This window comes from Phoca vitulina, unplaced genomic scaffold (genome assembly GCF_004348235.1).
Source record: "Phoca vitulina isolate PV1807 unplaced genomic scaffold, GSC_HSeal_1.0 scaffold8, whole genome shotgun sequence".
Lineage (NCBI taxonomy): Eukaryota > Metazoa > Chordata > Mammalia > Carnivora > Phocidae > Phoca > Phoca vitulina.
The window spans coordinates 36,453,950-36,677,049 of record NW_022589711.1 but is presented as its reverse complement, the minus strand read 5'-3'; the positions used below and the strand labels follow the sequence as shown (position 1 = coordinate 36,677,049).

The 223,100-nt window shown below is 39.3% G+C and overlaps 4 protein-coding genes, 1 long non-coding RNA gene and 1 pseudogene across 9 annotated transcripts in view; 4 read left to right on the top strand and 2 right to left on the bottom strand.

Moving 5' to 3' along the window:
• Nucleotides 1–14,960: 14,960 nt before the first annotated feature.
• Nucleotides 14,961–75,334, bottom strand: ATP6V1A (ATPase H+ transporting V1 subunit A). The gene is made up of 15 exons (XM_032406560.1): nt 75,104–75,334; nt 46,459–46,553; nt 43,449–43,577; nt 39,014–39,228; nt 38,590–38,727; nt 36,262–36,413; nt 32,608–32,770; nt 31,980–32,088; nt 27,466–27,588; nt 27,259–27,373; nt 26,198–26,261; nt 24,606–24,809; nt 22,027–22,121; nt 20,050–20,221; nt 14,961–17,312 (listed from the first exon to the last, which is right to left on the bottom strand). Exons 2-15 carry the CDS (start codon nt 46,541–46,543, stop codon nt 17,220–17,222), a joined length of 1,857 nt encoding a protein of 618 aa, XP_032262451.1. The 5' UTR covers nt 46,544–46,553; nt 75,104–75,334; the 3' UTR covers nt 14,961–17,219.
• A 614-nt stretch (nt 75,335–75,948) lies between these two features.
• NAA50 (N-alpha-acetyltransferase 50, NatE catalytic subunit) lies at nt 75,949–104,480 on the top strand. 2 transcript variants are annotated; one of them, XM_032406558.1, is made up of 5 exons: nt 75,949–76,261; nt 99,301–99,434; nt 99,854–99,973; nt 100,400–100,466; nt 101,478–104,480. In XM_032406558.1, the coding sequence occupies exons 1-5, from the start codon at nt 76,254–76,256 to the stop codon at nt 101,653–101,655; spliced, it is 507 nt and encodes a 168-aa protein (XP_032262449.1). In that variant the 5' UTR covers nt 75,949–76,253; the 3' UTR covers nt 101,656–104,480. The 2 variants fall into 2 exon arrangements, with proteins under 2 accessions (XP_032262449.1, XP_032262448.1); XM_032406557.1 differs by having other exon boundaries at nt 99,298–99,434.
• Nucleotides 93,051–93,138, top strand: LOC116634175 (annotated as a pseudogene).
• A 14,896-nt stretch (nt 104,481–119,376) lies between the features above and the next one.
• On the top strand, nt 119,377–169,683 carry USF3 (upstream transcription factor family member 3). Of its 2 annotated transcripts, none has more exons than XM_032406548.1 (7): nt 119,377–119,651; nt 144,586–144,701; nt 146,423–146,487; nt 147,545–147,573; nt 149,656–149,738; nt 154,719–154,815; nt 157,682–169,683. In XM_032406548.1, exons 3-7 carry the CDS (start codon nt 146,441–146,443, stop codon nt 164,125–164,127), a joined length of 6,702 nt encoding a protein of 2,233 aa, XP_032262439.1. In that variant the 5' UTR covers nt 119,377–119,651; nt 144,586–144,701; nt 146,423–146,440; the 3' UTR covers nt 164,128–169,683. The 2 variants fall into 2 exon arrangements, with proteins under 2 accessions (XP_032262439.1, XP_032262437.1); XM_032406546.1 differs by having other exon boundaries at nt 144,586–144,710.
• An 11,415-nt stretch (nt 169,684–181,098) lies between these two features.
• Nucleotides 181,099–223,100, bottom strand: part of SIDT1 (SID1 transmembrane family member 1) — a 91,185-nt gene continuing 49,183 nt past the window's right edge. The window contains exons 10-26 of one of the 3 annotated variants that reach the window (XM_032406554.1): nt 217,401–217,444; nt 206,849–206,920; nt 205,231–205,376; nt 204,269–204,342; nt 203,180–203,246; nt 201,602–201,675; nt 200,491–200,614; nt 200,184–200,301; nt 197,523–197,659; nt 196,778–196,886; nt 193,908–193,922; nt 192,759–192,835; nt 189,734–189,780; nt 186,780–186,885; nt 186,579–186,689; nt 185,522–185,635; nt 181,099–183,884 (exon numbers count right to left, since the gene is read on the bottom strand). In XM_032406554.1, coding sequence (XP_032262445.1) covers nt 183,822–183,884; nt 185,522–185,635; nt 186,579–186,689; nt 186,780–186,885; nt 189,734–189,780; nt 192,759–192,835; nt 193,908–193,922; nt 196,778–196,886; nt 197,523–197,659; nt 200,184–200,301; nt 200,491–200,614; nt 201,602–201,675; nt 203,180–203,246; nt 204,269–204,342; nt 205,231–205,376; nt 206,849–206,920; nt 217,401–217,444 — 1,498 coding nt within the window. In that variant the 3' untranslated portion in view covers nt 181,099–183,821. Of the gene's footprint in view, nt 183,885–185,521; nt 186,690–186,779; nt 186,886–189,733; nt 189,781–192,758; nt 192,836–193,907; nt 193,923–196,777; nt 196,887–197,522; nt 197,660–200,183; nt 200,302–200,490; nt 200,615–201,601; nt 201,676–203,179; nt 203,247–204,268; nt 204,343–205,230; nt 205,377–206,848; nt 206,921–217,400; nt 217,445–223,100 lie in introns of those variants that run through there. The other 2 variants (XM_032406555.1, XM_032406553.1) reach the window with 2 other exon arrangements.
• LOC116633830 lies at nt 200,553–208,697 on the top strand. The gene is made up of 3 exons (XR_004299790.1): nt 200,553–200,706; nt 201,874–201,949; nt 208,276–208,697. It is a non-coding gene; the product is annotated as an uncharacterized LOC116633830 (long non-coding RNA).

Sequence of the window (223,100 nt, the reverse complement as noted above, 5' to 3'; positions counted from 1 at the left end):
AGTATTTTTTGTGTAGCTATGTTTGTTGGAAGCAGAGACTACTAATACCAGTGGGTAACTTACCTTGGAACACACAATGGTGTGTTTAAAAGTAAGTACAATCCCTTGGAAAATGGCATCTATGTGTGAGTCAGATCCTAGAACAGAAGAAGGACATAGCAGAAAAAGATGTGGACTTGAATTCTCAATTCCCTTGAAATGAAGCCTACAATATCTTTTTTTCTTTAAAGATTTTATTTATTTATTTGAGAGACAGAGGGAGAGTAAGAGTGAGAGGGAGAAGCAGACTCCCCCACTGAGCAGAGAGTCCGATGTGGGACTCGATCCAGGACCCTGAGATCATGACCTGAGCCAAAGGCAGATGCTTAACTGACTGAGCCCCGAAGGCTACAATTTCAAGACCTTCTTTTAGTGAAAACTTCTCAGAACAAGATGCTTGTCTGACCATATTCAACATGGCTGGAAAAATCAGAGTACATAGTCATTTCCACTCAGTGAGAATTTCTATGGAAGAGAAAATGGAGCAGAAGGAGGAAATGGAAGGTAATGTATTGAGTTCAGTTCCCTGGAAGTCCAAGTGTGAGAAGAATCATGTGAGTGATTTCCTGAGGGGAGTGCTGCTCTGAAGAAATGCATAAGGGAGTGAGGAAAGCAGGAAAGAAGAGGAGACACTGATGAGAGGTGTTTAGCCTGATCCCACAGGGAGCTCTAGAGAATGAGTGTTATCACAGACTTGTGTCTCCTTGAGGCAAGAGGAGTGGTCTTTGATACCCTCATATTGGCTTGTGACCACTGGGTGTGGGGGCCCGGGGAGCACAGATACAGAGTCCTTAACCTTCTAGACATTGCCAGATGTGCTACCTCCTGTTGGTTGAGGGCAAGTTTCAGTATAAATGTGCTGTGAGTTCTTGGCTGCCAACCCTCAGTTGGTCTGGTAAAGGAGCTAGGGCCAGTTTACCAGCTGGGACAACTACAAATAATATTTTTATTTGTGCTCTTTTTTCTTTTATCCTAACACCTCACCATTTACTTCAGGTACATATTTTAACTCCAGAACTTTTTTGGTAGTAGCCGTTAATATGTTAAAAATAAAACTGGATTTTAATATTTAAACACCTTTTTATTTAGCATCTGGGTTCATTGTTATCTAATACTTTAAAAAAGCAAAATTAAAAAGTTAAATTACTTTTCATAAAAGCCACTGAAAGTCTTCAATCTAAATAACCAATCTAGATAACCAATCTAAGTAAGTAGTTGGGTGTTTAAAGGAAAAGGTTTGAGTAAAATAAAAGTGGATTTAAATTCTGGCTCCAATGTCCACTAGCTGTGTGATTGTGTGCAAGTTTCTTCTATGTGCCTCATCTGCTTACCTGGGAAAAAAAGAGGAATAATAGTAACTCCTTAGAGTTGTTGTGAGGTTTAAAGAATACACAATAGAGTTCCATTTCTAGTTTTGGAAATAGGGTGGACCACATCATTGGACAAAACTTCCCACTAGAAATAACTAAAAATACTTTATAAAATATTTTCAGAAGTCTTCTGTAAATCATCAGAGACCTGACAAGATAGAGTTATCAGGCCAATGTCTAAGGAACACAGAAAAATGAGTCAAGTAATGAAGATGCTTTTGCCCTGAACCTGGCCAAACTCTTAAGGTTTAGTTTTCAAGGCCCAGTGAGGAGAATGACAGAAGACAAAATCCCAGTGTGGAGACTCTAACAGGAACCATCTTCCCACAAAGCAGGGAGTGACCTTGAAGAAAACCCATCCCATATTCTCACCTACAAGAAACTAGAAGGTAGTTGGGGAGCACATACCTGAAAGTTTGTAATTATAAACCAACCATTATTCTGCTTTGCAGACCATATGCACACTCGTGAATATAAAACTTCAAGCTGTGAATTTAATATAAAGCCATCCTGGATGTCCTTTTTTCTAGAAGAATCTCAGCTAACAAGTATAGAAGGGATGATAAAATTGGATACCACAAGCATGAAATAATGAACCTAAACTTGTACTCTCCAATATAGTAACCACTGACCACAATTTGCTATTTAAATTTAAATTAATTAAGGGGTGCCTGGTGGCTCAGTCCGTTAAGCATCTGACTCCTGATTTTGGCTCAGGTCGTGATCTCAGTGTCATGGGATTGAGCCCCAAATCAGGCTCTGAGCCTCCTTGAGATTCTCTCTCTCCCTCTCCCTTTGCTCCTCCCCCTGCTTACGCTCTCTAAATAAATAAATAAATAAAATCTTAAAAATAAATAAATTTAAATTAATTGATATTAGAATTCAATTCCTCAGTCACACTATTACATTTCAATGCTCAATTGATTAACTATCATACTGACAGCACAGATTTAGAACATTTCTCTTAACTGAAAGTTCTATTGGGCAGTCTCAATCAAGGCAATAATCATCAATGTCTGCTAAGATCATTAGGTGAAATATAAGAATGCTAAAGTCAAGATTGGCTGACAACATGTAAACCCATGATCAGTTTTAATACACACTCACTCACACACACAGGATTTGTTTAAACACATATAGTCATCATAGGACTTGCATCCACAACCTAAAACAACTACAAGTCAGTAAGAAAAAGCAAGACAACTCAATTTTAAATAGGTAAAATATTTGAACAGGTATTTCATATATCCAGTAAACATAGGAATTGCCCTCAATCTCATTAAACATAAGAAAAAGACAAATTAAAACAATAAAATGCCACCACCCACCCACAGATGGATTAGATTACAGAGATTGACAATACCAAGTGTTGATGGAATGTAGAGAACTAGAATTCTCATTTGCTGTTAGGAGAGTATATTGGTAGAATCTCTTGGAGAACTGTCAATATCTACTGAAGTTTTAATATAAGCATACCCTATGTCATAGGGCTTTCACTCCTTGAGCTATGCCCAAAATGTGTGTTCAAATGTATACCAATAGACATATAAAATAATACTCGCAGCAATATTATTTGCAGTAGCCCCCAAATTGGACCAACTCAAATATTTATCATCAGCAAAACTGATAAATAATGGTATAGCAACACAATTGAATATATAGATGGATGAAAAGAAAATAACAATAAAATAATTGCTACCTGCAAAAACACAGATGCTTCTCACAAATAGAATTCAGAATGAAAGAAATCAGATAAAAGGGAAACATTCTAATAATTCCATTCATAAAAAATTCAAATGTAGGTGCCGTGTCTTTAGACCTCAGTATTGTGGTTACCTCCGAGGTGGGTTGGTGGCTTGGATGGTCTTGTGGGTGCCCCTAATGATCTAATTGTATGTCTGGTTGTTATTTACTTATGAATGGTCATTTGGTGAAAACTCAAGCTGTACTTTTCTGTTTGTATACTTTAATAAAAGAAGTTTATTTAAAAAGATACCATATATACTGACATGCATAAAGGAAGTGGATGAAGGAAGAAAATAAACGAATCCATGAGGAAGCAATTAGATCCAGAATATGGGGTCAAGACAAATCAATGACATGAATAAAAAGGAGGTCCACTCTAGATTTAAAAAAACTTAAGAGGCATAAGAACCAAATGTGATGTCTGGATCTTATCTGTGTTCTGATTTGAAAAAAAAATCCTAAGAATTTATTTAAAAACAATTGGGGAAATGTAAATACCATCTGTGTATTAGCTAATATTAAGAAATTATTTTTGTTAAGCATGATAATTGTGGTTATGGGGTTATGTAATTGTCAGTTATTGTGGTTATGTAAAAAAAAAAGAAGAAGAAGAAGAAGAAAGAAAAGCCCTTACGTTTTGGAGATGGATTTTGAAATATTTAGCGGAGAAATTTCATGACAGGTATGGTTTGTTTCAAAATAGTTCAGCAAAAATAATAAATAAAATGTGGCAAAATATAAATAATTGTTCAAGCTAGTTAACTGGCATCTTGAGTCTTTTTGTTGTCGTTGTTGTTTTTAACTTTATTTTTTTGTAATCTCCATCCCCAACATGGGGCTCGAACTCATGACCATGAGATCCAGTGTTCTATTACCTGAGCCAGCCAGGCACCCCTGAGGTTTATTATACCATTATCTCCACTTTTCTGTATATTTGAAATTTTTCATGATAAAAATTTTGTAAGAATTAAGTCTTGTGGTTATATGGGGTTAGGGATGAGTTGGAGAGCAAAGGGATGGTAGGAGGGAAGGAGGTGTGGTTACAAAATGTCAATAGCAGGAATCCTTGTAGTGTTGGAACTCTTCGTATCTTGACTAGTGGTAGATACCCAAACCTACATATGTGATCAAATTGCAGAGAATTAAATACACACACACACACACACCCCAAAAGAAAGCAACCTGGGGAAATCTGAATGAGACTGCTGAATTGTATCAATGCTATTATCCTGCTTATGATATTATACTACAGTTTTGCAAGATGTTACCACTGGCGGGGAACTGAATAAAGGGTACATGTTATTTCTGCATTATTTCTTACAAGTGCATGTAAATCTACAGTTATCTTAAAGAAAGTTTAACTTAAAATTAAAATAAGAAATAAGTAAAAAAAAAACAAAACAAAACAATGACATAGCCATGCAACATAACATTACCTGGCCTTTATAAACAATGACATAGAAGTTTATGCAGACAAATGGTTAGCTCTCCAACATGTATTATTAAGTAAAAAAGAAACCAGATATATAATAACATGTGTCTTACCCTTCTGAGGGTTTTTAAGTATGTATTTGTGTATATGGGAAATTTCCAGAAGTATAAACAAAAAAAATAGTTGCTTTTGTGAAGTATACCTATGCTAGGGTTTTGGGGTTTTTTTTTTGTTTTTTGTTTTTGTTTTTTTCATTTTTAAAATTTTGTTGTGGTAGGGTGCCCGGGTGGCTCAGTTGGTTAAGTGACTGCCTTTGGCTCAGGTCATGATCCCAGGGTCCTGGGATCGAGTCCCACATCAGGCTCCCCCTACTCTGTGGGGAGCCTGCTTCTGCCTCTGCCTCGGCCTGCCACTCCCCTTGCTTGTGCTCTCTCTCTGTCAAATAAATAAATAAAATCTTAAAAAAAAAATTTTGTTGTGGTAAAAATACACATAACATAAAACTTAACATTTTAGCTATTTTTTTACTTTTTGTTTTTAATGTAAGCTCTACACCCAAAACGGGACTGAACTCACAGCCCTGAGATCAAGGGTCAGATATTCTACCAAATGAGCCAGCCAGATACCCCTTAACATTTTAACTATTTTTATTTTTTTATTTTTTTATTAGTACTATTTCTAAGTATACAATTTAGTGGCATTAAGTACATTCACATTGTTGTAATTAATTATGGTTATTAATATTTGTATGTCTTCTTTGGAGAAATGTCTGTTCATGTGTTCTGCCCATTTCTTGATTGGACTATTCTTTGGGTGTTGAGTTTGATAAGTTCTTTATAGATTTTAGATACTAGTCCTTTATCTGATATGTCATTTGCAAATATCTTCTCCCATTCTGTCAGTTGTCTTTTGGTTTCCTTTGCTGTGCAGCTTTTTATCTTGATGAAGTCCCAATAGTTCATTTTTGCCCTTGCTTCCCTTGCCTTTGGAGATGTGTCTAGCAAGAAGTTGCTGCGGCCGAGGTCGAAGATGTCGCTGCCTGTGTTTTCCTCTAGGATTTTTTTTTTTTTTTTAAGATTTTATTTATTTATTTGACAGAGAGAGAGAGCGAGAGCAGGAACACAAGCGGGGGTGTGGGAGAGAGAGAAGCAGGCTTCCCGTGGAGCAGGGAGCCCGGTGCGGGGCTCGATCCCAGAACCCCGGGATCATGACCTGAGCCAAAGGCAAACGCTTACCGACTGAGCCACCCAGGCGCCCCTCTCCTCTAGGATTTTGATGGATTCCTGTCTCACATTTAGGTCTTTCATCCATTCTGAGTCTATTTTTGTATATGGTGTAAGGAAATGGTCTAATTTCATTCTTCTGCCTGTGGCTCTCTAATTTTCCCAACACCATTTGTTTAAGAGACTGTCTTTTTTTCCATTGGATATTCTTTCCTGCTTTGTCAGAAGATTTACATACCATGTTTTATTTATCCATTCATCCAATGGACACTTGAGCTACTTCCAGCTTTTTGGGCTTGTGAATAATGGTGCTATGAACATAGGTATATAAATAAATATTTGTTCAAGTCCCTGTTCCTTATGTCTGTCTGAAAAAAAAGTATTTTTAAAGAGCTAAATACATGCATTGCCTGTATAAATATTAAATGCTTAAGAATAAATCTAACAAGAATTGTACTGGACTTCTTTAAAAAATTTTTTTAAGTAGATATTAAGAAACTTTAAAGAAAAAATAAATGGGATGATGTAGCATGTTCATAAATTGGAATATTCAATATTTTAAAATATCAAATATCCCTCAAATTTAGATTAAATATAGGGGCTCCTGGGTGGCTCAGTCCGTTAAGAGTCCGACTCTTGGTTTTGGCTCAGGTCATAATCTCAGGGTCCTGAGATTGAGGCCCGCGTTGGGCTCCCATGCTCAGTGCAGAGTCTGCTTGTTCCTCTCCCTCCCCCTCTGCTCCTCCCCCCACTGGCGCTGTCACTCTCTCAAATAAATAAAATCTTTTTAAAAAATTTAGATTAAGTGTAAGTCTAATTAAAATTACAATCTTGTTCTAGAATTGCAAAGAACAGCCAAAATGAGAACAGCAAAGTGGTAAGATTTGTCCTATTATATATCAAAATTTATTATAAAACTGCAGTAATAAAAACAGAGTAGTAATAGTACAAAGACAGACTAATACAAGCAATGAAAAATGATAGGCAACCCAGAAATTCCTCACTTATGTGAGCTCTTGATTTATGACAGAGGTGATACTGCATAGCCATGGGAAAGGACGGGCTTTACAGTAACTGGTTCTGCAAATATAGAACATTCATGTGGAAAAATGAAATTGGATTCTTCTACCGTCCACCACACCTAAACGTGAAAGACAAGTAATTTAACTTCCAGAAGATAATATTAGAGAGTATCTTCATGAATGCCAGGATTTTCAAAACAAGACACAAAAAAGTACCAATCGTGGAGAATAAATTTGATATTAAAATTCAGAACTTTTATTAATGTAGGAACAGATAATTATAAACAAGTGCTTAACCTATGTGAATGTCTGCTGGAATATGTGAGATTCATGCAGGAGACAGGGTGACTTTGCACTCCTTCACATTTCAAAACATCTAGTGTCTTTGGTCCTGCCCACTAAATGTCACTGGCAAAGAAGTCCCCATTCAAAACATGTGCGCACTCACACACGTACACATATGGGCACCCGCGCACACACACACGCACATGTACACACAGGTGCGCTCACACACACTCACATGTACACATGGGCGCGCGCGCACACACGCACATGTACACACACAGCTGCGTGCACTCACGCACGTGTACACACGGGTGCACGCATATACTCACGCACATGTACACACAGGGGCGCGCGCACACACGCACATATACACACGGGCGCGCACGCACACACATGTACACACAAGCGCGCGTGCACACGCACACGTACACACGGGCGCGCACACACATGCACATGTACACACAGGAGTGGCGCGCACACACTAGCACATGTACACACACAGGTGCGTGCACTCACACGCATGTGTACGCACAGGTGCGTGCACACACACGCACACACAGGCGTGCGTGCACACACATGTACACACAGGTGCGCACACACGTACACACAGGCGTGGCGCACACACTAGCACATGTACACACAGGTGCGCGCACACGCACGTGTACACACACAGGCACGCACGCACACACGCACATGTACACACAGGCGTGCATGCACATACACTTACACACAGGTGCGCACACATGCACATGTACACACAGGCGTGCGTGCGCACACACTAGCACATGTACCCACATAGGTGCGCGCACACACACGTGTACACACGGGTGCATACACGCACGTGCAACACACAGGCACGCACACATACACATGTACACACAGGCGCGTGCACACACACATGCACATGTACACACATGGGTGCACGCGCACACGCGCGCACATGTACACACACGGGCGCTTGCACAGACACACACGTACACACATGCGCGCGCGCACGCACGCACGTGTACACACAGGGTGCACGCACATACACACACGCACATGTACACACACAGGTGCGCGCACACATGCTCACTGTGACAAATTTTAAGATCTTCATAAATTTCCCAAACATCCCTAGGGATGATGCATCCATCATTGAGAAACACTGATCTTTGAGATCATGATGAGATCACCATCATGAGAAACACATGATCTTGGTTCACGGCTTCCTGAAATAAAGGTTACATCTCCCAATTTGTTTTGCAGATAGATATGGCCTTGTAACTAAGTACGGGCCAGTTATGTGTCAGAAATGCCCTTAAGGAAAAGGATATGTTTTTCTTATTCCTGATGGATGGAATATGCTTTGTAGGCTTCCGCAGGAGCTGGAGCGGCCATCTTGGGCTTGAGGATGAAAGACATGTATTGAGGATGGAGAACAAACAAACTTGGGTACCTGAAGGTCATCATCCATTTGACCAGTCCTGGGATGCTTACATTTATGTAAAAGAAATAAGCTTTGACCTTATTTTAACCACATTATTTTGGATTTCTGTTACTCAAACCTAATCCTAACTAAAACAGGTAGATATTTTTATCATCCCCATTTTACAGATGAGAAAACTGAGAGGTTAATTGTCCAAGGTTGCACAGCTAGTATGTAGCCGAGTTGGGATTTGAAACCGTGCAGTCTAACTTGAGATCTTATGCTCTCACTGGCTATGATATTTTGCACCTGCTATTAGACAAAAGGGAAGGAGTCTACTGGAACAGGAGCAATTGATAATGGGGTTGATATTGAGAACAGCTGTGTTTGAAAGCTCTAGTGAGAAATGTGTATATATATACATTTAGTTAAACATATTATTGTCACTGTAGTTCAGGAATTCTTTCTTCAAAAAAGCAAGCCCATTGTTCCTGTCATGTGTGTGGAGTAAATTATTTTAATGAAGCATAATTTAATCTTCAGTTCATAACATTTAAAGTGATATCACTTATACTTCAACCCAATTTGCTGTAAAGTCAAGGTGCATCTCTCCCTTTCTGCTCAATATTTATACTGTATAGCCTGTGTTTGTGTTTACAAAGTTCCTAGGGATTAGTTTAATCTTCTCTTGAACATAGGTTTTGAGGATATGGTAAAGTGACATAGGTCATTTAAAAAAAAAAATTATTCAAGTTAATTAACATACAGCATTATATTAGTTTCAGGTATACAATTTAATGATTCTAAATAGGCCTTTTTTTTTTTATGGGCAAAGAATTGTAGCTAAAGTTATAATCTAATCAGTGGGGGTCCAAGTAAATTGATCACTGAATTTGGGATAAAATACAGGCAACGTGGCGCACACAAAATTCCCATTGGGAAGCCCAAAAAGACACCTCAAAGAAACAAAGCAGCTTTAGAAGTACGTTGCGCTATTTCTTCCTTGAGCAGCTCTGTAAATAACAGGGACTTATTTAATTATGGTTATTAAAAAGAGCATAGTAAGAGTGAACTCTCAAGCTTCCCTGGAAGTAGTTTAAACATGGTAGTATCACTAGGTGCTGCTATGGGAAAAAAATATATTTGAAATGGTGTCTTGTTCAGTTATTCTATTTCATTTAATTTTTAATTTTAATTTTTTGAGTAGGTTAACAGTCACATGATTCAAATGTTGAAAAATATGTTTTATTATTTTAGAATGTCACCTCCTGAAGAGTTTTGCATTTGATGATGAGTTTCTATATGGAATCAAGCCAACATTTAGGCTCCTTTTTAAAAGTATTTGGCAAGCACTTATATTTTAACAGGCACTAAAACAATCAGTCTGGCTTTTTTTTAACTTACAGGCAGTTTTGCTGCAGTTTCTACTTTGAAGACCACCTTCACGGTTTTTGTTGTGTCTTTTTATTGTCTATAACTTTCTATACTCATATTTTTCTTTAACAATAGCTCACTTTTAATATTTACTGTTTGGCTTCCTCCCTAAGCAAATCCTTGAAATCTTGGATATGAAGTACTAAAAGTTCACCTCTATACATTAAAATGTATACTATTCATGTCTTTCTCTGAAAACCATCTCATGGACACAGAGCTGTGCTGTGCAGATCTCCCTTCAAGGAAAGACATGCATGCAACGTGTTGGCCCGGCTGCCTGGAGTGTTCGGCAGACAGCCTTGTGCTGTTAGCTCCTTCCGGGTCAGGTCTGCAGATGCCACCTCACCTGGGGTCATGTCCTCACAGGGCAGCCTCAACCTGGAGTCCAAGGGAGGCAGGAATAATAAGGGCTTGCCATTCCAGCCAGATGCATGTCAACCGTGATTGGCAATATTTGCTCCAATAGCTTCCTCACAGGAGTGGCCAAGTCTTTGTCAGGCCTGCTTTGTATTTTGATTTCCACTATGCACACCCTGTTTGGCCCCTTCTTTGCTCGTCAATTCCGAAGGAACAACTTGCACCCCCATCTCCATCTCAGCATGTTTCCAGAGAGTCTAACCTGCAATGCCACACTTGAGAAGATACTGTCCTAAATTGTGTTTTCAGGACAAGTGTCAAAGGTCTTCATAATGGCTTTAAAATTAAGCATGAAATTTAAAAATAAAGGCCATGAATATGATTTTATATGATTGAAGGCAATTTGGCTTTTACACAGGGTATCCAAAATTTTAGTGCAATTTTAAATCATCTAGTAAATGCTAGATGTTATTAGCTATTTTGGAAGTTATAATAGTATAAGAGCTATTCAGATGATGGTTGAAAAATCAAACTAAAAAATTATCTTAATGGATTTTTAAAAAAAGAATTTGAATCCCAAGACAAATGCTGTTTTTAAAAAATGGAACTAAATTACACTCTTTTATAATTATACTCACAAACTAAGCCTGTGTATGACAAAATTCAAATATGTCACACAATTTTGATTCCTTTTTGAATTCGCCTGCATATAAAGAAATGGGCAGAAGAGAAACTGCTGGTCCATTCAGTAAATACTGTAACAATCCTGCTTGAAATCCGTACATAAAGCAATTACTACTGTTCAAATGTCATGATTTCGGAATATTTTGTCCTATTGTCAGACCATTCTGAATCTAAATCAGTCAGAATACATGTAAATCAGCACAGCAGTGTTTAAGGTCAGTAACAAGGGATGTCTTAAATAGGATACATGGTTCGGTAAAATTTGATAACTCTGAGATTGTGGCACAACTAGTTAACATTCTGAGAATACTTAAGTCTCCTTTGTTACCTTTCATGTCTAAGCATTGAATAGATACTTGTTTCACAAAACTTGCCCCATGCTAAGAATTACCTGGGATGTTTGTTAAATTGACTCCTATACCCTCTCCCTAGAATATATTTTAATTCAGTCCATTTAGGGTGGGCCTGAGAATCTCTATCATAAATACAGCCCCATATGTTTCTTATGTTCAGAGAGGTTTCAGAAACAGCTAATCAAGACACATATACTTATTTAAAACATCAAACCTTCTTTATATAGTCATCCGTTACTGCTTGGAGGCCTGTGATATGTATTCATGGACGTCTGAATACATACTTGTTTGTGACTGGCTATATAGCATGTCTGTGTGGTCTCATTAGCTTCACTCTTCTAAGAATGGACTATTCCCCAAATCCTGGGCAACTGCTTGACAAACCAAATTACTGGCTGCAAAGAGAACTGAGAGTTCCTGAATTGAAAAATTCAAATCTATCACCACTTAAAAATCAAACAAAAACATGATTTTATTATTAGGTAGAACTTAAAAGCATTTCAAAGCCACCACTAAACATTTCTTAGTGAAAAACCACTTTATTTTTTCTTCTTCTTCTTATTTTTAAGTAGGCTCCACACCCAGGATAGAGCTCAACAAAGCTACTTTAAATAAATAGAAATCCTTCGGTGTAACCTTTTTTCTTTTGGTAAACTTATTAAGTATGACCTATGTACAGAAAAGTGCTTGAATCCTGTGTGTGAATTCTTACAAAATGAACACACCCATGTAAGCAGGACCCACAAGAATCAGAGCATCAACACCCCAGAATTCCCCCATAGGCTAGCCTCCTGTTGTAATATCACCTTCCCCACCACGTGTGACTGCTATCCTGACTTCAAACACCATGTATTAGTGTTATAGTTTTGAATTCTGTATCGATGGAATCATATAGTTTGTATTCTTTTGTTTGGCTTCTCTAACCACTGTATTTGTGAGAGTCGTGCATGTTGTTGCCTTAACTCCCATTTCTATATACTATTTCATTGTGTGAACAGGCAATTTGCTTATCCATTCTTCCAAACTATCCATTTAGGTGGTTTTCAGTTTGGGGCTATTACAAATAGCGCTGCTATGAACATTTTGGCACACGTCTTTTGGTGAACATACATTTATTCATTTCTCTTGTGTATAGACCTATGAATGGGATTCCTAGCTTATTAGATATTCCTAATTCAACTTTGTAGATACTACCAGAATAGTTCTCCAAACTGATTGTACAAATTTATATTCCCGCATGTATGACCGTTCTGGTCACTCCACACCCTCACCAACACTTGGCATTCTGTTCTTTCCATTCTAGTCCTTCTAGTGGTTATGAAATGCTGTCACATTGTAATTTTAATTTGCATTTTCCTGGTAACTAGAAGCTAAGCATCTTTTTCATATATCAATGGGCCATTTTGTGAGGTGCCTGTTCAAGTCTTTTACCCATTTATCTATTAAGATTTTTTTTTTTTTTTTGACTTGTCGTTCTTTATGAATTCTGGCTGGATACAAGTCCTTTTAAGATATTTGTCATGAATTGTTTATGTTCTTATTCCTCCATATTTTGATGACTTCTTGTAATTTTGATAAAAATGATTATTTATTTCCAGACTCACCTCCCTAAACTCTGGCTCAGTTACATTTTCCTTCTTAAAATGAGTCATCACACTATGACTACCTTGTTCAGCCAGTCATTCCTCCCTACACTTTTCTTCTGGTTTATCTTTGTATGTCACATTTATTCAAACCAACTTCCTGGTTGTATGAAAAGTACATACATAAGGAAAAGATATACAGTATGATTTAGTACAAAGAGACACTAGAAATCAGGAGGCTTGAATGCTGATATTAAGTGGCAGTGTGACATAGGGCAAATCAGTTAACTTCTCTGGACTTCAACTTCCTCTTCTGTGTTAATGAGAAGGTTGGAATAAATGACCAAAATTCTCATTAATCTAAGAAGCTGCTTTATTTCAGGAGTATTAAAGCCCACATCTATTTATAACCATAATAGGTGCACTATTTGCTCTTTAAAGAACATCTTCTCTTTGATAAACTCTTTCCAGGGGCGCCTGGGTGGCTCAGTCGGTTAAGCAACTGCCTTTGGCTCAGGTCATGATCCCGGGGTCGTGGGATCGAGCCCCACATCAGGCTCCCTGTTCAGCGGGGAGCCTGCTTCTGCCACTCCCCCTGCGTGTGCTCTCCCTCTCCCGCGATCTCTTTCTCAAATAAATAAAATAAAAAAAAACAACAACAAAAACCACAACTCTTTCCAAATACAGAGGTAGAATGTAGTGTGGTGATCAAGAGCATGCTCCCTGGCATTAAGCTACCTGGGTTCAAAGAGTGTCCATTCTTTTTCAGGGTGCTTCCTTATTTTGTTAGAACAATGGCTTTTCAGTTCCTGATTGAATGATCTTTTGTCCCTGGGTCCTTAAGAAGTCTGAAGCAGTTGCTAGTAGTGTCCCACCTAAATCTCCTGGGCCATGACTACCCTTTCACTGCACACCAGGCCAACCTCCCAACTACCTACACCCACATCTCTTATGGGGTTTTCTGTGGCCACCAGTGCCCGATCTACCAGTATGCAAGCGCTGGGCATTGACTCTCCCAGTCCTTGTGGGAACAAGCCTTCACTGGACGACTGACAGGAGCTGGCTGTCAGTGACTGACGAAAGTTCTCCAGTTCTCTTGCACCACAGGTGGGATAACAGAGGTGTGATTCTTCAGTTGCTACCAGAACTCCATAGCAGCGCTGTGCTTAATAATTCCAAGTGTTAACTTATTTGATAGTGAATTTTTATTGGCTTCGTTCAATTCTGTCTGAATTCTTTACACCCCTCCTGGTGTGTCCTGAGGTCACATCCCAGATAAACTCCCTGTACTCAACTACTTGTCTCAGTCAACTTCTGGGGTAACACAAACTAAGAGACCCGTAGAACAACTTCTGCGGCATTTTATCACAGCCCACTTGGGAAAGTTGCTTTCCTTCTCTGTGCTCTTATATTGTAGCAATACATTAAAAGATATTGGGATATTACCAAGTGGACTAAAAATTGCCCACACATTGTATCACGAATAAGCTTTCCTATGAATTTTTAAGCATTTCTCTATATAAACTTGACACTTGATAGTAATATGCTAATATAGAGTGGCTCATTTCACACTCCTCTTTACTCCCTTGGAAGTTGTTAAAATACATTTAAAGAAATAAAGTATGTCCCAAGTAACATGTTGCTACATTGGATCCTAAATGATTTGGCTTGCAAAATCATGAATTACAAGGCTTTAGTTCATTTGTCAAAAATAGAAATGAGTATCACTGATCTCCTTTAATTATAAGTGCACTTTTAGAAACCATTCATTTTTTCAATTTAAAGTAATATTCAGGATGGCACGGGATTCTGTGTACTACACTTCCAAATCATACTGGTATATGATTATAGGCCTTTTTGCAGTCTATCGTGAGGGCCCCAATTCAATTTCATGATCTTAAGTAATAATCTATAAAGAAAGGGAGAAACAAAAAATTTTGAAGTTTATACTGAAAACAGTAAGTCAAAATACAAATAGGTGGCATGTTTTCTAGCAAACACACACACATACGAAGAAAAAAATGTTAATTTAAATCCACTTTTTATTCTTTCATAGATTTTAACAATTATACACAACTTTTAACATAAAGATAGTGAAATCTCAAGGATAAGGAGGCAATATATATGGCCTCTTCTATTCGTTCTTCAGGATGGAAGGAAATTTCCAAAGGGTACATGTGTGAGATTTAACACTGGAAAAATACATATGAAACTTGTTTAACTGGCTCCACTTAGGACCAGGCATAGCACAATATAGAACTGCATCATCTTTTTAAAAGATTGTTGTAATTTTAACACATTCTTACCAAAGAAATATGATCAGTGACCAATTTGAAATTCTACAACATATAGGTTGAAGGACACTTACAATGAATAGCAGAGCATCTTCTATCTCTAGCCTCTTCACACCCATACATCAACATTCTTAAAAGGGAGTAGGAATTACATTGTAAATTCAGAACAACAAAAAACAAACTTGGTAAAACTTTCGTCATCATATCATTCATTACTATCACAGTCCTAGTTTGCTGGTCAGTTTAAGGTAGGAATAGAACATTTTTGAAATCCTTTTCATTTCCACTGGTCTTAGGGCCTCTGGGTAGGAGGCCACATTGGAAGCAAACTGATAAAGCAGCACCATTAAGTCCGCATCTCAACAAATCACTGCATAATTTTTATCTTCCAATATTCGGAAAGGTTAAAAAAAAAAAGCTGCGTGGAAGAATATCTATCCTGAGTAGCAAGCCACTGTAAAAACATGCAATCTGCAAGGATTTCAACAAACTATAGCTGAATTCTCTACTCACGGCATCTTTCCTTAACGGACCAAAAGAAATACGTTACCTAAAAATTAAATAATAATATACTGAGGCATAAAATAAATACTTTACTTATGCTATTACATTTGGGTATTTGAGATTGTTAGACATATTCACATACCCTTTCCTCTTCCCAAAGAGGAAGCAATGGTGCCAGCACTGTTGGTCAGAAAGAGTTAATAGAGAAACTGTTGCTCTCAGAGCTGTTCTGTAGTGTGCCTTACACAGACACAGAAATTATTATTTTAAAACATGTACTGAAAAGACAGGATGAAATTATCTTTCTTCTCACATGACCCAGATTCTGTCATCAGCAGATATAAGAATTAATTTCCTCCCTATTAAACAGAATGGAAACTGTTATGCTGCTATTGCTACAGATATTCTGAGAAATCTTTTGAACCAGTAAACTGGTAAACTGGTTGTTCAAAAGTTCACTAAGCAAACAAACATGCAAACACGTGACACATATCATTATCTTGTAAAAACGTAATGCCACTCTGGCCCCAATTATCACTACAGTCCAGCTGGTCCTTAATGGTGCAAACAGCCTTTAACCATACTGAATACCTTCTCTGTGGCATTTTACTGCCCATCCCACCGCCACATGATTCTTAGAAGCTCAGGCTTCTAAGACGTTTGAGAAAAAGGAAAGGGTGTGATGTGGATCAAGTTCCGGTGATTGTTTTAAATGTGATTTTAAAAAGAATTTCTTAGTAATGTAGTAGTATAGTCCTTGATACTGAATTTTTCATAGTGAAATAAAATATGCTTTAACAAGATGATGTTTAAGTTTGACCACCTGGCTCCTTTTCCACTTTTTTGGAGGGTACTGATTCATATACTGTGCTGAGTCCCACAAATGCCTGTTTTAAAAACAGCAGAGTTCCCAACAGTTTCCTATAAACATTCCTGATTTATACTGGGGAAAGCAATGCATAATTGGAACATTAATCATTCATGTTTTTAGAAAAAGGCAATTATATCCTGCAAAGCAGTTACTCAGCAAAATGCTAAGCTGCAAATAACCTTACCACATAGATAGAGTCATTTCACAAAGTACCTGTCAAAATGTATAGAAATCTGGCCTTCCATTCCAAATCTATTGCAAAGAGAGTACATGCAGTAGTCCTGTTTACAATTTAAAGGCGAGGAGGAAAGGGCAAACCGAGGACAAGTAGGGATGTCACCCTACAGACAAGTTTACAGTAGTGTAGCCATTATATATCATATTTACTACATTCACCACTTCGGAGAAAGGATCATGGAGGCCCTTCAAACACTGGAACAAAGGAATGTTTGTTTTATATAAGACCTACCAGATAAACAGGGAAACAAATGATAACACACGTAGGCACTAGTCTCAAAGCTGCACAATAAAGAAGCAAAGGGTTTGGAGATGAGAAATTTAGGAAAATATACACATGAGAGGAGGTTGCTGAGGAAAGGAAAGAAATCACAGTTCTAATCTTCAAGGCTACGAAATGCATTCTGCATATCTTCAAGAAGTTGTGCATAGTCGGCCTTGATCTTTGCCTCACCATCTTTCACTGGATCCTGAGAAAAGACAGTACAGAACTCAATTTACCTTTGGAAAATAATTTTCAGAGCAGGTAGTAAGTTACTTATTTTGAACATATTTTGAGTATTAGGTTAAGTGAGGTATACTGGCAAAACACAGGCAGGAGTCAAAAATTATCCTTATTTTCCTTTAAGAGTAGAAATGTATGCAAGGAGGAACACTCCAACCTAAGAGAAAGAAGACAAAATTTTGATTCCCCTGAAACTAATAATACACTATATGTTAACTAAATTGCATTTAATTTTTAAAAAAAAAAGACAAAATTTTGGTTTTGTATTTGGCTTGCTAATTGTATTCAGTGACCAATGGATTTATCCTCAACAATATGCAAAATATGGGGAAATTATACAATATCACATATTAGATGTATTCTACTGCATGTACATGATAGTTGGAATTAATTTAGTCAAAACATAATTTACTGTTCAAGGTCTCATAATATCACATTGGCACAGGGAAGTAAAATTTCTAAAATAATCTTAAAAGGCAACACATTTTAAATCTCTATGGAAAACTTAACTGAGCAGTATGTATAAAATAGACTTTATGTATAAATAAAAGAGACTTTAAAATATTTAAGCTTTCTAACCAAATCGGTCTACTTCTGGGAACCTATAATAGGAAAATACACAAAACCAACTACAGAAACAAAGCTGTCCATACCAACAACTGGAAATTTCCTAAATACTTAACAATAGGAAAATATTACTCTCCAGCCACAAAATAATGCTACAGAAGAATATTTAATGACATAAAAAAACAACTGAGGGGGCGCCTGGGTGGCTCATTTGGTTAAGCAGCCGACTCCTGATTTCGGCTCAGGTCATGATCTCAGGGCCCTGCAACTGAGCCCTGTGCCTGGCTCCGTGCTCAGTGAGGAGTCCACTTGAGGATTCTCTCTCTCTCTCTCTCTGCTCCTTCCCCACTTGTGCTCTTGCTCTCTTGCTCTCTCGAATAAATAAATAAATCTTTAAAAACAAAATAAGAGTTTAAAAAAAAAACTTGGGATGTCAATTTGATATAGTGTGCTGTAAACAGGAAAAAGATACCAACTTGAATCACACTACTAGAAATCATCACTATATTATTATTGGATATTTTTATCTCTTCATATGAATGTATAATTTTATTTTTTTCAGCAATAATATACAGTGTTGTATTAGTTTCAGATATACAATATAGTGATTCTTTTTTTTTAAAGATTGTATTTATTCATTTGTCAGAGAGAGAGAGCACAAGCAGGGGGAGCAGCAGGCTCCCCGTTGTGCAAGGAGCCTGACGTGGAACTCAATCCCAGGAGCCTGGGATCGTGACCTGAGCCGAAGGCAGAAGCTTAACCGACTGAACCACCCAGGCGAATCAATAACAGTGTACTCTTAATCCTCTTCACCTATTTCATTCATCGCCCCTCCCATCTCCCCTGTGGCAACTACCAGACTGTTCTCTATATATTAAAGAGTCTGTTTTTTGGTTTGTCTCTTCTTTCCCTTGTTCGTTTGTTTTGTTTCTTAAATTCCACATGAGTGAAATCATACGGTATTTGCCTTCCTCTAACTGACTTATCACTTAGCATTATACTCTCTAGATCCATCCATGTTGCAAGTGGCAAGATTTCATTCTTTTGTATGGTTGAGTAATACTCCATGGTATTTGTGTGTGTATCATATTTTCTTTATCCATACGAATGTGTAATTTTTAAAAATAAAATCTGGATCAAATTACATATGGAATTTTTTTGCAACTTGATTTTTTTCACTCATTATACCATAAGCATTTCCCCATATCTTTGGATTTTCTTTGAAAAAACAGTATTAATGTCTTCATAATATGCTTGCTATAATTGTATATGCCATAATGTACTGTTGACCCTGTTCGCTCTTGAATGACATTTAAGAAGTTTAATAAACAATATTTTATATGTTCATATAAAAATCTGATTAATATGTCAACTATACTTCACCTAAAAAAAAAAATCTCTGATTATTTCCTTGGGTTATATGTTTTGAATTGGAATGAAGACTCAAAGAGTGTGAATATTTTAAAATTCTTGATATAGTGAGTGTCTATTTTTAAAGATTTATTTTCAACCTACAGTGTAAACAAACACTATATATAGAACACACAGAGAACCGTTCTCAATTTCTCAATAGGTGATTAGTAAATATATCTGGATGTCATGACTTAGAAACCCAATTGATCAAATACTTTAAAAACAATTTTACATTCGAGCTTCTACTGATAATTTCATTTAATTATCTATTTATGTTGTGCACTTCAAAAAAAAAGAGAATCCACCTGAAAGTTAAAAGTGATGGGTAATAGGGAAAAAAAATGATATGTAACAGGATACTTAGAAGTAAACAGCATAAGTCATTTCAGATGAGCATGGAGGTAAGATGGTAATAGGTACTTGAGGAAAAGTAATTGCTGCTTAGCCATGATTTTAGCTCTAAATTTCCTGGCAGTTAAGACAAAAGGGAAAACACGTCAGCATTTATTTTAGACATGACACAGTATAATTTTTATCTCTAGAATTACTATTTGAATGTAAATTTATGGTCTCTTCTGGTTTTACATAACCTGAGCATGCGTGAAATGATAAACCCAAGTTTCACACACCAGGTTTGTGAATAAATAGGTTGTTTGTAAAGAGTTAAAAAAATAAAAAGAAACATTTCTTACTATAAAAAGTTAGGTAGAAGCAAAATATACCTTGAATTTCATAGAGGAAAGCTTATAGAGAATCTCCCCCATATGCTCACGGATAATGGACCACGTGATTTTATTGTCACTCTGTGCAGTGGTTTCGACAGCTCTCCGGGCCATATCATAAAATGCAATCATGTTGGACAGCATCCCGACTGTCTTGTAGAATGGGCAGAACCTAGGGTATAAATGAAAATCAAAATAATAAAAATAAAATCCAAAGCAGGTTCATACTTTATCTATAAAATACCAGAGCATTAGCTTTTTTATTTAAATATGCAGACTACTTATATTTATTGGATGATAATAATGAATGAAAACAAAAGTGGAAAAGACTAACAACTACTTGACCAGAGCTTTTTGGTACAGATGAAATATGGGGTGGATGGATAGATGGAGATATTTATTTACTTAAGAGTGATGTTTATTTTTATCTACTAAAATAATCAAAGAGGAAGAACAATCAAACAGTACTGCTATAATCTAACAACTCTCTGAGAGTTTGTTTTTGTACAGTACAGTTAAAGGAGTAACCCAGACGGTAAAATAAATGAATTGCAAAAACTCCTTGTGATAGTGGGATTAAGGTTTAATGAGTAATAGAAAAGCAGAAAACTGCAATTTCCTAAGGTGAACAGTAGTCCCTTCCCCCATTAATTGTTCATTTTCACTTACCCACACCTTTTAATAATGAGGACACACAAGTTAATATTCAACTTGGATCACATGCATGCCTATCAACTTTCTGATACATTTAAACACACTTGCATACACAATTTCATGCACATTCTGTATTACACTTTCTGAAGAATTTTCCTTTGGTTGAGTTATCTTTGTATGGGTGGCCAGAGCTTCTTAAGTTCCTGATACAGATTTTTGAGGCTATTGCCATATTTTCTGCTTGTCCTACATTCTGGTAATATTCCTATGTGTTCAGTTCCCTCTTCAGTCCAAATATGATTTGAGGGAGAAAAGCTAGCCTACGATCAAAGGGCTCAATTTATCAAAGTTTAAAAGAAATGGGGACTTTATTTTTTTTAAAGATCATACAATAGGGATTTTTTTGTCTGCTAGTTTTTTTGTTGTTTTTTTTTTAAAGATTTTACTTATTTATTTGACAGAGAGAGAGGCACAGCAAGAGAGGGCACACAAGCAGGGGGAGTGGGAGAGGGAGAAGCAGGCTTCCCGCCGAGCAGGGAGCCTGATGCGGGGCCCGATCCCAGGACCCTGGGACCATGACCTGAGCCGAAGGCAGACGTTTAATGACTGAGCCACCCAGGCGCCCCGAAATGGGGACTTTAAATAAGCCACAGCAGTAGCAGACACAAGTGGGACAGCTAACAGAGACTATGGTAGAAAGAAAGAAGACTAGGACTATTGGGAAATGGAGCAGGAAAGTAGGACATAATTACTTAGGAAAAGAGTAGGAGTGGCATGCGCAGCTGTAAAACGTAGTGAGAAAAGCATCTGAAGGAGGCTCCATGCACTACGCCACAATCTAATCTAATTAAAGATGGCTGGATAGGGGCGTGGGGTGGCTCAGTCGTTAAGTGTGTGCCTTCGGCTCAGGTCATGATCCCAGGGTCCTGGGATCGAGCCCTGCATCGGGCTCCCTGCTCAGCGGGAAGCCTGCTTCTCCCTCTCCCACTCCCCCTGCTTGTGCTCGCTCTCTCGCTCACTCTGTCAGATAAATGAATAAAATCTTAAAAAAAAAAAAAAGTGGCAAATCCCTTTAAAAAAAAAAAAAGGGCTGGATAATGAGTGAAAATACTGTTGTCAAAACTGCACAAATGAGGAAAATCAAAAATAAGGGGACATACTAGATCGTTAGATGTTTGCTATGAAAATACAAAATAAACCTATATATTGAGTCAGAGTTCTGTCTGTATGAGGAAAAAAAAGGATTTCTAATGTGGAGGCAGCTCTTTCTTCAAAACTCAACAGAAAATCTTTAAATAAAAAAAGAAAATCAGGATAGGTTACCTGTCATAAGGAGTATATCCATTTTGTTGTAAGAAATCATCTTTGATAAGTTTTGCTACCTCCAGAGTGATTTTATCTGTTTCGGCTAGAGAAGCCTAGAAGAAAAAAAATTTTTTTAGAAATTTACTTCAATATGGGGCCAGTGATTGTAATCAATTAACCAAGCAAAAACTATATAATCAACACACAGTCATCTATCATTAACAAATTCACTTCATAACTGCTTGTTGATTTTTTTTATTGTGGTAAAAACACGTAACAAGTTTTTCATCTTAACCATTTTTAAGTAGTTCAATAGCGCTCACTATATTCCCATTGTTGTGAAACAGATTTCCTTAACTGGTCATCATGCAAATCTGAAACTCTATATCCATTAAATAGCAATTCTCCTTTTCCTCCTCTCCCAGAACCTGGTAACTACCATTCCACTTTCTGTTTCTATGAATATGACTACTTTAGATGGAATCGCCCCGTATTTGTCTTTTTGTGACTGCTGTATATCACTTAACATAATGTCCTCAAGGTTCATCCATGTTGTAGCATGTGTTAGAATTTTCCTTCCTTTTTAAGGCTGGATAATATCCCATTACATATATACACGCCACATTTTGTTTATCCATTCATTAATCAAAAGACAGTTGGGTTGCTTTTACCTCTTAGCTATCGTGTATAAGTGCTGCTATGAACATGGTATACAAATAAACTAATGTTCTTTTACTGATGTTGGCTAACTGAACGTAATAAAAAAAAGTTCTTTTTTTGAAACACTTTCTTCACATTGTCTTGCTAGCTTAACTATTTGAATTATGAATCTTGAGTTTGTTTCAAAAAAGATCTATACAGGGATGCCTGGGTGGCTCAGTTGGTTAAGCGTCTGCCTTCAGCTCAGGTCATGATCCCGTGGTCCTGGGACCAAGTCCCACATCTGGCTCTCTGCTCAGCGGGGAGCCTGCTTCTCCCTCTGCCTGCCATTCCCCCTGTTTGTGCCCTGTCTCTCTCTCTTTCTGACAAATAAGTAAGTAAAATCTTTAAAAAAAAATCAATACATTCCATAAACAGTTACTTTTTTAAAAAAGAGGGGCACCTGGGTGGCTCAGTTGTTAAGCGTCTGCCTTCGGCTCAGGTCATGATCCCAGGGCCCTGGGATCGAGCCCCGCATCGGGCTCCCTGCTCAGTGGGGAGCCTGCTTTTCCCTCTCCCACTCCCCCTGCTTGTGTTCCCTCTCTTGCTTTCTCTCTGTCAAATATATAAATAAAATCTTAAAAAAAAAAAAAAGAACATTATATGGTGTTTAGAACTATGTAAATGCATGGGGTGCCTGGCTGGATTAGTCAGTGGAGCATGTAACTCTTGACCTTGGGGTTGTGAGTTCGAGCCCCATGTTGGGGGTGAAGATTACTCAAAAATAAAATCTTAAAAAAAAGAAACTATAAATGCAAATTTTTTTTCTGTGTCTGAGTACTGTTAGAGCTTCTTTAAATACCCCTGCCTCAAAAGCTTTAACTTTGGCAATTACCCTAAACAGCCTAGCTGGTAAAGATTTGTTGGAAGTTGTGGCAAAGGGACAGGCCCAGTAAGCTAACTGCAGTTGTTTGTCATCTCTGTGCAACTAAGCTCCTTAGAGGTAAGGATCAGGTCTTCTTTCCTTTCTTTCTCCTGTTTTTTTTTTTTTAAGATTTTATTTATTTGCGAGAGAGAGAATGAGAGACAGAGAGCATGAGAGAGAGGAGGGTCAGAGGGAGAAGCAGACTCCCCACTGAGCAGGGAGCCCGATGCGGAACTCGATCCCGGGACTCCAGGATCATGACCTGAGCCGAAAGCAGTTGCTTAACCAACTGGGCCACCCAGGCGCCCCTCTTTCTCCTGTTTTTTTAAATCCCTTTTATCCCTAATCCCTGCTTCAACCATAAGTATTTTTTTTTTTTAATATTTATTATTATTATTTATTTGAGAGAGAGAGCACGAGGGGGGGAGGGTCAGAGGGAGAAGCAGACTCCCCGCTGAGCAGGGAGCCCGATGTGGGACTCGATCCTGGGACCCCAGGATCATGGCCTGAGCCGAAGGCAGCTGCTTAACCAACTGAGCCACCCAGGTGTCCAACCGTAAGTATTAAAATGTGTTTTATGTGTATCCCTTTACGTGCAAAAATTCATGTGAAATGTGTATTTTATTTTGTATTAGTATTTTATACTATGTAAAGCAGTCACGTATGTGTCTTTGGCTCTTTTTCAGATCCATCCATGTTGCTGTGTGCAACACAGTCTGCTTCCAGGTCCTGCATACCTCATTCTCCATGGTGTGCAACCCCAAAACTATGAGCAGTAAAACACTGTTCAAAGTGGGTTTGTTACTCAACAATAGGTAATCAAAACAATAATCATCTTTCTACCTTCCATAACACAAACAGGACCCTCAAATATCTGCTGGATAAAGGATAAGCTAAACTTCTATTAGTTCAAAAAATATTTAATAAGTACTCATTTTGCTAGGCAAGAATCTGTATATCCAAGGTTCTATCTGTCCTTACAACATATCACTCTAACTCACAGACCCGTCCTCCATGGGACTTAACCACTCACCTTTCCCACAAGTTGCACAATTTCTGCCAGGTCTTCTTCTTCCTGCAGAATCTCTTTAGCTTTGGTCCTCAGAGGAACAAATTCTGTGAAGTGTTTGTCATAGTACTCGTCCAAGGCACGCATGTACTTGCTATAGCTGATCAGCCAGTTGACAGAGGGGAAATGCTTACGTTGAGCTAGTTTCTTATCTAAGCCCCAGAACACCTGATTTAAAAACAAAACAAACAAACAAATACAATGATTTTTCTTAAAAAAAAAAAATTTTTTTAACAGTCTTAAAGTATATTTGTCCTAAATATGCAATTCTATAATATTTTGGTCAAATTATCAATCTTTTTAGTATATCCCACATATAACTGAAATAGAATACAACTTACAATTTAAAAAATATATTCGTTTTAGTTTCAGGATGGATATTATCTATGAATCAAATTCAAATTGTATCTGAATTTCCTTAATAGTATGGCAAATCTGATAGAAGAAAAATGAATGGACTCTTCTGAAGATTTATTATGGTGCAATATAAACAGAGGAACCAGAAAATGCTTACGGAGATAGAATAGATTCTTCACTTTGATTAAACACCTTGAAACATTCTGACTAAATTCAATTCCCTATGATTAAGGGCCAATCCAATAAGATCCAACAGTCATTTTTCTGAGGCCAAATGTTCACATATATTTTTATGCATTCTTAACTTCGCTTGCCCTTTCCCTGAAATTGAAACTCAAAATATTAGCAAAGGTTAAACACCTTGAGAGTTATAAATATAGCCTCTGCCATTTTTTTTCTCAGATACTGACAGAAACATAAGCAAATATTCTTTTTCCCCATGAATAATACACACAGTTATGAATACATCAACATTTTACTACAGCCCTGATTTGTATACATCTTTCATTTAGGCTTCTTTTGATGGCCAAGTTGACCAGCTATCCACTGCAATTCCTGCCTTGTCACTAGGAAGCAGCTGCGTAGGCAGAAAGTACATTTTCCAGCTTTGCTTTCATCTGGGTGTGGCCAACAGAATGAGTGGGGTGACTGCATCTGAGCTCAGAGTTCACAGTGCGGGTGTGCCTTCTCCACAGTCTCCCTCGTGCCAGCCAGAGATGCAGACGGTTACAAGGCTAGGTGACGGTGGAGCCCCAAGCTGGTAGGAACCCTGGTCTCTGAATTACTAGTAAGTGGAAAAGAGCCATCCTCTGATAAGATCATCTGCTTTGGATCATACTATGAGAAAAAAGAAACTTCTACTGAGTTTTTGCCATTATGCATTTTTAGGCCTATTTGTTTCTACAACTAGGGTTACTCTCACTTAAAGGCTATATTATTCTCACACTAATAAAACTTTGCTATTCCGGATGTATTTTCCACTTACAGAAATTAAGTTTGTTATAAATCTTAGGCAAAGAGCTAAGAAACAATGGACAGTATTAAAAGCTCTCAGTGACAAGAATGTTCCTAAAACAGACTTTCCTATTGCTTAACTCTGTAGTGAGTAGATTAAATACTTCACGATGATTTAGATAACATTAGAGCAGAGCCGGGGTGGGAAAGCTCAGAAGTTGACTATACGCTAGGAAAAGATATACCTGAACAATACCAAGAGTAGCAGATGTAACTGGATCAGAAAAATCACCACCAGGTGGAGAAACCCTAAATTTAAAGGGAAAAAAGGCATTATAGAAGATTAAGTAACTGGCATATGAAAATAAAAATCGTTTGAAAGTCAATATTAATGTAAATAACTTTAGAACTAACATTTTTTTTTTTAAGATTTATTAGAGAGAGAGCCAGAGAGCACAAGCAGAGGGAGTAGGAGAAGCAGGATCCCCACTGAGCAGGGAGCCCGAGGTGGGGCTCGATCCCAGGACCCTGGGATCATGACCTGAGCCAAAGGCAGACGCTTAACTGGCTGAGCCACCCAGGCGCCCCTCGAACTAACCTTTAGAACTAAACTTTAGAACTAAGAAAAACTGACATACAAATATTAATAAAGATCAGTACTACATTGCAAATAACAATGGTAACTACTGAATACCTTCTAGTACTAGAAATTAGAGATATAATCAGTTTCGTGATTCTAATCAAAAGATGAAACAGGAAGAAAAAGCTCTAAAAACAAAGTATGGCTTTATGTAGTGATCATGGATCTTCATTTTGTTTTTACTTTGATACAATCTTACCTTAACATGCCTATAAATTTCTAAGTTATTAAGACATTGTGACTTAAATATAATAAATCAGTTAAGTCAAATAACCAGAATATGCAGAGAGAAGCTAAACATATACATTGTAAGGAGCTCTTTGGGTGACCCTGGAGTGCAGTCTTGGTTAAGAACCACTACCCTCAGAAGAAGCTGAATTTTTTCTCTTTCAAATTAATGACTTTTGGGGCGCCTGGGTGGCTCAGTCGTTAAGTGTCTGCCTTTGGCTCAGGTCATGATCCCAGGGTCCTGGGATCGAGCCCTGCATCGGGCTCCCTGCTCAGTGGGAAGCCTGCTTCTCCCTCTCCCACTCCCCCTGCTTGTGTTCCCTCTCTCACTGTGTCTCTCTCTGTCAAATAAATAAATAAAATCTTAATAAAATAAAATAAAATAAAATAAATAACTTTTAATTTTTCTTTTGAAAAGTGAACAGTTGAGGTGCTTACGCTCCTACAATGCTGACACTTCCTTCTCTTTCAGGATTTCCAAGACATTTCACCCGGCCTGCTCGCTCATAGAAAGAGGCCAGACGGGCACCAAGATATGCAGGATATCCACTATCTGAAAAAATGAAAAGAAATTTAAGAGAGGGTCTAAGCCAGTCCTAAAAATCTTATCAGCCTTCTTACATGATAAGCAATACAAAGATTTACCTGCAGGCATTTCAGCTAAGCGGCCAGAGATTTCTCTAAGAGCCTCTGCCCATCTAGAGGTAGAGTCAGCCATCATACTGACATGATAACCCATGTCACGGAAATATTCTGACAGCGTAATTCCTAAATTGGGAAGAATATCACAAGTTATAATTCTACAAGGTAGAAACCTTACTTTGTCACCCTTAAGAAAACTTTAAAACAATAAGTACATGAGGTAGACTGATAGCTGTTCACCAAAATCTGTTCTCCCTCTTGTTTTTTTTTTTTTTTTTTAAGATTTTATTTATTTATTTGAGACAGAGAGAATGAGAGAGAGAGCACATGAGAAGGGGGAGGGTCAGAGGGAGAAGCAGGCTCCCTGCCGAGCAGGGAGCCCGATGCGGGACTCGATCCAGGGACTCCAGGATCATGACCTGAGCCGAAGGCAGTCGCTCAACCAACTGAGCCACCCAGGCGCCCTGTTCTCCCTCTTGTTTTGTGCACACAGTTGAATTATGTTTCCTGGCCTCCTTAATATTTAGATATGACCATGTAACTGACCTTCAGCTGATAGAATGAAAGTCAAAGTAATGAGTTTCATCATCAGGCAAGCCACACATCCTTTCATGCTCTTTATTCTTTCTGACTTACTGAGATAGAGAGGACTCCCAGGAGCTCTGGAAGTCATGAGTTGAAAATGAAAGAGTACTTTTCAGCCTGGGTCCCAGGCCAGAATGACAAAATAAAAAATAGACGCTGACCACTTAAAAAAAACATCTATTATACTGAGCAATGACAAGTTTGGGTTTATTTGCTGCCATAGCCTATTCTAATATAATACACATTTTAAAAAGTAGGAAAAGACTTTTTCCCTATTCCTTGTTGAGATAATTATGTCTGAAATTAATTTCCACTGTAGCTTTTATCTACATATCACACATACACATACCAAAACCCCCCAACTAATTAGCTTGTTTGATTATTTTTCAAAAGTAGCAAATGTTATTAACCTGACTAATATCTTAATTATCCAGATCATTCTGCTCTGCATATTAGGTTCCATTCTTTTAAATCACTACGGTAAACCATTTAGAAAAAGAGTCTAACGTACAGAAAGAAGTCCCGGGTTCTAGTTTCTGTTCTGTCATTAACCTCAGCAAACTAGCTTCATTTCCCAGTGTGGTTTCCTAATCTGTTAAAATGGAATAACTCTTGCTCTATCTATCTGTACATATCAGATGAAATGATACATATAAATGCCCTTTGAAAAGTACAAGGTACTATGCAACTCCAACATATTAGAAAGTTATAGTTGTTACTACATTGTAAGAGCCCCCAAATCTAATGCCCTGATTCCTTTATTTTACCTGTAAAGAAACAGAGGCATATATAAGTAAAACAAAATAGCACTCAAAAATTCAGCAATTTACTATTTATCATATCACATCTTTCAGAATAAGAAATACTGATATCTGAGGCTTTTAAAAAATGATTCCACGATCAAAGTCTTAAAAAAATATCACTTCTCATTATTAAGGCTTAAAAAAACACATTTGTCATCACATATTCCAATGTGATGATAGGATCAGGTCCTCTCTTATACCAGCATGGCTACATTTTCAGTTTCTGTGACGATGCTCATTAATGCTTGTGTGTATGTATTAGAAAGACTTGGTGGAAGAGACAGATACATATGAGTAAACTTCAAAGGAGTTTCACAGACCTAATGATATCAGCGCCTATCAGTGTAAAAAAACCAACAAAACAACACCTTAGACAAAATCAAAAGATGAACAAACTGGGAAAACACTGGCAACTCATGATAGATAAAAGACCATTTTCAAAGAGCTTTTATAAATCAGTATGAAAAAGAACTCCTATCCAAAAGGAACGTGGACAGAAAGCAGTTTTCAAATGGTTAATACAAAGAGCAAAGATGCTAGCTCACTGAAAGAAATACAGACTGAACAGGTATCTAATAAAGCAGGGATAGTAAAATGCTAATTGTCAAATCTGGGTGCTGAGAATGCAATATTCTTTCAAATGTCTATGTGTTTGATAATTATCCTAAGAAAGTGGTACAAAACCTAGCACTGGTGAAGATGTGGAGAAACAGAACTCTTGCTCGCTGTTACCCCTTTTGAAGGGCTATCAAAATCTAAAATCTATATAACAGTTGTATGCTTGGCAATTTTACTTCTACAAATTTACCTTACAAAAATGTACAAAGAAATGTGCACAAAACATGAAAAGAAACTATAAAAAACACACATAAGGATGTTTTAGTGATGCAAAGTTTGTGATAGCAAAAAAACGATCAATAATCCATGTGTCTACCAGAAAGATGCTGGTTAAATCAGTTATGATATAGCCATACAGCTGGGATACTGTGCAGCTATTTAAAAGAAGACTTCCTCTCTTAAAATAGTAGATGAATAGGTCACTTTTCCCTTCTCACACAAGTAATCACCAAACAAGGAGAACAAGAAATACAAAAACTCTATTATCAGGGCACCTGGTGGCTCAGTCATTAAGTGTCTGCCTTCGGCTCAGGTCATGATCCCAGGGTCCTGGGATCGAGCCCCGCATCAGGCTCCCTGCTCCGTGGGAAGCCTGCTTCTCCCTCTCCCACTCCCCCTGCTTGTGTTCCCTCTCTCGCTGTGTCTCTCTCTGTCAAATAAATAAAGTCTTTTTGTTTTTTTAAAATTTATTTATTTGACAGAGAGTTAGAGAGCACAAGTAGGCAGAGCGGCAGGCAGAGGGAAAGGGAGAAGCAGGCTCTCTGCTGAGCAGGGAGCCCAATGCGGGGCTCGATCCCAGGACCCTGGGATCATGACCTGAGCCAAAGGCAGCCGCCCAACCGACTGAGCCACCCAGGCGCCCCTAAATAAATAAAATCTTAAAAAAAAAAAAAAAAGAAGATAACCATAAGAGAAGAGAAAAAGTTTCAGAAACAATTCTTGAAAATTTTCCAAAAAAATAAAAGACATCTTCATAGGTTGAAAAGGTAAATAAGTATGTTTCAGGAAAAATTTATCAAAACTATCAATACTGGCATATATCCTAATAAAGTTATAAAACTTTAAATTTAAAGAGAAATTTCTTTGAGCAAAAAGAAAAATCATCTATAAAAGGGAAAAAAGCAGGTCGGCTTCAGATCTCTATCTGGCATTATTTTTTTAAAGATTTATTTATTTTGAGAGAGAGAGAGAAAAAGGGAGAGAGAGAAAGAGAGAGAGCTCATATGAGTGAGCACACCAGGAGAAGCAGAGGAAAAGGGAGAGAGAACCCCAAGCAGACTCTGCGCTGACTGTGGAGCCCGATGTGGGGCTCGATCCCATGACCCTGAGATATTAACCTGAGTCGAAACCAAGAATCCGAGGCCAACTGACTGCGCTGCCCAGATGCCCCTCTCTCCCTAGAATTTAATGTTAGAATAAGAGGTCTCAAGGAAACAAACACTGATCCAAAATATTTATACCCAGCCAAACTACTACTAAACTTTAAAGGCAGTGGAGGGGCACCTGACTGGCTCAGTCAGAAGAGTGTGCAAGTCTTGATCTTGGGGTCATGAGTTCGAGCTCTGTGTTGGGTGTAGCGATTACTTAAAGAGAAAAGAGAAAAAGGAAGAAAATTTAAAGGCAGTGGAGGGGCACCTGACTGGCTCAGTCAGAAAAATGTGCAAGTCTTGATCTTGGGGTCATGAGTTCGAGCTCCGTGTTGGGTGTAGTGATTACTTAAAGAGAAAAGAGAAAAAGGAAGAAAATTTAAAGGCAGTGGAAAAAAACAAACTTATGAAGAAAAAAGAATCCATGGAATATAGTTTCCCTGAGCCTTTCTTGAAGAAACTTCAAAAAGTCAGATTTTAGCCAACCACGAAACAAATGGAGAAACTGTAGCCAAAGGACTGCTGTGGGGACTGACTCCATTTTACTCTAGGTTTAAGGCTAATACAAATATTGTATGTATGGTTACACAACAGAATGTGAATATTATAAATCCTGAAAATGTAGAAATAAGAGTACCAAAAGCTGGGATAGAAGTAGGAGCAAAGATGCGAGGTAATACATAAACACACAGATTTTCTTATCTTTTATATCTAGCCATCAAAATACAATAATTCAAAACTGATGTTTCAAGTTATAGAGCTACAGGTATATTTGGAGTTAGAGCAATGGTAAAACATGTAATGAAAAAAAAAAACAGTGTAGAAGATGTGTCATTTTATGGTCATGCTAGCTTTAAACTTAAGAACAGGCGTAAACTTCCTTTTTTTTTTTAAAGATTTATTTATTTATTTTAGAGAGAGAGAGAGAGAGAGAAACAGAGGGCAAGCAAGTGGGGGGAGGGGCATAGGGAGAGGGAGAAAAATCCCAAGCAGACGCCCCACCAAGCACAGAGCCTAACGCGAGGCTTGATCCTAGGACCCTGAGATTATGACCCGAGCCAAAATCAAGAGCTGGATGCTTAACCAACTGCACTACCCAAGTGCCCCAGATGTAAACTGCTTTTATTCTAATTCATATACTCACCAGTATAAATAGAAGCTTCTCTAGCAGCAACAGGCATATTGGAGGTATTGGCTACCAAAGCTGTCCTCTTCATAATTGATTCCACCTTACCATCAACTTCCATCGTGAGCTAAAGGCAAACAATCTATTTTGATCCTCTAATTTCCAAATAGAACATTTTAGTCCCCCTTTTTACAATTTTCCCATACTTAATCCCTCTTATAATCAGTTTTCCCCAAGTGGTATTTCCCATTACTCCAAACTTTTCTTCCTGCCCCATTGTGCTTTTATTTCATAAATGAAATCCATTATTTTATGGAAAAAGGAGTATTAGTTTAGCAACCTAATAGAGCATATAAAACCGATATAAAGTTCCCATCCATAAATATTTTGTCTATTTTATCTTTCTCCTAATAACTGAAAACCATTAGACCACAAAAAGAAACTTTAAAGTATTTGACTGAAAAATTCAAATTCCTTTCCTTGAATATACAAATTGAATTACAAATATAATTAGAAAATTCCTTAAGAGATCCTTGACAAATGAGAGCATTGCTCCAGATCCAACACAAAGCTTTATTAATTGCCACTGAAAGTTGATCAGTGGTATTTTCTCGAGAATAATATTTGAAGCTTTATACATACGGACCTCTGGGAAGTCCCGGAGGACTTCGGACATCTCATTTCCTCGTTCACCACATCCTACATAGATGATCACATCACTGTTGGAATACTTGGAAAGAGACTGTGATATCACTGTCTTTCCACAGCCAAAAGCCCCCGGGATTGCAGTAGTTCCTCCCTGTACACATCTAAGCAAAGAAAACAAAGTGCATTACTTTATTTGCTAATAAATACTAACAAATAAAGTAGGTAAGTGACACAGAAATACAAGTTAAGGAAAGAAAGCACTTTGAAATATTTTCATCTGTAAATACAAAGATAGATATACAGATACAGCTACAAAAATTGCTCTCCCAGTTGATACCTGTAACAGTGTATTTTTTTTATTGTCATTAACCATTTCTACCATCTTTAACAGCTGGAAAGTGAGAATATATGCTATAAGGTACCTGGGGAAAAGGAATCTGAAAATAAATAAAACAGTACTAATGATTTTTAGAATGCTTATATAGATTAGTTCAGGAAAGCACAATTAGGAATTAAAGCTAAAAGACAAATTTAAACAACTTTACTAAGTTGTCTTCTGAGGCAAAAAATAAGACCTAAGAAAATCATATCCTGCCATAAAGGTTAATGAACGAAGACTTTTGTTAAGGTGTCATTGTCAATCCCCTTTTATACACTGAGTAACTATTTATAAAGTACTTTCTAGGCACTGCTTGGAGATACTGGAGAGACACCAGCAAATAAGATAGCCATGTTTCTGTCCGCACAGAGCTCACATTCCAGCGGGGTAAAATAAAGAGGCAGCTGGTGATTACAGTGCCATTTAGCAGCTACATTCAAACTTTCCCTACAAAGTGGCACAGGAGAGTGAACTACCCTTAAGGGCAGAGGAAAGTGCATGTCGTGGTGTGTGTCCGTGTGTGTGCGCACATGCTAAGTGTGTATGTAGAGCAGGCGGGTATAGGCAGGAGAAATGAAATGTAATGCTAAGGGAAATTTCTTTGCAATACTGTGTTTTATTATAAAATTCACAGAAACACTATAGCCTTAATAATAACAATAGACTTCTTCAATATAAAACTAATATGCATTAAAGTTTTTTTCTCCTTCAAACTTTTCAGTGACTTTGATAAACTAAGAAGGCATGTCCATTCATTCCATGGCTTTGTTTACCTCTCTCAAATCACTTTTAACTTGGGTGGGGAGGCAGGGCTGGGTGTGACCCAGTTTGGAAGTTCAATGTCAAATTCAATGTGAAAAGTGCTTTCATAGAGAATAGCCAAGGTGCTATGGGAGAACACCGGAAGGGATGCAAAGTCTGACACTGGATTGGAGTGGGGTTAGGAGATCCTTCTGACAGTAGCTAAGACCTGAAAGGAAACAGAAATTAGCCAGACAAAGGGAAATAATGTTCCAAGCAGAGGAAACAGCATACCCAAAGGCCCGGGGGCAAGAGGGAGCACTGCTTGAGGAACCAGAAGTCCTTCAGGATGCCTGGAAGATGGTATATAAGGAGCTTGGGCAGTCAAGTGGCTGAGATGATACTGGAAGGTAAGCAATAACCCGATCACAGATGGTTTTGTAAGGAGTTAAGGAGTATTTGTTTCAAGAGCAATGAAGTGCAGTTAGGGGCTTCAAGCAAAACAGTGCAGGACGAGATATATGTTTTAGATGGGTCATTTTGTAACATGGACAATCACTTAGAAAGAAGGTAAGACTGAAGAGAAGTCTGATTAAATGTGATTATTGCAGGAATTAGGGTAGGATCCTTAATTAAAGCCATGGAGTAGGGATGAAAGACATAGATTAAAAAGTATCCAGGTAATAGAATAAAAGCACTTGTTCAATAATTAGATGTGGGCAGGTAAGAATGATCCTTGAGAGAAGTCACAGATTTTACATTAGGCATTTACCGGATGGACGACAGTGACATCTGCTCAAAGAGGCAACAAAAAAAAGATGAGCAAGTTTCAAGGAAGAGAGTGGTGATTAAGATGATGATTTGAGCTATGAATATACTGACTCTGAGGCACCTCTAAGGCATTCAAAAGGAGAGGTATGAACAGAAGTGAACATGTGAGTCTGGAACTCACATGAGATCTGGGAGGAAGATACAGATGTGAAAGTCATCATTTTAATATTTAATATTTAAGTCATGAGAGTGAAAAAACTCTAAGAAATATCAAAATTAAGGGAGAAGGGAACTGAAATGGAGAATAAGAACTTGTGGACAGAAGCTAATAGGAAAAACAAAGAAAGAGGGTATTTGAAGGAGGAAGGAGTAGAAAGCAATATCCAAAGTTGTAGCAATTAAGGAAATATTAAAACTTATTGAATTATCAGTACAGGAGTGAATGATGATGTTAGTGAGAGTAGTTTCAACCGGGTGGGCAACAGAGTGAGAGTGGGAAAAGTGGAGATGGCCAATTTATTTTTTCAAGAGGTCTGGCTATGAAGATGAGGAGACAAGTAGTGGAAGGTAGAAAGGGGAAAGGATGGAGGGTAGAAATTTTTTCATTAGATGGGAGATAAAGGGAAGATAACCTTGAAGCTTATCTAAAGGGAGATAACCTAAAGTGAGGTCCCAGAGGAGACATGAGGTGGGATATACTCCAGAAAGAGGAAAGAAGAAGGAACGGATGGAAGTGTACATTAATTGAAGGAGTTTCAAATGTGATGACCTCTAACTTCTCTGTGAAGGCTCTAGCATGATCATTTGTTGCCAAAGAAGGAAGAATGGAGCTGAGGCCTTGAGGCAGGTGCAGATGTCTGAAACAGCTGCTGAGGAGAGGAGGAGAATGGTAAACAGGGAAATGCAGGACTGTGACCCAGCAGTGAGGTACTAACTTGCACTGATTATTTGATTTTCTCAGCAGCCTGTGTGTAGATCTGGAAGAAGGGTATCCCCTTCTGGACTGATTCACAGTTGGGATTTTGCTGGGTGGGTGTAACAAAAACAAAGGAACAAGAAAATTTAGTATACCGGCAAATATGCAGAAAATTGACAAACTAGTAAGCTTAAGCTAGATACTGAAGGATATGGAAACAGGAAGTGCTGACTAATAAGTCACGAGAAATAGCGAGAACAACTCAGAGAGTAGGTTTCAAGGGTCAGTGGGACGTATGTGGGTCAGTGATCAAGGTTGAAGGAGTTACTGTATCATGGCTTCAGTCTTTTCTGTGAATTAAATGATGAAGTCATTTGTTGAAAGTAAAGCAGGGTATGGTGAAGCCTGAGAATTAAAGATGTTTTAAGCAGTCAAAGAAAATGGCAAAGAGCAGACTATAAAGTAATAAAGAATCCTGGGCAGCATGGAGAGCTCCGCTGATTTTAGAAACCACCAACTTATAGTGATACCAATCAACTAAATCCAGGATAACTTAATAAAGATAGTTATATCTTTGGGCATAGATTTTCTTCTGGAAATTTTATTTTTTCAGAAAGTTTTAGAAAAAAAACTTTGCTTTTGCAACTGTGAAACAATAAATTTTCAATGATTTGACTCTATAATAAGCATTGGCAATATATGAATATATTTATCTAGTTCACTATTACTTCTCTAGATAAAATTTATTATAGCATTAGCACATTAAATCTTTATCTATAAAGCAGTGAAACAATAAGCACATATAATCCTCTGAGGAAAAATCACAGGACACAGCTCAAACTTACGGAAAAAGGGCATCAAGGACCCTCTGGCCAGTCAACAAGGGATGATTAGCCGGCAGCTTCTCAGTGACAGGCCGAACTTGACGTACAGGCCACACCTGGACCATGCTAAACTTTTCCTTTATACCTTCAAATTCAAGCTCCAAGACAACATCCTATAAAAATACAGCAGGATGTTAAGTATAGTCAAATTTATGAACATTCCTTCCTCCAAAATCAAAGTAATCCCAGATTCCTCTTGAGGTGGAGAGGTGGTATGTGGAAGTGGAGAAGGAGATTTGTACTTCTTATTGCAAATCTTTATATACAATTCTCATTTTTTTGACCAGGTGTACTTATTACTGTTTCAAGAATTAAAAAATAGGAGTTTTTGAGAAAGAGGTATTTCAAGTAACAAAGGAATAGTTAAATAAATTACATGGATATTCACAGGGACAAGTCTTAAAAGATATAGAAATGAAATGGGGGAGAAATGAAAACTTTCATAATTTACTTTGTATTCTTTCATTTACTTTATTACAACGCTCTTACACTGATTTAATTAAAATACTTACCTATTATGAACCCTGAAATACTTAATAAAGTTAAATATTAAATATTTACAAAAGCAAAAAGGTAATACTCTAACATTTATGAACACTGGGATGATTTCAACTATTCACAAACAACCCCAACGTCCACAGACCTATAGAAAGCAGTAACTTTGTTGATACGTGAATTTGAATTATCTACCTTAGAGTGTTTCTTCCATGTAGGAGTGTGTGAGTCTCTAAGCTAGTGAGTCAGGCTGGCTGACTGCCCAGAATCCCAATCTTAACTCTTTTGTTCTCTATATTTTGTAGAGAACAGACTTACTCTTGTGAAATGATTAGAAAAGTATTCTTTTATCACATTTTGTTGGGAACACATTATTTGTTACAATGGTCTTCTTAATAAAGTTATCTTCATACCCACAAAGACTATTGAGTCTACTGTACTTGATATGATATGACTATCAATAACATTAAAGGACTAAGTTTTAAGTAGCTCATCCAGAGTTAGAATTCATATAATCCGTCATATAATTTATTAAGTAAATATAGATTGACAGTTAAAATCAAAGTAAGTCTATTCTATGCCTAAAGAATCAGGGCTTTAAGTAATGTCGCATAAGTTAAGAAGGTAGGAAAATGTTATACTACATATTGCTTTCCGTTAAAAAAAAAAACCAAACAACTCAATATGTTCTGCTTTTTCTATTCCCAAGCCCAAGTTTAAAAATAAAATCATAAAAAAATCTTAAAAAAATAATTATAGGAATTATTTACAGGAAACAACAGGTGTTGGCAAGGATGTGGAGAAAGGGGAGCCCTCTTGCACTGTTGGTGGGAATGCAAACTGGTGCAGCTACTCTGGAAAATAGTATGGTGGTTCCTCAAAAAGTTAAAAATAGAACTACCCTATGACCCAGCAATTACACTACTAGGTAATTACCCAGAAGATACAAAAATACTGATTCAAAGGGGTACATGCATGCCAATGTTTATAGCAGCATTATCAACAATAGTCAAATTATGGAAAGAGCCCAAATATCCATCCACTGATGAATGGATAAAGAAGAGGTGGTATATATCTACAATGGAATATTAGCCATAAAAAAAGAATGAAATCTTGCCATCTGCAACAATGTGGATGAAGCTAGAGAGTACTATGCTAAAAGTGAAATAAGTCAGTCACAGAAAGACAAACACCATGGGATTTCACTTGTACGTGAAATTTAAGAAAAACAGATGAACACAGGGGGAGAAAAAAAGGGAGGCAACCGTAAAACAGACTTTTAACTGTAGAGAACAAACTGAGTTACTGGAGGGGAGATGGGTGGGAGATGGGCTAAGTGGATGATGGGTATTAAAGAGGCCACTTGTGATGAGCGCTGGATGTTATATGTAACTGATAAATCACTAAATTCTGCACCGGAAACTAATATTGCACTGTATGTTAACTAAGAGGAATTTAAACAAAAACTTGAAAAAAGTGAATAAGGGAATCTAATGTACAACATGATGACTGTAGTTAACAGTTTGTGTTATATACTTGAAAGTTGCTAACAGAGTAGATCTTAAATGTTCTCACCACACAGACACAAAAATTAAGTACATGATGTGTTAACTAACCCTATTGTGGTAATCATTTTATAATAGATAAGCGAATTAAATCATCAAGGTAAAAAAAAATTATGGAGTGATTTAAAACCTACACATTAAGTATCAATTCTATGACTATACAGGACACTAAAATGGGACAATTATCAGGTAGGGCCACACTATGAGATAAAGTTTATACAATACTTACTGAGGTATCATAATTTCCAGGTGGAGCAATGTAAGTTACAGTTCCTCTGTTTCGTGGGGGTAACATGATTTTGTGTTTGATGAGTGAGTTCTCATTGACAATTCCATAAATATCTCCACCAGTGATGTGACTACCAACCTAGAGAACAAATGCATTTGCTGTTTAATGTTCAAATAAGCATCAAGCTGTTTAATGTTTAAATAAATGTCAAGTAGATTCATCCTTGCTGCTGCTATTATTTAAATCATTTGCCTCACTCATCAATAAAACATATTAGTTCTATAATTCTTCTAGTACATTTAAAGAAAATTTTAAACTATGCTTCTGTGGTCTATTTTTATTTGACTAAAGTACAAAATAGTTCACTAAACATCCATTTCACATTCTTTCACCAACTTTAGAAACCTTGGTTATAAAGACATACCCGTAGGTTTTTGCAAGGTGTAAAATCCCATTTGACATCTCTGCTAAGAGCGGACACATTTACTCCTCTGGGAATGTAGATACTTTGAGTCTGACTGCTGATATCTGACAAAGGTCTCTGAATACCATCAAAAATGGCGCCCATGATGCCAGGCCCGAGCTCTACTGAGAGGGGTTTACCAGTGCGGAGTACAGGATCTCCAACAGATACACCAGCTAGAAACAGTAGTTGAGGAAAACTCACTATGAAAGTTTAGAGACACTATAAGAAGGAAACACCACAGCTGAACAGGAAATGCTACTTAAGAAGCTAAAACAGAAATTCTCAAACTTTCTTAGTTTGCAACATCCTCAGTGTTTCAGTAACTGTTTCACAGTGACCTATGACAAAAGATATATTTAATAATTCCATTTATTAAATAGTTCTATCCAACCAACTTAATAAATACATATGTCCTAACAACTGTCACTTTAAGAGAAAAATATATAGAGAGATTTAAGGAAAAAAATAGTATTTTAATTTCATTTTTAAATAACATCAGTTCCTCAAATGGGATGTAAGTGCCTATTGGGCACTGTAAAATTTTCAAATCTTAGAATCAGACTGAACGCCTGCTCCACATTTATTTTTGTATGATACCTGCTTTTTAGCTTAACAATCACCAAACACTCAGCTTTGCAAAGATATGACATCACTGACAAAAACATAGTGCGGCTGAATAATGAAAGTGTCTATTAACTGAAGCTACTGGTTCACGTGATGTCTGACAACATGTCTAATATTCCTGTGTTAACCTCAAAAATTTTAAATATCCTGGCACATCAAATGAGTTTGCAGCAGCTGCCCAGTGTGCCTTCTGCACAGTTTGGGAACCACAGAGCTAAAAGCAGAAGCAATACATTGTTGTTTTCTTTTTTTTTTTTTTTACTACCGAGGAATATCAGTCCCCTAGAAAGGATATTAGTACCTGGGCAAAACCTTAAAATCTTAAGAATTAAGAAGTGGTTTTGAAAAGGAAAAGAAGAAAACCTGCACATAAGCACACTGAAACCATGTTGCTCTCACATACTTGTTGACAGGAGTAAAATCAGTACAACTTTTACTGACAGCAACTCAGTAAAATCTATCAAAATTTAAAACGCATAAACCTTGACCCAAGAATCCAACTTCCGTGAATTCACACTATAGTTACACTATAACACTGTTTATAATATATATAGACTAGACACAACCAAAATTTCTATCATTAAAGAGATTAATAAATTATGGTATATTCGTATGATGGAATTCTATGTAGCTGTAAAAAAAAAAAAAGGGGGGCTTCAATGAATTGCTCTAGAAAGATCTCCAAAACGTATTTTAATTTCCAATATGAAACTTTTCAAACCTAGAGCAAAGTTGAAGGAATTTTACAGTGAATTCTTTTATCTACCAGTTAGATCTTACCATTAACATTTTCCTATACTTTATCACATACCTATCCATCTTCCATAATACATATATATATATATATTTTTTTTTTTAGTGTTCCATGATTCATTGTTTGTGCATAACACCCAGTGCTCCATGCAGAACGTGCCCTCCTCAATACCCATCACCAGGCTAACCCATCCTCCCACCCCCCTCCCCTCTAGAACCCTCAGTTTGTTTTTCAGCGTCCATCGTCTCTCATGGTTCTTCTCCCCCTCCGATTTCCCTCCCTTCATTCTTCCCCTCCTGCTACATTCTTCTTCTTCTTTTTTTCTTTCTTAACATATATTGCATTATTTGTTTCAGAGGTACAGATCTGAGATTCAACAGTCTTGCACAATTCACAGCGCTTACCAGAGCACATACCCTCCCCAGAATACATATATTTTTAAGTAAAAAAAGCAAGGTGTAGAACAATGCATATAATATGTGGTCTTTTGGGAAAAAAGGTTAGAAAAATAACATATTTATATTTGTTCATATATGCAATTAACAAACTAGAAGGATATACAATAAAAGGATTTAATAAAAATGGCTGCATGCATGCATGTGTGTTTTGAAAATTGGCCAGATATAGGATGACAATGGTGGAGAGGGTTGTCACTGTATACGTGTTCATTTGTTTTTATTTTAAGTCTTCAAACCACATAAAAGATTGAAAGATAAAGCTAACATTAGGAAAAAAACCCTTAAAAAATCCTTTTAATTAGTCATGATTTCATAGCTACAAAGACTTCTAATTTTATTTCAATTTTCAGATGATTTTATTTTGATTTAGCACCCTAGTACTCAGAGAGAGCAGTTACCTGAAAAAATGTATTTTATTATGGCAAAAAGTATTAAGTAAAGCTTAATTAAATAGCCAAAGAACTAATGCTGCCCCTATATTTATAGCAACATTATTTACAATAGCCAAGATATGTAAGTAACCTAAGTGTCCACTGATAGATTAATGGAAAAAGACAATGTAGCATGTGTGTGTGTGTGTGTGTGTGTGTGTGTGTATAGAATATTGTGGCATATGTATATAGAGAGAATATACTGTGTTTTATATATATACACACGTTATATTACACAATAAAATATTACTCAGCCACAAAAAAAACAATGAAATCTTGCCATTCGCGACAACATGGGTGGACCTAGAAGGTCCGTGAAATAAGTGAGACAGAGAAATATAGAGAAAAACAAATACCATATAATTTCACTTACGTGTGGAATCTAGAAAACAAAACAAATGAACAAACAAAAACAGAGACAGATTCATTAAATACAGAGAACAACCTAGTGGTTGCCAGAGGGGAGAAGGTTGGGTGGATGGGCGAAATAGGTGAAGGATATTAAGAGGTACAAACTTCTAGTTATAAAATAAATTAGTCATGGGGATAAAAAGGTACAGCATGGGGAATATAGTCAATAATACTGTAATAACTGTAACTCTGTTACAATAACAGAGGGGAACTACACTTACCATGGTGAGCATTTCATAAAGCATGTAATTGTCAAATCCCTACGTTATATACCTGAAACTAATATAATATTGTATGTCAACTCTACTTCAATAAAAATTTTTTTTTTTTTTTTTTTTTTTTAAAGATTTTATTTATTTTTTTGACAGAGAGAGACATAGCGAGAGCAGGAACACAAGCAGGGGGAGTGGGAGAGGGAGAAGCAGGCTTCCGCAGAGCAGGGAGCCCGATGCGGGACTCGATCCCAGGACCCTGGGACCATGACCTGAGCTGAAGGCAGACGCTTAACGACTGAGCCACCCAGGCGCCCTCAATAAAAATTTTTAAAAAATAATAATAAATAAGAAGAATTAATGCTGATCTTGAGCATCAATTTAAGTAAAACATATAAGTTAAAAAAAAGTGGTTCCTCTTCGCAAAGCCTAACACGTTATCTCTTTTTCATAGAAAACTGAAAATAAATACTATGTTTAAAAGCCAAAAGTATGATAATCAAACAAGTAGTAAAGATTCCCTAGTGCTAAAGCTATAATGTAACATGTCATCCAGCATTATTTATTAGGATAAAGAGTAGTGACTGATTTATTTATGAATTTTCTATTTTAAATGGAATTTTAACCATATAAATCGATGTTATTCTGTTTATGCTTTCCTCTACAGTATGTGTCACTCTTAAGAAAAATGGAACTGGAGGGCATTTTGCTGAGCGAAATAAGTCAATCAGAGAAAGACATGTATCATATGATCTCACTGATATGAGGAATTCTTAATCTCAGGAAACAAACTGAGGGTTGCTGGAGTGGTGGGGGGTGGGAGGGATGGGGTGGCTGGGTGATAGACATTGGGGAGGGTATGTGCTATGGTGAGCGCTGTGAATTGTCTAAGACTGTTGAATCACAGATCTGTACCTCTGAAACAAATAATACATTATATGTTAAAAAAAAAAAAGAAGAAGAAGAAGATAGCAGGAAGGGAAAAATGAAGGGGGGGAATCGGAGGGGGAGAGGAACCATGAGAGACTATGGACTCTGAGAAACAAACTGAGGGTTCTAGAGGGGAGGGGGGTGGGGGGATGGGTTAGCCTGGTGATGGGTATTAAAGAGGGCACGTACTGCATGGAGCACTGGGTGTTATACGCAAACAATGAATCATGGAACACTACATCAAAAACTAATGATGTAATGTATGGTGATTAATATAACATAATAAAATAAAATTAAAAAAAAAAGAAAAGAAAAATTGTAATTGGTTTCCCGTGTTTGTGAACTACCAAAATAGTAAGAGCAATGAAAGTTCAGAAGATAATACTAATTTCTTAAAATAAGATCATTAATTCCTAGTATCTTTTCTGAAATTCCTGTGTAAGTCAGGTTTCTTTACAACACCCAACATTTCATGCTTTTGATACTATTGGTTGTTGCTGCTTCCACCTCTGCCATAAATCCTTAAATTCTGACTTGTACAAAGTGGCAAGAAATTGAACCAAGAAAGGATACAAGTCTCTTCATACACCTGGATAGTAGCCATGTCACCCTCCAATCGGATAATCTCTCCAACCAGCTCACTGTGGCCCACTCTCACCAGCTCATACATGGCTGCACCTGCCATGTCACAGGCTGTAACCACTGAAAAGAACAAATGAATATTTGGCAACTTAAGATTCTGTGAATAGTTACAGATAATTGAAATATCTGATTAATCCAATAATACATCTCTCTCACATATTAAGAAAAATAAAATACCCGCTAAGAAACATATATACAGTTTCACAAAAATATGCATTTTTAGCATACTATATACAGGTAAACAAAATAAATTTGTTAGGCTAAAGCTTATTCATTTCATTTACATAATACGTATGAAAATTATTTTCAAAAAATCTGAAGTTCTATATGGCAAACTCTTACCTAGCAGCATTGAGACACATTTTGATCAACACAAGTTGCTATAAAACATGGAATGATGGATTTGGGAACAATAAAAATTTTTTTTTTTTTTTTTTTTTTTTTTAAGATTTTATTTATTTATTTATTAGAGAGCGAGCGAGAGAGGAACAGCATGAGGGAGGAGAGGGTCAGAGGGAGAAGCAGGCTCCCCGCTGAGCCGGGAGCCCGATGTGGGACTCGATCCCAGGACCCTGGGATCATGACCCGAGCCGAAGGCAGTCGCTTAACCAACTGAGCCACCCAGGCGCCCCAACAATAAAAAATTTTTTAAACTAAAACTGGCACAAGAGCTTTAGCTAGTAGCATGGTAGAATGCCACAGAATTATCAGTTTGCTGTGCTGTCACCATTCCTTTGAGAAATAATATTTAAAATAACATCTTTATTTTCATTTCTAACACTTCATATTAGTGGTTCTTAAAACTCTTCTGGGACAAGGACCCCTTTGATAAACTAATGACAGCTCTTCCTAGAAAAACTCACATATGCATCTAAAAATTTTTTTTCAGGGGCACCTGGCTCAGTTGGCAGAGCATGCAACTCCCGATCTTGGGGTTGTGAGTTCGAGCCCCATGTTGGGTGTAGAGATTACCTAGAACATAAATCTTTAAAAAATAATAATACTTTTTTTTTCACAGACCTTTCATCCTTTCATAAGGATGTTTATAATCAGTCATCACCACTGGGTGAAGTCCTGATTAAGAATCCTTATTTCTTATAAATACTGAACCAGAATTTCTACTTACTTTTAGATCATGTTGTCTAGTAAGTAAAAGTTATTTTTCTGGGAGGCAGGGAAAGTCGTACATTTTCAGATATGTGTAGGAATAACTGTATTTTTAATATTTAGCCTTCTGATACAATTAATTAGAACTATGTATTAGGTAATATTCAAGTAGAAACCATTAAAGTATTAATATTTAATTAACTTGGGTTAGAACAATGAAGATTTGTTAATTTCATAAATATTTACCTCTATATCTACTATGTAAGAATAATTAAGATGAACTGAAATGAAAGAAACAACTAAAATTTTATTTTATTATTTTTTAAGTGGGGGGAAGGGAGAGGAAGAGAGAGAATCTTTTTTTTTTTTTTTAAGATTTTATTTATTTACTTGACAGAGAGCGAGCACAAGCAGGGAGAGTGGCAGGCAGAGGGAGAGGGAGAAGCAGGCTCCTCGCAGAGCAAGGGAAGCCTGATGTGGGACTCGATCCCAGGACCCCGGGATCATGACCTGAGCCGAAGGCAGTCGCTTAAGCAACTGAGCCACCCAGGCGCCCGGAAGAGAGAGAATCTGAAGCAGGCTCCCCACCCGGCATGGAGCCTGACTCCGGGCTCAATCTCACAACCCTGAGATCATGACCCGAGCCAAAATCAAGAGTTCGACACTTAAGTGACTAAGCCACTCAGGTGCCCCTAAAATTTTAAATCATATTTCATAAGCCCCAAAGTATGCCATTTCTCTATCATTTTATTAAGTACTTAAGAATAATAAATAGGTTCCAGGAGCAGTTAACTACAAGTTTCAGAAAAATATTTTTACCTAAACTCTTTTGATGGTGTTCTTTTTTGTCTTTTCCCTAAAAATTCTTGAGTGTTGCCCGACTTTCCTAAAGACCCCTCTGATCATCAAGGGGAAAACTGTTTCTCAGAATGGCAAGAGGTTGAAAACAGTGAAATGTATTTTTGCCAATGAGTTCATGTTCAAACACCAAGTTCTAAGCTATAGAAGCTTCAGAGGGAGAAATAAACACTGTGATTGACTGACTTCATTTGCATAAACACCCAAAAAAGGTGATCACCTCTACTGTGATTAAAACAAAAAAGCCTACAGCATGAGGTTTATAAAAAGACATAAGGAAAAATATTCATGGCACTAAGGATTATAAATCAATGAGCAGGTTTACCTATGGAAAACTGTGAATCATATTTTGCAGTTGGAATAAAATGAATACTAGAATGAGATTTATCATTTAAAATGCAATACTCCAAGTTTTGGCAGAATAAACAAAGTTTTTAAACTGCTTTCTATTGCTCTCACGTCATAAAACTTCTTTCCCACAGATAGCTAGTTATGCAATATCTGAAATTAACGTTCAGAGAGATTTAAATATACAAAGAGCCAAGGATGATATTGTTGAGAAATGCTCTGAAAAAAATTATTTCAGTTCAAATGACATAAACATATATTTACTGAATGCCCATTATCTGTAAGGTATTACATACTAAAAACTATAAACTTTATATAGCCTTTTTACCTCAGATTTAACAAAAAAAATCAAGACCTATCTAAAACTCTGAACACCAATTATACATTTACATAATAAATAGGATGTCACAAATTAGTGCCCAATAATTATCAAATTAAGATAATGAATGCCAGAGAAGCTCTTATGATGGAGGTATTACCACATTCTTATAGCAACTATGAAATCTTTTAGGGACAAATAGAACTTATACAGGTAAACAGAAACCTGTGTATTTTACCCAAAAAACCTTGAAAAGACATTAATTGAAGTTAGGAATCTTTACTATTGAGATTATTACATATTACTTACCAGGTCCTGAGACCCCATGCACATAACCAAACGTGCTTTCTTTATCTTCATCAAGTATTTTGGGTAGCTTGGAGAAATCCATCATGTTAATTTACCTATGGTTTAAAAAAAAAAAAGTTATAATTACAAACCTGAAAGCAAAAGAACTGACATAAGTAGTCAACTCTCATCATTGGTCTATTCTTGAGCTATTACCACTTTTTCAGAGTAAAATATAAAATTCTTAAAATTTGGTTAAAGTACCTCATTCCTGGATGGTCTACAGTTATTAAAATTCAAAATTACATATTCCTATGCAAAGTATTCCAGAGAATATACCAAGGAGCATAATAAACAACATGAAGTCTTTCCAATGGCTTATCCAGCCCTATAACATCTTGTCCCCCTGCCATTACCACTCTAAGATCCTCTCCAGCTACTCTTCCCCTTAATCATTCTGGATACACATACTGAACTCTTTGCCATTTCTCAAAAACATATACATTCTGCCCCAGGATCTTTGTACTTGTTCCGCTGCCTGGAGTATTCTTCTCCCAGATAGCCACTCCTATCCCTCTTTCAGGTCTAAATGTTGCCTTCTCTGAGGCGGTTCTCTGGCCATCTATTGAAAATTGCAACATACCTCTCTCCTTCCCTGCTTTACTCTTCACCATCTGACAAATTATATCTTACAATAAAAAAATTTTTTAATGTATTATCTATCTTTATAATTTTTCTGACAGGTATCTTACAATATCTTACCCACCTTTATAACTTTTCTGACAAATTATATCTTACAATAAAAAAATTTTTAATGTATTATCTATCTATAATTTTTTTGGAAGCAATTTTCCTTTTTCTTCTTCTTTTTTTTTAAAGCAGAACACAGAGCAGTTTAAAAAATTCAGTTCAACTTATTTATGGGCGTGCAATCTCAAAAAAACCCCAAAGAATGAACTATTCAAGTCCAAACAGAAAACTGGTTGCAGATGTCAAAGTAGAAAGTTTATTTCTGATTGCTGGTCTAACTTAATAATTATTGGCAATTTAATAAGGGAGATAAAAATACATGTGCATATAAAAAGCTAATAATGTCCCCAAACAACCATAAAGTAAGGGTAACAGATCAATATGTAACTGAGTACCAAATAATACACACTTATTTACTAAAATTACAAAGATTAGAATGTTTAGGGAAGACTTCTTGAAGGTCAGGTAGAATTAGCATAAACTACGAAAAGGAGGACAGCAAAGGCATTCCAGGTGGGGGAAATAACAAGAACAAAAGAATGGAAACAAAATTTGCAGGAACAGTTAACAGACCAGTCTGACCAGAATAAAAGGTTTATATTAAGGCAACAGTGAAAAATAAGGATGCAAAGGTAGACAGACTAATGTGTGGGTCTTGAAATGAATACCAAGTGGACTTTAGCCTATAAACAATAGGAAACAACCAAGGTGGAACTATTATGAGAAGGATGATGTTTAATTCAACTAACAGATTAAAGTAGGGGAGGGAATGCAGGCAAGATGAGAAGTTGAAAAGCTCTGGAAACTTATGGCTTGAGTGTCAATGGAATTCAATTTATTAAATGTTTATTGAGCTCCTACCTTGAAAAGGCACTGTGTTGAACTTAGGGAACTTAGGGACTAAGGACTGTGAATAAAAGGAGCTTTCACTGGCTTTAAACAAATGTACTATAAAGCAAAATGACTTTAGTGTTCAAAATCACAACACACTGGGCATGAGTAGTATAGTGGTGGAGCACAGCTGCCTTCCAAAATGACAACACACTGGGAACAGAGGAGAACTTGATTCAGATGTGGGACAAGTGCAAACCAATATGGATGAGGTAAGGGGAACAGGTAAGTGGAAAGTAAGTTTTGAGGCTGACTAAGTTGAGTCCAGACAGAAAGAATACAGAAAGAAAAAGTAAAAACAAACCTTGAGATCTGGGGATTAATTCAAGCAGGGCTGAGTATTGTTTTTGTCTTTCTGGAGCCACTGAAGGATCACTACGGAAACATATACTCCATGCGGCACAATTTGTAATCCATTAACCAAGATATGAAAGAATTGGGGAGGAGAGTGTAGCAATGAAGTCATTAACAGTGGAGTTCTGGCTTGGTACACTCTGTGGCTTCAGAAGGGGAATGGTGGATAAGGCTAACAAGGAAGAGCTGAGTGATTAAAGAAACAAGTATGAGTGAAAACAAAGATGAAAACCACATGGAGATACAGGAAACTTGCAAGTGAGAAGCATATGATCAAAGGGTCAAGAAAAGTACCAAGAACTTAAACATGGCATCGGTGATAGGTAGAGACTATCAAGGCTGGTAATTTATTGATAAAGGGTAGGGTATACTTATATCCACTGGAAACAATGGAACTGAATTAGAAAGAAAAAAATAAACCAGATACCACAGTGACAAGTGTCACAATAAAAGAGACAAAGATTGTTGTGTTCTCAATAGGAAAATTAAACTGGAATAAGGGCAGTTGAGGGAGGAAGTAAAGAAAAGGGGAAATTGGTTTACTAGGATTTTCCAGCTTCCTTAAGATGTAGAAAAAGGGACTGTTAAGTAAGCAGCTATGGAACTGCAAAAGACTGGAATATAAAAAGAACAAATTTTTCTAGAAACCACTTAGATAACAAGAAAAAAACAAAGTTTAGTGACAAACATTTCTTTGGGAAATGGGCTGGGCAAAGTCTTCAAAGAAATAGTGAACAAACAAATGAGGTCAAATTTTAATCTTCAGAAAAAGAAATTTTCAAAGTCAGAAGACAACGTGATAATCACAGTCTAACTTCTTCCTCAAATACGGATATTTCCTACATAGCATGCATGATACATGGTCACCTGCCGATTAAAGTGGAAATAGCATGAAATTTTGAGTCAGCAGACTTTAGACACCCTGGTTCTACCAGTGACATGCTGCAGGAGGATCTGGACAAATCAAAATCTCTTCGTATCTTCATTTGAAAAGTAATAATGCTAATACCTACCCCACAGTTGTGACTGAATTACAAATTTGCTGAATGTTCCTTGTGAAATGTAAAATGCTTACAAGAATTTCATCAGTAATACCACTATTTAAGTAGGGCTTCAATGTTGAAAAAGCCATTTTGTTTTTAAAAAATCTCCTCTTAGTGTCTTATATCCCACATAAATCTACTTCTCCATTGCTTCTACCCTCTGGCCCTATTTCTTCCAACCACTGTAGCCACACAGAGGATGTCCCTCTCCCAAGGAAATTCTCTGTAGTGCCTTTAACTCTCAAAAAATTTTTTCAGCTCTTTCTCTCCTGAGGCTACTCTTTTCTGGAAGGATTTCAAAATATCAATGTTTGTTTTATTTATTTATTTTTAAAGATTCTGTTTATTTGAGAGAGAGAGAGAGAGCACATGAGCGGGGTGGGGGGGGGGGGGGGGAGCAGTGGGAGAGGGACAAGCAGACTCTGTGCTGAGCGTGGAGCCTGATCCCACGACCCAACCCAGAGGATCACAACATGAGCCAAAATCAAGAGTCAGATGCTCAACCAACCGAGCCACCCAGGTGCTCCTCAATGTTTCTTTTAAAGGGGAGCAAATAAAATAAAAAATAACATTCTAAATGTTATGCAAGTAAGAACTGAAGTGTACCATTTCATCTGTCCTGGCTGCTTCTTTTAATTAAAACAGAGACCAAGACTTTTGAGTCAGAAAGATTGAGTTTGAATTTATAAATTACATCCTCAGGCAAATCAAATTCTTTCAAACTTCTGAACCTCAGTTTCATCTGTAAAATCTAATGGGGTTGTTGCATGGTGCCTAAAAGTAAGCCTAACAGAAAAGTAATGGTGATGACTACTAACTGTATTCTGTTAATACAAGCTAATCTTGCCTAATTTCCAAAAAGTACCTAGTATATTCCTACCTTCCTGTTACTTGAACCAAATCTAGTCACTTGGCTCGTTTTTTTCTTAGCTATCAAGTGTATATTACCGTAACTTTTTTAAAACTAAATAGATTTTAAGCATCGAAGATGTGCCAGGTGCTATGTGTTACAGGTTGAAAATATAAAATATAATGGAGTAATAAGACACAATCTCTCCCCCAAGGAACTTCTGGCCTGGTGGGATATAAAGGCAAACAGGTAGTTACAATAAGTGACACATGTGCTCTCATAGGAGCTGTCAGGCTGATTTGGAAGAGCATAAAGCAAAGGCATCAAACCTGGACTTGGGCAGGACAGGAATGACTTAGAACAGGGTAAGCAGAGTCTTGAAGGATAAACAAGGAGACATGATTCAGTAGAGCTTCTTCATAGATGATTCAAATCTTCCAGGGTTCATGAAGGTATTCTGGAGAGAGTTCATGAGGCAATACAGGTATCTGTTCTAATTTTTTAAAATAAGTATTTATATACGTTCCCTTTAAAACAACAGTGAGAACTTCCAAATGTATGAGCAATGATTAGTGGAAATCAAAGGGGTTATTCATGATTCAGCTGCCTTGCGGGTTTATCACTCAGCTGAATAATTCTAGCCACCACGGAAACTAATGATTCTATAGTTCAACTGTATTATTTTTAGGCACATATTATTTAATTTATGCCAAAGACAGCAGACAATAGAAACAGTGACATCAAACTAATAAGAGAATTAAGAGCCTAAATAATAATTCTATAAATTTAGAGATGCTTTCACCAGATCCACAAACCTGCATTCATCTGTTTAATATTCTTTTATAGCAAATCAAGATGATTCTACTTTTTAAAAAGTCAATGTTAAGAGGAGAAATATATGATAATGATTATGTGTAACTTAGCTTTTTCTACTCCATTGTGTTACATGCAGAGAAGTGGTTGCAAATACATCCCCAAAACAGCTCTTAATACATCTTTCAGGACAAAGTAAGAAAATTATGAAAACATGAGTTTTTAAAATGTAAAATGCAGGAATTCCCAGGAGTTCTGTCCATTTTGATGTTTTAACACAGTTAAATTTTAATCTCGGCTCCAGCAACTCAAACCTTTCCGCTTGCTGTGCACCTGCCTGGAAAGTGTTTCCTCACTCCCAGAAATAGTCCCCCTGTTCCCATTGTCATCCTCAATGCTCTTACCCTGCTTTTCTTCATAGCAACTACCTGAAAGAATATAATTTTTCTTTTTAATTCACTTTTTTATTACCTGTGTCACTACCTACAATGCAAGTTTCATGAGGGCAAAGAAAACAATGCCTGGGCAAAGAAAATAAGCACTCAGTGAATAGTTACTTAATAACTTCATACCCACTAATACCACTTCCATTTTACAAATGGGAAACCCAAGCAATGGAGATTTAAGTAACTTTGCCCAAGATCCCAAAATTGGCAAGCTTTACAGGTAGGATTTGAACCTCAGCAGTCTGACTCAAATGCCCATGCTCCCTAAGCCCTGCACTCTCTGCCTCAATTAACTAGGCTGATTTCTATCGTTTGCATCTAAACAATCTTATATGGTAGGAAGGACAATAGTCTCTGCCTCCAGGCAACAGTGTTATCAAATTAGACAGGAAGATGCAGCATCCAGATTCTCCTTCAAGAAAGGACAGGGAGTATTGTCAGCGGACAGCCAGTAGCTGTCACTCCTTCAGGGTTGGCCTCAGATGCAGAGAGCTGCCTGGCCAACATTCACATCCTTCGCTGGCCACCTGCACCTGGTGACCAAACAAAGCGGAGGTATAAAGACCCAGCCATGTCAACCAGATGTGGGATACTCTCACAAGTAATACTCACTCCAGATCTCCCCACAGGGTCAGCTAAGGCTTTTCCAGGCTTGAATTGGATTTCAACTTCTCTGCCCAATTAGGCGTCTGCCCCCTTCCTTTCACATGTGTTGATCCCTAACCAACATCTTATACAATAGACTCTTTTTTGGCATCTGATTCCAGAGAACCCAAAATGCTCAAATAATGAAGAAAGTGAATAATTACTCCCTGGATAACTAAAATTTAGACTCTCACTTGAACCACAATGATCTTTGGCCTGTTTTCTTAGTTATCTTGTAACTAGTTATTCTGCAAAGGAGGAAAGAAATACAAAAGTGGCTTTAGAAAGTAGGGCACTTAGGACAATGCTTGGGCTAAGTCAAGCAACTGACATAGACGTCAGGTCCCCATACAACCAAAGCCTTAGTTTCTTCCAGAACTTGCTTTTTGTCCTTCAACATAAAACTTAGAACCCATCATCAGTAGTTATAGGAACAGAAGTCCCAATTAAGAGTTTTTTTAACTCTTTATTTAACTTCTAAAGTATTTTTTCTGATAGAGTTGGAAAATATGTTTTCCAGGTCCAGAAGTTTTTGGCTCCAGCTTCTTAACACTTAAACACTTTGAGAAACTTCCATGGACTGCTCCAAGGTGATAAGCTTTTTGAACATTAAATTTTCAATTCCCACAGCACTGAGATAAGGGTTCCCATTGTACTTCTAAAGCTTTTTCACCAAAGCACTCCAGTAGGGGAAAAACAAGTAAACAGTGAATAAATACCCCTCTATCTCCTCCCAATCTTGACAGAGAACAGGATATTATAGCTTTCTACTGTAAGCAGGGAAAGTTCTTTTTTTTAGAGAGAGAGAGAGAATGCACGCGCTTTCTCTCTCTCTCTCTCTCTCTGAGTGAGCGGGGGGCGGGGGAGGCATGCAGAGAGAGGGAGAGAGAGAATCTTAAGCAGGCTCCATGTTCAGCACTGAGCCTGAAGCAGAGCTCCATCTCAAGACCCTGAGATCATGACGGAAGCCGAATCAAGAGTTGGATACTTAACCAACTGAGACACCCAGGCACCCCCAGAAAAATGTCTTTGTATGCTCTTGTACATTCTCTTAATCCAAGCAAGTTTTGCACTCTATTAATATACAATATCTGTTTTAAAAGATAAATATGAAATTGCTTCCTTTCCACAAATAAAATAAAAATTATTCATTAGACTTATATTGACTTAATCACCGAATAGGGCTAAGCATTTGGCAGTTTGATAAGCACGGTTGTACAACATACTACTACTTTGTATCCATTAGTCACCCTTCATTGTTATCTATGAAAATAGTGGAAATAAAAATACTCCACACTAGGGGCGCCTGGGTGGCTCAGTCCGTTAAGCGTCTGCCTTCGGCTCAGGTCATGACCCCAGGGTCCTGGGATCGAGCCCCGCATCGGGCTCCCTGCTTGGCGGGAAGCCTGCTTCTCTCTCTCCCACTTACCCTGCTTGTGTTCTCTCTCTGGCTGTCTCTCCCTGTCAAATAAATAAATAAAATCTTTAAAAAAAAAAAAATACTCCACACTAAACTCTTCTGTTTCATTATTTAATGCTTATGCCTCTATGTGAAAAAGCATAGGCTTTTAAAGATGTGTAAGACAGGGCACTTGGGTGGCTCAGTCGATAAAGCGTCTGCCTTCAGCTCAGGTCATGATCCCAGGGTTCTGGGATGGAGCCCTACATCGGGCTCCCTGCTCTGCGGGAAGCCTGCTTCTCCCTCTCCCACTCCCCCTGCTTGTGTTCGCTCTCTCGCTGTGTCTCTCTCTGTCAAATAAATAAATGAAATCTTTAAAAAAAAAAAAAAAGATGTATAAGACAACAACATCCCAAAACATTTTAACTTGAAATAAGCAAATTATATTGCAAGTTACATTACACTGAAAGTTAATCTTATCCCAAATCTTCATAATATCCAAAATAACATATGATTTCATGCTACATTGTTTTATATGCTATTTAATAACTCCTTCCTATTACAATATACACCTACTCTTGTTGCTTTCCATCATTTAAAAAAAAGCATGATACCTACTTTTATTTATTTATTTATTTGACAGAGAGAGACACAGCAAGAGAGGGAACACAAGCAGGGGTAAGTGGGAGAGGAAGAAGCGGGCTTCCCAAAGAGCAGGGAGCCTGATGTGGGGCTCAATCCCAGGACCCTGGGATCGAGCCCCACATCGGGCTCCCTGCTTGGCGGGAAGCCTGCTTCTCCCTCTCCCACTCCCCCTGTTTGTGTTCCTCTCTCGCTGTGTCTCTGTCTGTTAAATAAATAAATAAAATCTTTAAAAAAACAACAACAACAATGTGGCATACATAGTTGACTCACAGAGAAATCAACTCAATGATTATATATAAACTTTGCCTTTACTCACTTGATTCCTACTTTGAGGATAAAAAGTAAATGCAATTTACAACTAAGATTCCTATAGTCACAAATTGTAGGGTTTTCCACCCATATTTGTAAAAAATTAAAAACAAAACAAAACCCTGCTGTAGAAGGGGAAAAATCCAGAAAGTTAGCACAGGCAACCATCTGATCTAATGAGTCAGCAGTCTCTCCTCCATGCTACAGAACACTGCAGTGGCAAATCACAACACCGAGGCCCAGTTCTGTTTCTTCCATTTTACAAGGTCCTCTCTAAATTGCTACTGATTGATGCACTATACGGCAATTTCATTATTCCAGAAATAATGGGGGCTCTTGGGGGGCAAGTATGAGGTGTTATGTAAGAGCTATATACCAAGGTTCCAGGACAATATTATTTACATATAAAATCCTGGGGCACTTAATACTTCATTTTGTACACAGTTTACCTTCTTAGAAAAAGGCATCATAAATCTGTTTGATATTCTTATGGTTAGTCAAAAAGTTATAAAATTAAGTAGAATTCCAGCTAATAACATTACCTTGTATTTATAGAGTACAGTACTACATCATTTTGTGAAACTCGTTCCTATTTATTTAATCTACCCACCCAGCAACTCCATTAGAATGGTTTATGCAGCAGATGACTATGCTTAACTAGTTTCTATTTTTATCTTGCCAACAAAACCCTAAGTTGGCTCCAATTTTGGTAAGCCCATCAAGGTAATTCTAGTTTCTTTGAGAATAACTGGTTTGGAAATGAGCATATAATGATGTTCTGACCAATAAGAGGTAAGGCGAAGTCTGTTGGAAAGCTTGTGGAAATAATTTCTTTGCTCTTTTAAAAGATACAGACCATGAGAAATACTTTTTTCCCCTTGGGATGTGTTCACCTGCATGGGACGTGCAGCCAACTTGGGACTTTGTTGGAGCTAATCAAAACAAACAGGCCACTTTGCATCTGGGTCCTTGTTGCTTTTACTGGCCTACTAAATTAACCAACCCAAGAAGAAAGGAGTTTCAAGAATAAATATTTTTATGTTCTATATATTTCATATTGCTATTTAAAAAAAGAAGAATGGGTGCGCCTGGGTGGCTTAGTCAGTTAAGCGTCCAACTCTTGATTTCAGCTCAGGTCTTAATTTCAGGGTCATGAGTTCAAGCTCTGCATTGAGCTCCATGCTTGGTGTGGAGCCTACTTAAAAAAAAAGTTAAATAAATAAATAAATAAGAATGGATAGACCAAAATGTTAAGAATAAAGGCAACCATAGATCATTACTTAAATAGTTTACAAAAATTACTGAGATGGACAATAAGGAAATGTGCAGACAAAAGTGGGAACCAAAGAGTAGAGAAGTACAGAAAAATCACAGATGGCAAACCAGACTAACGGAATCAGGAAAAATTTATTCCTGCTGGAATAAAACTTTTTGAGAACATGCACACATACACCCCTCCATTTATCAAAATAAAGGCATTCCTGTAAAAGAAATAGTAAATATAAAAGCTAGGTGGACAATTAAGTGGGGGAATAGAATTCAAACTATCAGCTACATATGCTCTAGGTTTATTGACAGGCCTGCCCACAAACAATTTTTATAGCATTTCTAGAAATAAGCAATTAGATTCCTTTCACTTCAAATTTTTATAAATAAAATGGTACTATAGAGTGTGATAGTCCAAAGTTTTTAGCTAAGAAACCAAAATACTGTATTTACTGTATAAGTTCTATGGTATCAATTTATAGGCAAGAAGCCTATGATCAATGATAAGCCATTATATGAATATACTTGAATATCCCTGCTTTCAAGGAGCATGTTTATTATTTTCTGGCCCCTTCCTACACACAGCAAAGTACCTTGCACAGCAGTAACTTGATAAAAATGTCCAAAAATGAAAATAGATAATATTAACTACTATTCATCACGCACACATCACACTCCAGGCATTATGTTAAAAAATGGGCACATCTCATTTAACACTTAAGTCTTATGACACTGGTGGTGTTTGATTAGGAAATAGGTTTTGTGACTTAAGCCACCTACTCACGACAGAGCTATAGAGTGGTGAAGCCCAGATTTAGTCTGGTTTTAACGTGTAGGCATTTTACAACAAATCATTCAAAAGACCTTATTTCACCCAATAGCTCTATTACCTTTTCTTTTTTAAAACCAAGGGTACCTGTTTTTCATTAGTAGCTGACTCTATATTAGAATTACAAAGGTTATTATGTAGGCAAAAGGGTGATGAAGAAAAAAAGGTGACAGATCATTCACAAACTAAAGAATAAGTAGTAGAACCACCAAGAATTGACTGCTCCTAAGATATCCATCACCTAAAAAACTAAGATTCTTTTTTTTAAAAAAAGACTTATCTATTTATTTGGGGGGTTGGGAGGGGTAGAGGGAGAGAACAGGGAGAGAAGCAGACTCCTCACAGAGTGTGGAGCCTGATGCAGGGCCCGATCCCACCATCCTAAGATCATGACCTGAGCCAGAATCAAGAGTTGGATGCTTAACCAACTGAGCCACCCAGGTGTCCCCAAAAACTAAGATTCTTAAAGAACAGTGCAAATGCCATTATTTTATTAGTGCCTAGCTTTATAATACAAACCTAACCAACTGATTATAATAGCAAAGAAAGAAAGAGAGAGAGGGAGAGAGAGAGACGACTGTCATTGAAGTGCAAAATAAATGGGCATATCTAAGTGGAAAATGACCATCTTTGGAGCAAATAAGAATATTAATGAAAACAGACTCAATTTTGTTACTGTTAATAACAGGGAATAGTAGTGGAAACTTCCTGGTTAATAGGCTGTCATAAATTTGGAACAATGAAGTTACATAAATAGTACCTGAGTGAGAAATTCCTCTTATTTTTCTTACTTCTTAGAAAACTTAAACTGGAGTGTAAAAAAGTTCTAGTGAAGGGGTGCCTGGGTGGCTCAGATGGTTAAGCGTCTACCTTCGGCTCAGGTCATTATCTCTGGGTTCTGGGATCAAGCCCCATGTCAAGACTCCCAACTCAACGGGGAGTCTGCTCCTCCCTCTCCCTCTGCCTCTCCCCCTGCTCACGCTCTCCCTCTCTATCTGTCTCAAATGAATAAATAAAATCTTTAAAAAAAAAAAAAGTTCTAGTGAAGCTAACATTAATATCCCCTTTTGACTTTTTGTGAATTTTTAGAACATTTTCTCAATTTCAGGTTGAAAAAAATGAGTCCCTGAAGAAAGTCCTTTATTTGTACCCTAACTTACCTACGATGTAAAAGCCAAGAGAGCCAAATGATATAAATAGTAAAGAAAATAAGCATTACATACTTTTCTTTAAAATTTTTTTTCAAAAGCAACATGCTTATAATTTTTAAAATACTCAGAGGTAAGTCTCATCACTTAAATGTTGACTTATTTCTTCACTATTTTTGACATACTTGTAATCAATACTGTAATATATTCTCACATATTGTGAGAGTTCTCACATAAGTATCATCTTAAACTGTATAATATTTCATTAAAGGGATACCATAGCTTACCTAAATAATTATCCTTACTGGGTACCAAGACAGCTTCCCACGTTTTGCTATTTTTATCTTTTACAATTTGCTAGTATACTTTTATTGATTTTAACTTACTGACTGGGGGAAGCCAAGGTAAGGCAACCAATTAAGGATCCATAAGGATACTCTTCATGCTGATGTCTCAAAAGAGCAATTCTTAAACACACACACACACACACACACACACACTCCTACCTAGAAGTAATACCATATTTCATCTAATCTAAGATACCATCCATTTTTTTTTTTTTAAGATTTTATTTATTTATTTGACAGAGAGAAACACAGCGAGAGAGGGAACACAAACAGGGGGAGTGGGAGAGGGAGAAGCAGGCTTCCCGCCAAGCAGGGAGCCCAACGTGGGGCTCGATCCCAGGACCCTGGGATCATGACCTGAGCCGAAGGCAGACGCTCAACAACTGAGCCACCCAGGCGCCCCTAAGATACCATCAATTGTAACATACTCTTCTATTACACTCCAGAAATTGCAGGACAGATATTAATTTCACAGTTGTTAAAATGTGGGGGGAAAATGTATTTCCTAGAAACAATAATATACGGTATTAAAACTGAATACAGTACAGTAATATTTATACAGAAGGAGGTCAGACTTGTCCACCATCATTAGAATCAAGACTAAGAAATAGAAAAACAGATTTCTAAACTGCTAAAATGACTGTCTTTAAGTTTCTACAGTTTCAAGAGACCTTCATATTGTCTTGACTCAATTTATGCATAATTAAAAATTATTACCTAGTATTTTAGATCACTGCAGATTTAAAGTAACAAAATACCAAATTATTAGAGAGCTACACTCCAAGAATAAATAAAAAGTAGATAATGAAAGAGATTGTGAATTAAGGGTCATAAGAATGACCTATAACCATCAAGGAAAGATCAATTTGGGTTTATTATCTTCTAAGAAATATAGGAAGCAACTTGGCAATATGCAACAAGGCCCTTAAAATAAATGTTCAAACCCTCTGATTATAAATTGTACCTCTGGGAATATATTTGACATGTGGATAAGAATTTATTTACATATGTGTTTAACACTGCAAAAGTGAAAAACGAGAAATAGCTTGAAGATCTAATAACAAGGGGCACCTGGGTGGCTCAGTCAGTTAAGTGGCTGCCTTCCGCTCAGGTCATGCATGATCCCAGGGTCCTGGGATAGAGCCCCGTATCAGGCTCCTTGCTCAGTGGGGAGTCTGCTTCTTCCTCTCTCTGCTTGCTGCTCTGCCTACTTGTGCTCTCTCTCTGTCTCTCTGTCAAATAAATAAATAAATAAATCTTAAAAAAAAAAGATCTAATAACAAAATGAAGTTATTAGTTTATTTGAAATCCTACAGTCTTCTCCCAACCCCAGTGTATTTAATAATAATAATGAAATTTCTTGTGTTAAATAGTCTGCAAGTCCAAGTTCAGAGTACCAAGCACTGTCCTTAGCAAATTCTCTTCTGAGAGGACCCTTAACCTTCATGGCCTCTGAGCACTGCAATGGCTGTTTGGCTTTTGGATAGGTTGTCTCAGATAAACTGTGGCTGAAGTGACCATACCAATTAAAAAAAATGTCAGCGGTCATGTATGAGAATTATCCCCCCCTGCCTTTTTTTAAAGATTTTATTTATTTTTTGACAGAGAGAGACAGGGAGAGAGGGAACACAAGCAGGGGGAGTGGGAGAGGGAGAAGCAGGCTTCCCGCTGAGCAGGGAGCCTGATGTGGGGCTCAGTCCCAGGACCCTGGGATCATGACCTGAGCCGAAGGCAGACACTTAACGACTGAGCCACCCAGGCCGCCCTGAGAATTATCCCCTTTAAAAGTAATCAACCTAGAAAATTTTCAACTACTTAAAAAAAAAAGTCACTGCTCAAAATACTAAGAAACTTCTCTTAAAAACTGCCTACAATTACCGTATCACTCTTCTAAATGTTAATTAAGGAGAAATTTTCTGGATTGTTTTCCCAAGCAAACATATCACGAACAGCCAACCTGGCCAAATATAAGCAATACACATATCTGAGAACAATATACATAGTAGAGTCAGCACCAACAGTGTTGCAGTGAAAATGCTATTACATTTGTATTATAAAGTGATATTTATGTATTCAAATGGATCTGTCCTGTCACTTATTTCATGGATGGAATAGAAGAGATAGAAGGTTTACAAAGTGTACAAAGACAGATTAACCCAATGTTAAAAGAAGCATTACCATAAACAGGTTCACCTTCAACTCAGGAATTCATAAAATCTCTGCAGTGAAAATATGACCTAAAGGATAAAGTATGCACAGAAGTGGGAAAGAATGCTGCCTAGTATAGATTAGAAAACACTTTACAACATGGATTTAAAGGGATGAGTTTAGTCAAAAGTTCACAGACATTTCCAATTCAGAGGGCAAGAAGTTGCATTTCTAATGGTTTGCCTAGTATTCCATGATTAATAACAACTAGGGTTTATTGAACTAAAGTGGCTGTGGGAGAGAAGGATTTAATTACAGAAAGAAGTTTTCAATAGTATGGTTTGCTAAGGAATTAACTTCCAGTTCCTCCTGGTATGTGTTCCCGGTCTTCAATATTGCTCCTTTGTCATACTTGCTACTGCTGTAATTAAAAATCTGTGAACAGAGCTGTTCAATGTCTGTCTCCACTGCCAGACTGTAAATGCCAGGGAAACAGGGACTGTACCTGTTTCATTTACTGAGTACCCCAATTACATAGTAAAGCACCCTGACACATAGTAGACAACTACTAAATACTGCTCAGTGACAATACTGGCAAAGGCTGAGTGGGAAATGTTGAAAATCTTGAAATTTTAATGGTTATTTTGCTTATTATGAATGCTTGAACACCAACAGAACATCTATTCTACAAAGAATAGATAAAATCTCTATTGTTCTGCCTGGTATTATTATTTAAAATTCTATAAACATTGATTAGCTCAAAATGGCTATATAACACAGATATAAGTGGACAACTGACTTTTGACAAAAGTGCAAAGGCAATTCAGTGGGGAAAGTTAGTTTTTTAATAAGTGGTAGAACAAGTCTAAATGCAAATGCAAAAAAAAGGTACTTCAATCCATACCTTGTAGCATATACAAAAATAAACTGAAAGTGGATGGTAGACCTAAATGTAAAACCTAAAACCGTAAAACTTCCTTTGTGATCTTGGACTAGGTAGATTTATTAGATATAATACTCAAAACACAATCCATACAAGAAAAAATTGAGAAATTGTACTTCATGAAAGTTAAAAATTTTTGCTCTTCAAAATATTGTTAGAACAAAAAGCCAAGTTCCAGATTGGGCAAAAATATTTGCAAAGCATAAATGTAATAAAGGACATATCTAGAATATATTTTAAAACTCTCAAAACTGGATTAAAAAAACACAGTTAAAATGATGATCAAAGGATTTGAACATATACTTCACCAAAGAAAATATATGGATGGTAAATAACTACATGAAAGATGCTTAACATCACTAGAAAGATGCAAATTAAAAGCAAAATAAAATGCCACTCCACACATAATAGAATGGCTAAAATTAAAAAGACTGACCATAGGAAATGTTGGTAAGGATATAGAACTAGAACTATCATATACTGGTGGTAGGAATGTAAAATGACACAAGCATTTGGGAAAACAATTTGGCAGTTTCTTAAAAAGTTAAACAGACACCTAACATATGATCCAGCTGTCCTACTCCTTGGTATTTACCCATAAGAAATGAAAGCTTATGGGGGTACCTGGCTGGCTCAGTTGGTAGAGCATGAGACTTGTGATCTGGGGGTTATTAGTTCGAGCCACACACTGGGTGTAGAGATTACTTAAAAATAATAAGATTCTTAAAAAATACCTTAAAATAAAAACAATTTAAAAAAGAAATGAAAGCTTATGTCCAAAGACTTTTATATGGATGTTTATAGTAGCTTTATTCATAACAGCCAAAAAGTGGAAAGACAACCCTAATATCTATCAACAGATGAATGGATAAACAAATCGTGGTATAGTTATACAATGGAATAATACTCAGCAATGAAAAAAAAAAAGAAACACTGAAACGCTTAACAACCTGGAAAAAATCCCAAAATAATTATGGTAAGTAAAAGGCAGACAGAAAAAAAAAAAGGGTTCTATTTAGGTAAAATTTGAGAAAATGCAAACTAACCTACAGTGACAGGAAAAAGATCAATGGTTGCTTAGAAATGCATAGTGGGGAGGTATGGAAGGAAGGGATCACAAGGAAGCATGAGAAAAAACCTTTTGGAGGTAATGATATGTTCACTATATTGATTGCAGTGATGGTTTCACAGGTGTATACATATATCAAAACATCAAACTGTACAGTTTAAATATGTGTATGTCAATTATACCTCAATAAAACTATTTTTTTCAAAAGCACAAAGTATTAGTAATATGACTCCTATAGGGCATAAATGCTTACATAGTATATATCACATTCATTTTTGTTTTTACTTGTCAACTAATAATTATAAAAGACACATGGCTTATGAAACTCATAAGAGAATCTTAACCCCAGGAACATCACAGGGGGAACCATCAAAAACAGCCAAACAGGTTTTTGTCTGTTTGTTTAAAATGAATTTATGTGGCTCCTGATAAGGCTGTATGAGCACACTTCAATACTGTCAAGTTCAGCAAGTCCTGGGAATACTTAACAGCTCAGGAATACATTAGTCAGATATGCCTTTAAAGTACTTACTCATCTATGTTTTCAGAACAGAACTTAAGGCAATATCTTGGATGAGGATTTGGGAAAATCTTAACCCTATCTTGAATGAATTTTTGAAATATGAGGTATAGAAAGGTTTGTCTTCCAAGATGAAGGTTAAGCTCTAATATTTTGGATATCAAAGTTGCTATGGTTCAATGACTCATTCGGAGGATAAAGGTAGAGGGAGAGTTATTGTCTACTGTTTTATACTGCTCTAGTTTGAAGTAGAAATAGTTCACAATAAAGAATTGATAGCCTGTTTATCTCTGCCTCTTTATAGGTATTTCCCCCACCCTCGTTATCCAACAGTATCTTTGGGTGAGGATGAGATCATATTTAAAACACTCACATACACACACCCTGCTGAACAATAGCAAGTACTATAAATCTGCATTCAAGTACCGTAGGTACATTCGAGCACTGTAGGTACACTAAGCTGGGACCTGAGCAGATTCTGTATTTTAAGTGTCTGCTTTGGATCACATTAAAGAATTTGGTGTCAGTCAGCCTGCTTTTTGAATTAATGATAATTTTTTCCTTTTCTTGAAACCAATGAGACAGAGGACACTGAGCAGAAGTATATTTAAAACAATCTGTGGATGGGGCGCCTGGGTGGCTCAGTCGTTAAGCATCTGCCTTGAGCTCAGGTCATGATCCCAGGGTCCTGGGATTGAGCCCCGCATCGGGCTCCCTGCTCAGCAGGAAGCCTCCTTCTCCCTCTCCCACTCCCCCTGCTTGTGTTCCCTCTCTCGCTGTGTCTCTCTCTGTCAAATAAGTAAATAAAATCTTAAAAATAAATAAATAAATAAATAAATAAAACAATCTGTGGATGTTGTAACTCAGCTGAATAAAGCCCCCCCCCCCCCCCCCAATGCCCACTGCCTAATTCTTCATTACCTAAGACCAGGACTTACCGATTACTGAAAACCCATTTTTCACAAGAAAATACATAACTGTTCGTACATTTAGCTATCACATTCTCAATGGTCTTATTAATTGGCAATCTGATTCCCTATTTAATTATTTGAAAGCACTTACATAACTGTTTTGGTACATAAAATTGGCAACTTTCACAATTATTAACAATCATAGCATTTTACTCTTTTAATAATATACATTGACAATTGTAGCATTTTGCTCTTTCAATGGTACACATTCAAACTTCAATTTATAGCATTTCAACGCATAAATCACATAGGCAACACTGCAAATCATAACGAGAATACTTACCATTATTTGAAAGTAACAGGAAGTCCAAATGTCATACTTTGTTCTTACACTGACATTGCTACACTGAGTAGATATGATGGGTAGCCTATGCTATCACAAGATGGTAGATCACTCATAATTCAGGGATGCTAGAAATGTTCAAGGCATTTAGCTCCTCAGCTTCCCAAAGACTCAAGCTAAATGATTTGGCAGATTTCAGCACAATACTGAGGACAAATCTGAACTTTTGTTCATTGCTAAATTGGAGAGTAATTTGGCCATACCCACCAGATTTCAAAATGTACATATCCTTTGACCCAGTTCTTCCATCTCCAGGAATTTCCTTAATGTGTACAAAATGTCCTATTATCAAAATATTATAGCCTGTTCCTTATAGCAGCAAAAGTTTGTAAACATCCATTACTATGGAGACTAGTTAAATAACTTGTCATACTATTTATAGTATGTAATACTGTAATACTCGGCGATATTAAGATAGACTCTGGAAAGATGCCCTGGATTCAAATCCTGAGTCCTATTATGAATTGTGTGACATTGCTGGGCATTTAACCACCCCATGCCTAATTTGCTTCATTTATGAAATGGGGACAAATACAGCACCTATTTCATAAGGTTTCTGTGAGGCTTCCATGAATGAATACAACTAAAACATTAAGAAAAGTGCCTGGATCAGTAGTAAACTCTCAATAAATGTTACAAATGATGATGATGACACATTAGTACAATTGAATACTAGACTATTATTTAAAAGAATGATGTAGCTTTAACTGTACAAATGTGGAAAGATCGCCAAGATAACATTGCTAAGTGAAAAATGTAATGTCCAGAACAATGTGAAGAGGTATTACCTTTGTGAAAAAAAATAAGGATTGAGAAAGGAGAAAACACACACATATAAGTACATAATTTTTACTGCATTTGTACATGTATTATCCATTCAACTTGTTTAAAAATATTATTGAATGATTCAATGAGTGCTAAAACAAGCCAAGTAATAAAATTACTATATATACCTAACTGAACAAAGAGCATAGTAACTAAATAATAATGGCAAATATTTATATAGATCTTATGTGCCAATAGTTATCTAATCACTTTTCTTATATAATTCATTTAATCCTCACAACACTTAACAAAGTAAATACTCTTATCATCTTTATTTTAAAGCTGAGAAAAATTAAGAAAGATAAAAGCAACTTCCCCCAAAGTCACACTGCTAGGAAGTAGCAGAGCCAGGATGTGACCCAGTCTATTTCCAGTACTTATGCCCTTAACCTCCTTGCTATGTTGCCTCTCAATACTGCTTGAAAATTACTTATTTACATATATCCCAATTCTTTTCAAAAAGAAATTTGTATGTGTTGTGATAAAGAACATATATACTATCAAGTTAATAATACTGGTAATGAAAAGAGGAAAACAAAGAAGATGAACATGAGAAACAAATACAGATGCTTTAAGCATGCAACAAATCCAACTCTAAAGCATCTGCCTTTTTTTTTTTTTAAGATTTATTTATTTGTCAGAGAGAGAGAGCACAAGCAGGGGGAACAGCAGAGGGAGAGGGAGAAGCAGACTCCCCACTGAGCAGGGAGCCTGCTGCGGGACTTGATCCCAGGACTCTGGGATCATGACCTGAGCCGAAGGCAAACGCTTAACCAACTGAGCCACCCAGCTGTCCCTGACATTTTCTATTACAGCCTTAAACGATGTATTAACTTCAGTCTCTTAAAAGGACTGAAATAAAGTATTAAATAATTGTCAATGCTTTTAATTTTGCCTCTTTAAAGACCTTATTTGAGGGGCACCTGGCTGGCTCAGTGGGTAGAGCGTGTGACTCTTGATCTCATAGTCATGAGTTCAAGGCCCATGATGGCCGTAGAGCTTACTTAAAAAAAAAAAAAAAAAAAAAGAAAGATATTCTTATTTGAAGATTTCCTAAGGAGAGTTACTCATGTATCTAGTTTTTTGGGTTTTTTTAATTAACTAAAACTCAAATGTGGACTTTTCCTTATTATTTTGTCATATGATTAAGTCAGGTGATATACCCCATATTTGTGCAATATGCTCTGTATCTCCCAGGCATAAAGAATTTCTGGAAAACTTAATAACTACAACAAAAATAAAAGGTATATTTGCAACCCAATCTGGTAATGCCTAGCATTTCCCTGCACATTTTTTTTTAAGATTTTATTTAGTTATTTGACACAGAGAGAGAGAGAGAGAGAGAGAAAGAGCACAAGCAGGGGGAACGGGAGAGGGAGAAGCAGGCTCCCTGCTCAGCGGGGAGCCTGATGCAGGGCTTGATCCCAGGACCCTAAGATCATGACCTGAGCCGAATGCAGACACTTAACCGACTGAGCGACCCAGGTGTCCCTCCCTGCACATTTTTAATGACAATTTCTTACTGAATACACAATGGTTACCACCTATACAAAATTAAGGCAAACTTATGGAGTTACCAGGATAATTTATACACTTTCCCCTCCGACATGAGAATAAATGAGTCAAAAAATATTTCAGATAATTGCCATTTCTGGTAATTTCAAGTGGTATTTTCCTCCTTACTAATTCCTTCTTTGCCCTATCAGAATGTTTATTTTTTTTTAATGTCAATGGTTTTGTTTTTTGTAATTACAGAAACACTATGTTCATTATAAAAAATAAAAACACAAAAATCTAGAAAAGTGTAAGGACGAAAGTAAAAATCACCTGAAATGCCCATCCAACCACTCTGAGATGGCTACCAAACATTTTGGTGACTATCTTTTCCTGCAATTCATCTTCTATAGACACGTGTAAACAGTTTTACATGCATATGTTATTGCGGGTACTCTTTTTTCTTTCCTTCTTTTTTCTCTTGCTTATTTCCTCCTTCCAATGTTAACAACTGTTTAAGCACACACACACACACAAAAGTGTTTTTTCAACTGTTTTACAAAAATGGGATCTCATTACATAAATTTCTCTAACTTTGCCTTTGTCACTTAAGATACATGATGGAGATCCTTTCAACTCATCAGTATAGATTTAACTCCTATTTTTTAATAACTTGAAAGATATTCCATGATATGCCTGTGCCATGATCTATACAATGATACTCCTATTGACAGATATTCCCTTTGTTCCCAGGTTTTGCTATTATAAAACACTGCTGTAATCAACATTCACGTAAATGCTTGCCTGTCTTTCTTTCCTTTTTTTTAAGGTTTTATTTATTTGAGAGAGAGAGTGCACAGGAGCAGAGGGGCAGAGGAAGAGGGAGAAGCAGACTCCCCATTGAGCAGGGAGCCCGACAAGGGGCTCAATCCCAGGACCCCGGGATCATGACCTGAGCCCAAGGCAGACACTTAACCAACTGAGCCACCCAGGTGTCCCAGCTTGTCTTTATTTCTAAGGAAAAGACGCCACAGAGTGGGACTGCTGGATGGAAGAATATATATTTTCAATATTAACAGATACTGCCTGATTGTTTACTAAAAAGACTGTAACAATTCACATCTCCACTGATATCCTATGAGAAAATCCTTTACCGCAGATCCCTACTAGCAGTAGGTTTACCACTTAATTTTTGCTAGTCAGAAAAGAATATTTCATTGTTAGCATATCGATTACTAGTGAGGTTTTTAATTTTTTTTTAAAGATTTTATTTATTTATTTGACAGAGAGAGACACAGAGAGAGCAGGAACACAAGCAGGCTTCCCGCTGAGCAGGGAGAGGGAGTGGGAGAGGGAGAAACAGGCTTCCCGATGAGCAGGGAGCCCGATGCGGGGCTCCGTCCCAGGACCCCGATGCGGGGCTCCGTCCCAGGACCCTGAGGGATCATGACTCCAGCTAAAGGCAGATGCTTAACGACTGAGCCACCCAGGCGCCCCAACTAGTGAGGTTTTATGTCTTTTTTTTAAGTTTGTTGAATGGATTTCTCTTCTATGAAGTTCTGATCACATGTTTATCTATGTTTCTATGGTATGGACTTTTACTTAATATGTAATAATTCTTACAAATGTTAACTCTTTAGCTGTTATACATATTTCAAACACTTTTTTTTCCAATCTGCCTTTTGTCCTTTATCTTTGCCATTGGAAACTACTACATCTAGACTGTATGTACAAAGAAAATTCAGGGGATTGGTATTTCAAATATTTTATTGTTTACATTTATGCTTTTAATCCCTCTGAAATTATTTTGTGCCTATGCTGCAAAGCAACAGCTCCATTTTATTTTCTTCTAGGCAGGTAAGTTGTGTCAGTTACATTTACTATATATGTGCCATTTTATCCCAGTGGATTGAAATAGAGCTTTGTCATGTATTAAATTCCTTTATATGCTGGGATTTACTTCTGCTTTTAAAATTTTGCTGTGCTTATGTAAGCCTAAGAATACATCTGCAGTGATAAAATTAAATAATTTATTTAGTTATCTGGATAAATTGAAACATTTTCACTTAAGACATTCAGATAATTAAGAAGAAATCATTATTTAAATGTCTTAATTCTCCATATCAAATTAAAAAAAATTTTTGCTGCCCAAAGCAATGACTATTGATTGTAGAAATTCACATACACAAAAGGAAGAGTAATAAATTCTAAATATTTCTTTAATCTCCTAACCTAGAGATAATCACTTATTTTGATACATTTCCTTCCAACTTTTCCAATACGAATATATAATCACTACTACATAGTGTTTTTTTTATCATGCTCTTTCTTCAATTTTACAAATATTTTCCAAATTAATTAGTCTTCTCCATTTTACTTTTAAATAAACACTCCTTTTTTAAAAATTAAAGAAATAACTAAAACAAAACATAAAGTCTGGTTGTTTTTCATTGCTCAAATACATTTGGAGCTCTTTTGCATCATACCAGGCATTATCCATTTTATTTTCAATGAAATATGCTTAACTATTTTTCAGAAAAGAAACAAAACATGACATGTTGTAGGCATAATTTTTAAAAAGGTTTATCACTGGGGCGCCTGGGTGGCTCAGTCAGTTAAGTGACTGCCTTCAGCTCGGGTCATGATCTCAGGGTCCTGGGATCGAGCCCCACATTGGGCTCCCTGCTCGGTGGGAGGCCTGCTTCTCCCTCTCCCACTCCCCCTGCTTGTGTTCCCTCTCTTGCTGTCTCTCTCTGTGTCAAATAAATAAATAAAATCTTAAAAAAAAAAAAAAAAGGTTTATCACCCAAAAAACAGTATTATAGAGAGCATTAAGATTCAAAACTGAAAATTTTTTGATACCAAAAAAATAGCACAGGTTACATCTGAAAATACCTATGAATACCAATTTTTAAAAACAGTCTAATCATGGTTGTAAAATTTATTAAATAGAGCTAACTACAAACAATATAAAGGGGAATTTTAAATAAATTAGTCATAGATAATTTTATTCACAGTAGTTAGCTAATTTTAAAAACAGCCTTGATAGTTTCAAGTAAAAAGAAATCTATACTGTGAATATATATATCCATTCCAGTTCTCTTTATAAATACATACACACAAAAACATATATATGTATACATATGTATTTACTATACATACAATATGTATATACTATATGCATAAAGGAATACTTATACAAACCAGAGTCACTTTCATTTCACAATAGGAAAAAACAGAATTGTAATACTTTTAAAGTTTCTACAGAAGGAAGTTAAATGGAAAACACTGACCACAATTTATTTCACCAAAATACAGAAGTTGACATTACATTCAATAATCTCATAAAATCTCTCCTTAGAACAAATGAGTATGAGTAATAAATTTTTCAGGATTAAAGTGAAACATAAACTCATGATAACTATACTTCAATTACTGTTTAATTTACTGGTATTTTCCAATATAAAACCACTAATCTTTGTGAATCATGAATTTAGAAGGGAAAATTTTTTACTGCAGCTCATGTCCCTGTTATAATCTCTACATTCCCCTGTCTACTTCATATGAGGACAAAAATGAGATATAAAGACATGTAAAATAAAAGGCAAATTTTTTAAACATAAGCATAAACTCAAAAGTCCCTGCTCTATAGCTCTGTACAATTTTAATACATTTCTATAACCCACTATAGAGATAAAAATTTAGAAAGAGAAGAACTACCTCCTTAAATTGATTCCACATATTAATAATCATAAGCTTTGGAAAATTTATATAAAAAATATTAAGTCACTGCAGTTGCCAAAATAATGGGACTAATAATGTTGATATTTCTCAGCTTCTATTGATAAATCTGTTTTAGAATCTTTGCTCTAAGTGCATTTTTCTAGTTCTTCTATTTTTTAGTAATAACCTCAACAAATTCTATTTGTTTCTCTACATCCCAAACCTGTTCCTCAATTTTAGAGGATGCCTTAAGTCTCCTTTAAAAATTCAGTATATAGGAGGCGCATGGGTGGCTCCATCAGTTAAGTGGCTGCCTTCGGCTCAGGTCATGATCCCAGGACCCTGGGATCCAGCCCCACATTGGGCTCCCTGCTCAGCTAGGAGCCTGCTTCTGCTCCTCCCCCCAGCTCATGCTCTTTCCGCTCCCTTGCGCGCTCTCTCTGTGTCTTAAGTAAATAAAATCTTTAAAAAAATTTTTTCAGGGGCACCTGGGTGGCTCAGTCGTTAAGCGTCTGCCTTCGGCTCAGGTCATGATCCCAGGGTCCTGGGATCGAGTCCCACATCGGGCTCCCTGCTCGGCAGGAGGCCTGCTTCTCCCTCTCCCACTCCCCCTGCTTGTGTTCCTGCTCTCGCTATCTCTCTCTCTGTCAAATAAATAAAATCTTTAAAAAAAAAAAAATAAAAAAACAAAATGTTTAAAAAAAAAAAAAAAAAAAAATTTTTTCAGTATATAAAACCAAACCAGATATGAGTAAAGTTAACAAAAATTTACAAAGTATGTACTAGGCCCCCTGTATTCATGATATAATTTATAATTTAATAGCACCTATGGGATAAACTTAAATATGAGAAAAGTTAAGCTTAGATTAAATAAACTATCCAAGGTCACACATCCTAAATAAGTGGTAGGGCCAGAACCTGAACCCAGGTCTGTATGATTGGGAAATCTATTCTCATAAAGTCTACAGTATATTGCTTTACATTTAAATACCACTTAGTTTTTAAAATACTTTCACATAGATTACCTAGGGTTTATCTCACTTGAACTCACAATACCCTTGAGAGGAAGATTTCTCAAGTATCAAATCCTAAGCCTCCACTCCCAACTTTACTTTAAAAAGCATGTAACTAAAGCGGCAAGGCTGAACACTCATCCTCTGATTTTTATTCTAGTGCTGTATCACTTGTAGCCTACACAGAGCCACATTTTTTTAAAATTTTATTTTATTATGTTATGTTAATCACCATACATTACATCATTAGTTTTTGATGTAGTGTTCCATGATTCATTGTTTGCGTATAACACCCAGTGCTCCATTCAATACGTGCCCTCTTTAATACCCATCACCAGGCTAACCCCTCCCCCCACCCCCTCTCCTCTAGAACCCTCTGTTTCTCAGAGTCCATAGTCTCTCATGGTTCGTCTCCCCCTCCGATTAACCCCCCTTCATTTTTCCCTTCCTAGTATCTTTTTTTTTTAACATATAATGTATTATTTGTTTCAGAGGTACAGATCTGTGATTCAACAGTCTTACACAATTCACAGTGCTCACCGTAGCACATACCCTCCCCAGTGTCCATCACCCAGCCACCCCATCAGAGCCACATTTTGACAACTCATTCTTCTTCCCTTCTCTTCCATATTTGGATGATAACCATACCTACTAGTAAACATATACGCTGTGAAAATAAGTTGATCACTGCATTAATAAAGTCTACGTTTCTGTCTATCCATGATTTGGATGGTTATTATTACCAATTTATATTTGAAAACTAATACCTAGTACACAACTTTAGAAGGAGCTATGATTTTTAAGAGGTTTAAAACTAGTTTAACCTTCCTAACTGTCAAACATTCATCCAATAAATAAATAAATAAAATTTACTAAAGACTCATCAGGTACTTCAGCATCCTGGTTCTAAAGACAACAGTAGAGTCACTAGCCTTGAACTCCTAGAAGCTTTATGGTTTACTAAGGAACAGCCCAGCCAACAGTAATCAAATACAATGTGCTAGAAGTGAAAATAGAAGAACAAAAAATACTGTGTGTGCTATAGGACTAAGGGGCTAGTTCTGCCAATAGGGGGACAAAGCATTTTTGGTGGTGCTGATAATCTATAAAGGCAGAGAAATGTTAAGAAAGACTTCGACCTCAGAGTAAGCAGTGTCAGGGTCCTTAACACAAAAACTCTTGTGGGTCAATTACTGTTGGGACTACAGCACAATTCCCTAATGAATGTTAAGGTTTTTCCATGTAATATTCATAAACTGATAAAAAGCTAGTTTCAGGGGCGCCTGGATGGCTCAGTCAGTTAAGTGTCTGACTCCTGATTTTGGCTAGGGTCATGATCTCAGGGTTGTGGGATCAAGCCCCAAGCCTCGGGCTCTGCACACTCAAGCATGGGCTCTGCTTAGCCCTCTCTCTCTGCTCCTACCCCAGCTCTCTCTATCTCTAAAATAAATAAATAAAATCTTAAAAAAAAACAACAAAAAAAGGCAAACTAGTTTCAGAAATGGCTTTCTAGCTTCAAATCACTTGTTTGTGTATGAATTATGCATAATGTTAAAGCTCTTTTTCACACTCAACTTTAATAGCAATTTAGTCACCAATTCCTGCTGCTAATTTCATTAGTGGTCTAAGCTACTGCTTTCAGAGTTCCCTAAAATTGGGGAAATTGTGAAGTAAAACTGCAGACTCATTCACAACCTCTTTCATATTGACATCTTCCCCTCTAGGATTCAACGCTCTTTAGCTGGTTTTTCTCTTTCCTACTTTGGTCTCACCCAGACAGGACTGGTTTGGACTTCCAGAGCTTTTAAAAAATGTGGCTTATTTGGTGGAATGTCACCTGGCCAATGAAGCAACACTGCTTATGTTTTTCTCTCCTCTAGAGATCAGAGACCATCACTCTGGAGCAAACTAATGGATGAAACTATATTTATTTTGGTAGCGGGCATGGCTACATAAACATACCAGTAGACTAGGACCATAGCTAAAACTGTAAATCCAGGATAGTGGTCTTATTTATTACATAGGGAAAGCAAGAAACATTTTTTAAAGTTATGTTTTCTAGCAAGGAGCATCAGTAGGTCAGTTTTTCTATTTTGAACTTACTATAAAAATATTTTGTTAAATTAATATTACACTAGAATTTTAACCTTTTGTTCCCCTTAACAAAATCAGTTTATTGTAGAGAATTTGGATGATACAGAAAAACAAAAACAAATCAGTCACATCCACTACTCAAAGATAAAGAATTCCATCTTCCTCACTTTTCAGCCGTCTTTCTTTTTTTTTTTTTTTTTTAAGATTTTATTTATTTATTTGAGAGAGAGAGAATGAGAGACAGAGAGCATGAGAGGGAGGAGGGTCAGAGGGAGAAGCAGACTCCCTGCCGAGCAGGGAGCCCGATGCGGGACTCCATCCCGGGACTCCAGGATCATGACCTGAGCCGAAGGCAGTCGCTTAACCAACTGAGCCACCCAGGCGCCCTCAGCCGTCTTTCTAATGGATTCTTTTATTATGTTGGCTAGAAAACTACAAGGTTTAACAAAGGATATGACTTTCCAGATTTTAAAAAAGTGTAATTTAAATTTTAAAAATCATAATTTCTGTAAGGTCTTTCAATTTAAAAGAACCAGGGGACTTTCTGAGTTTGCAGTATAAATAAAGGAGTTTAACCCCAAACTGAAAAACACTCTTCCCTAAAGCACATTGTTTAGGGTCAAAACACTGGTTACTACATTATATATGAAGTGGGAGTACATTGGGCTGGGCAAAAACCTAAGCAAAATAATTCTGTATTTTCACAAAACACTATTCATCAAAATCTGAAGAAATCACTTGGAGTTATACAAATTGGAAAGCTAAGGAGTAATATAAGTGCTACTTAATATAAATTTACCACTGGTCAAGGAATTGATTGGGAACAGCAATTCAGTAGGATTTCAGGTAGAAAGGACAAAAGAGAATGTCAAAGGCAGAAAATATGAAGTAAGCGATATCTTGACTTAACCTTCTTACCTCTAAGTTTAAGGTCAAATTGGTTTCATTTATTTCCAGCCCAATCAGTTTCTTAAGAATTACTTCCCTGTCGGGGAAACCCAGTCACTTTTCCATAAGCTAGTCTGGGTCTCCTGCAGAGCACGAAACCGCAACACCATCATCTTTCAACGCCTCCCCATTCAATTGAGACTGTCGCATTACCAACACCTCCTGTTTTGAAGCCAATACATCTTTATTCTTTCAACTGTTTTCTCCCTTCCTGCACCATAAAATCAGAGAAAGGTAAAAGGCCTGTTTTTACCCTTCCAGGCCCAACCAAATTCTGTGAACATCTACAGAACGCCTCACACAGGGAGGTCAGATTAAAAACTCCGAATTACTGAGAAAGCGCATTCGGAGCAAGCTTTACAGTGACTCCGCAGTGAGGGCCACATCAGTGGCATTCTCTCCCAAGCCTGTCTCACCGGAGACGCCTCTGCCTCCAGGGTTTTTCCTACCTCCCAGCTTCCCAGCCCAAGGCTGAAGACCGAGCAGGGCCTCTGCAAAAGAATGGGCTTTGGAGAATAAGACCTGGAGACTACTGCGGACCCTGAGAAATGGCTGAACCAAACCCACTACCCGAAGCCCCAAAGACTCCGAATAGAGAACCATAATGGCCGCACTCATCCCCAAACCCGGGAAAGGTGGACGTCTCACCCCTAAGTGGCGGGGGCGACCACAGTTGGGGAAGCGAGGGTCAGAACTGGAAAAAAGAGCTTCCTAGCCAGTGCAGGATGACAGCGGGGAGGAAGCCCCGGACAACAGAGGCCGCCGTTCACACTTTCTCTTCTCTTCCCACCCCCTCTCCTATTCCCACCAGTCGCCGGTTACCGGTCGCCGCTCACCTACCGGGGCGCGAGGTGCAGAAACAGTAGCGATCACGGACCAGAGGCTCTGTCACTGCGGGAGGGGAAGTCTTCAGCTGCAGAAGGGGGCGGGCCTAGACAGTCACGTGACCTCGAGCTCCGCCGACCGCCCCGAGGCAGGCGTGCTGCATTTCGAGGACCTGTATTTTTGCGAATAGTTTTAACATTAACTTTCTTGAGATTAAATCAGAGAAAAAACAAAAATTTCACAAACATTGTGTCGTAAAGTGTAATGTAGAGGGCGTGCGTGAAATGGGTTAAAGTGCATTGCTAAGGAAGTGACGTTTATGCTATGGTCTAGGGACCGGAAATGGCGACGACGTTCTGTCCCACAGTGGCCCGCCGGTAAAATACCAGGCTTAATCCCAGGCAATCACATGATCTCAAAACTTGGATCGTGCTGGACAGAAGCCAAGTTATCCAGCCGATTGTTAATTACGTTGGTCTCAAAAACATCTCATTTGTTTGAGTCTACCACAGATTTCTTTACATTTAGAAGAACCATCTTTATAAAATCTTATTAAGAGACAGCGTTTGAAGGTCATTCTGGAGACTACCAACTGGAAGAACGAGACCGGGTCGGGGAAGATCGATCTTGCTAAAATTGGAGAAGAGAGGGAGGGGTGGAAAAATCCGGATTTTACCGCCAGGGCCTACCAGGCAAGCCCCACAAGTAGTGTCGTAAGGGATGGGAGGAGAAAGATGACGCCAGAGGCCACAGCCCAGTAGGAAAATGGAGGTCCTGAAGTGGAGGGGGAAGGGTGCGCGGAGACCAGCAGTGCGGCTGCGCGCGAGGCGGCCGGCGCGCCGGCGCGCAGAGGGGGCGGGGTGAAAGGTCACAGCGCGGCGGCGGGTCTGGCTGGCGGCTGCGGCGGGCGGGAGTGGATTGCCCGGTGTGCACGTGTGGAGAAGCGGCGGCACAGCGCGGCGGCGGGAGACATCCCCGCCCCCTTCGGAGACGCAGGGCTGCGCTTGACTCTCGCGGCCTCCGTCACCCGCTCAGCTCCCTGCCCTAGGCGGGGAGGCCGGCTTGTGGGGGTTGAGTGGCCCGAGCTGAGGGCGCGGAGAGCTCAGGGCGGCGACGACAACGGCGTTGATATCGGTGGTAACAACGGCCTCAGCAGGCGGGGAAGATGAAAGGGTGAGGAAGGGCAGCCGGGCAGGGCCGGGCCGGCGGGGAAGAGGGGCTGCGAAGACGGGGAGAGACTCCGGGCGAAGACCCGGCGGAGGGAGATTTCTGGGCTTCTCTCTCTTCAACGGAGGGGGCGGATGCTCGGCGCGGGGCTGTTGGCGGGCTGAAGGGCCAGCAGAGGCAGGACCCGGGGAAGCCAGGATTTCGGCCCGGAGGACGAGTGTGGGTTGAACGGAGACTAGCAGCTGAGTGGGGGAACAGGGAAAAGCTCTTGTGAGGCGCCTTGGGTCTCCTACCCGGGAGCGGACGGCTGAGCCACCCCCGGCCCACCACTCCAACTGGAGTGGACTGGTTGTCCTCTTCAGATCCATGCTCAACCTTAGGACCTGCGGTCTTTGACACCTTTCAGTCTTATTCACACTTGGGAGTTCTGCAGAACCTTCTGGAGGGAGAAAGAATTGGAATAAAGAGCATGGAGATGAGTATTAAGAGCTAGTGACTCAACTGGATTTGGGTTGGGTCAGAGCGAGTGGAGGAGGGGGAGAGAGCGTGAGCTCTGTAGTCTTGGGGTGCCAAAATGTTTAAGGAAGTATTGTTGATCAATAGGTGGAGCTATTGCTCCAGTAGTTTGCTACTGCCCCTGTGCTGTGGGGGTGGGGGAGGTCCTTGATTACTACTACGAAGCTTTTTTCAGGTGATTAGCAAAATTAATATTTTTTCAGTTTCCCTTTTGGATAAAATTAGGGATTATTTTGGTTCAACTACTTCCATTTGGATATCACCATACTATTAAATTATATACTATTAAAATATTAATTACATAACACGGTGTTTTAAAATATTTCCTAGATTAGCCGTTTTGGAGCTCTCCTTTTATCAATGTTAAAAGCTTTCTGAGATGGCTGAATTTTTTTCTATTATAGCAAGTCAGTTAAAGAATTGTTACTATGTGTTGAGTTAGTGAAGCATTTCAAACTGTTCAGCCTTTTGAGGATGAAATAAAAGTCAGTCTTCGAAATAATCTCATGCTGCCTAAAACAAGGCTCTCGGTGTGTATATGTGATTGGAGTCGAAGAGGTCCAAGAAGGGTTAATTGGCCTTAGGTCTGTACATGATTCCTTACTCTGATTTTGCTTTAAATATTGGAAATTGATTCTAATGCTGAATTGTGTGTTTTACATTAAATTCAGAAATCGTGAAATTTTCATAGTACCTGCACTATATTAAACATCAAGTTCTGAAGTTCCGATCAGGATACTAATTGAGGTATGAGAAGTATTTGCAGCACTTAAATCATGATCTAGGAAGTTTGGCTATTTTATTTATGATCCAGTATAATTTAGTGAGATTTTTCTTTTCCCTTGAACATGGGTGCTTTCTCTTACTTCTTTATTCTTTTTTTTTTTTTTTTAAGGTTTTATTTATTTGATAGCAGGAGCAGGGGGGAGAGGGAGAAACAGACTCCCTGCTGAGCAGGGAGCCCTGGGGGGCTGGATCTCAGGACCCTGGGACCATGACCCCAGACAAAGGCAGACGCTTAATGGACTTAGGCACCCAGGTGCCCCTCGTTTTTTATTCTTATCAGCACACGATACTTCTCATCTTGTTCTGTTAGAGTACTAAAAATGAGGCTGAATAGTTCCCGAGTTGAGACTGCATGGATTTATAAAGGAGGACTTCCAAGAAATTATTCTGGGTGTTTAGATCCAAAATCTTTGGTCTAGCTCAGTCTTGCTAGGGTGTAATGTTCTTTCTGATACCTAACTTGGCAATAGAAATGGGGTCAAACAGTGGTATTATTCACAATCTACCTTCAGTTAATACACTCATGAGGCATTATCTTTTTGCTTAAAATGGTGATTTATGTGTAACAATGGTGATTTATTATTCTGGGGATGGTGGCAAATCCCCAGAAACGAGTAACTGGCCAAATCTAGAGGAAATTTATAGTTACTGAATTTGTACCGCAAGCCAGCAACTATCCCCGAAATGAAGGAGTCTTTAAGTCTAGTTCCTATCACTTATGATTGGAAACTTAAAGTTGTGTTCCTTTTTTTTTTTTTTTTTTAAGATTTATTTATTTATTTATTTGACACAGAATGAGAGAGAGAGAGAGAGAGAGAGAAAGCACAAGCAGGGGGAGGGGCAGGCAGGCAGAGGGAGAAGCAGGCTCCCCGCTGAGCAAGGAGCCAGATGTGGGGCTCGATTCCAGGACCCTGGGATCATGACCTGAGCCGAAGGCAGCCGCTTAACCAATTGAGCCACCCAGGCACCCCTTAAGTTGTGTTCCTGATGGTAAACTTTTAAGATGATTTCACAGGAATAGTCCCTTTAACTTCCCAGATGAAGAACTACCAGGTAAGATGGGACTTCAAAACTTTTTCCATTTCTAAGTCTTATATTTAAGGCACAGAAAAAATGAAGGCAATAGACATTATTTAAAAAGATTCTAAGGTCCTTTAGTTCAAAGATTTGTATCACCATGCACAATGTGGTTAGCATTATAGTCCTGACTCTTGATTTGGAAAGGCCTGTGAAAATGAAACCGTGGTCCTGATTATATATTTTTGTATGAAATTTTATTTGCTAAGTGTTTTACTGTATATTGAGCTAACTCTATAAGTTGAATAGAAATACCTAAAATTCGAAACATGAAGAACTTCTAACTCTAAATCAATCTACTATTTAAATGTTTTATGTCATTGCCTATATTGCCTATCATTTTCAAACTTTTCAAACTTACTTTAACTGATTTTTCTTCATATTTATACTTTGTTTTTGTTAGTAATAGCAGTAGGACATTCCATTGTGTTGGCATGTATTTGCCTTTCCTCCATAGTAAGTAAATATCCAGTTTTTAATTACTGCATGTATTTATATGCATGGTCGAGAAACTTGAGGGTATATTACAAGATGTTATTTCCTTTGTACTGAAGCTGCTTGTTTTTATGGACCAGGGATGTTGTAGGTTGAATTTGTGGATGGTAAGCTGATAATTTTTATCTATTATTCTCTAGGGAAGGTGATCTTCAAGCAAGAGGTCACAGCCATGACTGAGATGGCAATATAACTAGTCAGTATGATAGAGAGTAAAACTGAATCCATATACCTTTGAATTGTAGCAAAGAGGTATAAATTAGTTCTAATAAAAGTGTCTTTAGCGGCGCCTGAGTGGCTCAGTCTGTTGAGCTTCTGGCTCTGGATCTCAGCTTGGGTTTTGATCTGGTTGGGAGTTCGGCACCATATTGGGATCTATGCTGGGCGAGGAGCTTACTTAAAAAAAAAGAAAAAGTCCTTAACAAAATATGAATACATGCAAAGTAAAGATGGGAAAGTAGATAATAATATAATACAATATATAGAATGGTGCAGTTCAAAATAGGAGATTCTGCAGTCAAAAGAATCTATGTTGAAGTATGGTTATCTCTGACAGCACATGGACTGGGAAGGAGCACAAGAGAGTTTTCTGAAGTGCTAGAAATATTCTCTAACTTTACTTTGGATATCGATTGCATAGATGTATACATATGTAAAAAAGTCAGTGAGCTGTGAACAAGATTTGTGCTCTTTACCATACATATTCTATACTTCGGTAAAACAGGTGGTTTTTTTGGTTTTTTTAAGGTTGTACTGCTGTTTTTGTAGAGGGGACAGGCAGTGAGGCTGAAGGAGAATTCACTAACTTTTGTAAACCTCCAATTCATACTCCTCCTATGAAGCCGGTCATTTGTGGGATGTGGATTGAGATACTGTATTTTAAAATACTTTGTAATATTCCCTTGCTTTGTTGAGACGAATTCACATAAAATATAACCTACCCATGCCACAATTTTTTAGAAAGTCAATATAATGGTGTAACCAACATAAGGGAGAAATAGAAGTAAACTATAATAAGATATTTATTTCAATATGTAAATGATCAGGTACAACTACACCATAAATCATAAGATCAGATGTTTGTATCTGTCTGTAAATAAAATCATTATATAATTTAGAAAGTAGATCTGCTACCAATACACATGTGTGCATTGGTGACTAATGCTGTGTTGCCATCAGTGTTGTGATTTTTTTTCCAAAAATTGTGTACAACTGTTGGTAAAGTTCTGAACAAAGAATAATCATGAATTTTGGGGTTGAAAAAGATTTTTAAAGGTTATCCATATAAAGCATTATCTTTCAAAGCCAGTGCTTTTGCCAGACCAAACTAATACCTACATTAAATTTCACTTTGCTTGGGGTGCCTGGGTGGCTCAGTTGTTAAGCGTCTGCCTTCACCTCAGGTCATTATCCCAGAGTCCTGGGATCGAGCCCCGCATCGGGCTCCCTGCTCAGCGGGAAGCCTGCTTCTCCTCTCCCACTCCCCCTGCTTGTGTTCCCTCTCTTGCTGTGTCTCTCTCTGTCAAATAAATAAATAAAATCTTTAAAAAGAAAAATTTCACTTTGCTTATGTTTTCCATTTTGGCCTGTGGAAATCCTTTTGACTTCTCATTTTCTCGTACACATATTAGCTATGGCTTCCAGCTTTGTGCCATATGAAAAGATACAACTTCTCAATTATTTAAATGGTTGTCCTTTTTTTTTTTTTTAAGGACAACGTACAGAAACCATTAAAATACCAGGTGTAACCAATAGAAACTTCCTTTTCATCACAGAAATGAAAATTGTATGTATTATAACTACAAAACTATGTAATTGTCCCATAGTGAACAGTACTTTCTCTTGATTTGATCTCTTCCATCAGTTCCTATACACATTCATTACCTAACTTATTGGAAAAATGTTAGTCCTGTCCTGTGCAATACAGTAATGACTAGCTACAGTAGGCTGTTGAGCAGTTGAAATGTGGCTTGTGTTACTGAGAAACTGAATTTTAATTAAAATTTTAATTTTAGAAACTGATACTCAAAGTCAGTTGTTGGACAATTTTCAAGTATGTTTAAAACAACCTGGATAGGTGAATCTATAAAGTTTGTGAAATGTGAATATAGATCAATATTTCCAAGGAAAATTAGCATCTGAATTGAGATTTGCAGTGTAATACACACTGGATTTTAAAAAGACTTGGTATGGGGGAGCCAGGCTGACTCAGAAGAGCACGTGACTCTTGATCTCAGGGTTGTGAGTTAAGCCCCATGTTGGATGTAGAGATTACCAAAAGTAAGTAAATAAAAAAGACTTAGTATGAAAAAAAGACTTTTTTGAAAAGTGAAATTAATTTTTATTTTGATTGCATGTTGAAATGATTTCATCTGTTTCTTCTTGTTAATGTAGATACTAGAAATTTTAAAATTACTTATGTGACTCGAATTGTATTTTGGACAGTGCTGTGCTAGACCCTGAAAAAAAAAGTTTGTGTAAAACATTTCTTTCCTTAGGATCCAATTTTAGATGGTGTTTCTAAATAGTTAATGTGCAGTTTGTGGGCCAACAGATAGTGTGTGGCTGGTTGTATACCTCTGTGATGAAGGATTCTGAGGCCACTCTTGGTTTTAGATTAAAATATTGTAATCCAGTCACCTTGTCATGATGGAGAAGGGATAATTGGGAGTATCCATTTGCCTTTCCTGAGCTAGTGTGACCTGTATTCAGCCTCTATCATTGCTGAAGCTGTTAACGGAAAACCTTGTTTTCTAAGTCCAGAGGCTTTTCTCAGTCCTCGATAGTGCTGCAGTGAATGCTTGTTTATAAAACTACTTGACACACATCCTTATTTCTTTTGGATAATTCCCTAGAAGTGAATTTTTTGGATCAGAAGGTACTGGTATTTTTAAATCTCTGATATTTGTTGCCAGTTGACCTCTAGAAAGATAGTAGCAGTTCATACTGCCAACAGTGTATGAGAGTGCCCTTTTTTTCAAGGGCTGATGGGGAAGGGGAGGGACACTTGAAAAAACCTTAAGGAAATGAAGGAAGACATTATAGCTGCCATTTCAGCCATTGGTGGTATAAATTACTTTCTTCTGGAATGAGTGGCATACATTGAGCATTTGTAAAATGGTAGAAATAACAGTTTCTTTACAAGTTGGGTTTGAGGACATATTCACATAATAGCCTAACTCTAGTTTTACTTTGCTGATTAGATGATGAATTGTATTTCTCCCTCCCACCTTTTTTTGTTACTGTTAATTTGATTACTTAGTGAAGTTGGACATTTCCCACTTTTACTGGCCATTTGTATATGTTTGTGACTTACCTGTTACTTGTGTAACTTACCACTTTTTAATTTGGATATTGAGTGTGTTTAAACTTCAAATTGCAAAACAACCAAAGTTAATGTTCTTTAGAAAATGGGGTTGAGACATTTGAATTAGTAAATATTGTCAGAGTGGTGCCAGTTTAGGACCCAGCTCATGAAAAAAAATTTTTTACAGATGGAACTTGTTATAAACTAGGTTAGGCAAGGAGAATTGTACTTAGGAGCATTTTAAAGATTTCTTATTTCTCTTTCCAGAAAACTGAAGTATATTTAAAGATACACTTGGATTACCTCCCTGCCTGTCCATGTAGGTTATTATTCATAGCATAATTTATCTTTTTTTTAAGATCTTATATATTTATTTGAGAGAGAGAGAGAACATGCACACAAGTTGGGGGAAGGACAGAGGGGGAGGGAGAGGGACAAGCAGAAGCAGGGCTCAAACTCAGCACCCTGATGAGATCTTGACCCCAGCTGAAATCAAGAGTCGGACACTTAACAGACTGAGCCACCCAGACTCCCCAGCATAATTTATCTTCCTAAAGGAGACTCACTTTAAAACAAAAAGCATTGAATTAAAAGCAGCCACATTTTGTAGTTCAATGTGCCACTAATAATAGTTAGCAGTAGGGTCACTAATAGTTTTTTTTACCTCTGGGCCTTGGTTTCTTTGTCTTTAGAAAGAACAGCTTAAACCTGAACAGGAACAGCCAAAAGTTGAAATTCATGTGCCTGTTTTAATCTGTTGATAGTATTTAATCAATCAGTATTTAATCTGCTGATAGCTTTGATGAGTTCTCAGATTGCCAAACAAAAAAAAAAAAGAGTGATGTCATTGGTTATTAATATCTACCATGACTGCTGTGGCATGTGGGTCACATGTTTGCCATCCCTTGTCTCTTATAACTTTTTATGATACCAAGAAACAAAACTTTGGAATCATATTTGAACTGTTCTCTTTTATGCTGCTTTCTTCATTTTGCTTTTGTGTCTGCCTTTTGAGACCTGCTCTCCCATCCTTCCCACCTCATGGCCCTTTTACTTTTTATAGCTACCTAGTACATCTCCTCCAGGCAATAAATTCTCATGTAATCCTTACTATAGCTCTAGGAAAGCATCCATAATCTACTAATGTGTCTATAGGTTTAATATCTTTAGTCTACTAATGAAGTAACATTGTACAGAGGTGAACCAAGAAGGAAAGAAAGTTTGGTGGGTTCTGGAATTTTTGAAGTTTTATATGGCCAAAAAACAAGGTGGGAGAGAGAGAGAAGGCTAGACCAGTGGCCACAGCTAGGTGAAGAGGACTTTTTATGCAGTGCTATTCAAATTTCATTTGGTAGGTTATGTGCAGCTATTGAAAGATCTTAAGCATTAGAAGTAAAGTGATCAGATTTGTGTTTCCAAAGATTATTCTGACTGCATTGTGATGGCTTTGTCTCCTTGACTCTAGTATTTTTCCCCTTCATTACACTATTAGAATTTGTGTTGAAATGATGGTCTGAAGCATACTGCTTAGAGAAGGGGTATAGGAACAGGTTATGAAGATATTTGGGGAGCAGAATTAACAGGGATTAAAATGGGATGTAAGAGTACATATAAAACTAGATTTTTATATTGGATGGGTGATGGGACTATTCATAAAGATAGAGGATAGAGGTAGCTGTTGTAACTTCCTGTGGAGGATGGTGAGTTCATTTTTCAATGTGTTGAATGTGAGATTCCTGTAGAGATAACTAGTAAGCAGTTGGAAGATACGTGCTTGGATTCAGAGACTTGGAAGTAAAAGCAACATTTAGGTGGTAGTAAGGGAAAAGCCATAGCTGGGAAGGAGCTCTAATTGAACATATGGATGGCCATGGGAAATTTTTTCAAAGAATTACTTGATTATTTTTAGGTTATAACCTTAAGTAGATTATATCTGGTGTGTGTTTAGCACTTCTTGTACCCAAGCAAATAATTGCTGAAATTTTTGCACACCTGATACTTGCACTCATACAGCTTGCAGAACTAATCCACCCACCATCACTTTTTTGATACCTGCTAAATCTCTAGAACAGTGATAGTCAACCAGGGTCACATTTCCCATCCCTGGTTAACTGGTAATGTCTGGAGGCATTTTGGGTTGTCACAGTGGGGTGGGGCATTTGGTGGGTAGAGGCTAGAGATGATGCTAAATATCCTACAGTACTCCAGAAAGCCCTTCACAAAGAATTATCCAGCCCAGAATATCAGTAGTACTAGGATTGAGAAACCCTAAAATCTAGATGAGATGAGAGAGAGCCCATCAGTTAAATTAAGGGCCTAGAGATTCTTGGACTTATTGGAAGTAATTCATCAGTTCCTTGAAATATTTGAGGTCCTGCCCTAAGTCTTGTAGTTCAGCAGAAGAGGTAAGATATAAAAATAAATGCTTACAGCAGCACAGAGGTGCTGTGCCTTGGAAGGCTACAAACAGTATAATATAGTTCAGATGAGGTGGAAATCTCAGCAGGATGACAGTTTAAGGCCTCATGAGCAATTAGTATTTAAGCTGTGCTTTGATAAATTCTCAGGGGACTTAACTTTTAAGTTGAAGGAATTTATACTTTAGAGGAATCACTCTTTCATGTAATTTACTTGAAGGCAAGAGTTTAGAACCAGATTACTGCTAGCTAAGAAAAAATTACCTGCCCTAAGCCCCTTGAAATTTTTTATCAAAGGACCATGGACATACTTAGATCCTTGCTAAAATACTTTTTTTTTTAAGTTTTATACAAATCCCCTTTATCATGAGTACACCTTATATAAATGTTCCCGTTTTGGTATTTCTCTCTCTTAATAACCTTGAGTAAAGATGACTCCTTTGAGGGGAGTCCTATGTATGGCTGATCTTGAACTGTAATGGAAATTTGTAGACATAGGCCTGGTTCTGGCTTTATTGATAAATGGCTGTATAACCATAGGTACATCTATCTGGGTTTCAGCTCCATCATCTGAAAAGAAGAGGAATGGACCCAGTGGCTTCTAAGGTTCCTTCCAGATAAACAGTCTGCACAAGAAGTAACCAAGCAGTTAAAATTTTGTGCAAAGGTGTACTTAATACTCACTTAAAATATAAATGGTTAGACTTTAAACTTTATACAGTATTTCATTTTCTCTTTTTACAGTATAACTTCAGACTTTGTAGAGAAAGACATACTTTTGTGTAGTCATACCTCCATCTTGTGGCCCTTCAGAATATTGCCACTAAATTTTGTTTTTATAATTTTGGGCATAATTGACATTACCTTTAATAGCTAAAAACATTTGAGTGCTTATTATCTGATGTTGCTGTGTTAAATACTTAATATGTGTTATTGTATCACAGTGCTTGTTTTAAGCCACAGGTAAAGGTTTTCTACCATATTCTAAGCACAAAGATGATATGAGATTTGACTAATAGATTAATCTTGTGGTGCTGATATAAATAACTAATGGGCTCTATAAAGTAGGGGGCAAGTAGCCGTGTTCAGATCTAAGAACTTGGGTATACATGGGCACTTTTGCTATATCAGTTTTCCCATTTTAGATCCTTATTCTAAAATCTTTGGTATGAAGAAACATTGGGGTTTGTTATAGATTGGAAAAACAAGAAAAAAATGACATCACATGAATTTACTTGAGCCAAGAGAATAATTTAGTTTCTTTAATTACTACTGTATTCAGTTTTTTATAGAGTTGTAAACTGGTGCCAAGATAAGATAAGTGAGTACAAAAAAAGAGCAGAAATGTAGGCTTTATATAAAAGCTTCTGATTTAAATATTAGCAACCAACTTAAAAACAAGAAACTGTTGTGTCTAATAGATGTAGCAGATTTGACTTTTAGTCCAGGAATTTGGGGCTTATCTACAGAGTAGAGGTCCTAAATTGATCAATTAAGATAGTTTATGTTGTTAAATTACACTGAAATGTGGGGCGCCCGCGAGGCTCAGTCATTTAAGCATCTGACTCTTGATTTTGGCTCAGGTCTTGACCTCAGGTTTGTGAGCTCAAGCCCCACGTAGGACTCTGCGGTCAGTGTGGAGTCTGCCTGGGATTCTCTCTCTCCCCCTGGTTGTGCGTGTTCTCTTTCTAAATAAATAAATAAATAAATCTTTAAAAAAGAATAAATTACATTGAAATCTTATCTGAAGTAAGTAAACAGTGTAGTGATTAATAACCAGGTTTCAAGAGTCAGGCTGATTTGAAATTGAGACTAGCTCTCAATACTAGCTATGTCACAAACATTAAAGCTATAGCATAATATACCGTGTCACTTACATAGGGAAAATGATTTAACATTTTATATGAAATCCACTTCTCTATGCCCATCTTTAGCCTCTCTTTCTCTTACCAGAATTCTTGGAGATGGAAGTTTAATATAGGCAGTGGGAAGTTTATTAATTTAAACTTGTGTGGTTAACTTAAGAAGCCTTAATTATTAAAGATTCCACAGTGGGATGTGGAAATCTGAGTTTTTAACTGGCAAAGTAATTCTGGTGTATAGGCAGGTTTGGAATCCATTCTTGGATTTTGTGACATTGCTTCTCTAGACTTTTTCCCTAGTCTCTTGAAAATTGTTTCTTGGACTTCTTTGTGGGCTCCCGTTTGTTTACCCCTAAAATTCAAGGGTTTCTTTTAGTAGTTGTGTTTTAGATGTTCTAATTCACTATGATTTTCTTGGTAATGTGATCTGTTCACATAGAGGATATATATCATGCAGTATTTGTATTTCAGGAAATAACTCTCAAAGTGATGGGTTACAAAAGGGAATTCTTACGAGTTAAATTAATGTAAAAACTCTGGATGCATTCCCCCTACTATCTAATTGTTTTTATCTACTTAACGCCAACATTGCTTCCAGTCACATTAGGTAGCATTTAAACTACATTATGTAAATAATTTTTTAAATGATCATTTTATCTAAAACGTGTTTGACAGTAGTTTTAATGGAAAAAAAGTGTCAGGACATGTGGCCATTTATACCAAAGGCAAAGACTATGTAACAGGCTATCCTAAGATTAATGAATTTAGAGGAGGAGGTCTGTACCAGAACGGAAGGCTCATTCTTATCCAGCTCTTATTCAGTTTCTTTTCTGCAAACTGAAGGCTTGGTACAGCTGGAAATTGAGGGGTTGTGGTTTGTTAAAGATTTGAAATTCTTGCCTTTTACTGTTTTTTCAAATGGTCGAGAGTAAGTCAGGCATCAAGTGCTTTCTACCATGAGTTTTAGTATCAAAAATAGCATGTCTTTGTTCTTTTTTAGCCAAAGTTGCTATAAAACTTAACATAAATGCAAAGTGCTACAGCTTGTAGTTCCTTATGTAAATAAGTAATGTATGTTTATTTTTTGTTATGGAAATTTTCAAACACCTATAAAAGTAAATAGTGCATTGAACCCTCAGTGCATTCAATTCCAATAGGTAGTATTAATTCTCATATTCTTTTGTCTTTGCCTGATCAGTACTTTCCCTTTTTCCTTTTTTGCTGGAGTACTTCAAAGGAAATTCTTGAAGTACTATCCCATTCTATCTGTAAATAATACAGTATGAGTCTTTATCATGGATGACTTAAAAAAAAAAAAAGTAACTGTAATACTGTTACACCTAATATCTTATGATCTGATACCCAGTCTGTATTTGCTTTTTCTTATTTGTCTTATGTCTTCTTCAAATTAAAATCCAAAAAGGTCTTCCACACATTTTAATTGGCTGAAATGTCTCATCACCTCTTAATCTGACAGTTTCTCCTTTTTTAAAAAACAAACTTACTTTATTTTTTTTAACATTTTATTATAGAGATAGCGGGGGGGGGAGCATAAATGGGGGGGGGGGCAGAAGGAGAGGGATAAGCAGGCTCCCCATTGAGCAGGGAGCCTGAAGCAGGGCTCAATCCCAGGACCCCGGGATCATGACCTGAGGTGAAGGCAGACGCTTAACTGACTGAGCCACCCAGGCACCCCGACAAACTTACTTTAGAATAGTTTTATAGTTTTTAGGTTTAATTTGTGAAGATGGTACAGAGAATTCCAGTTTCTGCTATTAGTAACAGTTTACATTAGTATGGTACACTGTTAGAATGAAAAGGCAAGCCAAAAATTGGGTGAAAATAGTTGCAAATTATATATCTGATAAAGAATTTGTATCCAGAATATATAAAGAACTCCTTACGACTCAATAAAATAAGCAATCCAATATAAAAATGGGAATTCTTATTAGTTACTGTAAAAATTTTTGGTTTATTCTCAGGCCTAGACCATGGGCAAAAAACTTAGGCATTTTATCAAAGAAGATGGACAGTTGGCTAATAACCATCCAGAAGGATGCTCGGCATTATTAGTCATTAGAGAAATGTACATCCAAGGAGATTATCACTTCATACCACTAAAATGGCACAAATAGAAAGACAATAAAAAGTGTTGGTGAGGGGTGCCTGGTGCCTCAGTCTGGTTAAGCATCCAACTCTTGGTTGTGGCTCAGGTCATGATCTCAGGGTCTTGGGATCGAGCCCCACATTGGTCTCCTCACTCAGCGGGGAGTCTGCTTGAGATTCTCTCTCCCTCTGCCCCTCCCCCTGCTCTCTCACGCACACACTTTCTCAAATAAATAAATCTTTTTTTTTTTTTTAAGATTTTATTTATTTATTTGACAGAGAGAGAGAGCGAGAGCAGGAACACAAGCAGGGGGAGTGGGAGAAGGAGAAGCAGACTTCCCGTGGAGCAGGGAGCCCGATGCGGGGCTCAATCCCAGGACCCTGGGATCATGGCCTGAGCCGAAGGCAGACGCCTAATGACTGAGCCACCCAGGCGCCCCTAAATAAATAAATCTTTTAAAAAAAGTGTTGGTGAAGATGTAGAAAAACTTAATGCATTGTTGGTAGGAATGCAAATGGTTCAGCCACTTTGGAAAACAGTTTAGCAATGTACCAGTTTTCCATTACTGCTATAACAAAATAATACAAACTTAATTGCTTAAAAACAAATTATTACCTTAGTTCTTATGATCAAAAATCTGAAATGGGTTTTACTGAGTTAAAATCAAGGTGTTGGTAGGTATAGTGATTTTAAATAGTACCCCCCCCCCCGCCCCCCCGCCGAAGAAAAATTCATGTCTACTTGGAACTTCAGCACATGACCTTATTTAGAAATAGGGTCTTGGGTGCCTGGGTGGCTCAGTTGGTTAAGCGACTGCCTTCGGCTCAGGTCATGATCCTGGAGTCCCGGGATCGAGTCCCACATTGGGCTCCCTGCTCAGCAGGGAGTCTGCTTCTCCCTCTGACCCTCCTCCCTCTCATGCTCTCTGTCTCTCATTCTCTCTCTCGCAAATAAATAAAATCTTAAAAAAAAAAAAAAAAAAAAAAAATTGCTTTAGAAATAGGGTCTTTTCAGGGCACCTGGGTGGCTCAGTCAGTTAAGTGGCTCAGGTTATGATCCAAGGGTCCTGGGATCGAGCCATGCATTGGGCTTCCTGCTCGGTGGGGAGCCTACTTCTCCCTCTCCTTCTGCCCCCTCCCCTCTCTTCTGTTCATGCTCTCTCAAATAAATAAATAAAACCTTGAAAGAAAGAAATAGGGTCTTTGCAATGTAATTAAGATGGTCATGCTAGGGGCGCCTGGGTGGCTCAGTCGTTGGGCGTCTGCCTTCGGCTCTGGTCGTGATCCCAGGGTCCTGGAATCGAGGTCCGCATCAGTCTCCCTGCTCCGTGGGAAGCCTGCTTCTCCCTCTCCCACTGCCCCTGCTTGTGTTCCCTCTCTCGCTGTATGTCTCTCTCTGTCAAATAAATAAATAAAATCTTTAAAAAAAAAAAAAAAAAAAGATGGTCATGCTCGATTAGAGAGGGCTTTAAATCCAATAACTAGTGTCCTTACAGGAAGAGGAAAGGGGGTACACAATCAGAACACTAAGTGAAAATGGAGGCAAGAATTAGACCTGTTATTGCCTCAAGCCAAGAAATATCTGAGGCCACCAGGAGCTGGCAGAGGCAAGGAAGGATTCTACTCCAGATTCAGAGAGCATGGCCCTGCTGACCTGATTTTGAACTCCCAGCCTCCAGAGAATAAATTGCTGTTTTAAGCCACTCAGTGGTAATTCCTTAAAGCAGCACTAGGAAACTAATACAACAAAATTATGTTTCTTCTAGAGGTTCTAGATGAGAATCCGTTTCCTTGCCTTTTCAGCTTCTATAAGGCCACGTGTATTCCTTGTTTCGTAGTCCTTAATCTTCAAAGCTTGGGCGCCTGGGTGGCTCAGTTGGTTAAGCAACTGCCTTCGGCTCAGGTCATGATCCTGGAGTCCCGGGATCGAGTCCCATATCAGGCTCCCTGCTCAGCAGGGGGTCTGCTTCTCCCTCTGCCCTCTTCCCTCTCGTGCTCTCTGTCTCTCATTCTCTCTCTCTCAAATAAATAAATAAAATCTTTAAAAAAAAAAAAAAAATCTTCAAAGCTTGCAGTGTAGCATCTTAAATCTCTTGTTTCTGCTGCTTTTGTCCTATTCTCTTCTCTGACCGTTAAGGACCTCTTTGATTACATTGGGCCCACCCAGATAGTCCTGGTTAATCTTCCCATCTCAAGGTCTTAATCATATCTTGCAAAGTGCATTTTCCATGTAAAATAATGTATTAAAGATTCTTGGGATTGGAACATGGACATCCTTTGGGGCCATTATTCTACCTATGAAAGGTGGTTTCTTTAAAAAGCATATTTGCCATACAGCCCAGCAATCCCACTTCTAGGTATCTACCAGAGAAAAACTAAAGCTTATGTCCACACACAGACTTATATGCAATATTCATAACAGCATTATTTATAATGGCCATGAATATAATACTGTTAAAATGCCCATCAGATGGTGAATGGATAAACAAAATGTGGTATATCCTTACAGTGGAATATTGTTCAACTGCTGACACATTACATCATGGATGAACCTCAGAAACATTATGCTGCATGAAAGAAGTGTAGTAGTGCAAAAGATCACATTTTTTCTATGTATATGAAATGTCCAGAAAAAGCAAATATATAGAAAGTAGATTTAGTGGCTGACTTTGGGTAGGAAAAGGGATTTACTTTAGATTTGCACAAGGGATTCTTAGGGTATGATGTGAATGTTCTAAGGCTGAATTGAGGTGATGGTCGTACAACTCTGTAAATAGTCTAAAAGTCATTGAATTATACATTTATTTTTTTTTAAAAAGATTTTATTTATTTGACAGAGAGAGACACAGCGAGAGAGGGAATACAAGTGAGGGAGAGGGAGAAGCAGGCTTCCCGCTGAGCAGGGAGCCCGATGTGGGGCTCGATCCCAGGACCCTGAGATCATGACCTGAGCCGAAGGTAGACGCTTAACCACTGAGCCACCCAGGCGCCCCTGAATTATACATTTAAATGAATTTTATGGTGTATAATTATACCATAAGGCTATTTAAGAGAAAAATAAGTGGAATGTAAAAAGTGGGAAGGGGCCTCAGATTATTTGCAATATACTAGCTTACAAAGGACATGTATCCATAATACACTTACAACCCAGTTAGAGAACCCAGTTTGTTTTAAATGGGCAAAATATTTGAATAGCTCCTTTACCAAAGAAGTTATATGAAGGCAGAGAAATAAAGGAAAGCATGCTCAACATCATTTGTTATTTAGGGACGTGCAAATTAAAACCATTCACTACACACCTGTTAGAATGGCATAAATTTTTTTTTTTTAAAGATTTTATTTATTTATTTGACAGGGAGAGAGACAGCGAGAGAGGGAACACAAGCAGGGGGGATCGGAAGAGGGAGAAGCAGGCTCCCCGCTGAGCAGGGAGCCCGATGCGGGGCTCGATCCCAGGACTCTGGGATCATGACCTGAGCCGAAGGCAGACACTTAACGACAGCCACCCAGGTGCCCCTAGAATGGCATAAATTTTTAAAGGTTGACGGTGCCAAATGCTGAATGCAGAACAACTGGAACTCTCATATATTTACGCCCAGCATTACCTCTCTTAAGAGAAATTTTAAAAACTTATGTTCACACAAGAACCTGTAGAGAAATGTGTATGTAGACCCAAATGCCTTTCAACAAAAGGATAAACTGGTATATCCATACTATGGAATACTACTCAGCAATAACAAGGAAAGAACTGTTGATACAATGGTGTGGTAAATCTCAAAGGCATTATGTTGAATGAAGGAAGCCAAGCAAATGGCTATGTATTATGTGATTCCATTTATGTGACATTCTTGAAAAAGCAAAGATATGGGGAACAGAAAACAGATTAATGGTTGCCTGGGAGTGGTGTTAGAGTTGAAACTCTACGGAAGGTCATGAGGGAGATTTTTGGGGTGATGGAACCATTCTGTATCTTGATCTAAATCTTGATAGTTATTGTTACATGTGTTTGTCAAAACTCAGAACTATACACTAGGAAAAGTGAATTTAATTTTATGTAAACTTTAAAACATTTTTTTAAAAGCTAAGAGTGAAAATTGATCCCCCAGAAAAGGCTTGGAAAATAAAGGAACAACTAAGAGTACATATAGAAAATTTGCAAGCTGGTGGACTTGAATAGACTATATCAATAATTATATTAAGTCTGGACAGACCAAATGCTCCAATTGTCAGTGCTTGCTTTGGCAGCATATATACTAAAATTGGAATGACACAGAGAAGATTAGCATGACTCAATGTGATGACATTTTCCCCCTTTTTCTATCATGCTATTTTATTTTTTTATTTTTATTTTGAAGATTTCATTCATCCAATCATTCATTTAAAAGAGAGCCCGTGTGCCTCTGGAGGGTCAGAGGGGATGGGGGGATAGGGCTAAGGAGACTGCACTGAGCGCGATTCCAAAAGCAGGACTCATCCTACAACTCTGAGATCCTGACCTGAGCCAAAACCAAATCAAGAGTCATTCACTCAACCGACTGAGCCACCCAGGCGCCCCTCGTGGTATTTTAATAAATAAAAGTAATACTTGAACATTGCATAATATTTAGAATAAAGAATTGTGTAATTTAAAAAATACTCCCATTGTCAGATTAGAGGAACAAGACTTAAGTATATGCTGTTTACAAAAGACACTTTAAATTACAAGGACATAGAAGAGTTGAAAGTAATTGATGGTAAAAGATACATGTGCAGCATTGAGTAGAAGAAAACTATGTATTGAACAAAGTAGATTTTAAGACAGAATATTACAGCAAAAAGAAGGACATTTCAAAAGGATAAAAGGACCAATTCATCAACTTACAACAGTCCCAAATAGTTATGCGCTTAATATAACTTGGAAATACATGAAGCAAGCATTGACAAAACTAAAGAGTAAGAGGAACACTTCCAAACTTTGTTCAAGGCCAAACATAATCCTGATTGATAAGAAAGCCTGTCAGGAATATTAGAAAGAAAAACAGATTTCTCAGAATAATCTTTCTTGAGGTATCATTTAAATAGAGGAGGTAAGTCGGGGCGCCTGGGTGGCTCAGATGGTTAAGCGTCTGCCTTCGGCTTGGGTCATGATCCCAGCGTCCTGGGATCGAGCCCCGCATCGGGCTCCCTGCTCAGCGGGGAGCCTGCTTCTCCCTCTCCCTCTGCCTCTCTCCCTGCTCATGCTCTCTCTCTCTCTGTATCTCTGTGTCTCAAATGAATAAATAAAAAAATCTTAAATAAATAAATAAAGGAGGTAAGAGAGTAACCTGCAGTGAAGGATGGAGAGGCCATCAACAGAAAGCTGCAGGTGAAGCAGATTTTGGGGGAGGGGGATCAGAGATCTAGTTTTGGGTATGTTTAATTTGAATTGTCTACTACAGATGCTTTGGAGTTTAAGAGTGATCTCTAAGCTAGAGACAGAGTTCGAAGATGGCAACATTAAAGCGGTAAGATTATGAGATTGAGGTCAACCAAGAGAATAAGTGTAGCTAGAGAAGACAGCCAAGTACCATCTCAATGTGCAAGCCCCTCATAAAAGTGGTGTTCTTCCTCTCCAGTCTCAGCTTCCACATTTACACAAAGTACACCTTTTTTTGTAGTTTTATGGTTTTATTAACACAAATGCAATGTGCGTATAAACTGTCTACATTCATTTTCTTCACTGTGCAGCCTGGCATTGGGATTGGTAGCTCTGATGGCCAGCTGACTGCTCTTTCCACAGTGGCTTTGTGGTTCTTGGAGGAGACGTCAACAGTCTCTGCACAGCAGAGAGCCTGCTTCTCCCTCTCCCTCTGCTGCTCCCCCTGCTTGTGCTCTCTCTGTCAAATAAATAAAATCTTAAAATTTTCATTTCTTGCCTTCCCACAAAACAAACTCTTAGTCACCCTTCACATCTGTTCCCAGGATCACTTTCATTCTAGTACTGTTTTTGTACTTTGTGTGCATGTGCTATTACTAAGACATTGTATTTTATATATATTATGTATAGTATACGTATTATATGTATATATATTCACATATATGTGAATATGTGTAATAAATATACACACTCAGACACTGTATTTCCTAGTAGGTATAAACTCCTTTGCATTCCAGGTGTTAGCAAATAGGTGTTCAAATATTTATTGAAATACCTGATTTATGCTTTGAATAGGCAACTATTATGTTCATAAGAACTTTAGAAAATTATAGATTCACAGATAGAACTCTTGGACACTCTATTTAATTTTCTAATGGAGATTTTGGAATTCCTAGGGGTTTTTTTGGAATTCCTTTTGACTTACTTTAAAAGTTCTTTTAACTTCTAAAAGCTTGTTGGTTGTTTACAATCATGTTCTCATTTTCTTGACATTTCTATATAGCACACCTTTGATACTACACGTTCTTTGCTAAATTATATTTACAAGTTGCTATTACTCTGATATATTTAGAATATCCACATTTTAAAATAAGAGCTAAGTGATCAAGACCACAGAAGTATTCCATTTCAATCAGACATATCATGTTCGTGAAAGTTAAACTGTTTTTAAGGTGAATTTTGCTGACAAAGTTATGTTTAATAGAGATTTCTCAAACAGCTACCGAATAATATTCATAGTATCCCAATTCTGTTTTGAAATATGTGTGTATATATATGCGTAGAAAAATATAGGAAGACTATATACATCAAACGTATTTCTGGTAATGGTCTTATAGAATATTTTCATTTCCTAAGTCATTTCTATGGTGATGGGCTTTTTTTTTTAAATCAAGACATGTATTTTTTTTAATTGAGCAGGGAAAGATTAAGCTGCCTATTCCCTAATGATTTAATGCAGTGTTCTGTATTTACGCTTGATCTACCTACTTTAATGGAAACTTTTAGTAGTTAATTTTTATTAGATTTAATCTAGCACATTGAGCCATAACCACCTTTTCCTTTTGTATGAAGTTAAGAAATACCTGGTTATTATCCTTTGAAAAGTTATAAAGCTACTTGAAGCCTGGCAATTACCTAGAAATCATTTTTTTTTTTTAGTTTTTATTTATTTTTAAGTAATCTCTGCACCCAGTGTGGGGCTCAAACTCAAGGTAAAGAGTTGCATGCTCTTCCAACTGAGCCAGCCAGGTGCCACACCTGGAAATCATTCTTAAACTTTTTAAAAACTCATGTTCTTTCACTTACAATTTAGAAGCTTGACTTCCTAGGTTAAGTTTTTCTTTATTGTTGTTTACGATTAGACTTCATAATTTAGTTTTTCAGTGACTTTTAAAATACAGCGTCTGACTCTTTTTTAATTGCAATGGATAATTTTTAAATACTGTGCTCTAAATATAATCAATAAATGCCATATATTTAAAATATGTTACTGTACCAAATTTGGAGTGCTGTACTCAGTTAAAGAGTAGCATTATGCTAAATGAAATAAGCCAGACAAAGACAAACACTGCATGGTATCACTTATATGTGAAATCTAAAAATAAAAAAGTCAAACTCATAGAAACAGAGTAGATAAGTGGTTGCCAGGGTGCGGGGAATAGGGAGAAGTTGGTAAAAAGGTACAAATTTTCAGCTGTAAAATGAATAAGGTCTGAGGATCTAATGCATATAATTGAAAATTGCTAAGAGAGTAGAACATAAGTGTTCTTACAAAAAAAAAAAGGGCAAGGTGATAGATATATTAATTAAATGGTAGGAATCCTTTTTCTAAAGAAAAGAACACAGTGTAGGTGAGATGTGATCCCTGTACTTTTTTTTTGTTTTCAAGATTTATTTATTTCAGAGGGGTGGAGGGGCCAAAGGAAAGGGAGAGACTCTTAGGTGGACTCTGCACTGAGCAGAGAGCCTGACGCAGGGCTTGATCTCATGACCCTGAAATACCGACCTGAGCAGAAACCAAGAGTCAGACGCTTAACTGACTCTGCCACTCAGGCACCCCACGTTCCCTGTATTTTACAGTATAACTGTATCTGCTAATAAAAGGCCTGTGAGTGGTAGATGGTGGGTAAATGAGCCTAAGTAGGTTTTAATCAGAAAAAAGTTTTGGGTAAAATGTTACTTACTTCAGTCTTACAGAAGAGAAAGCCAGGGTCTGCTTTAATGAATAGAGGAGTTGTTCTATGAGTGAGATAAAACCTAGTTAAAGAGGACCTGAATCTCACAAAAAGAATTCATTTTAGTTGTGAAATACTTAGGAGAAGCTGTATTTACCCATATTTACTTAATGTGTCTGGAAATTGAAAGAAAATATAACAAATCTCTATATTTTTTACGATGATGTTTGCATCTTAAGAATTTGTGTGGCTACTAAGAAACTGTGCTCAGATTTTAAGAAAATATACAAGATATGCAAGGGTGGTTGGTCACAGTAAGTAATAAAAAATAGCATAAAAATGAAATAATTGAGGGAGGTAAGCTAAAGTTCCAAATGAGCATTATGGTCTATATTCTGTTTTCTAATAATCTAAATTGTAACATTTCAGAGAATACTGTTTTTAAAATTACCCACCATTCTTTTATTATTATTATTTTAAAGATTGTATATTTAAGTAATCTCTTCACCCAACATGGGGCTCAAACTTAAAACCCTGAGATCAAGAATCTCATGTTCTACTGAACTGAGCCAGCCAGGCGCTAACCACAGTTCTGATCACACATTTTTTATATATGGTTTACAGCATTTTTTCTGTATATTAAGAAAAGCTATTTTATATATTTATGTATTACGTATGTATATTTAGAATGTGTTTCCCCCCCACGCACATAAAACAATATATCAGTGTTTCTGTGCTAATAATAAATGTGTCATACATGCTTTATTTAACCAGTTCCCTATTGCGGACACTTAGGTTTTTCTTTTTTACCATTACAAAAGTGTGATGATTAACATTCTCATTTAGTCATTTCTCCAACAGGGTTGTTTTTTTTTTTTTTTTAAGATCTTATTTATTTGGGGCTCCTGGGTGGCTCAGTCGTTAAACGTCTGCCTTCGGCTCAGGTCATGATCCCAGGATCCTGGGATCGAGCCCCACATCGGGCTCTCTGCTCAACGGGAAGCCAGCTTCTCCCTCTCCCACTCCCCCTGCTTGTGTTCCCTCTCGCTGTGTCTCTGTCAAATAAATAAAATCTTAAAAAAAAAAAAAAGATTTATTTGTCAGAGAGCACGAGCAGGGGGAGTGGCAGGCAGAGCAGGCAAAGGGAGAAGCAGACTCCCTGCTGAGCAAAGAGCCCGGTGTGGGACTCGATCCCAGGAGCCTGGGATCAGGATCTGAGCCGAAGGCAGATGCTTAACCAGCTGAGCCACCCAGGGGTCCCTCCAACAGAGTTTTCAAAACCTATATGCATATGAGGTAAATGATTAATTAGGGTGTGTTGTTTGCATTTCCCTGCTATTGACTAATGCCATTATCTGGAACTAGCACCTAGCACCCAGTGAGTAGGACCCACATTTTCTAGGTACTTGGATGGCATCAGGTTATTTTTTCAACTCATTTTTATTTTGATTTGATCTTTAAAGGATTTTATCATCTACTGTTGTGATTTTTAAGAAGGCCAATTATGTAAGCAACTCTACTAATGATAGTGCTAGTGGTATTCAGATTTGTCCTTCAGTTTATGGTAGTGATATTGACTTGAGCTATTAAAAAAATCCTTTTGTTGATGGCCTAGAGGCAACACAGCTTTGTTACTGTGAGTCTGAATCTTTTTAGCCTTAATTCCTTTTCCCGTGGAACCAATTGTTTTGATTACATATGTTATTTTAGAAATACTACTGTTGCATTCTTGATAAGTAGTTTTCAAACACCCTCCCCATGTGGATTCCTTTGTTTTCATTTCCAGAGATTCTGCCTCTGAAAGTAGGGTGAGGTCCAGGAATCTGGATTTCGAATACCACCCCATATGACTGTTGTGGGTTGTTCTAGCTCAGTTAATAGAATATACATAACTTTTGCCTATTTGGATTATTTTTTCAGAATAAATTTCTAGAGTAGGATTACTTCCATAAAGGAGATGGACCTTTCAGGCTTTTTGATACGTAGTACTATATTGTCTTCCAGAGATATTGTCTGTTTACATTTTCACCATTCCCATTTACCACCCCCTTGCCAACATTTGGTATCATCAGTCCTTTTGATCAGTAATAGATGTCTAAATTTTTCTGAACTGTAAATTACAAGGAAATTTTTGGCATTTATATAGAATATTAGTCTGGCCTTCTTAGTAATTGTCTTTTACTGTATTTATCTCTAAATGTATATAGTTGTATGAAAGCTACAGATTGAATCTGGATGGAATGGCTGGCAGAATCTTATAAATGGTAGTCTTTCTAGGAGTATAAAGTCACTGTGAAAGGTTAGATTTATCAGTCATGTAAAAAAGACTTGGTACTCTTCTAAATACGCTCATCTTAACAAATGAAGCTGATTATATTTTATTGAGTACATTTTGGTTTGTTCCAGTAGCCGGATCGAGCTGGGAGATGTGACACCACACAATATTAAACAGTTGAAGAGATTAAACCAGGTCATCTTTCCAGTCAGCTACAATGACAAGTTCTACAAGGATGTGCTGGAGGTTGGCGAGCTAGCAAAACTTGGTATAATATGGTTTTTTCCCTCCCCTTCATTTGTTTGTTTGTGTTCTTGACCCTAGTTTTTGATATTAGAGCAGAGTTAACTAGTTTAATCTCCTTGTTTTACAACGGAGGAAATGGGGGTGATTCAGGTTCTGAGAAAAATCTCAGAGAAACCAAGACAATATTTGAATTTTAAAAGGAAATGCTAAATATCTTCTCTAATTCAGTGTGTGCCTTTGTTTTCACATATTTGTGTTTACTCTAGAAGGGATTTAAATCCCTAAAAAGAAGTAGGAAATTTTTGAAGCTATTGATATTCATAGTAGCTGATAAAATGTATTGCCAATAGCAATAATTTAGTTCTTACAGAGGGGGAGGAAGATTGAATAAAATGTGTTATTCTGTCTTTGAGCTTTATATTTTTATATTTTCCATGGCAGCCTATTTCAATGATATTGCAGTAGGTGCAGTATGCTGTAGGGTGGATCATTCACAGAATCAGAAGAGACTTTACATCATGACACTAGGATGTCTGGCACCATACCGAAGGCTAGGAATAGGTAAAATTATTTGTGTTTTTTTATTTGTTTAAAGAAGCATAAATACATTGTTACTGTTTCTGACCTAGTGAGTCAAACCATTTCTTTTGGGAATATTGGGAAAGAGTTACTGAATTACATAAGGTGGAAAATAACTTTATTAACATCCTTCAACTGGAAACCCTGTGTAGATTTGTTATCAATGTCCCTTTTGCTTTTTCTGTTCCTTTTACATGGAAGGGCTTGTATATAAAGGTTGCTTTTCTGCTACGAGTTTTAAACATATGTAGATAATATAGGGAAAGAACAAAATTTTCAAAAATCAGGTTGTCTTGTGTTTACCTCAAATTCTAGTAGGACGCAATAAGTGTTAAGATGGCAATTAGATGTGTAATGTAAAGATTGATTTTTATGAAATTACTTATTTGTTCTTTGTCTTGTTAATAGGAACTAAAATGTTAAATCATGTCTTAAACATCTGTGAAAAAGATGGCACTTTTGACAACATCTATCTGTAAGTGAAATGATATTTAATGTACTTTAAAGAATTTAATAGATTGGCAATAGAAATCTTTACTAGGAACTTTAAAATCTGGTTACTTACTTCATTGTTTTTTGGAAAAACCATGGAAGTAGTGGTTATGAAGTTTTGTTTTGTTTCAATAATAGATAAGGAATCTGAGATAAAACATTCTCATTCTGCTTTATCATGTTGGGGTGGGAGCTCCAAAGTCACAGAGATTAAACCAAGATTAAAACTGAAGTCTTCAGAATTGAAGAATTCGTAACATTAATACTACTTTTCTCATGCCATCTGTTCTCTGGGTTTTGTTTAAGGTTCTCAGTGATATGTTCATTAGTAAATAGAGTTTAATAATCAAAATCAGAGAGTACCTAGCTGATATTATATTAATATAATATTAATATTATAGAACTCAGATTAAGAGCCAAGGTTAGATCGCAACTATGGATTTTTTATAATATGGGAGATTATTCTCATTTTAACGTTGGCAGTGAGAGAGATTAAATTATATAATGCTATTTTGAAGAGTAATTGAGAAAGCTCAAATTATTTATTTCAAAATATAGCGTGTTTTTTATAAATCAGAGAGGATATATTCAGGCATTTAGACTCCAGTTATGTTATTTTTCTGTCATCTTTTTTTCTGCATGTGTTAATATGGTCTTTGATCATCCCTGTGGTTATTTACCCATTTTTAATTACTTGAATCTTTTCTCCCCTTGCAGTGAAAAATGTTATGCTTGCGAGGGTACTTTGCCCTTGTTGATTGTAAGAGTAAAAACACTATTTCTGAGCCTCCTAACCTCAGCCAGCTGTCTTGCAAATGTAATAGGTTTTTCTGAGATGAATACCTAATCTTTGTTGATTGTTAGTAATTATGAGGAGAATCTAACAATTGTGTGCAGTATTCCAGCTCTGACCACTTTGAAGCTATTTGTGGAGAATACACAAAACCTGATGAAATCTTTTTTTTCTTTTTTCTGATACTCTCCTATGTCTCAGGCATGTCCAGATCAGCAATGAGTCAGCAATTGACTTCTACAGGAAGTTTGGCTTTGAGATTATTGAGACAAAGAAGAACTACTATAAGAGGATAGAGCCAGCAGATGCTCATGTGTTGCAGAAAAACCTCAAAGTCCCTTCTGGCCAGAATGCAGATGTGCAAAAGACAGACAACTGAACAAATTAGAAATGAACTTTCTTGCACTTGCTTGTCGCCAAATAAAAGAGAGGCCCATTGATTTTTTTCCCCCCTCTTTCTTTTCCCCCTCCCTTCTTGTTCTTGTTTGTCCTCCTTTCTTTTTCTTTCCTCTAAAAAAGGTTTAATACTTCCAAGGACTTTAAAATTAATCATGTTTGGATTGTTTTCGTTTTCTTATTTTTGTGAGGTGGTTTGATTGTAGGAAGGAGGAGGTATAGATCTGTTTGGTTTCAGAGTTAAGATATATATGGTCCCAAAAATTTGGGTGTCAGTGTCAATTTTTTTTTTTTAACGTCCTGCTTTCACATTGAAGGGCAGACCCTACAAAATGTTGTATATACCAGAAGACAAAAAGAAACAGCAGCAATATCTTGTTCTCTAATTCAAAGACAAGTGTAGTGTGTTTGTGGTACTTTGGGTTTTTCAAGACTGTGGGATACTAATCCCTAGACATTGCCTTCACTCCACCTTTTGTCCTTCTGAGTGTTGTCTCAGGAGTTGGACCATTGTTATCCTTGTAAGAAGTACTAAGCTTATTTTGTTTTTTTAAGCAGTTATTTCTTTCTTCCTCGCTGAGGGTGGGTGGGACAGTTTGGGTAGGTAGTGTTTTACTTTGGTCTCAGTATTTGAGTTAAACTGCTTTTTGCTAATGAGTGGACTGGTTGTTAGCAGGTTTATTTTTCCTGCTGTTGATTGTTATTAGTGGCATTAACTTTTAGAGTGTGGCTGGTGAGATTAATTTTTTTTAATATCCCAGCTAGAGATATGGCCTTTAACTGACCTAAAGAGGTTTGTTGTGATTTACTTTTTTTTCCTGTCCTTTTTCTTCAGTAAACCCACAATAGTTAGTCTAACCTTAAAAATGGGAGTTGATGTCCTTATAGGTCAATACCCCTAAAGATAAACCTGAAGCAGGTATTGTCTCTTGGACATATTAAAAAAAACCTAAAAGGAAGCTTAGATGGACTCGTGGCACAATAAGTGCATTTAATGTCAGCTAATGTAGACTGTTAAAAGCGTGGCCATGGAGCATTTGATTATATAAGAAAGAATATCTAGACAGTATTTTTGAGAATAACATAGCTGTGCTACTGCTTATCTGTTGGAGAACATCCCAGATTTGCTTATTTTCTGTGCCTGTGATAATGAGTTTAAGGATTTGGGGGAGGGGGAATTGTTAAACATATTGCTTCCGTTCTTGGAAAAGTAGAAGTTCAGAAGTGTTAATAACGTAAATGTCACTGTGACCTCCTCTACTGATGGGACTGGTTTATGCCAGATCATTTTCTGGCACATAGGGAGTGGCTTGGACAGGTTGATAACTTTTTGTAAGATAGGAGACATCTGAAATTTTCATGTTTTTCTCCATAGCCCCTTATCCAATATTTAAAATTTTCTAGATTGCCAATACTGGTGGCCCATGAAATGTTCTCATTAGACTTTAAAACAATGCACGGGGCTTGAATTTTCTTGTCATTTGACTTTAAAAGGAAGTTTGACTCATAATATTTATCCTTATGTAAATTCTGGTAATAGAAATCTCATCTCTCCAAATATGTTAAATGACAAAATTATTTTACACAATGTTTATGCACATTTTATAATCTTGAGAATGTGAAAGTACAAAGTACAATAGACTTCAGCAGTCTTAATTGAGTGCCAAGAGTAATACAGGAAAAGGAAGATAGTTGAATGAGTTTATAGGATTTGAATCTTAAGGTAGTAAAAATGTAGAAAGACCATGCTGGTTTCTTGGGCATCAGTTTCTTCGGCAGTCCAAATATAAGCTTAGAAAAAAAGTTAGCATTAAGCACCTTTACCTTCATGGATAAGCTTCAGCTTGCTCTTGCCAAGAGAAGAGTGCTTGAGTTACAGAAGGCATACTTAGTTTGAAGAATTCAGCCTTTTTGTAAACTTCCAGATATCAGAATAGATTTTGATATATAAGTGAGTTTTCTGAGATGACACTGCCTCTATTTCTATAACCATTTCACCAGGACTATCTAATCAGTCCTATGAATGTATCCCTAAATGTGGTTATTGAAAACTGAATAGCTGCCTCATGACAATTAAGTACATGTTATTTAAGGAGGGGAAAAAAATTAAATTTTGAACTGAGTATGTAGGCTCCCTATCATTATAGTTTCTTTTTCCACAGTAGACAATGACTTTACCTAAATTGTATGTTTGAAAAGGTTTGTCGTACATCAGACTTGTTTGGAAAGGGTTAATTGTCCTACATCAAACTTGTATTAAGTAATTCCATCCATTTAAGGAAGAGGAGGATGTAGAAGCTGGGCACTAATTCACATGCCTGTGAGTCAGTAAAGACTCAAGTAATGTCCCATGTTGAGTTCGTTATTTTGGAACATAAAAATTGTTGAGGTAAAACAATTAACTGGAAGATCAGAGGATATATCCATCGTATTTTTTAGGACAGATAGTTTTTACTATAGGGCAAATAGGTAAAAATTATCCTTATGGTAATTGCATTTAGGTTCTAAAGAAAAGAATCTCCAGAGAAATCTATGCAATATATAATTTGTCCAGACTAGTTTTCATTTGGGGAAAGAAGTTCTAAAATATCCCCAAAGCAGTTTACTCATCAATTGAAAGTCCTCCAAAAATAGAACTATTGGGAAACCGTGGTTTGTGGGGTGGAAAAGAAAAGCTCCCTCAGTTTTTTGGAGGGAATAACTTAAAAATACTTAAATGGCTAAGTTTACTTGGTGCAGTTAAAAATTAAACTTGTTGATTTTAACATTGCTGTTACATCTGAAATAAACTTATGTGATGTTCTGGTAGTAATCTATGATGTCTGGTAAATGTCAAAGAAAACCCTGCAGTGTGTTGAATACTGAGATCAGCAGTTATATGTAGTCATTGTTTACTCTTGGCTATACTGTTTTATTTACTTTAACATTTCTTTAAGATTTAACTTAAAACATTAAAATAGGCCAAGTGCAATCCAGGCCTCTTAATTCAGACCTTTTGGAACTTGCTGGGAATACTGCTGAGTATCTGCAATTCTGTCCCAGTGAGAGAAAAAATAAGATCCAAGGAGAGGTCTTACTGCTGGGAAGTTTTAAATGTAATTGTTAAAAACAACTGACACTTTAAGCTATGCATGTAATGTATATTCAAAATTTTTTCTTTTTTTAGCAGTGAGGAAGGAGCTCAGTAGTTGAGTGAGTTGGGAATGGCTTAAATTTTTTCTGAATACCAGAGAAACATGAATTTAAAATTTTGTTATTAACAAATTAACTCACTGTCTTAGAAGTGTTGTAATTAGAATTTTGCTCATTCAGGAAACAACGGGTGATCTTTGCCCAGTGTATCTTTAATTATCATTGTGTGGTACATCCCAAAATTTAGCAGCTTAACCACAAACATGTATGGTCATCCACAGTTTCTGAGTCAGGAATCCAGGAGCATCTTAGCTGGGTGGTTCTGGTTTGAGGTATCATCAGGTTGCTGTGAAACTCAGCCAGGGCCACATCATTGAAGGCTTGATTAAGGCTGGAGAAGCGACTTCTAAAATGACTCGCTCCACTGGAGGGACTCAGTTTTTCACTATATGGGTGTCTCTCCAAGGCTACCTGGGTGCCAAGTGGTGTCTGGCTACCCTCAGAGCAAGTGATCTACGAGAGTCCGTAGAAGCCATATTCTTGTATGACCTATCTCCAGAAGCGACATACTATTTATTTCTGCCATATTCTGTTGGTCACACAGACCAACCACTGTACCATCCCGCTACAGTATGGAAAGGGAATACACAAGGATATAATTAGCAGGAGGTGGGGGTCAATGTGGACCTCCTACAACATTATGCTTAGAGAAAATGTTGGGTTTTGTTGACAACCAAGGCAAGGTAGTTGGAAAGCTGTTATCTTAACTCTGAAGGTTTAGTTTCCTAAGTGAGGGTTAGAAAACACCAATTTACCATTCAGAGTATAAAAGAAATAGGAAGTGGGCTTAAAAGTTCTAATGGCTGAGTTTGGCCAGGGTGAGGCATACAGTAATTTGTCTCGGTGATAGTGCTTTACTAGCTAGGTGATTTGAACATTCCTGAGTTGGGTACTGCAGTAGTAAGGAGTGGTGAGCCTGTAAGAATTTTCAGGGAATAAATCGTAGCAGAGGGTCCTGAATTGGATTTCCCCTACAAGGCTATACCATAGGAATTTAGTCCTAGTTTATTATACAACCAAGTAACAGACATGGGAAAAAAGGGCTTGAGTCAGATTTTTAAATATAGGTGTAGTGATCTTGATAAAACATTTGAGGAATGTGAGGTCAGAAATTAATCCGTTACTGGGATAGAGATTCTCAACCTTTCCAATTTTCGAAAACACTTGATTTCTTAGGTAAAAAAAATAAAAATGTTTAGAATCAAAGTTTACTCCAGGAATAGTTGGGAGCATAAAGTTATTATGAAGCAGTCACTACTTAAACAGCATAGAATTTACTTTTTTTTTTTTTAATCTCTACGCCCAACATGGGACTTGAATTTATAACCCCCAAGATCCAAGAGTTGCATGCCCTACCAAGTGAGCCAGCCTGGCACCCTCAGCATAGGATTTAAATCTCGAAGAATTAATGGCCTGTTTTATTAATTTCTAATGAGATCTTAAATCCACCATTTGGGATGGGAGTATTTTGCAGTTTGTGAACTTTGATACTTCTGATTACTGAAACTAATTTACCACAAAGTTCTCTATAAAGATTTGAACAATCTTTTGAATGCTATTTGTCACTAGCAATCTCCTACACTAAAGTATGCTAAAACTGTTAGGTACAACATGCAGGTGAAATTTGAATACACAACTTGAAATAATTTGTATATATAACAATAAAATCCAGTAGGGTGAGGGCTGTAGTATAGCACACTCAAAGCAGTGTCACAACTTTCTTCTCACCATCTTCCTGTGTGAGAAAGTTACCTGCCTTTTGCTGATATAAAAGTTAGAAATTGTTCTGCAGATTAATATTGAGCACCTACTATTGTAAGCTCTTAGGAATATGTGAGTAAGCTAGGCAAATAAAGGCTTGCCTCTACTAAAATAATGAGCAGAGCCTCCAGGGATGTTGACTTTATCTTAACTTTGGAAGGAACTTGGTGGAGACAAATATTCCCTACACTGACTTGCTTTCTCATAACATTGATTTGAGTAAAAACAAGAAACCTAATTCCCATAGAAGGGCTGAGACTAAAAGTACAAGAGGGAGTGCGAAAGAGGAATATGCAACAGAAACCATTGAATTTACTTTGTAGAGGTTCTGCTTGTACCCCTGGACTCACACTATCCCAGTCTAAACTTCCTTGAGGAAGCTACAATTTAGAAACAGCACACTAGCTCAAAACTGGTATCTTAGCGGGAGATCATACGGTCAACCAAATTAGCAATGACCTACACAGTTTGACCTTTTGCACCAGAATCCAAAGTGTAAACTTCTGCATCCCTAGGTCTCCATCATTTTGGTTTTTGATCTCTAACAGACTTCTTCCCCTAATGATGGATATTAGGAATGACCACCTATTGGGGACTTTTTATTTATTTGGTTGTGGTTAAAACACTGTTAACTCCTGCAGTTGTAATTACCACAACTATCCCATACTTACTGGCTTTCCCTTTTCTTGCCAAATACTTCTGCCTACGAAGAATTTTCCAGGGTCTTCACTCTAAATCGAAATTCAGCTAATAATATGAAACCTGGGGCAAATTCAGGGCATGGTTCCTGGATTGTTGTCAGTCTTTAAAGTTTAAAAAAATAAAGTGCTCCTTATAGGGCTAAGTTACACTGCCTTACATGAGATTTGGTCAGGGAGTGTACCCACAATGGGTCAGTCACTAACAATAGAGAAATGAAAATGATGGGCATGGCCCTGTATCCTCATAATCTTTAACAGTCTGGTAGGGAACAAACATTTAGACGCCATGACATAGTATGTTGGAATGGGAGGTATAATACATTTTATAGAATCTTGGGGAGAACATTTAAGACAATTTGACTTTGGTTCTCAGTACAAAATGACTATTGTTAATATTGTTCTTTTTACACAGGTTAAAAAAAAGATAATCACTGTAAATGCTATAAAGCTTTGGAATTGAAGAACCTACGATATCTTAGCAACATTTTAATACAGAACCAACTAAGTTTGATAAAATCTAGACACAAGGGGCGCCTGGGTGGCACAGTTGGTTAAGCCTCTGACTCTTGATTGCAACTTGGGTCATGATCTCAGGATTGTGAGGTCGAGCCCCGTGTTGGACTCTACACTCAGTAGGGAGTCTGCTTGAGATTCTCTCTCTCCCTCTCCCTCTGCCCCTCCCCCCTGCTCTAAAATAAAAATAAATTTAAAAATAAACAGAGGTGCCTGGGTGGCTCAGTCGGTTAAGCGTTGCCTTTGGCTCAGATCGTGATCTCAGGTCCTGGGATCGAGTCCCACATCAGGCTCCCTGCTCAGCGGGGAGCCTGCTTCTCCCTCTCCCTTTGCCTGCTGCTCCCCCAGCTTGTACTCTCTCTGTCAAATAAATAAATAAATAAACATTAAAAAAATAAATAAAAGCTAAACACAAGTATCAAGAGCATTCTGTCAGCACTCAGCAGCTGGAAAATGAAAACTCACAAAGGAGGAGTAAATTAGTAAAAACTATGAGTTTATACAAGACATGAAGTTCCTTTGGAACTTCTGAGAGAATTAATGGAAGAGAAGGTAATGTTATATACAACATTCATGGATGTAAAGAGTATAAAGTGCCTCTAAAAACGTCTGCAGAACAGTGAAGTCCAACAATATTCTGGCAGGTGTATCCTCTGAGGAAATTACAGAAATGACAAAGTTTTTAAAAATATGGTCAGATTTACACAGAATTACAAATGTATGTAGTAAAAAAAAAGACTGGAAAATAAGACAACTTTATTTAAAGAGCTCGTATTTAACAAAAACATTAAGATCTTAATAACTTACAGAAGAAACTCACAAAAGAAATATATGATGGGATAGGGGATTCTAATAAATACGCAATTTATTAAAAAAAAAAAAAAAAAAACAACTATGGCCAGGCCTAACCCTACTTACTTGCAGTGGATTCATTCATTGGATTAACATTTATTCAAAGTTTACCATGTATCAGGCACTGATCAATGCTCCATACAAGTTATCTTATTTAATTCACACAGCAATCTCTGGTAGTAGGAACTTTCAATAGCTTAATTTTATAGCTTCAGAAACAGGCTTAGAGAAAGTAACTTTCTCAAGGTCACAACTAAGTTAAGGGACTGAGCTGGGATTAGTGTACATGTTTTGTGACTCCAAAGCCCAAGCCATAACCACTCACTACAGTTGGAGAAATTAATCTTACTGATATAATTACCAAGTTAGGGGAAGCCACTTGTGTAATAATGTTCACAGTGATTAACTGGAAGCAACCAAAATGCTGAATAAGGGGCGCCTGGGTGGCTCAGTGGGTTAAGCATCTGCCTTGGGCTCAGGTCATGATCCCAGCGTCCTGAGATCCAGCCCTGCATCAGGCTCCCTGCTAAGCGGGGAGTCGGCTTCTCCCTCTCCCTCTGCCACTCTCCCTGCTCATTCTCTCTCACTCTCTCTCAAGTAAATAAAATCTTTAAAAAACAACAAAACAAAAACAAAATGCTGAATAATAAGGGAACGTTAAAATATAGTATGTCAATATTACCTAGCTTTGAAAAATAATATGATTAAAGTGGAAAAAGGCAAGATATAAAATTGCACACAACAAAGAATAGATGAGACAGAAAACAAGCCAAGATGAAGCTTTAAACCCAAGCACATCAATCATGACATTGAATGTAAATAGTTTACATGCCAATTAAAAGGCAAAGATTCTTCATACTGGGTATTAAAAAAACAAAACAAAAAAAGCTCTCTATAAGAAACCCACTTTATGCGGCGCCTGGGTGGCTCAGTTGTTAAGCGTCTGCCTTCAGCTCGGGTTGTGATCCCAGGGTCCTGGGATCGAGCCCCACGTTGGGCTCCCCTGCTCGGCGGGAAGCCTGCCTCTCCCTCTCCCGCTCCCCCTGCTTGTGTTCCCTCTCTCGCTGTCTCTCTCTGACAAATAAATAAATAAAATCTTTAAAAAAAAAAAAAGAAAAAGAAACCCACTTTATAAGGGGTGGCAGAGTCGGTTAAGTGTCTGACTTGGTTTCAGCTTAGGTAGTGATCTCAGGGTCCTGAGCTCGAGCCCCACCTCAGGCTCCATGCTCAGCATTGAGTCTGCTTGAGATTCTCTCTACCTGTCCCTCTGCCCCGCCCCTTCATGCTCTCTCGAATTCTCTCTCTCTCTCTCTCAAATAGATAAATAGATCTTTAAATATAAGTGAACCAGTAGGTTCACTTTATTTTTTTTTAAGGCTTTTTTCTTTTGAGAGTGTGTGCCTGTACGTGCAATGGGTCGGGGGAGGGGGCGCAGAGGGAGAGAGAGAATCTTAAGCTGGCTGCATGCCCATCACAAAACCCTATGCCTGGGCTTAGTCTCACGACCCTGGGATCATGACCTGACCTGAAATCAAGAGTCAGACACTCAACCCACTGAGACACCCAGCCTCCCCAGTACGTTAACTTTAAAGAGAAAAGGGTGGAAAAGATATACCATGTAAACACCTATCAAAGGAAAGCTGGAGTGGCTAAATTAATACCAAGGTAGATTCTGGAACAAAATTCATTTCCAGGGATAAAGGGGGATATTTATGATAAAAGAATCAATTCAGGGGCGCCTGGGTGGCTCAGTTGGTTACGCAATTGCCTTCGGCTCAGGTCATGATCCTGGAGTCCCAGGATTGAGTCCCTCATCGGGCTCCCTGCTTTGCAGGGAGTCTGCTTCTCCCTCCGACCCTGACCCCCTCTCATGCTCTCTCTCTCTCTCATTCTCTCTCTCTCAAATAAATAAATAAAATCTTAAAAAAAAAAAGAATCAATTCATCAGGAGAATATAATCTTCAGTGTACATGAACCTAATAACAGCTTCAAAATACATGAAGCGAAAACTGACAGGTGAAACAGACAAATCCACAAGTATAATTAGAGATTCCAAACTCCTGGTAAATGATAAGACAGGTAGATAGAAAATAAGTAAAGTTTAGAAGATGTGAATAACATTTTTAACCAATGACCTATCAACATGTACAGAATATTTCACCTATCAACATCAGAATATACATTCTTTCCAAGTGCACAAAGATTATTCTCCCAAATGGACCGTATCTTGGGCCATAAAAGTCACAATCCCTTTAAGAGAATTAATACCTTGCAAACCATGTTCTTTAACCACACCAGACCAAATCAATAGCTAAATTATTAATAGCAAATCTATCTGGAAAATCCCCCAAATATTTGGAAATTAAACAACCTGCTTCTGAATAACTCTTAAAAAATTGCAAGAGAAATTAGAAAAATTTTGAACAAAAGGAAAATGAAAACAATTTATTAGAACTATGAGATTAAACGAAAGAAGTGCCTAAAGGATCATTTATAGTATTAAATGTATTAATTATTAAATATTAGTAAATATTAACTTATTAATGTATTAAAATATTAAAGATCTTGACTCAAGAAAATAAGCTTCCACCTTAAGAAACTAGGAAAAGAAGAGCCAGTTAAATCTAACATGAGCTGAAGGAAGGACATAATAAAAAGCAAAACCCATAAAATTGAAAACAAAAACAATATAAAAAAATAAGGGGCACCTGGCTAGCTCAGTCGGTAGAGCATGTGATCCTTGATCTCTGGGTCATAAGTTCGAGCCTCATACTGGGCATAAAGTTTACTTTTAAAAAATTAAAAAATAGGGGCGCCTGGGTGGCTCAGTCGTTAAGCGTCTGCCTTCAGCTCAGGTCATGATCCAGGGTCCTGGGATCGAGCCCCACATCGGGCTCCCTGCTTCGCGGGAAGCCTGCTTCTCCCTCTCCCACTCCCCCTGCTTGTGTTCCCTCTCTCACTGTGTCTCTCTCTGTCACATAAATAAATAAAATCTTAGAAAAAATAAAAATTAAAAAAATTAAAAAATAAATCTTTAAAAAATAAAACCAAAAGCCACTTCTTTGAAAAAATAAAATTTATAAACCTTTCTTCTAGCCATACTGACCAAAACTGCCCCCCCAGACACACACAGGGAAGAAACAAATAACCAACCTCAGTAATTAAGGAGAGGGCACACCACTTGAGAACTTACTGACAATAAAAGGATAATAAAGGGATATTGCAAACAACTTTATTCAATAAATTCAACAACTTAGATGAAATGGACAAAATTCTTGAAAGACACAAATCACTCAGGGCACTCATGAAGAAATAGAGTCTAGCAGTTCTGCAAAAGGTTAAACAGTTACCATATGACTTAGCAATTTCATTCCTACTATATACTTAAGAGAAATGAAAACATGTCTACACAAAAAACTAGTACATGAATGTTTATAGCAGTATTATTCATACTAGCCAAAGAGTGGAAGCAACCCAAATGGCGATTAACTGGTGAATGAATAAACAAAATGTTCCTTATCCATACAATGGAATATTATTCAGCCACTGTGGGTAAATGGTATAGTATGTGAATTATAGCTCAAAAAGCTGCTACCAATATATATATATATATAATATTTTTTTAATAAGTAACTTGAATAGCTTTATATGTCTGAAAGAAATTGTAGTTAAAATCTTTTCCCATAGGGGTGTCCGGGTGGCTCAGTTGGTTAAGTGTCTGCCTTCAGCTCAGATCATGATCCCAGGGTTGTGGGACTGAGCCCAGCGTCGGGCTCCCAGCTCAGCGGGGAGCCTGCTTCTCCCTCTCCCCTCTGCAAGTGTGCTCTCTCTCTCTTTCTCTGTGTGTCAAATAAATAAATAAAATCTTTTTTAAAAAAATTCTTCCCACAAAGAAAATTTCAGGCCCAGATGGTTTGTCTTGTGAATTCTATCAAATATTTAAGGAGGAAATAATACACTTTTCAAGAAAACGGTGGAGGAAAGAATGTTGCCTAATTCATTTTATGAGAACAGCATTATACCAGTTATTGGTACCAATATACCATTATAAGAAACTTGTAAAACATTACAAGAAAACTATAGACTAATATTCCTCATGAAGACAGAAAAACCCTTTAAAAAAAACATAAGCAAATCAAATACAGCAATTTATTAAAAGGTTATATCCCGATCGATTAGTCCCAGGATTAAAAGGTTAATTTAACAATTGAAAATCAATTGGTGTAATTCATCATATTAACAAATTTAAAGGAAAAATGTGATTATCTCAGTAAGATGCAGAAAAAAGTATTTGACAAAATTCAACACTCATTCATGATAAAAACTTTAAGCCTATACCTACCATCATACTTAATCCAGTGAAAAACTGGATTTTATAGCTTTGACTGGGAAGGAAGCAGGATGACTGTTCTAACCCTTCTACAATACGGCAGTGGAAGCTCTAGCAGTCCAGTAAAACAAGAAAAAGAAATAATGAGCATGCAAATTGGATAAAAAGAAAGAAAATGGATTTTATGTGCACATGACATGATGAAGTAGAAATGCTACAATTTTTTTTTTTTTAAGGTACTAGAACAGGGGCGCCAGGGTGGCTCAGTCAGGTAAGCGTCTCCCTTTAGCTCAGGTCATGATCTCAGGGTCCTGGAACTGAGCTCTACGTCAGGCTCCCTGCTCAGTGGGGGAGCCCTCTTCTCCCTCTCCCTTTGCCCCTCTCCCCGGTTTGTGCTCTCTCTCTCTCTTTCAAATAAATAAATAAAATACAGCATTTAGTTTTTAAAAAACTACTAGAACTAATAAGTGAGTGTAACAAGGTCACAGGATACAAATATCAACTGTATTTTCAGCTATAACAATTAGAAATTGGAATTTAAAAGATAACATTAAAAAAATAAAAGGTAACATTTATAGTAGCATAAAATATGAGATATTTAGGGATAAATTTAACAAAAATATATGCAAGTCCTGGATACAGAAAGCTATAAAACACTCCTGAGAAAAATTTAAAAGATCCAAATAAATGGAGAGAGATAACATATGAATCCAAAGACTCAATATTAAGTTATAACTTCTTCCCAAATTGAATTATACATCACCCCCATCAAAATTTTAGCAGGCTTTTTTTTTTTAACTTGGCAAACTTAAGTCTATATGGAAATGCAAGGACCTAGAACAGTTGAAGCAATTTTTAAAGGAACAAGAAAACTGGAGGACTTATACTACTTGACTTCAAGACTTATAAAGCTTCAGTGACCAAATAATGTGATATTAGTGTTAAGATTGACAAATAGATCACTGGAACAGAAAAGAGTCCAGGAATACAAGCATACATCAATAGATTTTTGTCCAAGGTAGAAAGACAGCTCAAGAGAGGAATGATGGTCTTTATAATTGGTGCTGGAAAAACTGGATTTCCCAATGCAAAAACTAAATTTTGATCCGTACTTTCACAGTATACAATTAATTTAAAATACACTCTGGATCTAAAGATAAAACATAAAACCATAAAACTTCCAGAAAAAAAATAGGAGAAAAAAATCTGTGTGACCTTGTATTGGTTAAAGATTTCTTAGATATGACACCATAAATATGATCCATAGAAGAAGTAATTGATAAGTTGGACTAAAAATTAAGAATTACTATTTGAAAAATACTGCTAAGAGAATGAAAAGACAACCCAGGAACTAAGGGATTATACAGCATATCACATATCTGATAATATGTATCCAGAATATATAAAGAACTCTTGAAACTCAATAAATAACAACAACAACAACAAAAAACAGTAAAAAGGACCAAAGATTTGAACAGCACTTCACAAAAGGTAACAAATGGCTGATAAGTACATGAAAAGATGCTCAATATATTAGTCACCAGGGAAATGCAAATTACAGTCACAATGAAATAGTACTACACACCTATTAGAATGACTAAAATTTGAAAAGAATCACCATACTAAGTGTTGGCAAGGATATGGTACAATTCAAATTTCATACTCTCCTGGTAGGAAGATAAAATGGTACAACTTTGGAAAAACAGTTTGGCAGTATTTATTTATTTATTAATTTTTAAAGATTTTATTTATTTGTTTGTGAGAGAGAGAGAGAGAATGAGCAGGGGAAAGGAGCAGAGGGAGAAGGAGAGGCAGGCTCTCCACTGAGCAGGGAGCCCGATGCGGGACTCGATCCCAGGACCCTGGGATCATGACCTGAGCCGAAGGCAGACGCTTAGGCGACTGAGCCACCCAGGCACCCTATTTATTTATTATTTTTAATTGAAGCATAGGTGACATACAATATTACAATAATTTCAGGTGAACAACTTAGTGATTTGACATTTATATACATTAAGAAATGCTCACCATAATAAGTGTAACACCATCTGTCACCATAAAGTTATTACTATACTATTGACTATATTCCCTGTGCTGTACTTTTCATCCCCTTGACTTATTTATAACTGGAAATTTGTACCTTTTAATCCCCTTCACCTATTTCTCCCATTCACCCACCTACCTCCCCCCCTGGCAACTACCAGTTTGTTCTCTGTATGTTCGAGTCTGTTTCTGGTTTTTGTTGTTGTTGTTGTTGTTTGTTCATTTGATTTGTTTTTTAGATTCCACATATGAGTGAAATCATATGATATTTGTCTTTCTCTGTCTGACCTATTTTACTTAGCATAATACCCTCTAGGCCCACCCATGTTGTTGCAAATAGCAAGATCTCAGTTTTTTATGACTAAGTTTGTCAGTTTTTTAGAAAAGATACACTTACCATATGACTCAGCCATTCCACTGGATATTTACCCAAGTATTAACCAAGGAAAATGAAAGCAAATGTCCCTAGAAAGATTTGTGCACAAATGTTCTAGCATCTTTATTTGTAATAGTCAAAAATTACAAACAGTCCAGCTCTTCTCCAACCTGAATATAGATAACATATCCATACAATTGAATACTACTTAGCAACTAAACCTAATAAATTATTGATACATACAACAAAGTGGATGAATCTCAAAAAAATGGTATGCTGAATGAAAGAAGATGGACAAAAAAGAGTATACACTGAATGATTCCATTTACATAAAATTTTAGAAAATGAAAACGAATTATAGCAACAAAAAGCAGTTTAATGGTTGCCTGGAGAACAGGATGAGAGCAAGAGGAAGGAATTAATATGGAGCATGAGGAAATTTGAGGACAGGATGGATATATTATTTTTGATTGTGGAGATGGTTTCAAAGGTGTATATATATGTCAAAACTTACCACTGTTATACATTTTATTTATGTATTTATGTATTTATTTTTAATGTAAGCTCTACACCTAACATGGGGCTTGAACTCAGGACCCCAGAACAAGAGTTACATGCTCTACCGACTGAGCCAGCCAGGGGCCCCATCTTGTACATTTTAAATATGTTCAATTTGTTGGTCAGTCATAACCTCACCAAAGCTATTTTGTTTTTGATTTGTAAAATCACAGATGGGTGAAGATATTTGCACAGCACATATCGGAGAAAGGACTTTTTATCGAGAACATACAAAGAACTTTCACAATTCAGTAAGACAAGCATCCTGATTTAAAAGTGGGCTAATGATCTGAACACTTGGGGCGCCTGGGTGGCTCAGTCGTTAAGCGTCTGCTTTCAGCTCGGGTCATGATCTCAGGGTCCTGGGATGAGCCCCATATTGGGCTCCCTGCTCAGCGGGAAGCCTGCTTCTCCCTCTCCCTCTGCTCCTGCCCCCACTTGTGCTCTCTTCCCCCCCCCCCCTCAAATAAATAAATAAAATCTTAGATGCAACTGGCCAATAAAAAGGCAAAAATATTCTCAACATCACTAGTAATTAGAGAAATGCAAATTAAAATCACGAGGAACCACGCCATTCCCACTATAATGGCTGGAATTAAAAAGACTGACAATATCCAGGTTTGGTGATGATGTGGACTCTCTGGAATCTGCATACATAGCTGTTGAAAATCAACCACCCTGGAAAACAATTGGGCAGTTTCCACGGGAAATACGGAAGTAGATTTCAAGAGATGACCATTCACTTGCCTCTCTGCCATTTATTTCTGAAATCTTCCGAAAAGAAAACGCCAGCTTGGAGCCTCTGTCGCCCAGCGCGCAGATCAGCGTTCGGGTCTCTGAGGGAGACCCCACGGACCGGGCACCAAAGGGCGCGGTGCGCCCAGAAGTCGGGGAGAAGAGGACAGCACACAGCTCGTGTTCGCGCCCCACCAGGCCCCGCACTCGGGTTCCCAGGAAGGAGGCACATTGCACAGCCCCTGCCTCTGGGGACACGAAGGGGATAGGGGCAGAGCTGAGAGCAGCCCTGCGGAGCCGCAACCCCCCAGACCACGCCCGCCGGCGTGCTCTCAGCGTCCACTTTCCTAGTCAAACATCCCCAGCAATAGAGAAAAAGAGTTGTTAGGAAATGAAATTGAAGATGCAAGCAAGGGACTTGTACCTCATACAAACAGTCTTTCGGAGCCACTGAAGGGTCTTAAGTATGTGAGTGAAAACCAGAGTCACCCGGACCGTGTGAAAAATAGACTTGGCCTGGAGGCAGGGAGACCAGTTTCACTTGGCCACCGTATTTTATCACCAGTAAATGTACAGCAAACACATGCCACCTAGCCCGAAAATTGGACTGGTGCGGTTATTTGATGTCATCCTCTCCTATCCAGTGCAGTAAACCGATGTTGAATGCACAAAGCCAATAGAAAGATCTATGATTAGGATTTAAGCTTCAGCTAGGAATGAGGATAAAATTAAAAAGCTAACATTCGATCTTATCAAACAGAAACTCTTCTTATTTAACACTTCTAAATTGTGCTAGGAAGGCGTTCATGTGTTATTTTTAACAGTGGTCCAAAGAAACTCTTAAATTCTGTTTTCTTGAACCATCAAAACTGTTATTTTACTTTAGACTCGATAAACTGTAGTTGTTTAGAAAATCATACACACCCTAGATAGATATTTATTAACCAGAATAGTTTTAAGATTTTATTTATTTGAGAGAGACAGAGGGAGAGCAGGAGCGCGGGGGTGGGGGGTGGGGGTGGGGTGGAGGGGGTCGGTGTCAGAGGGAGTGGGAGAAGCAGGCTCCGGGCTGAGCAGGGTGCCTGTTGCTGGGCTTCATCCCAGGATCCCGGGATCATGACCTGAGCCAAAGGTAGCCGCTTAACGGACTGAGCCACCCAGGTGCCCCAACCAGAATAGTGTCTTAACAAGAATACCTTGTATTCTGATCACAGTGGAAATTATTTCCTACAGCTGGACATATTAATACTATAAAATTTCATGGAGGTGCTATTAGCATTACTATTAGGTTCTGAATTGTAGAGTCTTTCTCATCTGCAGCTTTGATTTGGTTGTGCTAAGTCCATTCAGAGGCTAATTAGAACTATATATGCCGAGATAGATGAAAATTTTAAAGAAAAAAAAGTGTAAAAGTTCCACAGTTTATAAGCAACGTTAACGGCTTTCCGTTTTATCATACTCTTTATAAACTGCTGTACAAACATTAAGATGCAGTTACTGTTTAACTTTACACTTTTTTCTCAATACAAGGTCAGCATCTTCTGTACACAGGCTCAAATAATTCCCATCGTGCCATGCCCTGTGTGCACCTTCTGGAAGTTACCTGGTCTGGCCCATGGACATCTAATATCTGGGACATTTCCAAACCTGGTTGTGGAAGCGCCTGGAAATCTTTCACTACCACTAGGTGGAGGACACCTGTTTCAGGAGGGGGAAGAGTTATGAAATACGAAGCGAAAAGAGGAAAAGGGAGTTATGACCACGTTTCCAGAGCTCCAAACCCATTTGGGAGTTAGGGGACCCTCAGGTCTCCATCCATTACTCGCTCGCTGCTCTACACCTCTCAGATGTAGGTCTCTAGGAACGCAAGCTTGACGTTCCCAACCCCATCCCCAATGCCACATACTGTTTTCCCCCAATTGGGAGGCCCCCAGGACATTTCTGAACACGGTCATCTCCAGTTCAAAGGAATCTGTGCTTTGTTGCAAATGAAGGATGACAGATTACCATATCCTACAAATTCGAGCATCGTCAGGTCGGCAACGATCTTCCAGGGAAAGGGCCGTCGGAGACGTCTGGATTCTCTTCTTCCCCACTTCTTGTGACGGAGGCATCATTCTCCTTCCTACCCTCTAAGCTAAGAGGAGCTCTCTAATCATTCCTGCAAGCCTCCCATGCCCTCTTCCTTTTCAGTTTTTCCACTTCCAAACTGTTGAAAGAGGTGACAAGCAGCGCAGAGAACAAGATACAAAATAGTTTCTAAAAACACCTCCTTTTCTAGGTTCTCAAGGCGTTCCCTTTAAGGAACCAGGCCCACCTCTCCCTCAGTCACCTACTGGCTTTTCTCGCTGCCTATCACTCTACCTTTAAGAATATTTCCTGTTCCTTCAACCCAACTTGCACACCTCCGCCCCCCGGCCCTCCTCATTGGGCCGCCCGAGGCCCGTTCACTCTTCGGTTTTCCCTCCATCTCCTCCCGCCCTCTAGCCTAGCGCATCGGCGTCCGGGTTCTGATTGGCTACCACGGCAGCCTCCCCGGGGCCGGGTTGGTGGGCTGAGTGGCAGGGGCGGGAGCGCGGCGCACTCAGGGTAGGCTGTTCGCGTGCCGAGCGGCGGCCGCGGGAGGGGCGGGGAGGGGCGGGGGGAGGGGGGCTGGGAAAGTTGAGGCCGCGCTGCCGCCGGGTCTCCGGCCTTGAGGGCTCGGGCTCGCAGCGGCGGCGGTGGCCGCAAGAAGAGGCGGCGGGGGCGGGGGGAGAGGAGGGCCTGGGCCCGCGCTCCCCCAGCCCCAGAGGAGCAGGCGGCGGCCGCGGACGGAGAGATTCGCCCGAGCGGTCGGACACCCCTGCCGTACCCGCTTGGGATCATGACCCAGGCGGGGGTCGCCGCTGCCGCCGCGGCCGAGACCGCGCAGCCCGCCGGTGAGTGACTGCGGGAGGGGGCCGCTGACAGCCAGGGCGGGGGGCGGGGGCCGGGGCTGCGGGGGCGGCTCCGGGGGGCGGCTCCGGGCTCTGCTCCACCCACCCCCTCCCGGTCCCGGAGACGAGGGCTGCTCAGAGTGTGTTTCCTTCCTGGGGACCCCTGAGTGCAGAGCCCGGTGGGGTGCGAGCGTGGGCGCTGTGCCTGCCCCTCTTCTCCCCGACCTCCGGCGCCCCGCGCCCCCTGGTGCCAGGCGGGTGGGGGACTCGCGCTGCGGCCCGGCCCCCAGATACGCGCGGGGCGAGAGAGGCTCCACGCTGCCCTGGGTGCATAAAGACCCGGGCATCCAGGTTCACACCGGATGGCCTTTGCCTGCCTCCTTCACCTTTTCCTGTCTCCTTCGTCCCCTCTTCTTTCCTTGCTCTCTGATTTTTCCTCGGACCCACTGGTCAGACTCATGCGACTTGCTTTTTAAGTCTTACCCTATAGTCAGAGAGTTAGGTTTGCGTTTTCTTTTTAGAAGCTTTTCTTTTCCTTTTTAAATAGGATCGGTACAAGCGAATGGTCAGCTCTTGAAATCTGGCTCCATATTTCTTTTTCATGTTTCACATTTTGATTGTTGGATTTTCCTGTACTCACTGCCCCCTCCCCGCCCCACGGTTCCGTTGGGATATGGTCTTTCGAGTTTATCAACTTTATCTGCAAATAAGAAACTGCACAAACCTACCTATGTGTGTGCTATGGGCTTCCAACTTATGTTCTCCACACCATTTTTACCGTTAAGTAGATGTAGTGACCTAACACCACCAGAAATAAGATAGTTGTGGCTAACTTAATTTCGCATAAAGAAGACAGTTGCTTACCTATAAGCCAAGTACACATTTCCTGAATAGGCACTTTGGTGAGTAACATGGACCCTGAAGCATATTTGCTTTTTCTTTAAAAACAAGTGAGCAAACCAACCAGCCTGCTTTTTGAAGGATCAACAGGCTGTCATACTCTCTAAACATCTTGATGATTTTTTTTTCCCCACAAACACTGGTTAATGTAGCACAGAGTTATTGTATGGGATACATTTGTTGTTTCCCTTTTATTTGTGAAGTATTCTGACAGTATTTGTCACAAAATAATCAAAGTACTTTGTAATCATTGCACATCTGAAACCAAGAATAGTATATAATGTCTCTGGTACTACAAGAATGAATACTTAATCTCACATTTTGCTGTGGCCTAAGTAATGAGACTCTTGTATATGTAGGTATTACACTCTCTCTATATTTAAAAGAGAAATTTTGTAAAATCCAAACATGGATGCAGCCTAGAACATTCCTTAATGTGGAAACACTTCACTGCAGGGTTATAAGGGCAGCGTAGGATTGAAATATTTATTTTCTAAGTTAGTTGTCTGTAGGACATCATGGAAATAAAATTCTAAGTTTCAGACTGTGCAGTCAATGGACCCGTCATGTGGAGAGAAATTGATGGGTTATTTTCTAATTTTCAGAGCTTAACATTGTCAACAAGGGAAAAGAAACACTAAGAAAACAGAATGTTTAACTCAGGTTAGAAGATAAGCTTCAACAGGTAATCAGCTGCCAGAGGTATAATTTTTAAAGTTCCCCAGGTGTTTCTATTTAGCAGGCATGGTTGACAACTACTGAGTCTAGAACAGTGTCCAAGCCACTAGGCTTGTGTTCCAGGCTCTGCTAAATCAGGCCTTCATTCGTGTGTCCAGTTTTTACGCAGTGCTTCCAAATCCTTGGACCTCCTCACGGTCCCACAACTGTGTAGTTCAGATCTCTGCTTTTGTTAATGACATTGGTCTTTCTCAGCATATGGACAGCCCTCCCTGTGCTCCTCTCCCCACCGATGATAGTTCTAACTCTACTTTTATGAAGGTTTTCCTAATAGCTCTCTCTAACTCTTAGTGATCGGCTCCCTTTGAACTTTATGCCATATATTGTTTAAAAGCATCCTTTTATACTTATACCATGTGGTGGTTTAATTTCTTTTGTGTATGTGTTTCATTACTCTCAAGCTCAACAGCAAAGCGTATTTTACTTTTTGGCTCTTCTACAGTGGTTTGCTATGAGTTGGATTGGTTTGCTTTGGAATCCTTCTGACCCTGCTTGCAACCCTAGTTTCAGGTTTGATTCTATTTCAGATGTTTCTGTTGTAGCTTTCTCACACCTTGACTTGCATTGAATCCATGTATGGATGTCAGTGTCTTCCATATCTTTTCCTGATTTCTTCAGTAGGTTAATTATTTTCTCCTCTGTGGCCTCATAACATCTTGTACTTATTTCTGGGTTAAAGCTAATCACATTGCCAAAGGTATGTGTTTATCCACCTTTTCCACCAGACGCTACCTAGAACCTCCATGTTGAGCAACTCCTGTGGTATGTTTCACGTTGTATTCTATTTTTTTTTTTAAGATTTTATTTATTTATTTGACACAGAGAGAGAAAGAGAGTGCACAAACGGGGAATGGCAGAGGGAGAGGGAGAAGCAGCCTCCCTGCGGAGCAGGGAGCCCGATATGTGGGACTCATCCCAGGACCCCGGGACCATGACCTGAGCCAAAGGCAGTTGCTTAACCGACTGAGCCACCTAGGCACCCCTCTCTTTTTTTTTTTTTGAAGTAGGCTCCACATCCATCACATTGTATTCTTAGATACCATTGCAGCATGGCAAAGCTGCAACCCCCAACATAGGAACTGTGTTCTCTAAATCTTTGTAATTTTATTTATTTATTATTTTTTTTAAAGATTTTATTTTTAAGTAATCTCTACACCCAACATGGGGTTTGAACTTACAACCCTGAGATCAAGAGTCGCATGCTCTACCGACTGAGCCAGCCAGGCGCTCCTATCTTTGTGATTTTAGGACCTAACGTAGCACTTCTCATTCATAGGGACTTAATAAATGTTTGTTGAATGAGTAAATGACTGCCATGTTATATATCATGCAGAGATAGCCCTGTACATCTTTAGCATAGGTTGATTTGACATTGATTGCTTTGCTATTAAATATTTTTGTGTCTTCTATTATGAATTTGTTAAGGGTTAGTGGAAGTTAAGTAATTATGGTTGCGGCAGACCCCTTAAACTTGTAATCTTACTTCCAATATGCGTGGGGATATATAGCTTGAGTCTTTTACTCTGAGCTCTAAAGGTTGACTCTTGTTATCCATAAAATATTTGTGGAACTCTCACTAAGAGAAAAGCTTTTAACTGTCCAATTGGATAATTTTTCTTTTTCTCATTAAATTTTCCATATGAGTACAATTGTACTACTTCAGAAGGCCAGATCTTTTAATTAGATCGGTAGAGCATGATAAATTGCTCCTATTAATGTGCTAATACTCTGTTTTAAATTCAGTTCATCAAGTATTTATTGAGTGCTTACCATGTGCCTAATACTTGTAGGTGCTAAAGAGTACAGAAATAGTAAACATTGGGAACTCAGCTCTTTTTTTTTTTTTTAAGATTTTATTATTTGACAGAGAGAGACACAGCGAGAGAGGAAACACAAGCAGGGGGAGTGGGAGAGGGAGAAGCAGGCTTCCCGCGGAGCAGGGAGCCCGATGTGGGGCTCGATCCCAGGACACTGGGATCATGACCTGAGCCGAAGGCAGACGCTTAACGACTGAGCCACCCAGGGGCCCCGGGAACTCAGCTCTTAAGAAGTTTTTCAACTTATAGGAAGGATTGGGGAACACCATATCAAATAATTAAGGGACTGAACACAGTATTCATTAGGTGCTAATTTAAATATGAGTACCCCAAATCTAAGATGCAGTGGTTAATACTATGGAAAATTAAGAAAGAGCAGATACTGGGATACCTGGGTGGCTCAGTTGGTTAAGTATCTGCCTTTGGCTCAGGTCAGGATCCCAGGGTTCTGAGATCGAGTCCCGCATTGAGCTCCTTGCTCACTGGGGAGCCTGCTTCTCCCTTTACCTGCCACTCTCCCTGCTTGTGCCTGCTCTCTCTGACAAATAAATAAAATCTTAAAAAAAAAAAAGACCAGATATTCTTTCAATAGACATTTATTACTCCCATATACTGAGTACTAATTGTTGAGGATACAAACATAAAAGATGTGGTTTCTACCATTTAGAAGCCTTACAGGCTAGTGGGAAAAACCAGTAAGCATGTAGAGTATATTTCATATTAAGACATTGTGGAGTATTATGTCAGGATGTTTGGGACTAACCTCTAGGAATCAGAGAAAGTTTCAAAGAGGATAATTAGAAGTTTTCAGTTGGAAGGTTGATATGAACTAACAGGTACAAGGCATGGAAATGAGAGGGAGCATTTCTTGATTAAGGAGCTGCAAGTAGATTGATATCAGTAGAAAGTTGCATGTTAAAGAGTATGGACTTTGGAGTCAGACAGACTTTTATTCCTGATTGCTTTGAGCCCTTACAGGTCTTGCCTGTGTAGGGTAGCAATCGTTTACTGGTAACTTCGCTGCTAGTGGTAGTACAAAGAGGTACCCCAGGATTCTTCCAGTTTCCATCTATGCTCCTGTACCTTCCCTTTTAAAGATTTTATTTATTTATTTGACAGAGGAGGAGGGAGAGAGCGAGAGAGGGAACACAAGCAGGGGGAGCGGGAGAGGGAGAAGTAGGCTTCCCGCTGAGCAGGGAGCCCAACGCGGAACTCGATCCCAGGACCCTGGGATCATGACCTGAGCCGAAGGCAGACGTTTATCTGACTGAGCCACTCAGGTGCCCCTAAATAAATAAAATCTTAAAAAAAAGGGTTAATAGTATTTGAAAAAGCAGAGCAAAGTGGAAAGGTCATTTCGGTGGGCAAGTAGCATAGATTTAGCAAAAAATGAATAGCTGATAAGGAGCACAGGGAAGAACCTGTCTGGATTGGAGAGGAGAGAAGGTAGATGGCATGATTAGCTTGATAGCCTTGCTCCTGTGTGTGTTGTATTAAGCAAATGGATGAGTGAAACTGGCCCGTGAAGAACGTGGTGTTAGGTAGAGTCATGAAAGCTAGGACCCAAGAGTTTGGATTCGATCCAGTGGATAGTGGAAAATAGTACTGTAGATTCTAGAGCAGGGGAGGCACATGCTGAGTACTGTGACTTGAAAAGATTACTGAGACATTAGAATATGAAACCATTGAAGAATAGGGGAAAGACTGGGAGATAAAGACTATTAAGAGCCAGACATGTGTAAAACAGGGCCTAATCTGAGGTGGTAGGAATAAATAGGATAAGATGAACATTGTGAAAAGAATTGATAGGATTTGGTGAGAAAATTTGCAGATTACTTTTGGGTTTAGAGCCAGGTTAAAGTTTTTGGTGTCATTGATAAAATGGAGAAATTAGAAGAAAGTCTCTTAAGAGGCAGGGCAATTCAGCATGTTGCAAAGACTTGTTAATTGGTTTTGAAATGAAACGTTCTGAAGAGAAGTTGCCCAACCAGAGGTTTGGAGCAAGATCTGTGTTTAAAGTTGGCTTTATTATAAATAGGTAATGCCTTTTACACAGAAACAGTTTGAAACTTTGTAGAGAGAAAGTAAATAGAAAAGCAAACAGCATTGAGCCTTGGAAGTCAAAGTGAGAGACAAGGATTCATGTGAGAGCAAGATGATGCATAACTGGGGACGAGGAAGACAATTTAGGAGAGAAAATGTGGAGAAAAGGGAGACAGTAGCAGCCTCCAATCCTGCAGAGAGGAGAGGGAAGGCAGAGAAAGACCTCTCATGTGGGGAACAATAGTCTTGACCTCTAAGAAAGCAATTTTGGTTGGTGGGAACAATCAGGAGACTCTGCCATGGGTTAGGAGGGATTGGCCAATGAAGGAAAGATGAGAAGTTTCAGAGGAGTAGTAGGTGAGAAATGGAATGATAGAAAAGGCAGTGAATTCTTATTTAATAAACTCCATATTTTGGAAGCAAAAGAGAAATGGTTAAGGAGGAAATAAAGTGCTACAGAGAAAGGAATCAAATATAGAGTCCCTCTCCATAGATGGAAGAGTTAGCTTTAGGATGTTCTTGTGGGCTGAAAGGACAGATGCATGGGTAGAGGTCTGTTATGGTATATGTAGGATACAGTTAAGGAACTGGTACCAGGTGACCTCCATCCTCCCAGTGAATTAGGGGGAAAATGGAAAAAAGGCAGCTATTGTGTATTGAGCACTTGGTACGTATCAGACCCTTTGCTTGATCCATTAAATGGATTATCATGTAAACTCATAACAGTCCTCCCAGAGGGTGGTAATAGTTTCTCAATCTTAAATGTGAAGATGCCAAGACTTGAAGAAATACTTATTTTATTTATTTATTTTATGGAGGAACTTTAAAAAAAATTATTTATTTTTTTAAGATTTTATTTATTCATTTGAGACACAGAGATACAGAGAGAGAGAGAGAGAGAAAGCATGAGCAGGGAGAGAGGGAGAGGGAGAAGCAGGCTCCTTGCTGAGCCAGGAGCCCGATGTGGGGCTCGATCCCAGGACCCTGGGATCATGACCTGAGCCGAAGGCAGATGCTTAACCATCTGAGCCACCCAGGCGCCCCCCAAATTTATTTTTTTAAAACTAATCTCTATACCCACCGTGGGTCTTGAACCTACAACTCTGAGATCAAGAGTCGCACACTCCATGGACTGAGCCATCCAGGCACCCCAAGGAATACTTACTTTAAAACCAAATAGCTAGTGAATGCCAGCTTTAAGATTTGATTCTAGGGGGGCGCCTGGGTGTCTCAGTCGTTAAGTGTCTTCCTTCGGCTCAGGTCATGATCCCAGGGTCCTGGGATCAAGCCCCACATCAGGCTCCCTGCTCCGCGGGAAGTCTGCTTCTCCCTCTCCCACTCCCCCTGCTTGTGTTCCCTCTCTTGCTCTCTCTCTCTCTGTCTAAATAAATAAATAAAATCTTAAAAAAAAAAAAGATTTGATTCTAAGTCTGCTATCAAGGGCTATTCCCATTCACCAATACCATTCATTCATTAATTTGAGGTCGCGGGTATATGAGGTATTAGTGATTATGGTGGTTATGCCTCAGAATTACTTTTGGGGTCTTAAAAAATTCCTGCACCCTGCCCCAGTCATTCATTCCTTCACCAGGATACTTATTGATTAGCTACTATATTAAGGTTCTCCAGAGAAACAGAACCAAGAGGATATATATCACAAGATGAGCCCAGAGCATGAAATAGTGCTAAAAAGGAAGCACTAAAAAAAATGGGGGTGGGAGAGAGGTGGGATCATGTGAAAAGGACATAGGAGCCAGCCCGAAAGAGGGCCCAATGGCCAAAGCTTGAACAATTTCAACAATGAAATAACTGTAGCATTCTATTTTGACCCGAAGGATAAAATAAATATTTCCTTGAGTCCATACTGATATAAATAAATGATTGAATAAATAAATTGGGGGAGAAGAGACAAATTTCCTTTGCAGAATAATTGTAAAAAATATATATAGATACTTCCTTCTCTAAGAGATATAGATGGAGATTAGTTCCCCTCTCGTTGAGTGGGCTAGACTTAGTACCTACTTCCAAAGAATAGAGTATGGAAAGGGAAAATTAGTAATACAGCTGTAATTACTTGTGTCATGTTAACAGGAAATTTCAGGAGGAAAGCTGGTGTGAGAGACTACATCTTGTATAACTTAAATCTTTTAGTATGATCTGACTCATTTAATATAGGGACATTTTATTTGTATAATGAGAAAATCTAGGGGTGCCTGGGTGGCACAGTCAGTTGAGCGACGACTCTTGGTTTTTGCTCAGGTCATGATCTCAGGTTCATGAGATCGAGCCCTGTGTCAGGCTCCTTGCTCAGCACAAAGTCTGCTTAAGACTCTCTTTCTCCCTCTGCCCCTCCCTGCCTCTAAAATAAATAATCTTTAAAAAATCTAGGTAAGTTACAAAAAGAATTAAAAATAGGAAAATAAGGACACATCCTTATTACTGTTCAAAAGCTGGGAAGGGTGTTGTCTAAAGATCAAAAAATGGAGGAATTTATGAAAAATGCAAAGCATATGGGAGCAGGTTGATGGCAAAACCATACAGTGTGGGGAAATCTGCAATCCAATATAGACTTAAAGGTGAAACAGTAGGAAAGTGAGTTTTCCCACTGCAATTCTGGAAAATCCCAAAGCTCAGAGACTTTGAAAAGGAGGAGTGGGTAGAGGTTGGATGTCTTAGTCAGTTCAGGCTGCTATAACAAAATATCATAGACTGGGCGGCTTGTAAACAACAGATACTTATGTCTCACAGTTCTGGAGGCTGGACATCCAAATCATGGTGCCAGCATGGTTGGATTCTGGTGAAGGCTTTCTTCCAGGTTGCAGACTACCTACTTCATGCTGTACCCCTCACGGGGTGGAAGGGGCAAGCAAGCTCTTTGGGCCCTCTTTCATAAGGGCACTAATCCCATTCACGAGGACTTTGCCCTCATGACCTAAACATTTCCCAAAGGCCCTACCTCCTAATACCTTGGGGGTTAGGATTTCAGCATATGAATTTTGGGGGAACACAAACATTCAGACCATAGCAGTGGTCAAAGGTAATTAATTAGCAGACTTCAGAACAACCGTAGCGGGACCAATTCAGATACCTGATTACAGTGTTAACTTGCAGAGCTAAGCTATTAGAACATATTTATATAAATTGAGGGTGTTTCCATCATGGGCTTTAGGGTCAGGGAGAGAATCAGGGTTATACTTTAGAGAACTTCTGGTTGTCACTGTGAATGTGGAGCTCCTTCCTTCGGAAGGCACCCATCTAGTTGTTCAACTTCTCCATCAGTGTGTGATACTTTTGACAGCCAGAACTCTTACAATCAGCATGCACATTCATGGCAGGGAGAAGAATGATTTTTACATGTATTAAAGTGTTGGTTCTTAGTGGTGGATGCACATTAAAATCAAGTAGGAGCTTTCTTTAAAAAGATGATTTCTCTAATGCATCCAGAATTAAGAATCATTGTGTTAGGGAAACCAACTTTATCTGCCAATTCAGTTAACTGATCCTCACTAAATATTTAAGGTAAAACCAATAGGATGAAAGAGTGAACAAAAGAAGCTGAACAAAAAGAATTGATCTTTGAGAAAATGAATTGTAATGGACAAAAGATAACATTTTTGTCCAAAAAAATCCTAAAATATTTGAGAGCATGTAATTTCCATAAAATAGCAATGGGTGCTATGAAAAAGAGATGAGAATAAGAAAGTTTTTGGAAATTTGGAAACATGTTTTCTGAAATAAAAACTTCAATAGCAGGCCGAATAGCAGCATGGTTTTACTAGATGACTAAATTAATGAACTAGATAATTAAACCAAGGAGTTCTTAAATAAGGTACAAAAGGACAAAGAAGAAAATTATGAACTGTTGGACATGCAAAATAGATCTAGGAGGAGAACCACTCTAAAGCTAAAATTCTACATGGTTGCAGTAAGTGCTTGGCATGGGAGATGGTCGGTGGGCAGTTGGTGGGTAACATACAGAGCTGTTAAAACTTTTGTGGTGGGAGGGGAGGAGACCATAGATACTGTTTTTAATAGGAGGAAAATAGATTTAAATTTTAATATTAAGATACTTTAGGTTATTGATAAGCAATTCCTTTTCTCTCAGTTTTATCCTCTCAGCTTTGCTTTTCTTTGTGTACACTTTCATCTCCGAACTGGCTTCTTTCTTTCGCAAGATGTCTGTATTTGAAATTATATGCTTTCTCTTAAAGAGAAATTTTCCAAAAAATTGGAAAGGGAAAGAGCATAGCTACCCACACCATCAAAGAAAAGTCCTGAGGTTTGCTATGTTTGGACCAGTCTGAGACTAGTCACTCTGCCCAGCAAAAAGTCACTTGCCAAGACATGCCAGTGACTACCAGTGAAGCACAAGGGCTGAGTTAGAGGTACATACCTAAGTGAAAATTGGGGAATTTCATGAAGTAGAGAGGAGAAAAGAGCAAATGTGCACTATAGTATGTTTCTTAAAATTGTTAGGGAAATTCATAAATCAAACAGATAAAAAAGGAAAACAGGTATTGAGGAAAATAAAAAATCAGGCAAAGAAAAGTATAAAAGTGGGGGTGGGAGGAGAGAGAGAACAGAATATGAGCATATGGGACAATATTTACAGAGGAATAAATTCTCTCTTTTTTTCTTCTTTTTTTAAAAAAGGCTCTTAGATTGTGTAGAACCAAATTTGGTTACTTCAGACAAATATAAAACAAAATAATGCAGACAGTTTAAAAATAAATAAAATACACATAGGCATACCCTGGGCAAATGTTGAGTAGAAGAAAATACATAGTAATTTGTTATCAAAGTTTATTTCAAAGAGCAAACATTAACTTTTAAAAATATTTACTATGACTTTATGCCTAAGGAGCTAATAATACACACTCTTCTCAAATACTCATATAACACTTAACAAAAATATATCATGTAAGAGGACTACAAGGAAAACCTCAAATTCTTTTTTTTTTTTAAGTTTATTTAAGTAATCTCTACACCCAGTGTGGGGCTCAAACTCACGACCTGGAGATCAAGAGGCACAAGCTTCACCACCTGACCAGCCAGGCACCCCTAAAAATTAGATACTATTTGTTGCCAATCATAATACAAGGAAACAGTTCACATACATAAATTAACAAAAGGGGAGCCAAAAAAGAAATAAAACTACTTGGAAAACTTTTTATCTCAACTTAGGTTGGAGAGGATGTAAGAGTTGAAATTACAAGGAAGCAAAAGTCAAGATAATAAAAAGCAAATCACAGAAAAAGAAATATAAATGATTCATAATATGTGAAAGGGTATTCAGCCTCACTAGTCATCAAGGAGATGCAAGTTAAGCAATAGATACTGATTGCAGTCCTTTTTTCAGGATTGTTTTTAGTAGCAAAAATAAGAGGGGAAGAGGGAAAAAATGAGTATTGGTCAATGGGGAACAGCTAAATAAATTATGGCTTTGTGCTGCATAACACTATGTAGGTATTAGAAAGAATAAGGGAAATTGATTTGTACTTACCTAGAAAGATGTCTATATTTCTTAGTAAAAATAAAGCATGTTTCAGAGTGACATATGTAGCATGATTCCATTTTTATAAAAAGTTTATGTGCATGTGATAATATGATAATACATATATATAGATGACTCTGAAGAAGGATCAAGAAAATTGATAATCAGATTGATTCCCAACTGGGAGAGAGTAAAATGGAATAGGTAGTAGTGGGGACTTTAATTTTTCTCTCCACAAAAAAGGGAGTTAGGGGTAATATTTACTTTTTTTTTTCCAGCATAATATTTTAAAAAATAATTTAGAATTTAGCTGAAACTACATACTATTTAGAAATTAATGACTATTGAAAATATTGTATATTAAAATCTATGGGCTATTGATAAAATTGTACCTTGAGCAAATATTGTAGTCTTAAATACATATATTAGAAAGACTGAAAAGTTAATTCATACTGTAGAAGAGAAAATGCATACATGTGGCAAAAGGTTAAAATTCTATATGAGGGTATACAGTAAGTCTTTCTTATGCCCTTTCCCTCGTTCCACTCTTCAGAGGTGATCCTTCCAGAGAAATTCTGTGCAGTTGTTAACATATACATATATATTCTTCTCCCCATCCCAAAGGATAGGTATTATGTATAAGTTTTTAAATTAAGAAATATATACATACATATGTATATGTGTGTGTGTATACACACTATTTGTATATTTATATATATTATATATAAAATGTAGTTTGCTAGGACTGCCATAAAATACCACAGACTGGGTGGCTTAAACAAGAAATATTTATTTTCTTATAGCTCTGGAGGCTAGAAGTCCAAGATCAAGGTGTCAGCAGGTTTGGTTTCTTCTGAGGCCTCTCATCTTGGCTTGTAGATGGTTGCCTTCTTGCAGTATCCTCACTTGGTAGTTCCCATGTCCCATGTCTGTGGTCTGTGTTTTGATCTCCTTTTCTTTCTTTCTTTTTTTTTTTTTTAAGATTTTATTTATTTGAGAGAGGGTGTGAGTGAGAGAGTACGAGTAGAGGCAGAGGGAGAGGGAGAAGCAGACTTCCCGCTGAGCAGGGAGCCTGACGTGGGGCTCGATCCCAGGACCCTGGGATCATGACCTGGGCCAAAGGCAGACGCTTAACGACTGAGCCACCCAGGTACCCCTTAATTTCCTTTTCTTGACACCAGTCATACTAGATTAGGGCCCACCCTAATGACCCATTTTAACTTTATTACCTCTTTAAATACCCTATCTCCAAATAAAGTCACATTCCAGAGACTGGGGTTTAGGACTTAAACATATGAATTTGGGGGAGACACAATACAGCCCATTTTTAATTATATATATATACACACATATATATATACACACATACATATATATTATACCTATATACATACATTTATATTATACATATATGTATACACATATACATATATTTAGATTGAATATTTAGATATTATGATTCAGTCTATTTTAGTCTGAACCATCTGAAATTGTAGTTTCTAATGTCAGAAAAGGTCAAATATGGGCAATTTTCAGATGATTCAAAATAATACTGTGACATATAATCATTCATTTTTTTCAAGATTTATTATCATTATTATTATTTTTAAAGATTTTATTTATTTATTTATTTGAGAGAGAGAGAGAGAAAGCATGAGAAGGGGGAAGAGGCAGAGGGAGAGGGAGAAGCAGACTCCCTGCTGAGCAGGGAGCCCAATGCGGGTTCGATCCCAGAACCCTGGGATCATGACCCGAGCCAAAGGCAGACGCTTAACCGACTGAGCCACCCAGGCGCCCCAATTTATTATTATTTTTTAAAAGATTTTATGTATTTATTTGAGAGAAAGAGCTTGTGGTGGGGGAGGGGCAAGAGGAAGAGAAATCTCAAGCAGACTCTTTGCTGAGCACAGAGCCCCAGCGCGGGGGGGGGGGGGGGGGGGGGGGGGGGGGGGGGGGGCTCAATCACATGACCCTGAGATCATGACCTGAGCTGAAACCAAGAGTTGGGCGCTCAATCAGCCGAGCCACCCAGGCATCCCTATTTATTTATTTTGGCGGGGAAGGGGCAGAGGGAGAGAGAGACTGTGAGTCCCAAACAGACTCCCCGCTGAGCATGGAGTCCAACACAGGGCTTTATCTCAAAACCCTGACATTATGATCTGAGCCGAAACCAAGAGTCAGCCTCCTAACCGACTATGTCACCTAAGTGCCCCAATCATTCTCCTTAAAAAAAAAAAAATCATGTTTTTGATGAGCCTTTGGAGTGTTTCCTTGTCCTTTGCTACTTGAAACAATTTTGTAAAGAATATCCTTGAATAAATGTCCTTTTGCACATACATGAATATGACTTGTATGGTAAATTTCTAGTTGTTGTTGCATCAGAGAGGTATCAGACATGGGTCCACAGTATGTTATGAGGAGCTGGTCTGGGCACTCTGCCACAGGCCTTCCATCAGGGGCAGGGCTACCTCAGCAGGAAGAGACTGGAGCCTTTTTTTTTTTTTTTAATTTTATTTCTTTATTTGAGAGAGAATGAGAGAGAGAGAGAGCATGGGGGGGGGAGGGTCAGAGGGAGAAGCAGACCCCCTGCTGAGCAGGGAGCCCGATGCGGGCGGGACTCGATCCTGGGACTCCAGGATCATGACCTGAGCTGAAGGCAGACGCTTAACCGACTGAGCCACGCAGGCGCCCTGAAGAGACTGCGGCCTTAAGGACAGAGGCAGAAGTTGGCGGTGAGGGAGAGAATGTAAGAGACAGCGGGGGAGAGGCATTACCTGCATCAAAAGAGCCGTACTGACGTATTCTCAGTGACTGTGACTAAAAATGACTAGAGGGTTTTTATTATAGAATTGTGATCAGGAAAGTCATGGGATCCACCCTAAATTTTATCCAAGGAGCAGGATCACCCCACAGAGATTTGAACTGGCAATGGAAGATATTTTATAGTATTTGCATTTTATGTGTCCTGTCCTTTAAGTGTAACAGTTACTAATATGTACATGAGTCATTGCTTGGGCTTATATAGGGAAAAACGTCTGGAATTGATATCACCAGACTGTTAAAAGCAGAGGGGCATTGGTACTTCATATACATCTGTGCTGTTTAAAATTTTTACAGAGAGCAAGGATTCCTTTTGCAATCGAAATTTTTAAAGATTTATTTATTTATTTAGAAGTAGGGGAGGGGCTGAGGGAGAGTGAGAGAAGGAATCTCAAGCAGACTTCCCCGCTGAGTGTGAAGATTGACATGGGGCTCTGTCCCACAACCCCGAGATCATGACCTGAGCCAGAATCAAGAGTTGGATGCTCCACTGACTGAGCCACCCAGGCGCCCTGCATTTTTAAAAATTTAATGCATGGAATTTAGTTATAATTTTTTAGCTAAGAGTGTTTGTAGTTTGTATGGACAAGAGCAAGAAAAGGGTCTGACAAATTCCAAACTGTTTACAGTGGGTATTCCTGGAAAGCATGATTGTAGAGCTGAGTAACTTTTCCATTTAACTTTATATATTTCTGTACTCTTTGAAAATAATTTTTATATAGATTGGTTACTAGTATAGTTTGTAAATAAACATTTAAAACCTTTGGCTTATTTCTTGTTCTTGAGGTACAGTTTGACTCAACTTCACAGTGAAAGCTCCGTGGCAGGACTTCATTAATTTCCTTTTCTTATATATGTTGTAGTATCTCCGGGTTGGCATTTAGGAACCACCCTGACTGATAGCACCAAGCATGTTGGTGATGTGATTGACAGGAAGGAGTCAACAGATGTTAAAGGATGTAAAATTTCCGTAATGGCAAAAGAAGTTAGGACTTCTGATAGCAGTAACACAAAGCAGAAGACAACATAGCACGTTCATAAATAAGTCCCCAAGTGCCCACCAAGATGGAAAGCAGCTGCTGAAACCAAACACATAGAGGAAGGATTCTTGGGGCTATGAAAAGCACCCCGGTGCTATCCCTGAACTATATAATACAGATGTGCCAGATTTCATGATTTAATGAGTCGGACCAGGTAGACCAGGTAATAGGACATTCCAGGTAGAGGATTGTTAACCTAAAATATGCTGAAGATGATAAATGCAAAAATATATAGCAAAATACAGAGAGCAAAGATGCCTAAAGCATTAAATAAGATGATAGAAATTAGAGCATATGCATCCGTGATGTCAAACATAAAAGCGATAATCATGATTTTGTATATTTAATGACAGAGAAATGCTCACCTTAAGTAAAATGCAGAATACAAAATTGCTTATGGTCTAACATTTGTAAAAAATCAGGTGAATGCAGAAAAAAAGTCCTAAGAAATCTGTAAGAATGTCAACAGTGATTCTTGTAGATTCTGGTCAAGTGATGTGATTGAGAGTAGTTCCATTTTTTTCTTTATGTCTGGCTTTGTTTTCTAGGTATATATTATTTATATTATAAGGAAAAACTGTTAAAAACTGTTAAACAGTTATGGAGTATAAAATTGCATTTATTATAATTATACTAGGGATATAAATGGCTATGACCCAGACCAGGGATTTAAGCTTAGTTATCATTTCCGTGGATCATACTCTATGTAGTTCAGTGGGTTAAGTCATTTTGATTGGAGAGAGTTAAAGATTTACTGGAGATCTCAGATAAAGAAATAGAACACATTTAAAAACTGCCTATATAGCCATTCCATAAAACATTTTAAATAATTATAAAATATTTAGGAATACGTTAAGTAGCAGCAAAATGGAATTAAAGTATAGGATTGAAAAGATTTTCCACAAACCATAGACAAATTATGTTTAAGCAGTGTGCCATAAAATGTTTTCAACTAAAAAATTTTATTTTTATTTATTTTTAAAAAGATTTTATTTATTTATTTATTAGTCAGAGAGAGAGAGAGACACACACACAGAATGCGCACAAGCAGGGGGAGTGGTAGGTAGAGGGAGAAGGAGAAGCAGGCTTCCCGCGGAGCAGGGAGCCCAATGATGTGGGGCTCGATCCCAGGACCCCGGGATCATGACCTGAGCTGAAGGCACACGCTGAACCGACTGAGCCACCCAGGCATCCCTCAACTAAGACATTTTAATTCTAATTTGAAAATTTGATTGATAAGTTAGGTTTTTCTCTTCATTGTATCTAAAGACACAATTTAAATTAATCTTTACCACTAATTTGCTTCTTGGTGGAAAGAAAACACAATTTGCCCCTGAACAGTTAGATCTAGTTTTTTAAAAAAATAAATGCTAGTACTTATTTTTGGTAGCTTCACATTTTCTCTGTATTAGGAAAATTGGGGATGATTAGTAACCAAAAAGAGTTTTATGCTGAAAACAAACAGATATATAAACTGATGAAAAAGATGAATGGGTAGAGAATTTCAAATTACCCAAAGAGACTTCCATCAAAAGTTTTCTTTTTTTTAAACTTTATTATTTATTTATTTTTTTTTTTTTAAAGATTTTATTTATTTAGTTGACGAGAGAGACACAGCTAGAGAGGGAGCACAAGCCGGGGGAGTGGGAGAGGGAGAAGCAGGCTTCTCACTGAGCAGGGAGCCCCATGCAGGGCTCGATCCCAGGACCCTGGGATCATTACCTGAGCCGAAGGCAGACGCTTAACGACAGAGCCACCCAGGCACCCCTCTTTTTTTTTTTTAAACAGGGTAATTGAGATACAATTCATACACCATAAAGTTCAAAGTGAAATTCAGTGGTTTTTATATATTTGCAGAGTTGTGCAACCATCACCATAATCTAATTTTAGAACATACCATCTCCAAAAGAACAAACACCTCCCCCTACCGCCCATTAGCAGACATTCCTCATCTTCCTCAGCCCCTGGCAACCACTAATTTACTTTCAGTCTCTCTAAATTTTCATGTTCCAGAATTTAAAGATGGGAATCATACAACAGTCCTCTGTGATTGGCATCTTTCACATTGCATAATGGTTTCAAAGTTCATCCATGCTGTATCAGTACTTCATTCCTTTTTGTTGCTGAGTTATATTCTGTTGTGTGAATATACTACAGTTTATTTATCCCTTCATCAGTTGATATACATTTGGGTTGTTTCCTTTTTTTGGATATCACGAATATTTCTGCTATGAACATTCACATATAAGTTTTTGTGTGTGAACCGTTGTTTTCAGTTATCTTGGGTATATCTAGGAGTAGAAATGCTTGGTCATGTGATAACTCTATGTGTAACATTTTGAGCAACTGCCAAATTGTTCCATTGTGGTGGTATCATTTTTTAATCCCACCAGCTATATATGAGAGCTCCAGTTTCTCCACATCCTCACCAACACTTGTTATTGACAGTCTTTTTTATTTTAGCCATCCTAGCAGATATGAGGTCATATCTCACATGGTTTGTTTATTTATTTATTTAAAATATTTTATTTATTTGACAGCGAGTGAGAGAGAGTACAAGCAGGGGGAGTGGCAGAGGGAAAGGGAGAAGCAGCCTCCCTGCAGAGCAGGGAGCCCGATGTGGGACTCGATCCCAGGACCCTGGGATCAGGGCCTGAGCCGAAGGCAGACACTTAACCAACTGAGCCACCCAGGCACCCCATTTTTTCACTTTCTTGATGGTGTCCTCTGAGCACAAACATTTTTAATTTTGAAATAGAATATATTTTTCTTTTGTCACTTGTGCTTTTGGTTTCATATCTAAGAGTTTTAAAGTGTTAGCTATTATGTTGAGCTATGATACAATTCTTTCTGAGTTGATTTCTGTATGTGTTATGAGATAGGGGTCAACTGCATTCTCCTGCATATGAATATCCCATTGCCCCACCATCATTTGAAAGGCTATTCTTTCCCCCATTGAATGGTTTTGGCATCCTTGTTGAAAACCAGTTGGCCACAAATGTAAGGGTTTATTTCTGGGCTCTTAGTTTGATTCCATCGATCTGCGTGTCTTTCTTTATGCCAGTACCACACTGTCTTGGTTACTGTAGCTTTGTGGTAATTTTTAAAATTGTGAGCCTGCCTTTTTCTTCTCAGTCTTTCTAAACAGTGCCTGACAGTAGAATTCTACTTCAAACATTTAACACCTGTCTAAAGCAGATTATTTGAATATTTTGTTTTATGAGAAAACTATAAATCAAGTTGCTTTTTATTTGCATATGGCTTCTGATTGATGTTTTTATTTTCTCTTGAGCAGGGGCCTTATGAGAAAATAAGTTTTCTGGGCTAGATATTACCACCTACATATGTCCAGGACAATAAGATATAAATTGAAACAGAAGGAATATAATAGTTGAAGATGTGGTTTTGCTAAAATGTACTATATAGTGTTCTTTCTTTCTTTTTTTTTTGGTTTGTTTTGCTGCAAGGGATGGGGGACGTAGAGAAGCACTATGAAAATAGTTAAGGACTTGGGTTCTGGTGTCAGATAGTATTAAGTTAGAATCTTGCCTCACCACTTATTAACTATGTGACTGTGGACAAATTACTAATTATTTTAATGCCACTTACTTTATGAATTAATGAATATTAGATGTGGCTATGTGTATAAAATAGTTATATAATATATACAAATAGTTATATAATTACTTGTCTCAAAATAATTTTTAAAAATGGAGTCCCTGGATCGAGTCCCGCGTAGGGCTCCCTGCTCGACGGGGAGTCTGCTGCTCCCTCTGACCCTCCCCGCTCTCATGTGCTCTCTCTCTCTCTCATTCTCTCTCTCTCAAATAAATAAATAAAAATCTTAAAAAAAAAAGTGTTTGCCAACAGAGCATTGATTAAATCTGGAGATGTCATTTTATATTTCTAGCATACTTTTTTGCTTTCCCCTTCATTTTTTATTTATATTTTTTATTAAGATGTAATTCATATGTCACAAAACTCACCCTTGTAAAGTGTATAATTCAGTGCTTTTAAGCTTATTTACAAAGTTGTGTGATCATCTCCACAGTCTAATTCAAGAACATCATCCCCAAAAGAAACTCATATCCATTAGCCATCACACTTCATTCCCTCCCCCACTCCTGGCAACCACTAATCTACTTTCTGTCTCTGTGGATCTGCTTCTGGACATTTCATATAAGTGGACTTATATCCAATATGTGACCTTTTGTATCAGCTTCTTTCAGTTAACATAATGTTTTCAAGTGTTACCCATGCTATCTCAGGTATTAGTACTTCATATATTTGTATTGCTGAATAATGTTCCCTTGTGTGGAGAAGCCCATTTTACTTATCCATTCATCATTCACATGGACATTTGGCTTGTTTCGACTCACTGGCTATTATGAGTATTGCTGCGACAAACATCCATGTACAAGTTTTTGTGTGAACATGTGTTTTTAGTTCTTTGGGGTATATACTTAGGTGGCATTGCTGGATCAGAGAGTGACTCTGTGTTTTAACTCTTTGAGGAACTGCCAAACTGTTTTCCAAAGGGACTGTACCATTTTACATTCCTACCAGCAATGTGTGAGGTAATAGCACACTTTTGAATATAAACATATATTTTTTCCAGCTTTATTGAGGTATGATTGATGAATAAATATTATATATATTTAAGGTATACAATAAGATGTTTTGATATATATATACATTGTGAAATTATTAGCACAGCCAAGCTAATCAACATATGCATCCACTCACATAGTTAGTTTTTGTGGTAAGAACAAAAGATTTTAAGATCTTCTCTTTTAGCAGATTGTAGGTATACAATAAATTATTATTAACTACAGTCATCATACTGTACATGAAGTCTCCGGAACTTACTCCTCTTATAACTGAATGTCTGCACCCTTGATCAGCCTCCCCCATTTCCCCTGTCTCCTAGCACTGGCAACTACCATTCTACCCTCTATTATCATGAGTTCAGCTTTTTTAGTTTCCACATGTAAGTGTGATTATGCAGTATTTGTCTTTCTGTATCTGGCTTATTTCACTTAACATAATGTCCTCCAGGTTGATTCATGTCACAAATATCAGGATTTCCTTCTTTTTTAAAGGCTGAATAATATTCCATTATGTACATATATGTGTGTATAAAATATATACATGTGTATATGTATATATGTAAATATATATATTTCATTGTGTATATATATATGTGTGTGTGTCACATTTTCTTTACCCATTCGTCCATCGATGGACACTTAGGTTGTTTCCATGTCTTGGCTGTTGTGAATAATGCTGCAGTGAACATGGGATTACAGATAGTGTTTTCATTTCCTTTGGATAAGTATCCAGAAGTGGGATTGATGGATCATATGGTACTTCTGTCTTTAATTTTTGAGGCGCCTCCATACTGTTTTCCATAATGGCTGTGCCAATTTACATTCTCATCTATTGTGTACAAGGATTCCCTTTTCTCCATATCTTTACCAACACTTGTTACTTTTTGCCTTTTTGGTAACAGCTATTCTAACAGGTATGAGGTGAGATCTCATTATGGTTTTGATTTGCATTTCCCTGATGATTAATGATGTTGAACACCTTTTTATGTACTTATTGGTCATTTGTTTGTCTTCCTTGGTAATATATAGTCTTCTTTGAATATATGTTTTTGAAAGAAATTTCAAGGGATTAAGTGGCAGGGACCTCAAGAGAGCCTTTTGCAATAATGTTCCATATCTTCATCTTAGTTGTAGTTACATGGGTGTATTCACATATATAAATTCATTGAGCAGTGAACTTAAATTGATGACTTATTGTATGTAAGTTACAGATCAATAAAAAAGAAAAAAAATCCTTACTTCGTTGTACTTTTTTTCATTTTACTGTAGACGAGGGTAACTTTGTTTCAGACCAGCGCTGATCTGACAACCACTGATCTTGAGATAAAAGCTAAACATACTTACTAGATACAGAAAATTCCTTCACAGTCTAGTCCAAGTTTTCTTTCTCTCTGCACCTCCTGCACCTTCCCTTCCTCTCCTATTTTGTGTATTCTTGGTGCAGTTCTCAGACTCACAAGACGTTTTTATGTATGTAGCATTTACCAATTTTTTAAATTCACTTTTTAAAACTTTTTATTTTAAAATAGTTATAGACTCAAACAAAGTTACAAAAATACCATGTACTACTGAATCCATGTACTACTGATGTACTTTCCCCTAGTAGTGACATACAGCTGTAGGACAATATCAAAAGTAGGAAGTTGACATTCATTAACCAATTTTTAAAATTCATCTTTTAAATTATTTTTAAAATTCCCTGTGCTGCCCAATATGGTAACCACTAGCCACATGTAACTATTCAATTTTTTTTTTTAAAGATTTTATTTATTTATTTGACAGAGAGAGACACAGCGAGAGAGGGAACACAAGCAGGGGGAGTGGGAGAGGGAGAAGCAGGCTTCCCGTGGAGAAAGGAGCCCAATGCGGGGCTCGATCCCAGGACCCTGGGATCATGACCTGAGCCGAAGGAAGGCGCACAACGACTGAGCCACCCAGGCGCCCTGTAACTATTTAATTTAAATTACTTAAAATTTATAAAATTAAAAGTTAATTCCATGGTCTCACTAGCCACATTTCAAGCATTAAATACCCACATGTGACGAACAGCAACCATATGGACAGCACAGATATAGAATATTTCCACTGCACAAAGTTCTTTCGGATAGCCTTGATATAGACAGGAGTAGCACATCTAGAATGAGAGCTCATTTTCCTAGTTCCAGGTTCACTGTTCTTCCCATGTGGACTCATTGGTTTGTAAGCTCATTGATTTGTATCAGTTTTAGAGGAACAGTATTAAAATAATGCACTTGTCAAACTTTACGGTGCAGAAAAATCAACTAGGAAGCTTGCTAGAACATCATATTTCTGGGCTTGTCCTTCCTAAGATTCCGATTCAGTACGTCTGGGGTGAGGCACAGGAATCTATATTTTAAACATATGCTTAGTCAGTACTGTGTGGTAGTAACAAAAGGATAGCTCAGAAGAGAGAGCAAAAGAACAGAGAGCCTAGAAATGGAACTGCACTAATATGGACGTTTGATTTTTAACAAAGGTACAACTGAGGAAAGGAAATCTTTTCAACAAATGATGTTGGAACAACTAACTATCCATATGGAAGAAAAAATGAACTTTAATCCCTACCTCCTGCCTTACATAATATGGATCATTGATCTAAATGTGACAGTATCATAAACCTTGTAGAAGCAATTGTAGGAGAATATTTTGGGGATGAGTAAAGGTTTCTTGGACAGGCCATAAAAGGAATCATCATAAATTAAAAATTGATAAGTTTTACTTCATCAAGAGCTTTTGCTCACCAAAAGATACAATTAAGAGAATGCATAGGTAGATCACATAATGGAAGAAAATATTTGCAAAATATATTTCAGACAGAGGACAGGTATCCAGAAGATACAAGAAGTCAGAATATATGAAGATTTTTCTTTCTTTTTTTTTTTTTTAAGATTTTATTTATTTGAGAGAGAGAGACAGATAGTGACAGAGAGCACAAACGAGGAGGAGAGGGAGAAGCAGGCTCCTACCGAGCAGGGAGCCTGACATGGGGCTCGATCCCAGAACTCTGGGATCATGACCTGAGCCGAAGGCAGACACTTAACCGACTGAGCCACCCACGTGCCCCTATGAGGATTTTTCTATTAAGTCAATAATAAAAGGATAAACAGCCCAATTAAAAGACTGGCAAAAAGATATGAGCAGACAAAATAAGATCTACAAATGGTTTTAATATGTACATAAAAAGTACTCAATATTATCAGTCATCCAGGAAATGAAAATTAAACTATAATGAGATTCCACTGTATAACCACTAGAATGGTTGAAATGAATAGGCAGACAAAAGCCAACGTTGGAAGGATATGGAGCAACCAGAACTCTTACATTTTGGGTGAAGTGCAAAATGGTACTGTCACTCTGGGGAAAGTATGACAAATGTTCTCATAGAAGTCTTGTTTGTGGATATACTTTTTTATTTCTCTCGGGTAGATACTTAGCAGTAGAACTGCAGGGCGTATAATAAGCATTTCCACTCCTAGATATTTACTCAACAGAAAGAAAGACTATATCCATGAAAAATGTTACAGAAGAATGTTCATGGATAGCAGCTTTATTCATAGTAGCCAAAACACAGGAACAGGCCAGGTGTTTGTTCATCAACAGAAAAATAAACTGAGCTATAAACTCCCACACAGTTATACAGTGTACTCAGCAGTAAAAAGGAATAAACTACTGGATGAATTTCAGAAACATTATGCTGAGTGAAAGCTTGACACAACAGAGTTCTCAGTTAATGCATTATAAAGTTCAGTGGTGAAAAAAATGAGAACACTGTTTGCCTCTGTGGGAGTAGGGCAAAGTATTGATTAGAAAAGGTCATGAGAACTTTCTCTGGTCATAATAATGTTCTGTACCGTGATAGGGGTTGGGTCACACAGGTGTGTGCATTGGTCATAACTCAATGTTACACTTAAAATTTGTGCATTTTACTATAATGTAAGTTTTACGGTGAGAGTCAAAAACAGTTTTAAAGTTTTGATTTTGATGCAAGTGATCTCAAAACCATCAAAACCACACTTTGAGAACCATTGGATTAGACTTGATTATTTCAGAAATAATTCTTTCTTACCATGAAAAATAGTAATTCATGGTTACTAATGTAACATTGTGAAATTTTGCCTTAAAAATTCATGGCACTTTAAATATTTTAAAAGGTATATTTGTAAAAGTGACATTTCCTTTTTAGTAGGTTAATGAATCAGTGGGCAAGGATTTATGACAATATTATATAGTTTATTATTTTGATAAGTGTTCTTTCTTAATGTGAGGAATGCAATTTTAATATCAGGAGTAGCATATGGAAACAACTGTGCATTGATAGATGTAATTGAATTGGTTAAAATGTGGTTTGAGATGGATATTTATAGTGACATTTGGTAAACTGGATGATACACCTCTTTCAGTCAAACCCCTGCCTCTCACCCCCGCCCCCATGCAATGAATATGTTTACTTATGTGATAAGCTTCTAGCATCATTTCCTTTAAGATTCTAAATGTTTAGAAGATTGGAACTTTTATTTCATGTATCTTAATTGGAATATGAATCTGCAAACTTTCAAAAGTGCTCCAGAGGAACAACGGGAACTGTGACATTAATGACCAAATGCTGACTCATGGATACACGAGAAATCTGACCTTTTGGGTTTATAGGTGAAATTATATGTTCAGCTGTCTTGCTGTATCCCAAATAATCTCTCCTACAATAGGCTATCAGTCAGATGCCTGAAATTCCACCAACTAAAGATACCTGGCTGCCTTTCTAAATTTTCCTGATAAGAATCCCCTGGGGACATCATTAAATTTCAGACTCCTCCCTTAAAGATTAGAATTCCTCCCTCAGACTGATTCAGTGGGTCAGGGATGGGCCGACAATGTGTAGTTTTTAACTAGTACCTTGTTGAAAAAAACAGATTCCTGGGCTCTACCCAGGCTTCTCCTTTGTCTGGGAAGAAGCCCCCAAGTCGACATGTTTTAGAGCATATATGATGCACAGGCCTGGAAGCTCTCTTCTAGTGTCACTGCCTTTGGGGGGGACCCTTGAGTAAGTTCTCAGTCACTATCACAAGAGAGGAGAGGGAAGTAGGAGATTGAGGGAAGATAATTTTAGAATTGAGGGCGGATCTTAGTGTAGGTGGAGTAGGTGGAGGAAAGTAAGAACTTGAGGGACAGTGAGCAGCATGTCAGAGACAAAGGAGAGAATCTCCTGGGAACCATCCAATGGCTGTAGTCCTTGCTACCATTTTTTGGGGGGGGCGGGGGTTGAGGACATGGGCAACCCATTGGAGAGTGACTTTTTAAAGCAACTACACTCATTAGCTTTCAAGTGGTGGGGAGAATTCAGGGTCATTCTGTATGCCACTAAAAATCTGCCTACATGCCAGAGGTTGCCAGTCGTTTTACATGCTGCTAATGGAAACCTAGCAACTATAAACATTCATTGATTTTTCTCTTGTATAGTAAGAAGAAAACATAACTTATAGACCATCTTCTGGCAGAAGATGATAGATTTGGATCAGAAACGGGAGGCGTTGGAAGCCAGGCATCAAAAGTGAAGAAATTTTGCAAGCCCTTGGGTGAGAAAGGTGACAGGGATTTATTTATTGACTCACCTGTCCCAATTTGTCATTATATGGTTATCTCATGTGAGTGTGTTGCTTTGAGGCTGATGTGTGCCATCACCGATGTTAGGAAGAAGGTGGAGTCAGCTGCTGGAAATGGGTCTTGAGTGCACATTTCTCTGCAGGCTGCTTCGGCCAGTACATCCTGTCATTACCTTGTCAGCATTCACTTCTGCTTACTTCCCTGGACCCTTCCTCCCCCTTTCCAGGGCTAGAGCCAAACCTGAAATACCGCCATTATTATTCATGGCTAACATTGGTTGAATTCTTTTTGCTGCTAGGCACCGTGCTGCTGTGTTCCCCCTGCATTTTTCATTCCTTTCTCAAACTAACCCAATGGTCTAGATGCTTTGATTATGATCCATTTTGTAGATGAAACATCTGAGGTTCCAAGAGGCTATCTAGCTTGCCCAGGACCTCACGGCTAGGAAATGGCAGAACCAGATTTTAAACTCATGCTTTCCTTCCTTCCTTCCTTCCTTCTTTCCTTCCTTCCTTCCATTCTTCCTTCCTTCCTTCCCTCCCTCCCTCCCTTCCCCCCCTTCCCCTCTTCCCCCCTCCCCTCTCCTCCCCTCCCCTTAGAGCACATGGGAGCACCATACTGGGGGGGAGGGGCAGAGAGAGAGAATCCCAAGCAGGCCCGTTGCCTAGCACTGGGCCCACGTGGGCTTCATCTCACAACCCTGAGATCATGGCCTGAGCCAAAATCAAGAGTTGAACACTTAACCACCCAGGTGCCCCTAAACTCATGCTTTCTGACTTCCGATTCTACACTCAGAAAATGAGAAACTGCACTTATACCTCCTCCAGTGTATCGGAACAGGTATCCCAACTGGATGGACCGCTTTTGAAAGGCTGTCAGTCCCTGAGACTTAAAAGCATTAAGGTTTTCATTATGAAATTTTTGAAAATCAGAGAAGGGAAAGAAAGCACATATAATATTGCTGGCCTTACATAACTATGACTAGTATCTTCATGTATTTTCTTTCAGGCTTTTTTTGGCATATGAATATATTTCCTTATAGTATGTATATTCTTTAGTATCTTGATATTTTAAATATAAGTAGAATTTTCCTGCTCCTATCCAGATTTTAATGACTCTTGAGTGATAACGTACGACTTCTAGCAGTTTGGGAGAGGGCTAGCAAATGAGTGAATGAGTTGAGTGAGTGGTTGCTTCCGTGTATGGAATATTACGTTTGTACGCTTGTCACTTTTGTTTTTTCTGTGTTCAGAGAGGAAGACCATTGTCCTAGTTTGAATTTTGTAGAACATATCAAACAGTACCATGAACAAAGAACATACTCTCCCAAGTCAAATATGTTTTACCTGTCTTTCCAGGTCTTGCTCAAATCCACACTGCCTTTAAGCCTTTCTAGATTTCCAAGCCCATAATGATCTTGCCCTAGTCTAGTCTTCTCAAGCACTTTCTGGCTTTACCTCACATTTGACATTCACCATGCTCTCCATCTGCTAGTTATAATGTTTTTTGTCTTGTTTTCTTATACCTTTCTTAAAGGAAAGGATACCTTTCTCTATCCACGACAGCTAAGCCAGTGCTTCTTCATGATGTCACTTTTGTTTTTTTTTGTTTTCAAACCAAATTGCTATTAATTAATCAGTGTCTCTAACATACTAACTTTAAACTTTCTGGTGTGTCTTTCTATGCCTTGTAGGTTCCTATCACTATAATCATGCCAGAAATGACAGAGAATGAGACTCCTACAAAAAAGCAGCACAGGTATGTAGCCCTGGTCCAAAAATAATATATAATTTGGGCAGATAAGCAGAATTAGTCCCTAATTTGCTAAATAGGTAGTCCTCAGGGAACTTTCATTTCGGTGCCTAAAATTTACCTGTCCTTCTTATTTTATTAACAGTGTAACAAGTAAGAATGATAATCAGTAATTAAAATTGTATAATACCAAATCTATGTTAAATGTTTACTTTCTCCTGAAATTATTACTTGCGCACAGTATTAACAGTTTTTGTAGATTGTAAGTTGATTTAGGCTGAAGTCAATTTGAATAGACATTTTGTAACATTATAATTTTGTGACATTACAATATGCACATCAGTACAGTATTACTTCTGGTTCTTTGTATAAGCCTCCTTCTGAATTTCTAGCATTTTGGGCAGTGTTTCTGCTTAGAATTGCATGCCCAGTGCTTTCATTAATATTAAAATCCCCATTCTCTTTCCTTACCAAATAGCTATTAGAGAATGCTAATGTTTGTGCATAAATGGGAAAATCAGTGGTTTTAGGAGATTAGCTTTTAGGTACACAAATGCAAAAGATGGCTCAAATGCCAATTGTCTGTGCATGGGTGCTGGTGACTGCTGTGCTTTTCTCCCTGGGGATTCGAAGTTTCCTCTCTCCTGTTGCTGGTATCCCTCACTGGTGTTCATAGCACCCCTTGCTGGGCACCAGGGCAAACATCAGAAGTCACCTACTCGGCATATCACTTTGAGGGTTGACTAGCTCTTTAATTACATTTTTCAAATAGTTAAGGTTTTTTCAGTGGTTGATTTACTTCCTAGCCAATGACTTCTGGGTATGGAAGAATAGAGAATTGTAGTTACTTCTAGAAATTGTAGATTCTAAATTTATACTGATGTATCTGCAGTTAGGTTTTCATACCATAATATATATTAAGAAAATATTTTTTCAGATGGTTTCTTGCTGATACAACAAATACAAATTCATAAAATTTATTTTTATAGTTCTCCAAATATAAAGTGGTAAGAATGTTTTCCCATTATTTTCATGTTCCTTGTATCTGCACTTTTTGTTTCAGGAAGAAAAACCGGGAGACACATAATGCAGGTTAGAAACAATTTCAGTTTTACTTGTTAGCACTTTTTGCATTCAAAATGAAATTATACTGTAGTTGATTGTAAGTTTTTATGTTATAAGCATAGCATCATTATTCATTATGTTTTAGGAAAGTGTTCCTTATTACTTTTTTTAATATTTTATTTATTTCTTAGAGGGAAAGAGAGAGAGAGAGAGAGCATGAGTGAGGGGGAGGGGTAGAGGGAAGAGCAGACTCCCTGCTGAGCAGGAAGCCCTGTATGGGGCTCAGTCCCAAGACCCCAAGATCATGACCTGAGCTGAAGGCAGATGCTCAACTTACTGAGCCACCCAGGCACCTCTGTTCCTTACTTTTTTGTTCCTTTATTGTTTAATTGACAAAACGCCCCTTGAGTCTCATGACGATGGTTTGCTTATCATCTTCTAAATTATTGTCTATTTAGATAATTTAAGGATTAATATGCCCCTGAAACTAGTGGTTTAAGTGATTTCACTCACTGAGGGAGTCCAGCTCTACCTCTCCCAAATGGAATAAAGAGTATGTGTCTTTGCAGAAATTCCAGAGGGGGCTAGCTACCTAGAGGAGTAGGGAAGAGATGAGCAGCAGGCTACAGTAAGATCTTAAAGGTCCTTGAAATGTGAATAGCTTAAATGAAGTTGTGGAGTCCTCAATTATAGGAAAAATGTAGAAAATACATATATCAAATTTCTAGGCCAAAGTTGGATAAACATTTATAGAAGGAATTGTGTGTACTTTTACAATTTGGTACATTTTATAACATTTTATTTTTCAGGGGCTACAGTCCAGATCTCAAACAAAATATTTTAGAAGTTATTATCTATTACTCTATAAACGATATCTTCCCTTCCTTAAGGAAAGGACCCTGGGGGAATTTTTGTCTATGGAAAGAGGTGGTGAACACTGGTGGAATATTGCTGCTCCCCAAAACGGGAATTTCCTGCCTTTGAATTCCCCTTTATCACTGTGGGTAAAGAGTCTTAATGTTGTTGGGTTTTTTTTTCCACCTCCACCCATTTAAAAATCACTCTTAGATAAGAACAAATACTATTGTTAGAGAATTCAGAAGAAATGTGAATTATACTTTATTCCTTTGTGTTCTTTGGCCAAATGAATTAAATCTGATCTTTTTTTGGCCATAGGAACTCATTATTTTTATTGGAATCAACTTACATGGTGTCATAAATGTGTCCTGATAGTAATTTATTTTGAGAGAATAATTAGATGTCATTGAAAAGAAGTCTTTCCTGCTAGACTATGAAGCAAAAAGTCTGTATTCTACAAAACAAGACCTGCTTGTGGTCAATCTGAAAGATCATCCTATTAGAAGTACTGGAGTCTTGTTAGAAAGGAAGGTTTCAGAAACCTGACAGGAAATAGCCAAGACTAATGTTTCTACTTACAGTGTCTTGTTGAAATTATTTAGATCATCTTGTACCCTCTTGACCCTTCCATATGATCTTTATAAAGTTGTAGCATGTAAGCCTGGAATATTTCTTAGTTAATGTGATTGAGATATTGTCAGTTGCACAATTTCTTAGATGGGAAAAGTCTTATGTGGCCCAAGTGAATAGACCAGACTCTGTAGAAATTTTAAGTCATAACTAACGGCTGTTCTATTTGAAAAATGCCTTCTAGACATCCTAAGAGGTGTTTTAAGGTTCTGTAATCTAAGTAGGTCTCATTTGCCCATATGAAAAGGCAGTTGTTCAGTATCTTAGCTTGTTAGTGGGTTCTTAAATTTTAGTTATCACTAAAATCTCTAGTAATTACTTGAAACCATAATAATGGCCTTAACAGTGATGTAATATTAGCAACTTCTGTTTATAATTTGAATTTAATTATTATAGATCACATTTTAAAAGTGTTAGTAAGAGTATTATTATATCAGTTCCTATAATACTAGACTTAAAATACGACATTCTTAGAAATCTAATTGTATTTGTCTTCAGTCGATACTGTTTGATAAAATTTTGTTAGGGATTTCTTTACCTAAAATTTCTTTACCCAGGGAGAATAACAGACTTTGGCAGTGGTACCATAGGTTTGATAAATGGATTTTCCCCCCTATCTAGTGGAGAGGCATAGAAAGAAGAAAATCAATGCCGGAATAAACAGGATAGGAGAGCTGATCCCATGTTCCCCTGCCCTGAAGCAGGTAAGAAGTCCACTCCTATTTTCATTCATTACTTGTGAACAGATAATTCCCTGAGTTGTTTCTTTCCTCAGAGTGATTATTTTTGTTTCCTGTCGTTTATGGTATATAGTTAATTGCCTCATTGTTTTTCATTTGCTTAATTTTCTATATATCTATCTTTAGTTTTCCCCATACTTATAGCAGTCTTCTAGTAGAGCGTTCTACATGATCAAATGGACCATGTAATTTCTAGATCTTTAAGATCTTGAATTATTCAGTCCCATGATTACATTTTTTTTATGTGCTATTGTATTTACCAGGCATTTCTTTTATTTTCTGTCAATCATATTTTTTTGTCTTTAAATTCTTACCTAATCTGCCAAATATCTCAGTTTTGTTCTCCGTGCCCTATCAGCCTCCAGTGGTACATAAATCTCAGCTTATTAAAGGGGACAGTTTTCCCTCATGAAGATAGCTTTTTGTTTCCTCTGATAATGAGGAAAACAAAACAAAATAAAACAAAATGGAAACAATATGAAAGGCGTAAAAAAGTTTGAAAAATAAATTGACGTGCTACTTCTAAGTTATAACTACTGTTACAAATGTTGTTATGCATATCTTCAGACATTGCTTTATGATTAGATAGATAGATAGATAGATAGACACCGAGTGCTGTTTTATAACCTGCCTTGTCATTTTCATTCATCAGTATATAGTAGACTTTTAGTTAGGGATACCTTTCCTCATATGATCACCTTTCTTTTTCATGGTAATATAGTGTTTCATTATAATGGGATTTCATAATTTGTGTTAGCCTTTTTTGGTTAATTTTTAATTAAATTAATATATGTGAAAATTAATATATAAACATAACAAATAGCACTAAAAAGCTTAAAACAACAATGTTAGTCTCTGGCCTGCTTGTTTCCCAAGTCCAATACAACAACTGAAAGGCATCCATTTTCAACTGTTTCTTCTGGAATACACCTTTATATTTTGAAATAATAAGCTTATATTACTATATCTTAATTTTTCTATTTTAGATTTTATCTATTGACTTCTTATTATTCTTTTCCCTTGTCTTTGCCTTGTCTAATCCCCCCAATATAATTCCGCCCCAACTTTTGATTAAACTGATATTCAGTTTTTTGTTTTTTAGACTGAAAATATTGTTTATGGTAGGAAGGAGTACTATTACTATGTTTTGTCCTATATGTAACTTTTGTGTTTTTTGGGTTAGTAATTGCCTCGTTTTTCATTTGCTTAACTGTTTATATACCTATCTTGTTATTATTTAAATTTTTTTAAATTTATTTTTTATTTTTAAGTAAGCTCTATACCCAGTATGGGGCTTGAACTCACAATCCTGAGATTAAGAGTCCCATGCTCTACTGACTGAGCCACCTAGGCACCTCTCTCTATACCTATCTTTAATTCTTTCCACACTTTCAACAGTCTCTTTAGAGTTTCTACATAGTCAAGTGTACCACATAATTTCCATTTTCTCTTTTTCCTTTGAGACTTTACTTCTGGAACCTTCTGCCCTTCAGTCTCAACTGATTGGTCTTTTTCCAATTCTTCTGTTTTTAATTTCAGCTCTCATACTTTTAATCTAATTGTAGTTATTTGTATTCAGTAGATACTGTTTGATAAAATTTTGTTAGGGATTTCTTTACCTAAAATTTCTTTACCCAGGGAGAATAACAGACTTTGGCAGTGGTACCATAAGGTTTGATAAATGGATTTTCAAGAGTCTTTTTCTTATCCTCTTTGTTCTTTTTCGTATCACATGTTTGGTTCATGAATACAATATCATGTCATCTCTGAGCATGTTATATAGGTTTTAAAATTTTTTTCTTTTTCTTGTCTTTGTTTCTTCTGATTTTCTTTTTTTTCCCTTTGTTTTGATGTTTTGTCTTTCATTTTGGAGACTTTCCTTAAATGTTTAGTGATACTTAGCTGTGTTCTCATATTTGAGAATGAGGCATTAAAAAGCTGATTGAATAGGCTTGACTTTTGGTGCCCTAACTGTTGAGTGATTAGGTGGTAAGCTAGTGTTATTGTTTTTGTAGCATTACAAAATATCAATATTGGTAGCCTGTTTAATTTTGGGAATAGTATTAACTTTTATTTTCCAGACAAGAATCCTTCAGCCCCTTATCTACGAATGGGAAGGCTGGGAAGAGGAGTATAAGGCTGGTTGCCATATTCTGGGAGCTGGGTTGGGGAAAGGGTGCTGGAGAGTCTCATGCTTTAGGAGGCAGAATTTTACTTTACCTTCCTGTCTTCACTGAGTTGCCTCATCTTGTCCACTTCTGTGCCAACCATTCCTGAGGCCAAAATTCTCTGTTTCAAATTTCACAGAAAATAAACTTGTCTCCTGCAGTTGGGGCAGGAAGGGGAAGTCATCCAGCTGCGTAGGATGTGTGTGTATGGGGGAGGGGGTTAATTTTTATTTCTGCATAAGAAGAGTCTTTCCACCAGTCCCCTCAATTTAACACCATACCTCACCCCACCTTTTGTGGTAGCTGGAGCTTCCCAGTCCTGAACCTCCCCAGGCTTTCAGAGGGCCAGATCAATTTGCTTGCTTCTCAATACCATCTCCCTTGGCAAGATCTTACACTTCAGTTTCTTTTCATTCTCTTCTACAGGACGGTACTTAGTCTTGCATAAGTGTGTTTTTTCATTTGTGTGTGTGTGTGTTTTAATGCACTTTGAGTTTCCTTAACATGATAGCAAATTTAAGGGCAAGAACTATGTTTTGTCTTCTGTTATGTCTTCTGATTGTTTTTCTTTCTCCACATCTCAATGTACAGTAGCTTCTCAGGAAATATTGGTGTTTGCCCAGTAATATCTTACTTTCCTACTCTTGGTTGTCATTCCTACAAGTTTCTCTGAAAGGAAACCATAGTCATTTCACTTCCTTGGTGTCCTAGAATGTGCAATGAAAGTCAGTATTTGGCTCCCAGAAGCCAAGTAGATTAAGATTTTCGTCACTATTGCTACATGTCCTTAGCCCCATCTGCAGTAGAGAGGCAGTAGATGGGTATTATCAGGTTCTGCCTTTGTCTCAACTCTTGCTTTAAGAAAGGACAGTATTTATTTTTTCTCTGTAAAATGTTTCCTACCTGGGTGGCTCAGTCGTTAAGCGTCTGCCTTCGGCTCAGGTCATGATCCCAGGGTCCTGGGATCAAGCCCCGCATCGGGCTCCCTGCTCCTCGGGGAGCCTGCTTCTCCCTCTCCCACTCCCCCTGCTTGTGTTCCCTCTCTGGCTGTCTTTCTCCCTGTCAAATAAATAAAAAAATCTTTAAAAAAATAAAAATAAAAAAATAAAATAAAATAAAATAAAATGTTTCCTAGATTATATTGGGTCTCTGTTGGGACTCAGTCTAAGAAACCCAGAATTGTAACTTTGTGAACCAAAGCCCTAAATCACTGATTCCTACCTGAAAAGAGCTATCTGATAAAGTACTGGGGATATTTAATAATATACATACTGGAATAGAAATTAAACATTCACCGCAACATTTTAATAGCTGAAAAATAAAAAAACAAAATGCCTCTTATACAGCTTAAAAGTTGTCAGTAATGGACTCAAAAATAAAATAAATTCAGCCTTTACAAAGTATAATGTAGATATCTAAACTCTATAGGGAAATATCTCCAAGATATATTTTTAAATAAAAAAGAACAATGTAGCATACTGTTTATAGTATCCTTCTATCTGTTTTTTTTTTTTTTTTTTTTTTAAAGATAGATAAATAGATCCACGTATCAGCCTAGAATATTTCTGGAAGGATATATAAATAACTTTATGGCAGTTGCCTCTAGAATAGGGTCTAGAGAACTAAAGTCAAAAGGAATGTCACTTATTGTGTTTTATTTTTAACAGTTGTTCATAGAGTAAAGAATAATATTTAAGTCTAAAATCTTTACATGGCCTTGAAAGCCCTCTCTGGCCTCTTCCTCCTACCACTCTTCCCCTATATACTTTACTCTAGTTCTGCTCACCTCACCACGGTTCCTACAATGTGTGAACACAGCCCTGCTTGAGGGCCTTTGCCCTTGCTGATCCTAATACCTGGACCCTCTTCCTCCAGATATCCACGGGGCATACTTCCTTGTACTTCCTTCTGGTTTTTTTTTTTTTTTTTTTTTTTTTAAAGATTTTATTTATTTATTTGAGACAGAGAGAATGAGAGCACATGAGATGGGGGAGGGTCAGAGGGAGAAGCAGGCTCCCTGCCGAGCAGGGAGCCCGATGCGGGACTCGATCCAGGGACTCCAGGATCATGACCTGAGCCGAAGGCAGTCGCTTAACCAACTGAGCCACCCAGGCGCCCTTCCTTCTGGTTTTTGCTTTGTCTTACAAGAGGGGCCCTCTCCAACCTCTCCATGCAAAATAGATTATAGTACAGTGTCTTAGTTTGGGCTCTTATGAGAAAAATAACATAGCCCGGGTGGTTTAAACAACAGAAAATTTATTTCTCACAGTTCTGGAGGCTGTGAAGTCTAAGCATACATCAGTTCCTGGTGTATGCTCTTTTCCTGGTTATGTCCTCACATGACAGAGAGTGCGATCACCTCTCTCATGTCTTTTCTTCTAACGGCACTGATCTCATTCACAAGGGATCTACCCTCATGACCTAATTACCTCCCAGAGGCCCACCTGCAAATACCATCATATGCGGGATCAGGGTTTCAACATGAATTACGGGGGGACACAAACATATATATATAATGTATATTCCTAAAGGTCAGGAATTTTGTCTGTTTTGTTTATTATATCCCTAGTGCCTAGAACAGAGCCTGACACATAGTAGATGCTCAATAAATACTTAGTAAATGAAAAATGAACAGTAGAAGCATTTGAATATGGTGCCTGTTTTAATTTTGAAAAGATACATGTCACATATATGTGATAAAACCAAAGCTTTAAGTTTCTTTCTGCAAGTTCTTACTCTTCAGTGAAACTTTTAAATGGTTAATTCTCTTTGGCAGAGCAAGAATATGATCCTGGACCAAGCCTTTAAATATATAACAGAATTGAAAAGGCAAAATGATGAACTCCTGCTTAATGGAGGAAACAATGAACAAGGTAAAGATTTTAAGATTCTTACTTTTTATTGTTTTTTCAGTGTTCAGGTCTTTGTGTCACAGGTCAACTTACATGGGATACAGAAGGCTTTTTGGACCAGAAACATTATTAAGATTGTGCATTCAATGGGTCTGAGAGAATAGTGTTGCAAAATAAATTCATCTTAGTTTACCTACCCACCCCCCACCCCACCCCTCCTTGAGCGACTCTAATCTTTCAGGCATACAGAATTTTGATTTTGGACTCTTTTGTGTACTTCATGTTTGCTTAACTCATGAGACAAATAATGCTGGATCTCTTTTATTCCACTTTGATCTTCCAGCTAGAGGATATAGGGGAGAGTCCTGCTCAGTGTAACTTAAAAATAAAATAAAGATATGCCTGGGCCAAGACCTAACTGTGAATTAACTGAAAAGGTCAAAACATTCCGTTCATAATTGTTTACATTGCATGTAATGTGTGTATCAGACTGCCTGATCATTTAGTGAAATTTGATTTTTATTATTCATTACTTTTTTAGATAATTACATTGTTAAAAAATTTTAAGTTTTTTATAACAGCTGAAAAGAAAAATACCCCAGGCAAGTGTAAAGCTCAGAGTAGTAGGCGGTTTGAATTGTTCTTTATTTATGGCTCTCACAAGAGCAGAGAAAGAATTTCCTGTGACAGCTCAATAGGTCACCTTAAAAGGCGAGGAACAAAAGTAGAATTTGCTGAGGTGGGGGCAGTGTTGGGCTGTGTTTATTGTATATCCGGAAGGTCAGCATTCTGAATTCTCTTTGCTTACTTTAAGTTAGATGACAGCTTACCCCCTCACCCAAGTCAGCTGTCTTTTACAATCCAGGCTTTGTTTTGTGATGCTGGTAGGTAGGTAGTTTCATAATATATGTTTGGTAACTGTTCTGAGGCACCCCACAGTAGGGGTGTTAAGGCTAGAATGATGTGTGGACTTTCTGAGGAGAGCTCCTTTGGTTTCACAGCCTAGAGGTTGAGGCAGTCAAGTCACCTTAGGGAAAAGGGAACCTGTTAGAAAAATACCAGTTGCCTGGGGCTCAGGAAAAGCTGAGCAGATGGGCCAGTCTTGAGGCAGCTTAAGTCTGACTACTGTCCTTTCTTTGGTTCTTTTTGGTGCATCTGTTCTCTTTTCTTCCCCCAGCAGCTTCCCCACGTACTCACTGTCCACATGACAGGCTGGGCCGTGGTCTGAGTGGTGGCCTTGGGAGTCAGGCCCACCTGGGTTGAGTCTCCTCTTCAATTACTCACTCAGTACCCGTGGCTATTTACCTCACCTTTCCTAGTCTCAGTTTCCTTATCTTAAAATGAAGATAATCCTAGCATGTATGTGGTTGACTTTAGACAAATTTATGCGATTACTCCGAGCCTGTTTCTCACATCTCAAAATATTGATGACAATAGGTATTTCCCATCTCATGGCTGTTATGAGGATTAAAAGAAATAATGCAGGTACACTACTTAGAGTAAAGCGGGCATATAGTAAATGTTACCCGTTACTGTGGTCATTATTATTATTATTATTATTATTAAATGAGATGATGAATGAAAAGTGCCAGTCATGTAGTAAGTGTGTAGTAAGTGAGAACAGTCGTCATCATTATTTGGTCCATAATAATTGTCCATTAGTTTCTGATGTCCCTGGCACGTTGGCATCTTTCTTCTGTGTCTCTTAGTTTAAATGTCTGAGAAGAAGAATCTGCTAGTCTCAGCTCATCCTCGTCATAGCAGAACTTTTTATTTCAGGCCCCCTCATAGGGCATGGGCTTTGAAGATTAGCCGCCCTCGGTGGAGGGCGAGGGGAGACTCTCTACCACTGTGGCAAGACAGGTGGGATGTGTAGGGTCACAGAGCGTAAATACCAGCACCCGAGGCTGCCCCGGTCGTAGGATCTGTGGGTGAAGTTCTCCCCCTTCGGAAACAGTAGGGGTGTGACAGTGGTGTATATGCCTTGGCCCTGCCGAGGAAAATTCAAGTTCTGTTATTGATGCTTTCTTTGGTGCTCTACTACTTTACTTTTTACACATTCTACTTGGGCTCTGTTGTTTCAAAGAGTAAAATAGAAGGGAGTTTGTTTATTTTATTTTATTTTTAAAAGATTTTATTTATTTGACAGAGAGAGAGAGAGAGAGGGAGAGCACAAGCAGGTGGAGGGGCAGAGGGAGAGAGAGAAGCAGACTCCCTGCTGAGCAGGGAGCCCGACGCGGGACTCGATCCCGGGCCCCTGGGATCATGACCTGAGCCGAAGGCAGACGCTTAACCCACTGAGCCACCCAGGTGCCCCTAGAAGGGAGTTTAAAGCCATTTGTAAAAGAGACTATTACCACCACAAGTAGTGTTTGCTGTTACAGCATTTAAATGCTATTATATTGATATTCAGTGTTATTTTCCTAGCATGTTACCATGATATCAGTATGTCTTCCCTTCTTTTACCTTTGTAGCTGCCCTATTGGGAATTTTTGAATTGGGAATTTTGAAATTTCTACATTGTGAGTAATTTCTGACCTTTGGGTTGTTGACCCTTAATGATACATTCTTTTTTTTTTAATATAATTTTATTATGTTACGTTAGTCAGCATACAGTACATCATTAGTTTTTGATGTAGTGATCCACGCTTCATTGTTTTCGTATAACACCCAGTGCTCCATTCTTTAAAAAGGATTCAGTAGAGGCTTGATACACCACTGTAAAAAGGAGAAAGAATTTGCTTTAGAAAAGAACTGAAGATTCTCAGTTGAGGTATTTAGAAATACTAGAATTATAATTCAGTAGTTAGCACACAGCTTTTTCTTAAGTTACCATAAATACTGACATTAACAGGTAATTGTTTCATTTCTATTTTTAATATTGTAGCTGAAGAAATTAAAAAGCTACGTAAACAACTGGAAGAAATTCAAAAAGAAAATGGCCGATATATTGAGTTACTGAAAGCAAATGACATATGCCTATATGATGACCCCACAATCCACTGGAAAGGAAATCTTAAAAACTCAAAGGTCTCTGTTGTTATTCCCAGTGATCAGGTTCAAAAAAATATCATTGTTTATTCCAATGGGAGTCAGCCTGGTGGACATAGCCAGGGAACAGCTGTTCAGGGGATAACCTTTAATGTTGGTCATAATTTACAAAAGCAAACCGCCAATGTGGTACCAGTACAGAGGGCTTGCAATCTGGTGACTCCTGTGTCTATTTCTGGAGTTTACCCTCCTGAAAACAAGCCATGGCATCAGACCACAGTTTCTGCACTGGCTGCCAACCAGCCTGTTCCTCTTTGTCTTCCTGCTACCATTTCTGCTCAGAACATTCTCGAGCTTTCCACCTCCGAAAGCGAATCGAGTGTGCTTGGTGCCACCAGCGGCTCACTGATCGCTGTTCCCATTGGGCCTGAACCCCACCACCATCGGTCCTTGCACACATGTGTAAATGATAAAAAATCTCCTGAAAATAAGAATGGGCAAGAGAGCCCCAGATCAGTGAAGAAAACAGTCCCTGGTGCCACAAGCATCCCCACCACCTCCTCGGCGACTGCCGCGAACGTGCACCATGGAAGCAAGTCCTGCCCGAGCATACAGGATTTCAGAAATGATTTTCAAACCACCTTCGTCGTTTCACTTACCACCACGGTCTCCTCCCAGCCTCCCAGGTCTGTAGGTGATCCTTGTCCAGCGAGCATTAGCAAGGGTGCAGACTTGGCAGGTGTTACCGCGGTGGTGGCCCCCTCTGCCCCCGGAGGAGGGAAGACCACCACTCCTGTAAGCACTCTCTCTGCAACCCCTTTGGACAGTAGTTGGAATCTTTCTTGTTCTTTGCCTTCTTCAAGTATTAGCGCTTCAGATTTAAAAAACATGAATAGCCTTACCCGAATTTCCTCCGCTGGAAACACACAGACCACGTGGACTACTTTGCAACTGGCGGGAAACACTATTCAGCCCTTAAGCCAGACACCTTCTTCTGCTGTGACTCCGGTAGTAAATGAGTCTGGTCCCAGCCCTACCACAACCAACCATGGTAGACACGTCGCTACAGGCATCAACTTGAGTAATTCCTTTCCAGCAGATGGGCAGGCGGTTGAGCAAGTAGTTGTAACCTTGCCTTCTTGCCCGTCTTTACCTATGCAGCCACTGATTGCCCAACCACAAGTTAAATCTCAGCCTCCAAAAAATATCCTTCCTTTGAATTCAGCAATGCAGGTTATTCAGATGGCTCAGCCCGTTGGGTCGGCTGTGAATGCAGCGCCAGCTAATCAAAATGTTATCATTCTTCAGCCCCCCAGCACTACCCCTTGCCCAACGGTGATGAGAGCAGAGGTTCCCAACCAAACAGTAGGTCAACAGATAGTGATCATACAGGCAGCTAATCAGAACCCCTTGCCGCTCCTCTCGGCTCCACCTCCTGGTTCTGTTCGACTCCCGGTCAATGGAGCCAGTGCTCTAATAGGGTCTAATAATTCAGTGCAAAATGTTTCGACCCCACAGACTTTTGGAGGAAAGCATCTTGTCCATATATTACCGAGACCTTCATCTTTATCAACATCTAGTTCAACACAAACTTTTTCTGTTACCATGTCAAACCAACAACAGCCTCAAACCATTTCTTTAAATGGACAGCTCTTTGCTTTGCAGCCTGTGATGTCCTCACCAGGAACTACAAATCAAACCCCTATGCAAATTATCCAACCCACCACCAGCGAAGATCCAAATACCAATGTTGCCCTGAATACGTTTGGAGCTTTGGCCAGCCTCAATCAAAGCATATCACAGATGGCTGGGCAAAGCTGTGTACAGTTGTCTATTAGCCAGCCTGCCAATCCTCCAACTGCTGCAAATAGTCAGACCACCCCAGTTAACTGTGTTTCGTTAACAACAACTGTAGCATCTCCCATGACAACGGATAATTCAGCCACGCTACCCAATACTTACAATCTAGTAACTACTCCCTCAATGAACACCGTAGCTTGTTTACCTAACGTGAAGTCAAAAAGGTTGAATAAGAAGCCAGGTGCCAAGAAACACTTAGCAGCTAACAAGTCAGCGTGCCCCCTGAATCCAGTCAGAGACGCGGGCAAGTTAGACTGCCCCAGCACTGAAGCCCCCACAGAGCCATCGTGTAATGATGGACTGCTGGAAAGCCTCCCTGTTGTGTTACCATCTGTTGCCGTGTGCCAGGCAAATAGCGTAAGTGTTTCTGGTTCACATTCTGTGGATGTTCTGAATTCTGAATCAGTGATACCTGAATCTGTACCCAGATCTAAGTCAGCAGAAGAGACTAGCTCACCCTCCCAGGAATCTGTAGCAAGTGAACATTTTGTCATGGCCCCAGCAAAATCCAAAGATTCTGCCCCCATTTTGCAACGAGAGACATCTCAGGATAAGCCACCAACTAGTTTGGCGTTGTCAGATTCTGCCAAATCCTGCACTTCGGCCAACGTGTTGATTCCATCTCCAAGTGATCCCCGCACTTTGGTTTCTCAGGTTTCTGGTCTGTCATCTACCGCTAGCACTGCAAGTACCGACTGTGTTTCCGAGGTAGAGATCATTGCTGAACCTTGCCGGGTGGAGCAGGATTCATCTGCTACGATGCAAACGACAGGTCTCTTAAAGGGGCAAGGTTTGACTGCACTGCTCTCTGGTCTCGCTAAAGAGAAAGACCCTCAGAAATTGTCTCTTCCAGTCCAGGTGGACCATCCTGACTTTTCTTCGGAACATTCTAAAATAGTTGATTCAGGTGTCGATTTACATCCCAAACAGGAGCTCTTACTGATGAACAGTGACGATAGAGACCCGGGACCGCATCACTCCTGTGTCCCCGATCCGGAGGTTATCAGTAGTTCCTTGCTTGTCAGCAGGCAGGCCGACTCTCCCATGTCAACCAGCTCCGGGAGCAGTCGTAGTTTCTCGGTGGCGTCCATGCTTCCTGAAACGGCTAGAGAGGATGTCACCAGCAGTACGACGACGAATACATGTGACAGCTGTACCTTTGTAGAGCAAACGGACATCGTCGCTCTTGCGGCAAGAGCTATTTTTGACCAGGACAGCCTGGAGAAGGGAAGAGCCGGCAGCCAGGCTGACATGAGGGAAGTTACTTCGAAGCCTTCCGAGGCGCCACCTTTAGAGGGGGACCAGCCTTTCAAAGCACAGCTGTCTAAAGAGGGTGGTGCAGGACAGGCAGAAGTGACACCAAGTGACTTTAATTCTCAGGATTCGATTGAAGCCACGGTGGATCGGCCCCTTGGGAAACCAAGTTGCTCTGTAGGAATTAAAACATCAAATGCCTCTTTACAGGTTTCCACCTCTCAGCCACCGAGCATCACCAGTTTGAGTGTGAATAATCTCATCCACCAGGGCGGCATCAGCCATCCTCTGGTCAGCTGTGCCGGGATGTCCCAAGCTTCAGAGCAAACGACTGTTCCTGCCACGGTTAACCTGACGGTGGCATCTAGCTCCTACACCAGTCAGCCTCCTGGAGTGCCTCTGATGACTGAGTATCCCCAGGAACAGCTGAATACCATTACTGGCACCCTCCCAAATCCACAGATCCAAGAGCCGCTCTTAAAGCCAAGTCAGGAAAGCCGCAAAGACTCTGCTAAGCGTGCTGTCCAAGATGACCTTCTGTTGTCTTCAGCTAAACGTCAAAAGCACTGTCCGCCAGCCCCGCTGAGGCTTGAGGCTATGTCCCTGATGAGCCGAACTCCGGACGGCATTTCTGATCAGGCTCAGATGATGGTCAATCAGCTCCCTCCCGACTCTGCGAGCTCTGCGGTGCCTCTCAGCAACCCAGCCCATGGAGACGGCCTTACGCGATTATTCCCAGCTAGTAACAATTTTGTGGCCCCCGCACTGAGGCCGACGGAAGTCCAGTGCACTTCTCAGAACTCGGTGGCCGAGCAGCAGCCAACGCAGGCCAGTCAGCATCTCCAGGCCCTGCAACAGCATGTCCCAGCCCAGGGGGTAGCCCACCTGCATAGTAACCACCTCTACTTAAAGCAGCAACACCAAGTGGGGCAGTTACGAGAGAGGCATCATTTATATCAGCTGCAGCATCATGTACCTCACGCCGAGAGCTCTGTCCTCTCTCAGGCCCATAATGTCCACCAGCAGAGGACTCTACAGCAGGAAGTTCAGATGCAGAAAAAGAGGAGTCTTGTGCAGGGCACTCAGGCCTCGCAGCTTTCCTTGCAACCAAAGCACCACGGAACTGAGCAGTCCCGCCCCAAGAGCGGTCAGCCACATCCCCACCATCAGCAGATGCAGCAGCAGATGCAGCAACACTTTGGAAGTTCCCAGCCGGAGAAGAGCTGTGAAAACCCTTCAACTAGCCGGAACCACCATAACCATCCCCAGAACCATCTCAATCAAGATATGATGCACCAGCAGCCAGATGTTGGAAGCAGGCAGCAAGGTTCAGGGGTTTCTTCGGAACACGTATCTGGGCACAATCCGATGCAGAGGCTTTTGACATCGAGAGGCATAGAGCAGCAAATGGTGTCCCAGCCAAGCATTGTGACTAGACCTTCAGACATGACGTGTACTCCACACAGGCCGGAGAGAAATAGAGTTTCAAGTTACTCTGCCGAGGCCCTCATTGGAAAGACATCTTCTAATTCAGAGCAGAGAATGGGCATATCGATTCAGGGTTCCAGAGTTTCGGATCAGCTTGAAATGAGAAGCTATCTTGATGTTCCCAGGAATAAGAGTTTAGCCATTCACAATATGCAGGGTCGCGTGGATCATCCCGTTGCCTCAGATATCCGCCTTTCTGACTGTCAGACATTTAAACCAAGTGGAGCCAGTCAGCAGCCCCCGGGTAATTTCGAAGTACAATCGTCAAGAAATAATGAAATAGGAAACCCTGTATCATCACTGAGGAGCATGCAGTCGCAGGCTTTTCGAATTAGTCAAAACCCCGGTGCACCACCAGTCGACCGCCAAAAGAGATTACCTTATCCACCAGTTCAGAGTATCCCAACAGGAAATGCCATCCCACCGAGGGACAGTGAAAATACATGCCACCAGAGTTTCATGCAGAGCTTACTTGCCCCTCACCTTGGTGATCAGGTCCTTGGAAGCCAGAGATCACTCTCAGAACATCAGAGGAACACACAGTGTGGTCCGTCCTCTGCAATTGAATATAATTGTCCCCCAACTCATGAAAGTGTCCATATTAGAAGAGAGAGTGAGAGTCAGAACAGGGAAAGCTGTGACATGTCCCTGGGTGCAATTAACACCAGGAACAGCACCTTGAATATTCCTTTCTCAAGTTCTTCTTCTTCAGGAGATATTCAAGGTCGAAACACAAGTCCCAATGTTTCTGTACAGAAGTCCAATCCCATGAGGATAACTGACAGTCATGGGACCAAGGGCCACATGAACCCTCCAGCCACAACCAACATGCATGGCGTTGCAAGGCCAGCTCTGCCCCATCCGTCCGTGTCTCACGGAAATGCTGAGCAAGGGCCTCCTGTACGTCCCACTAATTCTTCAGTTCCCCAGCGATCGAGGCATCCCTTGCAAGACAGCAGTGGTTCCAAAATTCGTCAGCCTGAGAGGAATCGTTCTGGAAACCAAAGACACAGTAATGTCTTTGACCCGAGTCTTCCCCATCTTCCTCTGTCTACCAGTGGTAGTATGATTCTTGGACGCCAGCAGCCTCCTACAGACAAGAGAGGAAGTATTGTTCGTTTCATGCCCGATAGCCCACAGGTACCTAACGATAATTCAGCGCCTGACCAGCATACACTATCACAAAATTTCGGTTTTCCTTTTATTCCCGAGGGTGGCATGAATCCACCGATAAATGCTAATACTTCTTTCATTCCACAGGTTACTCAGCCTAGTGCCACTCGAACGCCAGCCCTCATCCCTGTAGACCCCCAAAATACTCTACCCTCCTTCTATCCCCCGTACTCTCCTGCTCATCCTACACTGTCCAATGATATTTCCATCCCCTATTTTTCCAATCAGATGTTCTCAAATCCTAGCACTGAGAAAGTAAACAGTGGAAGCCTAAATAACCGATTTGGATCAATTCTGTCTCCTCCCAGACCTGTCGGTTTTGCTCAACCAAGTTTTCCTCTGCTCCCTGATATGCCGCCAATGCACATGACCAACTCTCACTTGTCCAACTTTAACATGACATCTTTGTTTCCAGAAATAGCTACAGCTCTTCCTGATGGCTCGGCAATGTCACCTTTGCTTACGATAGCAAACTCCTCTGCCTCCGACTCTTCCAAGCAGTCCTCAAACAGACCTGCCCACAACATAAGCCATATTTTAGGTCATGACTGCAGTTCAGCTGTTTAAATACTGATAGACTAAATGTACATGTATCGGCTGAGACTACAAATGTGTTTGTGTGTGCATGTACACAATGCACATGGAGCAGGAGATCGTGTGTGTGTGTGTGTGTGTGTGTGTGTCTCTGTGTTTGTATAATCAATTTCCAGTTACCTTCTGAACGTAGGAAAGTCACGCCAGAGATGATGCGAATCATGGGTTGTCAGAAACAAATTATCTTTCATTTTTAACTGCACAGTGTGCTTTTTAAATTTTCTGAGTGGAGCTAGATTTTCAAGTTTGATTTGTAATCTTATATTCCGTAAATGCTAATCAGCTGGAAGTTGGGGGAGATCGTTTTGGCATGTGCTGGGTAGTAGTAGGAAACAACCTAGATTTTAAACTTGATTATTGATCATTTGTAAAGTAGATACTTGAGATAGTTGAATTGCTCTCCAAAAATCCAGATACTTCGATACAATGTAGTGGCTCAGCACCAAATGCTTGGCCAATGTCAGCATCTAGAACAGTTTCTTACCCATGGCAGGTGTTGAGTTAATATGGAATGAATGTCCATGGTTAAAGTCAAGCAGTTAGGAAATAAATGAGTTGTTTAATCAGCCTTCATTCCCAAGGTTTGGTTTAGGTAGAGCCTTCTTTCTTAATTATAACAATTCTTCAATTATCTGAACTTAATGTCTTGTTCTTCACATTAGAGAGCCATTTTATCTTTTAATTGTGCCAAGATCCTAGAATGCAAAGGTCTTCCTTACTTAGCCTTAAAAATAGCAATCTAAAAAGCAAAGTACATAGACGTTCTCCATTTTGTGCTTGCATTTTGCATCAGGTCTTAAGGATAAAAGCGGTTGTATTGCAGAGTTTTGCTTGTGTTCAGTTAAAGATTGTTGTTTCATCAATTGAATTTTGTTTTAGTATTTTCTCTTCATTCTGTTCATTTGATCCTGAAATAATTTCTGTTATATTTGTTTAATCATTAGGGGCTGGCTTAGTAAATAGTGTGTTTGGAATCTACACAATTATTTGAGCCTTACTTTTTAAATATTTCTGAGCAGTCTTAAGCTCTGTCAGTATTTTCACTTACTGATATTTATATTTAAAATATGGCATTGTATGTTACATTATTACCCTTCATAGTAGAATTATAATGAGAAGATGAATTTGTTCATGATTTCTCCTGATGGTAGATGTGAAATGGTGCTTCAGAAAATTGTCTTTGTATATGTCCGTGTGTGTATGTGTGTGTGTGCATGTGTGTGTGTGTGTGTGTGTGTGTGTGTACACAGACATAGATTTTAAAGTATAAACTGGTCCTTTAAAAATTGGCCTGCCATCTGGAAATGGAAATTGTGACCTGAGACCCGCTGAAGTATTGGAAAACTTGATGTCAGGGTTTTTAAAAGCCCCTTCGAAGTTAATTATGTACACACACACATACACACACGCGCTAATATACTGAATTTTGAAAACTTAAAACCTATGAAAACAACCATATATACTCATATTCTCAAACCTGTTATTTGTTGTTGTTATATTCTGCCAAATAGGGGATGGAGTGGGAGAGATACATATAAATGGTTCCGTCTGCTCTGTTAATAAAGTGAACCCAAGGACCAGCATTTTATCTTATTTTTTTCCTCCTTGAAAATGCCTCCTCAGGCTGGGTCAGAGCAGTGAACTCTGGCGAATACCTCTTGTGAAGACTCAGTAAAAGGGTCATGTGTGCCTCTTGAACTGTATTTACCAAACCTTCCTCCCTCTTCCTGCTGCCCACCGAAGCAGCCTCCTGGGGGCAAAAAAAAAAAAAAAATTGTAAACAAGAAAAGCTTCCATATTTTCTCCTTCAAAATGGTCATGGCGAAGAATAGGAGTTACTTCAGTAAGACAACAGATAAACACAGTAGTTTAACACTTTTAATTGGGAAGAAAGTGAGATTCATGGCTTGTTTTTTAATTACCTTAACTGAGTTTTAAGTTACAACATTCAGGTTTTTCTCTGTACCTGAAAGGTCCAACCTGCCAATTTCAAGAAGGATAGTGTTTGATATGTTTGGCTCTTCTTCCTCCCTCCCTCTCCCTGTCGCTCTCTCTGTCTTTCACATACACATACAAATGCACGCAGGCACAGTGCGGCGGCCTTTGAGTTCTGGAGAACTGGGCACTCTTCGATATAATTAGAACTACGATAACAGGCTAAGGAGAAGATCAATTTGACCATTGCAATAGAAAGGCCTCAAAGCCTGGTACTTTCCGCTGTTTCTCTCTTGCACTGATTTTCTTATTCTGCTCAGCCCTGTTCAGAGATAGCATTTACGTTTTTCAGAGCTTTCATTCCAAGCACATCTTACTTTGATCCCAAATGAGCCTCTACCCTTAAGGAAAGCTTATTTGACCATCTGAAGAAAGATGTGACCATCTGCAAATAATTTGGCTCCTGCTTACATGTAGCTCTAATTATCTTACAGACGTGTGTATATATGTAATGATCATTGTATATATGGACTCAATTCTGAAAGTGTTCAGAGTACAGTAACCTTACTTGATTTAAAAGCACGAGTGTATGAAATTTACCAGCAGTATATTAAGTATTTGATAATCAGAGCTACATGATTTTGGGGAGGAAATTTATTATTTAATATCTACCAATCTCGATACAATTTTTGGCAAAGATGTGGCAGGAAACAGTCAATTTTGGTTATAGTAAATTTAATGTTATTCTTGGGTTGCTAATATTGGACTATAGAATGTAAGACCATTTCCACAAATAATTTTGTAATTTCTGGAAATACACAAACCCATATATACAAATGTATGAATTGCAAATGAGAGTCATTAATTAAATTATTTCTATCCCTCTTTTAGTGTTGTTGATCGCATAGAATCACTTAGAGAAAGTGGTTGATTCCTGTAAACATTTAACATGGTAATTTCTAATGAGGTGAAAAATTTCAGATTTCTCATCATGTATACATTTTTAATGTATCAATCATGGATAAAAGAAATCAAGTTTGATGTCATTGGTTTTTTTGGTACATACCGATTGGGGATATTTTATGCCATTTCAGGAAATTTATTTTTATTTATATTGTAAGACCTTTTGGAGGAACCAGGGATGGCACCTTTTTTCTAAGTAAGGTGTGATATTCCACAGTGATCATGCTTTATAAAATTTAACATATTAGAACTGTGGAAAGAGAAGAATGAGGAGGGAATATTCTTTTGCAGCAATTTCCAGTTACATATCAGGGTGAACTGCAATAAAGATCAACTTTTAAAAATCAGCCTTTTTTTTGTTTTGTTTTCCTAATCAGCCTTCTTAAAATACAAAATTATTTACACACTTTAAAGAAAATTCATTTGTTTTGCTCTTGCCTTCTAACATTATACATGTCATGGAGAGGCTAAAATTTATACTCAAAAAAATGTGGAAACACATTTTAATGGGAGTGAAGTTTTAAAAAATTGAGAAAGGGTAAAGACTTACTACTCAACATCTTCTTAGCTTTGTCCTTCGTCTGATCTGTAGGTATCTAGGCTCCTCTTTTCTTCAGTCTGCTCTGTGTGAAACAGGTGGCAGGGAGCCTGCTCATTTCCTTAGGATGATTACTCCTCTTGAAACTTGAAGGTCTGAAAGGTTTATTGGGCCCATCCATCTCTTGGATCATTGTGTGATAGTGAGTTGTGCTCCTAAATCAGTGATTCCCAATTCCTGGCTTTGGGAACAACTGCATCTCCTGTTCTATCGAGGGGCAACAAGAATTTCTTGAAACAAAGTTAGTTCAGAATTAATTTAAAATATTGAATGTGCCATACAGTTCTGTTCCTTGTTTTGATGAACTTGCTTTCTTCCCATGGGGGAGTTTTAGAAAGCGCAGAGGTGTTACCAAGATCAGATGGCTTTGGATTGATACCTTAGGGATCTGGAAATTGTAATTCTGTTGTCTGTATAAATTCTGCCTTTGCCTGGAGATAATTACCTATGGCTGTGCACATCCAGAGGGCAATAATAATAGCCAAATAAACTAGTGTGAAGTTAATCTGTGAGTGATGATTTTATAATACCTATATGCAAATTAAAGGCCAGAAGTTCGTTTCTTCTTGAAGTACCTTTTTGGCTAAATGCTCCCAACAGAAAAGGGTTCTTTTTTTTTTGACTTAACCATATTCTCTCTGCATTCTACATTTCCTGTGTGAGACTGACAGTGTTTTTACCAGAGTCTGTGGGGGACACCAAGTTTAGATTGAGGCAGTCCAGCATGAGGACCTTCTTGGACACAGAGCTTCTAGTTCTGCCCAAATGCCTCTATTCTGGTACTGCACTTTATTTGAAACTGTGCCTCTGGTCCGAAGACCAGCCCTTGGAACATACTACTCACCCACTCCTCTGTTATATAGCAAAGGACCAGCCAGAAGGGTATGTGCCATGTAATCAAACACCTAGAAGACAAGAACAGCTGATGTTTCTCACTGTTGCCTTATCATTCTCTGAGCCATCTTCGATGCCGATCTTGTAAAAAACGTACTATTTAGAAGCAAAACTCCTTTTAAACTCTGAGCTTGTAGGTGGTGGTCATTCAATATCGTTTCCATATTTGCACAAACCCTATCAACTGTAGGGCTCGGGTGCAGGCATGTTTTCGGATGCTTCCGAAACCCAAGCCAACTTCGGTTGAAAGTATTGGCTATAATACTCAAATTGGTGTTATTTTGGATGATAATCTGCATTATCTGTCACCAGAGATCTCATGAGACAGAGAACTTGTAATTTAACACTTTTAAAAACGATCACAAGTTGTGGGTTTTTTGCGTTTTTTTTTTTTTTGGCTCAGTTGTGTGTACAGCTCTACACCATACTATGCTATGGGAACTTACAGAGTTTTCTCCATCTCACTCCTTCACTTCTCTGGATCTCTTTATCCCCATCCCTTAAATCTTAAAACCATTTTCATCTGTGGGGTCATCGAGGCACTGGACTTGACTATATTGGTAACCTTTAAGGGATTTGAACTGTTGATCTTCCAAGAAGAAAGGGACCAGACAGTGTTGCTTAAAATGCTGCAGGTGTGTTACTGTGAAGAAAAGATTTGCTTCCATGTTCAGCAGGCCATATATATATATATATTCATGAATATATATATATTCATTTTGGAAAAATAGGTGGGAAAAATCTGAGAACATAATTACCTTCACAAATTATTTATAGATACACTGGGTGAGAGGCTTACTGTAGGGCAGTCGCCAGAAAAAAACTTAACTGTAGTCTTTCAATAGTGTAATATTTGTATCTATTCCCATGCCAGCAATGTCTGCTGTGTACTGTGTCCTATTACTGTAAATCACCTGGTTTATAATTCTAATGGGAACTAATTTGTTTTGTAATGGAATCCAGAGCAGATATGTATAATACGATCAGGATTGTCCTACAGTTGTAAATAAGAATAGGTCCTGTTTATTTTGACATCTTTTTACAAATGCATTGTATTAGGGTGTGAATATTCTGAACCATGCTCTTGTTTAAAGTTTTGAAATTTTTATTGGTAAATGTAACATTTTAATGGTTGTAATAATTATTTGTATAGATATGAATATAGTATTTTATTTAAGAAAATAAACTTTGCATTTTTGCATTGTGAATTCTGTCTTTTCTGATCATTGCATGTGCCGCCTCAAACCTGGTATTAAAACGACTTCTCTTGCATACCAGAGTTTTCTATTCAAGTAATCTTCCAATTTTGCCAAAATGTCTGAAAATAACACCATGACACAGTTCCCATGGGGAGTATGTTCCTGATCAAAGAGTCAATCTCAAATTATAATTATGACCAGTGCCATATTGTTCAAGCAAACTATACACCTCTGTACCTATTGTAAAAAGTAAAATTAGAATTTCAGATCTGGAAGAGTATTGAGAGATGATTCAGCTAAACTCCTCCTCACATATTTATAGTGGAGGAAACTGAAGCACAGAACTTTGGAACAAGAAATGGGTCTTTTATTACAGCTACCCACATCAACTTGGTTACATGGGTTTTTTTGAAGATTCTATTTGAGAGAGAGCACTTGGGAGCAGGGGGAGGAAGGGAGGAGGGGAAGGAGCAGAGGGGGAGGGACAAGCAGACTCGTGCTGAGTGCAGAGCCCAATGCAGGGCTCGATCTCATGACCCTGAAATCATGACCCTGAGATCAGGACCTGAGCCAAAATCAAGACTCAGAAGCTTAACCGACTGAGCCACCCAGGCACCCCCAACTTGGTTACATTTTACAAGCATGAAGTTTGAAGGGGGAAAACAAGTTGCAGGGGAGCTTGAACAGCATAAAGTGATATAAGCTTAAATTCCTGTAAATCAAACAATTTATTGTTTAGGGATACCTATAGATGTGATAAAAATTATAAATTAAGGAAATGATAAACCCAAAGTTCGGGATAATGGTGCTTCTTAGGAAAGGAGGGAGGGGGATTGTATTAAGGAGGGGTTCTTCAAAAGCACTGGTATGTTCCATTGAACTGAAGAGTAGATACTCAGTTGTTTATCTCACACCTGAAGTTTTTGTTTTATGAATGAATAAACTACATTCTAATATTAAAATGAGTAAAATGAGGCTTTTAGAGATCATTTATTCCCATATCTCAATAAAGCTGTTCTTTTAAAGGTCTTTCCACATACATACATATATACATACATACATAAATGTCTTTCCACAAAGAAAACTTCAAGCCCAAGTGATTTTAGTGAAAAATTCCTCTAAATATTAAAGGAAGAAATAACACTGATCTACCCAAAGTCATGAAATAGAGAAAGAGGAATCACTTACAAACTTGTTTTAGGAAGTTTACATAACCTTGATACCAAACCCGTCACAACTTATAGCAAAAGAATAGGCCAATATTCTTATAGATGTGAATATTCTAAAGAAGATGTCAGCAAACTGCATCTAGCGATACAAGGAAAGAATTGTGTGTCATGGCCGAATGGGGCTTATTTCAGGAATACAAGGTTAACATTTTAAAATCAATTAATGCACTCACTGTCTCAGAATAAAGGGAAAAAAAAACACATGGTAACTCAAACAGTTGATAAAATTCAGCATCCATTCATGGTAAAAACTCTAAACAAAATAGGAAGAGAAGGGAACATTTTAAGTGACAAAATATATCTACAAGCCGAACAAAACACCAAAACACAAAACTACAGCTCATATTATACTTAGTGATTTCCCCTGAAGTTAAGAACAAGACAAAGATGATCATTATTTACCAATCTATTCAACATATTACTGATGTTGCCAGCCAGTGTGTTACCAAAGAATAAAATTACTCACCCAAAACTGTACAATGTTGCTGGCGGGATAAAGGATACAAATATCAAATCATTTTGTTGTACACCAGAAACTCATGTAATAGGTCAATTATATCTCAATAAAAATGGAAAGCTTACTATAAAGCTCCAATACTTAAAACAGTATGATATTGGCACAAGGAAAGATAGTAGACCAATGGGAAGGAAAAGAAATCTCAGAAATAGATTACACATTATAGTCACTTGATTGATGACGAAGATGCCAGTTGCATTTCAGTGAGTGAAATGTGGTATTTTCAATAAATGGGACTGTAGCAACTGGACATCAGTATGGAGGGGGAAAAGTCCTGGGCCTCCTTATTTCACACTATACGCAAAAATTAATTTGAGTTGGGTCACAGACCTAAATGTAAAAGGTAGAACACTACAGCTTCTAGAGTGGTGGTTCTTAAAATGTAGTCGCCAGAACCCCAGGGCTCTCTGAGCCCCTTTTAGGGAATCTGTGAGGTCAAAGTTATTTTTATGATAGTACTAAGGTGTGACACGCCATAACCGTATTGACATTCGCACCAATGGTGCAAAAGCAATGGCGTGTGAAACTGTTGGTGCTTCAGCACAAATCAAGGCAGTGGTACCGCTACTGTGCTAATAGTCATTGCCTTCCTGGGGCGCCTGGGTGGCTCGGTCGGTTAAGCGTCTGCCTTCAGCTCAGGTCATGATCCCGGGGTCCTGGGATCGAGCCCCGCATCGGGCTCCCCGCTCAGCGGGGAGTCTGCTTCTCCCTCTCCCTCTGCTGCTTCCCCTGCCCGTGCTCTTTCTCTCTCTCTCAGATAAATAAAATCTTTAAAAAAAAATAGTCATTGTATTCCTTTAAAATTTTTTTTTATTTGAGTATAGTTGACACACGATGTTACATTAGTTTCAGGTGTACAACATAGTGATTCAATTTCTTTTTACATTACTCTATGCTTGCCACAAGTGTAGCTACCATCTGTCACCATACAATGCTATTACAGTACCACTGACTATATTCCCTATGTTTTACCTTTTGTCTCCATGGTTTATTCATTCCATAACTGGAAGCCTGTATCTCTCACTCCCCTTCACCCATTTTGCCCCTCCCCCACCTGCCTCTTCTCTGCAACCATCAGTTTGTTCCCTGTAGTTATACATCTGATTCTGCTTTTTGTTTATTGTCTTTCTCTGTCTGACTTACTTCACTTAGCATAATACCCTCTAGGTCCATCCATGTTGTCACAAATGTCACGGCTTCATCTTTTTTATGGCTGTGTAGAATTCCAGGTTGTGTGCATGTGTGTGTGCGTGTGTGTGTGTGTGTGTGTATCAATCATACCTTCCTTATCCATTCATCTGTTAATGGACACTTGGATTGCTTCTATATATTGGCTATTGTAAATAATGCTGCAATAAACATAAGGGTGCAAATATCTTTTTGAATTAGTGTTTTCATTTTCTTTGGGTAAATACCCAGTTGTGGAACTATCGGATCATATGGTATTTCTATTTTTAATTTTTTGAGGAACTTCCATACTGTTTTCCACACCAGCTGCACCAATTTACATTCCCACCAACAGTGTGCAAGCATTTCTTTTTCTCCACAACCTCATCCACACTTGTTATTTCTTGTCTTTTTGAATCTGGCAGGTGTAAGGGAATATCTCATTGTGGTTTTGCTTTGCATTAACCTGATGATTAGTGATGTTGATCATCTTTTCATGTGTCTGTTGGCCATCTGGATGTCTTCTTTGGAAAAATGTCTACTCGGGTCCTCTGCTTATTTTTTAATCAGATTGGTTTTATGGTGTTGAGTTGTATAAGTTCTTTATGTATTTTAGATATTAACCCCTTATTGGATATGTCATTTGCATATATTTTCTCCCATTCACTAGGTTGCCTTTTTGTTTTGTTGATGGTTTCCTTCGGTGTGAAAAAGCTTTTAATTTTGATGTGGTCCAAACAGTTTATTTTTGCTTTTGTTTCCCTTGCCTTTGGAGACATATCTAGAAAAATATTGCTATGGCCGATGTCAGGGAAATGACTGTCTTCTCTTCTAGGATTTTTATGGTTTCAGGTCTCACATTTAGGTCTTTAATCCATTTCGAGTTTATTTTGTATATGGTGTTGGAAAGTGGTTCAGTTTCATTCTTTTGCATGTAGTTGTCTAGTTTTTCCGGCACCTTTGATTGAAGAGACTGTCTCTTCCCCTTCATATATTCTTGCCTCCTTTGTCATTTATTAATTGACCATATAAGTGTGGGTTTATTTCTGGGTTCTCTATCCTGTTCCATTGATCTACGTGTCTATTTTTGTGTCAGTACCATACTGTTTTGATCACTACAGCTTTGTAGTATATCTTGAAATCTGGAATTATGATACCTTCAGCTTTGTTCTTCTTTTTCAAGACTGTTTTGGCTGTTCAAGGTCTTTTGCTGTTCCATACAAATATTAGTATTATTTGTTCTGGTTCTGTGAAAAATACTGTTGGTATTTTGATAGGGATTATATTGAGTCATTGTACTTTTTTTTTTAAAGATTTTATTTATTTGAGAGAGAGCATGAGCAGTGGGGAGGTGCAGAGGAAGAGGGAGAAGCAGGCTCCCCACTGAGCAGGGAGCCCAATATGGGGCTCGATCCCAGGACCCCGGGATCATGACCTGAGCCAAAGGCAGATACTTAACCGACTGAGCCACCCAGGCACTCCTTCAGTCATTGTACTTTTAATCATCAAAAACTCACAGTAAAAAAAAAAAAAAAAGCCAGTTTCACTTTAGAATGTCCTTGATTAAGCAATACAGATTAATAATTTTGTTAAGTCTTGACTCTTGAGTACAATTCCTTTTAATATTCTTTTTAAACATTGCATTAATATTTAGTATTCTATGAGCACATGGAAAGCAAACATCATGCACACCTGCTGAAAACCAAAGTATGGTGGTTGTTGTAGGAAAAACACTAGTGTTTGGATTATGGAATGAAATAGTGGCTTTCTTCATGGAATGCTAGTTTTAGCTGAAATAATTACTGAAATCTATGGTTATTCAGACTTGGGTATTTGGTAGACGTTTTCTCAAAAATGAATGAAATGAGCTCATCACTATATCCAGTACTATGAGCTTGAAAGTCTTCCATTAGAACCTTTCAGATGAAATCACTGGTGGTGTCAATGAATAGTATATATATTTTATTAATAATTATATAGTTAAATGTGCAAATGTTTGGAAGATTTGTACAATTCAGTGAACTGAGATTTTCCATGCATGCTGTTAAAGGATCCATTCAAACTGCAAGCTAGACCAATGCATTTTAATGTTACAAAACATGAAAAGTTCACTGATGATAGTTTCAAATTCCACATTGCAACTAATCTTTGGGAAACTACAATTTGTTGAGCTTTGGTGGAGTATTAAAGAATAATATCTACATTTATCTGGAAAAGCTGCTCCCTTTTCCAACTATATATTTCTGTAAGGCTAGATTTTCTTCATGTACTTCAAGCAAAACACATACTTCAGCAGAATGAAGGCATAAACTGATATGAGAATCCAACTATCTTCCAGTAGGCCAGACATTAAATAGATTTACAAAAAGGTAGAACATGGCCACTCTTCTCACAATTATTTTTTTGTTTTGGAATATATAGTTATTTTTCATAAAATATGTTCTTTGTGTTATATAATGAGCTTATTGTTATCTTTAAATGACTTAATAAATATTTGTAAATTTTCCGTTTTTATTTCTCACATGGTAAATATTGATGGCTATAACTCATAAATAAAATCTCTTTGGGGTCCTCAATAATCTTTGGGAGTGTACATAGGTCCTGAGACCACAAAATTTGAGAACTAATGTTCTAGAAGAAACCATAGGAAATATGGTCTGGCCACATGCATAACAAAATTGTTAGATGAGACTTCATTAAAAGTGAAAATTTCTTTTCAGCAAATCACATACTGGCAAAGATTATATATATCAAAAATAAAAAGACTCATAAGCTAATTTTAGAAGTAGGCAAAGAACTTGAAAGAATCATTCACATAAATGGCCAAAAAGTTTATGAAAAGGTGCTCAACATCAGTAGTCATCGGAGAAATGTGAAATAAAATACATTGAGATACCATTACTCTCAAACAGAAGAACTAAAATTGAAAGAGCTGACAAATGCAAGTGTTGGCAAAGATATGGAATAATTGGAACTCTCATGTGGTGCCAATGAGGGTATATATTGGTATAACCACCTTGGAAAATTGTTGGCAGTATCCTTTAAAACTAAAGATTTACCAGGGGTGCCTGGCTGGTTCAGTTATGTAGAGCGTGGGACTCTTGATCTCAGGGTGGTAAGTTGGAGTCCCAGGTTGGGTGTAGAGATTACTAAAAATAAATAAATAAATAAATAAACAAGGAAAAAAAACAACTAAAGACTTCCCTACCCTATGACTCAGCAATGCCATAGTGCACTCTGTATATAGCCTGGAAGAAATGTTTGTATAAGTTCACAGAAGACATGTATACGAACGTTCACAGAAGCTTTTTCTACAGTGGCCAAAAACTGGAAATGACCCAAAGATCCAACAGTAGGAGAATGGATAAATGAAATGTCATATATTGGGCGCCTGGGTGGCTCAGTCGTTCATCGTCTGCCTTCGGCTCAGGTCATGATCCCAGGGTCCTGGGATCGAGCCCCGCATCGGGCTCCCTGCTCGGCGGGAAGCCTGCTTCTCCCTCTCCCACTCCCCCTGCTTGTGTTCCTGCTCTCGCTATCTCTCTGTCAAATAAATAAATAACTTTAAAAAAAAAAAAAAAAGAAATGTTATATATTCACAAAAAGAAGGTGTTGATACACATGAATGAATTTCACAGATATCATATTGAATGACAGAAGCCAGGCGAGAAGGAGCATATACTGCATAATTCCATGTATATGAAGTTCAAGAACATGCAAAATTCGTCTATACAGAGAAAAGCCAGAACAGTGGTTATCTCTGGGGCAGGGATTTGACTTGGATCAGGCAAAAGGATGTGGGAAACGTATCTCAGGGTGGGTGCTGGTTACGCTGGTGCATGTGTGTGTGCACGTGTGTTATGTAATATAGTTTATACGCGCCTAAAAAAAGGTTAAGAAAAAATTGTCTGCAGAAGTCTGAACTGACGTTGGTTTTCTCTTGGTCAATTTCTTGAATCGGTAAAATCTAAAAGCTGTTTTACTGTCATTCTTTAGAAAAAGAAAAGGAAATGGCAGTATTTTGTATCTGGCTCCTGTTCCCTGGCTGCGTGACTTTGGGCAAGCGGTTTAACGTCTCTGCACCATAGTTAATTTGTTGGAACGTTATCTACCCTACCTCACAGGGTTCACATGAGGGACAAATGAAGTTTGATATTTGAAAGTGTTTTCACACAGTTGCAAAGGAATATTGGAATGTAAAGTGGCCAATTATTTTCCAGGACCTTCCTCATTTCTTTATCCCTTACCCATGACACTGAAATGCAGGGAACACTAGAATACAGTTTGTTGGTCAATGTCAACAGCCCCTTGACCTCTTCCTCTTTCTGTGAGAAATTAGGGAGATAATGCTAATTTGCTGCCTACTTAAGTTCAGAAGTCTGGTAGGTTGGTTCACTGGTTATCAATGTGCCACCGATGTTCTCACGATCTGGTAAGCTACAGATTTGGGGGAAGATAATGAAAATCCAGCCTTTAACTAAGTTTGGGCTGGGCAGGTCAGGTTTTGTTTTTGTACATTGTCTTAATCATATTCAGATCTGTGGTTTGGAAAGAGGCTGAAGCCAAATTGTGATGGTGGAGAACTTGCCGCTTCAGGGAAGTTTTCTGGGAACTCATGATTCAATTAGGTTAAATCCCATTTTTTTTTTAAATGCTGCTGAGTGGCAAACGTGCAAATTCACATTAAATATAAATAATATATATATAAAAGCCCAGCAGACAGCTTAGGATAGAAGAAAATTGGTCAGTATATCAGTGTTTCAAACTAAGTCATGTTCTTTTTTGGTTTTATTTCAGGACACATTTAAAAACATTTACCACTACTATCATTGTACTTCCAGTGGAGAATTCTGATTCCCCAGTTCAATGCAGGCTAGTTCCTCAGCCTCAGTTTGGTGAGATGAAACCACTCTCTTCTAGGAGGGGAGAGCTGGGCCCCGTCCCCACGTCGGAAGATGGTTCAGCCACTGACAGGAGTGGTGGATTCTGCCTGATCTATTGGACCAGCATAGATCAGTCTGAGAGGCAGCTTTGGAGGACTTTTTGACTTGGTGATTTTTTGAGTCTGTGAATGTTTTTTAGGAAATAGAAACCCTCTACATTCCTGTGCTTTCGCTCCATTGTTAATTTTGTTTCTGAACCAGCAGGCTTCCAGTGGAAACCTGACACCTTATGCTGCATGTATTTTAATTTAAAATGGATCATTGGGCCTGTAGCCCTTTGCCAAGTACGATCACTGAATTTATAAAATGGACTTTGGTTTTTAACGTTACAAACTCAGAGACTGAAGCAACGGCCCTCCCGTGAATCCAGCCGTTCCAGTTTAAGAGAGCCAAAGTGATCCAAAGCCGTGGTTTTATCGGTTGGCTTTCCCAAGGCACGGTAGGTTTCATTGTTATTCGGGTTTATATAAGAGATACACATCTTCTGAATTTTGCTGAAGCCTTCTCTTTTTGTTAATGTGTTCAATAGTTACATAATTCTAGGCTATGTGGTTTGCACATATAGATCCATGCATACATGAGAGTAGAGCCTGCCTTACAACACAATCGGTCTTCCCTTTCTCTGGTCTCTTTACCTAAGCTACTCCTTTTGGGCTGTCAATCCAGGTTTCTGCACCATTCGCTTCATCTAGTCAACAGTGACTTAAGTGTCGGTTTCCCCATCTGGCAAATGTAGTAACAGCGCCTACTTCACGGGGGTAGGGTGGGGGGTGTGGGGGGGTGTGGGGGGGTGTTCAGGATTAAAGATGGTAATGTATATAAAACTCTTGATACGATACACGATGACAAATGTTTGCTGTTTTAACGATCTGTTCTGCCGACTCTAATGTTCTAGGGCTAGAGGTGGGAAGACAACGGTTTCCAACAGCAAGGCCCCACTAAAAGGGCGGATGGAGAAGCTCAGTCTCCTGCTTGTCCTCCATCCAGCAGGGATGGGTCATTGCAGTTCCTCAGAATTAGGGAGCTGGAGCAATTTTTGCTTCCTCGAGGATGGATTGAGAGGATCCCCACTCCAACTCTCTCTCTCTGGATCTCTGTTCTCCGCTAAGATCAAAATTGGGACTTTCATTTTCCTTATGAAAAATTGGATACGGTCAGTTCAAGCAGGAGAGATGCTATGTTGTATCAGCAGCAAGTTTAGGGTTTCACATCTGGGGATAAAAATTGCTGATACTTATTTGGAATTTTTTCTGCTTTGCGTCTAATGATAAGATTCTCAGAAGGCCACTCTCTTGTTGGAGCACTTGGCCCACTTACAACTGACAAATTGTGAGGATGTGCTTCATGTCCATCTTCCCTTTTGGACCACAAGTGACTCTTCCCTGTGATGGAAGAGACTGTGTGTTTTGCCCACTGCTGCATCCAGCTCCTCACAGAGCCTGGCCTATGTACTTCTTGACTATTAGCCAAAGCAGTATTTCAGATTCTATGTAAGTGGACAGAGAAGAGGTGAGGAAGGAGAGGTTAAAAGAGAAATGGATCCCCTGAAAATTAGGTTACTTTATCAGGTGTCCTATGTTGAGAGAGAAGCAGAGTGAACCTCAGGTTTCAATTTGTCCTCTTCCCTGAAGGGGCCTGCCTAGGACTGGGTACTGAGCCTTATGAAAGGCTTGGATAGGCAACATAATAAAAATCATAAAATGCAAATCAACTTTTTTCTGTGATGGCAATGTTATAGAGAGCTTTTGAGTTGTTTTGGATACCTCGATAGTCATTTAAAAATGACTTAGGGTCCTAATTCATAAAGAATGTGGGACGATAGGGCAGAGGAGGGCCCAAGAGCGAGCCATAGTGGGCTTGGGTGTTAGACTTCTTTTGTCCTGACTTGAAAATCTTTCACGGTTTGAATCTCTTATTTTTTAAATCAAAACTATAGTGCTGAACAAGAGATAAAACACCTAGACTTTATTTAGCCCTTGACTGAGATGTGATACGACTTCAAGGCTATTCTATGTTAAAATATGGTGGTTAATTATTTTTCATCACCATTGAGATGGGTAAATCTGAGATGACAAAAACTTTAAGGTAATGAAAAGGACAAAGGATAGAGCCAAGGAATTTTTTAAAAATTGAAGTTCAGGGAAAATGATGAAATCTCCTACTCTAGGGATATTTAGGAAGCGGGTAGAGTCCATTTCCCTGAGATTGGGAGAACAACGGGTAATTCTATGTGAACAGTGGTAACCATTTAGTCTTCCTTGTGTTTCAATAAGAACAGCAAGACCACACTTGAAGGAAACCTGTTAAAAAGTCCACCCTTGGAGTTCACAGAGTAGGGGTCTCTTCTCACAAGAGGAGTCCCGTCCAAGCAAAACTATTACTATGGCCCTTTTAGAAACTCATGGTGAAGGCTGATCTGCAAGTCCTGCGAAGCTTATTTGAATTCATGTGTGTTAAGGCCTAAGGTTTAGCAGGCACTTTACCTCATTGACGATGGTGCTTTAATATTGAGGGGACATTAAAACCTAGTCACACAATATATCCTGTCTCCACCAAACAGCGTTAACAACCACCACAAAAAACCTACCATAAACTGGGCAGAATCATGCTAAACAAGGCTTTTACATTGCTTCAGGCAGAGGGAGATCATATCTTTACTCATAATGCTTTTCCTTAGTTTCACCAGTGGTATTAGTCATTTCAAAACCTGGGTGAGCTTCCCCTGCTTCTTTCTGGGACCAGTTCTGTTTCTCACAGGCCGAAGCCCCTCTTCATGTGGGCTGAACATCCAGGCTTTCCCCACAGAGCATTTGGTGACGGGGCAGGGAGGGTGGGGGGAACATTTGCACAGGGCATTCCCTGAACCATGGTAGGAACTGCTACTCGAGAAAGGAGAAAATCCAGGTTTCTTGGAGATTCCCGGGGCAGAGATGGTGGTGATGAGGGGTGACACAGAGAGCCGGGTTTTCCACTTGGCTGTAGCTTTGGTAGTGATTTTTCACCTGGGTTGGAGTAAGAGTATTAAGGGCCAGAGGCAGTGACGTGCAGCAATAAAGGGCAAGGGGGCCCCGGGGCTGGGAGGTTTGATATCTCTGGACAGTATCTCTGAAGGCAAAGAGCCCCCCCGCCCCCAAAGCCCTTCCGGGCCTCCTGGAACTGAGGACAGGAAACGGAACAGCGGGTGTCAATGGAGAGCCCCTAGAGGAGAGAGAGGCCAGCCTGGTGGACAGGATGCCCCTCTGTGGGGTTCACGAGGGGCGGGGTACGTGACACCCTCCTCTGTCCCCGCCCTACCCTCGGGGCTCTGCACATCTCCACTTCTGTCTCCCTCACGTAGCGGACGTGACAGGAGAGGATCAGAGAGCTCCAGCGACTTGCCCCAGGTCACATAGCGAGCATGTGAACATATTTGGTCTAAAATCAGACTCCAGAATCTTTCTCAGACTCCACCGTTCCTTCCACGAATAATGTTTATCTTTGTTTCTCCCTTTCTCCCAAGCTTTACCAAGAGACACTATCTCCCAGAATGAGAAACATCTGGATGTTGCTGGGTTCGCTGACACATGCGTTTGGTGACCCCACAGAACATTCTGGTGGCTGCTCGGAGCTATGAAGGAAGTGGCTGCTGCTTTCTCTGGCCCCGGGAGCTGGCTGGGTGAGTGCCTTCAGTCACGGAAAGTCCCTTCCCCAGATGGACTCTGGCTTTCCACCGGCTTCTCCTGCTGCTAAAATAAAACCGGGCTAATCCCTCAACCATGCAACGTCAACAGGTGGGCTTGCCCCTCCAGCATTCGTCAGAGGTGTGAAGAGGTCATTTTTTTATGTGCATGGCTTCGCTCCTCTGGCCGCCACACCTCTGTCCTGATCCCGCTGACCGGCTCTGATTACTTCTGTGCCTGCTCGGCCAAAAGCCTCTTCACGGTGGCTGTTTTCTCCGGTTACCCTCTTGCTGAACTTGGCCTTCAGAATTACCTTCGCTTCTCTTTTAAAGTGCGATGTCCGTGAGCGCAGGCGCAAGCCGCATGGGCATTGCACTACCTGGGGACGGGGGCCATTCGGCCGTGAAAAGCTCCGGTTGCCCCCCTCCGCCCCCCCATCAACCCCACGGATGCAGTCGGATGACTTTCTCATGTCCTCCGGCCGTGGCGCTGGGGCACTGTAGAAAGAACTAGCCCCAAGTATGTTTAGAATTGATAGCTCTAAGAGCAGGCTCGGTCTGCGTTTTCAGTCCTGCGGCGGCGAAGAGAACTGACCACAGTGTGTGGGTTTACAGCGCAATACAGACATGATGGGAAAACAGTCAAGAACACGGCAGCCCCCCCCTTTTCAGAGCCCCGCCCCATTCCCACAGACACATTCCCCAAATAAGCGACTGCACGGGTAACGCATGTCACGGTTTATTCACTTTGGGCCACTCGAACAGACTTTGTCCATATTTCCTTAGTGCACCTTTTTTTTTTTTTTGATTTGAAACCATCAGTACACTAAAATAAAAGAATTAGATCAAATATGCCATAGTTAAACAGATTTGAAATTTGTTTTAGATGTTAGACTAACACCACCATTTAATAGGTGGCCTTCGTGTGGCCTATGGAAGCCAACAGTTTCTAAGGAATAAAGAGCAGAAAACCAAATATGAATTTGGGGGCATTTTAGAAAAACAAATCATAAAAAGCTTCTTTAAAAGCATCTTTGTGTTTTTAAACTTTTCAAACTTCCAAAATGTGATTTTGAACATTATGCAAATATTTTAGAGACAGAATAATATATATTTTTAAATATTATCCATTTCTCTAATGAACGATCAGGAAAACAGAGGTGACAGGTGACTTCAGTTTCACAGGCAAATATATAGGGGGTACACATTCATATGTCTATTTTCTGATTACATCTTACTCCAGGTAATGAGGGTGCTTGGTCCAAATGGGGCTTGTCAGGAGCAGAATTGCCAGACAGCGTGAGTGAAGTGGGACGCTGAGCTCTGCAACACTTTACTGGGGGAGAGAATGAGAATCAGGTGCAACCAAAAGACAATCCTCAATCGGCTTGCTCTTCACAACTCAGGAGGATGAGTAAAATGTGTTCACCCCGAGAGTTACTTCTAGAGAACTTCAGGGAGAAAATCTGGAGCCCCTGATCGGCATAAAGTGCCAGGTAGGGGCTTGGTTGGTGGTGGAGGACCCCCAGTGCAGTGCCTCTGGTTAGAGCAATTATTTATTCTCCACAGGTGACGTGGGCACAGAATTGAGCTGTGTGAATTGGAGGCACGAGGAGGCAATTTCGCCTTTGCTGCATTTGCCCCAGGAGCCCGTGTCCTTAGGGTGAGGTCTGTTTGCTTAATGCTGATGTCGCCAGTCTGTCAGCCCTGTTGGTCATTCCTCTCACTCCTGCTGCTAGAAGAGTTTCTCCTGTTTCCCCTTCTGCCTTGGAGCTGAGGGGGTAACAGGGCCTTCCCAAGGAAGCGGAGCCTGAGTTGTGGGGTCAGCCCACAGGGGTGAGATGAAGACACTAAGAAGTAGGTAAGCACCCCAGCCTTGGTCCCAGAGACAGTCACCTGTGAGGACAAGTGTGTGACAAAGCCCAATCCACAGCCCTTCTAATGGGGTCAGGAACCTGGGGGACACATACAGCCTTCCTTCCAAGGAGGTGACTGGCTGGTCCTGCTAAAATATCTATCCCAGTTGGGTAGGGGGTTGGGTTCAGCCCTCCACCAGACTCTGAGGAATCTGTGTCATCCCTGGACCTCAGAGGCGTGAGCTGGTGCTCTGGGATGTCTAGAGCAGCAGATGTAGTGGAGGTGCAGAGGGGCCCCCCTAAAGTGTCTGGGCAGGAGACCCAAGCTGCTGGCCTCTTGGGGCCTGGAGGCAGCTGGATGAAGCGTGCAGCGTCGTCGCCTGCCCTTGCTGGCAAATGTCGGGTGAGGGTGGGAGGGGTCTCGAGACAGTGAGTTGACTTTGATGCAGCTTTTGTCCACGTCTAGCTCAGGGCTGCACACGGGAGGGGATGGGGGTCTCTTGACTCTTCAGGGCTTGCCTCTGGCCATACCCGTGGCTTCCCCTCTGACCCCCTTCTGGCAGACTAGAGTCTCCCTCCAGCCCCTCTCCTTCCTATGGAAATGTGTGCAGAGCTGACTTGGCAGTGGTGACTTTGCGGCAGTCCCTGTATTTTCATGAAACAGCACCTAGATCGACTGCTCCCTCTCCCTCTCTTAAAGCTGGAGGCTCAGAAGACAGGGATCTGGTCTCTGTGGACCACATCCAGGTCATCATCCAGGGTTAACAGAACCTGGAACGAGAGGGACAGAGAGATGAAGCCAGGGTCAGCCGCTACTTTCTCCCTGAGACTCACACAGGCTGACGCGACCGGCGCCCTTACTTGCCTTTCTGTCCCCTACAGCTTTCTGCAACGCAGCGCTCTCTACAGGCGATTATTAGGATTACATAGTTCACGTATTAATTAATTCAAATGTTTATCAAGGGTCTATTATGTGCTATTCTAAATGCCAGAGATACAGTTTGGAACACAAGAGACAAAACTCCCTACCGTCCTGGAGCTTACATTTGAGAGACAGCTTCAGACATGAGCAAATACGTGTAGCATGCTAGTGAGGTGTGCTAAGTACAGTGTACGAGGTAATAACACGTAATAAAAACAGTAATGAAAATTAGACTATGGAGGGAACACAGGAAGTATGGGCTGGGGAAAGGTAAAAAAGTACTGATAGGGTGGCCAGGGAAGTCATAACTTAGAAGGGGACATTGGGCTTAAGATCTAGAGGAAAGGAAGTCTTGTTGCGTAGAGTATTGCTATACAAGAAATGCACACCCCCTCCTCCATTTTTAGTTCCCTCTACCACCACTCTCTTCACGTGGAAACTTTCACTCCCCTTTTGTTGTCTGTCTCTCTAATGAAAGTGTTTATCAGAAATAAAAGTCACGAGGAACGAGGTTTAGGAGGATTGTTGAGCTTCCCCGGATGGCCACGAGGGGGCAGCCCCGCTCCACTCTCGAGGCTGCGCGGCGGCAGCGCAGGGAGCACAGGTCTCGCCGCGTTGTTACTTGCCAGCTGAATCCGTGTCCAGGCATCGCAGACTTTTAATTTGGAAAAGTCTCTAAGTGAGGATGAAAGGATGCCAGGAGTGATCATTCAAGGTTGTTAGGCCATGCATAGCTTCTGGAAAGGTGTTTGGGCCAAAAGAAATGGAGGGATTACAGGAGAGATCTGGGGCCGACTGGGTGAGAAGCAGCAGAGGGGCCTGGGCGGATCTCCTGAGAGCTCTAGGAATTTGTAAAATATCTGTAAGATATTCAGTGAGACTGGAAGAGGAGGAGGAATGTGAGGGTAGCACAAGTATGTTACCCAAATGTGAGTGAATGCCAAAAGTGATTCCTGGGGCGATTCAGGGCATGTGAGTTCTAACAACCAATTCAGCCCAGGCGTTGTGCCATTTAAGAAAAATCATTTTGTCACTCTGTCTTAAAATATTGGAGAGTAAAAGGAAAATGAAAATAAAGATCTAACTGAAGGAGAAGAAATAAAATAAAGTAGTCTGTATATTGAATTACATTGAGGAATCAGAAAGGGAAGTTCAAGAGAAATACAAAAGGGTAAGGAAGAGGGGAAAAAAGAAAAAAAAGTATGGGATGTGAAGAAAGAAGAAATTAACAAAAAGGTATTTTTAGGGGTGCCTGGGTGGCTCAGAAGGTTAAACATTTGTCTTCCACTCAGGTCATGATCTCAGGGTCCTGGGATTGAGTCCCGAGTTGGGCTCCCTGCTCAGCAGGGAGTCTGCTTCTCCCTCTCTCTCTGCCTCTCCCCCTGCTCCATTTCTCTCTCGCTCACTCTCTCTCAAATAAATGAATAAAATCTTTTTAAAAAATGTATATTTCTTAAAAAAAAAAAAAAGGTATTTATAAACTCACCAAGAATGAGAAAAACAGGGCAGTGGCAGAGAGGAAGTGCCAGATGTCATGGTCATCGAAGAAATCCAGCAGGATACACTCCCGGTTCCTCTCCCGGGATTCAGCTGGGGTGTCCTGGAGGAAGGCGAGGCAGGACGTGAGTGAGCATTCCCACAGTTCAACTGTTTAGAGGGCTGAACATCCAGAAAGCTACAAAAAGGCTACTAGATTAGATGCCTGGCTCCAAAAGCGAGCTTCCAAGAAAACCTGAGTCCACGTGAAAACTTGTACACAATGTTCACCGCGGCAGCGTTCGTAAGAGCCAAAGAGCGGAAACAATCCAAATGTCCATCAGCTGATTATAGAGGAGAAGTGCTGTCTCCACACAACGGAGTGTTATTCAGCAGTAAAAAGAGATGGCTACGGATACGTGCTACCCCATGGATGAATGCCTAAGCCAGACTCAAAGGCACATGTTGTATGACCCATGGATATGAAATGTCCAGAACAGGCAGAGCTACAGAGTCAGAAGAGAGACTAGTGGTTGCCTATGGCTAAGGCGTGAGGGAGAGGTGGGGAGCGACGGCTAATGGGTGCAGGCTTGCTTTCTGGAGTGATGAAAATGTTCTAGTTGATTGATTGTGGTGGTGGAGAGCTGAGGCTTCCTGTTTGCTCCTGGGTATAGCCCTGGTTTCCTAGGCCTCGGCTCTCCTCTCTATGCCGCAGGTTTATAAACACCGGCAGCTGGGGATCTGTTTATGGATGTGGATTATGAGAAGAACACACACGCATCAAGGTTTTTGCACACATTAAACATCCACTGGGGGGAGGATCGTCATACAACACATAGTGAAGATCAATTCTGCCGCGTCTGGAGGGCCCCCACGTCGACGAGGCACTGCCCTGACGGTGAGGACCGCGTGCCGTTTATGCATGGATAGGAAATACCATCCCTTTTAGAGAAAGCTTTCATTTCAAAGACAAACAGCCACACGCACTCGAAGAGAGGGAGGTAGGAAGGTCCAAAAGGCAAGATGGAGGGAGAACATTTTCTTTGCAAAGAAAACTGCCTTCTTACCTCCCAGCTGCTGGGTTTCTGGAAGAAAAAGTACAGCGAGGTGGCCCACATCACAACAGTGGCCACGATGCAGAGGAGCGGGGTCAGGAGGAGCTTCTCTGAGCTGCGAAGCTGTGGGTGGAAAGCAGATGTCACCACGCTGGGGTACGGCTTGTGCAGGGCCCCGGGCTGCGGTGGGGGGCCCCCAGCGCCCACTCTTACCTTCATGATGATGTAAAAGGCCAGATAGAGCAGCAGATTACAGATGAAGATCCCCAGCATGTAGGAAGCAAAGTCCCTGGGCTGACAGATCAGTCCATAGAGCGCGCTGAGGGTAAGGAGGAATGACTTTGTAGGCATAAAGGTGGATTTGTAACATTCTTGGCTGCTTCACTCCCCACTTGTATTTTGGGGAGGAGGGGAATTCAAAAAAACTTTAACCTATGTAAATTACTACATCTCCTTCAGACCTGGCATTTTTGTAAAGTTCCCATAAGTGGATGTACCACAATCATCTTTCCTCTCTAGATGTCTTGCAGCTTTTCATTATTCTAAAGAACACTGCAACGAAGAAATGAATACCTTCAGACATAGCGTGCTTTTCTTTTCTCTTTTTTTTGGCATTTAAGATTAATTCATGAGACTAGATTACTAGAAGTAGAATTATCTCAAAAGTTGGCTGGACACACATTATCAAATTTTTGCTAGCTGTCTATGGTTTTTAAATTAATACCAAAGTTTATTTTGATTGGGGTTTAGCATTAGCATTTAGCATGTTCCAAATTTCTATTCAGTTACAATAAAACTCTTTATTATAGAACCCTTCCTATGTCCTTGTTTTGAAAAGCTTGTTTTTAATAAATATAGACACACACACATACATAGTTGGATTTCTATCCTCTCTATGCTGCTTCACTAATTTGTTTCTAATTTCTAATTTTGGGTCACTGTGTTATTATTTTAGAATATGTTAGATTATCTGGTTAGGCTAGCTTGTACTACCCAATATGGTAGCTACATGTGGCCATTAAATTTAAATTAATGAAAATTAAATAAAATTGAAAATTCAGTGCCTCAGTCACACTAGCCACATTTCAAATGTTTAGTAATGATATTTGGCTAATAGCTACCATAAGGGACATGCCGTGTAGAAGATTTATATCATTCCAGAAAGTTCTGTTGGATAAAACTGGACTAGTCACTGTACTCCTCTGCCCTTCCTTCCTTCCTTCCATTAATCTTCTTTTGTGAGACCTTTGGAAATTTTGTGCTAAGTAGGAAAATAATTTCAGAATAAAATCCTATTAATTCCAATTTTAAGTCAAAATTTATGCATTAACTTGAGAACTAATATCTTTAAAACAGTTAATCTTCCCACCCGGGGCACAACATCTCTCTTTGTTCAGTTAACTTTTCCTTTTTGTCTCCTAATGAGGGAATTAAATTTTCTGCAGAAAGAGTCCTCCTGTCTCTCAAAGTTTATTCCTAAGTATTTGAAATGTAAAGCTGTTATTAATGGACTCTCTTTTTGTTCACTTTGTATTCCAATCAACTTTGTTCTATATAATATAGGAAATTTCCTCCTCCCAGAATTTGAATTCTTCGATGTACCAAAACTCTTGTAAGCTTTTCACTGAGATTCATCCATTATTAGCATTTGCCACATTTGGTTACCTCTCTCTCATTCTCTGTGTGTGTGTACCTACATATGTATACGGACATCTCTCTATATGTGTACACACACACACACCATTCTTCTTCATGACTGTATGAGAGTGATTCCTTTTAAAATAACATTCAAGGTTCATATTAAATCACTCCATGTCTTGTAATGTCCAGGAGAAACTGAGGATGGAGGAACAAAGAGGAAGGTAACCCCCTCCCAGGCCACCACAGTGTTGGTGTGTCATCACACCTCATTCAGCCCTGCAGGCCTGGATGCCCAAGGAGCTCCTGTATAAGAAAAGAGAGGCCATTCACCTTGTCTTGTGAGCAGATGATGGGTTTGGTTTGGTTACATGAGAGGCAGGGACAAGCCAGGTGATTGTGAGCACTGGAGACATGGTTATCGGTTGCTCATCATCAAGCAGCTGGTCCCTTTCCTCCTACCAGCACCCAGCACCCTGTCTTACGGTCATCAGGACTGTGGGATCTGCCCTCAAAGAGTGGTCAAGAAGAGCACCACAGGTGAGCACTGCCAAGAATCACCCACCTTGACATATCCCTACGTAAAGGAGGGGTCCTTCACAGGTGTGAACCTTACCCGGAGTCATCCCTGGGTGACAACACTATGGGAAGATTTTTCCAGAAGCATATGCCCCAAATAAGATTCGAGTTCTCATGACCAGATTCTGGCTTCCCCTGAAGGTGTGCCTCTTCTTCCATTCCTTTCATGTCTTAAAGGGGGGCAGGGGTATGGAGTCATCTTTCCATCAAAGGTCGCTAACCTTTATAGTACATCAGCTAAGAGCACGAATAAAAGCAACTAAACTTACTGACTTTTTTTTAGGGATTAATAAAATATCTCACTTACTCACATTTTAAAGTTGAGAACAGGTTGTATAAAATAGTTAGAGATAGCAAAATATATGTCTATTGTACTGTTCTATTTTGAAGCCATTTGAAGAAAAAAAGCCAAGGTGATAATGAAGGGAAAGAGGAAGAAAAAGGATATTGGGGTCGTAGGAAGATTGAGACCTACAGGGAAAGAAATAAATAGGAAAGAGACTTGTACACACACACATACACCCACACCCACACCCACACTTAGTAAGAAAGGGAAATGTCTACTGGGTAGCGTTTATGGAGAGTTCACAAGAATTTAAAACTATGCTTCATTTGTGCACCTACTGGCATAATCTCTATCATCTAACTATCTATGTAGTCTGTTGACATAGATAACAAATTTGATGTTGGTCTTGTTGAGCAAATGAACGCAATGCATCAATGCAATGAGTTGAACTCAACGTTTGAGAGGCCACTGTTGGTACACTAGGCTTCCTAGTGCATTCTTTGCAGGAGGAAAAATACCTTTCTTTCAAGTCCCTAGGGCACGCACAGTCCTACACTCACCTTAGTTTCAGATTTCTTTATAAAAATGACGGCCAAGGAAAGCGAAACCACAGTGTTACAGACATCAGCAAAGAGAAAAGACGTGTCTTCCTAAGGCTACTTACAAGGACCCGTTAAACAGATTCCCCAAGATGAGCAACACCATTCTGTCCTGGTAAGAAAACATCAAATGAGAGGCTGCACACATTGCTTTTCTTTCAACTTACCACAGGGGAAGCATCAATTACGGGAAAACAACTGCCCGGTGGAAGAGTTTCCATGGTTCTAAGAGAGCTGCACCTGCCCTCGGACCCTAATCCCCCACGAGAACAAAAAGCAAGGCCTGGGACTGAATAGACGTGACTTCGTTAAAGAAGATGTGGTGAGTAAACAGGACTCTTACTGTTTCCCCCTAATGTTGCGGGTTGCTGGGCACCTGGGGCCCACTTCTTGGTGAGCAGGTTGGAGGTGTGTGCAGCTGACCGAGTAGTTAAAAGCTTTCTGCTCCTGGTGTTCCCCTGCGTTGTGTTACTTCGTGGGCCACGAGGCGGCTCTTGGGACTCACCTGGGAGGCGCTGGTTTCCTACCCATTACCCTGGCTCCAGGGAGGCCCTGAAGCTCCCAGGCTCCTGGTCTCTAAACACACAGCCTCAACACTAAAGACATTGGTAGTGGGGAAATAGGAAAGGTCCATCTCAAAGGAAAATGGCTCTGACAGAGATTAATTCACAATCTGGTCCTGCACATTTGCATACCACTCAAAACTTCTGGTGGTTTCTGATTATACTTTAATTTGCATGGCCTCGTCAACTCTGTGGCAATTCTCTGTCTTTGTGGGTGATCCATTCGGTTTGGAGGAAATATCTTCATTTAAAAAAATAAATTCATCTTGGGGCACCTGGGTGGCTCTGTTGTTAAGCGTCTGCCTTCGGCTCAGGTCATGACACCAGGGTCCTGGGATCGAGCCCTGCATCGGGCTCCCTGCTCAGCAGGAAGCCTGCTTCTCCCTCTCCCACTCCCCCTGCTTGTGTTCCCTCTCTCGCTGTGTCTCTCTCTGTCAAATAAATAAATAAATTCTTAAAAAAAAAAAAAGAATCCATCTATCAGAAAGGCTAAAACGTTGGCCCCACCAAATATCAGTGACGATGTGGAGCAACAGGAATGCTCATTCACTGCTGCTGGGAATGCAAAATAGTACAGCCACTTTGGACGATGGTTTGACAGTGTCTTAGAAAAAATATAAATATATTTTTGCCATATGATAGGGAAACTGCCCTCCTAGGTATTTGTCCAAAGGAGTTTATAACATAGGCCCACACAAAAACCTGCACACGGATTTTTTTTTTTTAAGTAGGCTCCACACCAGTGCAGAGCCCAATGTGGGGCTCGAACTCATGACCGTTGAGATCAAGACCTGAGCTGAGATCAAGAGTCAGATGCTCAACCGACTGAACCATTCAGACACCCCTGCACACAAATTTTTATAGCAGCTTTATTTATAATTGCCAAGTTACAAATTGCCCTTCCACAGGTGAATGGATAAACAAAATGTAGTAATGCATCGAGAACCTGGAGTAGTATTCAGTGCTACAAAGTAATGAGCTACCAAGCCATGAAAAGACATGGAGACATCTTAAATGCCTATTATTAAGTGAAAGAAGCTAATCTGGAAAGGCTAAATTCTGTATTATTCCAGCTATATGACGTTCAGGCAAAGGCAAGACTAAGGAGACAGTAAAAGGATCAGTGGTTGCCAGGCATCGGGGCGCGGGATATGGTGGGAAGTACAGTGGAGCACAGAGGATTTTTAGGGCAGGGAAACTACTTTGTATGATACTAAAGTGGTGAATCCTGTCGTTACAAATTTGTCAAAACTCAAAGAATGTACAAGGGCAAGAGTGAACTGTAAACTATGGACTTGGGATGATTATGATGTGTTCATGTAGGCTCACTGACTAACAGATGTGTAGCTCTGGTTGGGGGTGTTGATAGTGGGGGAGGCTGTGCATGGGTGGGGGAAGGGATTGACGGGAAATCTCTGTATTTTCTGCTCCATTTTTTTGTGATCCTAAAAAGTGGCTCTAAAAAATAGTCTATTAGAAAAAAAAAAAAAAAAAGACAGCCTGCGTCACTTAATGTAAGCAAGCAAACAAAACATTAATTGCTCTTCCTGGCTCACAGCTAAAGCATGCTTAACTCTCAAAATACTCACAGGTCCTACTGGATTTTTAAGTTCTCCTGTGAATAAAACCCTTCAGCCTCAATCCCTTCAATTTTTAGTGCCTATAGCTCCTGCCCAAGCTCTAGAGGGCTGAAATATTTTCATATTCCTTTATGTAAACTTCCTTGGATTGTAAACTATGAGCAGGTACTTAGGGAACTCCTATGTGCCGGGCCCAAACAGCATCACCAGTTCTGGTCACAGCACCCTGTAAAGGGTGGGGCAGTGACTCAAGGGACGTATGTGACCTTCCCAAGGTCACTGGCCAGTGAGCCGAGATAGAGCTGGGACCAGGGCCCCAGTCCCTCTGTTCCGTGGAGCAATGTACAATATACTGAAAACAATGATGGTGAATTTTTAGGACTTGTATTTCAGCCACTAAGTAATAACCATCATTTTGAAAGAATATTCTTGCCCACTGTAAAAATCAAACAATGTATAAAAATCAAACAAATGTATAATGTGGAAAGCGTAAGCTCTTACTGAAAGCAACTGGAGTGAGAGGTGCCCCGGTTTGCTTGGGACAGGCCTGATTTGAGCCTGCTGTCTTGGTACAATTACTGAGTGGGTGCTCTTTTCCCTTCCCCAAGCAAAATAATCATACCTCTTTGGATGATTTTATACACGGAGGCCCTGCCTTGATCCTTCCCCACGGCAATTGTCACTGTTTAGTAGTTTTCTATGTATACACATATGTTGTCTGTATACACTAGCAACATTTCGTGTATAAAAATAGATCCATCCCAGTTTGCTTTTTCATGAGTGAGAAGAGTAAGTAACATGCTTCTTCCCCCTAACTGGACCTCAGCCACCCTGGGCCATCTGGCTCTCTTGATTTAGGGAACCTGAGTGTCTGCCCCGAGCCTGCCCCTCCTCCTGTTCCCTGGCTCTCTGGGAGAAGGCCAAGGCACACCGGAGCGCACACGTACCATGTACAGCGGCCGGCCGCACTGCTGGACGAAGTCCGTGTAGAACACCATCAAGGCCCGTCGGAAAATCCCCAAGTCTGCCGATGACACAGTTGCATGGTAAGGCCGAGTCAGAGGTCATACAAAATACTCCCATATGGCCCAAGCTTGGAGGGCCAAGATGATGTCGATTTCACCTTAATGCTTTGCACACCTAATAGGTCAGCAATACATGTTGGCCTTAAAAAACAGAGCCTGCGGCCCCCGGGGCTGTCCCGTGAGGCAAGAGAGATCCAGGCATCGCCCTGCAGAAAGGCAGGTGAGGTGGATACAGTAACAAGTGCTCACCAATAATTGGGCCGCTGACCAGCCCTTCTGCGGTCTCCTTCGGCTAAGATTCCCTTTGCTTACAGTTTACTCCAGTGCTGTTTCCTTCAGAGCAGAGAGGTAATGGGGCCCCTCAAGCTGCCTTAAAACATCTGCCCTCTCTATAGAGGATGGGAATCTTAGCTTGCAAAAATTCTACTCTGTATTTCCCCGTGTGGTTATAAGTCAGTAAGAACTGAACTCAGGCATCCTAAAGTCTAAGAAGCATGCTCAGAAAGCCTAAACTTGTGCGGAAGCTGGAATCAAAGGGACGTAAGTTAAGATGGCAAGAAAAAGATACGGAAAGAATTTTTAAATGCAGTCCTTCAAAAGCACAGGATGAAACACACCAAGAGTGTGTGTTACGATTGTTGTATGAACAGAGTGAGGGTCGCAGGTGGAGCTGTCTTTCTGGGAGCTGTCTACCCTTGCACACATCACCAGGAAGGCTGGGGTCTGCTCAAAGCAAGCATTTCCGTGAGGGTGGACCCCAGCTCTGTTGTGAATGCTGTCCCCCTTCATGTCTACCCCTGGGGTCAGTGGAACCAGACCTCACTAGACCGGATATGCTGAGGGATGGAGGGGGGAGGGGTGGGTCCATGCAGTAGCCCAGGAGAGGCGCGGGGCAGGCTGGGTTGGAGTGTATCCCTGCCCCTGAGCCCCTCTCTGCCACCCTCCCCGCCCCCCACACTGATCCTGCCCAAGCTGGAAGGGGCATTCAGGGAGCAGCCTGGCAGGACAGCCCGGCGGGTGGCTTTGTTAAGAAAACAACCGAAAACCCTGGGAAGGGTGGCTGAACGTTACCTGAATCAGACACGTCTGAATCAGTGGGAAGCAGAGAAGAAATGAGAAAAGAAAATGACATAAGAAGGTAGCCAAACAGGTAAACTCCTGGTCATTTTGTTTTTCTCTCAAAATGATGAGTTTCATTTTCTTTTCCAATTGAGAAAAAAATAACGTTTGCTCATCACAGAGAACACAGAATCTTTCTGCCCCGGCTCAAACATTCCCAAGTCCACTATTCCTCAAAGAGGGAAGCGGACGTCTGTCGTCCCCATCTCCTTTGGGCACCACTTGCAACGTGCACTCCGTCCTCTCTCATGAGCAATCCCTGCCGTCCCTTTCTCCGGCTAGTCCGGCTAGCACAGTTGTGATCTGGGCAAGTAGCTCTATGGCTTTCTGTCCTCCTTATGAAATGCTCTGCCCCATCGCTGCTGTCTTTCCTGTGTCCACGTTCATTTTCAGGTGTGGCCTGAGGGCCACAGAGAAGGGTGTATGTCATTCTAGAAAGCAGAAGCAGCTTATAAAATGGGCAGAGAGAGGCTGGTGTTGGCTGAGCCACTGTCCTCTACCCAACTTCCTGTCTTTGGACTAAGTTTAGTTGTGACCATTGTCACCATAGAACGGCATATTTTCCTTTAGACGCTGGTAAATCTGCAACCACTTGAGGAAGACTCCCTGGGTAGAGAAATTGAACATACTCAGTGATGCTGTGCACTGGCTGTCCTGTATTTACTTTGGCCACGCCTCTGTCCTGCACTGTGCCCCCCGGGAGGCGGACTGCAGGACCCTGTAAGTGGATTTGCTCCCTCTCTATGGATTTGGACAATGGGAAACCCCAGCAGGAGACTGGAGGGACTCAGGAAGGAGAGTGAGCGTGGAGTATTCATCCACCTGGTGCCCTCCCTGTGAGGTTGCCTCAGACTGGCCCATGTCTGTCAACTAAAGGTCACTGTTTCTTTCAGAGTGACTTCCTCTCCTTCCACATTTTGGTGACCACTCCCTCCCTGTTCTGGTAACCACTCCCTCCCTGTTCTTTGGGCTCTCCTCCTCCTGACCCCAGGTTGCCAGGCTACCTCATTCGCTCTCCTCTACCCCAACCTTGTCTAATGAATGGTCCCTTTGTGATTAAATCTTCCATCTTTGTGTGTGACATCTTTTTCCTGGTGAGACCCTCCAGACTACCACATGGTCATAATATAATACATTACATTTCTCCTTTTTAAGAAGGTAAACTAATACAGTATGGCAAAATCGTACAGGGCAAAAGTGGTACAAATATACTAAAAGCTCCCTATGTATTACTCATGGTCACTACCGTTTCATTTATCTGTATTCAAGTTTATTTTTCCAACTCTGGGAGAACCCAGGAGCAGCCAGAACAACTGTGCTTCAGATTACTTTCCTTTTCAAAGTTGACTTTGTATGACTTCACTGACCTTTGAGTCTAGAGGTTGGGGCGTGACCAGAGCCCCCAACCAAAATGCTCTATACAACCAGTTAGCGATGCTTCCACTGGGCAACTTGAAGATACATTGGGTATGTTAACGCCAAGGACAAATCTACTGACTGAGCCCAAGGGGAAAACTAAACTGCCAAGATTGTTTTATTCAGCTTTCTAATCTTAAAGCTACTTGTTTATGTAGAATCATTCTTAGACCTGGCCATATTTTAAAGGCCCTCGCTCCCCAGTGAGTGAAGGGTCTGCCAGGCAAGGGAACTACTCCTTCTCCTTCTGGGCCACATTCTGAATTCCCAGACCCCAGAATTCCCTGCCCAGATGGACTTGAGTCCATTCGTAGAGCCTACGTAGCCCCCTTCCTCCATCGACCTTCCTGAGGGCAGATGGCGCTGCTAGAGTGGGCACCTCTAGGGGCAAGGAGTGGCTACCTGGATGTTGGGCAAGAATGTTCATGTACATACCTGTGAGAGCCCTCAAGATGCAGGACAGAGCCAGAGTGGAAAGAAAAGACTGGTAGGGGCTGGGGACCAGCTATGTTCTGGAGTGTTCTTGAGGAACTGACAATTTTATATTTGAACCTGTACCTTCTAGGTTATAATGAAGGCATATTATATTTATCAGTTTGTTGGTCTTCCTTCCTTCCTTCCTTCATGTATTTAATAGTTTTTTTTTTAGTCTGCTTTACAACTTTAAAATTTTTACACATGATATGTAGGCTTGTATTTACAATCTTGCTTTGGGCTCTGCAAATATTAGGAATGGACTATGTTTATATATAATTATTTTTCTTGAAATATACAAAAGAATATTTAAGTCTGACTTCCTGTCCCCTTAAAAGGACTGGGGAAATTTAAATGCTCTACAATGACTCAAATTCGTTCCCACATATAACAACTGATGGCAGCAGATCAGAAGCTGACTTCCATGGGGCAGTCAGTGCTCTAACGTGATGTGTGTACATTGTTGGGGGGAGTTCAGCAGGTGTCCTGTCTGTTAAGAATGGTAAGTCTCAAAACATTCGTCCCAGTCCCAGAGTTTGAAAACCATATATAATTCATTCTTGATAACCATTTAGCCTGCTCAGAGAAATGCTCCTTTTAGAAGGTACAAACTGAAAACGATTTCTGTAGGTGGAATGAGTGGCGTGATGAGCACACCATTCTTCAAACACACTTTCAGAGTGCTATGAGTTATAAAGCACTGGGACTTGGAGCTGGAGGTCGGCCTCAGTCTGAGGTATGGCAAACTTACTTCTCAGTTGAAAAGAAAACTAGTGGCAACAGCTCATTGTGATCCTATACAGGAGAAGTTATTAAACCCAGAATTCAGAGCCCGTGTTCATGATGACCAGCTTACCGTTTAGGGTAAGCAAAGACAATGCTTTCTCGGTACATTTATCAGTGTGTTTAGTGTAGAGTGACAGGTGACTCACCGATCTTGAAACGACCCATGTAGTAGATCTGGGTGCTGAGGGCCAGGGACGCCAGGACATGGATCGCAGAGAAGATGACCCAGAACCACACATCATTTTTTCCAAACACCTAGGAGTAAAGATGGAAGTTATCTTCATCTGGGGTGCGCCCCACAGAACTCACGAAAATCATTCTGTCTCTCATGTATGCATCTGGAGTCAAAACCCCAGCTGTGCATGCATCGTGGTGTCCCCCCACTTCTGTGAGCTCACTGGAATCTTACTGCACGAAAACGAACGGCTGCCCGGCCAAATGACAGTGGGAGAGGGAAGAAACGGGGGAGGCACCGAACAGCAACAGTGAAGGGGCAACAGGTCTAGAGCTGGGGGCGAACGCTCTTCAAACAACTGCACCCAACCCACACGTGTCCCTGCACATTCCGCGAGTGGCGTCTACTCAGTCTGTCTCTCCAATCAGCTTGTACATCTCTGCGCCGATCTCACGTGAGTCAGGTCCCAGCTTGACCGAGACACTCTGCAGCGCGCGCTCTACAGGTGCCTCTTCCATTATTAGAGATAACTAGCTCATTAAGTCAATAAAATGCCATAAAGTGACCCACAGTGGCTGCCTATCAGGAACCGAGGACTGTGATTCATTCAGACCTGTTCCCCTGAGGTCCAGCGGACAAACAACGGAAAACCTCCCCAGGGGGCGCGCTTGGAAAACGGGGCTGAAGGCTGTGGGGGGAGGGGTGGGGACACGAACCACTCCGAGGACAGTGAGCATGATGACGGTCGCGAAGGAGGCGTAGGCAGCGTAGGCACTGGCATTGATGTCCGGGTGACGGGTCTGGTAGAGCTTCAGCATGCAGAGGCCGGCGATCATGTACATGAAGGAGGTGTCTGAGGGCACACGGGAGGAGCCCAAACAGTTAGGATCCAGCAGGCGACAGAGTTTCTCTTGAGCTTGGGAAGCCCCTGCCTTCAGGCCCTGGAGTATTTGCTGCCCTCAGACTATGTGGAGACCTCCAACATGACAGCCTCCATGGGCACGATCTCTAGCCAGACCCTATACACTCCACTTCTAAACCCCTCCGATGCTGCTCCTAGTTCACCAAAGCCAGGTATCTGATCACATGATAAATAATTGACTGTCCCCACTTGCAGGGAAATTTGTGTTTAAATGTGTTCAGCAGCTATAACAGGAGTCCATACTGATAACGATTAGGGCGCTGGGACAATACAAAGAATCCTAGGTGGGTGTCGAAGGTCCTTATCAGCGTCCCGAAATAGAACCACGTTGATTGCTGCTCATACATAGCTTTACAGCCGAGGGATGGAAGACAGCTAGAAATTAAATGGGGCGTAGCTGCATGAGAGCTGCATGGAAATGCAAATTAAAACAACAAGGCAAAGCCCATATTACTCAAGAATGTAGCAAAACATTTAAATGTCGGACAATAACACGTTCGTGATGATGGAGGGAAATGGGAACTCTCAGGCAGCTGGTGGGAGTAGAAATTAATACTCTGTAGAAACTGGGACGTTTTTTGGGTGCCTGGGTGGCTCAGTTGGTTAAGCGACTGCCTTCGGCTTGGGTCATGATCCTGGAGTCCCGGGATCGAGTCCCGCATCGGGCTCCCTGCTCGGCAGGGAGTCTGCTTCTCCCTCTGACCCTCCCCCCTCTCATGCTCTCTGTCTCTATCTCATTCTCTCTCAAATAAATAAATAAAAAAAAATCTTAAAAAAAAAAAAAGAAAATGTTAAAAAAAAAAAAAGAAAGAAACTGGGACGTTTTTGGCAAAATGGAAGATGCATGACCCAGGTGACTCCAAAATTCTAGGTCTAGGTGTCCCAGGGCACCTCTCCCACGCGTTCCCTGTGGCCCTGTCTGCAACGGCAACGCGCCGGCGACATCTGCACGGTGTTCCACGGGGAACTGATAAATGTAGAGTACATATTTTTATTACAGAAGATGACAGTCCTTAAAAAGGAATGAACCGGATGTCCTTGATTCAATATTGATAAATCTTGAAAACGTATTGTTGGATGAAAAAAGAAGTTACAGAACATAGTGTGATAAGTAAATATTAATTTACTACAGACGTAGTAAAATTATAAAAACAAACTGGACTGATAAATATCAAATTAGTCATAGCTGTTGCCTCGGGGAAGGAGGGAGGGGAATAAGTTTGGAAAGCAGTTCAAAGAACCTCAACTTTATCACAGCGTCTTAGTTCCTAAAAGGTCGATTTAAGGCAAATATTTTAAAATGTTGGCATTTGTTCCGAGTGGTGACTGATACTGTTCTCTGTAGTTTTTCTCTACTAAAAATGTTTCTAATTAAAAAAAATTAAATGTGACAGAGAATTTCTGTGGTGTTCTGGGCTCACAGACAGAGGCTGGAACACAAACATGAAAACGGCTGTTTTTAAAATTCGTATCCTTGAGTGTGGGGGTCACAGTTAATTGCCTACTACTAGCAACAGCTCTTCCCTTCCTCCTTCCCGACAGCATATCAGTACTAACTCAAATATCTTAGCCCCATTTTCAATTCAGAAATGCATGCCTTTCCAGCCTATTTGTTTCAGCAAAGCTACTCCAACCCCTGGTTCCATGGATGGGTCTCACTGGTTTAAGATAATGCCCCTCCTTTGCCACCGTGATTGCTGTACCAACCCAGGCTCGAGCTAACCAGCACCTAGGGAAAAATTCTGGAATGGGCTCGTGACATTTAAACTACCTAGGTGTGGAAGAACATTCTCTGAGGGTTTTTGGCAAAGAAGTTTCCTCGCTCTTAAATAAAGGCTCCTGGAAACCAGCTTGCTGCATCCACCAAACATCATGAAGTAGAGACAGGAAGCCAGGACCTACTGTAGCTATTCTTGCCATCGTGAGTTTCCTAAAAGCCTGAGGATAAAATCAGCCCACAGGCCGAGCCCAACCCAAGGGATCGAAGAGAACCGGAGCCAGAGCGACCTGAGGAATCAATCGCAAGCCTTTCCCACCTTTGGATTTTCAGAAGGTGAGCTGATAATTGTCCTTATTGTTTAATCCAGTTGAACTGGGCTTTCTATTATTTTCAACCCAAAGCAGTCTAATTGCTAAGTTAGGCCAAATTATACTAAGGGAACTTTCCAGATGTCTGTTGGTGGATTCTATCTGCCCTGCTGCCTAATGCTTAGCCCATTGCCCACCTGCAGATCTAACCATGGGATCATCATTCAATGTTGAGCCTTTTCTAGTCTGAAAGGTGGTCAGAGAGAAAAGATGGTACAACATGTGGAAACCATGCCCAGTGAGGAGATGCCCTCAAATCACTTTAGCTCACATAAAATATCATTTAATTCTTGCATGCATTTGGGGAGGGCCCCAGGACAAGACTCCTATAACTCAAATCTGTGTGGTTGATGGAAATCATAATTACCGAATTGGAAGTTGGAGTAATTAGGGCAGACATGGTAACAAGCACTGAGCACTCCTTCCATGATCAATGCGATGCCCATTGCATAGAAAACACCAAAGTGTTTAGGAATCCCATACTCCTGAAAGAGGAGAAAGCGTGGTCAGTGGAAAGACACCAATTGGTGATATAGCCATAGAATCTGGAAACCCAAGCTTTTCACAGAACCCACCACCACACGATCCAGCCAGATGTCCCTCCCCTTTGCAGATACTGTGTGGAACATGACCCTTCCTAGCTCCCACATCTGATTTACCCACCCTCTCCTCACCATGGCAAACCTGTCCTTGGCTTCCAGGGCTCTGCGATGGAGAATGTCCCGGTGCAAGACTATCAGCAGGAAGAGGAAGCCCAGGAGCACGTAGCCCAGGTTACTGAAAATGTTGTTGAAGGCACTAAGAGATGAGAGGGAAACCATGAGAGAGTCCAGGCGATCCCAGAGATTTGGAGAATGAATGAATGAATGCATGAATGAATACATGAATGAGTGAGTACTCTCAGCATTCCATGTTTTCTGCCCAGCCCTATCATCAGATTTCATGACTGGCAAATCATGAGAGATCATCTTTAACCTCACCCTTTATTTTAGGATGCCTAGCCTGTGATGTGTCCGTTTCCGCTCTGGGATGCCTGATTGGCTTCCCTAACCCTCACCCAAGCCTCTCTTATCCTGATGGCACTGATATGGGATGAATCCTGGCAAACAGCTGCTCCAAGGATGGGCAGCTTGGCCAAGAGTTTCAGCTACACCGTGAGAGGGAACTCTCATAGCCGGACCCATGCTATGTGTGTCAACATTCAGCTCTGGAACCGTGAAGGGTCAGCTGGTCATAGCCAGCTGCTTTATTTCAGGAAACTGAGGCTACTTTACTTCTGGGACAAGAAGCCTGGCTCCAACTGCCAGGCGAATGCTCTGTCCACTTCACCATGTTCTGGTGGGCAGAGCATGGCCTTGGAGGCAGCAGGCCTGGGTTCGAGTCCTGACAGCACTAACAGTCGAGGGACCTCCCACAACAAGTCCTTACCTTTCTAAGCCTTAGCATCTTCATCTGAAAATGGGAGTAATAATAATCCTATCTATTTTATGAGGTTGTTCAATGGACTAACACAGGAGCCACTCGCATGACGCTCACGGACGAGTGTCATCACAGCTGGGACCTGCTCTTTTCAAAAACATCTCTGCCCTCTTCTCAGCTGGTTATTCTTAGGAACACAGGAACGAGAGGAGCACATCTGGTCTCAAAACTTCTAGATTTCATCCTTCTTTACCCTTGACTGGGGTAGTTTTCCATGGTTGTTTTTAGTATTTTTAAAAACTGACATCGCATCACCCAGAAAGGAACCTGTAAATGCCTCACAGGCAACCAGAGGATGGGGCTCACCTCAGGACGCCCAGGGGGTGAGCACAGAGGAAGTTGTAGTAGCATATGTCCTGATTGCCCGTGGTGTTTGCCACCTGCAAAATCAAGAGTGAGAAGAGGAGCTGCATGTTTCCCCATCTGCTGAGCCCAGCCTGAAATCACAAAAGGCAGGCACTGCGCGCAGTGATTTGCCACATAACCAGTGTTCCTTCTCAGCCGAGGACAGGTCATCGTCTGCCCCCTTCACATAGCACAGGCTTATTAGGACTGTCATGATATGTTCTATTTTCTAGATGCATGTGGAAGGGTATGGAGCTGTCCCATGCTGTGCGTGGAAGTGCTAACCACGGGGCAAGTCAACATGAGGAGGTGTGTGTTCAGTTTTCTATATTTATCACCATCTCTATCATTGAGAACCTTCCCAGCTCTATCTTCTGACAGGGCCCTGAGGTACTCAGAGAATATTGAGATTACAAGCAGTGGTGCCCAAACCTCATAAAAGTCCTTCTCCTCATCCCATATTAAGTATGGAATTGGCTAAATATTATTAGACCATTGCTTTTCAAACTTGGCTATATATTAGAATCACTGGGGTTTAATCAATACTGATGCCTGGTTCTACTCTCAGAGACTTGGATCTAATTTGGTATGGGGTACGGCGTGGACACCAGGATTTAAAAGCTTCCCAGGTGATTCTGATGCACAGCAGTTTGAGAGGCACTGCCTTAGAAACACTGTCAGCCTCATCCTTTTAATTTATTTATTTTTTATTTTAAAGATTTTTAATTTATTTTTTGACAGAGAGACAGAGAGAGACAGAGAGAGAGGGAACACAAGCAGGGAGAGTGGGAGAGGAGAAGCAGGCTTCCTGCGGAGCGGGGAGCCCGATGCGGGGCTCGATCCCAGGACCTTGGGATCATGACCTGAGCCGAAGGCAGACGCTTAACGACTGAGCCACCCAGGTGCCCCCAGCCTCATCCTTTTTAAGTATTACATTTATGTAATAAATGCTAGAGATGGTCCTTAAGTGATCTGGACCCCAAGGTTCTATGAAAGAGTAATGAGGATTCTCAAGATGCTTTAATTATTATCTTTATTTTTTTTTTTTTTACTTTTAGTTCTTATTTTATATATTTTTTTAAATTTGAGTATCTTATTGGTTTTGTAAAGCTGTTTTTAGTTTTATAAAAAATATTTACCCTCAACGAGAGGGCACAGGCTAAATTACACACCAGGTTTCTTTGTTTTGGTCTGGAACTTTATTTACTTTATCCATTACCCCTTGATAATCAGAAGTTCAGCCTGGTAAATGGCAGATATAGTTGATAGATATTATGACTGAATGAGCATAAGGCAATACCTTCAAATTGGGTGACAAAATAATATAAGAGGTCCCAAGCCCTTCTGTGATAAAACAATTGGGAACTGGATATAAAGGTCCATCAAAGATGAAGCAATGGACAAGTCCAATTGGAACTGAAGGGGGAAATTCATACTTGGACTGAGCTCAAGTGATATATACTTTTCTCTGTAAGTCATAGCAAAGATCTCTCCCTGCAGTATGAAAGCTGGGCTTCTGGGCTTCTGGGTAATACTTACTATCTGGTAGGTGATGACCAGCTGGATCACAGGCAGTGCATAAAACACAGCGATGGTGACGATGTTCCTAAGCAGGCAGAAAGAACAGGAAATAGTCTTCCAAATTACCAATGGAATCTTTGCCCAATTTTTTAAAAAAGAATCCTTCCACCCCATAACTCCCTAGTTAACTTGTAAAAGTAATTAGAAACTGATTAATAGAGTTCCTGTCTCTCCAGAGTTCCACAACTACAATCATTGGTAAAACTATAAATAACACTTGCTTCTGCTTTACCCAAATCATGGATGAGGATGTTGTCTGATTGAAAGTGATCAGAGTGTAAGTAATGGGAGATGGATCGCATGAAGGGATGTGGCTCTCTTAGATACCTCTTAGTTCCAAAATGATGGTCCCACTATGAAATTCCATGGGGCCCCCACTGTCCCTTGCTTCCCTTGACCGTCTGTACCCAAGTAAAAGGGTGTCCTTCCAGAGAAAAGAATGGAAGAGCTATTACAGCATCAGGTTGGGGTTTCTGGGGGTGGTGCAGGGTGCAGGGTGTGGGGTGGGGGGGGGGTGTCTCCTGCCAGGTGGCTCAGCCTCTCGGGTTGGAGAGAGGATGCATCTGGAGGTGCTTGACTACCACAGGGCAATTTATCACTGGCTGGGGTACCATCTCCTCTCAGGGTGGTTTCCAGCTACTCTGAGATGCTGTAGACCTCTAGTCCCCGAAATCACTGGCTCTTCTAAGATCCAGGCTGGGTGAGAAGACAGAATACATATTAAGAACATAAAGGCTCCAGTTTAGTGTGTCTCAGGGGAGGTAGTGACAGGTTATTGTTATGTTGTCTTTCTGGAAATGGATTTGGTGTGCTCCCTAAACATGTGGGAGTCTACCATCATTCTCGTTTTTACTTTGTATGTATTTAGTTTAGGGCTGGTTGCCTTTTATAGTTTATTTTTGTTTTTCTTATGGAATGTGGCATGAATTCTCGGAACATCTACACCGTTGCCTCATTAAACGGAAACTGGTGCTGTGATTGTGGCTTTTACTAAGAAAACTTTCATTTTATTCAAGGGAACTGTGGTCCTAGCAATCATCTACTCACCAAAAATAAATCTTATATTTTTTGCTGATAATTCTCCGGTCCTTCCGGGACAGATCTGACAGGAAAAGGAACACCTAGGATACCAAATAAAAAGAGAATGCAAAACTGTACTTGGCTTTTTGGCAGAAGATACAAAGGAGAGCTTTACAAAATTTCAATCCAATACCTCGCTAGGGATTAAAAACATTTAATAAAACTTTTCTTTCAATTTTTTTTTTCACAATACCTCAGTAAAAATCTTAGTATTTTCTCTGAAATATTAAGAATCGGCTGATGCGGAAAAACTACTGGGAGTCTCAAATGCTTCATATATCTCAGGAACTGGTTTTCAGTTTTCAGAGATGTCCAGTGTGTGGTTCTCGAATGACAGGATTGAAACTGGGCAATCTACTTTCATCTCTCTTACTGGCTACAACACAATAAAATAAATATATGCCAGAAAGAAATGAGCTTTATTCCTGAAGGATGTTATGTGCAGAACCAGGGAGTTTTCCCAGGTATACCCCTCAGTGAATCTTTTCTTCCATTTGCTGGATCCCTTCCTCCTTTATGGTCCTCAGTCAGCCACTCAGACCCTGAGTGGTGGTGTCGTTGTTGCTGTTGTTGTTGTTTAAAGTTTTATTTATGTAAGTAATCTCTACACCCAACATGGGGCTTGAACTTACAACTCAGAGATCAAGAGTAGCATGTTCTTCTGGCTGAGCCAGCCAGGCTCCCCCAGACCCCGAGGACCTGGAATAAAATGCTCTGTTCTCCTAAATGCTCTCACTTTCTTCCTCCAGAAAGAAATGCTAATTAGCAGAGTATTGTTTATAGTCTGTACTTATGTTTTATCTCAAAAGCCCTCAGGGAAGTTTGGTTTTCCCTTGAAAGGAAAAAATAAAGGAAACTGAGGCTTGCTGAAGGTGTATTTGACTGTTGAACTTTCTGCCCTTGCCCAGAGTTTGGCCAAGCAGAGATACCTTGGTCCGGATGATGTTCTTATCACTCTCAATGTCTGGCAAGGTGTCGAAGTCACTCTCCTCCACGGAGCTGTCTGTGTCTGACTGGAACGTCTGCCCACTATTGGGGGAGGACATCTGCCTGTCAGGACTGGAACTTGACCCCTCTGAAACGGAGAAAACTCAGCTGCCTTCCAGAGCTAGGATGGACCCATGCAGCCCATTCCTCTCTGCAAAAAAGCACAGTGCTGACTCATTCTTGCAAATGTGATGGTAAAAATGAACTCCTTACCCACAATACATGTGCTTTCTCTCAATTCCTCCTCAGTGGACTTCTTTTTTTTTTTAAAGATTTTATTTATTTATTTGACAGAGAGAGACACAGCAAGAGAGGGAACACAAGTGGGGGGAGTGGGAGAGAGAGAAGCAGGCTTCCCGCGGAGCAGAGAGCCTGATGCGGGGCTCGATCCCAGGACCCTGGGATCATGACCCGAGCCGAAGGCAGACGCTTAACGACTGAGCCACCCAGGCGCCCCCTCCTCAGTGGACTTCTAATTGTCTATCTCTAGGGCCAAATACATATTAAGAACATAAAGGCATCTGCTCTGATAAAGTATCTGGATGCAAAAAATAAGATTATGCTTATATGTCATGTTTCATATTTTAAAATATGAACATAAATATATAAACATATACATGCACAGTTTTGTATAGCATCTACCACATATCCGTGTAAGCACACACATATCCAGCAGCTAGACATTGCTCGTGGAGAAAGTATTTGTACACCGAAATCCCCCACATGCCGTATCTATGATTATATAATGAGAACAACACTCTCGGGGAGAAGAGTCCTTGTGTTCTCGTGAATGTTTCCCAGAGCAGATGGGAATTTGCGCAGCTTGATGAGCACATGAGCTGAGCCTACCTTCCGCTTTATTTCTTCTGTTCAGAGTGTTAAAAAAAACCCAAAAAACCCACCACAACAAAACCCTGTTCTTACAGAGCCAGAAATAAGTAGCCTGCATGAAACCCACATGCTTCTCAACGTTACAGCACCACCCGAGCAGGAATAAGGCCTCTCCGCCCCTCTGCCCTGACATTTTAAGCGAACCATTCATAGACCCACAGGAACTGTCTCTTTCAGGCCACGCAATGAACCCTGGGGCGTTGCCATGTGAATGACTAGGTTCAGTTATGAAGTTAGCCAGAATGAACGACTGACACAGGCTACAGCCATGTTCACCTGCCGCAGAGCCTTAGTCTTCTGATCGCCCTTACTCCACTGAAACCTGAGAATGAAACAGCTCGTCAATTGACGTCAGGCTCCCTGACATTGACTCTGACACACTGTTCATGCCCCAAACTCAGGCCGGGTATGAAAACATCCCCACGGGATGTTTCCCACAGTAGGGGATTCGGCTCACGTGTGGCTGGCACAGAAGAACAGAACTGGAGAGAGTTAGAGCTGGAAGGAGCCTTCCAGATCACCCAACCAATTCATCTTATAAAGAAAAGACAGTCTTACATGATGACTGCCTTGCCCACTCTTGGTCAGTAGTGGCTGGAGGGCCCTTTGTATTCTGTTCTCTGGAGAGTTAGGAAATACTTCAACGAATGGACTCATTGTAGGAAATACCTATTGCCCCGTAATTGCTTCCTTCAGGGGTGCTGGCAGCAATGGGATGTGACACCACCATATTTCCAGAGCCTGTTGGAAAGAAACACAAAGAGGCCAACGCTTTACGTCCAGCTGCCGAAACAAAACAACACAACTCTAAGTAGTTTGAATCATAAGGCCACAACATTTTAAACTTGATTTTCTTTCTACCCTAATAATACAAGACTCACCAAACTTGACCTGTGGGCCAAATCTAGCCTGCCACCTGTTTTTGTACGGTCCTTAAAGTCAGAATGGTTTTAAAATTTTTAAATGGTTGTGCTCGCTTCGGCAGCACATATACTAAAATAAATGGTTGGGGAAAGAAATCAAAAGAGGATTTCATGACAGGTAAAAATTACATGAAATTCAAATTTCAGTATTCATATACAAATTTCTATCAAAACACAGCCACAGCCTTTGGGTTCTTCTATGGCTGCCTTTGGCTATGGCGGAAGAGTTGAGAAGCTGCGACAGAGACGTCTAACATATTTGCTCTTTGGCACCTTACAGAGAAAAAAATCTTCTGGTTCCTGCCTGAAGGGATTGCAGAATCGCAAGAACAAAGGGGCAGAGGTCCTAAAATCACTTGGAGGAAGGCCGCCACTGAATGGAAACATAGAAATAAACTTCTCTGATGAAAGCACTATAATTTGGAGGTGTTTAAAATAGCATTTAGCAGTACCCTGACTATCGGCCGGATGAGCCCAGATAGGGAGGACATTGCTGCACTCCTCGGAGGGATGAATGATGACAACTGAGCTAAGGATATGGAAGAATATGAGATATTTTGAGAGAGATTTCTGGATCTGTTGCCAAATGCCTCTTGGCAGGGAGAGAAAAACTGAATAAGATAATGTTCCTCAAACATTTTCATTGAGGTACTCCTTGTAGCAGCACAGGGAGCGAACTCATTCCTGAGTCTGGTGGTGTCATCTGGAGCCAGGCCAGCACAAGTATCAGAGAAAAATATCTCCGGACCATCTCCTTGGTTATCAGACAAGATGCTCTTCATTGAGTTTATCCACCCCTGAGGATTAGGCAGAGCTGAACAAGGAGAGGAGAAACCACAAACAAGCAGCTTATCTAGGCCATTTCTCTGACTGACTTAATGCTGCAATGCTTCCAGGAGCCACACTCCGTCTGTGGAGATGCAGGAGAATATTTCTTCACTGCCTCCTGAGCTTTGTCAAGGATCTGGGATATTGTCAGGCTGGCGGGAATTTCAATATTGGATCTTTCTTCTGAGGTGAGGTTGCTTGTATCACATTACAGGCAAAAAAAAGTCTGTGACTTAACTGGTCAGTCTCACATACTGTTGCAGGGAAATATATTTTCAGGGAAGACACATAACTGAGGATATTCTATAATAGCCTCACTGTAAATATATTTCCATTTCTTCACAGAAAATACACTTCGCTATAGCTTACATTCGTGCTCCAGTACGTAACACGTGTAACGGAACCAAGAGCCTCCAACAGTTCATCATTTGTCACAGCCAACTCTCTTCATCCAGCTCTTAAACTTCCTCCCACTGGTGAGTAGTAAAAACATTAAAAACAAGCCAATCTGTAGGCTTTATCATGGTTTTTACTCTTGGTGTGTCCATTCCTTTTCTTCATGAAGAAAAAGAATTAAATCCTGAGTTCAAAATATTCAGCCAGATGATGAAAGATGGCCTTAGAGACGCAATTTCCGTCCTCCTTTGGGTAGCGTAGCCAGAGTGGGCTCAGCTGGACGGCAAGGCCTTTGGCTAACACGGTGTTCCTGGTGGGCAAGGCTGTTCCCAGGCCCTCAGAATGCAGACTCCCTGGCACTGTCCCCAGGCCTGGGGATTCCTTGATCTAGTTCTTATCACTTCAAGAACACAGATGTTCCTTGGCCATTCTTGGGCTCACCCATAAATATGTAACATGGTGTCAAGACCCTCTGAGCTTTTCATCCAACTTCAAGGCAAAGAAGCAGGCTATTCTCAGACTCTTAAGTAGGAGATATTAAATTTTTTTTGTGCGCAATAGCAGTGTCATGTGGAGATGTTGTGTACAGTTTGGCTCTTTGACCTAGGACAGATTTGGCCATAGTCACAGCACAGAGCTTTGGTTGCTGCTTCTGCTCCTGCGACTACTGACTATAACGAATCCCACGTGCTATTCCTGCCACCGCTAGTGCTGCCGCCGTAACTCGTGCTCCCATTGTTGTTACTACGACGATGACTACTCCTACTACTCCTACTAGTACTACTACGACTACTAGTACAACTCCTACTACTACCGGCTAGTGTTTACCGAAAACTTACTGTATGTCAGACACCTTTTAAGTTCTTTACAAGAATTTACTCTTCTAATTTTTCAACAGCCCTATGAGGTGGGTACTACGATCACCATTTTAAAATAACAAAAGGGAGGCACTTGAGAAATCAAGTGATTTGCCCAGAGTCCCTCAGATCGTGGGTGGAGAGTGGTTCATTGTATTGGTTTCAGTTATAAATTTTCTTCTTCTTTTTGGGGGGGGAGAGAGAGAGTGTGAGTGTGAGCAGGGGGAGGGTCAGAGGGAGAGGGGAAGGGAGAGTCTTAAGCAGGCTCCACGCCCAGCATGGAGCCCAACTTGGGGCTCGATCTCATGACCCTGAGATCATGACGTGAGCCAAAACCAAGAGTCATGTGCTTAACTGACTGAGCCACCCAGGCGCCCAAAACGTATCTTCTTTTTTTAAAAGGATTTTATTTATTTATTTGAGGGAGGGAGAGAGAGCGAGAGAGAGCATGAACACGGGGCGCGGGGGGCAGAGGCAGAGGGAGAAGCAGACTCCCCGCTGAGCAGGGAGCCCGATGCGGGGCTCAATCCCAGGACCCTGGGATCATGACCTGAGCTGAAGGGCAGACGCTTAACTGACTGAGCCACCCAGGTGCCCCCAAAACTTATCTTCTTAACTGAAAAATAATACAGGGATTTTCCTTCAAAATATGAATGTCTGGCAGCAAGGGTGTTACTTTCATGGAGTGCCCAAGAATATCTTTCAAAAGAGACAAGGAGGTTGAGACTTCTTTGCATCTCCACTATAGGAAGCTGATACTTTAAAGAAGTATCTAAGCACAACATTTGTTTTTAGGTTGTCTACTGCTGTTTGTCGATGATTCTCTATTGGGTCATGCTAATATCTTCGTTCTGTCTAGTTCACTGCGGGGAGTCTCACAGAAACCATGGTGATGGGCTCATCCCAGGTGATGTAGCCTTTTACATTTCCCTCAGTGTCTTTCACATTTTTCTCTTTTCATGCTTAAGCTCCCTCTTTTTAAAAAATTTCTACTCAAGTATAACTAACACACAGTGTTATACTAGTTCCAGGTGTACAACATGATTCAACAATTCTGTACATTACTCAGTGCTCATCGTAAGTGTACTCTTACTCCCCATCACCTATTTCACCCATCACCCTACCTACCTCCCCTCGGGCAACCACCAGTTTATTTTCTGTATTTAAAAGCCTTTTTTTTTTTTTTCCATCTCTTTTTCTTTGTTCGTCTGCTTTGTTCCTTAAATTCCACATATGAGTGAAATCATATGGTATTTGTCTTTCTCTGACTGACTTATTTCACTTAGCAGTATACCCTCTAGATCCATCCATGTTGTTGCAAATGGCAAGATTTCATTCTTTTTTATGGCTGAGTAGTATTTTTTTTAAAGACTTATTTATCTATTTGAGAGAGAGAGAGTGTAAAGGGGGAGGGACAGAGGGAAAGAGAAAGAGAGAATCCTGAGGCACAGGATGTGGGGCTCCATCTCACCACCCTGAGATCATGACCTGAGCCGAAACCAGAGTCAGCCGCTTAAAGGACTGAGCCACCCAGGCACCCCTAAGTAATATTCTATCACACACACACACACACACACACACACACACCCCACATCTTCTTTATTCATTCATCTACCTATAGACACTTGGGCTGCTTCCATAATTTGGTTATTATAAATAATGCTGCAAGAAACATAGGGGTACATATATCTTTTTGAATTAGTGTTTTCATTTTTGGGGGATAAATACCCAGTAGAAATTACTGGATTATATGGTAATTCTATTTTTCAATTTTTTGAGGAATCTCCATACTGTTTTCCACAACAGCTGCACTAGTTTGCATTCCCACCAACAGTGCATGAGGGTTCCTTTTTCTCCATATCCTTGTTGGACACTTGTTATATCTTGCTTTTTTGATGTTAGCCATTCTGACAGGTGTGACAGGTATCTTATTGTGGTTTTGATTTGCATTTCCCTGATGATGATTGATGTTGAGCATCTTTTCAGGTGTCTGTTGGCCATCCGGATGTCTTCTTTGGAAAAATGTCTGTTCATGTCTTCTACGTATTTTTAAATTGGATTATTTGTGTGTGTTTTTTTGGTGTTGAGTTATATAGGTTCTTTATATACTTCAGATAAAATTCCTTATTGGATAAATCATTTGCAAATATCTTCTTCCATTCAGTAAGTTGTCTTTTTGTTCTGTTGATGGTTTCATTTGATGTGCAGAAACTTTTTATTTTGGTGTAGCCCCATTAGTTTATTTTTGCTTTTGTTTCCCTTGATCGAAGAGACATATCTAATGTTGCTAAGGCTGATGTCAAAGAGATTACAGCTTATGTTTTCTTCTAGAAGTTTTATGGTTTTAGGTCTCACATTTAGGTCTTTAATCTATTTCGAGTTTATTTTTGTGTATGGCGTAAGAAGACAGTGGTTCAGTTTCATTCTTTTGCATGAATGTCCAGTTTTTCCAGCACCATTTGTTGAAGAGACTGTCTTTTTCCTTCCCATTGTATATTCTTGCCTCTTTTGCTGTAGATTAATTGACCATAAAAGTGTGGGCTTATTTCTGGGTCCTCTATCCTGTCCCATTGATCTATGTGTCTATTTTTGTGCTAGTACCATACTCTTTTGATCACTACAGTTTTGTAGTATATCTTGAAATCTGCAATTGTGATACCTCCAGTTTTGTTCATCTTTTTCAAGACTGCTTTGGCTATTTGGGGTCTCTTGTGGTTCCATACAAATTTTAGGATTATTTATTCTAGTTCTGTGAAAAATGCTGTATTTTGATAGGGATCAAATCTGTAGATTTAAGCTCCCTCTTTTTAACCATTAACCTATGTCCTTTTATAAAGTTGTAATTAAAAAAATATTAGATGTGTAAATAGTAAGTGCAGAATGACACTAAAATCATAAAACCCAGAATTTTTGGCATTTTGGTGTTACTGAGAAGCCCTCTGCTATGAGAAGTAGAAGTGTGCATAGGAAAATGCTTGAGTTTGGTTATGGTAGGAGGTTGAAATGGTTTGTGGGAAGCAATGTTTTTGTGGGTGTAAACAAAGGAGAAAAAAACACAAAAGCTAAAATCAAAGCAAGCGAGCAAACAAAAACAATCACTGTTTTGTTAGGTGAAACTTCATTAAAAAGCAAAAGCCAGCTGGGTGGGTCTGTTCAGACTTGGATGTGTTACTGACTTCGATACTCAGCTCTGGCTCATCTGCAACACCAGTGGTTCTATGATGGACAAGAACATCAGGATTTTCATGGGCAATACAAAACACAAAGATGTTTGAACTTTGTGGACTTCTATAGGCACAGTTTAAATATGAGATTGGCCAACACGGGATAACGGTATTCTATTAATTTTTCTAACGTCTAAGGCCTTCACTGACTGCAAAAAACCAAAGCGTCATCTCCCGAACTTCAAATATACTTGATGCTCCCAGAAGGGGAGTTATATTTATATTTAACTCTATGGTATTTAGAAATAATTAAACACAAAATATCAGTTTATAGGACAGACCAAGATGTTCTGGGTGGGAAGAAGTAAACATATAAAGTTGTGAATGAGCTCATCTTAATGAAGAAACTTGTCCTGGCATCTTTTTTTCGGAGCATGAACCCTTTGCCATCTGTTTACTAACATTGAATAAGATATGCTTGCATGCTGGCTTTTTATGTTAAGTGCTCAGTGTGAGGAGGAAAACTTCATTTTGAGCATGTTTGGATCTTTCAGGGACTTCATATTTATAATCGTCCTGCCTTCTTCTGTCTCTGGACTCAGGAGGTTGGAAGCTGAAGAGGGAGTCAGAAATGATGCGAACTCACTGCCCAGAAATTTCAGTTTTATGCCAATAGGCTACCTATCCCCAAAGTTTCAAAAGTTGAGGAGAGAGTTCCAGTCCAAGACAGCAACGTGGGAAGACACTGAACTCACCTCCTCCACGGACACACCAAATCTACACCTATTTATAGAGCAATTCCTCCTGAAGAACTGAGGGCTGACTGAGCAGCTTCTGCACAACTAAAGATAGAAGAGCAAGAAAAATAAAGACGTGCTAACGAAGGGCCCTGTAGGAACTGCTGTGGAAGGGATAGTTCTGAGGGACCGTGAGCAGCTTTGTCTGCCTTGGGGCACAGACAAAAGCCATGGTTTAAAAGGGCAACTAGAATAGAAAAGATCCAGCCTTAGAACTCCACCAATGGTGGGAGAGCTACTGGAACTCTCTCTGCTGGGAAGAGCAGGCAAGGGCCTTGGTTCACCGTCCCCCTCCACCTGGATAGTGTACAGGGGAGCAGGTTCCTGGTCCTCCAGGCGTCAGAGCTGGCCTGCCTTCTCAGTGCATGTTAGTTTTAGAGCTTCTCTCTTCAGAAAGATAAATAAACTTTAAATATAAACAGGGACACCTGGGTGGCTCAGTTGGTTAAGCATCTGCCTTTGGCTCAGGTCATGGTCCCAGGGTCTTGGGATCGAGTCCCGCATTGGGCTCTCTGCTCCGTGGGGAGTCTGCTTCTCCCTCTCTCTCTGCCACTCCCCCTGCTTGTGCTTTCTCTCTCTGACAAGTAAATAAGTAAAATCTTAAAAATATATATATACTTATATATATGTATAAACAATATATGTGAAGCTTTTCTATTCTATTAAAATTTGCCACTAATGTTAAGCTTATCTATTAAAGACAATGTTTGTGAGGGAAAAAAAAAAGACAGGCATCCCAAGTCCCCAATGACAAGCTGGGTAAAATCTCTGTTTTGGCATTCCTTTTAACCTATCAATACTCCATGACCACACTTCCAGATTTCAGCATCTAGAGGAAGAAATCCAAGTCATGCTCACCTGGTCACTTTCTCATTACCCCCACCCCCCTGCTATCTTCCTCCCACCATCCTACTGGGCTGAGTGAAGTGGGCTTCTTCTCTTTTGCAAGAGTTTTCCTTGCCTCATCTTCTTGTTGTGGTAGCATTTGACCTCTCCCTTTCAGATGTCTAGGTCCACATTGATTTGAGCGGGACACCATGCCAAGTCTAATGGGATCCTCCTTCCCTTTCAGACACTGCTTCTAGCATTTTCTGTGGCTACCAGCCCCCAGGGCATGCCCTGTAGCTCTGAGCTCCACTGATCTTCCTGTAGCCGCCATAGTTACAGGGATCCTGGCCCTTGGGAGAGAAAGGCATTTCTGTATCCTTGCTCCTTGGCAAAGGTTCCTCCCCTGAAATGTCTCACCTTAGCTTTCAGCTAAATAGTGTCCCTCACTTGCTTCTGTCTCTTGGTCCAGGCTGGTTTCTCAATGCTCCCTTTGATGTGCTTAAAAGAGTTGCTAACTGGTTCTTTCCTAGGGGAGAGTGTGTCTTCTCTGTTCTTGTCTTCAGCATCTAGGTCTTGTCTCACTTGTTGTCATATACCATCTTTCTGATACAGCCTGTCTGCATAACAAAGGCTCCTGATTCTCCCTATTTCAAAGCCTTTGTGGTGAAAAATCCTATTCCCTACTTCCTAACTAAGCTGGGATTTCATTCAGGTATCCTCACCTGGCAGTCCGTGTGTTTAAGTCAGATAATCTCAGTTGGGGGGTAGAGGTGGGGGGGCATTTTGCCCCCAGGAGGACATTTGGCAATGTCTGGAGACATTTTTAGTTGTCACGAGGATGGAGTGTACTAGTGGTTTCTAGTAGGTAGAGGTGAAGAATGCAGTTAAACATCCTACAGTGCACAGGACAGTCCCTAACAACAAAGAATTATCTGGCCTGTAATGTCAATAATGTGGAGTTTGAGAAACACAGGTCTTAGGGGAAGATGATCTCATCCTAGTTCTGTAAGTAGGCTTGATTGATCTGTAGGTAAATCTACTCCTTTGCAGTGACTGATTTAACAATAAGTAAATGACCTGCTCTACACCAGTGAAACATGAGAAGTTACTGGGTGCTTCTGAAAAAGTCCTTCCTTTTGGACATTGGTCAGGTGAGGGTGTCAAGCTAATTCACCTCACCACCAGCACTGGAAGTAAAGCAGAGTCGAGGGAATGGCGGGGAAAAGGACCAGGGCCACCAGACTCAGTTAACCCTAAAGCCCACCCTTCTGCTCAACTTGCAAGGAGAGGAGCCCCTTTACTGTTTAAGCATGTTTTGAGATCTATTTTGTTGTTATTTGCAACCATGTGAATCCTAACTGATGCATCTTTACTCTTTCTTCCTCCCTCCCCACCTTCTTCCCTCCCTTCTCCCCCTCCCTCTGTCTTTCTTTCTCCCTCACTTCCTCTTTCTCTCTTCCTTCCTTCCTTTCCTCTTTCTTTCTCTCTTTCTTTTTTCTTTCTTTCTTTCTCTCTCTCTCTCTTTCTTTCTTTCTTTCTTTCTTTCTTTCTTTCTTTCTTTCTTCTCATTCATTCATTTCTGCTTGCCGCCTGAAGGGTGCCCATAGCTCTTAATTTTCATTATTTTATTTTATTTTATTTTTTATTTTTTATTTATTTATCTGAGAGAGAGAATGGGAGACAGAGAGCATGAGAGGGGGAGGATCAGAGGGAGAAGCAGACTCCCCGCTGAGCAGGGAGTCCGATGCGGGACTCGATCCCGGGACTCCAGGATCATGACCTGAGCTGAAGGCAGTCGCTTAACCAACTGAGCCACCCAGGCGCCCCCATAGCTCTTAATTTTCAGAGCCTTCTTGATCTTGGACAATGATCTGGCTAAAGTCTCAGCTCTGTCCACCTACACTTCACTGTTCAGGAAACTCTTCTGAACACAGAAATCCCTTGAATTATCATTACAATAATAAAATGTCTTCACTCATAGAATAAAAATAACAGACCATCCTTTCACAGAGCACCAATGGGATCCAACTAATCAGGCTTTCTAAGTTCAACTGAGACCTAAAATAAGAGCAAAACTTGGAGAGCACTAGAAGAAAAAGGATGAGATCCAGAGAGAAGACAAATTCATTTACACATTTTATGAATACAAGGGAAAGTAGGACTTTGGATTTTAAAGACCCTAGAGCAGGTGTCCTTTCACAGTCTTTCATACTGCTAGTTGAATGTTATCAAAACCAATTGCCCGGGTGGCTGGAAAAATAAACATGCTGGCATTGAGGAAGACAAAAAATCAAAGAATGGCAGGAGAAGCAGCCCTCCAGCAGAGTGAGAAATGTTCCTGCTGGGTGGGCAGGGGATCAGTTTGTGTCTTTCTAATATTCTGTGGGCTCATTTAAGTACAGAAAACACAGAACTAAACATCTGCTGCATGTGACTTAAAAATCAAGTGTCATTTCACCATTCCTTTTCCAAATAAGCACTATATGCCAAAGAACTTATGAACACTATCTCACACTGATTTAGACTTTTCAAAAATGAGGACATTTACAAAAGGTATAAGCTTCAGTTATAAGATAAATAACTCCTGGGGATACAAGGTGCCACCTGGTGACTATAGTTAGTGCTACTGTACTGTATATTTGAAAGTTCCTAAGAGAGTAGATCTTAAAAGTTCTCATCAGAAGAAAAAAAAATTATAACTGTGTGTGGTGATGAGTGTTAACTAGACTTATCATGGTGATCGTTTTGCAATATATACAAATATCAAATCATTTGGTTGTACACCTGAAACTTATACAGTGTTACTTGTCAATTATTTCTCAGTTAAAAAAATGAGGACATTTAAATTTTTTCAAGTTTTGATAAAAAGATCAGCTCATCGAATTCCTTTGTTCAAATTATCAAACTGGAGGAAAGGGCATATTACTATATTTGAATAATCAGTTACTCTGGATTTCCCGAAGTATTATACTCTTTATTACACTAATTAGTCTCAAATATTTCAGGTTTTTAGCTACTTGAACAAAAAAACCTCTATCTCAATTTGGGAAAAGTGAACTTTGTATTAGAGTTGACACAATAAATTCTTATTGTTCACAAGTCAGTTTGGGGATAACAATTTACATCCTAGAAAAGATTAAACTTTAAAAAAAAGATGAATGGCTGATAAATGGGCTATGGGTAACTGCAAGGGATACTCCGAGCAAAGGTTCTTAGTATGAGCTCCATATCTCAGTAATTACCAACTATGAAAACTGGTTCTCACTAGCTCTGCTTTCTCTAGAAAGACTGCTGATTAGATTACTCTGTGGGATAGGTACCAAGGGAGGGTTTGGAAATTATGAAAGGCAGAGAGACAAAAGAAGTACAAATGGGATGTTGACAAATACTCGATATCATTTGAATTTGAAACCAGGGGTTTTTCTTACCATCACTGGAACCAAAGCTTCCATCGATGGATTTTCTTTTAAACCTATAAACAAGCACACACACATGATTCTAAGACAGTGAAAACCTCAGCATTTTACATTTATTCCCCATAGACTTTGTTGCAGATTGTCTGCTAGGATCTCTTAAAAATGAGGCTTTGCATGTGGAGAAACTGGACCTCTGATACGTTGCTGGCGGGACTGTAGAATGGTGTAGCCACTTTGGAAAACTTCGGCAGTTCCTCAGAAAGTTAAACATAGGCTTACTGTATGGCCCAATTCCACTCCCAGGCATGTATCTACATACATAAATTCATTAATCTATTTTCAGATTATTTTATTTTCAGATAATTCACACATCATAAAATTCACCCTTTAATGTGCATATTTCAATGAATTTTAGTATGTCCACAAAACTGTGCAACAATCACTATTATCTAATTCCAGAACATTTTCATCACCCCCCAAATTAAAAACCTATTAGCAGTCACTCCCTAATACCCACTTCTATACATTTCTGACAACCACAAATCTACTTTCTGTCTCTATAAATTTGCCTATTCTGGAAATTTCATATAACTCATACTATCTGTGGTCTTTTTTGACTGGCTTCATTCATTAAGCATAATGCTTTCAAGGTTCATCTATGTGGTAGCATGAATCAATACATCAGTCTTTTATGATTGAATAATATTCCTTTGTATGGATACACCATGTTTAATTTATTTGTTTACATTCGATGGACATTTGGTTGTTTCCATGTTTTGGCTATCATGAATAACACTGCTATGAACATTTGTGTACAAGTTTTTGTGTGGATACATGTATTAAATTCTCTTGGGTATACCTACGTACGGAAGTGTTGGGTATGAGGTAACACTATGTATTTTTTTTTCAAACTTTTCCACAGTAGCATTGTATCAGGAACTATTTTATTTTCCTACTAGCATTGTATAAGGTTTCAATTTCTGCACGTCTTTACCAACTCTTGTTGTTTTCCATTAAAAATTACAGTCAACCTAGTGGATAAGAAATGATATCTAATTGTTTTCTTGATTTGCATTTCCCTGATGGCTAATGATGTTGAACATGTTTTCATATGCTTACTGGCCACTTGTATATCTTCTTTGGATAAATAGCTATTCAAACCTTTTGCCCATTTTGTTTACTTTTCTTTGTATCATTGGCTTATAAGAATTCTTTATATAGTGTGGATACTAGACTCTTAACGGATATATGAGTTGCAAACATTTTCTCCAGTTTTGTGTGTTGTATTTTCACTTCCTTGATAGGCCCTTTAAAAGTACAAAAGTTTTGGGGTGCCTGGGTGGCACAGTTGGTTAAGCACCTGACTCTTGGTTTCAGTTCAGGTCGTGATCTCAGGATTGAGAGATGAAGCCCCGTGTTGGGTTCTGTGCTCAGTGGGGAGTCTGCTTGAGATTCTCTCTCCTTCTGCCCTTCTCTCTCCTGTTCTCTCTCTCTAAAATAAAATAAATAAATCTTTTAAAAAAAAAAAGCACAGGGGCCTCTGGGTGGCTCAGTCGTTAAGCGTCTGCCTTCAGCTCAGGTCATGATCCCAGGATCCTGGGATCAAGCCCCGCATCAGGCTCCCTGCTTCTCCCTCTGCTGCTCCTCCTGCTTGTGCTCTCTCTCTCAAATAAATAAATAAAATCTTTAAAAACATTTTTTAAAAAGCACGAAAGTTTTAATTTTGATGAAGTATAATTTATCTATTTTTTTTTTCTTTTGTTACCTGTGCTTCTGGTGTCCCATCTAAGAAAGTATTGCCTAATCCAAGGTCACAAAAGATTTACACCTCTGTTTTCTTCTGAAGTTTTATTGATTTAGCTCTTATATTTGGAACTTTGTTCTGAGTTAATTTTTTTAAAAAGATTTTATTTTTTAAGTAATCTCTATACCCAATGTGGGCCTTGAACTCATGACCCAGAGATCAAGAGTCACGTGCTCTTCTGATTGAGCCAGCCAGGCACCCCTTGTTCAAACTTTGTTCTTTTTCAGGTTGATACTCAGTTGTCTCAACAACATTTGTTGAAAAGGATATTCTTTTTCCATTGAATTGTCTTGGTACCCTTGTCAAAAATAGGATCATAAATGTAAGGGTTTATTTCTGAACTCTCAATTCTGTTCTGTCGATTTATATGTCTTTCCACATGTCAGTGCCAGAGTTTTGATTATATAGCTTTGTAGTAAGTTTTGATAGGAAGTGTAAGACCTCCAGTTTTGTTCTTTTTTTTTTTTTTTTTTTTTTATGACTATTTTACCTATTCTGGGTCCCTTGCATTTCCCTAGGAATTTTAGGATCAGTTTGTCAGTTTCTGTAAGAAGGTCAGCTGAGACTTTGATAGGGATTGTTTTGGATCTACTGTAGATCAATTTGGGGAGTATAACCATGTGTTTTAGTTTCTGTTGCTGCTATAACAAATTATCACAAACTTAGTGGCTTAGAATAATACAAATTTATTATCTTATAGTTCTGAATGTCAGAATTCCAAACTGTGTCTTATGTGGCTAAAATCAAGGTAGCAGACAGGGCTGTATTCCTTCTAGGGGCTCCTGGTTATCCTGGTATCCTGGGGGATTACCCTTTTCCTTGCTTTGTCTAGCTCCTAAAGGCTGCCTCCACTCCTTACTCGTGGCCCCTTCCTCTACCTTCAAAGTGCACTGCTCCAATCTCTGCTTCCATCATCACACCTCCTCCTTCTGCCCTTGACCCACTGCTTCCCTCTTACAAGGACCCTTGTGATTAGATTATACCCACATGGATAATCCAGAACAATCTCCATAATTTTATCACATCCGTAAAATCTCTTTTTGCCATGTAAAGTAACATGTTCACAGGTTCTGGATATTAGGATGTGGTCATCTTTTGGGGGCCATTATTTTACTACACCATCTTAATAATATTCAGTCTTCCAAACCATGAACGTGGGATATCATTCCATTTATTTAGGTCCTCTTTAATTTCTTTCAAGGATGTTTTGTCATTTTCAGTGTACAAATCTTATATTTAATTTGTTGAATTTATTCTTAAGTATTTTATTTTTTTAAAAATATATTTTTTTTATTTTAGAGAGAGCGAGCGAGCAGGGTGGAGAGGGGAGAGGGAGAGAGAGAATCCTCAAGCAGACTCCCTGCTGAGCGAGGACCCACCCCCCTCCATGTGGGGCTGGATCCCAGGACCCTGAGATCATGATCTCAGCCAAAACCAAGAATCAGACACTCAACTGACTGAGTCACCCAGGCGCCCCAAGTATTTTATTATTTTTGATACTATTGAAAATGGAAATGTTTTCTTAATTTTATGCTTGGATTGTTCATTGCTAGTGTACAGAAATACAATTGGTTTTTGTATATCAATCTCATATCCTATAATCTGGATGAACTCAGTTTCTTTTTGGAGGTGATGAAAATTAGTGGTGATGGTTGTTGCAACAGTGAATATACTAAAAACCATTGAACTGTATACTTTAAAAGGGTGAATTTTATGATCTGTGAATTATGTCTCAGTGAAGCTATTACTAAAAAAGCCAGGTATATCATTTAGAAATGTCTGTCAAACATTGAAATGTGAATTACTGTCCTATGTCAAATGAGCCTCTCTTTTGGATGTGAGGTTGGAGTCAGGGAGGAGGAAAGTTAGGGGCTAGACATGCTTATGCTTTGGTATATGCTCTTAACTTTCAGACGGCTACTCTAGAAGTTGTACACTCCTGATCCTGGTATGTTTGGTGGAAGAACTTCTCTTCATAGCTCTTTTTTTCCTAGACACAGCAAACTCATCCCTGCCTCAGGGCCTTTGCTATTGTTCTCTGTCTGGGCCACTGTCTCCCCCCATCCTCACATGGCTGGCTCCTTCTTGCTATTAAAGTCTTGCTTCTGAGAGATCTTCCTTGCTGAACAAATCAAATCTAAAGTAGCTTCCCCAATCCAACCATTCTCTATCACACTACAGTGTTTGTTTGTTTTTTTTCTGTCACTAGCTGAAATTATTTGCTTTATTAATTGCTTGCTTGCTTATGTGTTTCTCCTCTGTACAATATAAACTCTATTAGAGCAGGGATCTAGACTGTCTTGTTCGCCACTGCATCCCTAAACTCTGGGACAGAGCCTGGCACATAGGAAATGATAACTAAATATTTGTTGAATGAACAAAGCATATTATTAAGGAGAGCAGTTACAATTTGGCCCACCTGTTCTAGCTGGCAAATGAGGCTTTGGCAAAGTCTCTTTTTAAAAAAAAAAAAAGTTTAAAATTTTAATTCCAGTATAGTTAACACAGTGTTATATTAATTTCAGGTGTACAATATAATGATGCAACAATTCTATACCTTACCCAGTGCTCATGATGGTGAGTGCGCTCTTTAATCCCCTTCACCTGTTTCACCAATTCCCCCCACCCACCTTCCTTCTGGTAACCCTGTTTGTTCTCTATAGTTAAGAGTCTGTTTCTTGGTTTGTCTGTCTTTCTTTCTCCCCCCTCCCTTTGCTCATTTGTTTTGTTTCTTAGATTCCACACTTGAGTGAAGTCATATGGTCTTTGTCTTTCTCTGACTGACTTATTTCATTTAGCATAATACTCTTTAATTAATGCTATTGCACTTTTTGGGTAAATACCCAGTAGTGCAATTACTGGATCATAGGGTAGTTCTATTTTTAACTTTTTGAGAAATCTCCATACTGTTTTTCACAGTGGCTGCACCAGGTTGCATTCCCGCCAACAGTGCATGAGGGTTCTTTTTCTCTACATCCTCGCCAATGCTTGTTGAAGTCCCTTTTTAAAACAATCCTAGTGATATTAACTGGCAAGCAATTACATGGACTCATAAAAGATGATGTGTTTGTACTAACAGGCTTTAACCTACATTTGCTGTAGGTTTTGGAGCTGACAAAATTCTTCAGTAGAGGAGTTAAATGATTTAGAAAACTAGGCTGAGGCAGGCAGTATCCCATGAGCAAAGGAGAAAATAGTAAATGAGAACTATGCCAGATTGATTACAAAATGGCTACATGTCCTCTTGTATTCAGCTCCTTAAATCGAAAGTTGGAGTCTGTATCTTCACCTCTTGAATCTAGGCTGGCCTCATGACTTGTTTTGACTAATAGAAAGGAGAAGTGATATCATGCCACTGCTGAACCTACGTCTTAAGGAGGCCTTGCACTCTTCTGCCATCTTTCTTGGAGATACAATAAGCCAGGGCCAGCCTGAGGGAATTTGAGAGACCAAGTGCTGCTGAGGCTGGTCTAGAAGAGCCAGCTCCTAGCTGACCTGCCGGGTGATTGTACTCTATGACCACACCCAACTGAGATCTCTGAGCCCAGTCTGGATTAGCAGCAGCATCTGGCTGACCCAGAGATTTGTAAGTAAACTTAAATATTTATTGCTGTATGCTATTGGAGTTTTTATGGTTGATTTTTATGTAGCATTATCGTGGCCATAGATAACCAATACAAGAATCAAGGGAAGGATGAATACTCTCAGGATTGTGCAGTTTGAACTCAATGTCTGGCAGGGTGGTTGGGAGAAATGAATAAGAGAACATATATCCAGACGTGGACGGAATTGGAGAGTGTTATGCTGAGCGAAATAAGTCAATCAGAGAAAGACATGTATCATATGACCTCACTGATACGAGGAATTCTTAATCTCAGGAAACAAACTGAGGGTTACTGGAGTGGTGG

What these genes read in the sequence shown, in the direction of transcription:
- ATP6V1A (XM_032406560.1), bottom strand. Translation starts at nt 46,543, where the DNA reads ATGATGGATTTCTCCAAGCTACCCAAAATACTTGATGAAGATAAAGAA. An exon ending in GCATGGGGTCTCAGGACCTG is followed by an intron (nt 43,578 to 46,458) that starts GTAAGTAATATG and finishes TGTTCTTTTCAG; the next exon opens with TGGTTACAGCCTGTGACATG. An exon ending in TCCTCCGGGACTTCCCAGAG is followed by an intron (nt 32,089 to 32,607) that starts GTCCGTATGTAT and finishes GTTTGCCTTTAG; the next exon opens with CTCACGATGGAAGTTGATGG.
- USF3 (XM_032406548.1), top strand. Translation starts at nt 146,441, where the DNA reads ATGCCAGAAATGACAGAGAATGAGACTCCTACAAAAAAGCAGCACAG. An exon ending in GTTCCCCTGCCCTGAAGCAG is followed by an intron (nt 149,739 to 154,718) that starts GTAAGAAGTCCA and finishes TCTCTTTGGCAG; the next exon opens with AGCAAGAATATGATCCTGGA. An exon ending in TGGAGGAAACAATGAACAAG is followed by an intron (nt 154,816 to 157,681) that starts GTAAAGATTTTA and finishes TTAATATTGTAG; the next exon opens with CTGAAGAAATTAAAAAGCTA.
- NAA50 (XM_032406557.1), top strand. An exon ending in TGGCGAGCTAGCAAAACTTG is followed by an intron (nt 99,435 to 99,853) that starts GTATAATATGGT and finishes TTTCCATGGCAG; the next exon opens with CCTATTTCAATGATATTGCA. An exon ending in ATACCGAAGGCTAGGAATAG is followed by an intron (nt 99,974 to 100,399) that starts GTAAAATTATTT and finishes TCTTGTTAATAG; the next exon opens with GAACTAAAATGTTAAATCAT.